This window comes from Carassius gibelio, chromosome B8, assembly GCF_023724105.1.
Source record: "Carassius gibelio isolate Cgi1373 ecotype wild population from Czech Republic chromosome B8, carGib1.2-hapl.c, whole genome shotgun sequence".
In the NCBI taxonomy this organism is placed as follows: Eukaryota; Metazoa; Chordata; class Actinopteri; order Cypriniformes; family Cyprinidae; genus Carassius; species Carassius gibelio.
Window position 1 is genome coordinate 27,215,294 of NC_068403.1, and position 288,358 is coordinate 27,503,651.

The 288,358-nt window shown below is 39.4% G+C and overlaps 9 protein-coding genes and 2 long non-coding RNA genes across 16 annotated transcripts; 5 read left to right on the forward strand and 6 right to left on the reverse strand.

Annotated features, from left to right (window-relative positions):
• Positions 1-828: 828 nt before the first annotated feature.
• On the reverse strand, positions 829-4,353 carry LOC127964212 (taste receptor type 1 member 1-like). The gene is made up of 6 exons (XM_052564353.1): positions 4,051-4,353; positions 3,217-3,960; positions 2,888-3,100; positions 2,684-2,804; positions 1,536-1,963; positions 829-849 (listed from the first exon to the last, which is right to left on the reverse strand). Exons 1-6 carry the CDS (start codon positions 4,318-4,320, stop codon positions 829-831), a joined length of 1,797 nt encoding a protein of 598 aa, XP_052420313.1. The 5' UTR covers positions 4,321-4,353.
• A 14,040-nt stretch (positions 4,354-18,393) lies between these two features.
• Positions 18,394-95,649, reverse strand: LOC127963194 (uncharacterized). The gene is made up of 2 exons (XM_052562962.1): positions 93,719-95,649; positions 18,394-18,521 (listed from the first exon to the last, which is right to left on the reverse strand). Exon 1 carries the CDS (start codon positions 94,595-94,597, stop codon positions 93,734-93,736), a length of 864 nt encoding a protein of 287 aa, XP_052418922.1. The 5' UTR covers positions 94,598-95,649; the 3' UTR covers positions 18,394-18,521; positions 93,719-93,733.
• LOC127963192 (cytosolic sulfotransferase 3-like) lies at positions 60,122-69,829 on the forward strand. The gene is made up of 8 exons (XM_052562960.1): positions 60,122-60,333; positions 60,932-61,070; positions 61,979-62,107; positions 67,658-67,758; positions 68,101-68,227; positions 68,496-68,593; positions 68,672-68,846; positions 69,658-69,829. Exons 1-8 carry the CDS (start codon positions 60,310-60,312, stop codon positions 69,768-69,770), a joined length of 906 nt encoding a protein of 301 aa, XP_052418920.1. The 5' UTR covers positions 60,122-60,309; the 3' UTR covers positions 69,771-69,829.
• Positions 95,650-96,075: 426 nt separating the features above from the next.
• On the forward strand, positions 96,076-119,254 carry LOC127963193 (cytosolic sulfotransferase 3). Its single transcript, XM_052562961.1, has 8 exons — positions 96,076-96,242; positions 96,598-96,736; positions 111,085-111,213; positions 113,396-113,496; positions 114,213-114,339; positions 118,480-118,577; positions 118,667-118,841; positions 118,955-119,254. Exons 1-8 carry the CDS (start codon positions 96,219-96,221, stop codon positions 119,065-119,067), a joined length of 906 nt encoding a protein of 301 aa, XP_052418921.1. The 5' UTR covers positions 96,076-96,218; the 3' UTR covers positions 119,068-119,254.
• An 896-nt stretch (positions 119,255-120,150) lies between these two features.
• Positions 120,151-135,532, reverse strand: LOC127963146 (proline-rich transmembrane protein 3). The gene is made up of 5 exons (XM_052562896.1): positions 135,396-135,532; positions 126,581-126,678; positions 125,668-126,489; positions 125,058-125,318; positions 120,151-123,438 (listed from the first exon to the last, which is right to left on the reverse strand). The coding sequence occupies exons 3-5, from the start codon at positions 126,413-126,415 to the stop codon at positions 121,451-121,453; spliced, it is 2,997 nt and encodes a 998-aa protein (XP_052418856.1). The 5' UTR covers positions 126,416-126,489; positions 126,581-126,678; positions 135,396-135,532; the 3' UTR covers positions 120,151-121,450.
• A 4,733-nt stretch (positions 135,533-140,265) lies between these two features.
• On the forward strand, positions 140,266-170,599 carry LOC127963152 (glutamine--tRNA ligase). The gene is made up of 24 exons (XM_052562904.1): positions 140,266-140,287; positions 152,890-153,125; positions 153,293-153,443; positions 154,710-154,819; positions 156,771-156,846; positions 156,926-156,990; positions 157,075-157,128; positions 158,928-158,982; positions 162,048-162,119; positions 162,213-162,298; positions 162,804-162,890; positions 162,964-163,063; positions 163,558-163,636; positions 164,731-164,970; positions 165,051-165,143; positions 167,317-167,454; positions 167,543-167,630; positions 168,207-168,353; positions 168,719-168,820; positions 168,923-169,015; positions 169,592-169,719; positions 169,810-169,876; positions 170,110-170,235; positions 170,331-170,599. Exons 1-24 carry the CDS (start codon positions 140,281-140,283, stop codon positions 170,379-170,381), a joined length of 2,451 nt encoding a protein of 816 aa, XP_052418864.1. The 5' UTR covers positions 140,266-140,280; the 3' UTR covers positions 170,382-170,599.
• On the reverse strand, positions 143,291-151,997 carry ogg1 (8-oxoguanine DNA glycosylase). 3 transcript variants are annotated; one of them, XM_052562935.1, is made up of 8 exons: positions 151,892-151,997; positions 151,373-151,528; positions 150,590-150,948; positions 149,482-149,661; positions 147,918-148,096; positions 147,440-147,587; positions 147,015-147,064; positions 143,291-146,897 (listed from the first exon to the last, which is right to left on the reverse strand). In XM_052562935.1, the coding sequence occupies exons 2-8, from the start codon at positions 151,480-151,482 to the stop codon at positions 146,733-146,735; spliced, it is 1,191 nt and encodes a 396-aa protein (XP_052418895.1). In that variant the 5' UTR covers positions 151,483-151,528; positions 151,892-151,997; the 3' UTR covers positions 143,291-146,732. The 3 variants fall into 3 exon arrangements, with proteins under 3 accessions (XP_052418895.1, XP_052418894.1, XP_052418893.1); XM_052562934.1 differs by having other exon boundaries at positions 151,373-151,525; positions 151,691-151,969; XM_052562933.1 differs by having other exon boundaries at positions 151,691-151,968.
• A 1,364-nt stretch (positions 170,600-171,963) lies between the features above and the next one.
• On the reverse strand, positions 171,964-179,041 carry si:dkey-75a21.2 (uncharacterized protein LOC794385 homolog). Of its 4 annotated transcripts, none has more exons than XM_052562931.1 (9): positions 178,899-179,041; positions 177,891-178,103; positions 177,460-177,578; positions 177,033-177,302; positions 175,538-175,581; positions 173,833-173,904; positions 173,659-173,721; positions 173,425-173,454; positions 171,964-173,329 (listed from the first exon to the last, which is right to left on the reverse strand). In XM_052562931.1, exons 1-9 carry the CDS (start codon positions 178,965-178,967, stop codon positions 172,947-172,949), a joined length of 1,263 nt encoding a protein of 420 aa, XP_052418891.1. In that variant the 5' UTR covers positions 178,968-179,041; the 3' UTR covers positions 171,964-172,946. The 4 variants fall into 4 exon arrangements, with proteins under 4 accessions (XP_052418891.1, XP_052418890.1, XP_052418889.1 ...); XM_052562930.1 differs by having other exon boundaries at positions 173,425-173,457; XM_052562929.1 differs by having other exon boundaries at positions 173,659-173,724.
• A 425-nt stretch (positions 179,042-179,466) lies between these two features.
• Positions 179,467-187,307, forward strand: LOC127963212 (uncharacterized). The gene is made up of 4 exons (XR_008154745.1): positions 179,467-181,117; positions 181,645-181,816; positions 183,915-184,147; positions 184,873-187,307. It is a non-coding gene; the product is annotated as an uncharacterized LOC127963212 (long non-coding RNA).
• Positions 187,308-243,962: 56,655 nt separating this feature from the next.
• LOC127963224 (uncharacterized) lies at positions 243,963-253,784 on the forward strand. The gene is made up of 2 exons (XR_008154761.1): positions 243,963-250,739; positions 251,472-253,784. It is a non-coding gene; the product is annotated as an uncharacterized LOC127963224 (long non-coding RNA).
• Positions 253,785-255,076: 1,292 nt separating this feature from the next.
• LOC127963189 (angiopoietin-related protein 7) lies at positions 255,077-258,082 on the reverse strand. Its single transcript, XM_052562957.1, has 5 exons — positions 257,502-258,082; positions 256,406-256,506; positions 256,116-256,310; positions 255,772-255,967; positions 255,077-255,692 (listed from the first exon to the last, which is right to left on the reverse strand). Exons 1-5 carry the CDS (start codon positions 257,854-257,856, stop codon positions 255,523-255,525), a joined length of 1,017 nt encoding a protein of 338 aa, XP_052418917.1. The 5' UTR covers positions 257,857-258,082; the 3' UTR covers positions 255,077-255,522.
• Positions 258,083-288,358: the final 30,276 nt, after the last annotated feature.

The following is a 288,358-nucleotide window of genomic DNA, read 5'->3' on the forward strand; positions in this document are numbered from 1 at the left end:
TCGGATGAACTAGTCTGGCAATGGATATTAAAGCATTTTATGGACATTTTTAAGGACAGTTAAAAAGAAGGATGCATGTGTTCATTTAATACTAGCATGCAATTATCGTTTTTATATGGTTTTAAATCAATAACCTTAATCCACACTGAGCCCCAGGCACTTGTAACATAACTAATTTACCCCCCTCCTCTCCCTCCCTCTCTCTCTCTCTCTCTCTCTCTCTCTCTCACACACACACACACACACACACACACACACACACACTTTTTGATTCTTTTGAAAGATAACATTCCATATATATATATAATTAATATTATATTTTATTTGTTCATGATGAAACTTTAAGTAGCTAGGTACCAATCACATCCATGTTTTTTGGGTATTATCCCACAGAGTTGTCACTACAGAAACAGTGACTATCTAAACATATCATAATTATTTCGGTAGTGGCAAAATGGTACACATAATACTCACATTTGGGGTAAATAAACAAAATTTTAGTACACTTATGATTTTTTTTCTTCTGTTTTTTTTGTATTTTAATATGTTTTAGTAGCGTTATAATATATCACAATTCTGTAATGTGATGTGGTTGAAATGGGAAACATTAATGACACTACTGAAAATGCACTGTCACTACCGAAACATAGGATGTTTTGTTAGAAATAAAGTGTGCAAAGATGTTTTGATTGTTTTTGGTTCAATGTATAGTCAAACTAATGAATCCTTAACTTTAAAATCAGTATGATCAACTTTTTGCCATTTACAAAGAAGAATTGGATTCAAAATACAATACATTTCACAATTTGCACTTGAAATATTGTTAATTTAATAGTTATAGATACACATCTGAAAAAAAGCACAACATAAATAGGCTATAAATTTACAATCTATATGTAAGCAAATCTTAATAAGTCAATATAGCCCTTGTAATTTAATTATTATTAATGTGTTTTGGTAGTGTCAAATTTGGGGAGAGGACCATAAATATATTGGTAGTAGGCCCGTTTTCTCAGTTCTCCCATGTGCTAAGTCCTACTAATTTTTTGGGTGTAATTCTGAATAGATGTTTGAAAGTATGCAGCAGTGTTCTTTTGCGGTTGGAATATTATAATGTAAGATTTCGGTATGAAATAACTGAAGAGAATTCCAGATATACTAGATAGCTGTGTCATTGCATTAACAAGTTGGATATATTTGCTTTTGAGAACGAGGTATGCTGTGAAATAAACAATCCAGCTAACATTGTACAAAAAGAGACCAAAAGTTATTGATTTGGCCTCATTGTAATTTTTTGGCAGATCTCTTCCCATGTAAGAAAATAAGAGGCACAGGAATCCAAGAATCCCACCCATAAGCACAACTATGCTAACAGTTACAGTGTTCCCCATTTCACAGCTGAGTACAGTCAGGTCTTTAAAAGTTGATGAATCCTTGGAGCGTTTGGGAGTTGAGACAGTCATCCATAGTATACAAGAAATTAAATGAATGACAGAAATAAATCCAACAAAGAGCCACTGCCCATTGTGCTTTACCCAAAGGCTGTGGATGTTAGGAAACTTGGCAGCCATTTTGAAGACACAAACAATTTGAAAGGAACGGACAGCCATACAGGAGAGAAAAACAGTGAAGAAAAATGCAAATGCAACATTTCTCAGGAGGCAAAATACAGATGAGGGTTTTCCAAAGAAAAAGAACACACTTATTGTAGACATTATCAAACAGGTCAACATGAGGAAACACATGCTGCCACCAGCAGACTTTACCACTGGTGTGTTGTAATTGTGAGCAAAAAGGCAACACATGGCAATAAGGAGAATAATTAGGCATGTGGCAGAAGCCATGACAATAATGGAGAGGATTTCTGTGACCTCAAGATAGTCAACAGAACGGTTCTTACATTTCGTACTGCCCTCATCAGACCATTCACTCTCTGCACACAGAGAACAGGTATAGGGGTCCCCTGAAAGTAAAATATTATGATAATGTAATTCAGCCAAAATCAGACATTTGGGATCATGAGTTTTAAACAGTACAAAAGATTCAACAGATTATCTAATGGGAGGGAGCACAAAAGATTACAATGGTGTAAAATACCCCTTCATAAGTTTTTCTTCTTGAACTTTGCACCAAATACCAACACATTTAATCTATGTTATATTTATTCCATCAGAACTGCTTTGAAGTTATCCAGTTATCTGTTTTTTTTTTTTTTTTTTTTTTTTGGTCATTTTCATTTATGACGTGTTCATAAAACAAAGTATACAGTATTTATTAATGGTAGATTTGTTGACACAGTTATTAATTAATTTTGTAAGGTAAAAAATACACAGTTAGTAATTATAAAAATTATTCTGATTGTAATTTGTTTTTTGATCAATTTTAATTCCATTAATAATAATTTACAAATTGTACAAAAAACACACATTTAAATTTTACATATAGTATGACACCATATTTAAAATCAGATAATGCAAAATACATCTCTGATATCATTTTAATTATTCAAATTGTTTGGGGTTGGGGTTTATTATATACAACTATTATGGTTTACTATAACAATTATTCCCCACCCTGTACATGCTAAACTTGAAAATGTTATCTTCCCTTATCTTTCCCCTGTGTAGTGGTAGCATGGACTGATAAAATGCCTGTTTTGTCATCTATTGCTTTAAATACTCACATGAATAATTCACATAGCTGTTCCGTGGACACTTTATACACAGAAAACAGCAACTATGATATCCATCATGTTTCCTCGAAAAACCCTCTTTGCACTCCACAGAGCAGTTTGAGAATGGAACCTTTGTGTAATGGGAAAATGTGTTATTAAAATTGATCAAAGTTGTGTATGTTTAGATAAATACTCTGCTAAAAGATAACTTACAGAACCACTGTTATGCCAGGGAAAGCGAGAGTTGTTGATAGTAAAAGTCATTTCTGGATATGTATCATACGTGCCCACCATTTCAAAACGTGGAGGATTTGTTTCAGTATTCCAAAGTACAACCGCAAAACTGATGGTTGGATCACCATTATCATCATATTTTACCTGACGGCCATTAAGTGAGAAATCCAACTTCTTAATTGGTTCCAGAAGCTGTTGTAAAGTGTGGTGAAAAGGACAAACAGTATTTTTAACTATTAATATCATAATACATGCTATTACTATTCATGAAAAAAAAATCATAATCATCTCATGATGCATTCACTCACCATGTATGGCCTAACTGTTATGTTTTTGTGGCATTCATTCATGTTACACTGCAAAACATTATGTAATGCATGTGCTATGGTATATATGGCAGCATAAATGGCAAAAGAGAATGTGGGATTTTCATTTATAATCTCCTCTGCGCTCAATGATGTGCAGTAATCACAGTCTTGATTACATGTCTTACTCTCACACTGGATGTCACTGACATTGCTATAAGCTTTAATTATTTCTCTTTCTTTATAGATGAACTTATCAAATCCAGGTAATGTCAACAATCTCTCTGTAATGCCAATGACTGTGCCAATTTTCCCAATTCCTGGCTCTCTTGGAAGCTGCTGGTTCATAGCCCAGGTTTCACTCGCAATCCATACTTTGTCTTGGATGTTGTTTGCTATGGCTGTTTTGATAATGTTGCTTGCATATTGTGGAACAGCAAAAACAACAACAACTTTGATGTTAAGCATATCAATCTTTTTAAGTGTTAGACTGTAGTTTGTCTTTTGGCTAAAAGCCTCTTGATAGGCCAAACAAATGCCAGTATTGCTGATGTACTTGTTAAACAGTTTTAGTCCATCTGAACTGTAATCATCTTGGCTACCAAGAAAGGCGACCCAGTTCCATCCAAACCACTGTATAATGTGGATAATCATCTCTATCAGGTTTTTGTTGCTAGGAATTGTTCTTATAAAGGAAGGATACTGAAGCTTATTGCTTAATGCATAGCTAGAAGCGCCATAATTCACCTTTGAAAGAATAGAAAACATTCCAATTGATTGGCATTATATTGTTAGTTGGTAGTCCTGAACAAAAGTAAAATGTATTAAAAAAATTACCAATGGTATACTGTCCATTGTAATTAATGGTGCAATAGTAATAGTGCGTGTGCTTCCATATGGCCCTGTTAAGGCAATCACTTTAGGCTGATAGTTGTTGAGTTTCTCTTTAGGTTTTATTGAGCCATTCTTCGAGATGAAACTAAAGACTGAAGGTAAGTTTTTTGTGTCAGTACAGTGGTCAAAAATCTCATATCCCAGAGAAACATTGGGCAGAAGAGTTGTGGAGTTGTTAATCTCCTCAATAGCAAACCTCATCACTTGGAACATCTGATAGCCAGATTTTGAGAAAGTGTATCTAGAAAATATCAGTGAAGTAGTGAGAAGAGCTCAATCCAATCTTCCATTTAAAATGTGACCTGAAACTAAATACTGAGGAAATGCTGCTGCAGCAAAAAGATGCTTTCTTACCTTAAACACTGAATGGCTTCCGGGGAAGGCAAAGGTGTAGCATGTTGAACTTCGTGTAAAGCAAAAAGGCCACCCAATAAGTAATCTCCCTTTAAGCTGAACTCTGGTTTTAGGCAAAACACACAGAAAAAGAAACAATTAATAAAGGCTGAAAACAAAGAGCAAATCCTACTCAAATGCATCTTTATGCAATGGTTTATGGTGGACCGTTGGATGTGAAACTGGAGTCCGTAGTGGCAAAAATTATACAAGTAAGGCTTATAAAACTAATGAATTTACCTAAAACCACAATTAAATTTGCTTAAACCACTATATTCACTGACAATTTCCATATCTAAAAAAAAAAAACATCAATCAGTTGTTAAGTAGGGCATTACACCACATCAAAATCAAAGATGCAAACTTCAAACTATCACTTTAAATACAGAGAGTGAGTTTATAAGATTTCTAAAACCGTCAATGAAAGAAATATTCATTTTACAAGAAAATACTACATCAGCCTTTCTACTTTAAAAAACAGAATTGATATCTGCCATTTCTTTGTGATTCTGTGTTAAATTTTCTAGAAATTGTTAAGAGAAATTAGCTCACAATGGAATAAGGAGTCAACACTGACTACATCAGTGGTTATCAAACTTCCTGGGAGCCCACAGCTTTGCCCATTTTGCATATCTCCCTAATTTACACATGATTCAGATCATCAGCTCATTAGGAAAGAGTTCCACATAAGACCTCCGTGTCAAAAAAGGGAGACATGCAAAATGTGCAGAACAGTGGGTCCCGAGGAACAGGATTGAAAACCATTGGACTACATCAAAAAGGCAAATATAAATAAGGCAAATCAAGGATGATACAAATCTGCTTAATAGTCAACATGATTAGTGTATCAACAGAGGATAGCACATCCTGGTGGCCAGGAAAGTCATTTACAAGGAGAATTATTTGAGCGGATCAAGTACCAAAGTGGCTGGCATTTCTGAAAAGTTTGAGGTATCACACCTAATCAAATTTATGCACAAGTAGTTTCAGATGAATACACCATGACTAACTGTATACAGCAAGGCTTCATCCAGAGGTGTAAGGTCTAGGGGTCAGAAAGTAAAAGTCCTGTGATGAAACTGGGTTTGTGGTACAGGCAACAAATCATTTCTTTCAAGTCACAAGCAAGTCTCAAGTCAAATCCCAAGTCCTCAAAGAGATAAAGTTAATGAGATAATTAAGTGACTGAATAAATTATGATTGTGTATTATTGATGAACACCTGCTGTTAACAAGCAGCATTATAGCCTTGAATGAAATCAACTGAAAAAAAAAAAAAAAAAAATGCCACAATATTTGTGGTCATTAGTGTTTGCTAATGGCGGCCTCTTGAGCTTTTTAGTAATTTGCTTCAGTCACCATTGTTGAGATTCATATGCTGGTTTACTCAATCAAGGATAGATTTAGAATTTATTAACTATTAGAGCAACACTTTGCTGGCAAGCTCTAGTTTCATAGGATTGATTATTCAAAACCTAAACATATAAATGAAAAAAAAAAAGTAATTTTGAATGTAAGCAGGCCAGCTCATGATGATTAACTCGTCATATAAAAATGAGAGTTATGTATGTAACTGTGGTTCTATGAGTTCTTGATGACCACCAGAGGCAGTGCTTCACACGTCATAAGTTAGGAACCTAGGTTAGATAGCAATCTTTTCTTAGAAAACCACGTTTCTACACACTTTTCACTTTCCTCACTTTTCTCATCTCCGATCACCTGTGAGGCTAAATAGGTTTGGAGAGAAGGAAAAGGACAAAAAGACAAGAAGGGAAAGACAAGAGCATTAAGGGGAGCTGTAACATATATTTAGCTTAATAAAATAAAATTCTCCACTTGGTTCGAGACATTGTTTGTAGAAATTGAAATACGTGTATTTCTGTAGACCATAGTCACGCGCTCCGTCTGCACGTTGAACGTGATTTTACTCCAATGAGGGGGATAAGGGGGCGGATTCAGCGGAATGTTTTGACGAATGTTACACCACAGCACTTATATGATTGCACTGATTTGGCTATATCTGTAAGCAGACAGTGTCAATCAATGTATCAATGTGCACCATAGATGTAAAGAAAACGAAGTTGCTTGTCATATTTTCCTAACAAGCAACCATATTCTTTAATAAGCCCAAAAAAACGCAACCCGCAACCCGTGCTGTTTTACGCAACATACAAAAAAAAAAAAAAAAAAAACCAAAGTCGCGTATTTTAAGCGGACTTGGCAACTATGGTGTGTGCGTGTATGTGTGTGTGTGTGTTTGGCGCTGCTGGCGAAAAGTAATTACTTAGATTACCCCGTTACTGAAAAAATAACGTTGTTACCTAACGCCGTTCTTTGAGCGCCGTTATTCCAAACACTGGTGATATTGATATCGTTGACTTGCAAATGATTACACAGATTAAACTGAATTGAGCTGAATGATGACATCGCTTAATTCAATGATAAACTGCCTTTAACTGTTATTTTGCATTATTGACACACAGTTTTCCTAATTAATGTTGTTCAGTTGATTTGACACATCTTTTTTGCTTAAAGTGCTATATAAATAAAGGTGACGACTGAATATTATCTCTCTTGCTCATGCACCGATCGAATCAAATAACAACAAAGTCATCACGTGACCCAGGATGTCATGGAGATCCGAGGGACAGAGTTCTCTGGCAGTCATCCAGGACTTATAGAACTGCGGTTACATGCGTAACTCTCATTCTATTTCTTTCCTACTGACCGCCAGAGGCAGTGCCGTACACTGAATGACTCATAACAAGTCACAAGGAGGCTTTACCTACCTAATCAGTAGTTGAGGATCCCAGAACTACTCTCTCTCTCTAGTAGACACATTAACTCTGTATTATCTAGAAAAGGTACCAGCAGATGACCAATTAGCAGCTGCACAAATATCCATCAGAGGAATCAGAGGTACACCTTTAAGTGCTCAAGATGTTAAGATGCCACTTGTCGAATGACACCTTATACCAGCTGGCACAGTAAGGTTATTGACCTTATATTCCTCTATAATTACTTCTACAACCCACTGTGACAGCCTCTGTTTTGCCCTTTCTTTGGTCCACCATAGCATATGAAAATTTGGTCTGAATGCCTCAGATATTCTGTCCCTCAAAGTTAACCCTTCAGGGCTCTCACTGGGCAGAGAAGTATGATTAACATATTGTGCTTCTCCCCCAAAGGATTAAGTGCAGTCAACTTGATCGCCTGGTTCTTAAACAATGTAGACAGTCTTTTTGGGAGAAATGAAGGTGTAGCCGCACTGGGTTGTACATAATTATTAACTCAAATGATATATAGGGAATTTGAATAATTAATCAGGAATATGATTAATATATATATATCTCATATGACAGTTACATTAAAATTATTGAAAAATTGCTCAGTTGCATATATCAATAACTCATTACAAGGCACTGTAATTTACTCATTAATATGTCAATATTCCATTCTTCATATCAATTATAGTGATATCTCTTACTGTAAATTACAGCAAATCAAACAGTGGTTTGTCCAGCAAACGGCCGTAAGATTAACTTATCAATTTTCAATAAAGTTATCACTTCTTATAATTCAAGGAAAAATATTCTCTGGCCATGAAAACATTATCCTATCATTATAAAATTCCGTTACTAAAAGTAAAGAGCTTGTAGCTAAAGATCAGACATTTCATTGACTCGTAATGTGAGCGCTAGAGGCAATCGTGAATATATATTGGTTTTTAATAATTGAACTAAAAATACATCAAACTACAAATCACACAGAGTAAATACGCGTATGACAATACAGACAGTAAACTTTGTACAAGACATAATGGAATCCAAATGAGGGAGAGAGAGAGAGAATGAAGGAATGAATGAGAGAGAATGAGAGAGAGAGGTGAGAGAGAGAGAGCGTGATCACAGAATAAGCTCAGTTATGCAAACTCACAGACAGTAACCCTTGAAAGACAACAAAGAATCAAATCATAGACAAACTGTAAGCAGCATTTAAATCTCCATAGTGAATGATACTTGCACATGTCTCTTTGTCAATCAATCAATCAATCACCTTTATTTATTTAGTGCTTTAAACAAAATACATTGCGTCAAAGCACTGAACAACATTCATTTGGAAAACAGTGTCTCAATAATGCAAAATGATAGTTAAAGGCAGTTCATCATTGAATTCAGTTATGTCATCTCTGTTCAGTTTAAATAGTGTCTGTACATTTATTTGCAATCAAGTCAATGATATCGCTGTAGATGAAGTGACCCCAACTAGAGGTGACAGCGGCAAGGAACCGAAACTCCATCGGTGACAGAATGGAGAAAAAAACCTTGGGAGAAACCAGGCTCAGTTGGGGGGCCAGTTCTCCTCTGACCAGACGAAACCAGTAGTTCAATTCCAGGCTACAGCAAAGTCAGATTGTGCAGAAGAATCCTCTGTTTCCTGTGGTCTTGTCCTGGTGGTCCTCTGAGACAAGGTCTTTACAGGGGATCTGTATAATAATAATAATAATAATAACCTTTATTTAACCAGGTAAAAACAGTTGAGAACAAGTTCTCATTTACAACTGCGACCTGGCCTAAGATAAGGCAGAAACAGTGTGACAACACAGAGTTACACATAGAAATAAATAAAGTATCCAATCAACAAACCAATCCCTGTACCAGTGTTGTAGTCGAGACCAGCTCATTCGAGTCCGAGTCCAGATCGAGTCCAGAGAGGGTCGAGTCCGAGTCAAGACCGAGTTCAGAAAGGGTCGAGTCCGAGTCAAGACCGAGTTCAGAAAGGGTCGAGTCCGAGTCAAGACCGAGTTCAGAAAGGGTCGAGTCCGAGTCAAGACGAGACCAGAGAGATTGGGTCTGAGACAAGACCTAAAGAAATCTTCAAGAGTACGTCAAATGTTTGGTGGAAACAATAAAGGTTAAAAGGGCCACATAGTATGTGGTGTAAAGGTAATTTTATTAGTATTATGAAGTGTTACTTGTCAATATTAAGTGCTCATTTTCACATAACATCGTTGTACCACTATACACATCCATATAACCTTTCTAGTACACATAATATTACTGTACGACTCTATATTGTAATTCTATATAACCTTTCTAGTACAAGTAACATTACTGTACCACTATACCTGTAAATGTTCAACTGTAACAGCTTTTACATAACTTTTAACCTTGAAGCTTAACTAATGACTGCTAATATCCTTACAATGTATTGGATTATGTGCACTTTAGATGTTGTGAAGATTACAGATGGGCATAATTACTTTTCAAAAAAATAAGTGACGAGACCATCCAGCTACCCAACCAAGCACGATGTGGTCTCATGATCAATCCACCCCAACTAAAAACTCTCTCTACTGGCGCAGAGGAAGCGAGGACTGACAACAGTTACCATTTCATCACTTTCTGTAACAGCAACGGATAATCTAATGCTAATTTCCCTGCATGGTGCATTTTAATGCAGGGTAAAATACACACTAGTCGAAGTTTTTTTAGTTACGGAGGCAGGAGGGTAACTTAAGGCCGGTGACACACTGGCTGCGTGGCGTCTCTACTGCGTGCCAGAAGCGTGGTGGCTGCTTCGCGTTTTCTGTGTCTTTACACACCAGAAGCGTGCCTGCACGCGGCGCTTGGCGCGCTGCTGCGGCTGTAGGTGACATAGAGGGAGGCCGCCAAAAAACCAGGCTCTTTATTTTTTTTATTACAATATCAAATTTATTTTTTTATTTTTTTACACACCTACTGATAAGACACCGTCAACAGTATTGACGGCAAAATAGAGTATGTTTGACAGGTGCAATATTTGAAAATCGATCATTATTAATTTATTTTTAAAATTACATTTATATCTGAATTTATGTCAACCTATAGACTTTCAAATATCAAAATGTCATGAATTAATATGTATTTGTGTACAAAATGACATATAAACATATTTTCCTAGTATATTTTGCCTGGAAACGCTTCCAACATGCATGCGTGTCGCGTGAAAAATAGGCGTCGGTTCTATTTCTAGCATGCACGCGTTTTCCGCGCGGCTCAAGCCGCGCCTGGGACGCGCGTCTCACGCAGGCAGTCTGCAAGATCTAACCTGTTAACATGGGAGCCGAATTAAAAACAGACACGCCACGCAGCTGAGGCGCTTGCGCCACGCATCCAGTGTGTTGCTGGCTTAACGTCTCACGTCAAAAGAAAATCACCAGTCATTGGATGTGTCAATCATACATCAATTTAAATAAACATTAACATACAGTAATAATCATGAAATATTTGGATTGGGACTCGAGTGGACTCGGGCATAAGTCCGATTCCTAATATGTTCGAGTCCGAGTCAATACCGAGTCAAAATGCACACGAGTCCATGACAAGACCGAGACCATTAAAATACGGTCTCGAGACCGAGTCCAAGACCGAGTCCGAGTCTCGAGTACGCAACACTGCCCTGTACAACATACAAACGTAATACAAAGAACAATATAATGATGTAGCCTACACATATACACGAAGTAAACCTTAAGAGCTTAAAGCGGAAAAAAAAATATAAAAATTCTATAGTGCACCATAACAGGGCTGCTAACAAAAGCAGGAATCAGTAAATAATTGTGAAATCTGATGCTTAAATTTACCAAGGGAGATCAGTACTTCTATTTTTAAAGATTTTTGCCATTCATTCCAGTCGTTGGCAGCAGAGAACTGGAAAGAAAGGCGGCCAAAAGAGGACATGACTTTGGGAATGACCAAAGAAATATACCTACTAGCACGCGTATTACGAATTGAAGTTGCTACCATAACCAGTGAGTTGAGATATGGAGGGGATAAGCCTAATAAAGACTTATAGATGACCAGGAGCCAGTGAATTCGGCGACGAGTATGTAGTGAGGGCCAGCCAATAAGGGAATAAAGATTGCAATGATGAGTAGTGTATGGTGCTTTGGTGACAAAACGGATAGCACTGTGATAAATTACATCCAGTTTACTTAGTAGAATTTTAGAGGCTATTTTGTATACAACATGACCAAAATCAAGGATCGGTAAGATGGTAAGCTTTACAAGGGCATATTTGGCGGCATAAGTAAAAGAGGCTTTGTTATGATATAAGAAACCGATTCTAGATTTAATTTTTGATTGTAAATAATTAATATGAATCTTAAAATTAAGTTTACTGTCTAACCAGACACCTACATATTTATAGGAGTCCACTTCTTCTAATTCGGTCCCGTCAAGAGTAGTAAGGATAATCGGATGAACAGCTGTGGGCAGTGTACGATTAAAAAGCATGCATTTAGTCTTATTAGCATTTAAAAGCAGCTGAAGGTCAAGAAAGGCATGTTGTATGGCATTAAAACTAGTCTGAAGGTTAATTAACACAGAGTCTAAAGAGGGTCCCGATGTATATAAAATGGTATCGTCTGCATATAAATGGATTAACGAATCACCAGCAGCACTAGCAACCTCATTGATATATATAGAAAAAAGGGTTGGCCCCAGAATTGAACCCTGAGGCACCCCCATTGAGACAGGACCAGCCACAGGACTGGACAACATGTCCTTTGATCTTACACACTGAACTCTGTCTAAAAAATAATCCGAGAACCAAGCAATGCATTCTCTTGAGAAACCAAGGTTATTAAGTCTGTCAATAAGAACACTATGATTGACCAAGTCAAAAGCCTAGGCAAGATCAATAAAGACGGCTGCACAATAATGTTTACTATCGATAGAGGTTATGATATCATTAAGTACCTTTAACGTGGCAGAAGTGCATCCATGACCAGCTCTGAAACCAGATTGCGCGGCTGAGAATAAATGGTGGAACTCAAAATATTTTATAATCTGTTTATTAATTAGGCTTTCAAATATTTTCGCAGTACATGGCAGAATAGATATAGGTCTGTAACAATTTGGGTCTAAAGTGTCTCCCCCTTTGAAGAGGTATCTGGGGCTCTAGTTGTCCTGGTCTCCGCTGTCCTTCAGGGCTGTAGTGGTCCTTTCTAGGTGCTGATCCACCATCATGTCTGGATACGTACTGGATCCGGGTGACTGCAGTGACCCTCTGATCTGGATTCAGACTGGATCTGGTGGCCACGGTGACCTCGGAACAAGAGAGAAACAGACAAATATTAGCGTAGATGCTACTCTTCTAATGATGTAGCAAGTACATAGGGTGTTATGTGAAGTGTTTCCGGTTCCGGTTTACTTAATTAATGCAGCCTAAAAATCCTTTAACGGATTTGGATATTTTTGTGAAATATCCAAACTTTGTGACTCGCCATACCGGCGTGCGCTGGAGCAGCGTGAGCGTGGTCTTTGTGGCTAGGCGTGTTCTCTGCTGCGGAATCGCGCGATATATGAAAGGTCCAACAAAGCAATGTTTCATAATTCGTCTTCCTCGTGTGGAGAGGCGAATAGGTGAATAAACTTAGTAAGGAAAAGAAATAAAAACAACGGAGATTAAAACTCCCGAAGGAGCCATGAGAACGGCTGTTCTCTGAGCCGCCGTGCTGAGGTCAGACAATAGGAGAGCGGACCAAGGCCGCGAAGAAGGACGAGCGGGGTCAGAGTGCCAGAGAAGAAGCGAAGAGAGTCAAGAGGGGGAGGAACTTCCTGGGTCAGCTCTTATAGCTCGACTGGTTCACGCCTCTGTTCGTGTGAACAACCAATGAACGTCCGCGAACTGAAGCGTGAAAAAGTTCCTTTGTCTCTGGGGAAACACCCACTCTAATAAGTTCTGTCTTATAAAATTTCAGCAGTGATATTCCACCAAGTTCATAATTCCAGATTAATACATTTTACACACCTTGCATATAGGTGGATAGTTGGGTCACAACATGACAATTCCAAAGACACGAAAAAGTACATATATAACTGATAACAGAAACACAAAGTTACATTCATATGCAGAATTACACACATTTAAAGATTGACACACAATAAAATTGTGGATACTCAAATTTTTTGATAATGGAAAACATCTAATGCACCAAAAAGCAATAAATAATACATTTAGAATACATTGAGAAAAGGCTATAGTTTAGAATACATTGAGAGAAGGTGCCAGTGGGCTTGCTTTTCCTGTCCTGTTTCCCAGTGGGATCATAAAGTTTATGAGCTACTAAGGGGGTAGGGTTACAACTCATGATTCTATTTGAGAACATTAAAATTAGGAGAAACATTTCCAATTTATAAGTTAGCAATTTATAATCCTCATATAAAAAGGATTAACCCTTTTATGCAAAGCACAAACCTAATAAAAATACATATTATTAAGGGCTTACATAAAGGACGTAAAGAAAAGTTTGTGTGTGTGTGTGTTTAGGAATGTGGTTGTTTCTCCTTTGAGGCTGCTCACGTGACTTTGGAATGTCTCGTCCAGTGTCGTAAATAATTTAAATCCACACCTAATAGTCTGAGCAGGGCACAATCACCAAGCACCTTTAAGAAAACAAGTGACTAAGTTATGAGATCTCAAAGGTTGTTCATTAGCATATGCATGCTCTGCAGAAATCGCAGCAATGTATACTCTTAGGGTAGAGGGTGCCCTGTTATTCTCTAGCATGGACTGCAGAAAACTTTACACCAATGGCACTGAGCATTGCTCTGGAATCAAGCAACTGCAGTGAATATTTTCCATCTACAAGCGTACATATTTCTGGTGGAGGGTGCTCTTGAATTCAGAACCGTATTTTTTCACATTCATATTGCAGGATCTGAACTTCTCAGCACCCATAGTTGTAGTCTGTCTGGATTTGGATACCAAATCTGTCCCTGCAACTAAAACTAAAGGAGAAGGTCCTGTCTTTTGGGCATACTCCAGGGTTCCCCTCTGAGAAGTTTGTATAACAATGGGAACCATGGTCTCCCCGGCCAATCGTGTCACTAGAAGCACCTTGTAGTGTCCTCTCCGTATCCTGTGGAAAGTTGGCAGAACTAGGGGTGGTATTGGAGAAAAGGCATAAAGTAGTAAATCTGGCCAAGTGTGTGCTAGTGCATCCTGACATAACGGGCTGGACTTTTCTGTCCATGAGAATCACAGAGGGAAGTGTGTTGACTCCTCTGAGGCAAAGTGCTCCACATTACCACTCCTGGTAAAGATCTGTGATGGGAAAAGAAATCTGCTACCACATTCTTAACTCCCGGTACATACATAACTCTGATGCTCGGCAATCAATCAATCAATCAATCACCTTTATTTATATAGTTCTTTAAACAAAATACATTGCGTCAAAGCACTGAACAACATTCATTTGGAAAACAGTGTGTCAATAAAGCAAAATGATAGTTAAAGGCAGTTCATCATTGAATTCAGTTATGTTATCTCTGTTCAGTTTAAATAGTGTCTGTGCATTTATTCGCAATCAAGTCAATGGTATCGCTGTAGATGAAGTGACCCCAACTAAGCAAGCCAGAGGCGACAGCGGCAAGGAACCGAAACTCCATCGGTGACAGAATAGAGAAAAAAACCTTGGGAGAAACCAGGCTCAGTTCTCCTCTGACCAGACGAAACCAGTAGTTCAATTCCAGGCTGCAGCAAAGTCAGATTGTTCAGAAGAATCATCTGTTTCCTGTGGTCTTGTCCTGGTGGTCCTCTGAGACAAGGTATTTACAGGGGATCTGTATCTGGGGCTATAGTTGTCCTGGTCTGCTCTGTCTTTCAGGGCAGTAGAGGTCCTTTCTAGGTGCTGATCCACCATCATGTCTGGATACGTACTGGATCCGGGTGACTGCAGTGACCCTCTGGTCTGGATACAGACTGGATCTGGTGGCCACGGTGACCTCAGAACAAGAGAGAAACAGACAAATATTAGCGTAGATGCCATTCTTCTTATGATGTAGAAGGTACATGTTATGTGAAGTGTTTCCGGTTCACATTATTAATGAAGCCTAAAAATCCTTTAACGGATTTGGATATTAAAAGCATATTAGTATGTCATGTGTATGCCAGGTTAAAGAGATGGGTCTTTAATCTAGATTTAAACTGCAAGAGTGTGTCTGCCTCCCGAACAATGTTAGGTAGGTTATTCCAGAGTTTAGGCGCCAAATAGGAAAAGGACCTGCCGCCCGCAGTTGATTTTGATATTCTAGGTATTATCAAATTGCCTGAGTTTTGAGAACGTAGAGGACGTAGAGGAGAGGAGTACAATGTAAAAGGAGCTTATTCAAATACTGAGGTGCTAAACCATTCAAGGCTTTATAAGTAATAAGCAATATTTTAAAATCTATACGATGTTTGATAGGGAGCCAGTGCAGCGATGACAGGACCGGGCTAATATGGTCATACTTCCTGGTTCTAGTAAGAACTCTTGCTGCTGCATTTTGGACTAGCTGTAGTTTGTTTACTAAGCATGCAGAACAACCACCCAAAAAAGCATTACAATAATCTAACCTTGAAGTCATAAATGCAAGGATTAACATTTCTGCATTTGACATTGAGAGCATAGGCCGTAATTTAGATATATTTTTGAGATGGAAAAACGCAGTTTTACAAATGCTAGAAACGTGGCTTTCTAAGGAAAGATTGCAATCAAATAGCACACTTAGGTTCCTAACTGATGACGAAGAATTAACAGAGCAACCAAGTCTTAGACAGTGTTCTAGCTTATAACAAGCAGAGTTTTTACGTCCTATAATAAACACCTCTATTTTTTCGGAATTTAGCAGTAAGAAATTACTCGTCATCCAATTTTTTATATCGACTATGCATTCCATTAGTTTTTCAAATTGGTGTGTTTCACCGGGCCGCGAAGAAATATAGAGCTGATTATCATCAGCATAACAGTGAAAGCTAACACCATGTTTCCTGATGATATCTCCCAAGGGTAACATATAAAGCGTGAAGAGTAGCGTCCCTAGTACTGAGCCTTGAGGTACTCCATACTGCATTTGTGATCGATATGATACATCTTCATTCACTCTTACGAACTGATGACGGTCATAAAAGTACGATTTAAACCATGCTAATGCACTTCCACTGATGCCAACAAAGTGTTCAAGTCTATGCAAAAGAATGCTGTGGTCAATTGTGTCAAACGCAGCACTAAGATCCAATAAAACTTATAGAGAGATACAACCACGATCAGATGATAAGAGCAGATCATTTTCAACTCTAAGGAGAGCAGTCTCAGTACTATGATACGGTCTAAATCCTGACTGGAAATCCTCACATATAACATTTTTCTCTAAGAAGGAATATAATTGTGAGGATACCACCATTTCTAGTATCTTGGACAGAAAAGGGAGATTCGAGATTGGTCTATAATTAACTAGTTCTCTGGGGTCAAGTTGTGGCTTTTTTATGAGAGGCTTAATAACAGCCAGTTTGAAGGTTTTGGGGACATATCCTAATGACAATGAGGAATTAATAATAGTCAGAAAAGGACCTATGACTTCTGGAAGCACCTCTTTTGGGAGCTTAGATGGTATAGGGTCTAACATACATGTTGTTGGTTTAGAAGATTTAATAAGTTTATACAATTCTTCATCTCCTGTAGTAGAGAATGAATGGAACTGTTCGTTTATAATCCATTCGTTTATATTGCACTGTCTGATGTGATACTGTAGCTGATGGCTGAATGGTTGCAATTTTATCTCTAATAGTATCGATTTTAGAAGTAAAGTAGTTCATAAAGTCATTACTGCTGTGGTGTTGGGAAATGTTTAGGCTTTATTTTTCGTTAATTTAGCCACTGTATTGAATAAATACCTGGGGTTATGTTTGTCTTCTTCTAAAAGAGAAGAAAAATAATCAGATCTAGCCGCTTTTAATGCTTTTCTGTAGGATATGTTACTTTCCCACCAAGCAATACGAAATACCTCTAGTTTTGTTTTCCTCCAGCTGCATCGCTCCATTTTTCGGGCTGCTCTCTTTAGGGTGCTAGTATGCTCATTATACCATGGTGTCAAACTGTTTTCCTTAACCTTCCTTAAGCGTAAAGGAGCAACTGTATTTAAAGTGCTAGAAAAGAGAGAGTCCATAGTTTCTGTTACATCATCAAATTGTTCTGAGGTTTTGGATATGCTAAGGAATTTGGATACATCAGGAAGATAACTTAAAAAGCAGTCTTTTGTGGTAGAAGTGATGGTTCTTCGATACTTGTAACAAGAAGTAGAATTTACAATTTTGGCTATATGAAGTTTGCACAGAACTAAATAATGATCTGACATATCATCACTTGGCTGAATAATTTCAACACTATCAACATCAATTCCATGTGACAGTATTAAATCTAGAGTATGATTTCGACAATGAGTAGGTCCTGAAACATGTTGTCTAACACCAATAGAGTTCAGAATATCTATAAATGCTGATCCCAATGCTTCTTTATCATTTACGACATGGATATTAAAATCACCAACTATTAAAACTTTATCTGCAGCCAGAACTAACTCGGATGTAGAATCACCAAACTCTTTAATAAAGTATGTATGGTGCCCTGGTGGCCTATATACATTAGTCAGTACAAACATAACAGGGGATTTATCATTAACATTTGTTTCTCTGGATAATGTTATATGTAGCACCATTACTTCAAACGAGTTATACTTGAAGCCTGCCCTCTGAGAAATCCTGAAAACGTTGTTATAAATTGAAGCAACACCTCCACCTTTGCCTTTTAGACGTGGCTCGTGTTTATAACAGTAATCTTGGGGGGTGGACTCATTTAAAATAATGCAATCATCAGGTTTCAGCCAGGTTTCTGTCAAACAGAGCACATCTATATTATGATCAGTTATCATATTATTTGCAAAAAGTGTTTTCGTAGAAAGGGATCTGATATGCAATAAGCCAAGCTTTATCATTTGTTTATCCATATTGCATTTGTTTTTTATTTGTTGAACCTCAATTAAATTATTAACCTCAACTTGGTTTGGATGTTTTTTTGTATTTTCTAGTTCAGGGAACAGACACAGTCTCTATAGTGTAATATCTAGGTGAAAGAGTCTCTATGTGCTGAGAATTAACTGACCTCTGTGACGGGAGGCAGCTAGCAGATGGTCAGTTTAGCCAGTCTGTCTGCTTCCTGACCTGGGCCCCAGTTAGTCAAGTATGAACTCTAAGACTATTTGCCATATTTCTAGAGAGAAGAGCAGCTCCACCCCGGGAGGGATGAAAACCATGTCTTTTAAACAGGTCAGGTATGCCCCAATTTGTCCCCAGGTTGTCCAATTATCTATGAAACCTATGTTATGCTGTGGGCACCACATCCAGCCATTGCGTGATAACAATCTGCTATGCATCTCATCACCACGGTAAGCAGGGAGGGGACCAGAGCATATTACAGTGTCTGACATCGTGCTTGCAAGTTCACACACCTCTTTAATGTTATTTTTAGTGATCTCCGACTGGCGAAGTCGAACATCATTAGTGCCGGCATGAATAACAATCTTACTGTATTTACTTTTAGCATTAGCCAGCACTTTTAAATTTGCCAAGATGTCAGGCGCTCTGGCTCCTGGTAAACATTTGACTATGGTGGCTGGTGTCTCTATATTCACGTTCCGTACAATAGAATCACCAATAACAAGAGCACTTTCATCAGGTTTCTCAGTGGGTGCATCACTGAGTGGGGGGAACCTGTTCAATGTTTTGATCAGAACAGAAGAGCGGTGTTTTGACCCACGACTACGCTGCCTCACCGTCACCCAGTTGCCCTGCTGCAGGGGCTCTGTTTCCGGAACCAAACAATGTACAGGAATCCCTGAGCTAGACGCATCCAGAGCCGTATCTAGATCCCTAACATTCTTACTGTCCTCAATTAAAGTTTGGATGCGTGTCTCTAATTCTGAAATCTTCCCTGTCAGCCTAACTATTTCCCTGCATTTATCACATGTGAATCCCTCATCAGCGACAGAGATAAATAAACTGTACATGTGTCAAGAGGTGCAAATAACGATAGCTTGATGAAATATTCTTACTGCGGTTGTTTGATGAACTTGTGAAAAACTGGAGCGAGAGAGAGGAGGGGAGAAAAGAAAACGCTAATGACAAGCTAACGAGTGCTAACACTTTGCAGGTGTACTGCACTCACGGAAAAGTGAACGATCAAAGTTTAATCTGATAAGATTGATCGATAATATCAGAAATATGGTGTGAATTAAGTTATATTTTACCACTTTAAAAAACAAATAAACAGACAGTGATAGTAAGATAAAGATTCTAGAGAAAAAATAAAATAAAAACAGCTACACAGAGCTACGATTAGCTCTGTGTATGATTAGCTCTGTGTCAAATGATTTCAAATCGAGGGAAAGCCCATGTCGGAAACTCCCATGTAAACTTCAGCAAGTAACTGGACCTCATGCTGCCCTGATGATTGATATGATATTAGCGCTGGTAATTTAAGGCGTTATTTAGGTTAATTAATTATGGAGAAAAATAAAACATTTAAATTATTAACACATTTGACACACTTGCCCCGCCCTAGACCTATGTGGATCATCTGCCATTTCATACAGTCAATTTATGACTAATATGAGGCAGGGAAACAACTTACTCCATGATGGAGCCTAGAAAATGTCCCATTTGAGATTGTGTCTCATATTTACATTACATCGTTAAGAATATCACACGAAAAGTAGGCTAATTGCAATTTCACACTCGTGCAAATGTGATACTCACCTTATACAACAATTCATTAAGAAGTTAATATTGTTAATATTGCTCAATTTTGGCAACCATAAGATACAGATAAAGCAGAATTGTTCATCTCCGAGCAACCCACAGCGGCATTTCATTTTTTAATCCATGTTTTGAATGACTTAATTATTAAGACATTTATCACCACCTACTGTCAGTTTTAGTTTATTATTTAGAGTATCATTTTATTGTATAAAGAATTTAAAGTTTTCATAGTAATAATAATAAAATTAAGAAGTTAAAAAATATAGTTCCCCCAACCAAAAGTGACAATCATGTCATAATTTACTCACATGGTCCAAAAGAGTAGGCCATACAGTATATAATCAATTTTATCAAACAAAATATTTCTTGCTAAACCTACTTTTTGTAATGCCTGTGTGATTCTTTACACTACAATGAATTTAAATTATCTTTTGGGAGTAATTTCTACAAATTTCAAGTATTAACGAGCCACACCTGCCACGCATTACGTAAACCAACCACAGACAGTATAAGAGCACTCACCTGCACCACAGATTCCCGTCAAGCCTGCAACAGGATTTGTCTCATCCCTCTTGTCTCCTGAAGCTCTACTTGCCAGATGTAACGTATACTCACCTTTTGGTGTTACACTAATCTGTGTCTTTGTTCTGCTGCCCTCAGAACCGCGGATCACCAGCTCTTTACCTGTGATTCAATGGTAGCTGAAATCTCCTATTATTATCCTGAGTTGTTACTGGCTTCGGCACCTAAGGAGAAAGAGAACGTTAGTGAATGATCTGTGACTGTGTCTTTGACGTTACAAGAACCCAGCGAACTCACCTGTCTGGATGACTAATCCATGTGACACTCAGAGCGCCTATATCTTCTTTGGAGATTCAACGAGCCCTTGAGGACACGGATTCACCACACACTTGTATATATATATATATATATACTCAATACTCAATAAATCACTGTTCTGAATTCACCTACCTCTGTCTCCTGAGTATATCCTGACAAAAGGCTTGACCCAAACAAATACAGGATGGATTCAGCGCAGTCAGAGGATAGTGCTTCCGCCAGATCGACTCGCACATTGGTGTATATGGCAAGCTCGATATCGCGACCAGCACCCTTCTCTGGCAGGGAGGAGGACTGCAATGGGTTCCTACTCCAATGTTAACTTGCGCTGGAGCAGCACGCGCACCAGTTCCCTACGGAGAGATCAAAAATCTTGTTTATCATACAGCAATTGACTGGTCCAGCACTGAGATGGGCTGAAGCGCTATGGTTCCAGGAATCCACAATCACCGCCTCCTTACAGAACTTCATCGGTCATTTCAAGGAAATGTTTGGACGCCCGGTGGGGTATTCCTTGGGCAGCGATCAGCTCCTTAACTTACGACAAGGAAAAAGAACCGTCTCAAAGTATTAACTCGAATTCCGCACTTTGGCTGCAGCTAGTGGATGGAACGAAAAGGCCCTCTTGACTGTCTATCGACGAGGAGTAAGTTCTACTCTCCGTCTCCAACTGGCCATTTATGATGACACACTGGGATTAGAAAAATACATGTAACAAGCTCATTGTGTCCCAGTCTTGCTATCATAAAACGCATTCAGCTGAGAATATTCCCCGCCTCAGCACTTCAGAGAAAGCTCCTTAACCACCACCCGAGAAAATGCAAGTAGATTCCCAACGGTTATCTCCGGAGGAACGAACTCGACGAAGAGAACAAAAATTATGCTTATACTGCGGGAGTGGTGATCATCTCATTCGTACCTGTCCATCTCGTCCCCCACGGTTAGTGGTGAGTTCGGTCCTTCCTCAACACTCTGTTTCTAACCCACTAACCATCTCTGTGACTTTGAAGTGTAGAGGCCTCGATGTAAAGGTTACCACCATTATTGACTCCGGATAAACTGGTAATTTCATTTCAGGAAAACTCACGTCATGACCCACTGTCTCCAGAGAGTTCAAGCTCTACAGTCCTACTCCACCAACGCAGTCATAGAGGAAATGATCAACAAGGGGTATGTAACAGATCAAATTAAACCTATTACCCTTTGTGTTGAACCCGAACATCAAGAACAGTTTGCACCATTCATTCTTACTAATAGTCGATCAGAACTCATACTGGGTCACCCATGGCTAATTCAGCATCAACCAGTTATAGACTGGACTACTGGGAGAATTCTCCAGTGGGGTTGTAAATGCCAGAACACCCAAGTAAGTCATTCCATGTCTCAAGTTCATTCCAAGCCTGTTTCCACGCCATTGAATTCCACATCCATTGAAAGTCCAAAGGAAAATCAATCTGTTAATGTCCCATCTTGCTATGCCTTTTTTGAAGATGTATTTAACCCTCTCGCAGCCTCTAAGCTCCCGCCACATTGCCACTGGGATTGCACAATTGATCTAGTCTCCGGAGAAGCTATTCCAAAGGGTCGCATATACTCCCTGTCCATCCCAGAACAGATGGGGATGAAGGAGTACGTTGATGAAGCCCTTAAACAGGGATACATCTGACCATCCACTTCTCCAGCAGCGGCTATCTTCTTCTTCGTTTCAAAGAAAGATGGAGGATTAAGACCCTGCATCGACTACAGAGGCCTAAACAAGATCAAGGTAAAATTTGAGCTATCCTCTTCCACTAGTTCCATCTTCTCATGAACAGCTCCGAGATGCCTATATCTTCACAAAACTGGATCTGTGGATACAACCTGGTCAGAATTAAGGAAGGAGATGAGTGGAAGACTGCGTTCATCACCCCTGCCGGACACTACGAGTATTTAGTGATGCCGTATGGTCTTGTAAATGCCCTGTCAGTCTTTCAAAGTTTCATGGATGAGGTCCATCGTGAGACCCATTTTGCTCTTGTCTACATAGATCACCTAACAAAAAGAATCATCAATGTCATTTGTCCCAAGTGCTCCAACGATCAAGAGAATTCTCTCTCTGTGTAAAGGCTGAAAAGTGTGTTTCACCAGAAATCCATAAAATCCATTGGATACACAATCACCCGGGAAGGAGTAAAGATGGATGACAGGAAGACACAAGCAATCACATCATGGCCCATCCCCAAAACCATGAAAGAGCTCCAGAGATTCCTTGCAGTGGAGTCGTGAAGCTGAAAAGCTTTCCAATCGCTAAAGACTGCCTTTACCACAGCCCCGCTCCTTCAACACCCAGATCTGGAAAAGACATTCATTGTTGAGGTGGACTCCTCCACTATGGGCATCGGCGCCATCTTGTCCCAATGTCCTGAAAATTCTACTAAACTCATGCCCTGTGCCTATTTCTCAAAGAAACTGTCTCCAGCAGAGGTAAACTACGATATAGGCAACAGAGAACTCCTGGTAGTCAAACTGGCATTAGAGGAGTGGAGACACTGGCTAGAGGGGGCCACACAGCCATTTCTTGTACTCACTGATCATAAGAATCTGCAATACCTAAAGGAAGCCAAGAGACTCAACCCACAACAAGCCCGGTGGGCATTATTCTTTACCAGGTTTTATTTTCAGATATTTATCGCCCAGGCTCAAAGAACACTCGAGCAGATACCCTGTCCCATCTTCACAATCTGGAAGAAACCCTTGAAGAACCTGAACCTATCTTACCCACAAAAATCTTTGTTAAGCCCATCCAATGGGATATGGACAAGATGCTCCAAGAAAGGGCTCAACAGCGACCCCCGCCACCGCTATGTCCACAGGGTAAATTTTTCATTTCTGAGACACATCGCAAAGCCCTTATATCACAAGCACACTCCTCAGAAGGAACTAGACACCCCGGGGTAAATAAAACTCTTGCCTCTCTGCAAAATAAATACTGATGGCCTGGGAATGCACAAGGATGTTCAAGAGTACATCAGGGGTTGCGTTCTCTGTGCAATAACAAAGGTACCACGACAATTATCTACAGGAAAGCTAGTTCCTCTACCTATTCCCCGTCATCCCTGGTCTCATATAGGGGTTGATTTTGTCACCGATCTTCCTGCTTCCGATGAGAAAACTTGCATTCTAGTAGCTATTGACTGATTCTCTAAAGCCTGTAAATTGATCTCTTTACGAGCTCTTCCCCCTAGATCCTCTCCTTTCATCAGAAATGATCTCTTTCTCCATTGTCTCAAGTTAAGAAGGCATTTTTCTGTCATTTTAACCAGTCTTCTCTTGTGCCATGTGGGGTTCAGTCAATACAATACAATACAATATTTATTTATAAAGCACATTTAAAAACAACCAAGGCTGACCAAAGTGCTGTACATAGCAGAGAATAAAATGCAGAGCAGTACCGGACAAAAGAAACCACTGAAAAAATAAAAATAAAACAAAAATAAAAAATAAGCATTAATCGTATCAGAATCAATGAGCATCAAAAGCAAGAGAAAACAAAAAAGTCACCACTGCCACTGCTGCTAACATGCCCATAAACCTGAGCACACATTTGAATGGAAGCTTGACATGCATCCAGAAACATTGGAGGAGCATGTTGTTGTCCACTCTCTGAGGTGATGGTGAATTCATCAATTTCGAGTCCAGTACTATACCTATGTACTTCACTAACTGACATGGAACTATCTGGCTTTTGTTGAAGTTTACCCTGAGGCCCAGTGGTGTCACTTGAGATATCAGAAGACTGGTCTGTTCTATTGCTTGTTCCAAAGATGGTGCACACAGGAGCCATTCATCCAGATAGGGGAGCAACTGTACCCCCCTGAGATTGAATTGGAGATAAGGCTGCTGATATACACCTCGCTAACACTTACTGGGACAGAAACAGGCCAGATTGTAGAACACGAAACTGGTAAACCTGACCCTGAAATGCAAAACAGAAAAATTGTCTGTGTTGTGGTGTGATTGTCATGTTAAAGTAAGCATTCTTCAGATCTATCGTGGTGAACCATTCCTGTGGATTGACTGCCTGAAGGACATCCAATGTGTGTAGCATGTGAAATGGCAAAACCTTGAGAATAGGTTGAACACTGGAGTTATATAGAAGATTGAATAAAATCTACTTAGCCGTGCTGGCCATTCTACTGGCTCTATAGCTTCCTTTCCTAGGAGCTCTGTTATTTGTTGTGCAAATATCATTGCATCCTTGGGGCCTGACCTGGTGCTCTACCCCTAGACATCTGATTAAACTGTTGACCTCAAGCTCTAGAGTACTGAGCAGGCCATTCTAATTGCCTTGATTGGTTCCTTTGAGCAGTTCCATAATGAACTAACAGTTGAATACACACTGGGTATCTTCCCCTAGATTCTTGTCTAGCCTGAGATGGTGGTGCTCTTCTTAAGTTTCCTACCTCCTCTTTGGTCTTGTTCATTCTGAACACTATGCTCCAGGGTTTCCTGTACAGCCTGGCCAAACAGCTGGCCTGGTATTACTGGAAGGTCACATGGTGTTTTCAAACGAGTTTCTGATAATGAAACCAAGATCGCGCCCCTGAGTTTGGACGCCATCCATATCACTCTGCTTAGTTTTATTTACTTTTAAACCTACTTTTGCATTCTCTTTTTCTGGACACTTCCAATCCATCGTGGCCATCTGAGATTCTCCACCCTGTCATGCTCCTGTTTGCCTCATCTGGAACATCTATCCATTATTCGCTGTCCATTCTTTCTTCCCCGGGAGTTTTCATCGATCATTGTTACTGCTGTTTACATCCCACCACAAGCAGACACCGACTTGGCTTTGTCTAAGCTTCACAATGTGCTCAGCAGCAACATCAACAAACATCCTGATGCTGCTATTATCATCGCTGGGGATATTAACAAAGCCAAGCTCAGGCAGGTTATGACTAATTTTTATCAACCAGTTTCCTGTCCAACCAGAGGGCTGAATACACTGGATCATTGCTACACTCAGTTTAACATTTGCTTCTCTGGATAATGTTATTTGAAGCACCATTACTTCAAACGAGTTATACTTGAAGCCTGCCCTCTAAGAAATCCTGAAAATGTTGTTATAAATTGAAGCAACACCTCCTCCCTTTACCTTTTGGATGCAGCTTATGTTTATAGCAGTTATCTTGGGGGTAGACTTAATTAATATATTGTATTCATTAGGTTTTAGCCAGATTTCTGTCAAACAGAGCACATCTAGATTGTGATCATTGATCATATTATTTATGAAAATTGCTTTCATAGAAAGGGACCTGATATTCAATAATCCAAGCTTTATTTTTTGTTTATCCATATTGCATCTGTTTTTTATTTATTGAACTTCAATTAAATTGTTAATCTTAACTTGGTTTGGACGTTTTTTGTATTTTCTAGTTCGGGGAACAGACACAGTCTCTACAGTGTGATATCTAGGTGAAAGAGTCTCTATGTGCTGAGAAGTAACTGACTTCTGTGATGTGAGGTGGCTATCAGACAGTCAATTTAGCCAATCTGTCTGTTTCCTGAAAATTAAAGTTACGCATTCCATAGTATGCAGAAGTCTTTTTGTCGGGAGCTGTTGCTGTGGTGAATTGTAATTTTGTAGCTCCAAGGATTATGGCTTTTCATAGTCATGGTGCACTCAGAAAACTTCCAAGTTCTGTCTGCTTCCTGACCTGGGCCCCAGTTAGTCAAGTATAAACTCTAAGACTATTTGCCATATTTCTAGAGAAAAGAGCGTCGCCACCCCAGGAGGGATGAAGACCATCTCTTTTCAACAGTTCAGGTCTGCCCCAAAAGCTCGTCCAATTGTCTATGAAAATACATCCAACAAGGGCATGTATATATATATATATATATATATATATATATATATATATAAAAAAAAAGTTAAAGAAAGCAGCACACGGCACATGGCAGATAGTGCAAACCAGTGGAGTGAACAAAGCAGATAAAAAGATTATAGTGCAAAAAAGCTTATTAAGTCTGATTAGAGTGACAAGGGGCTAGGCTAGTAGAATGACATCAGTTCTGTGCTGAGGGGTGAGTGGAAGGACCTGGGGATGTGGATATGGGGGAGGGCAGAAGTGGGAAGGGGAGCAAGTTCGGGAGCGAGTTCAGCTTTCTGACAGCCTAATGAATTAAGAGCCCCTAGATCCTCTCCTTTCATCAGAAATGATCTCTTTCTCCATTGTCTCAAGTTAAGAAGGCATTTTTCTGTCATTTTAACCAGTCTTCTCTTGTGCCATGTGGGGTTCAGTCAATACAATACAATACAATATTTATTTATAAAGCACATTTAAAAACAACCAAGGCTGACCAAAGTGCTGTACATAGCAGAGAATAAAATGCAGAGCAGTACCGGACAAAAGAAACCACTGAAAAAATAAAAATAAAACAAAAATAAAAAATAAGCATTAATCGTATCAGAATCGATGAGCATCAAAAGCAAGAGAAAACAAAAAAGTCACCACTGCCACTGCTGCTAACATGCCCATAAACCTGAGCACACATTTGAATGGAAGCTTGACATGCATCCAGAAACATTGGAGGAGCATGTTGTTGTCCACTCTCTGAGGTGATGGTGAATTCATCAATTTCGAGTCCAGTACTATACCTATGTACTTCACTAACTGACATGGAACTATCTGGCTTTTGTTGAAGTTTACCCTGAGGCCCAGTGGTGTCACTTGAGATATCAGAAGACTGGTCTGTTCTATTGCTTGTTCCAAAGATGGTGCACACAGGAGCCATTCATCCAGATAGGGGAGCAACTGTACCCCCCTGAGATTGAATTGGAGATAAGGCTGCTGATATACACCTCGCTAACACTCACTGGGACAGAAACAGGCCAGATTGTAGAACACGAAACTGGTAAACCTGACCCTGAAATGCAAAACAGAAAAATTGTCTGTGTTGTGGTGTGATTGTCATGTTAAAGTAAGCATTCTTCAGATCTATCGTGGTGAACCATTCCTGTGGATTGACTGCCTGAAGGACATCCAATGTGTGTAGCATGTGAAATGGCAAAACCTTGAGAATAGGTTGAACACTGGAGTTATATAGAAGATTGAATAAAATCTACTTAGCCGTGCTGGCCATTCTACTGGCTCTATAGCTTCCTTTCCTAGGAGCTCTGTTATTTGTTGTGCAAATATCATTGCATCCTTGGGGCCTGACCTGGTGCTCTACCCCTAGACATCTGATTAAACTGTTGACCTCAAGCTCTAGAGTACTGAGCAGGCCATTCTAATTGCCTTGATTGGTTCCTTTGAGCAGTTCCATAATGAACTAACAGTTGAATACACACTGGGTATCTTCCCCTAGATTCTTGTCTAGCCTGAGATGGTGGTGCTCTTCTTAAGTTTCCTACCTCCTCTTTGGTCTTGTTCATTCTGAACACTATGCTCCAGGGTTTCCTGTACAGCCTGGCCAAACAGCTGGCCTGGTGTTACTGGAAGGTCACATGGTGTTTTCAAACGAGTTTCTGATAATGAAACCAAGATCGCGCCCCTGAGTTCGGACGCCATCCATATCACTCTGCTTAGTTTTATTTACTTTTAAACCTACTTTTGCATTCTCTTTTTCTGGACACTTCCAATCCATCGTGGCCATCTGAGATTCTCCACCCTGTCATGCTCCTGTTTGCCTCATCTGGAACATCTATCCATTATTCGCTGTCCATTCTTTCTTCCCCGGGAGTTTTCATCGATCATTGTTACTGCTGTTTACATCCCACCACAAGCAGACACCGACTTGGCTTTGTCTAAGCTTCACAATGTGCTCAGCAGCAACATCAACAAACATCCTGATGCTGCTATTATCATCGCTGGGGATATTAACAAAGCCAAGCTCAGGCAGGTTATGACTAATTTTTATCAACCAGTTTCCTGTCCAACCAGAGGGCTGAATACACTGGATCATTGCTACACTCAGTTTAACATTTGCTTCTCTGGATAATGTTATTTGAAGCACCATTACTTCAAACGAGTTATACTTGAAGCCTGCCCTCTAAGAAATCCTGAAAACTTTGTTATAAATTGAAGCAACACCTCCTCCCTTTACCTTTTGGATGCAGCTTATGTTTATAGCAGTTATCTTGGGGGGTAGACTTAATTAATATATTGTATTCATTAGGTTTTAGCCAGATTTCTGTCAAACAGAGCACATCTAGATTGTGATCATTGATCATATTATTTACGAAAATTGCTTTCATAGAAAGGGACCTGATATTCAATAATCCAAGCTTTATTTTTTGTTTATCCATATTGCATCTGTTTTTTATTTATTGAACTTCAATTAAATTGTTAATCTTAACTTGGTTTGGACGTTTTTTGTATTTTCTAGTTCGGGGAACAGACACAGTCTCTACAGTGTGATATCTAGGTGAAAGAGTCTCTATGTGCTGAGAAGTAACTGACTTCTGTGATGTGAGGTGGCTATCAGACAGTCAATTTAGCCAATCTGTCTGTTTCCTGAAAATTAAAGTTACGCATTCCATAGTATGCAGAAGTCTTTTTGTCGGGAGCTGTTGCTGTGGTGAATTGTAATTTTGTAGCTCCAAGGATTATGGCTTTTCATAGTCATGGTGCACTCAGAAAACTTCCAAGTTCTGTCTGCTTCCTGACCTGGGCCCCAGTTAGTCAAGTATAAACTCTAAGACTATTTGCCATATTTCTAGAGAAAAGAGCGTCGCCACCCCAGGAGGGATGAAGACCATCTCTTTTCAACAGTTCAGGTCTGCCCCAAAAGCTCGTCCAATTGTCTATGAAAATACATCCAACAAGGGCATGTATATATATATATATATATATATATATATATATAAAAAAAAGTTAAAGAAAGCAGCACACGGCACATGGCAGATGTGCAAACCAGTGGAGTGAACAAAGCAGATAAAAAGATTATAGTGCAAAAAAGCTTATTAAGTCTGATTAGAGTGACAAGGGGCTAGGCTAGTAGAATGACATCAGTTCTATGCTGAGGGGTGAGTGGAAGGACCTGGGGATGTGGATATGGGGGAGGGCAGAAGTGGGAAGGGGAGCAAGTTCGGGAGCGAGTTCAGCTTTCTGACAGCCTAATGAATTAAGCTGTCCTTCAGTCTGCTGGTCCTGGCCTGGAGACTCCGCAGTCTCCTCCCTGATGGCAGAGAGCTTTGCGGGTGAGACAGGTTCCATAAAGGTCCCGGAGGGAGGGGAGAGAGACACCAATGATCTTCTCAGCTGCTCCCACTATGCATTGTAGAGTCTTCCGGCAGGACGCATTGCAGGCGCCACACCACACAGTGATGCAGCTAGTCAGAATATTCTCGATGGTGCCTCTGGCTCTGGCTCTTTAGTTTGCGGAGGAAGTAAAGACACTGCTGTGATTTCTTGGCCAGTGCTGCTGTGTTTTCAGTCCAGGAGAGGTCCTCTGTGATGTGCACACCCAGGTACTTGGTGATGCTCACTCTCTCCGCAGTCGCACCATAGATGGTCAGAAGAACATGCTGAGAGTGCACTCTGCTGAATTCAACAACAATCTGCTTCATCTTCTCCATTAAATTTTGTCTCATCTCCGTTGCTAAGGAGACCCACCACAGTCATTTCATCCGCAAACTTAATGAAGAGGTTGGAGTTGTGTGACAGTGTGCAGTCATGGGTCAGCAGAGTGAAGAGGAGGGCTCTCAGCACACATCCTTGGGGGGGGGGGGCAGTTTTCAGTGTGATGGTGCTGGATGTGTTGCTGCCAACCCATACTGTCTGGACCAGTTTGTGAAAGAGCTGTTGAGGGATGATAGTGTTGAATGCTGAACTGAAGTCTATGAAGAGCATTCTGATGTATGAGAATGTCCCACTTCAGGTCATGAGAGATGGTTGTGCCCAGGAATCTTAATGACTCCACTGCAGTTACAGTGCTGTCCATGATAGGAGAGTAGGGGGGTTTCTCCTAAAGTTCACTGTCATCTCCACTGTTTTGAGCGTGTTGAGCTCCAGGTTATTGAGACTGCACCAGACAGCCAGCTCTTTAACCTCCTGTCTGTAAGCAGATTTGAATGAGGCCAATGAGTGTGGTGTCATCTGCAAACTTCAGGAGCGTGACAGAGGGGTCCTTACATGTGCAGTAATTGTATATTTACCCAACCTCACTAGCTGCTGCCTGTCTGTTGGGAAGCTATTGATCCAATGACAGATGGAGGGCACGGAGAGCTGAGTTAGTTTGGGCAGGAGAAGGTTTGGGGTGATGGTGTTAAAGGCCAAGCTGAAGTCCACAAACAGGATCCTCACATAATTCCCTGGTCTGTCTAGATGTTGCAGAACACAATGCAATCCAATGTTTACTGTATCATCCACAGAGGATCCAGTAAGGGTCCTGTAATGTACTTCAGGGGGTCCAGCACCAGTTTTTCAAATGACTTAATGACTACAGACATTAGAGCCGCAGGCCTGTAGTCATTTAGTCCTGTAATTTTTTATTTTATTTTTTTTTGGGGGGGGGGGGTGATGATGGTGGAGCGTTTGAAGCATGAAGGGATTACACTCAGCTCCAGTGATCTGTTGAAGATCTGTGTGAAGATGAGGGCCAGCTGGTCAGCACAGGATTTCAGACAGACTGATGTAACACAAGGCCTGGTGCTTTTTTCCTTTTCTGCTTCCAGAAGTCCTGGCGTACCTCCTCTTCTCTGATATGAAATGGAGGTATGGGGGAGAAAGGGGTACAGGTGTGAATGATGTGCGCAGTTGTGTGGAGAGGTGAACAATCACGCAGCCTGTGGACTGTGGCGTGTAGCCAATCAGAAAGCGAGGTGACGAGGCGGCGATGAAGTACCGGGAAACAAAATCAAAACAGCCGGCATATATAATATAACCAATACAAATAAAGTCGATGGGCATAACTACATCCACAACTGCAGTCCACCAGAGTACATGGAAACGAATATATGAACGCTTATTTCAACGGTTATTAATCTGTGTAGTACGTAACAACATTTCTATGAGATTAAACAACAACTTTCCCCCATATCATGATGTAGCAAGTATACTACACTCCACTAGCAAGTATAGTCCATGCTCGCGTTGTCTCCACCTCCACCTTTGACCATCGCCTTTTCTTGTTTTTTTTATGTTTTTTTGCCGTTAAAAACAAAGCACAAACTATGGCCACTGCATCCTCTTCGTCCGCCATGATTGTCAATCAGACCAGTCACCCCTGCTTTTAAGCCTTGTTCTAGATACAACAAAGAGTAAACAGTCAGCTGACCTAAACGCTTTTGATGAATTATGCGGTTGTAGTAAATCAAAAAGGTAACTTAGTGCCAGGCCATTTATTGACTTAAAAACTAAAACCTTAAAATAAATTCTAAAATGAACAGGAAGACAATGATGAGAAGTCAGTATGGTTGTAATTTGTTCATGCTTAAGTGTCCCTGTTTAACAGATGAGCAGCAGCATTTTGCAACATCTGTAAACATCTGAGGGTGGCCGATTACTACTTATATAGAGGCTACAATAGTCAAGACGGGTCAAGATAAAAGCATGAATGACACTTTCAAAATTATTAAAAGACAAAAAAGAAAAGTAATTTCAGAGGTCTGTCTCTCTGCATTGTGCACCGTTTGGCCTAGGAACCAGAATCAGTCGTACAGATTTAAATCATGTGGCCACATCCAAATGGCAGGATAACCTGTTCTTCCATGACAAGGTCACTGTATTTAAAAATGGCACGGTATTTGTAACATCTTTACACTTATTACATGCATCATTCAAATCCCATATAACATGAACAATTTATGATTTCCCCCTTTTTTGCCACTGCAGATAAATTTAATTTTCACTTTGGCACTCCTTGATAATGTATTATTAATTAGATTAAATGATAATGTAATGAAATGTGGAATATCATTTTTGTGTATACTGCCCTACAAAGCAAAAAGGCAGTAACTACGCAGAGTGCAGAACTGAGAAAAATGACTTAAAAGTTATCCTGTCATCCAGCCTAAGTAGTTACTGTACAAACAACTACCATTTTTCTCCAAAACGACACACATTTCAGATAAAATGTTTTGTCACATAACAAAGGATGCCTTGAATGTCATGAAAATGACAATAAATAATTTTTGACCAAAAATGCAGTTACTGCCTTTTTGCTTTGTAGGGCAGTATAGTTATATGACAATTGTATCCAGGAAAAAAATATTCTGTTAAACATATAAGAAATTGTCAGTGCTTAAAAATGTACCCATGATTATGAAAAGCCAAAATTGTTATATGATTATTAATCTTTGAGTACTATGTAAAAACAGGTGGCAGATGTTCTTGTTAGCTGGAATAAAGGAGCACATATGTTGAACAGTACTATTAGAAATTCATAGATGTTAAACAGGCTGGGAGATTCACATCGTTATCTGTTGTTTGAGAAAATTCACTGCTATTGAAAGGGGAATGGTGACCTTCTGTCAGGAAGTTTATTTGCATATACTTTACATTTTTCAATTTGCTTAACCTATTTCTTGCATCGGTGCAAACACTTTTGCATATCTGACAATATTAAAGATTTGTCACTAAAGAATTTTCACATTACACCACCAATGTGGTGTATGTGACAGTTGTGACAATTTGAGGGAGAAAGGGAAGAGGTGAGAATGTCATGAGCCATGCAGGGATTTCCTGTACAATGACATAACTCACTGATTAACCACCATAGTACAAACTAGCTATTCATGATTGTTGCTCGAACAGGGTCACATCTCCATCGTTTGAAACAGATTAGTTTTATTTTTATTTATTTTTTTTTTATTTTATTTTTTTATTGTGGGAAGTCGTGGCCTAGTGATTATAGAGTTTAACTCCTAACTCTGGGGTTGTGGGTTCGAGTCTCGAGCTGGCAATACCACGATTTAGGTGCCCTTAAGCAAGGCACAGAACCCCCAACTGCTCCCTGGGCACCACAGCATAAATGGCTGCCCACTGCTCTGGGTGTGTGTTCACTGCTGTGTGTGTGCACTTTGGATGGGTTAAATGCAGAGCACAAATTGGGTCACCATACTTGGCTGTATGTCACATCACTTTCCCTTATTACTTGAGAACATTAATACAACTTACATATCTAGAGGACCACAGCATTGTTTTAACTATTATCAATTACATTCATAAAAGCATCAAAGGAACAGACAGATTAAAACAAAATAGAAATAAACTACTACAGGGGATAACTAAAACAAAATCCATAAGAAAAGGATTAAAAGAATTCTATACATCCTTTCAGATTTTTTATTTCTTAGATCTTTTAAAACTTCAATGTAATGCTTAACTTCAGTTTTAATAAATGTTATTACACCATTTTTGTTTGTTTATATGATATATCCCATACATAATTCTTAAATTTATCAACAAATTTTGCTCCAAACTCTCCAAACTCTTGCTCCAAAATGTCTTTACTAGAGAATCAAACCTTTAATTTTAGTAATTTAAGTATTAGATATTCAATATCAACCCAAAACATTTGGGTAAATACATGGAGAAGCTGCTCTGAACGACATTGAGTGTTCATACTACATGAAACTTGCACACTTGCCTCTCTGCATGCTCTGATTGCTTTCTTTTCAGAGAGTGACTCCAGCCCACACGCCCCTTCCTGTTTTCTTCCTCCCAGGGACCTGTGAGGAAAAAACTGTGGGGGGCAAGGTGACTGAACGCTTGGCTATGAGCTAGCTCACACCATCCCAGATCCCATGTGCCTCGGCCCCTCCCAGCAGATAGAGTTCTCCCATCCTCTTTGAACACATAGACCAGTGTACCTTGACTGATGCGAGCGACAAGGTCTCGTTTGGTGTGGTGCAGAACAAACTATTAGATGACAGCATGTCTCTGATAGCGTTAGATGCAGAGGAAACATCAGGCTCTACTATCGACCCCACCCTTTTGCCATCTGCCAATCCCAAAGATGCCAAGGAAGGGATGGACACCACACTTTTCTTTGTTGTAGCAAATTAGCTCGACAAGGGAATATTTATGATTAATTATTGAGTGGTTATAATTAATAATGAATATTTAGATTCAATTTTAGAATCAACTTTAGCAGAATTCATATTACAATTATTCTATTGGACTGTCCATCAAGCAGACAAAAATTCAAATTCAGTATCTCAGAAAATTTGAATATTGTGAAAAGGTTCAATATTAAAGACACCTGGTGCCACACTCAATCAGCTAATTAACTCAAAACACCTGCTAAGGCCTTTAAATGGTCTCTAAGTCTATTTCTGTAGGCTAAACAATCATGGGGAAGACAGTTGACAGTTGTCAAAAAAAAAAAAAACAATCATTGGCACCTTGCAAAAGGAGGGCAAGACACAAAAGGCCATTGCTAAAGAGGCTGGCTGTTCACAGAGCTCTGTGTCCAAGCACATTAATAGAGAGGCAAAGGGAAGGAAAAGATGTGATAGAAAAAAGTTTACAAGTAATAGGGATAACCGCACCCTGGAGAGATTTGTGAAACAAAATTGTTACCATTCAGCCATCATCTACAGTTTCGCATCAAGTGCACTATAAATCCCCTGAGAGGAAGAATTGTATAAACTTGTTAAATCATCTAAACCAACAACATGCAAATTAGACCCTATTCCATCTAATCTCCTAAAGCTTGGCTCACACTACAGGATTTTTAGCTCGATTTAGCCCTGATTTCCCCCTCCTGAGAATCGGAGCAAAAATCTTGTTGAGCACCTCAATCTGTCCTGATGTTCGTCGCGGATTATCTGGTAATATGAGGCGTTCACCGATCGAATCTCACACTAACCGATCTGCTCGCACCCAAATCAGGGCAGCCTGATTATTATCAAACATGTTTGATATTTGGGATTTAAATCGGGATGATGATGGCTATATGATTACGTCAGTACTTTCACAGCCAATGCACAAAACTGCAAAACAGCTGATGTGCGGCTTCGTTGGATAGTGGAGATGGAGGAGATAACTGTTTCTTGACATTTTGTAGTATCACAACTGCCTGTATAATATGGCAAAAACCCATCAAAACTATAAGGAGAAAGAGAAGCGCTGGAGTGAAATCGCCTAAGTATGAATGCACTGGGTGAGTGCACAAAGCGCACGCTTAAAAAAATTCAGTGACGATCTGCTGCGCGAGGTCACGTGAGGCTCTCCCTCTGGCATAATAATCGTATTAATATCTTGCAGTGTGTGATGTGCCACGATGTTAAAATCTTGTAGTGTGTGCATGTTTAATACTTGAGGGAAGATAATCTGCAAAGATTCTCCTCAGATTTCTAAATTGGTTATGATTTTCAAACTCCTGTAGTGTGGGCCCGGCTTAAGAGAGGTACTTCCAGAAGTCATAGATCCTCTTCTGACTATTATTAATTTCTCACAGTCATTAGGATATATCCCCACAACCTTCAAACCGCCGGTTATTAAGCCTCTCATCAAAAAACCTCAACTTGACCCCAAAGAACTAGTTAATTATAGACCGATTTCGAATCTCCCTTTTCTGTCCAAGATACTAGAAAAGGTAGTATCCTCACAGTTGTATTCCTTCTTAGAGAAAAAATGGTATCTGTGAGGATTTCCAGTCAAGGTTTAGACCGCATCATAGTACTGAGACTGCTCTCCTTAGAGTTGCAAATTACCTGCTCTTATCATCTGATCGTGGTATTGGATCTTAGTGCTGCGTTCAACATAATTGGCCACAACATGCTTTTGCATAGACTAGAACACTTTTTTGGCATTAATGGAAGTACTTATATGACCGCCATTAATTCGTAGCAGTGAATGAATAGGTATCATATCAATTACAAGTGCAGTATGGAGTACCTCAAGGCTTCCTCTTCATGCTTTACATGCTATAAGGATCATCATAAGGAAAACTGGTGTTAGCTTTCACTGTTATTTTGATGATACTCTGCTCTATATTCTTTTGCAGGCTGGCGAAACATATCAATTTAAAAAACTAAATGAATTCATAGTTGATATAAAAAAACTGGATGACGAGTAATTCATCACTGTTAAATTCTAGGAAAAAAAACAGAGGTGTTAATTATAGGACCTAAAACTCTGCATTTAAAAACCTAGAACACTGTCTAAGACTTGATGGCTGTTCTGTCAATTCTTGTTCATCAGTTAGAAAACTTAAGTGTACTATTTGATCGCAATCTTCCTTAGAAAGCCACATTTAAAGCTTTTGTAAATTTTTTTAATCTAAAAACATAAATCTAAATTACTCCCTATGCGCTCAATGTCAAATGCAGAAATGTTAATCCATGCATTTTTGACCTCAAGGTTAGATTATTGTAATGCTTTATTGGGTGGTTGATCTGCATGCTTAGTAAACAAACTAAAGGCGAGACACTTCTGACTCTGTCTGTTGTTCAAGAGTGGCTTAACACAAGGAATGCGACAGCTGAAACCCATGTCTGTGCGTAGTGGTTCTTGAAGCACAGACTCCAGCTGCAGGCCCACTCTTTGTGACTCTCCCCCACATTTTTGAATGGGTTTTGTCAAGTCACTTTTATTTATTTATGTAGGTTATTATATATTATTATTATATAATTATATTATTACTATAAGGATCTCCCACAGTTGATTTTGATATTCTAGTTATTATCAAATTGCCTTAGATTTGAGAATGCAGTGGACTTGGAGGAGTATAATGTGACAAGAGCTCATTCAAATATTGAGGAGCTAAACCATTCAGGACTTCATAAGTAATAAGCAATATTCTAAAATCTATACAACATTTGATAGGGAGCCTGTGCAGTGTTGACAGGACCGGGCTAATATAGTCATACTTCCTGGCATATTTCCATACTTCCTCCACCTAGTGGCCTGGAGAGTTCTCTCATTAAGGGGCAGGGGGTGCCCACCAATGGTTGGGAGAGTAATTACACGTTGTAGCAGACAACGCTCCCTAGTGGCTTGGAGAGTCATAACAGGAGGAGTCTTACAGGAGCCCCTCTCTCAGGAACGGCTCCTGACGTTCTGCTGGCTATGGTTGGAGTCATGGCGGTGGAACTCTCTGATTAGGTCTGGATCTAGGATGTCTCCAGCTGGCACCCTGGACCGCTCCTCTGGGCCATAACCCTCCCAGTCCAGTAGGTATTGCACCCTTCCACGGACTCAATATGAATCAAGCAGTCGACAGACAGTATATACTGGCTGCCCACAAACGATTTGGGGTAATGGGGGGGGGCTTCTTGGCTGTGGACAGAGGAGAGCAGATAACAGGTTTCAAACGTGAAATGGGAAAAGTGGGGTGGATGAGCATAGACCTTGGTAAGAGAAGCCGGTTGGACACGCTGGTTGGCCAGTTTCTGCTGCTGTTGTGATGCTCTCAGTAAGGCTGTTTGTGCTTTCCGGCAGGCCTGAGAACACCGCTTGGACTACTTGGGTTGCAGCTGGTACCTGGACCTCCGGTTCCTGCTCAGGAAACAAAACTGGGGGAAACCCAAATTGACAGCCCAATGATGAATGGTGTAGGGTGTTATGAGCAAATTCAGCCCAGATCAGACGGGAGCTCCAGGTGCTTTGATTATTGGACACCAGGCACCTGAGGGTCTTATCAATCTCTTGGTTGACCTGTTCTGTCTGACCATCAGACTGAGGGTGGAATCCAGAAGACAGACTGATGGATGCTCCAATCAGACGGCCAAAAGCTTTCCAAAATCGAGAAGTAAATTGTGACCCCCGATCAGAGACCATGTCTTGAGGAAACACATGGATCCTGAAGACATGCTGCATCATGAAGTCTGCGGTCTGACAAGCTGTGGGGATCTTAGGCAGAGGTATCAGATGGCATGCTTTTGAGAATCTGTCTACGAACACAAAGATGGCTGTGTTACCTTGTGAATTAGAAAGTCCAGTAACAAAGTCCAAGGAGAGATGAGACCATGGACGTCTTGGGATGGGTAAAGGATGGAGTAGACATTGAGGTTGGGCTTTAGGTTATTTATTCTGGGCGCATACAGAACAGCCAGCCACAATTTTTCGGACATCCACCTGCATACTGGGCCACCAAAACCGTGTCTGGGTGTGCTTCAAAGTTCTTGCAACTCCAGGGTGACCCAAAAGAAGATATGCATGTCCCCACTGCAACACATCAGAGTGTACAACATTAGGAACAAAAAGGCGGCCTGGGGGGCCATAACCTGGGTCAGGCTGTTGTCGTTGAGCCTTCCTTACTGCCACTTCTATTCCCCACTGAACCCCTGCCACCACCTTGGAGCTGGGAATGATGGGCTCAGGTCTGTCCTCCACATGGCATGTCAAACTGTCTCAAAAGGGTATCAGGCTTTGTGTTCTTCGAGCCAGGTCAATAAGAGAGAATGAACTCAAAGTGGTTAAAAAAGAGAGCCCATAGGGCCTGGCTTGGATTCAGCCTCTTGGCCTCCCGGATGCAGAAGAGATTGTCAAATTTGTTGTTCGTAATTGAAATGCAACACCGGACATCACGTGTAAACACATGAGAGTACTACACAAGATCTTTTGTCTTCCCCCAGCAGAACCAGACTGAAATTCCTAAGGGGGGGAAGGGGCCTTTGAACCTCTGGTCTCCACAGAAATCTTTGTCAAGAGAATGGCAAAGAAACTGTCTTTTCTACATATATATGGACCAAAATGAACTCAAAAAGACTTAATTAATATCAGTCCATCGCTTCACTCCATATTCATTTATATGTAACCCACGCATTCAACTATCATGTTATAATCACTTATTGTGTATGTCTTTTAATAACTATGGGATAGCTTAAGGATATATATTCATGTCTAGTATCTATGTAATCAAATCTGCTTGCTTGAAATAGTCCTGACCATCAGTTATTTGTCAAATGTATAATATTCTTGTTATAGGAATCATGTCCAAAATTAGACCCTGTAAGAGAGGGAAAATTCAGACCACATGCTTGGTAAGATAACATATGATTTATGATACCCCTAGCCAAGACAATATCTGATTGGTCAAGACAACATGTTAGGTGTGGCCAACCGGCCAGTTTAAATACTCAGGACACCCTAAAATCTTGGTTTTAGTCTCTAGCTATGCTTCTGCTATTAGTCTTGCCTGCTTTTAGTATGCTTTTAGCTTTTAGCTTTTAGCTTTGCTTCTTAGCTTTAGCTTTTAGCCATGCTGTTTGTTATCACTGTTCTTTGAGCGCGGTTTGTGGGCTTCAGCCTGCACGCCTGCTGCTACTTAGCCACGATGAGAAGAAACACAACCTAGTCTCGCCAAACTTTACTTCTTTTCTCTTCCGTTTGAGAGTTTCGTGTTCTGAGTTTTGTAACGTCGAGTCTCCGACGCCTGACCTCGGGTGCCCATTCAACTTCAATCAGCCACACAACTCCATCTTCAGCCAACGCCCAACCACAGGCTTCCTGTAGGACCTCGGTGAACATTAACACCACTAACTGCAGAATCCGCTGCTTCGGCCAAAGTAATTATAAGAGCCTACTTCCTCCCATCTGCGATCTGAACACAGTTAATGATTAGCTGAGGAAAACAATGCTAAAGATTGTCTGGACCCCTATTTGTCAGGGAAACAAATGGCTAAAGGACATTGGGACATTAAGCGAAGTGATAACGTGATCATACAACAGAGGAAAGGTCTGTTGCAAAATGCCCCCCGCTCATGAGGAAACTAATAAGACATCGACATCCTGAGTCTCTAAAAAGGAGCTGATTTAATTAACTCTTTTTACAAGATACAAGGACCCTGTGTATCACAGCATCACATGATCCCAATGTATGGAAACGCTCCAGGAATTGTTAATAATTAGTGGACCTCAACACAAAGAACCAATACAGGATCATCCCATGACTTTGCTTCCTGCTTGCTTGAAAATCTTGCTACGAACTGAACTTTTCAACAAACTATCTCAAAAGGACAACCATTAAGGAATCTGAAGGTTTAACTAGATTCACAAATAATGTTTTATGTCCTGTAATTGTTTGATGTGTTCAATGTAATCTGTGTAACTTTAATCATTGTTTGAATGAAAGCTCACGTTATTTATCTAAACTTGGAGCAAATGAAAATGCCAGATTCTGTATTGTGTGTATATTATGACACTTTATAAGGTATTAACCCAAAGATCCATCCCACATGACAATGCCACATGATGTTTAATCGAGAAACAGTACGGGGCGTGTCTAAGCTCTGCAACAGCATCCCATTGGGAGATCGCATCATGGGATGGACCAAATCTGCTTTGATAAAACCCCAATGCTCCAGTCTAGTCTCTAGTCTAGTCTCCAAGTGCGTCATCTCTTGTCTAGGGTGATGTCGTGTATCGTGTTGCTTAAATGCGGTGCGCTACGCTGCTCTTCCATCTAGGCCATGGCTTGAACTACCTACACGCTGCTAGCGTTCTTGCCATCCAGAACTCAAAACCACTCCGTTGAAACTTCGTGACAGTGAAACCATGCTTGCTTGCCCCTCTTAAACCCCGGCTTCTAGCCATCAGCATGCTTGCAAGTCATAAAGAACTTCAACTTTCCGTGACAGAATCTTCGAAGCTCACGCCGCGCAAACGAGAGGACTCGGAAGAAACTTTGTCCACCGTCAAGGCAAGAGCTGTTGAATCTCTCAAAATCGCCGGGCAGTCAACCAACCAATCGAGGCAAAAGGCATCCCCAGATGTCATCTACGCAACCACGAATCCCAGCAGGGATTCCCCTTTCAGCTCAACGCGAGCCAAGGAAACGAAACGGCAGAAGTATTGTCTTGTGTGGTGTATTTTAAGATTCAACTTTGCCCAGATCCTGTGCTCCCTAGCCTGATACATTATCTTTCTGTATATATTATCTTGTTCATGAAGTATAATTAAACAGAATTTTAAGGATATACTGAATTTTAAGTTCGCTGGACGAACCGTTGATGAAGTATAAACTAAATCAATTTGGACTCAGTTCAATTAAAGCAATTCGTATCTTTAGATTTGATTCTTCTCAAAATAAATGAGCTAATATTTCCTTACATTCCCAAGACGTCACTTCAACAACTACTGAACTTCCAGCCAATCAGCGACATCGGGAAAATCCCCTTTCAACGACAACAAAGGGGACTTGCTTTTCACAGGAGACGCAAGTAACTTTACCTCCAGACTGTGACCTTTACTGGTGTATCTAATATAATTTTAACCTAATTGAGGAACTCAATGCGAGGGCTAATTACGTGATTGATGGTTGTTCATGTCTATGCAATTTAACGTATTTCTGTAAACTTGGGTTTCCACATTTCCATTCTCTTAAACTCATCTTTCCTTAACTTTCGATCTTCCTGCAACTTGTGTGAATGTGTGAGTGCGTGCGTTCAGTGGATCGCAGGGCATCTCAGTGATCAGCCGTGAAACAGTGATTCTGTTCAAATTCCCTTTAAAATCTTAAATGATTCCCTTTGAGGTAAATTGACCTGTTTCTCTTACAAAAGCAACTTTACAGAAAATTATGTTTCTACAATATTTAGTAGTAGCTTATGGTGGTGACTGTCAGTTTGTGCACGTTTGACAGGATTTTTTGAAAAAATTAAGACAAGACGTAGTCAGCTAGACGATGAACGTTATTGATATTATTAATTAATAATTATTATGATGCAGTCACACATGTAGCAGTAATTGTTAGTTCTGTTGTTGATTCAGGGTTAGCATCATCTGAGGTCCTCTGATGGTCAGCATCATCTCTTCTCAGCTGTTCTGGATCCACCTAGTTAATCCTAGTTAAACATAGAAACAAAATAGGGACATCATTAGCATAGCTGTTGATCCAACAAACTAAAATTAGTTTAACCCAAGCTAATGAATAAAAATGCACATTTGATCAGATGCAACTGCACTCACAATTTAAGATACACTATTCAAATGCTTGGCGAAAGAGATGCGTTTTTAATCTAGATTTAAACAGAGAGAGTGTGTCTGAACCCCGAACATTATCAGGAATGCTATTCCAGAGTTTGGGAGCCAAATGTTAAAAAGCTCTACCTCCTTTAGTGCACTTTGCTATCCTAGGAACTACCAAAAGTCCAGTGTTTTGTCACCTTAGGGTGCGTGATGGGTTGTAGCGTGGTAGAAGGCTAGAATTATAAAATAATTCTAGCAATTTACACAGGGTTAGTAGTATATACAGCTGTATATGCAGATACACACCCAGGTATCGGATCAGTACGAAGTCGAACATCATTAGAGCCGGCATGAATAACAATCTTACTGTATTTACATTTAACATTAGCCAGCACTTTTAAATTTGCCAAGATGTCAGGCGCTCTGGCTTCTAGTAGACATTTGACTATGTAGGCTGGTGTCTCTATATTCACATTCTGTACAATAGAACTAGAGCACTTTCATTAGGTTTCTCAGTGGGTGCAGCACTGAGTGGGAGAACCTGTTTAATGTTTTGAATCGGAACAGAAGTGAGGTGTTCTGAACCGTGACTATGCCGTCACCCAGCTGCCCAGCTGCGGGGGCTCTGTTGCCGGAACCGAATAATGTACAGGACTCCCTGAGCTAGATGCATCCAAAGCCATATCCAGAGCCCTCACAATTTTATTGTACTCAATTAAAGTTTGGATGCGTGTCTCTAATTCTAAAATCTTCTCTGTCAGCCTAACTATTTTCCTGCATTCATCAAATGTGAATCCCTTATCACCGACAGAAATGGATAAACTATACATGTGGCAAGTAGTGCAAATAACAAAAGCAGGAGAAGCCATTACTCACCGTGCTTGATTAAATATTCTTACCGCAGTTGTTTGATGAACTTTTGAAAAACTGGAGAGAGGGAGAGAGTAGCGAGAAAGAGCAGAGGAGAAAAGAAAACAGCGATAGGTACAAATGGAAACCCTAATGACAAGATAACGAGTACTAACGCGATGCAGGTGCACTGCACTCACGGATTTAAAATAAATGTGAACGATCAAAATTAATCTGATAATTAAAAACTTAATAGCTGTAAACAGTTACTTGCATTGGCTGCTTTGTTGAACAGGATTCCTGATGCGGTAGAAAATGGAGGTTCTTGATGAGTTTTTATTAGAAAGAATGTTCTTCCTATGTGCTTTGTGTATATTTGCTGATGAAGGTGCGAAAGAAAGCTCAATTTGGTAGCTTACTCAAGTGTTCACCGAGCCAACCTGTGGCTTTGTGTGTGTGCGGCACCGCCGGTGTTCTGATGAATAATGCTACTTATCTTTAGTTTCAACAAATAGACCCGGTCAACTCAACAGACTGGCTGAGCCCAGCCTAAAAAGCAGAGCCGGACAGTAACGGAGTACATTTACTTGAGTACAGTACTTAAGGACAATTTTGAGGGATCTGTACTTTACTCGAGTATCATTTTTGGGGGGTACTCATGACTTTACTCAAGTACATTTGAGAGGCAATTATTGTACTCTTTACTTCACTACATTTCTATCCATAACCTTGGGTACCCGTTACTTCTTCGGCCCCGTCCACACGGAGACCAACTTACCCCAATCCAATATTTTTATTTCCTCATCTCAAGAAATATCCACGTCCACATGAAACCACTAAAAATGATGTAGTATACATACCAGACCAGCATGTGGCACTGTAATTCTGCCACAGAGATACACTTAAAACAGAGAAGAACACAAGGACTATGCTCATAAACCTAGTGCATGGTACACAAATGAACATGGAACAATACATTTATTAATCTGTATCAATGTTAGTTAATATAAAGACAATCGTTCAGCATGTGTTCATGTTTTTGTCACTGTCACGTGACGTAGCGGTGTCTGACTTGCGGCGAGACTGACTTGCTGATGACATCATTTCAGAAAATATACGGATTCGCCATCAAGACGAAAACACAAAGGCAGCATTTTCAAATTTATCCACTCTGGGACCCAGCTTGAAAAAAAAATGGTTTCACTCTTCCAAAACGCTGGATTCCGTGTGGACAAAATGCCTTTCCAAAAAAAAATTTGTGCATATTCACAGTGTCTCCATGTGGACGGAAAAAAAGGAAAATCTCAGAAACCCCGCCACTGATTGGGACAGCCTATCAGCAATCACCTTCAGCTTTCCGCCAAATGATTTAAAAACTGATTTAATTGAAGTAAATGGTAAATGGTAAATGGACTGCATTTATATAACGCTTTCAACAGACCACATGGCCATCCAAAGCTCTTTACAATTTGCCTCACATTCACCCATTCACACACTCATTCACACAACGACTGCGGTGTCAGCCATTCAAGGCACCGGGAGCAGCTGGGGTTAGGTGTCTTGCTCAAGGAAACCTCGACACTTGGTCAGGTGGATTGCCGAGCCTATCAGCAATCACCTTCAGCTTTCCGCCAAAGACTGATTTAATTGAAGTACAGTACACACACACACAGAGTCGTCACACATAGATTGTGTGTGTGAGAATGGTGTTATCCAGCTGAATGTATTTTCTCTTGCCTTTGCCTGTATGTCAGTGTGAGGGGAAGGGGCTTAATATTGTCACTCAAATGAGCTGAATTTTATTTTTCCTTCTTTGTATGCTGACTTAAACACAGCTGATTAGCTGATTTTCTTTAATCATTATTATTTTCCCTTCTATGCTGTGTGTATTACACTGTCAGGTTCAGGTTTTAATCCATTAAAACTCTAGCATAGGTTTGTCAGAGTGTTGCTATTGTACTATTGCCTTGTGGGCAAATGAGATTTTTTAAATAAAGCAACATGGTAAAAAGATGAAAATGACTTGATTTTACTTTCAATTCCTTTTACATACTCCAAGGTATTAACATTAAAATGTTTCATAACTCCATGTAGGACGTTTCTGTACATAAATGTAAGCACTATGGCAGTAGTAATACAATATTAAGAAAATGTACTCTTGTACTCTTGATACTCAAGTACTTTTAAAAACAAGTACTTCAGTACTTTAACTTAAGTAGACATCTGACAGTAGTACTTTTACTTGTACTTGAGTAAAATTTAGCAAGGGGTATCTGTACTTTTACTCAAGTAATGAAGCTGTGTACTCTGTCCGTCTCTGCCAAAAAGATGCTCAGGACAGTTGATGAAAGCTTATCATTTGCATGTGTTTTTAAGTCTTTTCAATTTAAACATTAAAAAGAATTTAAAACTTTCAAACACAAGACGCAGAAGAACTCAACTGAGTAGGCCTACTTGCGCACCGTGTTCAGTGTGCACACACAGAGCCGCATCTCACGGAGAGCAATGTTTGGGAGACCACAATCAAAACTTAGCATATAGGCAGTATGATGTTAAATATTCATCCAAATTATGGTAAAAACCAAGTTATTTGTGTTAAAATAACATTTGGGTGTTCAACATGTTAAGAAATTATTATATTACTTCACTGGCCATCGGAGCAAACCAACCCCATGATGTCACACGCTGTGGTACTGCAAATTGATGGCGTCCTTCCTCCGAAAGCTATGGCAAAGCATCCTTTTTTCTTTAAAGTGGTAACATTAATCATGTTTGTATTTTTTTTTTATAAAAATTGAAGTTATTTTCCTAAATAATGTAAACTTGACTGACTGCTTCATTTCCATTTTAAACAGGACATTGCAGCATCAAATTTAATTTAACTGATAAGAGTTAGATTTGCTTTCTTTGAGTGAAAAAGTTTGGTCCTGATATAGCTCTTGAAGGTATCCGTTGCCCTTTGACCGAGAGCTTGAATCTGTTGCTGTGAGAGGTCTTTTTTAGTTGCTGTAGAAGAAGGAGTGGCTGGAAAATCTTTTTATGGATATGCCTGATTGGATTAGGGTCAGTTTTGAAACAAGATGGCGCCTGTGTACTGGGCCAGCCGTCTGTCACTCTTGTGGTTGCTTGTCTGGTTGTCTGCTCTATTTTTCAACTGCTATACGCTTTTAATTCACGGCCGTAAAGCACTCTTGGATATTCGCAACTAGGGTTGCGACCTCTTTCACAAAATCTTACACTTTAGATGTGGACTGCTCCTTTAACAAGACTGATGAGCCGTTCACATCGGCTATCCCGGGACATATCCGCCGGTGGCCCCTCAACATCCCGCGGAGAAAGCGAAGGAGGAAACGAGGAAACAGTGGAGGATACTTCGTGAAGCTGAAAGCTCATTTGCAGGCTGGCTTTCTCTCGGATCCTTCTCACGAATCACTTTACGGTGGCTCTACTACCTGGCGCCCACTGGACGTGGCATACCGGTGGCTTCGTCATGTTCTCCTCCTGCACCCGAGCCCTGTTTCTCGTTCCGGTCTCCACCAAATCGGCCTCGGCTCCTGATGTCGGGGAGTAACTCACAGAAATCTACGCGTGCTGGAGTGTCCTCATTTCTGATCTGATCCCTGATGACTGCACATTTTTTAACTCTCCTCGTCCAAGTGGACGCGGGGGTGGCATAGTAACAATTTTAAAGAACTCTCTCTCTGCACGCTGTCGATTGGTCCCTGGAACGGCCTTTTCCAGCTTTGAAGCTCAGTTTCTTCACTTGGACTGGAATGGTCCTTAATGTCTAGTGGTGATTTACCGTCCTCCGCACTGCAGTAAGGATTTTATACACAATTTCACTGAACTGATCGGCAATATTGCCACAATTTATGATCGCTTTCTATTGGTGGGCGACTTTAATATCCATGTTTGCTGCCCGTCTAATCCCTTATCACACGAGTTTCTTAATACTATCGATGCTTTTAATCTATCCCAGTCAGAGGTGTAGTGGTAAAAAAAGAGGTGGGTAAACTATAAATTCTGGGTGACGACATCGTGATCATGGTAAGGTGGGCCACTGCCTACCGGTGTATGTGTATCTTGATGACATCGCTATAGGCGATCATTTGATATTACTACCAAGGGTATCACTGGTTGTTCCCTCATATAGGTCACACAATCACTATTCAATTCATACATTAATCCAAGTTCTTGTTAAAGAGACTCAAGAAGAAATAATAAGGTTGAAATCTATAAAGTTTACTAAATGACAAAACAGAGAGAACAATTTTTTTAAAGAGTAATAGAGAAGGAGGCTTATATCCAGGGGTTCCAATGCAATGCACTTGTACGTAATGATTAGGGATTTGGGATTATTTTCATAGTCGATTAATCTGTTGAATATTTTCTCAATTAATCGGTTAGTTGTTTGATCTATAATATGTAAGAAAAATGTGGATCAGTTTTTCCCCAAAAGCCCAGGAATGGTCCTTAGATGTCTCGTTTTGTCCACAACTCAAAGATATTCAGTTGGCTGTCACAGAGAAGAGAAGACACTAGAACATATTCACATTTAACCAGCTGGAATCAAATATATATATATTTTTTACTTTTGTCTTTCATATATTTTATCAATGAGACAGACTGCAGCTTCATTGCAGAAGGACATCCTTTTGGTCACGTGGTTCACGTGAGATGATTGACAGCTTTAGAAACCAATGATATTGCTCTGATTCTGTTAGTTGTTTTAGCTCTTCAGATTGCATAAATCAGTGTAAAATGAATAGAAATGTGATTCTGTATGACGAAATATTTTACAAACATGTCATACAATTATTATCTCTTCAAATGTGTGCACCATTGGACTATAGCCCTGGTGGATCGTGGATATTGTATGTATACGAACACAAATAAACCGGAGATGAGATGAATGGCTGCTGTATGACTGATGATTTCTATTCAAAATAACAGGCGTTTTAATAATATAAAATCTTGAATAATATTGAATCTTGATGCAGTCTGTTGCGTGTCGTTCATTTTGAATGAATCTTTAATATGACTCAGGACTATCGAGTTGTCTCAGAGAGTGATTCGTTCATTTTGTGTTGACCGCACATGCGCATTACACAACATATGGGTTCTGAATCGACAGGTGAGGTCCGAGTCTTTTATTCTTCCTGTCAGTCCCATAGAGACTGGAAGAGAAAAGATTAGTTCATTTTGCTGAACGAGACTCAAAGATCCGAGTCAGTAAAATGATCCGAACTTCCCACTACTACTGGCAACACCGCAAGCAATTGGTCAACACTGACAAGTTGCAGCGCAATATGAAAGACTTCATCTTTAACAACAAACAACCTTATGAAACTAATAATGAACATTATCAATCTAAAACGACATAAGCTTAATTTAAAATGTCATAGGAACTGTAGGCTATTTAGAGGTGAATAAACTCAATTTAGAGGTGAATAAACGCACTTTGGAGATGGGTAAACGCTATTTCCGAATTTTGGGAGGTGCGTAAACAGCATTTACGTGCGTTTAGCCTCCACTACATCCCTGATCCCAGTGGATCAGTGACGCTACTCATATTCAGTGACATACGTTGGATCTTATACTCTCATATGGGCTTGATGTGACTGATATTGTGCTCTCAGATTTTATGATCTCTGACCATAAGTCTATATGATTCACACCGTCTCTTCCAGAGCTCTCATATTTTTCAAATACTACTGTAAGTCTTTCTCGCTTCTACTCTCCACAGTTTAGCACAAATTTCAACTTGTGTTTTGCTGATTGTTGCTCACAGTTGCACTTAGATCAACCATTATCTGACTTGGATGCTGATCAACATCTTAGCCTCTTGTACTCTGCCTGGCTTAAGGGAGCAAATGCAACTGCCCCCCTTAAGCCTCACAAGCAAAAAACAAAATCTGTATTGTGGCAAAACTCTGATACCCTGATCGATTCCATGAGATATAATTAAATCTAATGTATGTTTAAAACGATGAGTGGGCCCGGTGACATTCTTACTATCCTCAATTAAATTTGGATGCGTGTCTCTAATTCTGAAATCTTCTCTGTCAGCATAACTATTTCCCTGCATTTATCACATGTGAATCCCTCATCTGCGACAGAGATTGATAGACTGTACATGTGTGTAAGGGAAACAGGTCAATTTAGCTCAAAGGGAATCATTTAAGATTTTAAAGGGAATTTGAACAGAATCACTGTTTCACGGATGATCACTGAGACGCCCTGCGATTCACTGAACGAGCCGTTTAACATCAAATCTGCGCTGGATATTAATATCCAAAGTATAGTGAAAACACAATCAATCAATTAGCACAGTAACAAGATCGGCAGTTTAAGAAATTAACTTGTAAGCACAAAACACTAGATACTTCTCTTTTCAATATGAATAAGGCTTTATTAGATAAATCTAAGGCATATAAACTAATCTAACGCATAAATGCACGCACTCACACATTCACACAAGTTGCAGGAAGACCGAAAGTTAGGGAAAGATGAGTTTAAGAGAACGTAAATATGGAATCCCAAGTTTACAGTAATATGTTAAATTGCATAGACATGAACAGCCATCAATCACTTAATTAACCCTCGCATTGAGTTCCTCAATGAGGTTAAAATTATATTAGATACACCAGCACAAATGTCTGAAGGTAGATTGCCTGACGGTGTCCCTTTGTTGTCGCTGATTGGCTGGAAGTTCAGTCGCTGAAGTGACGTCTTGGGAAGCCCGTGGTTGGACGTTGGCTGAAGATGGAGTTGTGTGGCTGGTTGAAGTTGAACGGGCACCCGAGGTCAGGCGTCAGAGGCTCAACATTACAAAACTTAGCTCAGAACACGAAACTCTCAAACGGAAAAGAAAAGAAATAAAGTTTGACGAGACAAGGTGGTGTTTCTTCTCATCGTGGCTAAGTAGCAGCAGGCGTGCAGGCTGAAGCACGCAGGAACCGCGCTCAAAGAACAGTGATGACAAACAGCATGGCTAAAAGCTAAAGCTAAGAAGCAAAGCTAAAAGCTGGCATGACTGATAGCAAAAGCAAGGATAGAACTAAAAGCAGGCATGACTAGTAGCAGAAGCAAAGTTAACAACTAAAAGCAAGATTTTATGCTGTCCTGAGTATTTAAACTGGCCTGTTGGCCACACCTCAAATGTTGTCTTGACCAATCAAATATTGTCTTGGCTCGGGGGTATCATAAATCATATGTTTATCTTATCAAGCATGTCGTCCGAATTTTCCCGCTCTTGCAGGGTCTAATTTTGGACATGATTCCTATAACAAGAATATGATACATTTGACCAATAATTGATTGTCAGGACAATTTCAAGCAAGCAGATTCAATTACATAGATACTAGACATGACTATGTATCCTTAAGCTATCCCATAGTTATCAAAAGACATACACAATAAGTGATTATAACATGATAGTCGAATGTGTGGGTTACACATAAATGAATATGGAGTGAAGCGATGGACTGATTCATTTATAAGTCTTTTTGAGTTCATTCTAGTCCATATATATGTACAAAAGCCCTTCCCCCTTAGGAATTTCAGTCTGGTTCTGCTGGGTGGGGGAAGTCAATGGAACTTGTGTAGCACTCTCATGGGTTTACATGTGATGTCCAGCGTTGCATTTCAATTACAAACAACAAATTTGACAATCTCTTCTTCGAATTGAAGTTGTAAATAATTGTTCTAGTGGTGTTAAGGTTGAAAGCTGTTGTGTGTACAAGTTGGTTGGTCATCTTGCTTGGGACATGTGGCACAGAATGTTTTAAGACTTCCTGAGGAATTCGGCTTGTGTTTCAAACACAGCCCTGATCAACTCTGAGGAGAGGAGAAAAGAAAACAGCGATAGGTTCAAATGAAAACGCTAATGACAAGCTAACGAATGCTAACCCTTTGCAGGTGTACTGCACTCACGGATATAAAATAAAAGTGAATGATCAAAATTAATCTGAAAAGATTGATCGATAATATCAGAAATATGTTGTGAATTAAGTTATATTTTATCACTTTAAAAACTGAGTGTCATAGTAAGATAAAGATTCTAGAGAAAAAATAAAAACAGCTACACGGAGCTACGATTAGCTACAGAAGGCCAACAGGTAGTAGAGAAAACACTGTCCCACTGTAGCCTCAACAAAACCCATTTACCTGTTCAGCTTGTGCCTAAGTCTTTCTGGGAGAAGTACTCAAGGGTAGAGTAAATGGTGCTTCATTTAATTTAGTAATGTGGTTGGAAACGTGGCAAATCACTGTAGTACTCTGATTATGGATCAGGACTGTGTGTCCTCATCTAATGAGAAGATGCTTCACTTAATTATTAAGTGGTAATACTCAGGTGGAAAATATGTTTTTGATTGTAAGGGTCTCTTTGTGGTACAAATTCACTTCTATAAACCTTAAGTCTCTGATTTTATAAAAATGTATCTACCAGTGGCTTAGATTCCCTTATTAATATTCACTGTTCCTTCCATTTCTGAAGTGATGTAGCGTATCAGACCCGAACCAGACAAATTAAAGAGTCGATCAGGACTGTGGTTGAAACACGAGCCGAATTCCTCAGAAAGGCAACATGAGGTCGTAAATCATTCCTAGTGCAAGAGTCAGAAGCAAGATAACCATTACCTGTCTAAACTTTTAAATCTGAACACATTAATCAGGTGTCTGAGGAAGTGAAACTGTGTGTACGGTCTTCTGTCCATGTCCAGAACAGTCCATGTGACATCAGAGGGTCAGTTACGATACTTTTTTCGATACCATATGTTTTAAAATCCATTTCAACATCAACACAAATACATTAAAGACAAAACTTTAATTTTTTCACCTTAATTAAAACAAATTCTGGTAACACTTCACACTCAGGATAACATTATTAATACAACTGATTATTCTTTTTGGATAGGGGTGCGCCATTCAGGGGCGGACTGGGACCAAAAAGTGGCCCTGGACTTTCTGGCCCACAGCAGCCCACCACATCATAATGCAAACGCCCCTGTTTTGATGTCATTTATTAATTTAATATTTAAGTAAACAGTTTGTGGATTTTAACCAATAGGGAAACTGATCCTCCGTTGAAAAAACAAACAAAAAACAGAAGCTGTTCATTTAGCGACTCCTAGTGATACATGCTCATCAAGACACAAACATTCTTCTAGAACTCACACTTTGCATTCAGTTAGCAGATCCATAAGAATCATGCATGAAATAGAAGTTTATAAACTCAAACGATAGCTTTTTGTGCTTTACAGATGAACTTAAAGTCTTTATACATTCAAGATGTTCAATAATAGATAATCTTTGGCTCGGTAATAAAAGTTCATGATCCGATTAGTGAACCGATGATTCTTTTGATTCAATCTTTTAAAATAATAATTTATTTCGTTTAACGAAACCAGGGTGGAAACCAGTGTTTCACAAACTGGATAGATCTGAGGTGCGGGGCTCGCAAAATCGTTAGCCCCACGTCCAGGGGCTATTGTGTTTTCCAGTCTGACAGGGTATCATGAATAGTGATGTAAAATTCCTAACTTGATTTGCGTTGTTCACTCGCTTGAAGGGGTGAAACGGATCATAGCTGCTCGTTTGCACTTGTTTCTAAATCTTGCTGATTCAAGCATTTTAAACAATTTGCGCACATTCGTAGCTTGCCCGTACTCATTCAAAGCACGCGCTGCGAGCAGCATTTCAGACAATGCGCATGCAGAGCATAAATTCATCTTTCACGTATCGTAACTTCTGAATGAACACACACACACACAATTATATCAAAATAATTGTCTCTCCAAGTATTCTCGTAAACACAGTCAGTTATGTTTTAAGTGAACGTATACAGTGGCCTGCTGCTCAGAGAAATTTGCTAAACCGGATAAATCTGTCTCTCTCTCTGTTTTTTAGACAATGTGAAAGGGGGCGTGTTTCAAGATACGCAATGGAGTAGACCAAACTAAACAGGGAGGGGTGGAACACTAATAAGAAAAAATGCTTCATTAAATTGGTGGTATTGCCAGCTTTGGTTGCAATACTCTTATCGCATATGTTTCACTTTGCTGACTCGGCATCCACTTTTATAAAGTGTAGCCACACTTTAGACCTCTCTGGCATTGTAAAACGGAAACGTTTTGAGAAAAAACAACTACACTTGTGTTGTGTGAATGCGAGTATCTTCAGAAATCCTCCCCGTCACGTCACGTGGTGGTGGTCAGCCAATCACGGTGAATTTAGGTCCTTACATGCACGTATGCTACAAGCTCACACAGACACAACCGCTTGGCAAAAAAAAAACAAAAAAAAAAACGGTCACTTGGCTTTTGGACCCGAAATTTGGCACCGAAGGATAAATCATTTTTCCGATACTCATAGTATCTAAGTTTTCCGTTCGATACCACAAAGGCTTCGAAGTTCGGTACCTAGCCCTATGCATGTGTGATTCAGTGTGAAGCAGACTGACACACAGAGCGTCTGAACTGATTCTTTTGGTGATTGATTCTGAACTGATTCTGTGCTAATTTTATGAGCCCAGGTAAACCAAAGGCTTGAATCAAGGGCAATCATTGCCAATGATGCCATAACGTTGAGAGCAAAAGAACAGGTGAACCATTTTCTTCAACCGGTTTATTGAAGCAAACTGTCCGAAAGAAATACTGGTGATCCAAAAACCAATGCAACCGGTTCTTGACTCGTGAACGAGTCATTTTCTGGCTCGGCTCTGTGTTCATCTTCAGTACTCTCTTCACAGCAGTTCAGTGTACTGTTTGAGTAAATGAATTACTCCAGGATATTGGTTTGTTTGAACTCAGAGGGAGTGTCAGCCACATTAAAAAAGTTAACAGCTTAAGTCATTTGTGGAGTAATGCGTATTGGAGACGCAAACCATTTAAAACGATTCAGTTCGAGTTGGTGAACTGGTTCAAAAAGATCCAGTAACTTCGAATGACTCGTTCGTGAACCGGATATCACAAACTGCTTTGTTTTGAACTCTCTCATAACAGACACGGAAGAGAAGGCAATGCTGAATAAAGTCGTAGTTTTTGGACCAAAATGTTTTTTCGATGCTTAAAAAAATTCTAACTGACCCTCTGATGTCACATCAATCATTCAATCATCTTTATTTATATAGTGCTTTAAACAAAATACATTGCATCAAAGCACTGAACAACATTCATTTGGAAAACAGTGTCTCAATAAACATAATCACATGGACTACTTTGATGATGTTTTTCTTACCTTTCTGGACATGGACAGTAGAACGTACACACGTGATTTTTTTGATGAACTAACCCTTTAATCGTGCATTTGCCATTTTTGGACCTAGGCTCCGGAACAGTCTTTTTGTTTCTATCTGAGATGCCTGTCCTCTGTGCATGAGTTTAAACTGAAGTTAAAGTCCTATCTTTTGTCCCAAGCTTTAAGCAATTCTTTAAGAAAACTCATTTTATCTGATATCCCCGTCATATGTGCATGAGTTTAAATTGAAGTTAAAGTCCTATTGTTGACCCAAGCTTTAAGCATTTCTTAATTATGTTTTATTTATTTTTTATGTCTTATTACTTTATTTATCTGTAACTTATTTTTATATTCTGTAAAACACTATGGTCAACTCCTGTTGTGTTTATTTGTGCAATTAAATTAAATTAAAGGTTAGAGTGTAGGCTGTCACCCTCCACCTTGGAAGTGTATGTCGCTGCTATCGCAGCGCATCACAATGCAGTGGACGGCTGTTCTCTCTGAAGGCATGGCCTGATAGTTACCTTTCTAAGGGGTGCCAGAAGGTTGAATCCTCCTAGGTCACACCTGAGTCCTGGATGGACTCCAGAGCGGTCCCTTTGAGCTGCTTGAGTCAGTTGAGCTGAAGTTCCTATCTCTCAGCACTCCTAAATACTCTCACTTCCATCAAGAGGGTCGAGGACCTCCAAGCATTTTCAGTAAGTGAAGAGTGCCATGTATTCAGGCCACCCTACTCTCATGTTGTCCTAACATCCCAGCCAGGATACATGTTCAAGATTCCCATCACTCCCTTCTGAGACCAGGAGATGAACCTACAAATGCTGCCCCCAGAGGTAACAGATCCAGCCTTGCTGTTGCTGTGTCCCGTAAGAGCACTATGCATATATGTGGACCACACCCAGAGCTTTAAAAGCTCTTAGCAGCTCCTTGTCTGCTTTTAAGGCTAGCAGAAAGGAATAGCTGTCTCTAAGCAGAGGTTGGCCCACTGGATAGTGGATGCCATCGCCTTGGCATACCAATCCCAGGGTGACCCATACCCCCTGGGTGTGAGAGCCCACTCAACTCAGAGAGGGGCGTCCTCTTGGGCATTGACGCATGGTGCCTCTCTGGCTGTGCGACACCTAACACCTTTGCAAGGTTTTACAACCTTTGTGTAAAGCCAGTTTCTTTCTATGTGTTGGGTAACAGATAAGTGGTGGGAAGGACTGTTTCAGTGTCATACTTGTCAATGTCATGTAGTACTGCCCCCTGGGTCTGTCCATATCAGTATCACCACGTCACCTCCTTACGGGTAGGATGTGGTCTCCGTAGTGACCTTTTTTCTTAAGGCTGACCTTTTCACTTCCCCATCATTCTGCCAGGCTGAAAGAAAAAAAAGTAGGAAAGATTTGAAGCAATCTTTCACTGAAGGTTGAAATCCCTTCCAAAAATGTTTTATGTGGATGGAACAGCAGCATGGCTTTCGTCAGCAGTGATATACTCACCCTTTTGTCCCCTTCAGTAACAAGGTTAGTGAATTTACACTGGGTCGTTGGGAAGGTTAGACCTTAGTGTAGCTTTTGTGACATGCTTGTCAAAACTTGCAGTGCAACGTTTCAGGTTTGGAGTTTTCCATGGACCCCATATGTTGTTCGACATAACTCGTGGTGACTGACAAAAAGGGAATGTCTCGGTTACGTATGTAACCCTCATTCACTGATAGAGGGAATGGAGATATTATGTCCTCATGCCACAACCTTGAACTATTCTCTGTTGTCAGGACATGTTCTTGGTTCCTCAGCATAAAACCTAATGAGTGGGTGTGCGCTTTTGCCTTATATACCCGTAGGCACAGGAAGTGGCTCAGCATATAGATAATTAAATAACAAAAAATAAATATTCAACTGTAACTATGCTTCCACTATTTGAGCTCACTGATTGGTTTAAGAATAAACCGCCAATTTATATTATATATTTTTGCTGCATATGCTACAGAATAACAAATTCAAACATGCATAAATGGCTGTCAATATGTTCCTTCCTGACTGCTTGCTCCACTGACTGTCTACCCACTGCCGAGCTCTGCCTGGATCTGGTTCTCCAGTTTTGCTGAGCGGTGCCAACCGGAGTTATTTTCTTTTCATTGCCAGTTCATTCAATAAAGACAGTTAACAATCTAGCTTCTGAGTACTAAGTTATTAACCCAACAATAGCGGGGTCAGTTCATTTTTTTTTTGCAGTGGGCCGTGCAAACATATGTGCTTGGTTGTGTGGGCCGCGAGTTGAAAAAGGTTGGGAACCACTGCTCCAAGGGAACATATTGTAACGAAGAGGCAGAGGCAGAATGTGGATCCATTTGCAGGAGTTTATTAAAGGAAGATTGTACATTCAGAGTCGTGTTACCAGGAAATGTGTCAATACCGTAAGGGCAGTCCGATCTTTCAACATACACAGGGGTTATCCAGTAGGCAGAGACGAGTAGGCAGGCGAACAGGTCAAACACAAACATCAATCCAATCAAGCAATATATCCAAAGGGGCAATCCAAGAGACGTGAATGAGATAACAGGCAGAATTGTGATGTCACGGTTCATGAATCGGCTGTCTCACCCTGAGGTGTCTGTGTGGGTGTGGTTACTCATTGTGTTGATTAGTTTCACCAGCTGTCGTTGATTTCACCTCCCTTTATATGTCAGTAATTTCCCTCTTATGTTGTCAGATCGTTGTAGTTGTTCCCTGGAGTGCGTCCTGTTCTTGTGTCTCGTCAAGCCCAGTTCTCCATTGGATTTCGTCAGTTCCTTGTGTCGTCTGGATGTTCCATGGTTCCTGGGTTTCTCTTCACGCTCTTCATTGCACTACTACCGGATTGCCATCTCGTCCCTGCTTCACCACCACCACCTGATTGTTTGTCCCCGGCCTGTTTCTTTACTTTGACTCTCATTATTATTAAACTTGTTAACTTGCATCTTGCATCCTCTCATTATTCATCACACGTGATCAAACAGGCAGTCAGAATACTCACAAGGAAAACGCTCTGTAAGGCAGGTTAACTGGCAATACTTCGCAGTGAAGTGACTCCCAAACAGGAAATGACTATAGAAGCAGAGGGTGTGCTGGTGCGGCGTTACACATATGTTTTACAACAATGTTTTGTGAATATTCTTTTTTTTCTGATTTCACAGGACCACAGTAGAAAAATTACAACATCCTTGCCATTTCATGCTGAGCTAGTATGGATATATTTCCACTTGTGGTACTGCAAAATCAGAATAAAAATGTTCCCAATCATCTCCACAAAGAGTCTTTGGCAAGATGTTGGTAAAATGTCTTTAACCATTTTAATGTCAGAATATAAATGTTTACACAAATATAAAATTTACATAAACACTGGGAGAGTAAAATATTTGATTCCACTATTATGTGCAATCCCTACAATTACCTGAATCAAGAAATTTGCCTCTGAAGAACATCCAAAATTTTCCCTTAGAGTGTTTGGTCTTTAGTACGACCATGTCAATGGATGGTGGGAGACAACAGACATATTTTAACCAACTGTACATGTCCTTTGAGGAGATGGCTGAGGTAAGTTTAGTATATAAAATAAAAATTTTAGCAAACATATTAGCATATATTCAGTAAGGTATGTGGATGTGGATGTCTTCTTCAGGACACTGGTCATAAGGTGGCACATTTGTAATCCTTCTTGGGTTTGTCCACTTCAGCTGAATAGTCATAGGAGAAAATAATAAAAGTGGTTCAGTTTGATGCCATGAAACAGAACAGGATTATTCTAACTATTTTAACTGTGGCACAAAATGAACAGTTTGGTGAGGTTAACAAATAGAAGATGAAGAACATCACTTTCAATTTTCAAAGAAATTTAAAAAAATATATATTTAAATATTAACAAATGTAATTAAACTTTGATTATTATTATTATTATTTTATTTTTTTATTTTTATTTTTTCATTCACAAATGTTGTGGTGGGGAAAAAAGTTTAATTAGTAACATTAAGCACTCCACACACTATTTATGTTAACCCATTATTCACATTTTGTTTGATGTATAGTGTGAATGCAGACTTCTGCTCTCTTAACAAATCATTTACTCCTTGTCCATTTGTTATTGTTTTTCAGTACTCATTTGTTGAAACTTTTCATCATTTGTAAATGTTAATACATGTTTACTAATCATTCAGTACCTTTATGGATATTTGACTTTTAGTCACTTTAACAAGGTCTAGTCATGAGTCCGGGCCCTGCGTTTATCCTTCTCACCCCCAGAGGTCACCATCTCCTGTCCTCCTAGAATCCATTCCCCAAACTCTCAAATATACCCTCAGCTGTTCCTCATCATCATGGACTATTTACACACAACACTCCCTCTACTCTGGCTGGCTGAATTGTATTTGTATCTGTAATCGTATTTGTATGGTTATTTATTGTTTGTAGGTTGTGGATGCAAGTACATTTGGTTATCGTATTTGTATCCCAGTGCTCTGTAGACCCTGTCAGATTTTACTACCTCCCATTGAAACAGTGAAACGAAAAATGCTACTTGTAAATTTATGGTTTATTAACATGCTTACTGCAACCCTAAGCCTACCCTTACAGTAATGCAAATACAGTAATTATGTGCTATTTTCATAGTAGAAGCTAGAAGAGAAACAGCTACAGAAAACACAGTAGTTAACAAATGAATAAATAACTTTCTACCAATTAGATTGTCTTTTATTAAAGTCTACACCAATCCTAAGCTTAGACCTACCCTTACAATAATGCAGATACATTAGATGTTGTTTAGCATGAGAAAAAGGACACAATATCGATGTGTGCATGTGCAGTAAACCCTGGTAGGGAAATCTGACTGGTAGGATAAAATGTCAGGACACTGGTCCTGTTTTTGTTTGAGTGTTTTCTAAGAACTTGTTTGATCTGTTTCTGTTTTGCTTTGCCTGTTTTTGTTTATTAAATTTTCTTTCACCTGCACCCAGACTCAGTTTTTTCACTGTGCTCTCTTACCAGGGGTAGTCTGTAAGTAATCTTGGACCACTGGGATAAAGGGCCCGTTCACTTCCTCCAAGTCTCCAAGATAAACACACACAGTTCCTTTCGGCTCAACACTAACTTCCAGTAACAACAAAAAGCCAGTACTTGAGGGGCCCCTAGGCAGTGTCCTTTGTGTTACTTTTACTGAATGAACTTGCATAACCTGTTGTTTGAGGCTGAGTACAAAGTACAGTGAGAGGGGTGGGGGAGGGATAGGCAGGGGAAGAGTGAAGAATAAGATAAGCTGTGATTTGAAGACATGAGCATTGCACGGTGCTATGGAATGTAGTTTAACAAGGAAGAAGCTATAAGAAACATTTGAGAAGAGTAAAATCAAGGTGGATAATAAGGGGGAAAAAGATTGTAAAAAACGGTTGCAAAGGAATCAGGATAATGGAAATCCCTGACTCATCATCAGTGAGTAAAATCAGTGTTAAATATTTAACCATTTTAAGGAAAACCACATTAACTAATCAAAAACAGTTTCTTTTGCGCTTGGGTTTGGTAATTAGAAACGGAAATTAGCACGTTATAAATTAGATATCAGTATGCATAAACAAACCCTGTAATGTAATGAAAACGGAATATATGGTTTAGAAGGTAGCTGCATTTAAAGGCACTTTAAAATAATACATTTCAGAATCAGGTTGTTCTGGGCAAACAAAAGATTATATTGTAATATCACCATAAGCAAACATTAAAATTGTAATATTTATTGGCCAGTGGTAAGCTTTAAAAAGGCATTTTATGTTGTCATTGTTGCTGTTGTTGTTGTTTTCTCTGTTGTTTAAGGTTTAAATTAATCTAGAAAATAAACTGAATAAATGTAGGGTACTAAAGGTATATGCATTTGTAATCTTAAAATATGTACATATAATATATATGTATGTATTATTGTTGTTGTTTGCTTGATAATGGTTTTTAGCATTGAATGTTTATGGCCAATAATGATTCAATAATGATTATTCAGTCCTGTGAAACCTCAACAATACATTTACACTTTTTAATACTCTAGATGAAACAACTTAGTCGGCCTGAACTGTTTGATTTTGAGGGTGTTTCTATGGTCCAGTACTTCACTGACAACTGGGAAAAGGTAAAAAACTTTCAAGCAAGACCTGATGACATTCTAATCGTCACTTACCCCAAAGCAGGTGAGGGCACTGCATGTTAAACAATTTTTACAGAATGTCATGTGACCACATAACTCATACAATATGTTCTATTTATTCATCTATTATTTTCCTCATTGTGCATATTTTATATCAGTAATGATTTCTCTGGACTCCACACACAAGCTTTACTGTTTGCCAGACTTCACTATATTTTACAAAACTTCTGGTCCATCCATTTATTCTCCAAACTGCTTGACCAATTTAGGTTCACTGGGTGACTAAAGCATCTCAGACCAGAGCTGTTCTGGTGTTAGGAATAATAGTGAGCATATATAGTTGTGCTTACTAAGTGTGTCACTTTTTTGCTTGCTGCTTTATAATTGTTTGAAACTTAGTAAACTGGCAGCTCCACAGTTTTAAAAATGGTTGAATGGACATCTGCAGACACCATCTTCTGGTGAGATGTAAGAAACCCCTTTAGCATGACCCTCACAGTGCATTATGGGTATTTTCTAGCCAATGAGTGTACATCGCTCATTATTGCGATGCATTATGGGATTGAATAAGTCCTCTTGATAATGTCCACTATGATTTGTATGACCACTACAAATGGCTGTCCCCTCAAGTATTGCTCTATTTAGTGGTACTGAGGCCGATTTTGGACACAGTCAATGTCAAATTCATTGTCACAGTTTTACATTCCTGTTACAAAACTGTGTATCATGTATAAATGATAAAAAAAAAAAAAAAAATGAAATTGTCTAAAACCTTAGATCTAGACAGTTCCATGCAGTAAGTAAGATGCCATCCAGAAATCTTGTTATACTATAATACTGATCATCTTGATGTTTTTTTTTTTTTTCATGTTTTTTGGTGGTTGTTGTTTTACTAATAGAGGGTTTGGCATCATACAATAATTCCTACACTCCATTCTTCATTCATTCTAGGTACCACCTGGATTTCATATATTCTAGACCTTCTATACTTTGGTAACGATTCTCCAGAGCGCCAAACTTCCCAGCCTATCTATATGAGAGTGCCATTCCTGGAGTCATGTTTCAAAATGATGCCACCAGGTCAGACACCACCGTATAATAAGACTTTCACATTTTAATTTTTTCTTCTTTTTTAGCATATTATGTTGATTATCGAGTTTGTTTATTTTGTTTGTTTGTTGTTGTAATAAATGAGCCATGCCAAGATGTTTTTTGTTTTGTTTTATCTAATACACATGTACATTATGCGTATGAGAAAAAATTATTTGATAACCGTGTTCCTTGAAAATATAGAAGCATTTAATAAGTAAATACATAATTGTAATAATATGAACTTCTTAATCATCGGGAAGAAGGAGGCGGGAACCGGCGCACAATCAAAAATCATTTTAATATTCGAAAATAAACAAAACAGCACGTCAGCCCCTCACGGCGACTGACACACACAAATAAAAACCAAACACATAAAATAATGTCCCAGGCCTGGTCCTCTCTCGTCCTTCACGGTCGTCGCTCCAGTTTTATATCCTTCCATCTCCTACGTGGGACTTGATACTGGCAGTGGGGCGCAGGTGCAGCTCATCTTCAATCACTACACCTGGCCTCACTCCTCGTTCCCACGCCTCTCGGCCCCTCCCCACTCGCCACAATAATATATATATTAGGAATTTTGCTGCAAAACTTTTTACTTATGGAAACAAGTTATAGATTATTTGAACAAACAAAGAATTTTGCAGAATTCCATGAGCAGTAATAAAAGCATGGATAGCAATCTTCTCTTGAAGATCTAACTGAAAAAAAAAAATTTACACCGCCGCTGGTCAAGCCACGTCAGTGCTTCATGCCATGGCTGTGCTATAGCCATGAGACACTTGTGGCTGACTCTGTCCGACATAAAAGAGTCCGACAGAGCCACCTTCCTCGACACGCCTGTGTCTACAGCCAGTCTCTTCGGCCCAGCAGTCAAGGGCTTGACGGAGAGATACTCTGAAGTGCAGAAAACCTTGCAGGTCATGCGGCACTTCATACCGAAAAGCTCTAATTCCACGACGGGCCGCTCCAAAAAACAGCCACCAAACTGCCACCACACCTCCGCCGCCAGCTTCAAAGTGCTGAAAGTTTCAGCAGCGCTCAAGCTCTTCGAGCCGTCACAGACCGCCTCCCCCTCAGGACCCAAGCAGAAGATAGCGCTTAAACCTGAGCCCTCAAAGTCTTCATGACTACACTAGGAAGATGAAGATGGTCGAGTTTTGCTTCGGCCAGATCGCCATTAAAGATAGCGCGTGCCGCTCTCTCAGTTCCCTCAGCAGAGGTGACTGGAGAAGTGTATTTTACAGCCAACGAGCCCCTTAAACAACCCGCTCATCTGTACCCAAAAGCCGTTTTCATGGCCACCCAGATAAATCTCAAAAAGAGCATTATGTCTGTCTTTCCGGCTCATGCTGAAGGTGTTGTAAATGTAGCAAATGTGCCCACGTCCCAGTGCTCACCCCTAAACATAAGCATGGCCCGTTCAGTGTGGCACACTCATTCATGGCCAATATCAATGAAACAGGCTTACACCGCATGTGTTTTAAATGTAGGAGATGTGCCCGCTGTACAGTGCTCACCCCTACTCACAAACACGGGTCACTTTGTAACACTCACTCACTTAGAGCCCCTATCAATAAACAAGAAACGCGTTCTGTGTGCAGAAAACCCATCAGTAGACACAAAATGTGTTCTGTGTGCAGAGAGCATGCACGCCTCCCTGAGTGTACGCACATGAGCAAACACTGTATGCTATGCGCCGCACACACAGCAACCATAACATAGATTCCATTCTTCCCCTACCATTAAGCATAAAAGCATGGGAAATTATCCTGGGCATGTCAGATAATGATGGGTAATATAAAACGATATAAAACTATATAAGGATATTCGCTGCAGTTCGCTCGTAGACCCCTGCCCTTTCGAGCCAGGGCCGAAACCACGGTGAAAGAAGAAACAGCACATCTACTTCATGCCGAGATTAAAAACTGCTGAGAAAAGGTGTTATAGAAAACATCCCGCTGATCCAGAGCGATGCAGGTTTCTACGACAGATATTTCCTCGTCCCAAAGAAGGATGGCAGTCTCAGACCCATCCTAGATCTCAGGCATTTGAACAAAGTCCTCATGCAGAGATTGATCAAAATGCTCACGGTTCTCGCACAAAGATGCCCAAGAGACTGGTTTATCTCAGTGGATCTCAAAGATGCAATGCTCAGCAGCGGTTTTCATGGCCGGCAGCATTTCTCAGCTCAAGAATTTCCAGAGGATGCAGGGTCTTATGGCTTCAGCCTTGGCAGTGCTCTGGGCTTGTTTTACATGCGCCCTCTACGACACTTAAAACACGGATTCCACGTCGAGCGTGGACCTCTGGCACTATTCGCCTCAGTGTGACTCAGAACTGTGTGACAGCACTGGAGCCCTGGAAGGTGGCAGACTGGTATCAGTCAGGCATGGATTTGGGGATGATCTCGAAATGAAAATAATCTCGACAGATGCCTCCAACTCAGGTTGGGACACCCTCTATGAGGGTAGCTAGTATTTGGCCTGTGTGCGGCCCAGGAAGGGCATTTACACATAAACTGTCTGGAGATGAAAGTGGTTGAGAATGCTTTGGGATATTTCCTCCCCTTCTTAAAAGGCCACAATGTCTTAGTCTGTATGGACAACATGGCAGTGGTATCTTACATAAACTGCCAGGTCGGTCTCAGATTACAGAGCCTCCACACACTGGCAGAATGTGTCCTCATGTGGTAGCAGCACAACCTGCGCTCGCTGAGAGCAGTGCACATGCCAGGATGTCAGAATGTGGGTCCAGACATGCTGTCCAGAGACAATGTTTCCCCAGGGGAATGGTCCCTGCACTCCCTGGTAGACCAATTACTATGGGACACCTTTGAGAGAGCCAATATCTCTTTGCGCCGCCAAAGAATGTGCACTGCCCAGCACTTTTCATGAAAGGTAGGGACGCTCTGGTGATCAAGCGAATAAGGGAGAATGAATTCTCTGTGCTCCTCGTGGCGCCGTTCTGGGGGAACCAGGTTTGGTTCCCAGAGGTGATGCAGCAAGTGAACACGACCCCATGGCCGATTCTGTTCAGTGTTGACAATTTAGCGGATTTGTCGCTAGATTTAGCGACTTTTCAGACCCCCATAGCGACTTTTCTCCAAAAAAGCGACTAGCGACAAATCTAGCAACTTTTTTTGACCGACCTTATTTATTCTCTGAGACTCTCCAGTACTGCCGAACGAGCACAAGCTCTCTCTCTCTCTCTCTCCCCCCCAGGCAGCGCGCGCACACGCATCTCTATCTACCCTATTCAGCGAGCAGAGAGGAGCAGCACTTTCAGTTAAAAAAAGATATTCTGTTGCTTCTAACTCTATTTTACATACAAGTATAGCCAAAATCACAGTACAACCATTGTCTTAATCTTATGTGTATGTGATTTCATTAGACTAGTCGTGAATAGGATTTTAGTGCACAGATTAACATCTTTGAGAGCTGGTATGTAGTCTTAATGGACCGCGTTTCAGTCATTATAATATTAATTCCGTTGTCTGACAACAGAAGCATTAAAATATAATAATAAAAAACGTTTTATTGAGAATTTTTGCAGCATTAAAATGCAGTAAATGAGCACAGAAAGGGCAAGATAATATGACGCACCTACTTCATGAATATGCTAATTAGCATATGACGTCATCTAGCGACATTTAGCGACTTTTCAGGCAGGATTTAGCTACTTTCCATTGAAAGAAGTTGGCAACACTGATTCTGGTGAGGAGGGATCTCCTCTCTCATGCCAGGGGATCAATTTTGGCACCCGCGCCCCGACTTATGGGCCCTGCACATCTGGGCCATCAATGGGTAGCCGCAGACATCCCAGAGGGAGTGCTGAACACTATTACACAGGCGAGAGTGCCTTCTACTAGAAGGCTTTATACTTCAAAGTGTTCAGTGTTTTCTGGCTGGTGCTCGGGTCAAACCATAGACCCTCAATGCTGTAGCACTGCGGAGATTCTCTTCTTCCTACAGGAGCTGTTGGAGAAGGGCAGGTCCCCCTCCATGCTCAAAGTGTACGTTGCTGCCATAGGAGCGTTTGCCAAACCTATGCTTTGGAAGGAACGATCTCATGATTAATTTCCTGAGAGGTGCTAGGAGATTAAACCCTCTCCAGCCCACTCTGGTTCCTCTCTGGGAACTCTCCACTGTCCTAGACGCAATGTAGGGTGGCCCCTTCGAACCGCTGCAGTCCATGGATTTGCGGAATCTTTCATTTAAGGCCGCTTTCCTTGTGGCTCTTGCCTCGGTTGTGCAAGTGGGTGACCTGCAAGCACTCTCTGTGAGTGCTACAGTATGTGTATCGAGTTTGGACCTAACGACTCAAGTCAAAGCAGGGACTAGCCATGTCGAAACAGAGCTTTTCCAGATGGATAGTTGACGCTATCGCTCTGGCCTATAAGTCTAAGGGTCTTTGCTGCCCACTGGGCATCAGAGCTCATTCCACAAGAGGCATGGCCTCCTCATGGGCATGGTCCAGTGGAGTTTCACTCCAGGATCCACTGATCTGACCAACTTGGCGTCGTGCAGACAGTGTTTCATGAGCGTGCTACTAGCACGGGTCTAAGACTAACAGATCAGGCTGACTTAGGTCTTCCCTGACTGTAATTCTACAATCATATCTGTCCCTCTGGCTCAGATGTCCATCTGATGTTAGCCTTGCTTCTATGCAGTTCAGGCTGACTCATGTTGTTCCTGACTGTTATACTGTGATAAGCACCCATGTCCTTCGAGATGGTCATATTATATTCTCAGACCCACGTTCGTTGGTCTGGATTTACCCACTATTATGTATATCCCGGGCACATGCCCTTGGGAATATGTGTGTGGACATTACTAAGCACACACAGTGTTTTAAATTGGGTTCCCGTAGCATAAGCTAGCTTACGCAAAGTAACCTCGGTCCTCTCTAGATGAGGGAATGAGTGTTGTGAAACCCTGCCGTGCTTAGAGCAAAGTTAGTAACAGAGAAAAGAACTTTAGATCTATGATTACTTTTTGCAATTAATTTTGAGATATATTTAGACTTTGCAGATATCCCATTTTTGTACATTTTGTACATACAATATTTGCAGTTTTTCCTTGGCATGGATGGTGGCATTATGACATGGCTTTTTAGTGAAGAAGTTTTAGTGATTAGTGGTTTAGTGGTAGTCATTAGAGGTTTAGAATGACAGCACACATGAATATTAAAATCACCAAACAAAATAATATGATCATTCTCATACATCATCCACAAATGTATTCAGTTAATTCATAAAATGACAATAAAATAATGATCATACATTATTAACAACTTTAGAGTTGCTTTTCCGACAACAAGTCAAGACAAAGTACAGTATTGTGTATGCAAACACAACTACAAGTTCTCTGTCTGGACAAATCTATCTGGAAAACACCTAAACACACAAAAGTGTGTAATATTTGTATATAGGCATTCACATACCTCCTGTTTTTGAAGACAATAAATCATGCTTTGACTGCACCGCAAAGAGACTAGGATACTTTTAATTTAGAGCCACAATTTATTACTAACTTTCAGGAACAGAACTGGCTGATAATCTGCCCACTTCTCCTCGCCTCATTAAAACTCATTTACCTGTCCAGCTTGTGCCCAAGTCCTTCTGGGAGCAGAACTCAAGGGTAAAGTAAATGGGATTTTTTTTTTTCATGTGATGTTTTGATTTTAGGTGATAATGTCATAAATCTTCCACAACAGAATGAAAATGGTGTAAAAACTAATTTCATGTAATCATTTTATGTGACTTACTTTAGTCAAAAGTTCTATCTTTATTTAATTTCATGTTTAATAGACAGTGTTATTGAAATGCAGTTTATTTAAATGAAATGTTTGGCAGTTGTGGTTGGTAAATAAATGAATACATTCTTTATAATACATTATTATTCCATAGAAATAAATAATTTTGTACATTTTAGCATTGACAATCATTTTTTTTCTACTCATTTTTTTCCCACTCATTTTAGATTGTGTATGTAGCTCGGAATGCAAAAGACAATGCAGTTTCTTATTTTCATTTCGATCGAATGAACATGGTACAGCCTGAACCAGGAGACTGGAACACTTTTTTACAGAAATTTATGGAAGGAAAAAGTAAGTAAAATAATTGTCATATATATAAATAAAAATAATTGTATAAAATAATTGTATATATATATAAAATCAAATAAAGCTTTCTGGCCAGTTACATTCTGAAACATTTTAATATCACAGAAATATATTACTGTAAATATAATATTATCACTACAAGAACATTGAGAAAGAAGTAAAAAAAAAAAATCCTATTATCAGTAACCCCCACATGAATCAAGATAGCTGCCCCAGATTAAAATATTTTAACATCAGACTTTTTTTATCCTAGATGTGTTCGGCCCTTGGTATGACCATGTCAGTGGATGGTGGGAGAAAAAACTGACTTATTCTAACCTACTGTACATGTTCTATGAGGATTTGGTGGAAGTAAGTTCAGTAACATTTGAGAGTAAAATCAGTATATTTAATGTGTCAAAAGTGTATAATTTAATGTGACCTTTTCAGGACACAGGACGTGAGTTGGAACATTTGTGTTCCTTCTTGGGTTTGTCAACCCCAATTGAAGAGAGGGAGAAAATAACAAAAGGGGTTCAGTTTGATGCCATGAAACAGAACAAAATGACCAACTATTCCACTGTCCCAGTCATGGATTTCAAGATCTCACCCTTCATGAGAAAAGGTAAAAAAAAAAAAAACTACTAAATAATGTAGTTCTTATCAATTATGTTCTTTCACTTGCTTTTATATATATATATATATATATATATATATATATATATATATATATATATATATATATATATATATACAGTCAGGTCCATGAATATTGGGACATCGACACAATTCTAATCTTTTTGGCTCTATACACCACCACAATGGATTTGAAATGAAACGAACAAGATGTGCTTTAACTGCAGACTTTCAGCTTTAATTTGAGGGTATTTACATCCAAACCAGGTGAACGGTGTAGGAATTACAACAGTTTGTATATGTACATCCCACTTTTTAAGGGACCAAAAGTAATGGGACAGATTAACAATCATAAATCAAACTTTCATTTTTTAATACTTGGTTGCAAATCCTTTGCAGTCAATTACAGCCTGAAGTCTGGAGATCAATTAGACATCAGCGTACGCTGGGTTTCATCCCCGGTGATGCTCTGCCAGGCCTCTACTGCAACTGTCTTCAGTTCCTGCTTGTTCTTGGGGCATTTTCCCTTCAGTTTTGTCTTCAGCAAGTGAAATGCATGCTCAATCGGATTTAGGTCAGGTGATTGACTTGGCCATTGCATAACATTCCACTTCTTTCCCTTAAAAATCTCTACATTTAGATGTAAATACCCGCAAATTAAAGCTGAAAGTCTGCAGTTAAAGCACATCTTGTTCGTTTAATTTCAAATCCATCGTGGTGGTGTATAGAGCCAAAAAGATTAGAATTGTGTCGATGTCCCAATATTTATGGACCTGACTGTATATATATTATTCCAAAAGGTAAAGTTGGAGACTGGAAAAATCATTTCACTGTGGCACAAAATGAACAGTTTGATGAGGTCTACAAACAGAAGATGAAGAACACCACTGTCAAGTTCCGCACTGAGATCTAATATTGATGAAAAAATAAATGATATCTGATGTCTTGATGAAATAAAAATTTAGCAAAAAGTGTGTTTGTTTGTTTGATTTTGTAGGAATATTTATAAGATATAAGCATTCCAAACTTACAGTCTCTATTTGGATCAATGATTTTGCTGTCATCATTCTGCACTTCATCTAATGAATAACTGGCAGGAGTGTTGGCAGTTTTTTACTGTATGGACACGAAAGCACTCAGCATAACTGCAGGACTGCAGGTGTCACTGTTGGACCGTGTTTTCTCTACTTCCTGTTGGGCTGCTGGCCTTGCTGTAGCAAATCGTAGCTCTGTGTAGCTGTTTTTTTCTTTTCATGATGGCAGACGTCTGCAAGCTCCTAAAAGTCCAACAGCTCCGCACCACGGTGTACCACCCCCAGACCGAAGGGCTCATCGAGCGCTTCAACCAGTCCCTTAAGCAGATGTTGCGCCAAGTGGCGGCCAAAGATAAGCGGGACTGGGACCAGATGCTGCCCTATGTGCTCTTCGGTATCCGAGAGATCTCTCAGGCCTCCACCAAGCATTACAATCAGGCGGCCCAACCACGGGAGCTCCAGCGAGGAGACCAGGTCCTGGTGCTGGTCCCCACAGCCACCTGCAAATTCTTAGCCACCTGGCAGGGGCCCTACACAGTCACCGAAAAGGTCGGTCCCATTAAGTACCATGTGCGGCAACCAGGCAGAAGGAAGGAGGATCAGCTTTACCACGTCAATCTTCTGAAGCACTGGGTCGGGACTGGGCCCCAGCTCTCAGCATGAGACACGTATAGCTGTTTTTTTTTTTTTTTTTCTAGAATCTTTATCTTACTATCACTCTCTGTTTTTTAAAGTGATAAAATATAACTTAATTCACACCATATTACTGATATTATCGATCAATATTATCAGATTAATTTTGATTGTTCACTTTTATTTTATATCCTAGAGTGCAATACACCTGCAAAGCGTTAGCACTCGTTAGCTTGTCATTAGCATTTTTATTGGAACCTATTGCTGTTTTCTTTTCTCCTCTCTCTCGCTCCAGTTTTTCACAAGTTCATCAAACAACTGCAGTAAGAATATTTAATCAAGCACGGAGAGTAATGGCTTCTCCTGCTATTGTTATTTGCACCTCTTGCCACATGTATAGTTTATCTATCTCTGTCGCTGATGAGGGATTCACATTTGATAAATGCAGGGAAATAGTTAGGCTGACAGAAATAGAGACATGCATCCAAACTTTAATTGAGGATGTTGTAAGAATGTTAGGGCTTTAGATACGGCTTTGGATGCGTCTAGCTCAGTGATTCCTGTACATTGTCCGGTTCCGGCAGAGCCCCTACAGCAGGGCAACTTGGTGGCAGTGAGGCAGCATAATCATGGGTCAAAACACCGCTCTTCTGTTCCGATCAAAACATTAAACTGGTTCTCCCCACTCAGTGGTGCACCCACTGAGAAACCTGATGAAAGTGCTCTAGTTATTGGTGATTTTATTGTACGGAACGTGAATATAGAGACACCAGCCACCATAGTCAAATGTTTACCGGGAGCCAGAACGCCTGACATCTTGGCAAATTTAAAAGTGCTGGCTAATGCTAAACGTAAATACAGTAAGATTGTTATTTGTGCCGGCGCTAATGATGTTCGACTTCGCCAGTTGGAGATCACTAAAAATAACATTAAAGAGGTGTGTGAACTTGCAAGCACGATGTCAGACACTGTAATATGCTCTGGTCCCCTTCCTGCTTAGCTACCGTGGTGACGAGATGCATAGCAGATTGTCATCACTCAATGGCTGGATGTCTAAGTGCTGCCCACAAAATAAGATCGGTTTCATAGACAATTGGACGAGCTTTTGGGGCAGACCAGACCTGTTGAAAAGAGATGGTCTTCATCCCTCCTGGGGTTGCGCCACTCTTCTCTCTAGAAATTTTGCAAATAGTCTTAGTGTTTATACCTGACTAACTGGGGCCCAGGTCTGGAAGCTGGCTAAACCGACTGTCTGCTAGCTGCTTCAAGTCACAGAGGTTAGCTAATTCTCAGCACATAGAGACTCTTTCACCAAGATATCACACTATAGAGACTGTGTCTGTTCCTCGAACTAGAAAATAAAAAAACATCCAAACCAAGGTAAGATTAACAATTTAATTGAGGTTCAACAAATAAAAAAATAGATGCTATATGGATAAACAAATGATAAAGCTTGGCTTATTGAATATCAGATCCCTTTCTATGGAAAAACTTTTTGTAAATAATGTGATCACTAATCATAATATAGATGTGCTGTGTTTGACAGAAACCTGGCTAAAACCTGATGATTACATTATTTTAAATGAGTCCACCCCCCAAGATTACTGTTATAAACATGAGCCGCGTCTAAAAGGCAAAGGGGGTGGGAGGTGTTGCTTTAATTTATAACAACGTTTTCAGGATTTCTCAGAGGGCAGGCTTCAAGTATAACTCATCTGAAGTAATGGTGCTTCATATAACATTATCCAGAGAAATAAATGTTAATAATAAATCCCCTGTTATGTTTGTACTGGCTACTGTATACAGGCCACCAGGGCACCATCTAGACTTTATTAAAGAGTTTGGTGATTTTACATCCGAACTAGTTCTGGCTGCAGATAAGTTTTAATTGTTGGTGATTTTAATATCCATGTTGATAATGAAAAAGATGCATTGGGATCAGCATTTATAGACATTCTGAACTATATTGGCGTTAGACTACACGTTTCATCAGGACCTACTCATTGTCGAAATCATACTCTAGATTTAATACTGTCACATGGAATTGATGTTGATAGTATTGAAATTACGCAGCCAAGTGATGATATCTCAGATCATTATTTAGTTTTGTGCAAACTTCATATAGCCAAAATTGTAAATTCTAGCATATCCAAAACCTCAGAACAACTTGACTATGTAACAGAAACTATGGACTCTCTCTAGCATTTTAAATACAGTTGCTCCTTTACGCTTAACCTGTTGGCCAGCACTCCCCATTATGGGACTCACGGCTGAAAGTGCTCTACCTAACTTATAATTGTAACAGTTTCCTACTTCAGTGTCTTACAAACACAATTTTAGCAAAAACAATGAAATGAATCAGCATTATCTTCTGAATAAAGACGATTGAAGAGAAGACAATGCTGAATAAAGTCGTAGTTTTTGCTATTTTTAAACCAAAATGTATTTTCGATATTTAAAAAAAATTCTAACTGACCCTCTGATGTCACATGGACTACTTTGATGATGTTTTTCTTACCTTTCTGGACATGGACAGTAGACCGTACACACAGTTTCAATGGAGGGACTGAGAGTTCTCTGACTAAATCTAAAATATCTTAAACTGTGTTCCAAAGATAAAATGAGGTCTTACTGGTTTGGAACGACATGAGAGTGAGTTATTAATTACATAATTTTGATTATTGGGTGAACTAAACCGTTAAGCTGTTAACTTTTTTAATGTGACTGACACTCCCTCTGAGTTAAAACAAACCAATATCACGGAGTAATTCATTTACTCAAACAGTAAATGACATATCATAATGAAAATTATGAATTAATAATATTCAGAAGAGGACTTCTGGAAGCACTTATTTTAGTAGTTTAGATGGAAATCCTGCATAGTTTCAGCATAAAAACACAGCATAGCTGGAACTAATCTGGAACCACTGGAGAAAAATACCTATTCACTTCCTGGAGTCCTAAAGAAAAACACACTGATCCTCTGAGATCAACACTGACTTCCTGTAACAACCAAAACTGGTATTTGAGGGGCCCCTAAAGCCCTGGAAAATGTATTTTGTAGTATTTTTTGTAATACTTTAGTGATTGTCATAAAATGTACATGTTTACATCAATCAATCAATCAATCACCATTATTTATATAGTGCTTTAAACAAAATACATTGCGTCAAAGCACTGAACAACATTCATTTGGAAAACAGTGTCTCAATAATGCAAAATGATAGTTAAAGGCAGTTCATCATTGAATTCAGCTATGTCATCTCTGTTCAGTTTAAATAGTGTCTGTGCATTTATTAGCAATCAAGTCAGCGATATCGCTGTAGATGAAGTGACCCCAACTAAACAAGCCAGAGGCGACAGCGGCAAGGAACCGAAACTCCATTGGTGACAGAATGGAGAAAAAAAAACCTTGGGAGAAACCAGGCTCAGTTGGGGGGCCAGTTCTCTTCTGACCAGACGAAACCAGTAGTTCAATTCCAGGCTGCAGCAAAGTCAGATTGTGCAGAAGAATCATCTGTTTCCTGTGGTCTTGTCCTGGTGCTCCTCTGAGACAAGGTCTTTACAGGGGATCTGTATCTGGGGCTCTAGTTGTCCTGGTCTCCGCTGTCTTTCAGGGAAGTAGAGGTCCTTTCTAGGTGCTGATCCACCATCTGGTCTGGATACGTACTGGATCTGGGCGACTGCAGGTACGCTCTGATCTGGATACGGACTGGATCTGGTGGCTACGGTGACCTCGGAATAAGACAGAAACAGACAAATATTAGCGTAGATGCCATTCTTCTAATGATGTAGAAAGTACGGTGTTATGTGAAGTGTTTCCGGTTCCAGTTTACCTAATTAATGCAGCCTAAAAATCCTTTAACGGATTTGGATATTAAAAGCATATTAGTATGTTATGTGTATGCCAGGTTAAAGAGATGGGTCTTTAATCTAGATTTAAACTGCAAGAGTGTGTCTGCCTCCCGAACAATGTTAGGTAGGATATTCCAGAGTTTAGGCGCCAAATAGGAAAAGGATCTGCCGCCCGCAGTTGATTTTGATATTCTAGGTATTATCAAATTGCCTGAGTTTTGAGAACGTAGCGGACGTAGAGGAGTATAATGTAAAAGGAGCTCATTCAAATACTGAGGTGCTAAACCATTCAGGGCTTTATAAGTAATAAGTAATATTTTAAAATCTATACGATGTTTGATAGGGAGCCAGTGCAGTGTGGACAGGACCGGGCTAATATGGTCATACTTCCTGGTTCTAGTAAGAACTCTTGCTGCTGCATTTTGGACTAGCTGTAGTTTGTTTACCAAGCGTGCAGAACAACCACCCAATAAAGCATTACAATAGTCTAACCTTGAAGTCATAAATGCATGGATTAACATTTCTGCATTTGACATTGAGAGCATAGGCCGTAATTTAGATATATTTTTGAGGTGGAAAAATGCAGTTTTACAAATGCTAGAAACGTGGCTTTTTAAGGAAATATTGCGATCAAGTAGCACACCTAGGTTCCTAACTGATGACGAAGAATTGACAGAGCAACCATCAAGTCTTAGAAAGTGTTCTAGGTTATTACAAGCAGAGTTTTTAGGCCCTATGATTAACACCTCTGTTTTTTTCTGAATTTAGCAGTAAGAAATTACTCGTCATCCAATTTTTTATATCGACTATGCATTCCATTAGTTTTTCAAATTGGTGTGTTTCACCGGGCTGCGAGGAAATATAGAGCTGAGTATCATCAGCATAACAGTGAAAGCTAACACCATGTTTCCTGATGATATCTCCCAAGGGTAACATATAAAGCGTGAAGAGTAGCGGCCCTAGTACTGAGCCTTGAGGTACTCCATACTGCACTTGTGATCGATATGATACATCTTCATTCACTGCTACGAACTGATGGCGGTCATATAAGTACGATTTAAACCATGCTAATGCACTTCCACTGATGCCAACAAAGTGTTCAAGTCTATGCAAAAGAATGTTGTGGTCAATTGTGTCAAACGCAGCACTAAGATCCAATAAAACTAATAGAGAGATACACCCACGATCAGATGATAAGAGCAGATCATTTGTAACTCTAAGGAGAGCAGTCTCAGTACTATGATACGGTCTAAATCCTGACTGGAAATCCTCACATATACCATTTTTCTCTAAGAAGGAATATAATTGTGAGGATACCACCTTTTCTAGTATCTTGGACAGAAAAGGGAGATTCGAGATTGGTCTATAATTAACAAGTTCTCTGGGGTCAAGTTGTGTTTTTTTTATGAGAGGCTTAATAACAGCCAGTTTGAAGGTTTTGGGGACATATCCTAATGACAATGAGGAATTAATAATAGTCAGAAGAGGACCTATGACTTCTGGAAGCACCTCTTTTAGGAGCTTAGATGGTATAGGGTCTAACATACATGTTGTTGGTTTAGATGATTTAACAAGTTTATACAATTCTTCCTTTCCTATTGTAGAGAATGAGTGGAACTGTTCCTCAAGGGGTCTATAGTGCACTGTCTGATGTGATACTGTAGCTGACGGCTGAATGGTTGCAATTTTATCTCTAATAGTACCGATTTTAGAAGTGAAGTAGTTCATAAAGTCATTACGATGTTGGGAAATGTCAACACTTGTTGAGGCTTTATTTTTCGTTAATTTAGCCACTGTATTGAATAAATACCTGGGGTTATGTTTGTTTTCTTCTAAAAGAGAAGAAATGTAATCAGATCTAGCAGTTTTTAATGCTTTTCTATAGGATATGCTACTTTCCCGCCAAGCAATACGAAATACCTCTAGTTTTGTTTTCCTCCAGCTGCGCTCCATTTTTCGGGCTGCTCTCTTTAGGGTGCTAGTATGCTCATTATACCATGGTGTCAAACTGTTTTCCTTAACCTTCCTTAAGCATAAAGGAGCAACTGTATTTAACGTGCTAGAAAAGAGAGTCCATAGTTTCTGTTACATCATCAAGTTGTTCTGAGGTTTTGGATATGCTAAGGAATTTGGATACATCAGGGAGATAACTTAAAAAGCAGTCTTTTGTGGTAGAAGTGATGGTTCTTCGATACTTGTAACAAGAAGTAGAATTTACAATTTTGGCTATATGAAGTTTACACAGAACTAAATAATGATCTGAGATATCATCACTTGGCTGAATAATTTCAACACTATCAACATCAATTCCATGTGACAGTATTAAATCTAGAGTATGATTTCGACAATGAGTACGTCTTGAAACATGTTGTCTAACACCAATAGAGTTCAGAATGTCAATAAATGCTGATCCCAATGCATCTTTTTCATTATCGACATGGATATTAAAATCACCAACTATTAAAACTTTATCTGCAGCCAGAACTAACTCGGATGTAAAATCACCAAACTCTTTAATAAAGTCTGTACGGTGCCCTGGTGGCCTGTATACAGTAGCCAGTACAAACATAACAGGGGATTTATCTTTAACATTGGTTTCTCTGGATAATGTTATATGAAGCACCATTACTTCAAACGAGTTATATTTGAAGCCTGCCCTCTGAGAAATCCTGAAAACGTTGTTATAAATTGAAGCAACTCCTCCCCCTTTGCCTTTTAAACGCGGCTCATGTTTATAACAGTAACCTTGGGGGGTGGACTCATTTAAAATAATGTAATCATCAGGTTTTAGCCAAGTTTTGCAAACAGAGCACATCTATATTATGATCAGTTATCATATTATTTACAAAAAGTGCTTTCGTAGAAATGGATCTGATATTCAATAAGCCAATCTTTATCATTTGTTTATCCATATTGCATTTGTTTTTTATTTGTTGAACCTCAATTAAATTGTTAACCTTAACTTGGTTTGGACGTTTTTTGTATTTTCTAGTTCGGGGAACAGACACAGTCTCTATAGTGTGATATCTAGGTGAAAGAGTCTCTATGTGCTGAGAATTAACTGACCTCTGTGACGGGAGGCAGCTAGCAGACGGTCGGTTTAGCCTGTCTGTCTGCTTCCTGACCTGGGCCCCAGTTAGTCAAGTATAAACACTATCAATCAATCAATCACCTTTATTTATATAGTGCTTTAAACAAAATGCATTGCGTCAAAGCACTGAACAACATTCATTTGGAAAACAGTGTCTCAATAATGCAAAATGATAGTTAAAGGCAGTTCATCATTGAATTCAGTTATGTCATCTCTGTTCAGTTGAAATAGTGTCTGTTTTTATTTGCAATCAAGTCAATGATATCGCTGTAGATGAAGTGACCCCAACTAAGCAAGCCAGAGGCGACAGCGGCAAGGAACCGAAACTCCATCGGTGACAGAATGGAGAAAAAAACCTTGGGAGAAACCAGGCTCAGTTGGGGGGTCAGTTCTCCTCTGACCAGACGAAAACCAGTAGTTCAATTCCAGGCTAGTAGTCCTATCATACACTTTATCTCAAGTCTTGATGATTTATTACCCTGATTTATGGCCGTACAGTCCGTGTAGATTGACAGGTAGTCAGAAGTGTGCATGGTCAGTTTGGATTGATTTATGACTATATGGCCTGTCAGTCAAAGCGGTTGCCATGCCACTGGGTCCTGTGACCCTTGATTGACATGGCAGAGGTGTGTAAATCAAAAGATCAAAGAGATCTCAGATTTGACTTGTGTTGTGTTTATTACTGGATATATGATGGTTGTATCTGTTACCAGAGCAGTGGGGGATTTCTTATGATGGTTGTATCTGTAACCAGAGCTGTGGGGGGTTTCTGTGAAGTTCCTTTCTGGCTTGTTGTTCACACCTAAAGACAGTGGGAGGTGTTTGGGTTCTTCCTGGGAAAAAAAAATGGCTGTGCAAAAGTGAGGGTTTTGACGTCTTGACAGGATCAATGTTTGTTTGATCTATATGGTGTTGATACCTAGGCACCGACAGGCCACATGCCCCCCGTCTACAAACATTTGAAAAGGAGGACGATGTCTGGTGTCTTTCCAGGTGAGAATTTCAAAGAGTGAGAGAGACAATTATCTAAATCATCAACTAACCAAGCCGCTGAAGAGATAAATAATTGAATGTTATCTGGAATTAATAAAATCAAACAGGCATTCCTTAATGTTAAGAAAATACTATCCATAATATGTGATGTGTAAAAGGAGTTGAAATCTCACGCTAATTTTAAAACCAACTCTAAACACAAACACACACACACACACACACACACACACATTGGTTTTCCATGTTCTATGGGACATCCCGTAGACGTAATGTTTTTTAGACTGTACAAATTGTATTTTGCATCACCATACACCAACCTTACACTTAAACCTACCCCTTACAGAAAATTTCTTTCATTTTAAGATTTTCAAAAACACTTCATTCTGTATGCTTTATAAACTTGTTTCCTCACGGGGACAAAAACAATCCCCAAGGATTTTGGATATTGCCATCATTGTTCCCCATAACATGGGGTATACCTGAACCACACAAACACACACACACACACACACACAGACACACACAGTAAATCTGAGTAAACTAAATTTTATTTATGAGCAAATTCGTATTTGTTGTTTTTACTTTGTGTTATGTAAGAAATGTTTTAATTTAATAATCTAACCTGTAGTATGTGTACTGTAAATGAACAAATATACATTTAGCTTAAACTCAGTAAAATAATTACACCTACCATTTTAAACATGTCTAAAAGATTACACATTGTGTGTCACTAAAGCAAGGCACACTGTCTATTGTCTTAAAAAATGTTTAAATAACCTGATGACCAGCATTGTTTCTTTAGATCATTTACGCACACAAGTGCTTTTTTCGCACGAGTAGAAAACTCTTTGGATGTGTTTGGCAAACATCATTTCTACATCTTAAATGCATGACTGAACTTTTCTCATTCGACAGAAATACTATTTTCTAATTATTTACCCGGCCTATAACACTTGGTGTAAATGTTCTTACCTAGAACAGAAAACATACACTTTGACTATTTGACTATTTTGTAGGCATCATGTAATGTTAAATGGTTTACAAAAAAAAAAAATTTGCATCAGCAGCTGTGATTTTCAAAATGAAAGAAATGTACAAGCTAAGGATGTTTCAACTATTATCATCATTTCCTTTTGACTCTGATAAACTGGTAATGAATTTTCTATGCAAGTGACACGATATACAGTTCTCATACTATTTGTGTAGATAGCTGTGCTAAAACATTTATGACTATTTTTGCATGCCAGCAGATTATGTCAAGGATGTTTCACATCTAAGAATCACAATGTTTTTTAAATGACATTTTTCTTACACCTCAAGATTTAGCCATATCAAGATTTTGGACGGCCGTTCACAATTTGTTTGTTGGACTGTACGTTTTTAGGTGATCTCTGTGTGGTGTCATCATAATAGGAATAAATGAAAATTAAGAACTTAAGTTACAGTTTTTCTCTTCGAGATATTTCTTTTAGTGCAACTTTGTGTCTGTCCAAAAAGTGTGATCACATGAAGCATCGACACAACAAAAAATTAAGTCTAGCTGTTTTACACTTAAAACTATTACAACCTAAACAAATGAAACGGTTCCACTGAAAGATGCCCACTCGTTTAAGTTTGAGCATGTTAAAGTTTCCACACTCCTGTGTAGAGATAAATTTTATCCATAACCTTTTGTGTATTCACGTGACCAAATCACTAAGAAAGAGAGTATAGCAAGAAAGCAAATGTTTACAATGCATATAAAATTCAGAATACAATTGTTAAAAAAAAATTATGTTGATTTGTAAATGGTATTTTTTATTAATCCACTAGATTAAGTCATCTTGTTCCGATAGCAGATGAAACTATTCACATTTTGTTTGTTTGGCCGTTTTTGTTTGAATACTCCTGTAAGTTCATGCTAACTCTCGCGTGGGAAAGAGAGCAGGGTGAGCACATCCTATTCATTTAAGAAAAAGTATTAAACATTTGACCAAACTTTTTTATTATTTTGACAAAACACAACAACATTAAAGAATGTTATCCGTTCCTATGGCCATCTTCTTTGACTCAAATAAAGCAACATCTCTGGTGTACGCAAGCATCTACAATGTGTGTATGTGCTAAACATCTGTTTCTCCACTTCTGCCAGATTTGTTAGATGGGCTTTTGTTGTAATACAGACACATTTGAGAACTATGATGTTCTCACTTTTGTAATGGTTATAGAAAAATTCAAAAAATAACTCTTGCATACGTAGCAAAACTGACTAAAAAAATCACTGAATTATGAAATGCAAAAGTGTGTACGGCATTTGACAAAACAGGATTTTAGCTGTAATGAGCACATAAGACAAAAATTGTCAAAGTGTGACTTGTAAATATATTCTATTTTATTTTATTTATTTATTTATTTTTACCAGAGATAGTCGACTGATCTGTTTACATGTTGTTTTGCCGTTTTCTGATGAAGAGTTTTCTCTGACTGTGGTCAAACATACAGTGCCTGTTCATAGGAATTTTTACAGCATAAAAATATCGCCCCTACATCTAGAGCTCTTGTTCATATAGCTGATGATGATGTTCACATTTTTATTTGTCGTACTCGTTAGTTTCAACATTTCTACTGGACATTAAAGAGTAGGCCTATGTGTACTCCCTTTATGTCAGAAGCATTAACATCTACTGTGTGCTAAGAATTTTCTGCTTTCTCCACTTTTGGTGGATTTGCTAGAGGGACTATGTGACCTTGTTGTAATGTGATTACGTTTAAGATCCATATGATTGCACTAAACCCCCTTGAATAGGTTATAGACATACTCTTTTATACAGGAAATGTTTCCACAACAGAAATATGTATTAGAATAACAAATACCTAATTTGAAAATATGAAATCCTCTCTTCTAAACTATTGTGAAAACTTTTAATGTTGATCCGGCCCACCAGCCGTGTATCTTTTTCATTGTTTTTTAGATAAAGACTATTCTCAGAGTTTGGTAAACAGGCAAAAACATGAACAAAATGTAGTACAAGATGATTAAATGATTGTCAAGAGACTGTTTAAACTGAGATTGTGATGCACTTTAGAGCTTTTTCTGGTCTACCAGTGTCACAAAGACACAAAATTTTCAATCAACTTGAAAATGAGTCCTGCCATTTTCTGTTCTGACTGTTACACTTATTACAAAACCGTCTATTACACTTAAAGTTAGACATTAAAAGTCATGGATGCCACAGGAACTATTTCCTTTCTCTGTTTCTCTAAACATCACACTAAATAAACCAGAGATCACATGTAGAAAGAATTCATTGAAAGGGGCATGTTTTAGTCCATTTTAGATGGTCTGCTCCAACACATGTTTTAGATGTTTTAGGTATTCATCAGACTAACAGGTTTGATTCGGGAAACACACACGACTGGAACTGAGTGTTGTCATGTCTTTATAATTGATCTACTTTTACTTTTAAAACAACACAGTGTGAAATTATGGTCTTCGACAGCATGGGCCCCTGAAATGTTGTAGTATATCTTTGTTTTCACAAAATATCTAAACATTTATCTATCTTAAAATATTAGTTATTATGTGTTTACAAAGTTGTCATGTCTGACGTTTACATTTTTAAGAACATCTGATATAGTTTATCATCTTTTAAATTTTATAACGTATATTTCATCAAACCTTGACGCCTGAAAAACGGGTTTAGCATCAGTCCACATTTCAGTTGTTAGCCAGAAAATGCAAGTGAGCCGATATTTCATTACCCAGATAATCTACATGATGTGAAACTAGCTCACAGTTACATTAGAGTTTTGGGGTTTTAGTTTATGTTGAATAGTGTTTTGTTACTGTTCCACATGTTTAACACCACATTACTCCATTGTGAAGATATGTACTGTATAAAAGGTTTTTCACTGTAGTAGTCCAACTCTGAAACCAGACCAAACAAAAAAGAGCTTGAGCCTTAGTTGAAGCAGAATTAAAATGTTTTCTTTTTATCTTTCCATGATTTGTGCGTGTTGTTCTGAACCATGGTTTCATTTTAAACATCACAATCGTATTGTATTGTCCCGCATGATTGTAAAGAGTTTTGTGTGTGTCAGTCTCTGGATTTTTTTTTTTTTTGCAAACAGAACTGCTGTAATGTTAGCGAGCTCTTTGTGTTGTCTGCTTTACTGTGTTTATATACGTCAGATTTCTTTAAATTTGCTCGATTAAAGTATTTAACACAGTTTTGGGTAATGTGAGTGTGTGTGAATATAGAGGATCTTTACAAATATTTTTTCTTGAAATATCCATCTAACACTCTGAACCAAGACTGCTTCTTTTAAATATAAAATTAACACATTTTTCATGAGTACAGACCCATTGTTTCATAAACCACAAAAGATTAAAATGTGATTCAACTTTTTATTTCAACAATAGATTTTTGAATATACATTCATACATTGAAATAGTGAAGAAAATGGTCAAATTGGCATTACTAACAAACAGTAATATTGACATTACAGGTGGTCTAGCCAGAAAATAAAATCTCTACAGGCCAGCATGTTTTGTTCTATTATGTAGTTGACGTAAGTTTGAACAATTTCACATGTCATGGAACCATAATTTTTTGAAACCAACAATGTACATAAATCTGTTACACATGTACACAGACAGAGAACCTCGTTAATGTCCATCTCATCGTCACATTCAGACATCACATCCAGAATTTTTCTAGTAGTTACACAGACTGCTTCTTTACTGGTAATAAACATACTAATCAAATCAGGCCATGGGTTATTTTTCAGGCTTCTTACAACATTCATTTCATTCTTAAGATTTTTTACACACTTGGTATCCCCGGTACAATCATGATTTGGATTCTCTATGACCGCATGCATTAGTTTGATCATTTGTTCTCGGTAACGCTGTTTAAACATAGTGTCTATGTAGTCTGTTACATGACACGCTTCCCCCGGGGTGCAGTCGCACTTCATCTGATCATCCGTAGTGGCGCCAGAACTCCAGTTGCAATCCATCTGCTTTTGCCCAGCGTCAGACATCCTTTTCAGAATTTAATTCAAGAGATAGACTTTGTACCCTAATCAATATAGAATTTTGTCACCATTTCCCAGAATCTGGACTGACTGTATTAATCCACGACGATCCAGGCCTTGTGCAATTTCAGTTTCAATTTCTGGTTTATGGTTCAGATCCGTCGAAGCCTTATTATTTGAAAAATTAGCATCAGTTTCAGACAAATTTTATTGTTGAAGCTGATTCTGTCAGTCCATGTAGATAATGTTTTGATCAACAAGATGTTGCAGTAGCTCCGTTGACCGTGCTGTAAAACCCTTGTTCGCAGATCTAGGAAAACCTGTGATAACTGCAGAGTTTATGAGGTCAGCCGCTCACAGGGGAAGAAGACTAGCCATAGTCACGAGGAAGTAGTGGTGGATCTTCTGTACATTTAAACAAAAAAAAAAGGGTGGCCTTGTTTCTACGTTTCAAATGTTGCTTGGTTGGTTGTTGAGATGGGGGTGTTGCACTCTAAAAGTGGAGGAGGGTGAAGGGGCCTAATTAGGGATGTGTTTTGACCGGCAAAGCCTAGCTTATGTCACCAAAGAGAATTCTGTCATTTTCACTGGAAGATATTTTGATTATAGATTACGAGGTTTATTAGGATTTTTGTTAAGACACTTGTTTCAAGTAACAGTAATGTATTGTGGCTTGGGAAAACTTAATCCAACAGCCATTTATTAAACATAGAGCAAGGAACACATAGAAGGGTGAGTAAACACTGAAAAAGAAACATTACAACATCATTGTTCAGGTTTGTTATACCGAATACACTATTATCTGACTGATCATTCAGTTTTAAAATAAATTTAAATTGACTGAAACAGCTTGTTTATCATTGAAAAAATTGTTCTCAACATGGGTATGTCACATTGCTCAATATATAGTCTCTTTTTGCAGCATTCGTAAGGGTTGACCTCAGGAAGAGGCCAGTCACGATCAGACTCATCAAAATCAAAGTTTGTTTCAAAGTCCTCCCAACGTTTATTTATCTGCATGAGATAATTCTGGTCATGAAGCGTTTTGTTCCAATAGGATGCTATAGATATGTAGTCTGGTGGCTTTCTTGCATAGTACCGCATACCAGGCATTGTACCATCCCATTGGAAAATGTACCAGATGTTTTCATCCATATTAAAGTTTCTCCAAATTTGATTGTAGAAGTATGCCCAGTCTACGGCGGTCAAAAGCAGGTAGGTGCATTCGGATGTATATTCTTCATAAGATTCCAAAACGTAGAGCTTCACAATCTGCAACTCTGTCAAACACAAATCTCCCCACACGATCATATGACACAGTGAAATCTTGTTTCACAAAATCTTCATCTTCAATGAGAACTTTTCTTATGCTCTTCCCTTGATTTTTCCCTTGATTCCCTTGGTACAAAAGTCAGCTCCTCTCTCATTTCAGCAGAACTTCTTGGCGGTGTTACACACATCATTCTTCTAGATGTTTCAGGACTGTTTGGCGCTGCGGCAGTCATTGTAACAGGAGCATGCAGAAAGTCTTCTGTGGTTAACTATATGCCCCTAAAGCTTTTTTAAATATCACACTTGGAAAGTAGGTAGGACCCCACAGGTGTGAAACAAACAAGGATGTGACACCTTCAGTAGTCTTAAAACATTGGATGCTTTAGCACATTCAGTGAGATTATTTTCTCTTAAACAATGTATGTTTTCCTTTCGAACAAAGCATTCAAATGATCTTTCTAGTAAATCTAAAGCACACTGTTGCAAGGTACTTTTGTTTACACCTTAAGTTTGTGATGACAACTAATATAATTTAATAATGTACAAATCGGCCGAGAACTATAATTATTATGAATGTGTTAATGTTATATTTAAAAGAAGCAGTCTTGGTTCAGAGTGTTCAGAGAAAAAATATTTGTAAAGATCCTCTATATTCACACACACTCACATTACCCAAAACTGTGTTAAATACTTTAATCGAGCAAATTTAAAGAAATCTGACATATATAAACACAGTAAAGCAGACAACACAAAGAGCTCGCTAACATTACAGCAGTTCTGTTTGCAAAAAAAAAAAAAATCCAGAGACTGACACACACAAAACTCTTTACAATCATGCGGGACAATACAATACGATTGTGATGTTTAAAATGAAATCATGGTTCAGAACAACACGCACAAATCATGGAAAGATAAAAAGAAAACATTTTAATTCTGCTTCAACTAAGGCTCAAGCTCATTTTTGTTTGGTCTGGTTTCAGAGTTGGACTACTACAGTGAAAAACCTTTTATACAGTACATATCTTCACAATGGAGTAATGTGGTGTTAAACATGTGGAACAGTAACAAAACACTATTCAACATAAACTAGAACCCCAAAACTCTAATGTAACTGTGAGCTAGTTTCACATCATGTAGATTATCTGGGTAATGAAATATCGGCTCACTTGCATTTTCTGGCTAACAACTGAAATGTGGACTGATGCTAAACCCGTTTTTCAGGCGTCAAGGTTTGATGAAATATACGTTATAAAATTTAAAAGATGATAAACTATATCAGATGTTCTTAAAAATGTAAACGTCAGACATGACAACTTTGTAAACACGTAATAACTAATATTTTAAGATAGATAAATGTTTAGATATTTTGTGAAAACAAAGATATACTACAACATTTCAGGGGCCCATGCTGTCGAAGACCATAATTTCACACTGTGTTGTTTTAAAAGTAAAAGTAGATCAATTATAAAGACATGACAACACTCAGTTCCAGTCGTGTGTGTTTCCCGAATCAAACCTACCTGTAAGTCTGATGAATACCTAAAACATCTAAAACATGTGTTGGTGCAGACCATCTAAAATGGACTAAAACATGCCCCTTTCAATGAATTCTTTCTACATGTGATCTCTGGTTTATTTAGTGTGATGTTTAGAGAAACAGAGAAAGGAAATAGTTCCTGTGGCATCCATGACTTTTAATGTCTAACTTTAAGTGTAATAGACGGTTTTGTAATAAGTGTAACAGTCAGAACAGAAAATGGCAGGACTCATTTTCAAGTTGATTGAAAATTTTGTGTCTTTGTGACACTGGTAGACCAGAAAAAGCTCTAAAGTGCATCACAATCTCAGTTTAAACAGTCTCTTGACAATCATTTAATCATCTTGTACTACATTTTGTTCATGTTTTTGCCTGTTTACCAAACTCTGAGAATAGTCTTTATCTAAAAAACAATGAAAAAGATACACGGCTGGTGGGCCGGATCAACATTAAAAGTTTTCACAATAGTTTAGAAGAGAGGATTTCATATTTTCAAATTAGGTATTTGTTATTCTGATACATATTTCTGTTGTGGAAACATTTCCTGTATAAAAGAGTATGTCTATAACCTATTCAAGGGGGTTTAGTGCAATCATATGGATCTTAAACGTAATCACATTACAACAAGGTCACATAGTCCCTCTAGCAAATCCACCAAAAGTGGAGAAAGCAGAAAATTCTTAGCACACAGTAGATGTTAATGCTTCTGACATAAAGGCAGTACACATAGGCCTACTCTTTAATGTCCAGTAGAAATGTTGAAACTAACGAGTACGACAAATAAAAATGTGAACATCATCATCAGCTATATGAACAAGAGCTCTAGATGTAGGGGCGATATTTTTATGCTGTAAAAATTCCTATGAACAGGCACTGTATGTTTGACCACAGTCAGAGAAAACTCTTCATCAGAAAACGGCAAAACAACATGTAAACAGATCAGTCGACTATCTCTGGTAAAAATAAATAAATAAATAAAATAAAATAGAATATATTTACAAGTCACACTTTGACAATTTTTGTCTTATGTGCTCATTACAGCTAAAATCCTGTTTTGTCAAATGCCGTACACACTTTTGCATTTCATAATTCAGTGATTTTTTTAGTCAGTTTTGCTACGTATGCAAGAGTTATTTTTGAATTTTTCTATAACCATTACAAAAGTGAGAACATCATAGTTCTCAAATGTGTCTGTATTACAACAAAAGCCCATCTAACAAATCTGGCAGAAGTGGAGAAACAGATGTTTAGCACATACACACATTGTAGATGCTTGCGTACACCAGAGATGTTGCTTTATTTGAGTCAAAGAAGATGGCCATAGGAACGGATAACATTCTTTAATGTTGTTGTGTTTTGTCAAAATAATAAAAAAGTTTGGTCAAATGTTTAATACTTTTTCTTAAATTAATAGGATGTGCTCACCCTGCTTTCTTTCCCACGCGAGAGTTAGCATGAACTTACAGGAGTATTCAAACAAAAACGGCCAAACAAACAAAATGTGAATAGTTTCATCTGCTATCTGAACAAGATGACTTAATCTAGTGGATTAATAAAAAATACCATTTACAAATCAACATAATTTTTTTTTAACAATTGTATTCTGAATTTTATATGCATTGTAAACATTTGCTTTCTTGCTATACTCTCTTTCTTAGTGATTTGGTCACGTGAATACACAAAAGGTTATGGATAAAATTGATCTCTACACAGGAGTGTGGAAACTTTAACATGCTCAAACTTAAACGAGTGGGCATCTTTCAGTGGAACCGTTTCATTTGTTTAGGTTGTAATAGTTTTAAGTGTAAAACAGCTAGACTTAATTTTTTGTTGTGTCGATGCTTCATGTGATCACACTTTTTGGACAGACACAAAGTTGCACTAAAAGAAATATCTCGAAGAGAAAAACTGTAACTTAAGTTCTTAATTTTCATTTATTCCTATTATGATGACACCACACAGAGATCACCTAAAAACGTACAGTCCAACAAACAAATTGTGAACGGCCGTCCAAAATCTTGATATGGCTAAATCTTGAGGTGTATGAAAAATGTCATTTAAAAAACATTGTGATTCTTAGATGTGAAACACCCTTGACATAATCTGCTGGCATGCAAAAATAGTCATAAATGTTTTAGCACAGCTATCTACACAAATAGTATGAGAACTGTATATCGTGTCACTTGCATAGAAAATTCATTACCAGTTTATCAGAGTCAAAAGGAAATGATGATAATAGTTGAAACATCCTTAGCTTGTACATTTCTTTCATTTTGAAAATCACAGCTGCTGATGCTAAATTTTTTTTGTAAACCATTTAACATTACATGATGCCTACAAAATAGTCAAATAGTCAAAGTGTATGTTTTCTGTTCTAGGTAAGAACATTTACACCAAGTGTTATAGGCCGGGTAAATAATTAGAAAATAGTATTTCTGTCGAATGAGAAAAGTTCAGTCATGCATTTAAGATGTAGAAATGATGTTTGCCAAACACATCCAAAGAGTTTTCTACTCGTGCGAAAAAAGCACTTGTGTGCGTAAATGATCTAAAGAAACAATGCTGGTCATCAGGTTATTTAAACATTTTTTAAGACAATAGACAGTGTGCCTTGCTTTAGTGACACACAATGTGTAATCTTTTAGACATGTTTAAAATGGTAGGTGTAATTATTTTACTGAGTTTAAGCTAAATGTATATTTGTTCATTTACAGTACACATACTACAGGTTAGATTATTAAATTAAAACATTTCTTACATAACACAAAGTAAAAACAACAAATACGAATTTGCTCATAAATAAAATTTAGTTTACTCAGATTTACTGTGTGTGTCTGTGTGTGTGTGTGTGTGTGTGTGTGTGTGTGTTTGTGTGGTTCAGGTATACCCCATGTTATGGGGAACAATGATGGCAATATCCAAAATCCTTGGGGATTGTTTTTGTCCCCGTGAGGAAACAAGTTTATAAAGCATACAGAATGAAGTTCATCTTAAAATGAAAGAAATTTTCTGTAAGGGGTAGGTTTAAGTGTAAGGTTGGTATATGGTGATGCAAAATACAATTTGTACAGTCTAAAAAACATTACGTCTACGGGATGTCCCATAGAACATGGAAAACCAATGTGTGTGTGTGTGTGTGTGTGTGTTTAGAGTTGGTTTTAAAATTAGCGTGAGATTTCAACTCCTTTTACACATCACATATTATGGATAGTATTTTCTTAACATTAAGGAATGCCTGTTTGATTTTATTAATTCCAGATAACATTCAATTATTTATCTCTTCAGCGGCTTGGTTAGTTGATGATTTAGATAATTGTCTCTCTCACTCTTTGAAATTCTCACCTGGAAAGACACCAGACATCGTCCTCCTTTTCAAATGTGTTTGTAGACGGGGGGCATGTGGCCTGTCGGTGCCTAGGTATCAACACCATATAGATCAAACAAACATTGATCCTGTCAAGACGTCAAAACCCTCACTTTTGCACAGCCATTTTTTTTTCCCAGGAAGAACCCAAACACCTCCCACTGTCTTTAGGTGTGAACAACAAGCCAGAAAGGAACTTCACAGAAACCCCCCACAGCTCTGGTTACAGATACAACCATCATAAGAAATCCCCCGCTGCTCCGGTAACAGATACAACCATCATATATCCAGTAATAAACACAACACAAGTCAAATCTGAGATCTCTTTGATCTTTTGATTTACACACCTCTGCCATGTCAATCAAGGGTCACAGGACCCAGTGGCATGGCAACCGCTTTGACTGACAGGCCATATAGTCATAAATCAATCCAAACTGACCATGCACACTTCTGACTACCTGTCAATCTACACGGACTGTACGGCCATAAATCAGGCCATAAATCAGGGTAATAAATCATCAAGACTTGAGATAAAGTGTATGATAGGACTACTCAGGCTGCAGCAAAGTCAGATTGTGCAGAAGAATCATCTGTTTCCTGTGGTCTTGTCCTGGTGCTCCTCTGAGACAAGGTCTTTACAGGGGATCTGTATCTGGGGCTCTAGTTGTCCTGGTCTCCGCTGTCTTTCAGGGCAGTAGAGGTCCTTTCTAGGTGCTGATCCACCATCTGGTCTGGATACGTACTGGATCCGGGTGACTGCAGTGACCCTCTGATCTGGACACAGACTGGATCTCGTGGCCACGGTGACCTCGGAACAAGAGAGAAAACAGACAAATATTAGCGTAGATGCCATTCTTCTAATGATGTAGAAAGTACGGTGTTATGTGAAGTGTTTCCGGTTCCGGTTTACCTAATTAATGCAGCCTAAAAATCCTTTAACGGATTTGGATATTAAAAGCATATTAGTATGTTATGTGTATGCCAGGTTAAAGAGATGGGTCTTTAATCTAGATTTAAACTGCAAGAGTGTGTCTGCCTCTCGAACAATGTTAGGTAGGTTATTCCAGAGTTTAGGCGCCAAATAGGAAAAGGATCTGCCGCCCGCAGTTGATTTTGATATTCTAGGTATTATCAAATTGCCTGAGTTTTGAGAACATAGCGGACGTAGAGGAGTATAATGTAAAAGGAGCTCATTCAAATACTGAGGTGCTAAACCATTCAGGGCTTTATAAGTAATAAGCAATATTTTAAAATCTATACGATGTTTGATAGGGAGCCAGTGCAGTGTGGACAGGACCGGGCTAATATGGTCATACTTCCTGGTTCTAGTAAGAACTCTTGCTGCTGCATTTTGGACTAGCTGTAGTTTGTTTACCAAGCGTGCAGAACAACCACCCAATAAAGCATTACAATAGTCTAACCTTGAAGTCATAAATGCATGGATTAACATTTCTGCATTTGACATTGAGAGCATAGGCCGTAATTTAGATATATTTTTGAGATGGAAAAATGCAGTTTTACAAATGCTAGAAACGTGGCTTTCTAAGGAAAGATTGCGATCAAGTAGCACACCTAGGTTCCTAACTGATGACGAAGAATTGACAGAGCAAACATCAAGTCTTAGACAGTGTTCTAGTTTATTATAAGCAGAGTTTTTAGGCCCTATGATTAACACATCTGTTTTTTCTGAATTTAGCAGTAAGAAATTACTCGTCATCCAATTTTTTATATCGACTATGCATTCCATTAGTTTTTCAAATTGGTGTGTTTCACCAGGCTGCGAGGAAATATAGAGCTGCGTATCATCAGCATAACAGTGAAAACTAACACCATGTTTCCTGATGATATCTCCCAAGGGTAACATATAAAGCGTGAAGAGTAGCGGCCCTAGTACTGAGCCTTGAGGTACTCCATACTGCACTTGTGATCGATATGATACATCTTCATTCACTGCTACGAACTGATGGCGGTCAAATAAGTACGATTTAAACCATGCTAATGCACTTCCACTGATGCCAACAAAGTGTTCAAGTCTATGCAAAAGAATGTTGTGGTCAATTGTGTCAAACGCAGCACTAAGATCCAATAAAACTAATAGAGAGATACACCCACGATCAGATGATAAGAGCAGATCATTTGTAACTCTAAGGAGAGCAGTCTCAGTACTATGATACGGTCTAAATCCTGACTGGAAATCCTCACATATACCATTATTCTCTAAGAAGGAATATAATTGTGAGGATACCACCTTTTCTAGTATCTTGGACAGAAAAGGGAGATTCGAGATTGGTCTATAATTAACAAGTTCTCTGGGGTCAAGTTGTGGCTTTTTTATGAGAGGCTTAATAACAGCCAGTTTGAAGGTTTTGGGGACATATCCTAATGACAATGAGGAATTAATAATAGTCAGAAGAGGACCTATGAATTCTGGAAGCACCTCTTTTAGGAGCTTAGATGGTATAGGGTCTAACATACATGTTGTTGGTTTAGATGATTTAACAAGTTTATACAATTCTTCCTCTCCTATAGTAGAGAATGAGTGGAACTGTTCCTCAGGGGGTCTATAGTGCACTGTCTGATATGATACGGTAGCTGACGGCTGAATGGTTGCAATTTTATCTCTAATAGTATCAATTTTAGAAGTAAAGTAGTTCATAAAGTCATTACTGTTGTGGTGTTGGGAAATGTCAACACTTGTTGAGGCTTTATTTTTCGTTAATTTAGCCACTGTATTGAATAAATACCTGGGGTTATGTTTGTTTTCTTCTAAAAAAGAAGAAAAGTAATCAGATCTAGCAGTTTTTAATGCTTTTCTATAGGATATGCTACTTTCCCGCCAAGCAATACGAAATACCTCTAGTTTTGTTTTCCTCCAGCTGCGCTCCATTTTTTGGGCTGCTCTCTTTAGGGTGCGAGTATGCTCATTATACCATGGTGTCAAACTGTTTTCCTTAACCTTCCTTAAGCGTAAAGGAGCAACTGTATTTAAAGTGCTAGAAAAGAGAGAGTCCATAGTTTCTGTTACATCATCAAGTTGTTCTGAGGTTTTGGATATGCTAAGGAATTCGGATACATCAGGAAGATAACTTAAAAAGCAGTCTTTTGTGGTAGAAGTGATGGTTCTTCGATACTTGTAACAAGAAGTAGAATTTACAATTTTGGCTATATGAAGTTTACACAGAACTAAATAATGATCTGAGATATCATCACTTGGCTGAATAATTTCAACACTATCAACATCAATTCCATGTGACAGTATTAAATCTAGAGTATGATTTCGACAATGAGTAGGTCCTGAAACATGTTGTCTAACACCAATAGAGTTCAGAATGTCTATAAATGCTGATCCCAATGCATCTTTTTCATTATCGACATGGATATTAAAATCACCAACTATTAAGACTTTATCTGCAGCCAGAACTAACTCGGATGTAAAATCACCAAACTCTTTAATAAAGTCTGTATGGTGCCCTGGTGGCCTGTATACAGTAGCCAGTACAAACATAACAGGGGATTTATCATTAACATTGGTTTCTCTGGATAATGTTATATGAAGCACCATTACTTCAAACGAGTTATACTTGAAGCCTGCCCTCTGAGAAATCCTGAAAACGTTGTTATAAATTGAAGCAACTCCTCCCCCTTTGCCTTTTAGACGCGGCTCGTGTTTATAACAATAATCTTGGGGGGTGGACTCATTTAAAATAATGTAATCATCAGGTTTTAGCCAAGTTTCTGTCAAACAGAGCACATCTATATTATGATCAGTTATCATATTATTTACAAAAAGTGTTTTCGTAGAAATGGATCTGATATTCAATAAGCCAATCTTTATCATTTGTTTATCCATATTGCATTTGTTTTTTATTTGTTGAACCTCAATTAAATTGTTAACCTTAACTTGGTTTGGACGTTTTTTGTATTTTCTAGTTCGGGGAACAGACACAGTCTCTATAGTGTGATATCTAGGTGAAAGAGTCTCTATGTGCTGAGAATTAACTGACCTCTGTGACGGGAGGCAGCTAGCAGACGGTTGGTTTAGCCAGTCTGTCTGCTTCCTGACCTGGGCCCCAGTTAGTCAAGTATAAACACTAAGACTATGTGCCATATTTCTAGACAGAAGAGCAGCACCACCCCAGGAGGGATGAAGACCATCTCTTTTAAACAGGTCAGGTCTGCCCCAAAAGCTCGTCCAATTGTCTATGAAACCTATGTTATTCTGTGGGCACCACTTAGACATCCAGCCATTGAGTGATGACAATCTGCTATGCATCTCGTCACCACGGTAAGCAGGCAGGGGACCAGAGCATATTACAGTGTCTGACATCGTGCTTGCAAGTTCACACACCTCTTTAAAGTTATTTTTAGTGATCTCCGACTGGCGAAGTCGAACATCATTAGCGCCGGCATGAATAACAATCTTACTGTATTTACGCTTAGCATTAGCCAGCACTTTTAAATTTGCCAAGATGTCAGGCGCTCTGGCTCCCGGTAAACATTTGACTATGGTGGCTGGTGTCTCTATATTCACGTTCCGTACAATAGAATCACCAATAATTAGAGCACTTTCATCAGGTTTCTCAGTGGGTGCATCACTAAGTGGGGAGAACCTGTTTAATGTTTTGATCGGAACAGAAGAGCGGTGTTTTGACCCACGACTACGCTGCCTCACTGTCACCCAGTTGCCCTGCTGCAGGGGCTCTGCTGGAACCGGACAATGTATAGGAGTCCCTGAGCTAGACGCATCCAAAGCCATATCTAGAGCCCTAACATTCTTACTGTCCTCAATTAAAGTTTGGATGCGTGTCTCTAATTCTGAAATCTTCTCTGTCAGCCTAACTATTTCCCTGCATTTATCACATGTGAATCCCTCATCAGCGACAGAGATAGATAAACTGTACATGTGGCAAGAGGTGCAAATAACAATTGTAGGAGAAGCCATTACTCACCGTGCTTGATGAAATATTCTTACTGCGGTTGTTTGATGAACTAAGACTATGTGCCATATTTCTAGACAGAAGAGTGGCGCCACCCCAGGAGGGATGAAGACCATCTCTTTTAAACAGGTCAGGTCTGCCCCAAAAGCTCGTCCAATTGTCTATGAAACCTATGTTATTCTGTGGGCACCACTTAGACATCCAGCCATTGAGTGATGACAATCTGCTATGCATCTCGTCACCACGGTAAGCAGGGAGGGGACCAGAGCATATTACAGTGTCTGACATCGTGCTTGCAAGTTCACACACCTCTTTAAAGTTATTTTTAGTGATCTCCGACTGGCGAAGTCGAACATCATTAGCGCCGGCATGAATAACAATCTTACTGTATTTACCTTTAGCATTAGCCAGCACTTTTAAATTTGCCAAGATGTCAGGCGCTCTGGCTCCCGGTAAACATTTGACTATGGTGGCTGGTGTCTCTATATTCACGTTCCGTAAAATAGAATCACCAATAACTAGAGCACTTTCATCAGGTTTCTCAGTGGGTGCATCACTGAGTGGGGAGAACCAGTTTAATGTTTTGATCGGAACAGAAGAGCGGTGTTTTGACCCACGACTACGCTGCCTCACCGTCACCCAGTTGCCCTGCTGCAGGGGCTCTGCTGGAACCGGACAATGTACAGGAATCCCTGAGCTAGACGCATCCAAAGCCGTATCTAGAGCCCTAACATTCTTACTGTCCTCAATTAAAGTTTGGATGCGTGTCTCTAATTCTGAAATCTTCTCTGTCAGCCTAACTATTTCCCTGCATTTATCACATGTGAATCCCTCATCAGCGACAGAGATAGATAAACTGTACATGTGGCAAGAGGTGCAAATAACGATAGTAGGCGAAGCCATTACTCACCGTGCTTGATGAAATATTCTTACTGCGGTTGTTTGATGAACTTGTGAAAAACTGGAGCGAGAGAGAGGAGAGGAGAAAAGAAAACGCTAATGACAAGCTAACGACTTAGCTACAGAAGGCCAACAGGAAGTAGAGAAAACACTGTCCAACAGCGACACCAACAGCGACATGTTTACACTTACATATATGCTTTTAGCAGATGCTTTTATCCAAACTGACTTACAAAACAGACACAAAACCAATTTCTTAAGGAGCAAATTTTTATAGGCGGGAAAGAGAACAGTAAGATATAAATAATATCCTTAGCTCAGTATAATAACAATTGAAATCAATGGAATGTACCCAAAAACATAAAATATAAAAATATTACTCTTTTTGAAAATACGAAAAGGGGGTTACAAAAGACAAAAATAAAGTTTGTACGGTATAAGGATCATTATATCTATGGACAAAAACTTAACATGTGTTCGTGTGAGATGGAGAAAGAGAGAGAGAGAGAAAGAGAGAGAGAGAGACTGAGACTCAAGGACTCGACTTTCTGTCATTATGATTGTGGAGAAGTGAATAAAGGGAAGTCTGTCTAAACTTGCATAACCGGTTGAGTTCAAAGTACAGAGAGAGAGAAGATAAGCATAGTGTTTGACACAGAAGGGCTGCAACATTTTATAAGAGCAGAAAAATTACAGGATTTACAGGAACTACATTGTTTCAACATAATGGAAATCCCAGACTTGTCTTCAGTGAGTAAATACATTTCTTTTTCAAATATAGATATTTAATTAAAATTTAATGTGAATAAATAAAGGCAAGTTACAAATTATAGAAAACATAATGATTTGGAAACACAGAAAATCACATGACTGCAGTGTTTAAAGGACTTATATAAAGTACCGTACTTAGAGTACTGTAAACTAAGTTTTAGTCTCTCCATTATTCAACATTAGAAATATGAGTTTTATGAAATCAGTTTTCAATATAATACTGAAGGTTTTTTTTCCTCCATGATTTTTTTTATCTGATTCTCTAATGATAATTCAGTGATAATTCAGCATTAAACATAAGTAAAATATAATAAAACACTTTTCAATGCTTCAGATGAAACTATCTAGCCGACCTGAGCTGTTTGATTTTGAGGGTGTTTCTATGATCCACTACTTCACTGACAACTGGGAAAAGGTGAAAAACTTTCAAGCAAGACCTGATGACATTCTAATCGCTACTTACCCCAAAGCAGGTAAAAGCACTTCATGAAATTTTACAGGCTGCAATGTGACCAATAGGGTTCAGCGAAGTTCAACAGTTTGAGAAAGACAAATTAAATTAGTTGAAAGTGACGGACCCTCTTTATATTAAGTGGCCTTAACTACTATGTACTTACATTTTAATTAATAATCTAGTACAATGTACTTATTGTGTACATACATGTTTTTACATTGTACTTATATTTTTAAAAAACTACATGTAATTACATCTGTATTTAATTTCTGTAATTACATTTATAATTACACTGTTGACCCATACATTACACCTTAACCCACCCTTAAACTTACCCATACCTCCAACCCTCTCCCTAACCTTACCCCTATCCCACCTCAATAGCAGCAAAAGTGTTTTACAATACAATATGAACACAATAAGTGCATTGTACTTATTTTTTATGCAAGTACATAGTAGTTAATGCCACCTAATATAAAGTGGGACCAAAGTGACATCAAACACATAATGTTACTAAAGGTCTTTATTTTAAATGCTGTACTTTCTATTCATCAAAGAATCCTGAAAAAAAGTTTCTAAATTTTCACAAAAAATATTAGGCCAGTGCAAATACTTTCAACTGTGATATAAATAAATAAATAAATGAAAAATACACGATGCTTACTACTTTTAATTGCACTAGAGAGTGAAGTAAAAGAGGCAGCAAAAAACAAATAATAATAATATGTTTGCCATCAAAGGAATATGTAAATTTTGCATCAGTTAGGGTTAAAATAACTGTTGCCATTTAGTACATAATTATTTATATTTAAACCTATTTAATCTCTCTCTCTCTCTCTTTCTCTCTTCATGTTTTTTGTGTGTATAAAGCATGTTTCTTGCAAACTTTTTTTTTTAATACTTAAATTCGTTTTTTTTTTTTTTTTTTTTTTTTTGGTAACACTTTAGAATACTGTTTCTTACTGCATAACTAATAGGGAATTATTGAAGAACTAACAAGTGACTATTCATTAACACTTAACTCACTACTGTTAACTACTAAGGAAGATGTGTTAACTAATCAGTATGTAATATAATTTTATGATTGTTTTAAGTAACAGTTAGTTAATCAATAAGTAATATAATCCGTCATACCTCCTGAAGAACTACTATTAATTATCTACTAGTTAAGGTTCAAGAAATTACTTAAGATATAACTATTACTGAACAGTTATACGCAAATAGTCACTGCAATAATAAGGATGTGGCCCACAAAAGTATAGTAATTGAGTAAAAGTACAGATACCCTAATAAAATGTTACTTAATAAGGGGGATGTATACATTTAAGAGTGTTAGTTTGATGTAATGTTTTGATGAGTCAAAATTATGTAGTAATTATTATTTACTTATAGGTTCACTTCTGAATACTGTTTTAGGTTCTAAGTAATTCCTGTGGAATTATCTGATAATTCTTTATTAATTACTGAAGGGTTCACTAGAATTTCACCTCTAGAATAGGCCAACTGTTTCAGGTTCGAAATACGTCCTGCAGAATTATTTTATAATTATTTATTGATTAATAATGAGTTCTCTATATTTTCACTTTAGAATACTGTTTCAGGTTCTAAGTCATTCTTGAGGAATTATCTAATAATTCTTTATTAATTACTAAAGCTTTCCCAATATTTTTTAAACTTTAGAATAGGCCTACTGTTTCAGGTGCAAAATAGATCCTGCAGAATTATTTGATAATTATTTATTAATTACTAATGGGTTTCCAATATTTTCACTTTAGAATAGGCCTACTGTTTCAGATTCGAAAAAGGTACTGCAGAATTATTTGATAATTCTTTATTACTTACGGGTTGGTTACCTGTATTTTCACTTTCCCTCAGTCCTTGCCTTACATACAGGAATTAAATTAATGGTAATGTGGAATATGCTGAGGAGGCACACATACAGTACTGTATATAAAATATAAAAATTTGTGTGGCGGTGAGGTTCCTATCGGAAGCTGATTTATTACAAAACACGCACAAAACAATTCACTACACAGACAAATCCTCTAAAAAATGTATTGCATTTATTTATATTGTATTTTCATACTACTACTACTACTAATAATAACATGAAATATGAAAGGGTCACAATTCATTTAATTGTAATTGTGATGAACTGTAAATGTGTATAACTGTGTATAACTGTTCAGTAATAGTTCTTTCATAAGTTATATTTATTGAACTTTAACTAATAGATAATTAGTAGTTCCCTTTCAGTCAGTCACGTTCAATGTTACATCAGTGACTGACAAATTGGGATCTCGCTAGAGAGATGAATCGCCTTCAAGTGTTAACAAAACAAGCCAATGAATGTTGGCATGCGAGATTTGCATTTTGGAGAGCAGTCGCAGATTCAACTTTTCACTTTGGAGCCAAGCCTTTCAGCTTCCTAAAGCGAGTTTCATCAAGACAGCCGACGAAGTTTTGGTGTTACGGCGAGTCAGCAGGAGTTGCCAGTGCTGCTTTGAGCCAGGGTGACATGAGGATACAGTGAGGGCTTCCCCGCCGAGCGAGTCTCCATGGGCCCCTCACTCCGGATGCTGGTGCCTCGGACAGGGCGGAGCCCAGCACTTCATCCGGTCCACCAGCAGATGACTTGATGTCAATCACTGCATCGGGGGATGAGCTAGGCTCAGGAGATGAGGATTCGGCTGCATTGCCCTTAGCTCGTGGTTGGACCTTGCTTTTCTACAGACAGGGGTTCCCCTAGTGCAATTGTCCAGGCATGTTGTTGTTTCAGCAGATGCCTCTGCCACCTGGACAGGGCCTCGAGTTGCTGGCAGTATGGCTTGCTCTGCGTCGCTTCAGGGTGGTCTATGCTCCCATCGCATGTCGCAACTCGCCCGCCATCTCCTCCTTTGGAGTCAGAATATATATATATATATATATATATATATATATATTTTTTTTTTTTTTTTTAAATATTGAAAACGCTAATGGAAGTGAATAGAAATGTGGATAGAAACGTGAATGTCAAGCTAACCAGCTAACGAATGCGAAAGTGCTGTAGGCTCACAGCACTCACGATTTAAAATATATTAGTCAAATCATATTAGTTAAATTAGTTTGATAGATAATATCGGTTATATGGTGGGAATTAGGTTTATATTTTATCATTTTAGACAACAGAGAGTGATAGTAAGATAGAGATTCAACAGAAAAGCGGAGCTACAATCACAAACCACTCTGCAGCATGCAAACAAATTTAAGAGTAAGAATTTTATTGATGTTCAACAAATTAAAAACAGATGTTATATGGATAAACAAATGAATTACAAAATAACTTTTTCTAAATGATATGATCACTGAACATACAGAAACCAGGCTAAAACAAAATGATTACATTATTTTAAATGAGTCTACCTCCCAAAATTACTTTTATGAACATGATACGTGTCCAAAGGGTAAAGGGGGAGGATCTGCTACAGTTTCTAAAAATATTATTTCTCAAAGGGAGGGCTTCAGGTATAAATCATTTGAAGTAAGGGTGCTTTATATAACATTATTAAGAGTTAATGATAAATCCCCCGTTATGCTTATTAGAATTTACACCATACAGAATTTATTATATTATATTTACAAGAATTTGCTGATTTTATATCCGAGTTAATGCTGGCTGCAAATAAAGTTTTAATTGTCTGTGATTTTAATATTCATGTTGGTAATGAAAAGATGCAATGGGTGTCACGCTTGGTGATACAGGAAACACAGAGAGATCCAAATGCAGGTGTGAGATTTTATTAAAGGGCAAATCCAAAAGGGTAAACAGTCCAGGCAGGGTCAAAACCAGAATATCCAATAACATAACAAACAAAAACAAGAACACACGGCAAGAGCAGACTCAGGAAAGTATCACACATAAGACAAGGACTCCGTGACACAGACTCAGACAGACCGGGTATAAATACACAGAAGGCTAAAGGGGGAACAGGAGACAGGTGGGGAAATCAATTAACTAAAACAAGGAGGAAGGTGACCAAGTAAGGGAACAGAAAGTGATAAGGTGACAGACACCGTGGAAAAGGAGGACACCTAGTGGAAACCCAGGGAACACAACCCAGACACTGTGACAGTACCCCCCCTCTACGGAGCGGCTCCCAGACGCTCCACGATAAACACAAAACAGAGAACAGGAGGGAGGCGGACAGGTGGAGGCTTAGGGGGAGGGATGGAGGACCAGAAAAGAAAAACATGGGGAACAGGTACCAGAATGAAACACAACATAGGGAGACCAGGAGGGAGGAGGACCGGAGGAGGTTCAGGGGGAGGGACGGAGGGCCAGACTAACAGGGGAACAGGGACAGGAGTGAACACACAAAACAAACAATAACATGAAGCCCCCCCAGGGCGGAGCAGAAGACCACCATGTCCGTGTGGTCAGAGCGGAAGCCCCCCCAGGGCGGAGCAGAAGACCACCACGTCCTCGTGGTCGATGCCAGAGTCCCCCAGGGCGGAGTGGAAGACCACCACTGCCGTGTGGTCAAGGCGGAAGCCCTCCAGGGCAGATCAGACCTCTGTGCGGCCGGACCAGCGGAACGACGAAGCTCTGGTAATCCTCTGGTGTTCTTACTGGACTTCAGAAGATCGGTGCTGGCCTGACTCCTATCGCGAAGATCATTGGTGACTGGCACTTGTTCATGACCGGTGACTTGACTCAGTCCTTGACCATCACTGGAGACTTGACTCAGTCCTTGACCATCACCGGTGACTTGACTTGACTCTGGAAGGTCATCGGTGACTAGCCCTGACTCTGGAAGGTCATCGGTGACTAGCTCTGACTCTGAAGGGTCCACGAACACCTGACTCAACTCTGGAGGGTCAACTGGAACCTGACTCGACTCTGGAGGGTCAACTGGAACCTGACTCGACTCTGGAGGGTCAACTGGAACCTGACTCGACTCTGGAGGGTCAACTGGAACCTGACTCGACTCTGGAGAGTTCACTGGAACTTGACTCGACTCTGGAGGGTCAACTGGAACCTGACTCGACTCTGGACTGCCCGTGGAGATGTGAGGCACCTCGGCTTCGGGCACCGCCTCTGGAATGGCCTCGGGCACCACCTCGGTCACGGCATCGGGAGCGGCCTCGGGCACTGCCTCGGCCTCCGGTACAGCATCCGGAGCGGCATCGTGTACCGCATCAGGAACGGCCTCGGGCACCGCATCGGGCACCACCTCGGCCTCCAGAACAGCATCGGGCACCACCTTGGCCTCGGGCACTGCCTCGGCCTCCGGAACAGCATCGGGCACCACCTCGGCCTCCGGAACAGCATCGGGCACCGCCTCGGGGATGGCGGCGGCCTGCTTGGGAACGTCCTCCTGGACGGCAGCGGCCCGCTTGGGAACGTCATCCTGGACGGCAGCAGACCGCTCGGGAATGTCCTCCTGGCTTTGAGGAACGGTAGACGCCTGTCTCTTCCTCCTCCGCCCTCTATGATGGCAAGTCGGTGGCACCTTGAAGGAAGACTCAGGCGTTGAGTCAGCCATCTTGTCTGGCAACACAGGTGTAGATTCGGCCATCCTGTGCCATGGTGCTGGGCTGGCGGCCATCTTGTGCTGTGGTGCTGGGTTGGCGGCCATCTTGTGCTGTGGTGCTGGGCTGGCGGCCATCTGGTGCTGTGGCGCTGGGCTGGCGGCCATCTGGTGCTGTGGCGCTGGGCTGGCGGCCATCTTGTGCTGTGGCGCTGGGCTGGCGGCAGTCTTGTCTGGAGACTCAGGTGTGGTTGCTGCATCCCACTGAACACGATGGCGCAGGTAATGGGTAAACCCCCAAAAGTCCTAGATCTCCAACCCCTTCATCTCCCATTGAGGCAAAGGGTCATCCAGGCAATCATTAAACAGGTCTTTCAGTGCTGCGTCATTATAACCTAACCCGACTGCCATTGTCCAAAACATTTGCACCAGGCCACCCACCTCACTCCCCCTCTGACGAAGGGTGGTTAAGTTCCGGAATCTCCCCCTCCGTTCCTCCATGGTGGCTGGGGAACAGATTCAAAATCCCACACCGCTGGATCTAGGCATGACGGAGTCCTTCTGTCACGTTTGGTGATACAGGAAACACAGAGAGATCCAAATGCAGGTGTGAGATTTTATTAAAGGGCAAATCCAAAAGGGTAAACAGTCCAGGCAGGGTCAAAACCAGAATATCCAATAACATAACAAACAAAAACAAGAACACACGGCAGGAGCAGACTCAGGAAAGTATCACACATAAGTCAAGGACTCCGTGACACAGACTCAGACAGACCGGGTATAAATACACAGAAAGCTAAAGGGAGAACAGGAGACAGGTGGGGAAATCAATTAACTAAAACAAGGAGGAAGGTGACCAAATAAGGGAACAGGAAGTGATAAGGTGACAGACACCGTGGAAAAGGAGGACACCTAGTGGAAACCCATCTTGTCTATTGTGGTTAGAAAACGTGTCAGGTCCTACTCATTGTCAAAATCATACTCTAAATTTAATACTGTCACATGGAATTGATGTTGATTGGATTGAAATTATGCAGTCAAGCGAAGATATTGCAAATCATTATCTAGTCTCGTGTAAACTTAATATAACAAAAACTCTAAATTCTACTCTTTTTTTACAAGTATGGTAGAACCATCACAAAACCATTACAAAAAAGACTGCTTTGTAAGTAATCTTCCTGATTTATCTCAATTCCTTAGCACATCCAAAAACTCTTGATGATGTAACTGAAACTATGGACTCTCTCTTTTCTAGCATTTTAGATACAGTTGCTCCTTTACGCTTAAGGAAGATTAAGGAAAATAGTTTGACACCATGGTATAATGAGCACAACCGCACACTAAAGACAGCAGTGAAGCTGGAGGAAAACAAAACTAAATGTATTTGATATTTTGCTTTGGGTGGGGAAAGTACGCTTTCCTACAAAAAAGCATTTAAAACTTAATATAGAATAAAGCATCAACAGGTCTTTACATTTCCCAACATCAAAGTAGTAATGACTTTATGAACTACTTTACTTCCAAGACTATTATAGATAAAATTGTAACCATGCAGTCAACCAACCATGAAGTGACCCCAACTAAGCAAGCCAGAGGCGACAGCAGCAAGGAACCGAAACTCCATCGGTGACAGAATGGAGAAAAAAACCTTGGGAGAAACCAGGCTCAGTTGGGGGGCCAGTTCTCCTCTGACCAGACGAAACCAGTAGTTCAATTCCAGGCTGCAGCAAAGTCAGATTGTGCAGAAGAATCATCTGTTTCCTGTGGTCTTGTCCTGGTGGTCATCTGAAACAAGGTCTATACAGGGGATCTGTATCTGGGGCTTTAGTTGTCCTGGTCTCCGCTGTCTTTTAGGAATGTAGAGGTCCTTTCTAGGTGCTGATCCACCATCTGATACATACTGGATCCAGGTGACTGCAGTGACCCTCTGATCTAGATCTAGAACCAGGAAGTATGACCATATTAGCTCAGTTCTGTCAACACTGAACTGGCTCCCTATTAAACATTGTATGGTTTAGCACCTCAGTATTTAAAAGAGCTCTTATTGCACTCTAGCCCTTTACGTCCACTGTATTCTCAAAACTATGGCAATTTGATAATACCTAAAATTTTTAAATCAACAGCAGGTGGCAGATCCCTTTCCTATTTACCACCCAAACTCTGGAATAACCTACCTAACATTGTTCGAGGGTAGACACACTCTAGATTAAAGAACCAACCTGGCATACACATAATACACTAACACATTTCTAATATTCAAATCCGTTAAATGATTTTTAAGCTGCATTAATTAGGCAAATCAGAACCAGGAACAATTCCCATAATACACAATGTACTTGCTACATAATTAGAAGAAATGGCATCTATAAAGGTGATTTGACTTCACTTGACTGAGGATTGAGGCACTTTTTAAATGAGAGGCTTAATAATAGCCAGTTTGAAGGTCTTGGTGACATATCCTAATGACAATGATTAATTAATAATAGTCAGAAGAGGATCTTTATTTCTTCTAGAAGCAACTCTTTTAGGAGCTTATATGAAATAGGGTCTAACATACAGGCATCAGTAGGGTTTAAAATACAAGCGTCTCAAAGCATGTCGAGCACTGGCATGTATGTCCGGTCAGTCAGCCCCCTTTTTTTAGACTAGGTGCCTCTATGTGTTGTGATTCCCCTCTTGGGTGTATTTCCACAGTAAGCCTCTCTCGGACGCATGTCTCTTTCCCTTGGCGAGCCACCCTACAGGCTTGGTACCTCAGAGATTCATATGTATCACCACAACGCTGGTTGTAAGACCTCCTACGAGCAGGCAGCCTGTTAGCATACCTCCAGCTGGAATATGTTGCCCAGTGCATTCTGTTTTAGGTATGGCCCTTTGCTTGTGCAGGTCTCATGACAGGGTGCTATCACTTACACAGATAACTGTAACATGCACAAAGTTATAAGTCCACACAAAATCACATAGGCAAAAACTTCCTTTTCAGGAACTTGAGTTGCCTTGGAAAATGCTTTGGGAACCGGCTCTGAATCATGTGTGTACTCAGTCCAATAGATGGGCGAGACATCATAGGCTGGTCACATAAGCTACCAGAAAGCATAAAGGTTATGTCATCCAGCAAGCACTCTGTGTTTGTGTCAGTCTGATATTCATTTGTGCGACTTATTTAGTGTTGTTTGTCTCAAAATGTCAAAAGCACAAGACAAGACCAAACACCTAAAAAGGGCGAGGGCAGGCAGTGTTTTCCTCCCTGTCCGTGTTACATTATGGGCGGGGATACACTCGTTTGTGTGTTGTCTGCCTGGGAGTGGAGTCATGAGAGCCAACTGCCCAGACTGAGAGTGGCCAAACAGCCCTGCATGTTCTCCGCTCCCATAAGGCTCTCTCTGTGGAGGGAGTCTTTGCTAGCATTCCTCATAGTCCTGATCCCGCTTCTGCTGAGGGGAGGCACGATTACACTAGTGGGGTTGGCAGATGGAGCTGGAGGAGATAATGGAGATGAGCAAATCTCTATCTTCTTCTTCACCCTCCAGATCCAGCATCTGTTCCTTGGAATCGGAAGCCCGCTCGGCGGTTACTTCCCCCTGGCGAGCGGGCTCGACACTTCTCCTCTCTTCCTCCAAGGAGGCTGATGTGGTAAGCTTTGTTGAGGACTCGCCCCCTCAAGCACCCCAGTAAGGGGAGCTTTTAGAGGTTACTCGTACCAAGGCCAAGTTGAATATAGAGTGGGCTGCCAAGAAAAAGGCTGAACTGCAAAAGAGCAAATTAGATGAACGCTTTCTGTGTACTTAGCCACCACTTCCACGCCGGAGCCTCCACGCCTCGTGGAGATTGTGGGGAAGACCTTTTTCGGCTATCCTATTTATTTATTTATTTATTTTTTACTTTATTTATTTGAATGAACACTGTAAAATATACATTAACCTTAAAAGGGAGAGGGCCATTATACCAGATTGTAGCATTTATGTTAATTTCCACCTGTAGTCCCTGGGCAGGCTGATAACAAATAGAATACACATGTTAATAATACATTTACCCCTAAAAATCATTTAAATTACCAAACCATTCATTCCTCAAACATTCATTTACAAATGCACTCTCACATACACATACATTACAAAACATTATGTGAACATGTTTGCTTTAGAAGAAGCCACTTTTTGGCCCAATGTGAAAAATTTGTAAAATGTTCACATGTGGTCAACTTTGTTGGCAACTTATTCCACTGTCTAATGGCCACAATTGAGAAAGCTGAGCTACCAAATGCTGTTTTACACTGAGGAATCCTACACTCACCCCGAACAGTCGACCGAGTGGCTCGAGATGTAATTTCTGAACTCAGTGAAATGAACTTTTTTAATGGAGAAGCTGCAGTACCATTTATTATCTTGAACAGAAGACAGAGATTAGAATATATGATTATGTTTTCAAAACTTAATAAACTATGTTTTTTAAGAATATGACAGTGATGAAATAGCCGTGATTTCTTGTCATGAACCTTAAGAGAACTTTTATATAATGATTCCAGTGGCCTTAATGCTGTTTTACATGCCTGTGACCAACTCTGCATGCAGTAACGAAAGTGTGGAATAATTAGATGCATATATAGTCAGAAAGTTACTTATATATCTAAAATGTGCTATGTTCATTTTCAACATGTTATTTTTATTGTTCTCTTCTGTTATTTTTTTATATATTTTTTTTACATTTAAATTTGGGTCAAGAATGACTACTAAATATTTAATTTGGTCAACCCTTAAGATTTCCTGACCTTCAATTGTGATTTTTGGTTTAATCTTACATAGCGAGAACTTTGTAAATTGGCGATTTGTAAAAAACACTGAAACCATTTTGTCAACATTCAAAGTTAATGAGAGTTTTTAGGCCAAATGGAAATCTGTTTCATTTCCTCAGTTAACTTTTGGGCAACATCCTTAGCAGTTTTACTATGAATATACACCGTGTCATCAGCATACATTATCATTTTAGCATTAATACACACAGACGGAAAATCATTGATGTAAAGAGAAAATAACAAGGGCCCTAATATAGAGCCCTGCGGCACCCCCATAGTGCATGCTCGTAAGGGAGATGATACATTATTAATCACTACACACTGCTGCCTTGCACTGAGAAAGGATTTAATCCAATTTATTGTACTTATACTAATAGAGAAATTTGTTAATTTATCTATCAGTAGTTCATGGTTTACTGTATCAGAGGCCTTACGCAAGTCAAGAAAGACTGCCCAACTCCTCCGCTATCAGACTTGATTTTATTTCCTCTATTAAATAACAACATGCTGTCTCCATTGAGTATTGTTTTCTGAAACCGAACTGGAGAGGATGTAATGCAGCATTGTAATCAAGATGTTCAACTAGCTGCGCTGCAACTACTTTTTCAAAAACTTTAGAGATATTCGGAAGGATGCTTATAGGTCGATAGTTAGAGACCTGGAGCTTGTCTTCTGGCTTGTGTAAAGTCTTTACTATAGCTGTTTTCAAAGCTGTAGAGAAGATACTTTCATTTATAGACTGATTTATAACTTCCGCTAGCACTGGAGTTAAAATTTCCTTGTGCTCTTTTAAAAACACAGAATCAATAGCAAAGCTTTCTTTAGATTTACTATTATTTAAGTGTAATATTAATTTTAAAACTGTACTGATAATCCACCCCTGCCCGGAGTTGTGGAAGTTATGGGTGTGGCCCCTGAGGGGAGACAACTTGTAGCTTTCAGTCTCTCAACCAAGGTTGTTGAGACCATGCTCCTATCCAGAGCTCCCTCAATGAGGAAACTGTATGTCTTGAAGTGGAAACTTTTCACTTCTTGGTGCGGAGAGTGCCAGCTCGACCCAGTTAACTGCCCGGCTGGTACAGTGCTGGAGATCCTGAAGCCCCGATTCTCTGCAGGGTTGACCCACTCCACCCTGAAGGTCTACGTGGCAGCCATTGTGGCCTTCCACACCCCTCTCAGTGGCCAGTCAGTGGGCAGACACCCCCTGGGTAACACGACTGAGGCCTCCTGTAAAATCTTGTGTGGGACCTGGCTGTGGGGCTAGAAGCTCTCTGTAGGCCTCCCTTGAGCCTATCAAGGAGATCTCTGATTGCCATCTTACTATCAAAACCTTTTCTCTGGCAATATCTTCTCTCAACAGAGTTTGGGATCTGCAGGCCCTCTCAGTGGGCCCTTCCTATCTCAACTTTCTGCCCTGTCTGGCCAAAGCATTTCTGTACCCTTGAGTGGTGTATGTTCCTAAGGTCACCTCCTCTACACCATGGCCTGTCAAACTCCAGGCCTTCAGTCTCCCCCCCTTCAGGGAGCCAGACCAGCAGAAGCTTAATTGTATGTGTCCAGTGTGAGCACTTGGATGTATACATCAACAGAGTTGCCCTATGGAGAAGGGCGGACCAGCTGCTGGTGTGCTATGGTCCCCCTAAGAGAGATATTCCAGCTACAAAACAGACCCTCAGTCGGTGGATAGTAGATGTCATCTCTATCGCTTATTTTGTGGCCTCCAAGTTCTTCTTGGCAGGTGTCTCTATGCAGGACATCTGCGACGCTGCAGGATGGTCCATGCCCCTTACCTTTGTCAGGTTCTGTGGCCTAGAGACGCGAGCCATTCCTGGCTCTTCTGTTCTCTTGCCTTAGCTGTGCAGGCTTCCACAATAGGCAGAGATTTGAAAGTCTCTTGGCATGGGCATTCTCGTTCCCAAAGTGTTCGCTGACACAGCTCAAGCTCCTGAAGAGGAACGTCTCAAGTTACGCAGTGGCACACTTCCAGTATCTCTTGCTTCACTCCTGGAAGCTGATACCGGTTTCACCTCACCTGCTTTTAAGCTTCCTGGTCGCTTTCGTCACCCGCCTATGAAGTCTCGCCCATCTATTGGACTGATTACCATGGTTATATACGTAACAGATGTTTCTGCTGCACTGCTCTCTTGATTTAAACATTTTATCCATTATTATTACTGTTAGTAATTATAATTCTATTCTAACATATAGAAAAAAATGTGTGTTTTTATGAAAATATTAAATTCTAATAAAAAAATATAATAATTTGACATGATATTGATTCAACATACTGTATAAATCTTGTAAAAAAAAATCTACTTTGATTTAAAAAAAAAATGGTTAAACCTTTTCAATAATTTAGCAAACCATTTTATAACTTTGAAGGTTGGTCATGTGCCTGGACATAAAAATTGACATAAAACAGATATGCTTATGAAACTGCACTTTATCCTGTATATCCTGTATAATTTGCTGCAAATATGATTTCTGAATTTAGATTGGATTTTCCCTTCAGAAACATGAAATTCCATTCTATCTTTCTTCACTTAGGCTATTTCATCATCTAAATTGCTGTCCCTTACCTTTCCAAATTTAAAAGAATATACCTCATCTCTAGAATTCCATTGTAATTCCGACTGACCATAAAACTGGGGAATCTCCTGTAAATCAGGGCACATGACAAGTTGCTAGGGTTTTCATTTCTTCTACCCATCTCAAAGCCATTACAATCCCATTATTTAGATAGATAATTAACCATATGTAACCTATTCATCAAAGTGCACAGTTTTCTGTATATTTTGAAGCATTTGTATGTAACTCAATCAATCAATCACCTTTATTTATATAGTGCTTTAAACAAAATACATTGCGCCAAAGCACTGAACAACATTCATTTGGAAAACAGTGTCTCAATAATGCAAAATGATAGTTAAAGGCAGTTCATCATTGAATTAATTGATGTCATCTCTGTTCAGTTGAAATAGTGTCTGTTTTAATTTGCAATCAAGTCAACGATATCGCTGTAGATGAAGTGACCCCAACTAAGCAAGCCAGAGGCGACAGCGGCAAGGAACCGAAACTCCATCGGTGACAGAATGGAGAAAAAAACCTTGGGAGAAACCAGGCTCAGTTGGGGGGCCAGTTCTCCTCTGACCAGACGAAACCATGTAACTCATAAAATCAGACCACAAAAATCTAACACTTTAGATATTTAATATCCAATAACTTTCCATGTCTATTGCCCAGTTTCAGATATATAAAAAGACATGTGCTATGCAGGACATTTTTGACAACACCCAGTTATGTTTGATTAGGGTTAGAATCATATTTGGTTTGTTTATATTTTGAGTTTTATCTTGACGCACAAAGATTTCAATGGGATTTATTATAATATTATGTCTCAAAAGATTTTTCATAATATGACCTCTTAAACTTAACCAGTAACTAATAATAATATGAAATTTAAAATGGAGGTTTGCTATGGTAATACTAAATTCTTTCAAAAAATGTGTATTATCGTGTATAGCAGAACATTTCTTAGATTAGTTACAAGTTATACATTTTAGATGTGCACTGTGCACTAAATCTAAATCTGCACTTTGATGCAGGAAGCGCTACTAATGGATTAGCAGTACTAATTATATAATTTCTTGGTCGCTGTGATTTTTCCAAGTAAGACATGTTCCTGGATCAACATCTTCTGATGATCCTGGATCAACATTATTGTCCGAAAATATAGACTTAACCCATTCCCTACCCTTAAACCTAACCCTACCCATAATTTATTCCTAAAATCAGTGGAAAATGATAGCTGATTAACAAGGATGTAAAAGCACCTAACCCTGGTTGTAAGCCTAAAACAGATATTTTTTAAGAAAGTTTCAATTCTGATTGGTTGATTGGAATGTTGTGCTAGGATCAACAAGGATATTGATCCAGGAAAGTTTTACTTTCTTTTTATTTATTTATTTATTTTTTACCTTCTTATATGTTTCTTGCTATCTTGCTATGTTTCTAAGGAAAGAGTCCAAAGCATGTAATATTTTCTACTCTCCACTGATTTTCTAGGTACCACCTGGGTGTCATATATTCTAGACCTTCTGTACTTTGATAACGATTCTCCAGAGCGCCAGACTTCCCAGCCTATCTATATGAGAGTGCCGTTCCTGGAGTCATGTTTTAAAGTGATACCATCAGGTCAGAGACCACAGCATAATAAGAGTTCACTGAATTAATTAATGCATTTTCATGTTTTTTGTTTTTTTTGTGTGTTATTATATTTTTAAATCATTGTTTTATAATTTAGTTTTTAATGTCTTCCACATTCCTCATTTTAAAGTCCTGCATGGATTCTGTGTTCGACATGTTCTGTAATTTATGTAGCCTGTGACAGATTGATTTTGACTGTCTGCTTTGTACTCCACAAAAGTAAAATGCCACTGCATTTCTTGCAAATCAGAACCAGTTTTCTGTATTTCTTCAGAGATATGTGAAGCACACAATAAGGTCCTCTGCTGGCTTTACTGTACAGGTGCTGCTGCATTTAATGTAAACTAAATACACAAATTTGCAGCATTGTTAAAATTTTAACTCCCTAACTTCCCTAAGCACTTCCCCTCGGGGGAATTCCAGCTGCCATCTTGAAGTGCGTTCCACTGTGCGAAGAAGATGAGGGAAGTTCACTTCAGGCTGCTCCATTGACCACAATGCAACATGATTATGATGTCATCACTGATTGCGTTTCATTGATCCCCACCCAAAACAAGTCTAAAATATATAAATTAATGCATAACCAATATTCACATTCGTAAGGAAAACATGTAAAAATTAAACCAGTTCCATAGCGGATTCTAAGTGATCAAGGGCTTAGGACGTCAATTCAGTCCAATTCAGTATATTCCAAGGGTTCCGCCAGTAGTGGGCACTCGTGCAACTAAATCAATTATGTACATCCGAGTAAAGTAGACGGAGGAAAGGTTGCAAGTGAAGGTCACAAAAAAAATGGACTAGAATGGATCCATTGTTTCACCACCAGAGCAGATGGGGAGAAGAAGGTCTCTTAAGTGATTGAGGTGTTCTGTTGATGGGTGTAATAATAAACATAGCAGTAGTCATTTACTCCTGACATATGAGCTGATGAAGACGGAGTGGATTTAATTTGTTTTTGAAGGGAATGCACCCCCGATCTACCTAAATGCATCTATTGTATGCACCTTATTGTATAGTTTTATCTACATTTTATATTTGATCTAGATTTTTAGGCTCTACTGTTAATGTTATCTGTATTCACCGGGGGTCTGAGAGTAACGCAATTTCAATTCTCTGTATGTATGTACTGTACATGTGGAAGAATTGACAATAAAGCAGACTTGACTTGACTATGTTCACGCAAATCATTTGTGATCCAGCTTCACCAACAGAAGAAGTGGGTATAAGGTTTTTTAATGAATCTTTGCAAATCACCTTTCCTAATAATGTGCTAATTAGCAAGTTTCATGATTGCTAAAGTAAACAGTCCCTCAGAGAGTGGCTCAGAAATTTTAACCAAACTATGTTACATACTTTTCATAAAGACCCTAAAGAATCGTATCAACTTGTGGAAAATGGGCATCTGATGACCCCTTTAAATACATCTATTAAGACAAACATATTTCCCTATACCAGTGTGTGTAGTTTGGTGCTCTTATTCTAGGCTTTTAAAAATCACATAATAAAATGAAAGAACATTTTACTTGAGTTAAGTTTATTTAACAATGTTAAACATAAAAAAAAAACTTAACTCTTGACCTGAACTGTGGAACAGCATGTTGAAAACATAAATAATTGGAAAAAAGCTAACCACAATATTTGTAAACAGAAGTAATGAAGATTATGGTGTTTTTAGTGTAAGTAGTCCACTGGCTCAAAAGACTCTGTCGAAGAGCAGTAACCCTTCAAAAGGTACTAAAATACTTTTAAGGAAAAATATGCACCCTTTTAAGTTTACATATGCACCCATTTAGGGGTAAATACAGTAAGCTACAAAGGTGTCTGTAGTTTTATTTCTGTTATGCATGATGTAATCTGTATTGTGATTCCTTATACCCTGCATAGTTTTGTTCATTCTTTAAATTGCTTTTACAGCAATGACTCTTTGGTATAAGAGCAAATAAGATTTGGTGTCTTAATGTAGTTTCTATGAGGCACTGTCCATTATCATTTTAAACAAATTAGAATGGTGAGGCTTTTTATTGAATTGTAGGAGCCACTAGCCAGTACTCTTAAGATACATTAAATAAGTTAGAAATGCTTAAAATATTGTTTATTCACTGTATGCCTTGATCTAACCACAATGACAACTAGGACACTATTAATTAAGAACCATATTTTTGACTTTCAGGGACAGAACTAGCTGATAATCTGCCCACTTCTCCTCGCCTCATCAAAACTCATTTACCTGTTCAGCTTGTGCCCAAGTCCTTCTGGGAGCAAAACTCAAGGGTAAAGTATATGTAACTTCTTTCACGCCGTGACGTGATATAGCTGGCAACATGAAATTAATCTATTGTAGGATGATGTCAAACTCTTACAAACACTTTTGACGATTGTGTATATGCCTCTCAGTGTTTGGTGTGGTCACTGACAATGATTTTTTAACTAAGCAGTATATTTATATATATGCAGGTGACAAATTAAAGGAAACTCCATGAGATTGAGTTGCCAAGTGCATTTTTCTGCTCTGGCTTGCCCATTTGTGGCCTTCAAATAATTACAATGTTGTTTTGAGTAATCACCTTTATCCTTTGAAACATTCCTATCCTGATGGAAGTAGTCTTTTCCAGGATGACAATGCCATCAACCATTGGGCACAAGGGCTCACCCACCGAATGGTTTGATGAATATGAAAATTATTTGAATCATGTTCTATGCCCTTCACAGTCAACCCAATTGTATACCTATGTGAGATTTGAACAGATGCTGCTTAGTTACACAGCACTCCACACTTATGCCTAAACTAATTGACTGCTTAATAATAGTTAGTAAATTGTTAAGTTAAGGTATTGTGTAGGATTAGGGATGTATATGGTCATGCAGAATATGTACTTTATAAATACCAATAAACAGCCAATCTGTTAATAATAGGCTTGCTAATAAGCCATTAGTTAATAATGAGAATTGGTCTCTATAACCATATTATTTCTGTCCACTTATTTCAGATTGTATATGTAGCACGGAATGCAAAAGACAATGCAGTTTCCTATTTTCATTTTGATCGAATGAACATGGGACAACCTGAACCAGGAGACTGGAACACCTTCTTACAGAAATTTATAGAAGGAAAGAGTAAGTAAAATATTTTGTAAAGTAATTAAATTAAACTGTATAAATAAAGAACCATTTTTGATAATATATTTATATATTTATACTTACATACAATTACAACAAAAGGAGAGTAAACATTTTAAAGTTCTCTTTCAGTCGGTCAAGTTCTACGTTACATCAGAAAGAGTCTGACGAATGGGATCTCGTCTGAGAGCCAAAACACCTTCGAGTGGTAACAAAATGAGCCAATGGTACACAGAGTACCTTGGTCTGTGGAATTTGCATCACGAGCTCTGCCCGCAGTGCGAGGAAGACCTTATGTTGATCGCTGCATCACAAGGCGGGCTTGAGTCCTCGGGAGATGAGGATTCGGCTGCATAGCCTCCCTAGGAGTGCCGACATTGCCCGAGTCCGATCCCGAGCTGACAGCCGTGCTTTCCTGGACAGCTGAGAGCATCGGGCTTGAGTGGAATCCTCCACCCTGTCCCGGGCGCTCGAGGCTGGATGATTGGTTCCTGGGGGCTGCTTGTGCTGATCTTCAGCACCCCACGCTGCTTCTTTTGTGCACCAGGAAGTGACCAGTTCATGGAAGACACCTTTAACTGCCCAAAACTGTTCTGGTGCTTCCTCCGCCTTTACTGCCCTCCATGGCGGGGCGGCCAAGGGGTATGCTGGGATTCCCACAGTGGAGCGTTCTGTTGCGATGCAACTGTGTCCTCAGAGCACCTCCACATAGCGTGGTGGTCCTAAGCTTCCCACCAAGGCCTGTAAGATCTTATCCACGCTTGTGGCCAAGGCTTATGCTTCTGCCCTGCACACCATGGCCACCCTTCAAGTCTACCAGGCCAAGCTGCTCAAAGAGCTGAACGGGGCAATGCTGACCCAGGAGTTTACAGGAGGTGCGCACCGCTACCGACCTCGCTCCCCGGGCTATGAAGGTTACTGCGAGCTCCTTGGGTCAGGTGATGTCCACTTTTGTGGTCCAGGAGTGCCACCTATGGCTGAACCTGGCAGACATAAGGGAGTCTGATCGGACTCAGTTCCTGAACTTCCCGGCCTCCCAGGCTGGCTTCTTTGGCGACACAGTAGAGAATTTTGATCAGCAGTTCTCTGTCACCCAGAAGCAGTCTGAGGCCATCAAACAGATCCTTCCCCGGCGCAGCTGCCTCAGCCACCTCAGCCTTCTCATCTCCTCCACCCCTGTGGGTACATCTGTAGTTCCCTTGACCCCACTGGATCGGTTTCTGGGAGCCTGGGTAGAGCTCCCCAGGCCATCATGCTGGCTCATCCGAATGGTTATGCGATTCAGTTGGTGGGCATGGATGCTCCTGTCATGCACGCGGAGGTCGTGACCCTGCTGGCAAAGAGCACGATAGAGCCGGTCCATCCAGCCGACAAGAAGTCTGGCTTTTACAGCCCTTACTAAGAAAACAGGTGGGCTATAGTGAATCCTGGACTTGCGTGCCTTGAACCAAGCTCTTCACAGACTTCAGTTCAAGATGCTAACACCCAAGCACATTTTTGAATGCATTCATTCGTTGGATTGGTTTGCAGCAATCGACCTGAACGACGCGTACTTTCATGTCTCCATTCTTCCTCGACACAGACCGTTTCTTCAGTTGGCTTTCGAGGGGCAGGCATTTCAGTACAAGGTTCTCCCTTTCGGGTTGGCCCTGTCTCCCCGTGTCTTTACGAAGGTCGCGGAGGGAGCCCCGGCTCCTCTCAGGGAACAAGGTGTCTGTATCCTCAACTACCTCGATGACTGGCTGATTCTAGCTTCTCGACATGGAAATAGACTGTCGCCATGTTCACGCAGCTTACAAACGAGAGCGCACAGTCACTGTTGAATTGCCTGAGACAATTCGAGGGCAAGAGACCGGTTCCTCTGAAACTGTTTCAGAGGCTCCTGGGGCATATGGCATCCGTAGCGGCAGTCATACCATTCAGGTTACTCCATATGAGACCGCTTCAGCACTGGCTTCACGATCAAGTCCCGAGATGGGCATGGCAATAGGGCATGCTCCAAGGACCTCTCATTTCTACAGGCTGGCCTTCCCCTAGAACCTGTGTCCAGACATGTTGTGGTGTCAGCAGATGCCTCTGCCACGGGCTAGGGTGCCATGTGCTATGTGCATGCTGCGTCAGGTTCCTGGACAGGACTTCAGTGGCATGTCAATTGCCACGAGTTGCTAGCAGTATGGCTTGCTCTGCACTGCTTCAGGGCCCTGCTAAAGGACAAGCACGTTCTGGTTTGTACCGACAACACACAGCGACCGTAACGTACATCAACCGTCAGGGTTATGCTCCTTCCGCATTTCGCAACTCACTCGCCTTCTTCTCTTGTGGAGTCAGAAGCATATGAAGTCGCTTCATGCCATTCACATCCTGGGCAGGCTCAATCGTGCAGCCGACGAGCTCTCACGGCAGCAGTCTCATCTCGGTGAATGGAGACTCCACCTCCAGGCGATTCAGCTGATTTGGGAATGCTTCGGAGACGCTAAGTTAGACCTTTTTGCCTCTCCAAAAAATTCCCTCTGCCAGTTGTTTTACTCCCTGTTTTACTCCCTGCACCCTTGGCACAGACATTCTGGCACAAAGCTGGCTGCTTGGCCTGCGCAAGTATGAGTTTCCCCCAGTGAGCCTTCTTGCACAGATGTTGTGCAAGAACATCTGCTTTGAAGGGGAACCTCTTCATCACTTGGTGTTTTTCACGTCATGAGGAACTCTGGAGATGCCTGATTGGGTCAGTGCGTTTCTTTATTCAGGAAGGGTTGGAACGAAGGCTGTCTCCTTCCACCCTGACGGTTTATGTGGCCGTCATCTTGGCTCACCATGACCCTGTTGATGATAAGTCTCTTGGGAAGCATGATCTGATCATCAGGTTCCTGAGAGGGGCAAGGAGGCTCAATCCACCTCGCCCTCTTGGGACCTCGCAGTGGTTCTATCGGCACTGCAGAAGGCTCCCTTCGAACCATTGCTCTCAGTAGAGCTAAATTTTCTATCATTGAAAACTGTGCTCCTGACGGCTTTGGCTTTGGCATTTTCAGTTGACGTACGTGCACAGAACTCAGTGCCTTAGGACCTCAGACCAGCTCTTTGTTTGTTTATGGAGGCCAGCAGAAGGGAAAAGCTGTCTCCAAGCAGAGATTATCCCACTGGATAGTGGATCCTATTGTCCTGGCTTATCAGGCTCTAGACTTGCCATGCCCCCTAGGGGTGAGAGCTCACTCAACTAGGAGTGTAGCCTCCTCCTGGGCACTGGCGCATGGTGCCTCGCTAATAGACATCTGTAGAGTTGCGGGCTGGATGACACCCAACACATTTGTGATATTTCATAATCTCTGTGTAGAGCCTGTGTCCTCCCGGGTACTCGCCCCTTCGGGCCAGTAAGGACCTACTCAGTGTCAATCCGCTTGCTGCGCCATTCCACTCCACAGACTGGATGCGTGCGCTATTCCCCACAGGTGAGTTCCTCAGTCCAGAACCCTGGATTCCTCCAGCATTGTTGATGTACAGCACTTACATGCATGCCGTCGATTGGTACCTGCCTTTGTAAGTCCTCCTATGAGCAGGCGGCCTGCTAGCATTCGTCCAGCTGGAATATGCTACCCAGTGTATTCTGTGTCAGCTATAGGCCCTCACTCGTGCTGGTCTCACGACAGGGTGCTATCACTCACACGGGTCACTGGAAAACAGCCATGTGGCGTTTTGTAAGTGACCCCATTCGTCAGTCTCTTTCTGATGTAACGTAGAACTTGACAGACTGAAAGGGAACGTCTAGGTTACGTATGTAACCCTCGTTCCCTGAAGGAAGGAACGGAGATGTTACATCCCTTTGCCACATTGCTGTTCTGCTGAACGGCCGGGTCACTGGGCTCAGCTCCTCAGTGAAGACTTGAATGCGAATTGCTCGTGCTGCTCCTTATATACCCGCACAGCAGGGCAGAGCCTGTGATGCAAATTCCGCAGAGCAAGGTGTGCTGTGTCCCATTGGCTTGATTTGTTACCACTCAAAGGTGATTGGGCTTTCTGTCTCTCTCTCTTTCTGACATAGCGTCTCTGTTCCCTCCTTCAGGGAATGAGGGTTACATACATAACCTAGACGTTCTTTATTATGTGCAAGAAAGTTACCACTAAATCTTTTTTAAATATTTTCTTTAGAAGTGTTTGGTCCTTGGTATGACCATGTCAGTGGATGGTGGGAGAAAAAACAGACTTATTCTAACTTACTGTACATGTTCTATGAGGATTTGGTTGAAGTAAGTAGTTCTGTTCATAAAGTGACCTTTTAATGAAGCATAAAATGTATTTATATATGTTTAATGAGTATTCTCCATGTCTTACTTAGGACACAGGACGTGAGGTGGAACGTTTGAGCTCCTTCTTGGGTTTGTCAGTCTCAACTAAAGAGAGGGAGAAAATAACAAAAGGGGTTCAATTCGATGCCATGAAACAGAACAAAATGACCAACTATTCCACTATCCCAGTCATGGACTTCAAGATCTCACCCTTCATGAGGAAAGGTTAATAAATAACTGATCTAATCTTTTTTTTTTTTGGGGGGGGGGGGGGGGGGGGCAGAATGAAAGAAGCATTAGTTAAAATAATTGCTTTTATCATCTTTCTGTTCCAAAAGGTAAAGTTGGAGACTGGAAAAATCATTTCACTGTAACACAAAATGAACAGTTTGATGAAGACTACAAACAGAAGATGAAGAACACCACTGTCAAGTTCCGCACTGAGATTTGATTGTTATTTATATATCATTTTTTGATCTGGGTATGTGAAAAGTCAGGGGGGGAAATCTGGGAACGCTGAATAAAAATATCAATCTGAATATTAATATTTTATGTTAAAATATATTCCAGTTATATGTACATATTCCATATGCCAGTGTAATATGCAATAAAGAAAACTATAATTGCAGCATTAACAATTTCTGACCCCGACAATTTCTTCTAAAAGTGATAAATGTATTTTTATATAAAAGCATTGTGAAAGAGCAGGCTTATCACTAATTTCAAAGACAGTGGTGCTTATTCAGATGATTGAAATATAATTGCAAATAATAGTGTATAAACTGTCCCATCACAAGTATACTTCTCATGTTCAGTGCAGTTTGTTGGTGTCAACTCTTTTACTTGTTTTATTAAAAAGCTAACTTGACCACAGAAAAATGCATTGAGACAAAAAATAAATAATTAAATATAGATTCAGGGGGATATTTTGTAAAAATGACTAGTGTCCATGTTTTGTTTTGTTTTTAATGCACTGTCTGCTTTATTCTAAGTCCCACAAAAGAATAAATAGCAAACAAGGAAAGAGGATACTCCACTACTGCAGTCCAGGGTCCTGAATCATCTCTTTAAAATGGCCAAATTCTGCCTGACAGTATACCATGTGTGATGGCTTGCCCATGTGCTTCTACATTATTTGAGCTTAATTTGATGATTTACTGATGCTGTGATCAATAATAGCATGCCTGTTTTCAACAATTGGCAACATCACAATGTCCATTTTACCATGCAAACAGTGCATTCTATAAAGACAAATTTTCATAGAAAGCAGACTTTAGCTGAAAATAATAATAAATAATTATAATAATAATAATAATAAATTTAAAATATGGCACAGCATAATACATGCATAGATACGGCCTGGTTAAGTCAAAGTGTTTGTTTTCTGCTATGGCACTGATTTTGATTTATTTGTTTGTTTTTAAAAGGAAACCGTATTAAAATGTTAATACAGCATGTATATATAGTTGTCAGTGATTGACAATGAATAGGCAACTGAAATCACTTAACAAAAACTTGTTCATCATCCTCTGACTGGAATCAATATACAACATCCGGTTTATTTCCAAACATGAAACCAATATTAAAACTGCTCCTTGCCATTGTAAAAGTGAAAGGGAGAGGAACAAAACTTTTCAACTAAACAAGAAAATGTACAAAGCATATTATCATGTTCCTTTCATGTCACACTTAAATGGTGCACATTAACATTTCTCAGGATGTGTATCTGTTGTATTGTCCTACAGACAGATAAGCTTGGATAAATGTAGTGTAACTTTAGTCCTTATTCTGCCAGTATCAGTATATTTTGTAGAAGGAATGATTCACAGTATGCATTAAATGTAATCAGAATACATAATTTACAAAAAATAAAAATAAAAAAAATAATTGAGTATGTACATAATCTGTTACACTCGCAGCATTTTATAATTTATTGCTCACATAAATGTTCTATATTGAATAAATTAGTGATGAGTTGAGCATCCAGCTGTGTTAAAATTTTGACTAAACAGCTGAATATATAACAACCACCAAAGTCATCTATATCAAAATTATTTTACTAAACATAACTCCAGTTGTAAGAATAGCATGTTTTAGGTATGCTGCATTGCAGGAATTACCTGGAAGTACAAAGCATGGGCCAGAAAATCAACTTCCACATCCATCAACTGGCACATCCAATATAATTTCTGTTCAAATGCAGTGCAACCGAGGGGAGGGGGGGGGGGTTGACAATGTCCACACACAGCTCTCACAATGCATGCTAAGGTAGCACTTAGGTTGCACTAGGGGACAAGGCACTGCACCAGAATAAACATAAAAATACGCACACTACTGCAAAGTACAGCCACAAAACTTAAATATAACATGTAACATATAACAGGAGACACCAAAGTATTTTACGTAGAGCAACTACACCAACAGAAATTATGTTCATTCACATCTAGAGGTTATTTTGCCTAAAACAGTGGTCACACCACTAAAACGACTAGTTTACAGATCAAATGACACATTTTGTACGAAAACATTAATAATAGTTAATACAAGCTGCAGATTTCTGCCTCTGGTATGCCTTGCCCCATAGATATCTTATAGTATGTGCACTTCTGTAAAAAATACTTTTTTAAATGAAGAACTTATATTTCCAGTGCTTATTGCACTTAACATTTCAGTTAATTTAATAAAATCTGATGAAGCCACTTAACAGTATGTTTCTCCTCCGCTTTAAGTGCCATTATACAGCAATTAGACTGCAAATCAGGATTAAATGTATAATCTCTACATTTTGGAGAATATGAATACGTTGTAATCTGGAGTTGCTGTGCGTCATATGTTTAAAGGTCAATAATGTCACTGCTGACACTGGCTGAGTCATCATTTCGAGCAACTTTCAAGTAGCTTTGCCCCCCTCTGGTATTTGATTGTGAACTGTCGAGGTCAGGGGTTAGAAACGGCCTTGTGTTTTGTTCACTGGGCATGAAGACACGGCTTGTGCTTGGGGAAGGGTGCAGTGAGACCGGGCAGGACAAAGAGGAAGGCACTTGTGCCTCAGAGACCCAACGGAAGCCCTGATGAGTGGGTGTGGGGGGTGCTGTGACTTGTCGGCTGGGCACAGCACTAGGAATGGAGCGATCCAGACCTGCAGAGGACTCTGTGAGCAATGTGTGTTCATCACTGCTCAATGACAGCGTGATTTGGGGGTCACTATTCCGTCGCATCCAAAGGTTTGGAGACAGAGGAGGTGATGGCGGTCGCAGTGGCTGGAACAAACTTTCACCCCTGAACAGATGCTCACGATGAAGTGCCTCATCAATACTGCGGCTGAGGTCAATTGGAGTTGGTGGGCGCAGGTCAAAATCGCAGAGGGAGATGGCTGACTCCTTGTCCCTGTCCAAACTGCTGCTTAAAGAGCGCTGTAGTGGCTGAGCAAGTGCCTGCAGCCTTAGCAATGAACCTGCAGAGCCCCCTGCAAAGCCTTTCAGATTGCGCAAATGATTGCTGTCTTTGAGGGGATCACGATTTCGTATGAGGCTCTTGCTAATGTCTGCCCCTGATCGCTCCTGATCTGCCCAGTTATTAGGCAACTCTCCGGCCCCTGAACCACAATTTGACCCTCCAATCCCATTGCTTTCGGATTTCCTTTGTTGCCTTACCTTGAGGCTCTGCACAATCTTTGCCCAGCAAGTATGTCTGCTGGTAGAGTTTGATGATTGGGAGGGTGAGGGCAAGCTTCCTGTGGCAGCTCCTTCCTGTCTTGGTGCTCCTCCATTGGGTTTCCAGAAGACCCAGGAAGACATCAGAAGCAAGCAGAAAGCCCAGGCTAGCTCCAACAGTCGTACCCAGAACTGACAGAGCCACCATGCCCAACGAAAGCGCCTCCAGTCTCCTAGAAGTCCATACAGCCACAAGCAGACATAAATGTGCAACAGACAGCACAGCACCCCAAGAAGAGCACACACTGCCAGTACCCGTGCTAAAACCCGCATCTTTCCTTCACCCATCCCTTTATTCCCTGCCCGAGCTGAATGTGTGTGAGAGAAGCGTGGCAATGCCAAGAAAACGTAGCCTAAACACAGTACGAGGCCTGCAGTCAGCGTGAGGCTCTGAAGGACAATGGGAACAGCAGGCGAAAGTGCAGGGGAAAGTAAGTCTGCAGCAAGTAGGAGAGTGCATTGGAAAACAGCTAACACTCCTAAAAGAGGGGGGCGCTGAAGTGTTGGAGGAAGCCAGCTTACACCTGTCTCTTTTAGTACCAGTATCACTAATGCAGCCTGTGCCAGAATTAACAGCGGTAATGGCAGAGTGCATAAAGCTATTACGACAGGAGGTGGCAGAAGGAGCCGAGTCCCATATGGGTCAAGCAAGAAGTGGCCTGCTCTAACTGCACCTGCAACTAGTAAGAGACTATTGGTGAGTATCAGTTCACCACGGTGAGGGCAGCTCAAGCTGAGAGATAAAGCTAAACCGAGGGCTGAGCCAGCAGTCAGCAGAAAGAAAAGGGCAGCAGAACCAAATACATGCAGCTCCCATGCAAATGAAAGAGTGCGTTTTAAGTCTGCCCACACTAAAAAGCTCCCATTTGTTGTGCCATATTTATCATTGTTGTTTTGATCTTTGGAAAAAATACAGTGACCCACACCAGAAGCACAGGGGTCCTTGGGTAGGGTATAGGTTGGAGAGGCAGGGTTTGACTTCAGAGATGGGACTATTCCCTGTAAGACTGACTGGTCCTTCTTTGTAAATGTTCCATCATTTTCTGAGAATGGAAAATTTCCATGTCCAGTCGGATGAGGAGAGGCAGTCCTTTGAAAAGTTGTAGTGTCTGTGAAAAGCAAAAAAGGGGGATTAAATATTATTGAGATTATTGTGTAAAATGCATAACATTAACAAAGCACATAGGCCTTCCTTTGTTCAAACAATAGTGCAGTGCGCTAGCAATGCCAGTGTCATGGGGTTGATTCCTACTGTATAACTTGAATGCAATGTATGTCGCTTTGGATAAAAAACGCTAGGGATGCACGATAATATCGGCACAATATCGGTATCGGCCGATAAAAGCTTAAAATGACCATTATCGGTATCGGCCGATATGAATATTTCTGCCGATGAGCCAAACCGATATTGTCCAAGTGAAATAATTGACCTGTTTTTCAGATGTGAATGTCTGTCTACATTTGTAAAATAATAAATTTATGGTAGAATCAGTACAGAAGAGATACATGGATTTCTCTTCAGTAAAATTAAAGTTTAAATATATCAGTATATATTTGTATATATATCGATATCGGTATCGGCATCGGACAAAATTATTTTGAAAATATCGGCATATCGAATATCGGCCAAAATCCAATATCGTGCATCCCTAAAAAACGCCTGTCAAATGAATACATTTAAACATAAACTACATACAATACAATCATTTTCAGACCATTTTTTTTATAAAACAATATACATTGTTCTGAATCAAAAGTTCTAAATTGTCGTCTTACACATTTTGACAAATTAAAACATCCGGTTAATGTGAATTGGTCAACTGAGTACACATATACATTTAAAGGAATGGTAGCTCGAAAACTTTTTGATTGTGTAATCTTTAATCAAATTGTTATAACTTGCTGCTCCTGTGATATGACTGAATCCTCTCTTCTTATTTTTCAATAAGCCGTTTTACTAGGTCACAATACCAGAGACATATATTCACACCTAAAGACACCTATCCTGCATGTATTTGGATTGTGTTGGGAAACCAAAGGAAACAGGAAGAACATGTGCAAAGCTGACCTCAAACATCATCCGCCCAGAGCTGCTTCCATTTATAACAGTGAGCGCAAGCTAGATTAAAGTGATTATTACGTTTTGAATATGGATATTTTTCTTACAAAAATGAATTAATTCGCTATAGGAATCCTTTGTTCATCCCCCAGAGTTGTGTGACACACTTTTTTGTAATGGATGAGCTTTTTTATTAAACTTCTCATGGACCAATGAAGTTCAACATCTGCTGAGTTGCATCAAATAGATTGAAAGATCAAAAACCATTTTTAAAATAACTCCAACTGAGTTTGTCTGAAAAAAAGAAAGTCATATACACATATGATGATTTCAAGGTGAGTAATTTATGGCTTAATTTTGCTGAACTAACCCTTTAATTCTGGTTTTGTGGGTTACATTTGTGTGGGAAAAAAGTGTTTAAAAACCAGGTATACTCAGAATACTTAATTATGCTTTTCTTAAGTATATATTGATCAAAAGATACAGTTATAGGCCAATATCTGTATACTTATCAGAGTCAGAGACCTACTTAAAATTATAATTGTAAGTATACCTGGCTTATTCTGACAAGTGCATAAATGATCTGATCACACGTGTAAACAGAGCCACAATCACATTAAAAATGTAAAAAATAAAAATAAAAATAAAAATTCTTCAGACTGATCAAACCTTTAGTGTTCTTTATATCGGTCACTGTTCCTTTCATTCCTGGCTCCTTTGACTGGTCATTTAATTTTTTTGCTGATTTTGTTGAGTGTGAAGTGATTTTTGGTTGTGAAGAGTTGGAAGTAATGATGTCCACTCCCAGTGATGGTGCCTCTAGTTGTAGATTGGTTGTGCTTGTGCTAAGAGAGGTGGCCTCAGTATGTGACTGTAAAGTGGTAAACTGCCTTGGCTGAATTTTAGCAGGAGTGGTTATCCCCAACCTAACTGATAAACAAAAGAAAATTTGAGGAATGGTGCAGTAACATCAAAATCAAAGTTTTTTTCATTATTTATTTATTTATTTTTACAGTCTTTCTTTAGTTTTCATGACAGAAGTCACAACAGAACTATTACAATTACTGTATGAGTTTACTACTAAATAAACATTTTTTTAAGTTAAAATATTTGTAATTACAATTTTACCAGAATAAAGAAGTAAAATGATTTAGTGAACTATTTCGCTCTTGTTGCTCCAGAAACAAGTGATTGAGTAAGAGAACAGAATCTCAAAGGTGCAATTTCACCTTATTTCATTTATTTAGGTGAATGCAGCATTACTACATATATACTATACCTATTTCCAGTTCAGTCATGTTGGAGTCCAATCGGCTAATCCTACTGGAAGTGGATACAGGCATTTCATTAGGTGGTGAAATTGTAGAAGGACTGGTCAAGAGTGAACGTTTGAATGTTGGATTTGTTTGTACTGTGGCCAAAATAGCCAGCACACTAGTCTGAACTTGCGGTCTGTACTGGGTGTGCTTTTTATCAAAAGATGATATTGCCTCTGTTGATGATCCAATGAAGCCAATTTCTCTGGGTGTTAACATATCACCTGACCCAGCTGTTGATAGGTCTTTCTCTTCAAATTCAGTGACTGGTCCTTCTGTCATTGACTCTGTCTCATCAGCAGTCTCCTTTTCTTTTCCAGCAGCATCTTGTACGATTATGGCATTTTGGGTAGGACCTCTTTTGACTCTTTTGGGTGATAATAAAAATATACCTCTTAACCCAGTTATGTCAGTATGTAATGTTTTTTCTGACAGTGTTTCCTCAGTATTTCCACTTTCATTCCATTCGTTTGGATCTTCGCTTGATTTAATAACACTTTTCTGATAGAAGCCATGAAGAAACGGTCTCGCAGTTTCTAACGCAGCATTGGCTGCTGATCTGTGTTCAATTTTTCTGAAAAGCAGGTAAGTCTGAGAAAACAGACTGTGATTTGAATGAGTGGTTGGAGATGAAATAGCATTTCCATGGACATGATTTGTGATTGGCTTAATAAGAGGCAATAGAAAAAAGAGTTGGAGTAGAGGCACCATAGTGACAGTCTGTCCTATAGGCTGTGGTTGCTTTTTGAAATCATATGCTCAACCGTTCCTTATAATTTATTCTCCTGCAAAGAGAAACAAATACATTCAATTAAAATTACGAATGTATATTTTTATACATGCACTTGAGCTTTTTAATTACTTGTGCAGGTATACCTGATGGATGGATGGGTTTTGCTGTTGGATTGCATTTTATTGATTAGTCGTTACAGCTTCAGTTCTCTGCAAGGTATCCACATTTTTCTGAGATCAACCTAGTGTAAAACAAGATGTCATTATTCTCCTCACCCATCTAAGGCAAGAAGGAAACATGAAAGTCACAAATAACATTCAGTCAGCAACATCTTTACCTATTTTAATTGCATACTATCATATGCTACCCATGAACAGACTATGAATTAGTCTAAAACTCAGAAGAGATGGAGATGAAATTATAAAGTTGAACCAATCTGGTGTCTTCCATTGAAATTCATCCATGCATTTCATTTAAAGACAGGTGAAGTCTATGTACTGTTGTGCAGAGGCCTTGTATCACCAGACTTGATAGTTCTTGTGCACAGAAGGTCAGCCAGAAATGTTAAATATTACTGTAGTAATGTAATGTAGTTTATGTTGGGTTTAACCTATTGCCTATGTCACATGCTTAATTTTCGGAAGTACCGTTCAGGAATAATCAATACCCCAACTTACTGTAAGGCTGGCTAGCAGCCCATTCATACCTAGATTCATATTCTCTGAAATATGAGTAGAATTGGGGGGCACCCCTGGTCCGTCTCACTCTTTTCCCTCACAGAACCAAGGTTACGCTGGGTAAACAGACATTTTCTTTTGGTTAAGTCACTTGACACATACCACTCTATAGGAAGGGATTCCTTTCTTGCACACTTGTATACCAATGCTATAGCTTTGATGATCCAATGTAACAATCTCTGCTCAGAGACACACAAAAACTCTCGACACCATTTAAGTAAATGTGCAAAACACATAAAGGGCAGAGGGCATGTAGCCTATGATGTTACTGGGATAAAAAAGCTAAATAACATTTAAAAATTATGACCTAAATTTTACATATTTTGTACACATTTTATCAGTTCATGAATTATCTGGGAATTTAACCCAGGAAGCCAAAAGAGTAAACATAAGTTGGTGTTGAATATAAATTCCACATTCAGTCACTTAGTGACCTCTAAGCCATTCTAAGCCACACCTTGCATTGAACTCGGTGAAAGGTGAGTGGCTTGACAATATATGGAGCTCTTCTACATGCCTGACTGATACTTCAGTGGGCAAGAGAACTGTCTTATATAAGATTCTCAGATCCACTTCCAGCAATCTGCTTTTAAAGGCAGTAAATGCCTTGTCCTGCTGAAGAAGTTCCTGTCAAAATGTGTACTATTGGTCATTATACTATACTAAGACTTATACTGGATCTTTATACTGTTCTTCTTGCAACATGAAACAAATGTTTTCCACTAAATTTTGGACACAGTAACAGAATTTTTAGCTCTCTGAATATTTTCACTTTCTGCAGCAGAATTAAAACAAAAACAAAAATCAAAGAGGTTTCTTATGCTCATCAAGGTTACATTTATTTGATAAAAATGCAAAACAAATATTGACAAATATTATTACAATTTAAAATAATGGCTTTCTATTTTAATATACTTTAATTCCCGATCCTGCCACCCCACATCCCACTTCACTTCCTGTCTGCACTCCACTGTTGTATTATAATAAAGGCAAAACACCAAAAATAAATATTTTCCTCTTCACAAAATAAACATGAATGAAGGCATGAATAAAGGCATCAGAAGAATGAAAGCTTCAGAAGGCATGTTGACAGAAACAATAGAGCATAATGAAACAAACTGTTGTATCACTGTTTTTAATGTTAAACATAAAGAATAAAAGGTTGGATGCCACAGACTTTTTTGCAGAGTTGAATTTTCACAATAAATAACATTATTCATGTAATATACCACATTCTAAATATGTTACAACCCCCCAAAATATTACAACGCAATGTCTGAACTGTTAGAACTCTCCTGAGCACATCTTCCTAAGCGCGTTCTCAGCAGCAGGGTGTCTGAGGCATCTTCTTGTTTTTTTGGCAGATCACAAACTTATACGTAAGTGCATTACTTATTGAGCTTGCAGATAGAGTGTCAATGTTCCACTTGAGAGATAGATGGTGGTAAAGCAACTATAAGTCTGCAATCTGCCATAAAGCAAGAAGATGAGAAGAAGACATCTCATGCGCCCTTCTGCTGAGAACATGCATTGGAAGACGCATTCAGGACAGTTCTAACAGTTCAGACATTGCGTGAATCAGAGGTAAAAAACTATATAAATACTGTTCAGTTTCTTTCACAGACTGATCATTTTGTGTCTTTACACATCAATGTATCATCACTAGCCACAGGTTATTTTTTTTTTTATTTTTTTTATTGTATTGTTTTACCTGTGATTCCCATCTACTTACATTATAAGAATGATATGTGCAACAGTTTGACCTTAAACAGTTTGTGAAACAGTTTGACTTTAAAATCTTGGTTTGTGTTCTACTGAAGAAACAAAGTCCCTTACATGTTGGATACCCTGGGGGTAAGCAGATAAACATCAGAAATAGTCCTCGAGCTGGGATTCAAACTGATAACCTTGTGGGCAGTACGTCAACACAGTGTCATTGCACTCCCGAGTTCGAATCCAAGCTTGAGGACTTTTCCTGATCCCACCCCCTTCTCTCTCCCACTTCGCTTTCTGTCAACACTGATCCATCCTATCACAATTAAAGTGAAAAACCCAAAAAAATTAAATGAAATTTCCCTTTGATGTCAAAATATCATGACTTTAATCACGCAATCTTAGATTTTTTGTACTAATATTATTTTACGTATCTCTATTTTATGTATAATTCTAGACCCAAACATTAAACCTAAGTTTGGTCATGAGGTCTTGCTAAGTTGTTCCATTTTGTGCCAGTCAAATGGATTCATCCGTTACTGGATTCTGAAACAATTTTACGTTTTAGTAAACTAGTAAGAAATTGTCCGCATACTGTTTTCAAAAATGTCATCAGATAATCTTAAATGTTTTTAATTTGTTTAAAAAAGAGCATATATATTATTCAATCAAGGGTCTAATATTGTAATTTTCAAGTCAAAATTTTTAAGAGCTGTTCTAACATGTTTTATAATCAAGAAGCATAACAGATCAACAAAGATTTTAAAAGGTTTTCAGTAAAAAGGGGTATGTCTGTCTGCCTCTGCTGTTCCTGGAAAATTTTGATTTGATCTTTTCCTCCAGGCAGTTTCTGTTTGTTCAACGAGTGTCAATGTGTTTTAACATGTACATTGGCTCTTGCTGTCAGGAAATGAATTTTCCCTTAAAAAGTGTGTTTGTGTGTGTGTGTGTGTGTGCGCGCGCTCTTGTTTTTGTGACATATCAGGACACAACTCTGTATAATGACATGGGTATGACACAGGTATTACAAGGAGAGGGTGACTTATGAGGACATAACCCATGTCCCCATGTTTCAAAACACTTATAAACCATACAGAATTAGTTTTTTTTTTTTTTGAGAGAGAAAGTAAAAATGCAGGTGTAGGGTTGGTGTAGGGCCATAGAATATTCAGTGTGTACAGTATAAAAACCATTACACCTATGGGATGTCCCCACTTTTCACAAAAAACAAAACGTTAATGTGTGTTTGTGTGTGTGTGTGTGTGACACAGAGAGAGAGAGAGAGTGAGAGACAGAGAGAGAGCAGATTTTTACATTTACCATTTACAAATTGCTTCTGGCCCTTTGCTGATCTTTTGACATGAATTTTAATAATATTCTTGTTGACGCTTTATTCAAGCGATATACATTTACATTACATTTACATTTACAAAGCGACTTACTTTGTTCAAATAAGAACAATGGAAGCAATCAAAATCAACAAAAGAGCAATGATATACAAGTGCTATAACAAGTCTCAGTTAGCTTAAAGCAGTACACACAGCAAGGGCTTTTTAAATAATATAATACATATAGAGGAAACAGATAGAATAGAAAAAGACTACAGCAAGCTAGTGCTAGAGGTCTTTTTTGCTTTTGTTAATTGTATAATAAATGAAAAGAAAACAGATAGAATAGAAAAACATTAGAAAGCTTGTTCTTTTTTTTAGAAAACAAGCAGCAAATGAATAGAGTTATCTTAATAAATTAGAATGTCGTGGAAAAATTATTTTATTTCAGTAATTCAACTCAAATTGTGAAACGTGTGTATTGTGTATGATTCAAATTTGAGTTGAATTACTGAAATAAATGAACTTTTCTATGACATTTTAATTAACTGAGATGCACTTGTAAGTCTGAAGTAATGAATATAGGTAAAGGGTGCAGAGCCAGTCGTTGTTTTGTATGCAAACATCAATGCCTTGAATTTTAATGTGAGCAGCTATTGGGAACCATTGCAAAGGTGTGACCGCATTATTTTCACATCATTAAAAATTAATCTTGCTTCCACGTTCTGGATTAATTGTAAAGGTTTGATAGAACTGGCCCGAAGACTTGCCTGTCACATGTCTGTATACAAAATAAAGCGCAAAACAAAGGAGTATAAACAAAGAGTTATTTTAATAATCCATAGGAGAAAATGGGCACAACCAAACATAAATAATCCAGCAAACAAAGAAATATAAGGGAAAACAGACTTAAAGGGACACTAAGTAGGAATTACTCCCATCTAGTGGTGAAATTTTATTTTGCATTCAAACTAATTTTGCTCTCCAGCGCCTCGCTTTTTCAAATGCGCGTTGCATCTATGGTAGGCGATATGGATGGCGACAGGATGTCTTCAGGATGGCGACAGGATGTCTTCTAATAGCACTTTGTCGAGTTTTCCTTCAGGTGAACAGGTGTGTTATTTAAAACAAACTGCAACATGACAACTAACAAACGAATGTTACAGTATGAATTACTGACTGTGGAAAACATGAAATATTGTAATTAGTAGTTATGTCTAATTTATTCGTTATATTTTCTGAATTATATGCATTGTTAGATATAAAAAAATATTATAATATAGATTGTAACACTGACTTACCTGTCGAGAAGAAAACTGGCCACTTCAGCGTCTCTTTTGAAATCTTTATCACGCATTAGCTCTTTCCACCTAAAAAAAAGCTTCCCCGACATTAACTCTTGTTTTCTGTAATCTACGGTCACGTTTCCTTTTACGTTCTATTTTTGACTGTTTTGGCGACGATGTTTTCTTCTCCTGTGGCGCGGCATATGTATGCAATCCAGACTTTTAAACTTGCCTGTGCAGTTTCAAGCGCCTCTCACTGCTCTGCACCTGCGTTTCTGGCTCTGACCGAAAACGCGCTGTGGAAACGCGTTGGCTTAGTACTATTTGTCCCTCTCTGCTATTATAGTTTTGCAAGATGGCGGAACTACATGGAAGCCTCCGTCGACCTACCCGCCCCATGTATATAAAGATAATAAATTCTTCATTTAGAAGGATTAGTTTAAACATTGGCATAGGTATTTGTACACCATTGAGGGCATATTTATGAATAAAAATATTGATTTTAGATAATAAAATACCTAAAAAGTTACTTATTGTCCCTTTAAGTAATAGAAACTTAATTAGGAGAACTCAAACAGGTGTGAAGCTAATTTAATAAAAAAACAAAAAAACAAAGCAGGAGAACGGAAAACACAGAAAACTAAACCAATACATGTGACACTGCCAAGAGAGCACTGCAATAGACCAGCCTGGACAGAACAAGAGCTTGAACAAGGAGTTGTGCAGCATGTTCTGTAAGAAAGGGCCTGATCTGTTTGATGTTGAATAAAGCAAATCTGCAGTTTATTCAAAACCGGACAGTTTTAGCAATGTTGTCTGAGCTGATCATCAATCTTAACACCAAGGTTTCGGACTGTTTTTGAATTTGTATACAGGAGAGATGTGTTATTAATAGGACAGTCAATTTCTTTCTTCTTACATGGGAATCACCAAAAAGTGTGTATATCTGCTTTGTGCATAGCCTATTTTTTTTTCTCTATATAAAAAAAAAAAAGTCTAACACCATAAAAGAATAAGCCTACACACAGTATCCAAAGGAAAAATGTAATATTCTGTCATCATGGACCAGCTTGGGATGCTAGTGCTGCTATGTTGGTCCACAGCATGAGATGCTGGCATGCTAGATGGCCAGCATATGTTATCTTTTGGATGCTGGTATAATCTCAGCAACACCCACCAAATGGTGTGTTTACAAAAGTTGCTTAAGTCTGTTTGAAATCACCATTAAGGTACACATTAGATGGGCACTTGGTCCTTGAATTTGAAAATACTATCAGCAACAAGTGCATGCTGTCAATATTGTCTACAACATGATGCTCTTGACTGCAATTACACATGCTTTATTCTTTTTTTATTAGTTCACAGTGTTTATTAGGCTGTCCACTGGATTTTGACACGCCAAACATATTTGCAATATATAAACATTAGTATTGTAAAATTGTAATTTTAATATTAATCTTGAAATCATTTTATGCACTAAATGCATTTCTTTTGGCCTACATGAAAAAAAGGAAAATAAATCATGTCATGGCCTTAATTATATGAAATATAATGAAATGAATATTAATTGTAAAATTAATACATGGTGCTCAAACACATTTAAAAACAGAGTGGTTGCATCGAGAAAGTTTTCTGTTGAAAGGGACTCTATTAGTGCAGCTGGCACTATATAACTCTGTATTTCCCTCTCATGCATGCTCAGATTCCATACAGTCAGACATTTCCGTCCATTTCCATGAATGTTTCCAGGCACAGACAGAGGCCCATTTGTATGCAGTAAGATCAGAACTGTGTCCTGTTTAACCATTTAACTGTGTGTATGTGTGCATGTCTGACTGAGGTAAAAATTATTTAAGAGTATTGCAGCATTCCTGTCACTTTAGAGACGTGTATGGATTAAATTATTTGTTTGAATTTGCTACATAAGGGTATACAGCAGCTGCTTTACATAAACAATTGAAACCCCAAGGAATGTCACGTACATAATTCCTGACAAGCCATGTGCAACACAGATTAAATGAAACTGCACATTTGCACGCATTTGCCTTACATCTGAATAAAGATGTACTTCTTCTAAATTAAAATTAAATTAAATTAATGCATTTAGCAGTCGCTTTTATCCAAAGCGACTTACAGTGCATTCAGGCTATCAATTTTTACCTATGTGTTCCCGGGGAATTGAACCCCAAACCTTGATTGTGCAATGCTCTACCAATTGAGCTACAGGAACACTAAACCAATAGTGTTTCTCTTCTACTGTTCTGAAACATGCCAGGTTTATTAAGGGGTGAGCAATGTTCCATCTTGAATTCAGTGTGTGGTCACAGTTGTGTGTATGTCTTTAAATGTGGCTCATACAATCAGTATTTGATTCACTTGATCACCAAAACAACACTAATCTCTCAAAGGGTTATCTAGTCTGTGACGTCATTATGTCTATCCAGGTTCATATGACACAAGGTCAGCGGAACTTACACTGTCTCTCATCTCTCATTCTAACTTCTTCTCTGGCAAAAACCTTTTTGAAATTAATTCTCTCCATTTGCAAAATCAAATGTGAGTAAAAGACTACATTAAATCTGTCTTTTCATAATACTTGGATTAAACTGCTTGATTCAAAACCTACAATACAAATACAAATGTCTACAATACAAATGTTTTAAAACATCTGGGTTTTTGGGTAAATAAACTTTCAGTCGATGGAACAAATCTCTAATTTAATTTAATGTATCTTAATTTGTGTTCCTTAGAAGAACAAATGTCTTACAGTTTTGCAATGACATGGGGGTAACTGATGACCAAATTTTCATTTTAGGTGAACTAATCCAAAATGAATGAGAATGTTTTTATTCGTCTCATTTCATAACAGACTCTTTTTTATATATATTATTCTCAACATGATGCCAGTTTAACAATAATAGTTTTGCCATATGCAAGTTATAATAAGTTTTAATGCATGTACAGATCGGCAAGCAGACTGTTGCAACTGTGGTTGCACTGATCAATGGTTCACTTTCTTCTGCCTTGGGATTTGACTCAGACTCAAACACATAGGCTCTGGCCACATACAGTGCTGGCCATATCCAGCATCAAAACACGTCAGGCATTGAATAGAGTGTGGATAAGTTACGATGAAGTTTTGCCAATCACAGCATTGGGAATTTTACTTGCATTTTTTAAAAAGGGAACGCCCCGTCCCCATGAGTGCAAACTTTGTAAGCTAACGTCTACAAACATAATATACAAGTACAGTAGGCATGGGTAAAGAATTGAAATTGCATTTCATGACCTCTTTAAAATATAGAAATTTGATGTATATTTGTAATTCTTGTAATCTGCTCATATTCAAAGTGAAACAAAGTGAAACTGTACAGTTGTCTCACATACTTCTACCTGATCATTTGTCTAACCTAAAATGGGTAATTTAGTCGCCCCACGTGGCCTATAGCACATATCAGGTTACTTGACAAAATATTAGATGGTGTAGACCCATGCAGCATCATATTCGTGACAAGACATGTATATGATTGACATCTTTATAATGGTGTAATCTTATGACTCTTTATGGAAAAACCCTCTACCGTCCAGGGTTGCGGTTGACGTGCTGCAGTCGCTTGCCATTTTCTGTACTATGTGTATATAACGTTACGTTCTTTACCGCAATGCTTTCCCAAACGCAACGCCGCTAAAAATAAACAGTGGCATCTCTAATCAAGCATTTTCATCTGAACACTTACGCTCCATGAGAAACGTTAAATCGAAAGAGTTTACTGCGTAAGCAGCTGTCATGGTCATGAACCATGTTATTACAGTCGCTCTCGCATACACCCGTAAGCTATTTTCATTAATATTTAACAATGTTTTCTCAGAGAGGAGTAAATGAAACATTCGTACCTGTGAGACTGTCGTTAGCGTCGTTCATTCATTTGTCTTTTGTATTTCCTTCAGCAATTCTGCCCGTGAAGACGATGCGACACAAATACTGCGCCTATGTTCATACGTTCGTTCTAGAGAGAGAAAGAGAGAGAGAGAGAGAGAGAGAGAGAGAGAGAGAGAGAGAGAGAGAGAGAGAGAGAGCGTCATATTGTTGTGGCATCTTCCTATACTATAGCTACCTTATATCTAACCATATGTAAATGTTATATAAATATCTACTAATGAGTTCAGTCTGAATCAGTTGTAAAGGCAACTATGAAAATATTAGTGCATATTGGGTTTGTTTGGGATACAGTTGCAATCAGAATAATTCAACGCTCTTGACCTGCAAGACATTCTGCTAATGTGGACAAAACTATCAATTAAACCAAACTGCTATATAAAGTGTATTATACCCCTTTGAGTTGTTCTGAATGAAAAAGTTGATGATAATTATTATTATTATTATTATTATTATTATTATTATTTTTACTGATTCATCTTTTATTTCCTTATAAATGTTGCTTATAATAATTATCTGAGACCTGTCTACTGATTTTTTATTTTTAAATAAGATTTAAATCTGATGATTGGATAGCCCACTCAAGAACATTGTATGACCCATCTCTGAACCAAACTTGCATATATTTGGATGTACAGTATTTGGGATAATTGTCCTATTGGAGTGTCCAGTGATCATCAAGCTTTAGTCTACGCACTGAAGTTTTACTCTTTGCCAGTGGCCTCATAAATTCAATAATCCATTATGTCCTTAATACAGTAAAGATTTCCACGTCATGAAACAGCAAATTCCCCTAACAAGACTGGTCCACCTCTGTTTGACCACGGTGATAGTATTCTCATGAGCTTTGCCTTTTTTTGTACCAGACCTCGCTGATCCATTGGTCCAATAAGTTCCAGTTTAGTCACATTTCTCATAAAACATTCTTCCAGAACTGCAGGTTATTTAAATTGCCATGTTATTTTCTCCTCAGTCTAGAGTAGTGTTCATTAAGATGTCCAAACATTATGGCCATGCCTTTTTAGTTTTTTGTCTAATACTCTGCATTGAAATATTTTGTAAGTAAACTAAGGGTTTTCTGAGTTGGTCTGATCAAACGTTTTACTACCTTTGATAATATTGTGCTTTTTCTTTAACTACTCCAAAATTTTCTCCAACCCTAACCCTAAACCTAAATTTTCTTTACAATAACAAGGTTTCTACCCTACTATACAAATAAATCAAAAGAACAATATTGAATTTGGGTTTAAAAATTATGACATAGCTGAATTATATATATATATATAGTGTGTGTGTGTGTGTGTGTGTGTATTTGTGTGTGTGTGTGCGCGTGTATGTGTGTGTGTCTGGGGGATTGAATAATTTTCATTATAACTGTACATATGGGTAAGCATTGTCAGATTATATCAGGAGCATTATGTTAATCGTTTGCAGGTTAACAGGATTACAGTAATCTGTCAAGGACATTTACTTTCTGTCTCGTTTATAGCCAGGAGTGTGACTAGGCTCTATGGTCCATTTTAGACATAAGAGTTATGTGACCGATGCTTATAACATGTTTTATGCACTGGAAAATGTGTAAACAACAAACTGTAATAAATGTTGGTAACTCTTTTTATTTTATAGTCCACTTTAGACATTCTAATTATAAGTAACTTTGCAATGATATGTCAATTTATTCTACTACTTTATTCTACTTATTCTACTTCTATATATCAGCAAATGAATGCGTTAGTTGACATGCAGTTTTCAAGTTACTTAATTAGCAGAATGTTACCAAAATGTTTGCAATTTGTACACAAAAAGACTGGAATTTATATATATATATATATATATATATATATATTGTAATTTTATTATTTTTTATATATATTAGGATTTTGTTCAATTTTATGTTGTTTTGTTAAAACTACCCAATTGTACCTACCTGTACATACATAATGAATAATGATTCATTATTTAAGTATATATTTCATACCTAGTGTTCAAAACATAATTTTGTATTATGTGCAGTGTAGACCAAGTGCACTAGTCTGCAAACCAGCTAACTCACATTATTGTCTTGAAATATTTCTGTTAATCAGCTATGGGTCCACCATAACTTAAAACTGTTTTGATGAATGCAGATTGCCATTCCTTCTATATTCTTTGAATAATGATAAAGTATGGAGCAAGATTTTGGTACTGTCCATATCAATGTTTTTGCAAGGTACCAAAAGACCAATCACACCAGACTTGGCCATGTGACCAATCAGAGCAGAGCAGCCTCTCAGAAAGCAAGGGTTCTAAGAGATCAGGGCCCTGTTCCCCAATAACGCTCACTCTTAGCCTCGAGAAGATATATCTTACCAAAGTTGTTTATATTCCTAAGTGTGTTCCCCGAAGTGTCCCTTAGGAAGCTTGGCGCTGTCCCAAGTGAAGGTACCACCTAAGTCGTGGTATTGGAGGTGGAGAGAGCATTGTACTTACTCTTCCCCCACCTACAATTCCTGCCAGACCGAGACTCAAACTCACAACCCTTGGATTGCAAGTCCAACACTCTAACCGTTAGGCCACGACTTATGCAATGACAAAAGAGGACACGACTAGAAATTGGTTTTATGTTTATGTCTCATTGCTCCGGCCGGACAGGGCATCACAATATGTTAAGAGATGTAACATTTTCGTCATACGTCATAGGCCAAACACAACGCACTGGATAGCTGGCCAATCAGAGCACACCTCGCATTTCAGACCGATGAGCCTTTAAAAAATCGATGCGTTTCAAAAGGCGGGGCACAGAGGAGAAACAATGATTTACAGTATGTGGATAATTAAGTTTTTTTTTTTTTTTTTTTTTTTACCTTCATCCACATAAACACATTTTTATTACAACAAATACACCAAAAATGTTCTTCTTTTTTTTAGCAACATCATATGGCCCCTTTAAGCACCAAATAGTGGTTTAATGGCAAAATGATATAATATGCAATTGATAAAATATTCAATCTTGGAGCTCCTTCCACTGGGCAACTAAATAATGCATAACTTTCAAAATATGCTTTTTTTAGTTGTTGCTAAACACTGTTGCAACATTGGAGACAACCAAAATGGGCAGTGCTAGGAAGATTTCAGGAATGGTTTGAAAACCCCTGTTCTAAAAAAAGCAACCTCATCTGTCTTGCGTTGTGTCATCACAGAAATTCAGTCTGTTCTTCACATGTTTGACTGCATGTTTCTCCCCAAGGCTGCCCAGTGAGCAGTAATGACATCACACTGCACACAAGCATTGCCAAATTCATTCATGCATTCATTCATGGCAATAGCGCTGTGTGATTGCTCTCTGTGCATGCCTTTCATGGTCATAATGTTCATGCTGGCACTTGAACATGAAAAAAACCTGATAATCCACATTATTCAGTATGATTTGACAATGTCCTAAAGAATACCTTAATAAAGATTAATAAATGTTGTCAAAATATACTGCTCTTTTTTTTTTCTTTTCTTTTTTTTTACTGTTAGTGATGAGGCCTTATTGTTTTAGCAAGATTATTAAATTGACTGACTGGCAATAGTTGATGAGAAATGAACTGAGTTGGATGATGGCATCAATGTTTTCTACATGTTCTTAGATTAATTAATCTAATTTTAATAATTGATCAACTTTACACAGTTATTAAACTGAACTGAATCAACAATGAACTGATTTAATATGAATAATGACTAATGAATATGATGAGCTCTAATTCACTAATGTAGCATTCTGATTATGTCATGTCCTGTTTGTTGCTGCCATGTGTATTGAGTTTGAGCTCCATCACATTCTTTTTTTATAGACTATTTTTTATCTTAAAAATCTATTTTATGCAACATCATTTTCATTTCTATAATGTGTGAATATATCCTCTATCGTATTCTACACCAAAAACAATCAGAGCATCTTATCGTTATCACTAGTTTTATTTTGATTTCCCAAATCTGCTATTTAGCTTATAGCCCGTTAGCATCGACAGCGTGGTTGCCGCTAATACCGCTTGCATTGCTAATACTCTATTCACATACTCTAATACTCTATTCACACACATTACCATTGTTTTACTCACTGTTACTAGCTTTAATGGTGAATGTATGTCTACCTTTGAGTGCAGGTGAGGACACGTTTGAGCTCCATTCGGTGAGCGGAGAGCCATGCTGGAAACCTCCCAGGCTGATACTCACAAGTTTGGGGTAGGTATATAGTGCACTGCTAACAGTCCCACAACTACTCCGTGTGTTTTTATCTGCACAGGCCCTGTGCACCGAGGACACAATCTTCCCAGAGGTCCTTCACTCCTGCGACGGGACACCACAGAACCTGGGTGCATCCACAACAAGGACACGAGCCAGGCCCCAGGTGACGACTTCTCCCCCTCCAGTCTTTGAGATCTCCACCCAGAACGCTGTGATTTTCGGAGACTCCATCATCTGACACGTCCGTGCTAAGCTAGCCAAAGGTAAAGTGCACACTCACTGTTTCCCTGGTGCTCGTGTTCTGGATGTTTCTGCATAGATACCTGCAATCCTGAAGGCCGACAAGAGCCCCACACTACAGCAGATGGAGACATTGAAGAAGGACTTCAGGAGCCTGATCGAGATGGTGCCCACAGTGATGATCATCGTGTCAGGACCACTGCCCACATATCGATGAGGACACGAAAGGTTCATTAGACTTTTTGCTTTAAACGAATGGTTATTGTCATGGTGTAAAGAACAGAAACTACTATTTGTTAATAATTGGAATCTTTTCTGGGAATGTCCTAGGCTTTTTTGCGCTGTGTCGGTGCAGAAGTCCTTTTGGACAGCATCTCCAGGACACTTCGCTCCATGACTAGTAAGCCAATTCTCAAATAACTACTATTATGATCTACCTGTTTATATGATAGAAGTACTGGGACTGTCCAGTCTATTAAGACTGTGTCTTTTCCTGAATAGTGGGGTCAAAATATAAATCTTATTCGTGATTTAACCAGAAAAATGTAAATTAAATTCGAAATACTTCTGCTTAATGTTACACTGTCAGATATGCTAAAGAAATCTATTGTATCTCTTGCTGTGGCTACTGTGTATAGACCACCAGGGCCGTATACAGAATTCCTAAAGTAATTTGCAGATTTCCTCTCAGAACTTTTGTTTACCATTGATAAAGCACTAATCGTCTGAGATTTTAATATTCACGTTGATAATACAAATGATGCATTAGGACTTGCGTTTACTGACCTAATAAATGTCAAGCAAAATGTCACCGGGTCACTCATTGTTTTAATCATACACTAAATTTAATTATATTGCATGGAATTGATCTTACTGATATAGATATCATACCTCAAAGTGATGATGTTTCTGACCATTTCATTGTATCTTGCATGCTGCGTATCATTGATATTAACTATATGGCTCAGCGTTACCGTCTGGGCAGAGCTACTGTATTGTTCCAGCCACCAAAGACAGATTCGACATATCAAGTGTTTAAGCTGAGAAAATTTATAATTTTAAGAGGAAAATATGTTGATTTTAAATTTCATGGCATCAACACATCTCAAAAAAGTTGGGACAAGGCCATGTTTACCACTATGAGGCATTCTCTCTTCTTTTTATAACAGTCTGCAAACGTCTGGGGACTAAATAAATAAAGGTGACTTGACTTGACTTAAAAAATGTACTTAATTAAATGGCCCCAAAAAATAAGGCCCTTAAATTTTTAGCTCCTGCATACCTTACTAGCCTTATACCATGCTACAACCCATCATGCTCCCTAAGGTCACAAAATGCTAGACTTTTGGTAGTTCCTAGGATAGCAAAGTCCACTAAACGAAGTAGAGCATTTGGCTCCCAAACTCTGGAATAGCCTTCCTGATAATGTTCAGGATTCAGACACACGCTCTCTGATTAAAAACAAATCTCTTTCGCCAAGCATTCAATTAATGCATCTCATAATTTGTGACTGCAGTTGTATCTGAGCAAATGTGCATTATTATTCTTTAGCTTGGCTTAAACTAATTATTTTACTTGGTTGGAAAAGCAGCTGAACTAATTATGTCTCTATTTGTTTCTCTGTTTTGCCACAAGCTCCAGTCTGGATCCAGAAGTCAAGTCAAGTCACCTTTATTTATATAGTGCTTTAAACAAAATGCATTGCGTCAAAGCAACTGAACAACATTCATTAGGAAAACAGTGTGTCAATAATGCAAAATGACAGTTAAAGGCAGTTCATCATTGAATTCAGTGATGTCATCTCTGTTCAGATTAAATAGTGTCTGTGCATTTATTTGCAATCAAGTCAATGATATCGCTGTAGATGAAGTGTCACCAACTAAGCAAGCCAGAGGCGACAGCGGCAAGGAACCGAAACTCCATCGGTGACAGAATGGAGAAAAAAACCTTGGGAGAAACCAGGCTCAGTTGGGGGCCAGTTCTCCTCTGACCAGACGAAACCAGTAGTTCAATTCCAGGCTGCAGCAAAGTCAGATTGTGCAGAAGAATCATCTGTTTCCTGTGGTCTTGTCCTAGTGGTTGTCTTGACAAGTTCTTTACAGGGGATCTGTATCTGGGGGACACATGAGAATAGATGATGCAAACCCTTCAGAGGACCTCCGATGATGCTAACACTGAAACAACATACAAAACTAACAAATATTGCTGGAAGTCTGATTGCATCATATAATAATTGCTATTAATAGTCCATCATCTGGTTGACTACATCTTGAATTAATTTTTCTGAAAATTCCTGCCATATGCACATAAACTGACAGTCACCACTTATAAGCTACTACTAAATATTGTAGAAACGTAATTTTTCTGTAAAGTTGCTTTGCAATGATTTGTATCATAAAAGCACTATACAAATAAACTTTAATTTAATTGATGAATAATCTACTATCATCTTTTCAGAGCGGCCTTACAGAATGATTAAATTTAGTTTGGACCGTTGAATCAGTATTTCCCTGTTTATCACTGTAAAGGTGCCTTGAAACAATCTGTATTGTATAAAGCTCTATATAAATAAAGCTGACTTGACTTGACTTGTGAAATATTAATAATATTTCTTAATTTTACATAAATACATTAACTTGCTTCTGAAAATCCTACAGTTTTTATGTGCATGTTTCACTCATTTTTTAATTTTTTAAGTTGTTTCAACATTTGGAGCACAGTGCGCATATATGTGACCCTGGACCAAAAAAATCTGTCTTAAAGTCATTGGGGTATATAAAAAAAAAAAAAAAAAAAAAAAATGAGTCAAAATTATAAAAAAAAATTTTAAGCCAAAAATCATTAGGGTTTTAAGTAAAGATCATGTTCCATGAAGATATTTTGTAAATTTCCTACTGTGAATATCAAAACTTTTTTTTTATTAGTAATATGCATTGTTAACAATTAATTTGGACAAGTTAAAAGGCTATTTTCTCAGTATTTCGATTTTTTTGCACCCTCAGATTTCAGATTTTCAAATAGTTGTATCTCAGCCAAATACTGTCCGAAACCATACATCACTGGGAAGCTGATTTGTTAAAATTGACACTTAAGACTGGTTTTGTGGTCCAGGGTCACATATAGTAACTAAAAGTCAATGCAGAGTGGGTCTTACTGGGTGCATGCCAGTGAATGGTTTAAATATGGAAAAAGCTTTTTTTGTGTAATTGAATATGTGTGAGCACTAAAAGAGAAAGGGGGACTCAGTGTAATGAAAAACAGAGATATTTACAGACTGACGAGAAAGAACAGATTTAGGCCACCGAGAGTAAGCATATGTGGTACAAAGACACATACAGTTGCATAATCATCATGGAGAAGCTCAATCCACAAACACAAACTCAATTACACAAGCACAAATATGTAGAAGGGGGCATCTTATATGGACAGACAATGCTTTATTCAATAATGTGAGGTAAACATGAGAGTAATATAACTGAAAACAAAGACTACAAATTTTTGACACCAGAATAACCATCAGCCACAAACTGACATTTATTGATTTAAAATCTTAAACGTGTTAAATAAAAAAAATGTTTCCTTTAATAATTTGGCAAGTACATCTGATTCTATATGATATACAAAGAGGAACTACACTTCAATTACCATGAATACCTTTTATTTCCTAGTTAAAAAAAAATCCATGCATTAATGCACGATCACTCGCCCAGAGACACAAACACTGTGACACTAAAAAAGGAAAGACTGGATTGAGTCAGTGGCTTATGTAATTGTGACCCATGCACTGTTCTTGCTCTGAGGGGCTTACAGCATGCCAAGCAATGTCAAAATAAGTTGCATAATAGAAATGTTTTATCAGAGGACCAGATATCAAACAAAGACATTTTCAGGACTGAAAGACTGTTTGGCTCCTACCTTCAAACATCATATGTCTGCGTTGATGTAAAAAAAAAAACAGTGTCACTGACAGTCCATATCATGAGTCTCATTCAAAGTCAAATTATCTCTAAATACTGTAGAAATCAAGGACATACACAATAAAATAAAATTGTGGACACTTAAGGCACCTAAATTCAAATTCTGTTTAAAAATGGTCAAAACAAGTCTGTGAATACTCAAGAGCAAATCAACTGTGCATCTGCAACCATTGTTATACGCATATATGAATATCTAAAGTTAGCTACAGCAGATGATTTTGCTAAAAAAATAAAAATAAAAACATTATTTCAAGGCGTTAGCTAACATAACTTGAGTGTTCATGGACTTGCTTTGACCATTCCAATAAGGTGGATGCTTTACTTATAGTGGCCTATAGAAATAGATACTAATCAGGCACATACTATACATAAAACGGTCACATGAACAAAATGAGAGGAGAGAAGGAAAACCGAATCCATGACAGAAAATGGAGATTATTAACCAAGATCTATACATTTCACCGAAGATCACCATTTTAAATTCAAAAAAGGTCATTTGGGTGATTCATGTAGAAACCAAATCTGAAAACTATGCTTCTTCAAACTCAAGTTCAAATCAGTGCTGAACTTTGAGAAAAGGTGATTTAAAAAAATATATCTATATTATAGGGCTGCGTGATTAATTAAATGCGATTGTCATTTGCATTTAGTAAAGTCGGTTCTGTAATCATCAGTAAATCATCACCCCGTGCTTTCAGATGGAGCAGCATTTATTACACAGAGCTATAGTTCACTGATAAGTTACGCAAAACAATGGCAAGCAATATTATTGCACAATTTAGAAAACTAAGAAATCGTTAGCGATAATGAAAGCTGTTTGCGTTGCTTCTCAGTGAACTACGGCTCTGTGTAATTAAGGCTGATTTATACTTCAGTCTCCAAACTCCTCCCTCCATATGTATTTGAGTTTTGTGTGTTTTTTGCACTTTAATATATTTAAATGTTACACCTTCTATTTTACAGCAGCAGTCTGTAAATTCTGCCTCTTTTTCGCCATCTATGTTTGAAAACCTGGAATTGCAGTTCCTTTCAGAATTATACTCCATGCGTGGGTTGTGATCCAGCGTGGATTAATCTGTTTTGAGGTGAATGTGTAGCTGTCAGTCACCGCACCGGAGTACAGTAATTATTCACTGTACTTCGTGATCACAGATTGTAGCCTACGTCTTTGAATATATGACCCAAATAAAAATGTCAATAAATCACGCTACCAACGGTGATTTAATCTAACGATCGATTAGCTCATATCACAAAACAAACAGTTGTACTGCCATGGTACGTTACAAGTCCTTGTGGAGATTGAAAGGATGCCATCTTCTTTTCCATTGTCGTCTCATGCGGACAACGATGCAGAAGAATAAATGAAAACCAACGCACAGCCTACAGCATAGAGGCTATGGTGTATATCCGACACAGAAGAATAAATCAGCCTTAAATGCTGTACCACCTGAAAGCATGTGAAAATACCACATTTAATAACATGTTTTTACTCCTAACTCACTTCATAACGTCAGTCGCAACATATTTCATAGTATTCTAAGCAGTGATAAAGGCATTGCATTATAAACATACTTTAATTAAAAATATAATAACTCAGATAAACCATATATTGTCATAATCATGTTTATCAGTCATGCTGAATCAATAAAAACAGTTAAATCTTCTATTTATCCAGCTACCGCTATAGGCATTTCCTGGGTTTCTTCTGCAAGGAGCCTTTGTATGAAGATTTACTGCTGATCACAGAACCATGCTTCACTGATATGCATCACAATCCCAGCTTCTGTCTAATCGTGATTTCGATTCCATTTTCGATTTATGGTGCAGCCCTATGTTATAATACTCTACCATTTCACCACATTTACCAAAAAAAAAAATATATATATATATATATATATTACATAATATAGAAGTAATTCATCCTTTGCCACAAACAAAAAACATTCAGTGTGTTTAACAGCACATTTATTATACAATAACAGGGTTACTCCATCCAAAACATTTTCTCATTATTCACTTACTACCATGTCATTCTAAACCCCCCCAAAAAATGTAATTAGTCTCCAAATTAGTGTAGCGCCATTTTGGCAAATCTGAACTGTACGCAGATGGCGAACGCTTCACACTGCACATTTGCTTTCAAACCAAAGTGTAAATACATGTAAAAAACGTATCATTGTGAGAGGGGCGCTGCACAAGATCACAGGCCCTATGCATAGGCAGTCCTGATGGAAATATCCAGGTAAAATAAAATATATTTCAGACCTTTCAAGGGCCCTCTCTTCCTTTGGGGCCCTGGTAATAAGTACTGGTTTTACCCCCAGTCCGACGCCCCTGAAGAGCGTACGGCATCTGCGTACAGCTCAGATTTGCCAAAATGGTGCTAGGCTGATTTGGAGAGACACAGAGGACAGGAATTGATGAATAAAGTCGTTATTTTTGTCTTCTTTGTGTACAAAAAGTATTCTCATTGCTTCACAATGTTACGGTTGAATCACTGATGGCAGATGGACTTTGATGATGCTTTTCATACTTTCCTGAACCTTGACACTTGTTATTTATTTGCCAGTCTAGGGGCAAGGTTTTTATCCAAATTATCCAAAAAGACGAACAAAGCTTTTACAGGTTTGGAACAACATGGGGGTAAATGAACAATGACAAAATCTTCATTTTGGGATGGAGTATCCCTTTAAGTGTAAAATATGGTCCTTCCTTAAAAATATGGTCCTTTCTCTTACCAATAAAATTGAGCTGTCAGATTTTGTAGAGGTTTAAAATGTATTAATCTACATTTATTGAAAAAGATCACAATGGAAGCAGACTTTCTGTAGCCTGAATACAGTATGTGTCCACAATGTCATTTTGACCTTATGTCCTCTGCTGCTTTTTGCCTTTTTTTCTTTTCTGTTTTTCCTCACATCTGTCAGGTCTTCTCTCCTTCATCTTTTTCTTAAGCTCTGTTTTCTCATCTTTCAGTGCAGGTATCTCTTCTTTCAGCTTCTGAAACTTCTTTAGATCAGCACAAAAAAGTACCTGAAACCCAAAAAAGACAAAAAGAATAAATAATTCTGTACTACTACTAATAATAATATTTTTAAAATACCATAATATTATTAATAATAATATCCGATTATGAGAAGCATTACTTACAGAGTGTGCCCAGCCTGCATAGGGACCCCAGAGTTTTCTAAAGAAGTCACCTGCAAAAGAGAATTTAAAAAAATCTAATTTATTTTAAAAGTAGGAAGACATGGCCTAAATGTTAGAGTTCAATCTCGGGCCAGCAATACCAAACTGAGGTCCCCTTAAGTAATACACCAAAACCCCAACTGCATAAATTGCTGCCCACTGCTCTGGGTGTGTGTTCACAGTGTGTGTGTTCACTGCTGTGTGTGTGCACTTTGGATGGGTAAAATGCAGAGAACGAATTCTGAGTATGGGTCACCATACTTGGCCGTATGTCACGTCACGTCACTCACTTATTTATTTTTTTGTGTGTGTCAGTCCAAAACTAACACAATTGCTATGCTGTTGTGAGTGGTTTCCAGGACGGGGTATCTTTTTTGGGTACTAACCAATCTCTTTGTAGACTCTATCAGTCAAAGTCTTCTGGCTGCTCCCGCCTGCAAAGCAGTAGTCACGTTTGGCAATTTGCCACACATGGGTGTCCACAGGAAGAGCCTCAAACTTATCCAGTGACATCAGACATACACAGTCAGCCACCTAATCCCAGCAAACATAGATTTTCACAAATGTGAGACAGTTATGATAAATAAATGCATTTAATAGCTAGAATAAACAGGCTTAAATTAAAATAAAATATCTCATGGTAAGGGAAGTATGCAGTAAAAGGGCATATGCCAAAAGCATACTCTATACAAATATACAAACACAAAAGTGTTGCACTGTATTGTAAAGAAAGTTAAAAGAGAAAATCCTCCATAGAAGCAGTTGAGAATGCTACAGTACTTGTGTCGCAACTGCAAGTTTAGAAGTTCCATTCAGGTACTTGTACATTTTTATGCATAAAATGTAGACTGAATAAATAGTTACTTTGAGACCAACTCCTGGAAGAGCTCTCAGTGAATCTCTGGCCTGCAGGTAGGGTGCGCTACGGAGTGACAGGAGCCAGTCAGGGTCATGAGAGTTCACTATGATTTGTGAGCTCTGCTGCAGGAAACGAGCCCGATAGCCAAAACCCAAATCACGCAAATGCATCTCCACACTAGGATCTGTCACATACATACAAAAAAAAAACATTAAAATATTAAACACTAGGTGCTTTATAATTTGGGATCATGATACATAAATGATTTTGAGAAACATTTATTCAGCAGCCAAATAATTTTATATAATGATGGTAAACTGTAAAACTAACTGTTATCACAGGCAACCCACTTCTTACATATAATGTATGCCATTCTCATGTCTATCATATCACAACATGCTCTTTTTTTCTCATTATTAAAACAATTTAAAGGGATGTTTCACGCAAGTATGAAAAAACTGTCAGTACTTCTCAATATCATGAGGACTTCAATTTATCTTCTAAACACAAAGATAATATTTATGAAATCTTAAAGGTATCTGTCCCTCCACTGAATATCCATTCTCATAAAAACTATTACACTTCAGAAAGTGAATATAACTTAAATACAACCTATATCCATATGAGACAGTTTAATACTAAGCAGTTTAATGCAAGTCTTCAAAAGACATGATATTGTTGAACAGATTTAATGATGATTTGATGTACAGATTTAATTTCAGCTTTTATTAACAGCATACATGACGCTCAAGAACAAACCTCATTGGTTCTTGCAGAAGCTTAAATGTGCTTGCACAAAATGTGAGAACAAATCACTTACACAAAGCAAACAAAGATTTGGGTGCATGGACTTCCTATGGAGGGACTTTTTCCAGACATTACGATATCTTTTTTTGTGTTGCAAAGATTGAACACAAGCCTTATGGATTTGAAACGCATGGGTGTGAGTAAATATTTTAAGGGGGAACTAATTTAAATTTAAATATTCAATATTTCAAGTTTATTTATGTATTTTTATTTAGTAAATACCAAAGTCCAATTTTTATTTTCTTTTTATTTATATTTGTATTATTTTAATTTAATATACATTATATTACATTTATAGGATCAATGGATCACTTGTACTGAGCTTCATGATGTAATTATGAATTAAAATAAATGGCCAGCCTGTTTCTGGTTATTTGTAATTGATTAAATATTTGTTAAGAAGAAAATTTTACAGTCTAAAATTTCAGAAGCAGAAAATTATATATTTTATATATTACTGTGTACATTATCTTTAAAATACAAAGGTTAAAAAAAAAAAAAACTTCAACCAAACTAGTACTAGAAAACAATGGCTGGTGAACACTGTAATTGTATCACTTTGAACCCAAAATAATGGAAACTTAAGATTAAGGGTGTCGTACCAGCTCGCTTTAAATAAAACAGTATGCATTACTGCAGTGCTCTATGTGTGAGAGGAGAGATGTGACAAATTTATGCACAGGATAACTAGTCATATTAAGCAGTATTGAACTTAAACATGTTTGATTAGCTACTGCATTCTATGAGCACTAATATAGCTACCTGTAAGAGCTTGCAGAGGGGGGAAATCATGATAGGCCACGCCATCAATCTTGAAGAGAAGAGCCCCGAGTGTCTGACACAGTCTGTCGACCATGCCCTGAATCCGCGAGATGTGATTATTAGAGCTACAGATGAATGAGAAAAGACACTCCACAGGGTCCTGACGCAACAAACACACTCCTGAGATGTTCAAACAGACAGATGCAGAAAAAAAAAGGTGTCTTGTATTAAGAACCACTGTTCCAAAAAGACCCTTTCTTCTAAATTGTTAAAGGTGAATGCAGTATATTTTGAATGATGTTGCACATGCAAATATGTCAGTTGTCTTGGATATAAATTATTGACACCTAGCAATGCTAATGCAGCCTCATGCAGAAGCGAATATTTTCAGCTACAGATGTTACTGTAATGTAGATGTGCACTCAGCCATGATCTGTTTCTTGAAAGTAAATATTGGATCTACATTTTTCAAAATAATTTTTCTGTTCTACATGTGCAAATATTCTTTTAATGAGAGAAAGAAAAAACACACCTGGTACCGCTTAAAAGGTGGTAATTACATATTGTCTCACCCATATGATTTTGAAAACATACAGAGCCCAGGGGGTGTCAAAGTGCTGGGCTAGATGAAGTATTAATTGTAGGGGTTCCCAATATATCTTTGTACACATACTGGTGCATCTCAAAAATATGAATATCATGGAAAAGTTCTTTATTTTTTTGTCATTTAACTTTATTTTTTGAAATATTTAAATTTGTGTGTGCAATGAAACTAGAATATAAGAAAGTTTGCTTTTTTAATTAAATTCCAAAAAATAAAGACCTTTTTTAATATATACATTTTATTTGTATTATTATTATTATTTTACTTAATGTCAACCTAAAGTCAATATTTTGCCTAAACGAAGAAAGCAGAAAAAAATTAGCAAATACATTTTTCTACAGCATGTTTTACTCTTACCAAGGGTGTCAGCATTATAAGAAAGCACAATATATGCTTTCCATTGTATGGAAGCACCATGAACATTCAGGCAAACACTGAATTTGTGTTCAGTAGAAAATCATATGACATAAGAAAATTCCTAAATAAATTTTTAATTTTATGTACCTTTGAAGATGTCTGCTGTATGTTTGAAGTGTGGATCCACAGTGCTCCAGTCCCTGTAGAGATCCCCTAATTTAACACCCAACTGGAAATAGTCCCTCAGAAGTTCCTCCTCTTTGTTGTCAGGCTCTGACATCACTGTGCAAAATCCCGCTTCGTCCTGCTTCATGTCAATCTTTCTTTTTGACATCGTCTCCAATAACTGCTCCTCCTCTTCCACCTTCCATTTCTGTTTGTTTTCTGTTCCTGGATTTATTTGATGACTGTAAACATAGTACCACAACGTATCCTCTGTTTGAGTTAGTGTCCACACTTTTCCTCGCATTACTCCCGTCCAATGACCATCTCCAGTCTCACGCCATCTAAAAGAATGGGCAATATGGTCACTCTTTATAGTGGAAAACAAACACAGAATTCATATGCATTATCAAAAACACAGCTTGTTTAATTCTAATGCTTTGTTCATAATGGAATACTAGTTTACTAATTACACAATACTACACAGTGCTACTGTACTGTACACTTCTTAATTCACTTCTTTCTTTATTTTATTTTTTAATACTGCCCATATTTTCATATCAGTATATTAGTATTCAGCAGCTTGGTGGGGGTGTTGTTAATTATATCACACATGAGGAGGTGGACCAGTCATTTACAGGCAAATATCTTAAAGGTACAGTATCGAAAACAGCCTCAAGGAGTTAATAAAATGCAAAACATAAAATGTGACCCCTATAAGAAAAGTTTCTGTTGAAGACAGCAATGAAACAGTAATGTATAGTTTACCGGAAAGTCTGACCACATCCCAGAGTGAGATCCAGCCGAAGTTCTGACCGGGGACATGACAGTGACCGCCATGCCTTACAACCCGCAGAGAGCAGAGCATGCTGGGACATTATGTAACTCTGTTCCTTACACCGTTAGGACAAGCCAAATCAGCTACTGTGATAACAAAAATACATTAAAGGAAACAACAACATAAACTAAAACAGATGTAAATGCATGCTATGGAAACACACACAAATCTATGGTTTGCGCATTACAAAAGTTGAAATGTACAATAGTCTGTAGCTATCAAAGAGACACAGATAAGTCAGACTATACCAGTATACTTAATATATCTTCATGCATGTACAAAAGTATTTTGTAATCCATTTGGTTGTTGCTAGGCTAGCTAATGTGTAACTTAATGCACATTCTTCCAAGCGACGTCCTCCATCAAGGTGCATTCAAATCGCAGTTTGTTTGTTTTTACACCAGATGTTTTATTATTTCGTATTGGAATTTAGTCAGTAAATTAATTACGTCTAATAATGAAAAGGATTGTCCTCCGAGATACAAATAGAAACCGTCTAGTAAATGACGGTGATTGATTGGTCCACCCTTCTTCTGTTGCTTCGGCAGACTAGACACATCAAAGGCGTATTGCTGCCCTCCACAGTTCATTTGAAGAACTCCTCTTAGTGGATTACATCCTAACATAAAATCCACTTCGGTGTAAAAAGGTAAAAATAGTGTGTGTGTGTGTGTGTGTGTGTGTGTGTGTGTGTGTGTGTGTGTGTGTGTGTGTGTGTGTGTGTGTGTGTGTGTGCTCTTGTTTTTGTGACATATCAGGACACAACTATGTATAATGACATGGTTATGACCATAGACAGTAAAAGGTTATGACACAGGTATTACAAGGAGATGCGACTTAAGAGCACATAACCCATGTCCCCATTTTTCAAAACGCTTATAAATCATACAGAAATTCTATAAATAAAGAAGATTCAATATACAAAAATATTTTATCTAGATTTTCTTTTAATAAAGAGTATTATAGTTCACAATTTCTGATCTTTATAGTATGTGTATGAATTCCGGCATTTTTACCATTAAGTGGCATCTCAACCATTTGGTATAGAGGCCGATATAAAAAAAATTATGGGATGTTCTGAAAAAAAAAAAAAAAAAAAAACATTGAATGTGGAAACTAGCGACATAAGAAGGCAAGAAATGCAAACAAAATAATTTTTCAAATGCCTTTTTCTTGGTGGGGCAGTCAAAGGGTTAATACAAGCGTTCTAAATATGGAATGAAACGTTCACGGAGTTTAACTGGCCATCAGTAAACGATCCCTGGGTGACTTCCAGTCTTTTACAACTGTGGTCTTGATCTGTACACTTAACGTTACAGTGGCGAAGATAAACTGTCCTAAAGTTCCTTTACATAACTTAGATCAAAACAATTTAAGATATTTATTTATTTACAATTTGTTGCACTTCACGTGGCAATGCTAGTCTGATGCAACGGTGTGTCAACAGAAGCGTCCCGATTATTGGTGGAAGGATGCACAAATCTGATTGGATACTTCATGGTTCGTTCCAATCCGAATGCACGCTTGCTGAGCTGTGCTCCCGTGGGGCTGGAATTGTGTGCAGGAAGAGAAATGGCGGACGCGGTGTCTATCTTCATGTCAATTGGCCTCAGTGAGCAGAAAGCTAAGGAAACATTGAAAAATGAAGCACTCTCATCAACACTCAAGACGGCGATCCAACAGGTACATAGTTCATTAATACGTATAATAAACCAGTTGTTGCTGTGCGCTGTCGATCTCACCATCCTCTCTACAAAACTTACGTGTCAGTTTCTTCACTCGTTACATTTATAAGAAGTATTTGGAAAACACTTGTAATATTATTGCCGATGTTACTGTTTATTTTTCAGGCTCAAGGGCTGCTGGGTTCCGCTAGCATTGATAAGACTGCAGGCACTATGCTGTATAATATGGTGACACGACTCAAAGACTCCACTCAACTGTCTTTCCTCACAGAATACATCATTACACGAAAAATTACTTCAGAACTGCAGCTGTCAGGTTATCTGATTGTCTTTACTCTTTACTTTTCTGTAACTTTGTGTTTTTTTCCCCAGTGTCTATGTTTTTGTTTTCTATATGTACTGTAGAGATCAGTAAAATTAGTAAATACGTATTTTTTTGTTAAATGCATTTAATGTGATTATAAAAATTATGCATATGTTTTGTGCATTTCTAGTGCATTCATTTTCTAATAAAACTTAGTGTTTTTAAATGATGGTAATATTATTTTTATTGCAAGAAAACAAACAACACTTAATTTGAAGAAAATAATATAAAATGAAAGTGAATATGTAAAAATGTGCCTTAACTTGTACAAAAATGGGTCATAATTCTAAATAAACTTCTTTTTCTTATTGTTATCTGCGAGATTAAGAGGTTTTACATTAAAGCTGCAGTAGGTAACTTTTGTAAAAATATATTTTTTACATATTTGTTAAACCTGTCATTATGTCCTGACAGTAGAATATGAGACAGATAATCTGTGAAAAAATCAAGCTCCTCTGGCTCCTCCCAGTGCTCCTATTGCCATTTGCAGAAAGTCATCCGCTCCCGGTAAGAAACAACCAATCAGAGCTGCGGTTCGTAACTTTGTTTGTATTCAAAATGTAGAAAAATGTATATAATAAGCGAGTACACCATGAATCCATTTTCCAAACCATTTTTTTTAGCTTGTCCTGAATCACTAGGGTGCACCTATAGTAAGTGTTTATATTCAGACTATTTTAGATTGCTTCGGGGGTACCGCGGCGGAGTAACCCAGTACCTTTGTGATTCTTCATAGACATAAACAGAGCGAAGTAGCTCCGGCTACGATGTTCTTCCGCAAGATGTAAGCAGTTCTGTTTATTAACCGCTTGAGCGTCAAAAGTTACCAACTGCAGCTTTAAAGCATCCCTCACATAAGTATAAGCCAATTAAATTCAGCTGTAATTGTGTGACTTTTCAATGCACAGTGAATGTACTTACACCGTAATCATGATTACGAGAAATCGAAAACAAGACATGCAACTTGTTTACCTTGGCGAGATTGATTAGACAAAGAGATATTGACATAATTTGAAAAGTAAACTCAAATATAAATGTGAAGAGAAAACTATAAAAGAAGATTAGATTCTCAGAAATATCTGTATCTATCAGCACTACTAAATAAACCACCATATGATGTTAATGCTCGTTAGCGAGACCCTTTGTCATGGTTTAGAGTGCTTCAATAATTTGCATTTCACCACTTGCTGACATTTTTATTTCTGAAATTTATCTCAGCGGCGTTGGACTTTATAAAAAGCCACCCACAGGAGAATCTGGATCGATTTGAGTTTGAGGCTGCCTGTGGCGTGGGAGTTGTCGTTACACCTGAGCAGATAGAAGATGCGGTAAGGATACTTCATTTACCAGGGTTTTTTTACATAACATTTACATTTAGTCATTTAGCAGACACTTTTATCCAAAGCGACTTACAAATGAGGACAATGGAAGCTATCAAAATCAATCAAAAGAGCAATGATATGCAAGTGCTATAACAAGTCTCAGTTAACTTATTACAGTACACACAGCAAGGTTCTTTTCCTTATTTTTATTATTACTAATTTCAGAATGTTGTTATTGTTTTAGATGAAAACTGAGATTCTTTTAAAAGGTTCCTATTAGGTCATTGATGACGCAAAATGTTATGTGCGTTAAATATACGCGATGGCCGGATCAACATTTTGTCCAACGTTATATACCCAATCCAGGGGGTTTTCTGCATTGATCTTTTTTTTTGGCAGCTGTCAAAGCCTTATTTGATCGGTGAGTGATGTAGAATAGAATGACTGCTGCGCCTGACAGGGCGCGTACGAGAGAGAGCCCGAGCTGCGCGCCCACTCAAACAACACGAGCGCTTCTTGCTCTCTCTCTCCCTTGTGCATATTAATCAAAATCATTAAACACAATAGAAAAAGGGCGAAACACCAAAGTTTCACGCGCGCTCGCGCACTCACAGTCTTCAAACTACACGAGCTCTCTCTCTCTATCTCTCTCAATCTCTCTCTCTCTCCCTTGTGCATATTATTAACCAAAATCATTAAACACGATAGAAAAAAGGCGGAACGCCAAAATTTCACGTGGAGCATTCAGAGATTTTTTTTTTTTCTCCATCACAGGCTGCTGGCTCCAACAGTTAATTTTTATTTTTTTTGGAAAAGCACTCTCTGTGTTAGCTTAAAGCCCTCAAGTTTACATTGGTTACTGTATTCTTTCAATTGCTCTAAACAAGTATTTTGGGTGACCTTTTTTATTGAATGCTAGACATCAAGTTGTTGTTATTTTCATCTAAAATAACTTTTTTTCAGTAAGCTAGGCCCTATGTGTTCAGTAAGCTATGTGTTTTCAAGGCTTCAAGGTTTTATTGAATGCTATCTCTATACAAGTGCAAAGTAATGCATTCTTAGTCAGTCTTTTATTTTGCAATTTTAAGAGCAATAAACATATATTGCAATGTTAAGGAATTCATGTTTTTTTTCATTCAGATATGTTAATCAACATGTATAAATTGTTAGTAGTCAATTAATTGGGAGATAATTGAATCGGTCTGAAAAAATTAATCGTTAGATTAATCGATGCATCGAAAAAATAATCGCTAGATTAATCGTTTAAAAAATAATCGTTTATCCCAGCCCTAGTTCCTATGTATGCTGGACATTCATTGACTACTTTTTCTTCGCTGTCTGCTCCAGCTCATTCAAAAGTTTATGATGATAATGAGAAATACCAGTTTCGTGTCTTTGTTCTCATTTATTTTTTATTGTTTATATAGTAGCCAAGGATTGAATTGGCAGTGAGTTTAATTAGTTACCTCTTATGTAATTGAACTTATTACTGTGTGTACACAATATTTTTATACAATACAATAGTGAATTTAACATCAAAATTAAAAGTCTAACCTTGAAATGCATGCTTTTTATGTAACCTTCTCACTTCTCAAGTATATTGGTAACGCCTCAGTGTCCAATTCTCACTATTAACTTGTTATTAGCATATTACTGGGATATTGGCTATTTATTATTACTTAAAAAGCACATATTAATGTCTCATTCTGAAAGACCTTATTCTAAATCCTTAATCCTACCCAAAATAATTGTCAAGAACTACTTCAAATTAGTTAGTATTAATAAACAGTAAGGCAAAAGTATAGTTAGTGTAAGTTAGTGAGAATTGGAGAAATTAATTTATGTAGTTATCCATTATTTATTTGAAAGAATTAAAAGAAATGTTAAAGAAGTTTTCAATTAGTGCTTCATGAATTCTAATCGCTCTTTGCATATTAATTATTTGATAATTCCACAGGTTGAATTGATTATCAGGAAGCACAAAGATCAGCTGTTGGCAGAGAGATATCGCTTTAACATGGGGATACTCATGGGTGAGGCAGCATATCATATTTGTGTGAATACAGTCATGTGTGGGGCTGCTGAGGAATGGTTTCGGTTTGTGCTCTTCAGGTGAGGCCAGGACTGCTCTCAAATGGGCTGATGGGAAGATTGTCAAGAATGAAGTGGATATGCAGGTTCGTGTGACAGTTTTACTACCTTGCTCAAATCAGTCCGAATCATTGTGTGTATGAGCACTGAAACTTTGCATTGTTTCTCAGGTGCTTCACCTTCTGGGTCCAAAAACTGAGGCAGATCTGGAGAAAAAGCAGAAGGTATATTTTTACTTTCTCTGTTTTCTTGTGGCACACACATAACCCCTTTTCTTCGGAAACACTGCTTGTGAGGATCTGTTGCAAACCATAACAAATTGAAATCTCTCATAACATTTTCTATAAATTATGTAGCAGTATATAGGCAGTTTATGTTGTACCGGCCTAAAAAAACTGCTGCATCATTACAGTGCTTGATTGCAAGTCTTATTCCTGGTTTTAGACTTCCAAAGTAATTTGTCTTTATGCATTTATAAGCTTTGATGTAGCAGTTAGTTATGAAGTAATGTACTAATAAAAAACACTTAAAATCTGAGACAGAACTAATCACACTGTTCCCCAGGTGCTTTCTGTGTGTTCATTTTGACAGCAAATTTTGATTGAGTTTTAGTCATAGTTATTTGAATAAAATGGCATTTTGTAGGGACCTTGTCAATCAGAACAGTTAATTCATAAAGCTCTGTTCTAAAGAGCTAGTTATCTGAATCAGGTTACATAAGAGAGGCATGAAAAATATGCAGAGCGAGGGTACGTAAGGACTGGAATTGAAAACCACTTATGTATTTAATCAACACGTATCATCATGTCGCCTTAATCTTGCATCTTACCTCCATACCATGCATATGTTTTAATCCCTGAATGAGTTGTTGTTGTTGAGCAAGAACAACAGAAACAGGTTTAACAGTTGTTCCTTTTGAAGCATGCACAGAGCAGGGCGAGTTTTGGCTACACCACTGTAGGGGTGTAAGAAAATATCAATACTCATGAGTATCGCTATATTTTGTTTGGCGTTACTCTATCGATTCTCAAAAACGTAAAGTCGATATAAAAAAAAAATCATACAATATTCATGGCGGTTGTTTCGTTTCTAGTTTATTTACCAACCGCTAGATGGGAGTCATCATCTCTGAACAAATCCTGAGTGACAGGAAATGCTAGCATTAGAGCACACCACTTATGTTAGTGTAAATGTAGTTCACTGCTAATAATGGATGGTGAAAGATTTGTCCCAGTTCATGTTTCGGTGTACAAAGATGAAGTGTTCTGTCATTTAGGCTTTTGTGGTAACGTCCACTGCGGGACTGCGGCACTGCTTGCTGCTCAATGGACCTTTTAGCCCAAACTAACTCCGATGCTTTGCATTGCAAAAGGCTTAATTTCTAGGGCTTAATTTCCTGTTATTGCTCAAAGTTCCGTTTTTTGAATTATTGTTTTGTGTTTTATAATAATTGTACACCTTTTAATGTATGCAATAATAGAAATCCATTAAACGACAACACCATTGCATCTAAAGTACTGCATCCATATTTTTTCAACTGTTTTATATACCGTACCCACTTTTATTGGTTTTATATTGTTTTATTTTCTTAAAGGATCCTGCAAGCACTTTAATTTATCCCCCTTAACTCATATTGCACAAAAAGTGATTCAATAACAATGAATGTTACAGGGACTGATTATTACAAATGCAGATCCCACTGTGTTCTGGTTAAACTATTTTTATTTATTTATGCTAAGGTTTGCTTATGGTGGGTTAATGACAGCTTTCCTAACAATATATATATTATTCCTAAAATAAGAAATATCCCAATATATCGCCTTGCTTACAGTATCGCAGTGTTTTGCAATATATCGTATTGCAACCCGTATCGTCATGTTTATCGTATCGCCAGATTCTTGCCAATACACAGCCCTACACCACTATCACCCGCAGCATACTGGTTTAAAGTGAGTAACAGACATTTCTGTTGCTGTTATGTGAAGCATGCTGCTGTGAAATGTTTTTTTTTCTCTTATCACAGGGTGCCAAACCCAAAGCTGCAGAGAAAGATGTGAAGATTGAGCAGGTTGCAAATGGTAAGACAAAGAAACCTGAGATGTTTTTTTTTTCTCATCAATTTAATGTGACTCATGAATCTTTGGTTGTATGTAAAGTTTGGGCAGTAAGGTGATATATTGTGGCGACAATACAAATGTTCTTTTGAAGAGATTTTGCTATACCGTGGACATTGTGGTACTGTAAGTAAATATTGCCATGCAAAGCAGGGCTGTTCAATGTCAGCATAAAAACTGAAGTTGCAATAATCTATTTGCAATCTGAAGTTGCAATTAACTATTGTGATGTATATATCTGTATGAAATGGCTGCTCAAATGAGAAAAATGTAGGGTTGGACTTGATCTAGTCCATCAGGAAATTATTGAATCATTGTAGTTTGCTAACTGTTACATTCTCATGTGACTCTCAGGTTACTGGAGGGCGGGGATTTTTACACAGCCCTTGTACCAGTGCAAATCAGAAAGATTTGAAAGAAATATTTTGGATTGAAGTGGGCATGAAATATAAATTCACATAATAATCCATCTATTTTGAAGGTGAATGTTCTACATGTTGACAGACAAATCGATGACAGTAATTAATAGAAACAACTTCTTGACCTGATCTTGAAGTGAAAGCTATAGGCTTCTCTCTGGTGACGTATGCTGGACTTCTCCAGTAATTGAGTAATGTTAACCCTGCAAGCTCACATTCATCTGCCTCCATTCTGGAGTGCAACACCATCCATTTGACAATGGATTAAAAAATAAATGTGTAAAATAAACATACTTATACTTTAGATGACAAATAATTTTTATTTACAAATAAATAAATATTTAATAAAAAAAATATAATTAAAAAGGAAGTAAAACACGGTAACCAACAGGGCACTCAGTATTCTAGGAAGTTTGTGTGGGTAGGGAATAATATTTTTTCAAATAAAGCCAGGGTCACACTCATTTTACATGCAGCACTGAGAAAATTACTATTAATTAGTATGACAGTTTGCAAATGCACAAAGCACAGCATAATTTGAAATCATGAGTTTAGAGTATTCAATTAACACAGACTGACCAGAGAACACTTGATCATGCTGGATAAAAATGCACACTTCAAGATCTCACAGCTAGATGTCACTAAGTTTGCAAGGTTTGTGAAATTAAATATTCATTAGCCATTCAAAGATTTGTTTAAATGATATAAATGCGTATTTGCTCAATGCCAACGACAAATGAGAAAGTATTACAATGTTTGCCTTTCTATTACTAATAATATAAAAGCAATCGTTATCATACTTGTTGTATATATTTATTCCTTTGTTTAACCTTTCCATCTGATTATTAGACAGAACCGAGCACTGTTGCTTAGGAGCTGCCATTCTCAGCACCGTCAAAATAAAAGTCCAGCCTCTAACACATCAGCCAAAAAAAATAATAATCTATTGGCTCAGGTTACTTATGTAACCATGGTTCCCTTAGTAGGAAACAAGACACTGTGTCCTCTAGAGGTCGCTTTGGGGAATGCATCATTGTGACCCATTTCTGAAGCATACAGTGAATAACAGCAAAAACACATTGGCCGGCGACAACCCATGACATCACTACCGGTGCGAATATAGTATAATAGGCACTGGGTGAACATATATTCGGACAATAATTCGGACAAAAATAAGACTGAAGGGGCTTAGATGGCAAGGAGGGAGTATTAATAGAGGACGACTCGCCTTTAGAGAGATAGCTTGCCAGTCTCTTCTACAGGGGGCATCCTCCCATGCTCTCAACTTATATGCTTTAATCGATGGATTCATGAGGAAAATGGACTCATCCATTCCTTCTTGATCTCTGTATGGAGATCAGAAAGAAATGGAAAACTCACCTGGACCTGGACTTGCTTACACGGCAAGTCCAGCATTCCTGTTATGAGATCCATTACCTCCAACAGCTCGTCATATGCAGGGCAGAACCCAGCTAAGCACTGGCCCATGGATTAGACTAGGTTAAGGAAATAACATCATCCTCCAGTTGCTCTCTCTCATCCACAGCCAACGAGCATGAGATGGAAAGTCCCTCTTTAAAGTCATCAGGCAGATCTGCCTGTGATCGCCACAAGCTCAATCTCATCTGTGCCTCAGCAGCGGTGGGTCCTGGACCGTGGGAAGCTGGCCAACGTGTTGTTGGTGTTCTTCAATGTATTCTTCAGACACGGGTCATGACAATGTGTTCCCCATAGCGACCCCTAGAGGACCCAGTTCGAAGTTCCCTTAAAAGGGAACCAATAGTTACAATATGCATCACGACTAAACATGCATCGTTTAAAAAAAAAAAAAACTTTGTTTTTCCAGTCACTACAATGCAGAAACTTCAGATAGTATATTTGAAAAGCTCAGTTTTTGCTGGATAAAAACACAGTCTTACTGTAGAACGGAGAGAAACTTTCAAAAGTATAAAGATTAGTGCACACGTAGCCTAAGTGATGACGAAAATGTAATTTTTTGGGCAAACAGTCTTTTAAAGAGATCACCTAAAATGCATAAATTAAATCTGCTAATCATAGGCAAGGCAATGCAAGTTTATAATAAATATAAAATAAAGTATATAAAAAATACGCAAAATACAGTGCAATCAGTTTGGACATTGCCTAGTGCTCATTCAATAAATGCACAGCTAAACAGATGCATTTTGAATCTAGATTTAAATGTGACTAGTGTTTTAGCACATCTGATCTCTTCTGGAAGCTCATTCCAGCTGCAGGCAGCATAGTAACTAAAGGCGGACTCCCCTTGTTTTGTGTGAACCCTTGGTATTTCTAACTGACTCAATCCTAATGATCTGAGTGCTCTGTTAAGTTTATATTCAGTGAACATATCTGCAATATATTTTGGTCCTAGGTCATTGAGTGATTTCTAAACGAGTAAAATTACTTTAAAATCAATCCTAAATATAACTGGAACATACAATATACAGCTATTATATCTCTTCACAATACTTGGATAAAACCCTCAGATATATGGATTCATTTTAAGGTGGCTTAATATTTGATTAAAAAGCAACAGAAGCAACCTAGAACCCACATTTTTTCTTCATAAAATCTGTTTTCGCTTTATAGGTGAAGCGAACACAGAGGGGAAATCATTGATGGAGCAGCTGAGAGGAGAGGCGCTCAAGTTCCATAAGCCAGGTGAGACTTGTTGATCATTGGCAGCTTCCCTGGCACCATCAGGAGAAAACTGGCTAAAAGTAAATAATGATGCTTATTGTTATCTCTCTTTAGGGGAGAATTACAAGACTGAAGGTTATGTTGTAACACCCAACACCATGAATTTGCTGAAGAAGCACTTGGAAGAGACTGGAGGACAGGTATGACCTGAATGCAAGTTTACTAAATGATGCTTAAAAGTCTTTTGGTTAGCATCATCCATTATCCTGCATGGCCTAGGTTTCATCAGAGGTGACAGAGGTTATTGCATTCTGATGAAAGATTAAGAAGAGAAACGAGAAGAAGATTAGGAATTTTTTTTTTTTTTTTTTTTTTTTTGGTGACTTGCTGATATTTTAACAATGGAACAATTTTGTCCGATACTGAAATTTCAATTATTGGTATTATATTTTTATTTGGCCTGTTCGGTTTGCTATAGATAATGTTTGACTAAATCTTTTTTTTATCATTATTATACATATTTTTTATTGCAGTCACTGTTTAAATGCTTATTTTTCAACAACAAATTAGTGTAGAAACACAATTATTAAAAATGACATGCTGATTTTGGTATCAGGTTTTTTTTAGAAACTAAACTGAGCTAATACATACTGACGTAATATTTAGTTTGAATCCAAATCTCACTTTTCTTCCACTTCTTTGTAGGTCCGCACCCGTTTTCCCCCTGAGCCTAATGGGATTCTGCATATTGGTCATGCCAAAGCAATCAATTTCAATTTTGGTTTTGCCAAGGTACACACAAACACAGACTCATATGAACCATGTCTAACAAGAAATTCCTTTCTGACATTGTGTCTGTTTGAAGGCCAATAATGGCATCTGTTTCCTGCGTTATGATGACACAAATCCCGAGAAAGAGGAGGAGAAGTACTTTACTGCCATCAAAGAAATGGTGGAGTGGCTTGGTGAGTATTAAGAGCTGACTTGCTTGAGCAGTCAGACTAAACCTGATTGCAGTTTACAGCTGATATTCAATGTGTAGTTCACTCAAACATGAAAAGCAGACACTTAAAGGGTTAGTTCAGCCAAAAATCGGGATGTGTTTTACTCACCATAGAGTAATCACCACTTTCTGCTTCAAACGAATCCAGTCTGAGTTATATTACAAATTTTCTTTGATCTTTCAAGCTGTTTAATGCCACTCAGCGGTTGTCAGCAGCAACAGTGAACTAACCCTTTAAATGTCTGATGTGCCACCCTTTATAGCAGTATGTGCTTCCAATGCATTACGCATATAAACAATTTAGAAAAAGATTTAAAAGGAAAAATAAAATGAAAGGGCTTTGTATTGGATGAAAGATATTACAGTGTTTCAAATGTGAACTTTTCTATTAAAGAGCCTTCTTCAAACATGTTGTTGATGTTGATGTTTGCTTGTTTGTTCTTCTTTCTCACTTAGGGTACAAACCATACGCTGTCACACACGCCTCTGATCACTTCCAGCTTCTCTATGATCTTGCTGTTGATCTTATTCGCAGGTGGGATTACAAATCTGACACCATATGCTTTGCATGATTTTTTTTTAGACTTTCTTTCATAGTAATGAACTTGGTAAACTTTTACTTTAAAAGATAGGATAAAGGAGAATGTGAAAGTACGTGAAAACAGTGGGAAATTCAGCATTTGTGTGCGGTGAGCATGTCGGAAGATTAAATACCATCTGAAGTATGGACATGCACATAAACTAATAACTATATTCAGTGATGATGTACAGTGCCGTTCAAAAGATTGCGATCAGTAAGATTTTGAATGTTTTTTTTAAAGATGTTTCTTATGCTTATCAAGGCTGCATTTATTTAATCAAAAATACAGAAAGAAAATAATTTTGTGAAATATATTATTGCAATTTAAAATAAGTTTTCTTTTTTATATATACTTTAAAATAGAATTTATTCCTGTGAAGCAAAGCTGAATTTTCAGCATGATTAGTCCAGTCTTCAGTGTCATATGATCCTACAAATTTTTTAAGAGAAGATTTATATTTTGAATAAATGCTTTTTTCTTTTTTCTTTTACAGAAGAAAGTATCCCAGTTTTAAAAATAAAAAAATATCAAGCAGAACAACAGTTTTAACACTGATAATAAATCAGCATATTAGACTGGACACTGAAGACTGGAGTAATGGCTGATTAAAATTGTAGTAGTGCGTCACAGAAATAAATTGTAATTTAAAGTATATTGGAAAAATATTAGTATTATAAAATATTAGTTGCAATAATATTTATATTTCACAATTTTTTTCTGTTTTTGATCAAATAAACATAGCCTTGATCTTTATTAGAGACTCCAAACATTTGAACAACAGTGTAACAGTGTAAACAGTGTAAAAAAAAAAAAATATATTTTTGATTAAAACAAAAAGTGGCCATGTAAGTGTGGCTACTGATTCACAATCACTATGCTTTCTAACTGGATAGATCGATATCATTGAAGTTTATTTGACTTTGTGTTATACTGTGTTGCCTTATTGTTTTTACAGCAGTGGAATTACCATAGCGGTGACATTAATGTGTGCTGGATCTGAATGTGGTTTATATGATAGACTAATGATCAATTTTTGTTTGTGTGTCAGGGGTCATGCATATGTGTGCCACCAGCGTGGAGAGGAACTCAAGGGTCACAACATCCCTCCCTCCCCCTGGAGAGAGCGACCTGTGGAAGAATCTTTGCTTTTGTTTGACAGGATGAAAAAGGGCATGTTTGCAGAGGGAGAAGTCACTCTCAGAATGAAGATGGTGATGGAAGATGGAAAAATGGACCCTGTGGCATACCGAATCAAATACACGCCACATCACAGGACAGGAAACACTTGGTAAGACACTTTATTTTGCTCATGTGGTGTGATTTTTGTTTATTGTCGTAATGCCATACTTTCTTGTGTCCTGTGCACAGGTGCATATACCCAACGTATGATTACACACACTGTCTTTGTGACTCCATCGAGAACATCACTCACTCACTGTGCACCAAAGAGTTTCAGGCCAGGTATGTCAACATTAATAATAATAATAATAATAATAATAATAATAAAATATTTATATTTAAATTATGTTTACTTCAATTTGTTGTTGAAAAATAAACATTTTAATTGTGACCTTAATATATTTTCATGATAAATTTATTCAAACATGCATTAAATAAAACTTCACTAACAGGTTAATTAAAATCTAATAATTATGTAGTATATTTAGCGTATATTTAGGAAAATTATCTAGCTTTTTTTCTAATTGACTAACAAGTGTTAACAACATTACATTACTAACAACATTAATTGGCTTTCTTGAGATAATCATTATGTGTAGAGATGAAACGATAAGAAACTCAATTATAGTGATCAAAATGATCGACAAATGATTCACAGAATCGTTACAGTTTTGTTTAAATGTGTGGTAAAAGGAAATGTTCAGTCACCCAAAATCAAGTATTGATTTGATACACACAATAAAATCATTCACCATACCAACAAATACAATTAGCAGTGCTATGCACTTTGTGTTTGCATAAACTTTAAAATAATAACATTAATACTGATAGATTAGTTTTAAATGAACAAAGGTGTTGGTTGGGTGACTCAGAGCATAGCATGTTATCTACTCAAATGTACTTCATGTTCAAGAAAAGTTTTGACCAAAAACTTAAACCTCACATTTCAGCCTTTTATTTGTAATTAAAAAAAAAAAAAACCTAAGGTACTTTATCTGTACACTATTAATTATATTTAGTGACATTTTATTCACTCAACACCTGAAAAGATCCATCTTGGAATTTAAGAATCTATATTGGTTCATCAAAGTATTCATCAATTAAATAAAACTTGATTTATCGACGTATCAGAGACGGTTCACTTTTATTTTTCAGCCGGTTTTGTTCTGGAATAATTGTTTTCAATTTTGTTTCTCCATATGGATTTCAAAATTACCTTAAATACATATTATATTTTAATACTGTGGTTTTCAACCACAACATTTTTAATCTCTCCTTTTACACACTCATTTCAGGTCATATAATATGGGCCTTGATATTCACACGAGCTTATACATTGTTTGTACTGCAGACATTGTGCTTATAAATGTAAACTGTTATGCAGTGATATACAGAGTACTGAATGATGATACTGAAGATACTGCAATGTCTACTCAGCATTCAGGGCTCCAGTGATCCATATATATTTGCAGTTAAGGACAACTTTTTTAAATAAAGCTAAAATAATATGTTTTAAACAGCAAAACTTTAGAGCACCCAGTCAGTGTTTTAATATTTGTACACTATATTGAATAATTAATTTCTTTATGAAAATGAAGTTGGATTTATAATTAGGGCCGGGACTCGATTAAAAAAATTAATCTAATTAATTAGAGGCTTTGTAATTGATTAATCGAAATTAATCGCATTTTAATCGCATATAAATATTTGACCTGAGAACAGTGAGAAGTAATTTTTTTTCACATGGATTTATAGTATACCATTGAATAATGACTGAATACATAAGCTTAAGCAACAAAATATTGTTTATCTTTGTTCAACCAAGTCTAGCAGACCAGTGCAATTTTTGCCATGAAGTGTAGCAATAGCATATTTAGAAACAATTTAGAAATATTACATTTCAGAAATTCAGGAAGCTTATAGGTGCTGGAACCTTCTGTAAAGTGTTTTTTAAGTAAAACACAATACTGTCAATTACATTCAGAACATTGGAAACACTGACTATTAGAAAACATCTCTCTGTTGCTTCAGAGGCCATAACACACTAAGTCCAACTCTCAATAACCTTGGCCAAAACAATAAAGAGTTCAATAAAGAATAATACATAGTTCAACATAAAGTGTAAAGTCCACGCTAGCTGCTATATGTTTTGCGTTGAGGTGATCCTTGAGGTTCAATGTGCTGCGGTGATATGCAAACTGCGAAGTTTGCGAACGCTAGTTGGTGCTCTAGTATAATCGGTCCGATGAAACTCATCCAGTGAGAAACGTTCCGCTGTGCAAAAATATGTTATTAAAAATTTGGGATTTTTTTTTTTCCTGTAATTAATTAATCTTAGTTAACGCGTTATTTTTTGTGTAATTAATTAATCTCAATTAACGCGTTAAAGTCCCGGCCCTATTTATAATATAACATTGCTTTACATACTAAATGCCTGTTTTTGTCTCTCTTTCAGACGATCCTCATATTTCTGGTTGTGTAACGCTCTGGATTTGTACTGTCCGGTGCAGTGGGAATATGGCAGACTCAATCTCACTTACACTGTTGTTTCCAAGAGGAAGATCATTAAACTGGTGGAAACTGGAGTTGTTAGGTAACACATACATAACATTTTTGTGTGTCATTTAATTGTTAACTGGAAATCATTGTAATGTGGTGTTCTCTTGTATTGTATTTTTCAGAGATTGGGATGATCCACGACTTTTTACCCTCACAGCTCTCAGGAGACGTGGGTTCCCTCCACAAGCTATTAACAATTTCTGTGCCCGGGTAAGATAGTTAGAAAAATGGTGTGGCATTGTATTACGTCACAAGTACTAGAATATAGTATTTGAAAGACTGAATGGTAGCTAACGATCCCCACTAGTCCACTAATATTTGTTTCTGATGATACCAAAAGTAAAATGGGAAAATCCAGCTGATAACTTATTAATTAATCACTGATAGATTTTAAAATAAATTATTTAAACCAAAACTTTTTACTTTTTTTTTTTCAAGTGGCTTGGGGTGTATGTTCCACTGATCTAATAGCTAAATTTGTTGAAGTTTGCAAGGTCCTTGCAATTAAATGTTTAATAGCCATTCAAAGACTTCAAGTGATATAACTGCTTATTTGCCAAATATCAGCAAAATATTAAATTGTTATATTGATTAATAAAAGTTGTGTGCATCTCTGCTTGACTGTGGAAGTTTAAATGGTCTTGCTTTCAATGCTAAACTGTCTAACAGGAAAACTAAATGACTGATGCTTATAATTAAAGAATACCAGCCCTTTTATCAATCACTAATGTATTAACAACTACTAGAAACTGTTACCCTCTGTCAACATCTCTTGTTCTCTTTTAGGTGGGTGTGACGGTTGCCCAGACCACCATGGAGCCACACCTGCTTGAGGCGTGTGTTAGAGAGGTGCTCAATGACACCGCTTCTCGTGCCATGGCCATACTTGAGCCCCTCAAAGTCACCATCACCAACCTGCCAACCAATGCACAGGTGAACACATGCAGAAGTTCATAAGTGTTCATTACATGTGACAATATACAGCTAGCCAGTGATCATCAGCGTGCAGTTTAGCTGCAATGACTGACTGAAACTGAATTATTCTGGACTCGAAAATTGAGACTTATACATCCCCTGAAAGCTGAATAAATAAGCTTTCCTTTAATGCATGGTTTTGTTAGCCCAATATTTGGCTGAGATACAGCTATTTGAAAATCTGGAATCTGAGCGTGCAAAAAAAATCGAAATATTGAGAAAATCACCTTTTAAAGTAAAATATAATTTAGGAAATTTAGATGGGTGCATAAATTTACTTTTATAACTGCAGTAGATCACTGCTTTGTTTCTCCCCTATTCAGAAGGAGGTTCGAGTACCAGACTTCCCAGCCAATGAAGCCAAGGGCAGTCATGTGGTTCCCTTCTCAAAGACCATCTTTATTGAGCAGAGTGACTTCAGAGAGGTGTTCAAGATTTTAAAAAATCTAACATGGATAAGTTTTGAATTGAATTAGCATCCCATATAAATAGAGCTGACCCTGTTTTTTTATGTGTATTTGCTGCAGGTGATGGAGAAGGGCTACAAGCGCCTGACTCCAGATCAGCCTGTAGGCTTGAGACATGCAGGATTCATCATCTCTGTGCAGCGCGTCATCAAGGTGAAAAACTACTAATTTTCTCGTAGTTCACATGATCTACTAGGTTCACTTGATTAGTTAACATTAAACAGGTTTTTGTAAAATTGTTTTTAACATTCAAAGCTTTTTTACTGCAGTTCCTACATGGTTTGATGGCAAAATTAGTCATGAGTTTAGAGTGTGATGATGAAGGCATATAACAGACATTGTTCTATTCAGTGTTATTGTAATTTGTTTAATTGTTTGCCAACTTAAATTTCACAAGTTGATGTACCTTTCAAAAAATAATAAGAGGCTAGAGCCCACCATACCTATTATGAGTGAGAAGTAAGTTTACCTTTCAAGATTAAATTGGCAAATTATATATTGTGAAATTTGATAAACCTAATTTAATTGTTTTATTCCTGAATAACTCCAAGCCGAAACTGAAGGGAGCAAATACAGACAAATGGAGTGACACGAACAGTGAAATGTTTAGTGTTTGTACATCAGCACTCTTTTTGTTCAGAAAAAATCAAGGATCAACTCAGAACTACTGTAAGTTTTGAATAATGCAAAATAAATGACAATATTATTTAATATCTTCCTTTTTGTCAGGATGGCTGTGGTAAAGTGTGTGAGCTAGAGGTGACGTGTGCCAGCTCAGACTCTGTAGAAAAGCCCAAAGCATTTATTCACTGGGTGAGCGATCCACTGCGGTGTGAAGTGCGCCTGTATGAAAGACTGTAAGTCTCCTTGTGTACTGACAGACCAAGAATTTTACTTTTAATCATATTTTGTGTCACATCCTCATTCTATCGCGTTTCTGTCTGTAGGTTTCTCCATAAAAACCCAGAGGACCCAGCTGAAGTTCCTGCTGGATTCCTGAGTGACATTAACCCTGTAAGGGAATACATTATATAAAATGTTTTATCTGAACATTTGAGAAACTTCTAACCCCAAGTATATGAGTAGTGGTAGTAGTGATTCCCTAACCTCCACAAACTAATGATTTTATGCTATATTAAACTAAAGCAAGCAACTGCAGAGAATGAATCTTATAATGTAGACATTGCTCTTAACTTTTTGAAGATTTGATAGTTTTACTAATCTCTTTTTTTCCTTTTTTTACTTAGAATTCATTAACAGTGATTGAAAGTGCCTTAGTAGATCGTTCTGTGGGCAAGGCCAAAGTGTTTGATAAGTTTCAGTTTGAGAGAGTGGGTTATTTCTCACTGGACCCTGATAGCACATCTGAAAAGGTAAGTCCAGAAACACTCAATTATGTTAACAATTAAAGAGATTAACATACAGTATAGGAGACAACACTTCATCTCTGTCACTGTTTTCTCCTCAGTTGGTGTTTAACAGAACTGTTACGCTCAAGGAGGATCCAGGAAAGATATGACTGGACTGCAAGACAGAAGCTGTACTACTTTCAGCTGCACAGCCTTTATCACAACACAGCTTTTAGTAAAATCAATTAAACCAGGGAATTCAACATATTCTATCCATATTATGTAAAGCCTTTTCTAACTGTACAAGTGCTGGGCTGTTTTGTATAACCTTTTCAATCTGTTGGGGTTTAACATCTATGAAATTAACAGATTAAAGATTTTGACTGGCTTGATGGCTTGTTGGAACAGATTCTAACATCTGAAATGTAGTTCTATTTGAAATATCCTTCACATTATAAATGGCATTGCTGGCATTCTTGTGGACAACAAGCAAATCTATAAAAAATTCTATCTGAGAATCATAATTATTCTAAAAAAAGAATACCAGATTAGGGTTATGGTGTCCTAATTCATAACACATTAAAGGTTCCCTATATATGGCATCCTGCTTTTACTGAATTTTTTGGGGAAAAAATTACATATATAGAGGTGCTTCTTAATAAATTAGAATGTTGAGAAAAAGTTAATTTATTTCAGTAATTTAACTCAAATTGTGAAACTCATGTATTAAATTAAATTCAAACAAACTGAAGTAGTTTAAGGCTTTGATATGGAAGCCCAGGTTTCTTTGACAGTGGCCTTCAGCTCATCTGCCTTTTTTGGTCTCATTTCTCATTTTCCTCTTGACAATACCCCATAGATTCTCTATGGGGTTCAGGTCTGGTGAGTTTGCTGGCCAGTCTAGCACACCAACACCATGGTCATTTAACCAAATTTTTGGCAGTGTGGGCAGGTGCCAAATCCTGCTGGACAATGAAATCAGCATCTTCAAAAAGCTGATCAGCAGAAGGAAGCATGAAGATAAGAGAAATCATTACCAAGATTTCTTGGTAAACGGGTGCAGTGACTTTGTTTTTCAAAAAACACAATGGACCAACACCAGCAGATGACATTGCACCCCAAATCATCAGACTGTGGAAACTTATAAATAGACTTCAAGCAACTTGGGCTATGAGCTTCCACCCTTTCTCCTGACTCTAGGAACTTGGTTTCCAAATGAAATACAAAATTTGCTCTCATCTGAAAAGAGGACTTTGGACCACTGGGCAACAGTCTAGTTCTTCTCCTTAGCCCAGGTAAGATGCCTCATAGTGGCTTAACAAGAGGAATACGCCAACTGTAGCCAAATTCTGTGGTGGCTCTTGATGCCTTGACCTCAGCTTCAGTGCATTCCTTGTGAAGTTCTCTAAAATTCTTGATTCCAGTTTGCTTGACAATCCTCACAAGGCTGCAGTTCTCTCGGTTGGTTGTGCTCTCAGCTGTGGTTGTCCTTTTCTTCCACACTTTTTCGTTACACTCAATCTTCTGTTAACATGCTTGGATACAGCACTCTGTGAACAGCCAGCTTATTGGTAATTGATTTTTGTGACTTACACTCCTTGTGAAGGGTGTCAATGATTGTCAGAGACCATTTTGAAGGCCCAGGAATCCTTTGTAGGTGTTTTGAGTTGATTAGCTTGCTAATTAACATTGTTTTTTGTTAAATGTGAGCCAAAATCATCACAATTAAAAGAACCAAAGACTTCGATTAAGTTAGTCTGAGTGCACTGAATTTATTTAATATGAGTTTCACAAATTACATTGTATTACTGAAATTAACTTTTCCATGACATTCTAATTTACTGAGAAGCACCTGTATATTTGTTTTAACTGCATTTAAAGAGATTGCAGAACTAAATGATTTTAGTCACAGCTATATAGGTACTAATCATGATTGAATAGGTTTATTGTTAAATGTACTTTACAAAAGCCAGTAGTAATCCTAAAACTACACTTTAAACAGGATTTTATTGTGTTTTTCAATGAAAATAGCGCAGGCTATTCATACATTGTTTAGTAAACACAACTACACTTTTTATTTAAACCATCCTTTTCATGGTACTCAAAATCCCTGACTTTTTGTGATGGCAAGTGGAATTTTGTCAAAACAATATTTCATAGAATTTAAACCACATTAAAATGGCCACCACAGCGAGCCCTGATAATTAACCTGGTTAAATAAAACAACTGAACTGAAGCAGTATTCAATATAAATAAACTTTGGAAATATATGACAGTAAATCACATTACATGGGTGGATGGAGATGAAGATCTAAGAAGCACATTTTCTCTTTTTCTAAGTTTGTTAAAATCAAAGGTAACAGTTACTCTGGACACCTTGAAATATATGTTGGCCAAGCATAGGTGCAGTTATTATACATAATGTGACAACACAAACTGAAACAGAACTTTCAATGAGGGGGGAAAACACAGGGTGATACTTGATTTTTGATTTATGGGTGATCCATTCCTGTATGGAGCCTGTAACATTACATTAAGATCAAAATTACAACCACAAATGCTTTCTCTTATAACATGCACTGTTGAATCTGGCACATCAAGTACACATTAAACATTAAAAGTAAATGGGGTAAACACTGATTTATTCTTGTAATGGTCAGGTTTCATGATGTTCATACCAAGCTTCTCATTCTTATTGATTTAATAGTCTCTACACAGTTTTTAGACCTCTACAGTTATTCGGTTTTCTCAAGGGTGTTATTGTCTTGCAAACAGAAAGTGAGAGTTTGGGGAGTGTTGTTGGATCTGCTGTTGCAGTATGGGTGCTCTCTTCTTGAGTTCTTCGGGGGTCTGCCAACAGCTCTTCGTCCAGCCAAAGCCCCTCTCCTCCGTGGAACTGTAGCTGGTAGTACATTGATCTGATTGATTATCGGAGTGGTCTCACCAAAGGAAAAGAGTGATGCCTGAAGAGCACTATCAGTCTTTATCTGAAAGAAACTGGACACAAAAGCTCTTATAGGCGGGGTAAAACTTGCATCCTCGTTCAGCTTCTTTTTCAGCATCCCAAAGATCTCCTCAAGCTGTCCATCTAAAGAACCAACAACCTCTTCAGCTGCACCTATGCAAACAGATACAATGATAATGACAGTTGACTTTTAACAGTATTAGTCTGATTAATGTGAGATTAATGTAAGATGCTTGAAAATAACATACTTGTTCCTGGCTCGTCTTCTGTGAAATCCTCTGCTTTGAAACATAAAAGACTGTTTTTATACTTACTATAATAGCCAATGTAATAATCACATAACCAAATGTATTAATCAATATTAAATCTTGATCTCAGAAAACACTGAGACACAACTCATATACAGAGTCACAAGACCAGAGTAATAACATTTTGACTGGTCTGTTTTATATTGAAAAGTGACCAAATATGAGTCGCTTCACCTGTGGTGATGATTGGTACAGCATCAACAGAAACTCCATCTTCAATGCAAGTGGTGTGTCCATCTGCTTGTTTTAGACAAAGGACAAAGTTGTGAAATCAGTATCTCTTTATAAACAATTATTGATGTGGTCTCAATTCATTTCAGCAGGTGTGTGAATTATGCTCCCATTCACCTGTTATTGCCGCTGTCTCCCATGACTGTTCCAACTCTAAGGGTTTAAAAAGCTCATCTGAAATGTCCTTCTCTGAACAGACACCCATATATTACACAAGAGAAAAAAAAATGAAATTAAACAACAGTTTTCTGCATTTGCATTCAAATTAATGATTTAATTTAGATAAAAAAGGCAAACATTTTGAATATATATGTAACAATTTGTACATTTTAAGTATATACTATTTATACACTGATATTCTTTGTGTAACTGAGAGTTACCATAACGTAAAAAGGTGGGCTGGGCATTATTTTGACATTGTAAAACTTGGTAAAAAAAAATAAACAGTCTTTTCAAAAACTTAAGGTGTTGCAAGCAAGTACAAAATCCAAACTGTCCTAAACATTAGACTTGCTTTATTTTAAGACTTTAATAACACTTAATTAGCATATAGTTTAAAGTGCCTTACCCTTACAATTCATTCACATTTCATTCATAACAGACATATTCTCATCTATAAGTCAGGTCAAGTCACCTTTATTTATATAGCGCTTTAAACAAAATATAATGCGTCAAAGCATCTGAACAACATTCATTAGGAAAACAGTGTGTCAATAATGCAAATTGACAGTTAAAGGTAATTCATCATTGAATTCAGTGATGTCATCTCTGTTCAGTTTAAATAGTGTCTGTGCATTTATTTGCAATCAAGTCAATGATATAATTGATATAAAAATTTCCATTTTACATAAAGGATGCAGAGAGGATTAACAGTTTGTAGAATGGATGGATAAAGGCTCGTCCTGATAGCCAGCTATGATGGCACAGGTATTTCTGAGTAAAATGTATTATATATTTTGTTAAAACATCTGTTGTTAGACAAATGTGATGTTATAAGTAGGTCTAAAATTCTACACATGGCACAAGTCATTGAGCAGTCAGTAACTGCAAAGGAACCATTGTAATGGGAGTAAATAAAAGGTCTTCCATTTAACATTTACTATGTGCTTTGGTTTTTATTTATATTAACTTTTTAACTTCTATTTATATATATATATATATATATATATATATATATATATATATATATATATATATATATATATATTAGGGCCGGGACTCGATTAAAAAAATTAATCTAATTAATTAGAGGCTCTGTAATTAATTAATCGAAATTAATCGCATTTTAATCGCAGATAAATATTTGACCTAAGAACAGTGAGAAATATTATTTTTTTCACATGGATTTATAGTATACCATTGAATACTAAGCAACAAAATATTGTTTATTTTTGTTCAACCAAGTCTAGCAGACCAGTGCAATTTTCCAACTCTCAATAACCTTGGCCAAAACAATAAAGAGTTCAACATAAACTGTTGCACCAACCAAATAATAAATAGTTCAACATAAAGTGCAAAGTCCACGCTAGCTGCTATATGTTTTGCATTGAGGTGATACTTGAGGCTCGATGTGCTGCGGTGATATGCGAACGCTAGTTGGTGCTCCAGTATAATCGGTCCGCCGAAACTCATCCAGTGAGAAACGTTCCGCGGTGCAAAAATATGTTATTAAAAATGCAGGAATTTTTTTCTGTAATTAATTAATCTTAGTTAACGCGTTATTTTTTGTGTAATTAATTAATCTCAATTAACACGTATATATATATATATTTATTTATATGTGTGTGTGTGTGTGCTTCCATGTTTGCCAAAATTGTCTCACCTGCCGGTTCAACACATGTTTTCTGAAAAAGCTTGTGGTATAATCTATAGAGAAATAAAATACAAATCAAGATTCAATATTCATATATAATATTCATCTTCTTAAAGGGATAGTTTTAACCCAAAATGAAAATTCTGTCATCATTTACTCACCCTCATGATCATCCAAATCTGAAAGAGAATGTAAAAGAAGATAGTCTGAAGATGGCTGGTAATTAGGGCTGCACGATGTGTCGTTTAAGCATCGATATCACGATGGACCAATCCACGATAGTCACATCGCAGGATGTGCGATGTAGGCTGTCGTAGTTGATCCGTTATTCATTAACTGTACGGGCCAGCTGCTCCCCGGCTCTTGACGAATTTGATTTGCGGATTAATTGCACAGCTTAACCATCATAGAGTGAAAGTTTATCATTTGCATGTATTTTTAAGTCCTGTCAGTATAAGAGGGCAGAGAGAGAGAGATCGTGAGAGAGAGGGCGCGTGAGAGAGAGACAGAGGGAGAGAGAGAGAGACCGCACGCTCACCGTCTTCAAACAACATGAGCACTGTCTTGCTCTCTCTCCCTCGCACATATTAATCAATTGACATGATGGTGTCGATGTTTTAAATCATTTAAAATGAGAATGTAAGTGTGCTCACCCCATTTTTGTTTGTAAGAAAAAATTAGATTAGATTTCATATCGCAATATATAACGCAGAAAAATAAAATATCGCAATGTCATTTTTTCCCAATATCGTGCAGCCCTAGTGGTAATCAAACAGTTTGTGGTTGCCATTGACTTCCATAGAAGGCAAACACCAACTGTTTGATTACCAGCCATCTTCAAACTATCTTATTTTATGTTCAACATAAGAAAGCACCTCATACAGGTTTAGAAAGAGATGAGGGTGAGTAAATGATAACACAATTTAAATTTTTGTCTGAACTATCCCTTTAGGCTTAATTCAGTTTGTCAAATGATGAACTTCTTAAGAGACATCACAACATTTAGGATTTAATATATTAAACTATTATTATATTATTATGAGAAAATCTAAAAAGGCCTTTAACACTAGCTTGCTCTATTCTTTTTCCTATATCTATTTTTCTTTTTATTTATTATAATAAAAAAAAGAAACCTTGGTATATGTACTGCGTTTAGCTCACTGAGACTTGTCAAAGTACTTGCATATTATTGCTCTTTTGTTGATTTGGGTTCCTTCCATTGTCATCATTGTAAGTCGCTTTGGATAAAAGCGTCTGCTAAATGACGAAACGTAAATGTAAATATATAAAATATTTTGTTACTTGATCGTTTACCTCTTAAATTGTTTTAAATCATTAGAAAAATGTGAAACTTTTTCCACAATTACAAAGAGTCCTAAGAACTTGAAACTAGATTTTAAAAAATATGAAAATTATTTGTTTTGTTATTGACTCATAAACAGCTTCACTACATTAACATTACACATTTTAAATACAGATTTTACTATTTTACTGAATGGCTGACCTGTAGCAGAACGGAAGGTCTGGGCAAATGGATCGATCCGCAATAGCATAAGTGTAGTTATCACCTTCCTCTTCCTGCAGGTTGTATTTAATAGTCTTGAGTGCAGATGAAGGAGAGTGACCGCTTTTGTAGAGCTGCTGTAGCTTTTCAATGGTGTCATTCGACACATCTCTCCACCTCATGACCTCAGCTGTGTTCAGTCTATGATTATGTTCATTTCTCAAGTTCACATGAAGGAAATAGCCCTCTTCAATGTGAGGATCTCCTGATCTGTGGAAGGACAGATTAAGTATTATGTTGTAATGCAGTGAAAAAGGTGAGTTTAAAAATAGATTGCACGATTTTCTGTTAATTAAATTTATTGTAAATAAAAAAAATGTTTGGGTGTTCAAATTTCTGTTGAACTGTATTGTGTTTCTGGTCTCACCTGGACTTTCTTTCACACATAAATCTCTTGAGAATCAGAAACATGGTGGCAGGGCAGTTGGTATTTTTGCTTGTCTTGGATGATGTACTGTATGTTTTGTGCTGGCATCTCAGATCCACCTGTGGAATATACACAAACTCTTAAATTTATACTGAACATTATTTTATTTTTTTATCATCCTGCTATTATTATTACATTATTGTTCATCTTCATTTAATTTCTTTATTACAATAACTTTCACTAAAGCTTTACATTAACAAACACACTTCTTAGGCAAGGTCACCTTGTAAGTAATTTTAGAGAATGTGACTACACTTATTAATTACACACAATAAGAACAGGGATGTCTGTTGTGAAAGGTAATCAGGCTCTGTTTTGATATCATGTTGCCTTTAAAGTGTACATAATTCAATTAAAGTGTACATAAATACTCTGTATTTGTTGTAGCGTCCAGAGTCAGGGTATGTCCTAGATTTCCTCCATGTTAAAGCTGAGGATTTCTGGAAGTCCTCCAGCCACTTCTGGACTTGCTCCTCTGAAGTCATCTGCAACTTAAGAGCCGCTCTGAAGTTTTCAACATCCCCTGACATTTCCAGCAGTTCATGATGACAAAGAAGATGACTGTAGCCGGGTGGCAAGATTTTCTACAATAAAAGAAATCAGTCAATAAAACACACACACACACACACACACAATATCACAAGAATATGTCCAAGTCACATTTCACCCTAAATTCTAATTATTATTTTTTTGCTCTGTCACTTTCAATTTTCATTTTTTTTTTAATAATAATAATTGTTCATAATGATGATTTGCATTAAATTTTCATTACTGTAAACAATGTGTTTTTAGATATTGCAGTATAATTTTAAATGCAGTACAACAAATGCTACCAAGTATACCATTATACTTTTAAATATTTCAAATAAAGGGCAAATATTTTTCCTCCTGAAACAAACAAACAAAAAAGTCTAGTCAGGCTAGCTTTAGTAACTATTGCATGTTTTGCAGCAAGAATTATAGCACTATATAATGGATCTCATTTTGACTGGCAGCAGTGGTGACTGGTTCTGCATGTGTATAGACAACTTGCGTTTGTTTATTAACCAATTTTATAGAAAATACAATTAAACTGAGGAACCACATGGAGCCAAAGGTAATATCTAACTTACGGTTATTATACATACAATGGTATAACTATGTTATAACTATGATATAGATTTATACGGGTTAGCAAGACGTTAATTAAAGCATTAACATACTTTAATAGGTTACCGAGCCGTACAAAGTTAATGTAACGTTAATTTATAAACACAAGGGGTAAATATTATACATGAATCATGTCAGCTGTGCTAACATTAGCCAACTAGCTCACACAAACTCAGGTCGCTCTTTAATAGTGAAAACACCATCTGCTATTAATATAAATTATAACAAACCTCCACATGATCTGTATCTTCTGATGCTTTATCCTCTCCAATACAATGCTGACATTTTAATAGTGTCATTTTGAGCAGCTCAGCACTGCCGGAGAGCTAAAGTTCTCGAATCAGGTCTAAAAGGTAACCGTCCTACGCAAAACTCTCGCGAGAATTCAAGGACTTATTTGGAGTCCACAAAGCGTTCTCTTCCTGGCTTTACTTTGCCAAAGCATGGGTAACATTAAATTACAGACATGCACATTTTCTTTCATACAAAAACTATTGATACAATTACAGATTATTTATGTGTTTGGTTTATTTGTTTGTTTTTATAGTTTTTCTTTGTTGATATTGACCAATTTATGTTTATCGTTATGTTGTTTTGGGACATATGACATTCTAATTTATTTTTTGAGCTGTTGCTTCTATCCAGTGTTTTTTTTTTTTTTTTTTTTTTTTAAATAATTTGATTTGGGGTTCTATAACCAACTGAATATGTTCAAATCTCTGGTTTGTATGCCAATTTGGCGTTTTTTTTGCTGGATTTTATGTGTTCTGTAAAAAGACTAAAATAATGATATTCCATCATTATTTTAGTCTTTTTAGAGCCAGATCTAAAACAAAAGACATTTGCTTATTTCATCATTCAAACACTATCTTATTGTATTTCTACGCCATAACCGGTTTTATACGCAATCTTAGTACGTATTACCATAGACAGTAGCGTATTACTCGTATGAGAATTGGAATTTACCCCATGTTTCTTTCCGGCTTGAAATGCTTCCGTCTGTACGAATGATTGGTTAAACTCTGCAGTCAAGTGATTGTTTATTGGTGGAGGAGACATCCCTCATGTTGAGCCAGCATTCTGTGTTTTCAGTTTACGAGTGCGTTACATCTAGATGGAAACCTTTTACACAAGTACATTTTTATTACTGCTTTTCAAAATACACGTAATACATTTAAATGTTCTGTTTGATATGACGTAAGCTGTTCACAATCACTTGCTAAAATAACCCGACGATAGTTGTAGGTTGCACCTAAATAACTAACTAACCAACCTATCTGTCGATCAGAGTTGAAAACGGGTGAGCATTCATTAATGATGAAAAAATTGCCTTTGTTTGTAGAAAGTTTGTAGATTGAATCCTAGATTAAACACAACTTGGAAGTATGGATCACTAATCATTGTAAGCTACTTCATTTGTATATTTATCTATTCAATGTTAATGTTGCTGTGTAGTAGTGAAGATCTGAGCTAATAACTTTTACTGTAGCCATTTCCCTGAATGATCTTTGCTATAGTGTGAGCAGTTTATTGACTCTGTCCAATAATGACAGTGTGTAATTTCATGAATTGACACGTATTTAACGGTTTGGGGGAACATTGTCATTCAGATAGATGGAGGTGGGTCTTTAGATGCTTGGTGACAGTATTGTACATATTCTGTGTATTCTGGCTTCAGCACATTTACATGTAAAATGGTATTATCACTATTAGGTTATACAAAACAGAATAACAGAAAACTCCCACTTCACAATTTTTTTGATGGTTTGTTCTACTTTAACCCTCTATGGTATGAAGTTGCCATGACAACTGAATGTCCCTACAAAACTCCTTTTCCCACTGTCATTCTGACACAGAAGACACCTGTTGAAGTGCTTCAGAAATTGCTCTATTAGCCTAATTTAATAAACTAAACATCTTTTCTCAAGGGGGATTTTTTTGTAACATCTTTGGTAAGTAAATTAGATATTTTCATTCACAAATCAAGTTTGTCTAATATAGTTTTACTTAAAATTAAGAAAATATCAAGGCTGCCATTTGGCAACTCTGTAGCACTATGGAAAAATAGGTGCATTGCCATATGGCATCACTGTACCACAGTGGAATTGCAGTAATGTATTTCCCCACTGGGATTTTTTATAGATAGTAGCATCAATAAAATTATTACATTTATTGATTTGAAGTGTTTATTGTAGTATAGTTAGTATAGCAATATTTTTATGGAAAGGCCAATCAGACGAGTGCAGAGTTGGCCTGTCATGGAGAAGAAAGACTGCAGGGGGATCGTGCATGAAGTGCAGCAAATGTGACTTGCACCTTTGCATCACATTTGAAAGGAACTGCTTTTTGCAGTTTCACGGGATGTCATGAAATGTCATGAGTTGGATTGAGACAGGTGCACATGGATGGACTGGGAAAACACACACTTTACTTCAGGGAGCTGCCTATTGTAATACCTGTATTTTATGTTTCCTACATATTAGTGCATGTTCCAAACTACCATATTTTTACTTAACTTGTATAAAGTACTTTCAAAAATATTTGTTTTTGTTGTTGGAAAGGTTTTTTTTTTTTTTTTTTTTTTTTTTTTTTTGTCCGTTTGCAAGCATTATTATAATACTTTTAAGTAACATTTATAAGGTTTATATGATAGGAACCTACTTACTTTTGGTTTGCATGAGTTCCAAGTATGAAAATATTATCAATATCTAAAATAAATTACCATTTTAATAGAAAAGAAAATCATAATTTAATAGAAAAACTACTTTTTTTTGCCATTTTCCATTGTGGTACACTGTTGCCATATTTTGTTAAATTCAAGTTTTTCTAAATAAAGGGATACTTAACAAAAAACAGTTTCTTAATTTCAGAAGTGTCACCTCAAACAGCATTGGTTAGTACAATATGTTTATTGTAGTCTGGACATTAAGATCTATTTTTTGCATCCCCTTAACAAAGTTGTTTCTCATATGACAGGGTGTTTGAATCGCAGGCATATCTACAGGCAGCTGCGTCCCAGCCGTCAGCATGTCTGGCACTGCTACAGTCCTGCAGCAGTTTGTGAGTGGCCTTAAGAGTCGAAATTAAGATACACAGGCCAAAAGCTGCCAAAGACCTCCAGCATTATGTTACCACAGAACTAAGAGAGGTAAACTGTACTACTTAGATTTTTGATACAAGGATTTGCAATTATATTAAGCTTCATTGGGAGAGTCAAAAGCATTACTTTGACAGAGTAATTTCTATATATTGATTTTTGCCTAAATTTAATATCTTGTTACCACACTTGTGTTACTACAGACGATCAAGTTATTTGTCCTGCAGTTTGTTCTAATAAAGAAAAAAGGAAACATGTTTACAGAAAAACACTAGAATAATGGAAGCGAAACCTCATGACCACACACACACTTTTGTGGATGTACTGCAAGTACTGCAAACAGGAATACTGCCTGAAGTTCATCAAACTTAGAAAAGTAGTATTTAAGTAGGATGATTTAGTACTATATGAGCACTATTCTGCTAGCCTTGTCCAGCAATTCAGATTTTTACTGTTTCAGTTGGTATTGACTTTTGTACACTCTTAATTATAAAGTTTTTTTCATTTTTTGTTCCACAAAGAACCATCTCTTTCTCACCTTTTTATGATCTGAATAACCTTCTTTCGCCACAAAAAACCTTTTGTGAAAAAGAAAGCTTCTTTATATTTTAAAGGTTCTTTATGGAATCATTTAGACAAAAAGGTTCTTCTATGGCATTGTGAAGCACCTTTATTTCCAAGAGTGTAACCTTGTATTCGGTTATGACACCAGCATTTTAGATACCAATGAAATTTCATAATCACAACTTCAGTTTTAAAACAAAACATGACTAAAGCCTAACTATATAAAGTTCAAACCTTATTAAAAACCAAAAGTAATTAAAAAACAAATAAAACAGTTTACAAAAAATAGCACGATTGAATACAGTAAGAACAAACAAAGATACAAATCAAATAAACAATTATTTTTAGGTAGATCCAAAAGTAATATTCAGGAAAGAAATACTATAGAAATTCATAGATAATGTAATTATTATCAAATGTTAAATAAAACTGCATCGACTTCACTGAATACATTAAATGAATAAATGTAAATATATTAAATATAAAATATATCAATATAAAACGTTTAACACAGATCTAAAATATTGACACTTCGTTTGCTTAGTTGGGGTCATTTCATTTACAGTGATATCGTTGACTTGATTGCAAAAATCCTATTTGAACTGAGATGATGACATCACTGAATTCAATGATGAATTACCTTTAACTGTCATTTTGCATTATTGACACACTGTTTTCCAAATGAATGTTGTTCAGTCGCTTTGACGCAATGTATTTTGTTTAAAGCGCTATATAAATAAAGGGGACTTGACTTGACTTGACACTGATGGTTTCAGTGATCTGATCACAAAATGTTTTAGATCCTGTTTCCATCTGCATTTAGTGCTGACCACTTGTGATTCGATCATTAAAAACATTATAAATACAAGGAGATGCAGAATATGTATTTGCAAGTCCGCAATCAGTCCAGGTTTACACTGCTTGTAGTGGCAACTATGTCAAGTCAAGTCACCTTTATTTATATAGCTCTTTTAACAATACAGATTGTAACAACACAACTGAATAGCATTAAATAGCATTAAATAGTAAAATAGTCAATGATGTCATCATCCAGCTCAGTTCAGTTTAAATAGTATCTGCAATCAAGTCAATGAAATCACTTTAAATGAAGTGTCCCCAATTAAGCAAGCCAGAGGCGACAGCCGCAATGAACCAAAACTCCATCAGTGACAGAATGGAGAAAAAACCTTGGGAGAAACCAGGCTCAGTTGGGGGGGTCAGTTCTCCTCTGACCAGACGAAACCAGTAGTTCAATTCCAGGCTGCAGCAAAGTCAGATTGTGCAGAAGAATGTTGATATCAGTCTTCAAATTATCTATATTTGTGTTTTTTTTTTTCCTAGTAAAGAACAACACGTGATCATTTGTAATTGATTAGTTGTAATTGATTAATTTAGCATGTAATTTACAGTGTTTAACTGAATTTTTGTAATCACTTGAAAGCATTACATTAAAGTACACATACTGTAAATATAAACTGTTGGGAAGAGTCATGTTGAGTGTGCATTGTTTTTAACTTCTGACTTAAACTTTCACTGTTGCATTGCTTTGTTTGAATTGTTTTTTAAGTTATGACTGTTTTTCCAGTGAGCTTGATTGGTGTGGAAGGAGGAAATGCCACCCGTATCAGCCGTTTTGCCAACTACATGCAGAACCTGATTTCCACCAGTGACTCAGTGGTCATGGAGATGGCTTCTATGACAATCGGTCACCTGTCTATGGCTGGAGACACCTTCACTGCAGAGTATGTGGAGTTTGAGGTGAAGAGAGCTCTAGAATGCCTGGGAGCAGACAGGAATAAGGGCAGACGGCATGCAGCGGTGCGTAGAAAAACTGCATATTATATTATCATAGTGAACTACAAGCAAACAGATTGAAATTCCAATTAAAAATATTTTTTTTTCTTGGGCCATATTTCCTAAAATGAAACTTTTGTCACCATTTAGTTTGTTCTAAACCTTTGTCAATTTCTTTCTTCTCTTGAACAAAAAAGAAAATATTTTGAAGAATGTTAATAACCAAACAGTGGGTGGTATCCAGCGAAATTGCATATAATTTTTTCCAAACAGTGGAACAGAAGAAAGAATTACCAGCTGTCATTACCAAAGGCTTTTGTACAAAGGATTATATACATTTCAGTAGTTCAATACTTTTTCCCTGTGTCATTCCATTTTACGCAAAACTTTATTTCTAAACATAGAAATTGAGAATTGTTTTACATAGAATTGTTTTGTTTTCTTTGTTTGTATGGATTACTTGTATTGTACATCTGGTGAAAATGTCATGTCAACAGCACATTTAGAAATATATTTAACGGGAAAAATGGTGATGTGTTCAATACTTTTTTTACCCACTGTAAACCTTGTATTAGACTGTTACACTTGACTGTCTGTTACTGGTGGCTTTTAGCTTCCTTTACAGTTCTTCAGTGTGCTCTTTGCTCTTTTCTGTCTAATGTGAACTGAACCACCTTTCCATTGTGTTTTTGTTTTCGGTGCTGGTTTTATGAGAGCTCGTTGTTAGCACACTCACATTCTTCTTCCAGCAGGTGCAGCCATTTTTTGACAACATTTTCAATGCTGTGTGGGACTCCAAACAGCCGATCCGTGAGGGAGCAGTATCTGCACTCAGAGCCGGTCTGATCCTCACTACGAAAGAGATGCAGAAACCACAGTGGTACAAGGTCAGAATTGAATCACCTTTTGAGCAAGTACATAACCAGCCAGTGTTCAAAACTATCGCCTTACTTTAGCCCGATTCACAATGATAAGCTTATAATAATATTTTCTAATTTGAGTAGTATTGGGTAGGTTTCCACAGGAAATTAAAGCATTGGCACTGCGTCATTACGTCACATCTGTAAACATAAAGAAGTTGTCCCGGTTACTAGGCTATAGTATGTGAGGATCCTGCAGGTGGAATATCATTTATAGCCTTTTCTCACAGCAGCTAGAATAATACATTTGTATCATTTTGATGGCAGATTGTAATCCAGAAAGGATTATGTGTTTATGAAACACATGTGAATGAAATTAAATGATATGGTAGTTTTTAAATGTGCTCCTGATTACATATGGCTTGGGATTACACAAGATCTGTATTTTAAAGACAACCAGTTTGAAGGGAACGTAATTTGCTTTTTGGGTTAAAAGAATTGCTTAATATGAAGGTCGAATGGTATGACAATTAGAGATTAGACTGTACAGAAACTGAAATTAAATGCTGATACACACTATACACATAGCCACATAATGCTGATGTTGTTAATGTTGTTTGAGAATAAAGTTGAACATTAATAATAATTTGCACAGTTTGATGTCTAATCGATTATCACACTTCATCTCCATTTGGTAGCATGATATATTGTAATGCTTTTTTCCTGAGTTGGTCAGAACAAATGTGGTAGACTTGTTGCTTACGTGGTTGGATGACACTATGCAGGGAAAAAATCTTATTTGCGTCATATATTTCAAGATGTAAGATAGAATCTGTGTTTATGAAGTATAGTAAATCAGGGGCGAGGCCTGAAATATTTAAATGAGTGGCCCTACATAAAACTGGGTGGGCAAAGTGTAGCATTTGAAAACTGCATATCTTATGTCAACAGAAAATACAGCACAAATATTCAATACACAATACTACTAAAGCACTGAATAAATTAATTTTAATTTCAGCATTTACTAATACATTATTAAAACTAAGTTTTATATGTTAACAGTACCTGAGCTAATAAAGAAACGTTGAAATTTTATCAGTCAACAAATGTATTTCTCATTGTTAATGTTAGTTAATGCATTGACAAATATTAACTAAAGTTTACTGTATGCAGAGCATTACCTTCTTAGATGATGTGGCTTCGCAGATTATCTCATAATCAACTGTCTCTGTTCGCATTTAAAGGAGAGTAAATATCGAGAACTTTAGAAATGAGCGCAGCTGCAAATATGCAGTTTGTTGTGGAGAAGAGTATCTAGCACAATGTTTATTTTTTCTTTACTTTACACAAAGAATGCATCTGTTTAGCGAGTCGAACACTGTAACTATGGTAATATGATGCTTTAAACACGTTTGGCTCAGAAGTTTTTAATTTATAAATCCATCACCCGCTGGTCTGGTTGCATTTTTTTCACTATTTTCAAACATGCGCGTCCTCACATAGTTAACATAATTGTGGGTGGGACTAACAGAAACTGACCAATCATTATTTTGACAAGTATATGGTAAGCACCTATAGAAAGATGGAAAATTAATAAACTGCCTGTAATTGACCATGAAAACTCACGTTAAGTATATTTTAAAGCATATACAGTATACACAACCATTGCCCACCCGGGCCAACCCTTAGCTTCGCCACTGCAGTAAATATCCACACCGGTGCAGTGACTGACTGCCACACATACTCATCAAAACATTAGATTAATCCATGCTACAGCCGTGCCAGCACATAACCCAGCAAGGAAGATAATTCCGCACACAGCTGCAATTGCAGGTTTTCAAACAGAGATGGCGACAAACAGGTAAAACGTACGGACTGCAGCTTTGAATATGTGTGCCTGTGTTTATTATGGGTATGGGCCCTCACACATTACATGCGTTTTGTTGTCATAAACTACAAAAAATTGAGGAAGCCGTGAGGGGTTTTGATGAGACTCTGGCTAAAAAGAAAGGCATGAATAAGGATGGCCGTGTCCTACACCAATCGGAGTGCAATTTCAAGCCGCACACACCTCTGACTGCATAACCAGGGCAGTGCAGCATATGTGTCGAACATATGAATAAATCAGTCTGTATAATGAAAATTTACCTCAGTAGAACGTATGCATGGGTTTTGCATGGGTTTGAGCCTGTTTACAAACCTGTTGTCAAACAAGGAGAACAATTGTCATGTTTTTGACAAAACTCTTAAGTTATTAAGTTATTTCATAACTTAGGTCAAGTGTTTGAAACTTTTTGTGATCTGGCATGGATTCACATCACAGAATGAGGAAAAAAAAACTTAAATATTAAATTATTTTATGTAGTTTTCTTTACAGTCATAAAAGCTGTTGACTATCATTGCATTTTATATATATATATATATATATATATATATAAATATAATATTATTATTATTATTATTATTTTTATTTATTTTTTTCAATGAAAAAGCTACTTTCTCATTTGTCTCTCTTTTCAAGGAAAGAGGGGCAACCATCTGCTTCCTGCGGTTCAGAATCCGCCGCTGCTGAGGCAAGGAAGAGAATGAGCTTGTGGAGATCACAAGTGGATCTGGCTGAGGAGTTTAGAGACTTTCCCTTTCGCGCTTGTTGGCGGTGGACGAGAGACAATGATGTTATATCTTTTAACACTTTCCGATACAGAGGCTAGTGCTCTGCTGGGTTCGGCCCAGGAAGAGCAGGAGATGTCCAGTGATGGCGAAGAAGCTGAGGCTGAGCCTTCACAATCCTCTTGCCCTGCAGTATGTAGAGCTATTGGAGGTTATGGATCGAGCCAGGGCAAAGTTGGCCATGGAAGCGCGCTGGCAAGGTGATGCCGTGAGGTCATCTCGACGAGTGTTATCTTTCCGACCATAGCCCTCCAGCTCAGGTGAGTCTTCCATTTCTGCCTGATCTCCATAAAGAGATTGAAAAGGAATAGAAGAGACCGTTTTCTTCCTGCATCCATTGATTTTCAACATACAAGTTATGCCAACATCGAAACGATGCACGAAAGTGGCTAAGAGTGGATGCCCCCTGTAGAAGAGACGCTAGCTATCTCTCGTCTAGCTATCTCTCTGTGGGGTAGACGTCCTCTCTTAAATTTCCCTCCTTGCCATCTAAGCCCCTTCAGGATACATCTTGCTTAAATGGCAAGGCATATGCAGCAGCATGCACATGATGGTGGTGCTTCAAGCGTATCAGACTGACCTGCTGAAAGACCTGGATAAAGGCGAGGGCCTTTCCCCTGATCAGGTAGCTGTGCTGGGCCGCACCACATCTCTCTCTCTCCATGCTACAAAGCAGGCTCCCCCTGCCATGGGCAGTTCTATGGCACCCATGGTGGTAATGGAGAGACATCTGTGGGTGAACCTGGCAGATATCAGGCAGAAAGAAAGGGGCTTTCTTCTCGATGCTCTGTTTTCACCTTCCAAACTGGTCAGTACCTGCGTTGTGAGAAGGAGACTTGGTCATCAGGCCCGGCATGGCACTGCAAGGAATTTCCTGGATGTCCGGCCAGGTCACCCTGAGGTGCTTACTGGTCGCTTGGCTATCCCTCCTTGCTGACGCTATCCTAAACCTACTGCCCCGACTTGCTGCCTTCCAGACTCACACTTTTACTGGTACACTGACTTGTGATTACATTCCAGCCTTACTTCCAAAGCTGATATTTAACTATTTCAGTTATTATATAGAGCATCACAGTCCCGCCCACAGCCCGAGAGAGCTCTGGTGCCGGAAGTAAATTTCCCATTCATTTCTCCCATTGACTTTTTCCTCCAGTGAATTTTCTCATGGCAGCCATGGAGATCATGATTGCACTGATAAGTCTACCGTACAAAAACGCAACACAGGTTTTTATTTTATTTAATTTTTTTATTAATGATCTTCAGTCTTCGCGGGGTTTAACCAGACGGTTACACGAGCTCCACCAATCAGATGCATCACTGTGGGATTGTGGGTAATGAAGTACTTAGCCAGGACATCGCGAATAAAAGGCATTTATCTCTAAACAAGGTTAGTGCCCCATGATCCTTTTACGTTTATATGAGCATATACTATCGCTTAGTACAGCCGTAGCTGGTTTCAAGTCTACCATGTATGGTTACGTTTTTATGGCTTATACCCCAAATGTCAATGCAGAAATTGCATTGAATTTTTTCTTCCGGCACCAGGTGTGGGCGGAACTGTGATGCTCTATATGTTACCAGTTCAGTGACATTCAGATATTTTTAATTATTGCTTAAGTTTTCAAATACATCATCTGCCAATATTAGCCTCTTTTTTGGCTTCAGTTTTTGCTGTATTGATTGGCTATATATTAAACATTTTTATTTTGCCCTCAGATCAGTATTTACAGGACACCATGGGGCATCTGCTGGTCTGCCTAAAAAAGGAAAAGGAGAGAATGGCAGCATTTCAAGTGTTGGGGTTGCTGGTGTTTGCTGTTAAGGCCGAAATTCACCCCTACCTTAGCAAGATCCTGGAGATCATCAAAACTGCACTGCCACCTAAAGACTTTGAACACAAGTAAGAACCTGCAACCATTCAAATCCAAACTTTGTTAGCACACAGCTCAAGTACAAACACCATAGACCAGCAAAAATGTAAGATCTAAGCCACAAGGGGGAATTGTTTTTTTTTTTTTACCACAGTTAAGCTGTTGACCCATACAGCTTTAAACAATTTATTGATTGTTTAAAAACTACTGAAACAGTATGAACAATGTTCAGTATATTATTATTATTATTATTAATAATTCCTACAATTCAGGTTCCCATAAGATTTTTTCAAGTATTTTCACTTGATGGCATGGGAAAAGTAATGAAGCCACTTTCATCCAGTGTAAAGTTTCCATAGTCCGTGATGGTTTGCGGTGCCATGTCATCGGCTGGTGTTGGTCTAGTGTTTTCTGAGGTCCAAGGTCAACGCAGCCAAATACCAGGAAGTTTTAGAGCACTTCATGCTTCCTGCTGCTGACCAACTTTATGGAAATGCAGATTTCATATTCCAGCAGGACTTGCACCTGCACAGAGTGCCAAAGCTTCCAGTACCTGATTAAACAGGGTGTCCGCTGGGTTGTAAAAGGTAGTAAATGAAATTAGCCGAAATTAAGGGCATTAAAAAGTAGTATAAAGTAATAAACGTCATCTGATGAGGTATGAAATTTCCACTCCCTAATATAGCCTATATATTTTTGTATTCATTAAATTATATTTAGAAATTATGAATGGCAGTAATAAAAGTAAATTTTATCAGATTTAATATATCTGATGCAATTGTAACATAATGTAATGTAAATGTAATATATTTATTACAATAACATATTTATTACATCTGTAAAGACGTCTGCTAAAGATCTAGGAATCATCTGCTGTGTAATCTGATAAATGTAGTCGAATTAGTTTTACATGGATTCTAATAAATGTCTATTTGACATCTTGACAGGAAACATCTTAGAGACGTACTGAAGATGAACAAGCACTCTTAAAAATACATCTTGCATATGTAAATGCAGACATTAAATATACATCTCTGAGATGTACATGTGCGATTAAGGTGCTTTACTTTCAGGTGCATTGACACTGGTGATGGTGTCGGCAAACATTAGTCTGGAGACCTACAGTGGTTCTCGAAGTCAGACAAAAAGAGATAAACAGAATTCCCTTAGTAAAAAAATCTGACTCTAATATGTCAAAAAATTAAACAAGAACTTGACTTCATGCAGTGTTCAGATTTTTGTACTAGACATTTATGCAAATTAGCGCATATTTCATTAAATGGTGCCTAGTTTGCATATTAACCATAAGATTTTAGAAAACTTGTAATACAAACATTTTTGCAATTATCAATGTAATCAATATTTGCTCACACATCAGGCTTACTGACTAATGATCTATGAAGAAGATGTCTCCTTCCTCTTCTGTCTTTATTTCTATTCTTATCTCTGTGGGTAGTTTTTGAGTTCAGTGTTGATGTTAAGTTATAGTGACCTCATTAAATTTTGATGCAATATGTTATTCCATTTGGAAATATATTAAATTTTTGCCACTACAGCTGCAGCTTGAAGTTGCGCTGGTATTAAAACATATTTTGGAGGTATTAAAAAATGTAGTGAAAGGTATTAAATTCAACTTAAGATGTTCTGTATATACCCTTTTTAAGGACCATGGTTTCTCTGTTCTTAATTGGCCAGCAAACTCTCATTACCTTAACCCCATAGAAAATCTATTGGAAAGAGGAAGATGCGATAATCCAGACCCAAGAATGCAGAAGAGGCTAGTGATAGAGTTCTTTTTTTATATAATTGTATAATAAATGAAAAGAAAATAGAATACAAAAAGATTAGAAAGGTATATATATATATATATTTACATTTACATTTACATTTACATTTAATCATTTAGCAGACGCTTTTATCCAAAGCGACTTACAAATGAGAACAATAGAAGCAGTCAGGTCAATAAGAGAACAACAACAGAATACAAGTGCCATGACAAGTCTCAGTTAGTCTAGTATAGAACGCATAGCCAGGTGTATTTAATTTTTTTTTTTTTTTTAATTAAATGAAAAAGACAAGAAGAGGAAAAGTACTGGTGTTAGTAGGTTAAGTGCAGGCGAAAAAGATGAGTCTTTAGATGTTTCTTGAAAGTGAGTAAAGACTCCGCTGTACGAATTGAGATTGGGAGGTCATTCCACCAGCTGGGCACAGTCCAGGAAAAGGTCCGTGAGAGTGATTTTGAATTTCTTTGGGATGGCACCACAAGGCGTTGTTCACTTGCAGAGCGCAAGCTTCTGGAGGGCACATAGGATTTAACCAGTGAGTTTAGGTAAGTTGGTGCCGTGCCAGTGGTTGTCTTGTAGGCAAGCATCAGTACCTTGAATTTGATGCGAGCAGCTACTGGTAGCCAGTGTAACCTGATGAGGAGGGGAGTAACATGAGCTTATATATATATTAAAAGAATAGAAATAGAATAGTGAGTGCTAGAGGTTAGAGGTAAAATTAGAGGGTCAAATAAAGATGGAAGAGATGTGTTTTAAGCTGATTCTTGAAGATGGCTAAGGACTCAGCTGCTCGGATTGAGTTGGGGAGGTCGTTCCACCAGGAGGGAACATTTAATTTAAAAGTCCGTAAAAGTGACTTTGTGCTTCTTTGGGATGGCACAGTCAAGCAACGTTCACTTGCAGAATGCAAACTTCTAGAGGGCACATAAGTCTGAAGTAATGAATTTAGCTTAATGGGTGCAGAGCCAGTGGTGGTTTTGTAGGCAAACATCAATGCCTTGAAATTTATGCGAGCAGCTATTGGTAGCCAGTGCAAATTGCTAAAAAGAGGTGTGACATATATTCTTTTCGGCTAATTAAACATTAACCTTGCTGCTGCGTTCTGGATTAATTGTAAAGGTTTGATAGAACTGGCTGGAAGACCTGCCAAGAGAGCATTTATTAGTCCAGCCTGGACAGAACAAGAGCTTGAACAAGGAGTTGTGCAGCATGTTCTGAAAGAAAGGGCCTGAACTTCTTGATGTTAAATAAAGTAAATCTGCAGGACCGGATAGTTTTAGCAATGTGGTCTGAGAAAGTCATCTGATCATCAATCATACTCTAAGGTTTCTGGCTGTTTTTCAAGGATTTATGGTTGATGTGCCTAACTTGTGATGAAACGATGGATTTGATGGATCCATAAGCTGTTCTGTCTTGGCAAGGTTGAGTTGAAGGTGATGGTCCTTCATCCTGGAAGAAATGTCTGTTGAGATGAGCTGAGATGCGAGTAGCTACCGTCGGATCATCAGGATGGAATGAGAGGTAGAGTAGAGTATCATCAGCATAGAAGTGGTATGAAAAGCCATGTTTCTGAATGACAGGACCTAATGATGCCATGTAGACAGAGAAGATAAGTGGTCCAAGAACTGAGCCCTGAGGCACCCCAATAGTTAGATGATGTGACTTGGACACCTCACTTCTTCAAGATACTTTGAAGGTACTTTCTGATAGGTTTTAACTTAAATACACTTTTAAATTCAGACTAAGGGAGACTATTACACAATTTGGTCAGTCCTCAATTTAGATCTCAGAACCATTAGCAATCTTTGTTGAGATGACAGAAGAAAAGGGAGATATTTTGGAGCTGATTCGTTCTGAGATATATATATATATATATATATGTGTGTGTGTGTGTGTGTGTGTGTGTGTGTGTGTGTGTATATAAAGATTTTTTAAATCAGTTCTGTTACAAATTGGCAGCCAGTGCAAAGTCTGTATTTGGGTAAATATGATCACATTTCTGAATGCCAGTCAAAAGTCTGACGGCTGCTTTTTGAACCATCATTTTAATATAAAGAGAATTACAATAGTCAAGTCTAGATGAAATTAATGCATGACTCACTCTTTCAAACTGCAAATTTTAAGAAACTAATTTTAATTGTAAAAAAAATAGATGTAATACAGAATGTATCTGTCTATCAAATTTGAGGGCAGAATCAAAAATAACACCCAGGTTTTTCACAGAGGGATTACTTGAGGAACCAAATCTTCCTGATCACCATCAAAAGTATTGGCACACCTGTGGGCCAAAACACAATAACATACATGTTAATAATCAGCTGTCGTGCTCAATTCAGCAAACACAAAGTAAATTAAAGCCTTTAATCCTCGTCATGGAATGCTTAAATGCACACAGGAGTATTTGAAAGCTTTTATATTAAAGAGATAAAAAATATGATTTATTTTGGCTTTTTGTCTTGTTATGCTAAACTTAACATTATCATGATGTTCCCTAAATTATTTGCAATAATATTGCTATTCTGCATTGCAATTAATTTTGTATAGGCTAGCATTGCTTGCATTTTCTTCAGAAAATATTTTTTTGTTGCTGTTTGGTTTATTTTTAGGTCACTCATTGACCCAGTTTGTGCGCCACTGTGCTGACCACTTTCTGAACAGTGAGCAGAAGAAGATGCGCATGGAGGCAGCGCGCACCTGCTCACATCTGCTCACCCCTCTATCCACCTGATCAGTGGCCACGGACACGTGGTCAGTCAAACCGATGTGCAGGTGTTGGCCTACGTTCTCATCAAGTTACTGGTGGTTGGCATCACTGACCCAGGTGAGAGAGAAAGCTGCTTAAATCCATGGTAGCTTATAGATTATGTGTATAGACATTTTCTGTTTATGCTCATAAAAATGGAATTTGCATGTTTTACAGCACTTGGTTATATTTTAAAATCACATTCCACTACTCATAATCACACATTTGAAATATCAGGGCATCATACTAACATCCCGCATGTGAGACTAAACCACTGATCATAATTTACTGGCTATTGTAAGGAAAAATAATGCAGAAGTGGAACCAAAAGTGTGCTTAGCAATAGTTAATGTCACTGTTTACTACAGTAAATCATTAGAAAAATTTTTAATGGTTTAATATTTCTCATATATCAACTAAAATCAAAGAGAGTTGGCCAACTTTGTGGTACCAGTATGACTTCAAGCAAAGTAGGATCACTGACAGAAGAAATAATTGCAAAATGCCTTTATTTAGTGAAAATATGGAGTCTTGAGTACATATATGTACACATGGAATACCAAGATGACCTACATTTGAAAAGGTAGTTATACAAAGGAGCAAACTTAATGCTAAGCACTTTCTGAATACTGCTGTGCAGACTTCATTGTTGCAAAGGAAAATATAAGTAAGTTTTATAAGTAAAAATATAAGTAAAGTCTAACTTTATCAACCAAACCAACCAAATAAATATTACTAAATGAAAAAGGGCACACAGTGACAAGAACCTTCCTGAATTACCCCAACGATAAACGATAGATAGATAGATAGATAGATAGATAGATAGATAGATAGATAGATAGATAGATAGATAGATAGATAGATAGATAGATAGATAGATAGATAGATCTAGATAGCAGGGCAAATTACATCAATATTTAAGTTGGAGACAAAGCTATTGCATCTTTTATCTTTAGACAGACTATGACCATAGTAAGATACTTATTGAATCCACAAAGTTGTAGTTAAATAGGTAATAAAAAAGGTCAGATGATGCATTGTGGACTACAGCATTCCACACATTATTTTGTATGTTTATGTAGACTTCATACTGTGCATACTGTACATAATCTGTACACTGAAAAATTGTTATGAGACGCTATAGCTGTTTTTCTCAGCTACCAACAGGTGGCAGTCAATAAATATTTTTCTGCTGAAATAGCTGCTCTTTTGTTTCACTGCAGCTCTGGTCAGCTTTTTTTCTGTTGACTAGCAACGTGTACCTATGCATATTGCATGGAAACCTTTACATTGTGCTGCTACCCTATCAATAGAAGAGTTCACTTTCATTTGTTTTATTGTACAACATATATTATGTCACACATACAGTATGTTATGAATGTGTCTGAAGTTACAAAACTGACTAATATCAAATTTGTGGTACTGTCCAATACAATAAATCCCCTTCCAGATCCTTACTGAGTTGGAACATAGTGGTGTGGGCCGAAACAAAGAACAGAGTGCCCCGTGCTCGGTCACCTGGTGTCTAATGCCCCCTGACTCATCCGTCTATACATGGAGCCCATTCTCAAGATACCCTCACTTCCTCTGTTCTCTTGATGTTTTTGGGGGTGTGTATTCACATGTGTTGTAAGCTATATATTTTGTGTTTTAATTCAGATGAACTTGGATCTTGAGGTGCCCTGTAAACATTATTTTCACATATATTTAGATTGATCATGTTAAACTAACTTAAACACACAGGCTTTCATTAGAACAGAGAAAAATATTCCTAGTAATATGATGCATAGTGTGTATATATATATATATATATATATATATATATATATATTAGGGCTGTAACACCAAACCCACTATTCGGTTCTTATCACGATTTTTGACCCACGGTACGACACAAACCTTGATATGGGGGGTGGGGGGGCTTTGACAAAACAATTCAAATATATTTTGAGGAAAAAAAATAGATTTTTATTAACCCTCTGGATTCTAAGGATACTTTTGGGGCCTGGAGAAGTTTTGTTATGCCCTGACATTTGTGCTTTTTTCAGTTTCTTATAAATATATAAATGGGTAAAGTCTAATCTTACTGTAATCAGCACAAACTGGGCTATAATAATATGTGATCAGTGTTTATGTACATGATTGTGTTTTTGAGAAAAAAAATGTTATGCGTGGTTAGTGATAAACTAAAAATGTTAAAACACTTGAATAAGGCAAAAAAAAAAAAAAAACACATGAACAATGGTTCCCGGGATTTTTGAAAACTGGAGCTTATAGCCTAGAATTTTTCTTTCTAAATGATGTGAAAATCATCTTGTTTACTCACTCACAGAAAACAATATATTGATTTAAAATTTCTAAGACACTTTTTGTTGGTAAAAGTCATATGTGAGTAGGCGTCAACTACCATGAATATCATTGTGATTTACACCTGAGAAGACAAAGGCCTGCATAATGAGCTGTATAATGAGCTGCATAATAGATACAGTCGGCATCTAGTCATAGCTGGGGGCGTAACGAGAGCGGAGTCAGCGTGGGAAACACTGCGAACATCATGTGTATTTGAATGGCAAAATGCACATATTGAGCACTCATTCCCAGAGACACATAGAACAATTGTAGTCTCTTTTAACTTTAATATTCATATACACTAGTCCATATCGATATTTGATTCATTTTACAGCCCTAATATAGATGTATTCATTCAAAAATAGCCAAATCCCGTGACGTTCTGCTTTATACAGTGTTGTGAGGCTGGACTGCTGACGTATATTTATTTACTGAAATTAAACAAACGTTTTCAAACACCATATGGTGACTTCTATTTTGCTGCGTTCACTAGGTGCTTCAAGCGAACAGAGGGTGATAATAGCGTCCCAGGAGATAATAGCGGAGGGTGAGGACGGCCCACCTGATGGCCAGGCATTCTTTTTCAATGGTGCTGTACTTAGCCTCTCTCTTTGAGATCTTGCGGCTAATGTACAGCACCGGCCGTTCCTCCCCCTCTATCTCCTGGGACAGGACCGCCCCTAGCCCCCTGTCCGACGCGTCTGTCTGCAACAGAAAAGGGAGAGAAAAGTCAGGAGAGTGTAATAACGGCCCGCCACATAGAGCAGCCTTGACCTGGGTAAAAGCCTGCTGACACAGCTCCGTCCACTGGCACCTCCTTTTTAGTGAGGTCAGTCAAGGGGCTGGTGAGGTCCGAATAATTGGGAATAAACCGCCTATAATATCCCGCCAGCCCCAAGAACTGCCTCACCTCCTTTTTGGTCTTGGGACGTGGGCAGGTCGCAATAGCGGCTGTCTTATCAATTTGGGGACGCACCTGTCCATGCCCCAAGTGGAAGCCCAGATACCTTACTTCCACTCGCCCAATCGCACACTTCTTTGGGTTGGCCGTGAGGCCCGCTCCTCTCAGCGACCTCAGAACAGCCCTCAGATGCTGCATATGCCGCTGCCAATCATTACTGAATATAATGATATCATCCAGGTAGGCAGCCGCATGGGGCCGCAAGATTCTATCCATGAGGCGCTGAAAGGTTGCAGGCACCCCGAACAAGCCAAAGGGAAGGGTAACAAATTGGTGTAAACCAAACGGCGTTGTGAAAGCTGTTTTTTCTCGGGATAATGGAGACAAGGGGATCTGCCAATAACCCTTCGTTAAGTCCAATGTCGAATAAAAGCGAGCCGTGCCTAACCAATCAAGCAACTCGTCAACCCGCGGCATTGGATACGCGTCGAACTTCGACACAGCATTCACCTTGCTATAATCCACACAGAACCGGACTGAGCAGTCCGTTTTCGGAACTAAAACTATCGGGCTTGCCCAGTTACTGTTGGATTCTTCTATTACCCCCATGTCAAGCATAGCGCCTAATTCAGCCTGAACTACTTTTTTCTTGTGCTCAGGTAAGCGATACGGCCGGCTGCGAACTACCATGCCCGGCTCGGTCTCGATATGGTGCTGAATTAGGTTAGTGCGGCCCGGTAGGGGCGAAAAGACATCGGCAAAATCTGCCTGTAACTTTGTTAAATCGGTGAGTTGGCACGGCGAGAGATGATCTCCATCTGGAGCCAGGGCGAGGGATTGTGGTTTGAGATTCGCCTCTGGCCCGAGATCATCCTCCCCCCCAATCAACGTTGCCAACATCAATGATTCTGCCTCATTCCATTTTTTAAGGAGATTGAGATGGTAAACCTGATGCGCCCCGTTCCTATTGGACCGTATTACCTCATAATCGAGATCCCCGACTTGGCGTGCGACCTCAAACGGCCCCTGCCACTTAGCCAATAATTTAGAGCTCGACGTTGGGAGTAATACAAGTACTTTCTCTCCCGGTGCAAATTTGCGTAAACTAGTTCCCCTGTTATACAGCCGACTCTGGCGGTCCTGGGCTTGTAACAAATTCTCCCTTGATAGCCGCCCCAATGTGTGGAGTTTTGTTCTCAAGTCCAGTACGTATTGAATTTCGTTTTGGCCCTGAGATGGTCCCTCTTCCCAAGTTTCTCTCAGAACGTCCAGCACCCCCCGGGGCTGGCGTCCATAGAGAAGCTCGAAGGGGGAAAACCCCGTGGAGGCTTGTGGGACCTCTCGCAGAGCGAATAACAAGGGCTCTAGCTACCTATCCCAATTTTTGGCGTCTTCCTGAACGAACTTACGGATCATGGATTTAAGAGTGCGATTAAATCGTTCGACCAGGCCGTCCGTTTGTGGGTGATAGACGCTTGTTCGAATCGACTTAATGCCCAACAATCCGTATAGTTCGCGTAGCGTACGTGACATAAACGCCGTGCCTTGATCAGTAAGGATTTCTTTCAGAACCCCCACCCGGGAGATAAGACGAAACAGGGCATCCGCAACACTTTTAGCGGAAATGTTGCGGAGGGCCACTGCTTCAGGATATCGTGTTGCATAATCAACTATGACTAATGCAAAGCGATTTCCTCGTGCCGATCGCTCTAATGGCCCGATGAGGTCCATACCAATTCTTTCGAAGGGGGCCTGCCTTAATGGGAGAGGGCGCAACGGCGCTTTTGGGGCGGCCGGTGGGTTCACCAACTGACATTCCGGACAAGACGCGCACCACCTGCGCACGTTGTCATGAATGCCCGGCCAGAAGAATCGGGTCATGAGGCGATTTAGTGTGGCTGCCTGTCCCAAATGGCCCGCCATAGGATTAGAATGAGCCGCATGGAAAAGCATTTCCCTGCGGCTCTTTGGAACTAACAACTGGGTTGTATTTACTTTTGTCTGAGCGTCTTGGGTCACTCGATACAACCGGTCTTTTAAAATGGCAAAATAGGGATAGGAGAGCGGAAGGGCTGGTCGGAGAGGCTGGCCATCGATGGTGCGGACCTGCTGGAACGCATGTTTTAGCGTCTCATCCTGAGACTGCTCCAGGGGAAAGTCATCGTGGTCCGAGAGAATTAGTCTCCCGATTCCACTCGGTTCCCCTGAAGCCGGCCTCAGCGGTCCTGGCTCAGTTTCCCCCACCTGGACCCGCGCGGTCCCCTTCCGTGCCGTATTTCCCCAAGAGACATCCGCACATAACGACCCCAATAAGACTGTAAACGCGGGCCAATTCGTCCCCAAAATTACGTAATGCCGGAGGTGGGGACTAACCGCCACCTCCACACTATGTTTTTGTCCCTGAAATTGAATCAAAATTGGGACGACCGGATATTCCACCACATCCCCGTGTACACACCGCACCTTAACCACGCGGCTTGTATCCAATGCCCCCGGTTGAACCAGGCTTTGATGGATTGAGGTTTGGTTGCATCCTGAATCCACCAAGGCCGGGTATGTGCCCCCCTTGATACTCACGGGAATTTGGTTCTCGCCAGCCTGACCGGGGGTGGCCCGTGGGTCGTCCAGGACCCGGACCATCATCTCCACCTCCATCACTGGACACCTGTCCACGAAATGCTCCGGGTCCCCGCAACGCCAACAGGCCAGCCCAGACCTACCCACCGCCCCAATGGCAGGGAATGGAGAGGGGAATTGGCGTGGAGAGAGCAGAGAGATGGAATTACTGTCCCCTCCCGCAGCCCCGAGGCCCGCCCCCCTGGGCGGGGCCCTTGTATACGCGAAGCGGCCTTGGTCTGTCCCGCTCCGCCCCCGGGGCGGGACACGAGGAGGGCCAGGTGGACGGGACCTAGGGAGAGGGACAGGGCGAGAGAGAGAAGGGGGAGAGAGAGAAGGGGAGAGAGAGTTAGTAGGTGCTCCACGCCAATTACTAGAACAAGAAACAGGTGATAATAATTTCTGCCCAAACCACTCACTTACCGCTCGTCTCCTGATCCTCTCTCCCGCTGCAAACTTCGCTAAACCACGCCCCCCCTGCCACATACAGCAAGTTCTATTTTTGACTGGATTCTACGATTCAATCGTTTCGCAAACACAGACGGGGTGAATTTATGAATGAAAGTGTAAAAGTTCTGACACAAAACTTAAAAGTTGTTACGTGTCCACATGCTTTTTTAAGTGGGTTTATGTTCGACACTAGGCTAACGTTACATAGTTTCGCTTCAGGTAGAATGATAAGGCTAATTATATATGCATGCCACTTTCTGAAACAACCTTACACAGTTTTGATAACGTTAATAATGAACACGATGTTAATATAGCCTGCCTGTGATGATACACATGCTTAGTCTTGGGATTCCACAACTTCTCTTGATCATCCTCACAATTTATTGCTTGTAGCCATTTTGTAATTCTTTCCGGCTCTGTATGTTTATTAGGAGGGGTGTAGAACTTCAATTCATAATTTGTTAGTTTATTGGAGGTACAGAAAACGACCCAGCAACTCTTTGGCGTGATTGAACCCGTTTATTTCAATTGTCGCCAAGGCAATGTATTCCCCCACGGGCTAAATTCACATCTTGTGACGGGGCGTTCCCGGGGGCGTTCCCAGACCAACCGTCTGTATCTATGAGCCTCTCAGTCATCTGTGTCACTGAGAGGGAGGAGTTACAAGAAAGAATGTAACCCTTACATTCTTATTGTTATCATAATTATCATTATTATTATTATTATTATTATTATTAATGTTGAAAAGAGCTGAGAATATTTTTTTGTTTTTTTAGGGGGGATAAATTAAAAGAACACCATTTTTTTGTTACATTTGTTACAGTTACATTTATTTGTTACATTTATATTCTTTACATCAAGCTTTTGAATGGTATAGTATTGCATATTGTTATTGAAACTTCATAATATTTCACTTTATTAAACATTTAGTCAGGAATTCTGGAAAGTCTAACTTGTAAAATGTTTACACTATGTGAAAACTAGTACAAGTATATAAATAAATATAAAGAGACTTACTCATGTTTATGATCTCTGCTGAATAGAGGACTTCATCCTTTTTTTCTGAGGAAATCCATTTCTCAAATCCTCAACCACATCACATCTTTTTGGGGTGAATTATGTCTTATTCCTCTCATCGCGAAGCAAACAGTAAAATAAAAAAAAAAAACTTGCAGAACAGTATCGCTGCTTTTTCTTCTGTGTGGGTGTATTCAAGCCGCGCACTTCAGTTTGAATATGAATAGCGCGTTCGGCGTGGTCACATTAGATATAATGAAGGGAGACATGAAAAACAGACATTGCGTTGTTTTCATATGGATTACTTTATCACAGAATATTTGTTTTCAGCAGCACCCTATTAGTTTTAAAGTAGACATGTCAAGCTTTCTATAGATATCTCTCTCATGTCTCTTCGTTGAGTATTCACGGAGTTACAGTTCATTTTAATGACGTGTTTGTACATGACGATCATGTATATATTCTAATATATATACACTAATATATATATAATCGTTCTATACTAATATATATATATATATATTAGTATAGAACGATTATATATATATATATATATATATATATATATATATATATATATATATATATATATATATATATATATATATATATATATATATTAATCTAGATTAATCTCACTGTAATCTTGGAATTAATCTATATTAATCTAGATTAAAATGGCTCATTTGAATTCTGCCGAAAACATTCAGAGTATGTATGCTACCCAGATAAAATTATGACTAAAAGTAAGTCAAATAATACTTATTGTAATTTAAAATGTGGTAGCATTGGATCTGGACAGGAAGGATAACTCTAGGAGGGGTGTCGCAATTCTGCCTTCTCACATCGCGATACAGGTTCGTGGACAATCGTATGGCAATTTCGATTTCATATCGCATATCGTTACAGCCCTTATATACGGGGTGATTGAATGTTTACGTACCGAGTAGCGGACTGCAAACACGTCCTGTGTTAAAGTACAATGAGTATGAGTCCATGCTGCTTCTGTACCCAGGGCCGTAGCTGGGGTCAACGGGCCCCAGTGAAGGTTGTACCAATGGGCCCTGTTTGAAATTGTTTAATTTGTATGTTCATTCGTTTTTATTTATTTGTGCTGTTTACAAAGTTTTTTTTTTCAAGATTGTAGGTGTCAAGGTACAGAAACCGAATAATTAAATGTAAAATAGCACTGGATAGTCTTCAGTGTAAAAATGAAATAAACAATCAAACCAAAATTATTTAGACACCTTCAACATTTCTCACATTATTACAGTTTATTTGCTATCGCTTGTAAAATGGTTCTAAAATATGACAAGAACTTAGAGTTAAACTGTGTCAGAACAAATTTGTCTTGATAATGTCATAACTTTGATAGAAAGGTATGTAATGGATTACAATCAACCAAAACTACAGACAACTGTTATTATGACAATATTTACACTACCATCAATACTTTGTTGAACAATTACCAAGCAATGCTTAATTTGGTCCCACTTTATATTAGGTGGCCTTAATCAATCAATCAATCAATCACCTTTATTTATATAGTGCTTTAAACAAAATACTTTGCGTCAAAGCACTGAACAACATTCATTTGGAAAACAGTGTCTCAATAATGCAAAATGATAGTTAAAGGCAGTTCATCATTGAATTCAGCTATGTCATCTCTGTTCAGTTTAAATAGTGTCTGTGCATTTATTTGCAATCAAGTCAATGATATCGCTGTAGATGAAGTGACCCCAACTAAGCAAGCCAGAGGCGACAGCGGCAAGGAACCGAAACTCCATCGGTGACAGAATGGAGAAAAAAACCTTGGGAGAAACCAGGCTCAGTTGGGGGGGTCAGTTCTCCTCTGACCAGACGAAACCAGTAGTTCAATTCCAGGCTGCAGCAAAGTCAGATTGTGCAGAAGAATCATCTGTTTCCTGTGGTCTTGTCCTGGTGCTCCTCTGAGACAAGGTCTTTACAGGGGATCTGTATCTGGGGCTCTAGTTGTCCTGGTCTCCGCTGTCTTTGAGGTCAGTAGAGGTCCTTTCTAGGTGCTGATCCACCATCTGGTCTGGATACGTACTGGATCCGGGCGACTGCAGTGACCCTCTGATCTGGATACGGACTGGATCTGGTGGCTACGGTGACCTCGGAATAAGACAGAAACAGACAAATATTAGCGTAGATGCCATTCTTCTAATGATGTAGAAAGTACAGTGTTTCCAGTTCCAGTTTACCTAATTAATGCAGCCTAAAAATCCTTTAACGGATTTGGATATTAAAAGCATATTAGTATGTTATGTGTATGCCAGGTTAAAGAGATGGGTCTTTAATCTAGATTTAAACTGCAAGAGTGTGTCTGCCTCCCGAACAATGTTAGGTAGGTTATTCCATTCCAGAGTTTAGGCGCCAAATAGGAAAAGGATCTGCCGCCCGCAGTTGATTTTGATATTCTAGGTATTATCAAATTGCCTGAGTTTTGAGAACGTAGCGGACGTAGAAGAGTATAATGTAAAAGGAGCTCATTCAAATACTGAGGTGCTACACCATTCAGGGCTTTATAAGTAATAAGCAATATTTTAAAATCTATACGATGTTTGATAGGGAGCCAGTGCAGTGTGGACAGGACTGGGCTAATATGGTCATACTTCCTGGTTCTAGTAAGAACTCTTGCTGCTGCATTTTGGACTAGCTGTAGTTTGTTTACCAAGCGTGCAGAACAACCACCCAATAAAGCATTACAATAATCTAACCTTGAAGTCATAAATGCATGGATTAACATTTCTGCATTTGACATTGAGAGCATAGGCCGTAATTTAGATATATTTTTGAGATGGAAAAATGCAGTTTTAGAAATGCTAGAAACGTGGCTTTCTAAGGAAAGATTGCGATCAAGTTGCACACCTAGGTTCCTAACTGATGACGAAGAATTGACAGAGCAACCATCAAGTCTTAGACAGTGTTCTAGGTTATTACAAGCAGAGTTTTTAGGCCCTATGATTAACACCTCTGTTTTTTCTGAATTTAGCAGTAAGAAATTACTCGTCATCCAATTTTTTATATCGACTATGCATTCCATTAGTTTTTCAAATTGGTGTGTTTCACCGTGTTGCGTGGAAATATAGAGCTGAGTATCATCAGCATAACAGTGAAAGCTAACACCATGTTTCCTGATGATATCTCCCAAGGGTAACATATTAACTACTATGTACTTAAATAAAAAAATAAGTACAATGTACTTGTTGTGTTCATATTGTATTGTAAAACACTTTTGCTGCTATTGAGGTGGGATAGGGGTAAGGTTAGGGAGAGGGTTGGAGGTATGGGTAAGTTTAAGGGTGGGTTAAGGTGTAAAGTATGGGTCAGCAGTGTAATTATGAATGTAATTACAGAAATTAAATACAGATGTAATTACATGTAGTTTTTTTTTTATATAAGTACAATGTAAAAACATGTATGTACACAATAAGTACATTGTACTAAATTATTAATTAAAATGTAAGTGCATAGTAGTTAAGGCCACTTAATATAAAGTGAATTAATTTTGTTCAGACTGGTGTGAAAAGGTTGCATTAGCAATTCAGAAAAAAAAAAACATAAGCAGTATGGTGCTTTATAAGGTGCTGAATAATGTTTGATATACATTTTTTTTTATCAATTTCACTAGTAGTTCACAGTATGAAGATTCTATATAATTTGTCACAGTTCACTTAATTTTGCTATACTCACTTGTATTATGTGAGCCAAAATCATCACAATTAAAATAACCAAATACTTAAACTACTTTAGTCTGTGTCCATTGAAATTATTTAATACACGTTTCACAACTTGAGTTGAATTACTGAAATAAATGAAGTTTTCCGCGACATTCTAATTTATTGAGATACAGCGCCCTATCATACACCCAGCGCAATGCGACGCAAGGCGCAACACAAGTGTGCTTGCTAGTTTCAGTTTGGCGCCATTTGCATTTTCCCGTCCAGCGCCACATCATTTAATTAGCAAATACATTTGCGCCCATTTGTGTGCGCATTCATGTGCTTGTCTAAAAAAGAGGTGTGTTCAGGTGCATTGCTGGTGCATTGCTATTTTAAGGAGCTTAAAATAGACTGCGCCATAAACCAATTTAAACCTGGTCTAAAGTCAATAGCGCAATTTTTATTTATTTTTTTATTTACAGAGCGCGTTTGTAGAAAATGCGCTTCTGGGCGGGTCCATAGTGTGCTTTGACTTTTCATATTACACACAGGGATGCGGATCACACAAACATGGCAAAGGTTAAAAACAAAAGGGTTACAGTGTAAAATAATATTATTGTGTAGGCTACATAAATATACAAATGTAATGATGGATAGTCGTTGCGTGTATTACAATAAGCTACGTATTTGCAATTAAGCCTATTACTACTTATAATGATGAATGAAATTGGTTAATTAATTGAACAATTGTGCCAATACACACATACTTATTAACTGACTCATCGCACGGAGCTTTGGTGGATCCCTGCCTGTCCCGTATGATCTTTACGGGATCTTTAACTTCGCACACGAGCAGATCGGTTTCTTCGCTTGAGAAGCATTCAGCTTTTCTGCCATCAAATTCCGCCATGTAAATAGCTATCCACAAATGGCACGAGCGCATTTCGCTCCTAAAGGGAATAGGAGATGACACTCTGATTGGTGTACTGAACGTTACACCCATTAGGCTACTTATTAAGAGAATAGGGACAACCCATTCCAAAAATGTGCCTCGGCAAATGGATCGTTTTTCCGTCGTTAAAAAGGCAAAAGTGGATTTGGACACGCCCTAAGTGCACCGGCACCATGCGCTGTACATTTTAGATCGTTAAAATAGGGCCAACAATGTTTGGTATTAAAGAATGGGGAAAAAAAAACACCTGAATGAGCGATAATAGGAATTGTGCATTCTCAAGGACAAGAGCTGTTGCTTCCAGACTTTACATACACACACACACACACACACACACCAGCAGTTCCCTATCTGTCGGTCACTACGAGTTATGTCGACCGACAAATGGGGTCTCACTTGGGAGGCCAATCATCTCTGATTTTACGAGAAAACGCCAATGAAATTGGCAAGTGGATTAACACACCTGAGCCACTCCCCGTGCTAGCGGGTATAAATAGGGCGACAGGTGCATCCACTCATTAGATTTTTGCTTCGGAGCCGAGTAGTCGATGAAGAAAATCACTACAAAGCCATCATCTTTGTTTTTGCTTAAACTGTTCCTGGTCGGTGTGACGGCGCGTTACAGCGGTGTCCCTGCGAGACGGCGATTCCCCTGGGCGCTTCGGCTAAAAGAGACAGTTCTAAAAGAGCAAATCACGGACGATCCGCGTCTTTTTCAAGATGCCGTTTCGTCCGTGTCCTTCTGGATGTGGTCGTTTCCTGTCTTCGGTTGACGGTCACGAGCGTTGTCTGCAGTGTCTGGGCGTCCAACACGCTGAGGCTGCGCTCGTGGATGATTCATGCGTCTACTGTGGGCGTATGAACATGGCAGCACTGCGATCGCGTCTCTCACTCCTCAAGGGGAGTGCAGCAGACCCCTCTGTCGCCACCCGTCCCGGTCTCTCTGGCTCGAGCAGAGGGCCGCCGGCTGGCGCTCTGGGAGATCTGAGGATCACAGTGAGAGCTTCTCCGCCGGGCCACGCCCCACGGAGCTCTCACTCCTCATGCAGCGACTGTCCCATGCAGCTGCCGATTGATTCTGCTGGGCCGTCTCATAGCGGTCCCAGCGTGTCTTTCGGTGCGCCGCCCGAAGACCAGATGTCGATTGCTGCATCGGGGGATGGGTTATCGACCTCTGAGGATGAAGGTTCGGCGGAGCTGCCCCCCTCGGGTGTTGTCGCTGCTGCCGAATCGGACTTGGAGTTGTCGGCCATGCTTGCCCGGGCAGCCGTGAGTATCGGACTGGAGGTGACTACACCGCCCAGTCCCGAGCCCTCACGGCTGGATGATTGGTTTCTCGGCGCGGGACGCGGCTCACAACCTCGTTCTGCTCCGGTGCCTTTCTTCCCGGAGGTGCATGAAGAGGTGACGAAGTCGTGGACGGCCCCTTTCACGGCCAGAAGCCGCTCTTCTCCCTCTTCCATCCTCACCACCCTCGATGGCGGGGCAGCCAGGGGGTACGTAGAGGTTCCCCAGGTGGAGAGGGCGGTTGCGGTGCACTTGTGCCCACAAAACGCCGCCACTTGGAGGAATCGTCCGCGCCTCCCGTCCAAGGCCTGTAAGCTGACGGCCGCACTCGCTGCCAAGGCTTACAGTGCTGCGGGCCAAGCTGCCTCTGCCCTGCATGCCATGGCTATCCTGCAGGTACACCAAGCCAAGGCACTCAAAGCCATGCACGAGGGTGGTACCGACCCGGGGTTGATGCAGGAGCTGCGCACGGCGACTGACTTCGCCTTACGGGCAACGAAGGTCACGGCGCGGTCCCTCGGGAAGGCGATGTCCACGCTGGTGGTCCAGGAGCGGCATCTCTGGCTGAACCTGGCTGAGATGAGGGACATGGACAAAGCGCGCTTTCTCGACGCCCCCATCTCCCAGGCAGGCCTGTTCGGCGACACTGTCGAGGACTTTGCCCAGCAGTTCTCGGCGGTACAGAAGCAGACTGAGGCCATTCAGCACATCCTGCCCCGACGTGTCTCTCCGGCTGCCACCGTTCCGTCGCGGGTAGCGCCTCAGCCTGCTCGTCGCCGTGGGCGCCCCCCTGCGTCCTCTACGCCAGCTCCGCCCCGTGCTGAGAGTTCTTCGAGGCCGGCGCGTCGAGCCCCGCGCTGGAGAGCGGCGCCCCCCGTGTCACTCCCGGCTGCGAAGTCCTCGAAGAAGTCGACCAAGCGGCCCTGACACGGGCAACTCGGAGATGCGGAGAACTGCTCTTCAGGAGATGGCGAAGACAGCGCCACTCCTTCCCCCGGAGGAGGGCCGGGTGGAGAATCTTCAGTTTCTGTTTTGTTCTGTTCCGCCACTGGCCGAACGGCAAATTCTCCTTCCTCCGAGTTGCAAGGCTCGTGGGTTGACAATGAGCGACGCACAGCTTCCTCACTCTCACCCACGACGCCCCCTTTCGCCAGCGGCCAAGAGGTCGCGGTTCGGAGACGCAACGCCTCTCCACGCGTCTCTGGCCAGTTCCTCCGGGAACACGGGGAGTGTGGTTGCGATGACCCAGGACGCAGTGCCTTCTGGGCCTTCCGGCACGACTCCCCATCGCTGCACCACTGCGGGTATGTCGACTGTCCCTTTGGTGCCACTTGTACGGTATCTGGGAGCGTGGCTTGCGCTGCCCAACCCGTCACGCTGGCTCATCCGGACGGTTCGACTCGGCTATGCAATTCAGTTCGCCCGGCGACCCCCCAAGTTCAATGGCGTGCTCGAGACTTCGGTGGCAGTCCTGGACGCCCCTGTCTTGCGCGAGGAGATTGCTGTCCTCCTGGCGAAGGATGCAATCGAGCCGGTCCCTCCAGCCGAGATGAGGACGGGGTTTTACAGCCCTTACTTCATCGTGCCCAAGAAAAGCGGTGGCCTTCGACCTATCCTGGATCTGCGAGTCTTGAATCGGGCCCTACACAAGCTCCCGTTCAGGATGTTGACGCAGAAACGCATTATCAAATGCGTCCAGCCCCAGGACTGGTTTGCAGCGATCGACCTGAAAGACGCGTACTTTCATGTCTCTATCCTCCCTCGTCACAGACCGTTCCTGCGCTTTGCTTTCGAGGGTCAGGCATGGCAGTACAAGGTCCTCCCCTTCGGGCTCTCCCTGTCCCCCCGTGTCTTCACGAAGGTCGCAGAGGGCGCCCTTGCCCCACTCTGGGAAGTGGGCATCAGGATCCTCAACTATCTCGACGACTGGCTCATTATGGCCCGGTCCCGAGAAGAGTTGTGCGATCACAGAGACTTCGTGCATATGTAGTACTGCCCCCTGGGTCAGTCCATATCAGTATATCCACATGTCACCTCCCTACGGGTAGGATGTGGTCTCCGTAGCGGCCTTTCCTAAAGGCTTGCTTCCCCATTGTCTTGCCAGCTGAAAGAACAAATAGGGAAGATTTGAAGCAATCTTTCTCCGAAGGTTGAAATCCCTTCCATTTACTTATGTGGGTGGAACAGCAGCATGGCCTTCTCCAGCAGCGATGTACTCACCCTTTGGCCCCTTCGGTACCAAGGTCAGTGAATTTGCGCTGGGGCTTTGGGAAGGTTACAACCTTAAGCGTAGCTTTTGTGGCACGCCAAGGCTTGTCAACAATTGCAGCGCCTCAGGGTTGTGACGAGGTTCAGGTTATGGCGTTTTCCATAGGACCCCATTTGTCGGTCGACATAACTCGTAGTGACCGACAGATAGGGAACGTCTCGGTTACGTACGTAACCCTCGTTCCCTGATGGAGGGAACGGAGACGTTATGTCCCCATGCCACAACCTTGAACCATTCGCTGTTGCCGGGACACGTTCTCGGCTCCTCAGCGTAAAACCTAATGAGTGGATGCACCTGTCGCCCTATTTATACCCGCTAGCACGGGGAGTGGCTCAGGTGTGTTAATCCACTTGCCAATTTCATTGGCGTTTTCTCTTAAAATCAGAGATGATTGGCCTCCCAAGTGAGACCCCATTTGTCGGTCGACATAACGTCTCCGTTCCCTCCATCAGGGAACGAGGGTTACGTACGTAACCGAGACGTTTCTTTCCAGACACTTGAGTTTTATTTTATTTGCATTTAAAATTACATTACACTCAAAATCAAGTCAACCCAGAAAGGTCATTTAATTTGTTCAGTTGCTGTGCTGTTGAGTGTGTCTGTTTCTTTCATTTGTACCAGGTGAGTGGACTGGAGATAAGAAAATGGGTGGATGAGCTGTTCCCCATTATTATGGACATGCTGCAGGACTCGTCTTCATTAGCTAAGAGACAGGTTTGCTGATTGCCATGTTAAACTTTTGGTCCATCGTTATTTTTCTATTTTTATTTTTATTTGGTAATGTGATCTAAGATTTGACAATATTATTAACCTTAGTGAGGTTAAACAAATGTCTTTCAATCTTGTTTCAGCAAGTTGAGTTAATGTTTTGTGTGAACATTTTGATGGTGGTTATGATCAAGAGATTTGAACATTGTATTTTTATCTATTTTCCTCCATCTGTGAAGCAGTTTTTTTTTTTTTTTTTTGTCTTTTGCAAAGCAATAATGAAGCAATAATGAAAAGCACTCTTCTTTCCACTTTCCTCCATAACAACAGTGGAAACAATCTGATATACTTGTGTAATTCAGTAATATTTAGAGGCATTCTAGAGTGCATACTTCTAATCTGATAGGTTTTACAGTACTGTTATGAGGTGCAGTCAAATGTCCTTAACGTTTACACAACTTTGCACAATGCTTTCTTTCTTGGTATGACGTTGTCAGTTTCTGCTTTAGCAATCAGGGATGTTATAGAGTTTGGATGATTTAGGTTCGTTTTAGGTTACCCGAGGTTCACAGAAGCTCATGTAACTAAATACTTGACCTGCTATGAACTGTGTCTCGGGCTTTATTTGACTTTCTGGATCAATCTTAAAAGTCTTCTCTCAATAAAACAGCTTAAAAGTAAAGTGCACTGGTGCACACTTCCTCATTAAAAACACTATTTATTAAACCTAACAAATAGATAATGAAGCTAATTTAATGATGCAGGATTAAGGAATGTTAGAGAGAAAATACAAATACATACAAAATAAATAAAATAGCCAAAATGCATGAATAATTACACTTTTAAAAATGCTAATAACTTTTTATTGCATAAGCCTATTTGAATGAAACTGGGCTCAAAATATTCCCTGGCCTATGCCGATAACATAGATACCAAATATGCCAGAGTAAGCTGAACTTCCTGTCCGCCATTTTTATTTATGTTGAAAACCTACTTTTTCGAACTCCTCATCAACCGTAGGTCCGATTTTCACCAAATTCGAATCAGATGATCTTCAGACTATGCTGACACAAAGTTATGGATTTTGTGTCGATAGACAAAACCGTTTTCGCATACCAAAGCAACAAATTTGAGGCACAATGACAAAATGAAACTGAGGCTGCATCTCTGGAATGCTTTGGCATATTGAATCCAAACTTTGTGTGTGTCATTTAAAAGTCACACAGAGTACACCAAATTGATTTTATAACAGTGCCACCTATTGGTCAAACTTGATAAGCCAAGAAATCATGCTACTAGAGGTGGTATTTATGATTGATAGCCATTTCAAAAACAATAATTCTAAAATTGCTGTTGTTGCTCATTAATGCATTTGATGTGATGCTCCATGCCATGGTTAACTCCTACATTTGCCGTTGGAGTGCTTGGCCCCGTAATGGCTGCTTGTAGCTATATTTATTATTATTATTATGAAAGTTAGTGGGACATTCTGCATTCTGGAGTATTAAAAGCTATATAAAGCTCCAATATAACTATTAATATAGAACATTTTTTTTCTGTACAAACATTTTAAATTACTTTAAATCATCATTATTAGGGTCTTACTACTGTAGATGCTACTTGTAGTTTAACCAAGGGATCATGTTTATTGAGTTTACAGCATGCTTCAAGTGAAGGGTTTGGGACTGTGCAAGATCTTGAGGTGCCATCAGCCAATTACCATGGTGTGTTTGAACTCAGCTGCAGCTGGATTTAATTGAACACTGTGATTTGTCGCTTGCAGTTGGGGTAGAAGTAAAAAAAAAAATGAAGCCATTATGTTAGTCTCATTTTTTGCTTACCATAATGATACTTGTGGTGTGTTTGCACACTTAATTACAGCTGGATTGGATGCAATATTTTTTGAAGACACAGAAATGCTTTTCCTTCAATACTTTTTTTATTCATATTATGCCATTTCCAATATTGCCTTTCATGCAGTGTATAATGTATGTGAATGTAAACGATCTGCAGATCGACTCACAGCCTAGACGAGTAATTAGTAATCTGAATCCCACATTTGCATAATTCGCGCCTATGTTCTAAGTTGGCTAACCATTAAAAACTTGACCCCGCCCACAAACATTCTGCTGACGACTGCTTCTCAGGGAGTTCAACACGGTATTCACAAAATTGCTGTTGAAAGATGGATCAGTTTCCTATTTATTTGGACCAACTGTTCCACTGAATCACAACCTAAAAGTATGATAAATAATAGATATAGTTTATATTTTCTATTGAGCATTCAAAATACAGAGCTATTGAAATAGGCATATCATTTCCAACACCGCTGTACGATCTAGACCAATCAGACCAATCAGAGCAGATAAGGCTCACGAAAAGTAGTGGTTTAGAGAGACTGAATCTTTGAAATGCTTCTAACAAATAATTTGAGAATCGCTGGAAAATGAGGTGATATTAAATGCATATTTTTAATTCGAAGAGCATGACAATATAACATTGATATTACATTCTAAATTGTTTTTACTAATAAATTTACTGATTTAAGAGATTGGCAAAACTGAAGTTGTCAGAATAAACACTAAACATAAATGAAATGTGAATCTGAAACACACAATTGTCATCAGAGCTTGTGTGTCCACTCTGGAGAAGTTGCACAAAATGAACAGCTCTCAAAATTTTTTTGCAGTACTTAGATGGGTCTCAAGTCGGACAAAATATTTAACAGTATGCACTGCTTCAAATTAGATGCCAATCAGTCCATGCAGCACCACAGTCAAACACATCTATTTACTTTTACTGTCTTGACATTTATGACTGCCTTAAAAATATTCTGTAGTTTCATGCGCAAATATAGAAGATTGGGAAGGTCATTAAAGCTTTTTATGCCTCTGGCCTCAAAGTATCAGAGTCCACCAGACCTTCATCAACTGTTATGCAGCAGGGAAAATGAATAGTTTTAACAGCAGGGCCTCATAAAGAAGCATGCTGCAGGAAGTGTGGATATCTCCCGAGTGATGCATTAGGGATAAAGTACAGGTTACCGTCTGGAGCAACTATGTCTGGGCCTGCACTTTTTATCTACTCCCACTTTGAGAAAACTCTCCTTACAGGGAGAGAACTGCCTGCTGGCCCTTTTATTGCAATAATAGAGCAATGGGTTTTATGAGACAAAGGTAAGGTCTGTGAGTGATGTTAATGGTGGACAGAAAAAAGTGTGTATGTAGCTGTCAGAACCTTGCATCATTTTGGTCAGGAGCTTTCTTAGATTAATTTTATTACTGGTATTTTATTTCTTCAATACCAATGCACAATATGAGACTCATGTGAGGACAGAAGAAAACTGAGACCGACTGAATCCATAAGAACTTTGGCAACCTTTCTAAAATGATTGGAGAAATCTGTGCGAAGCTATAGTACTGTAAAACACTTCTGAAACACATGGCGATTGTGTTGTGTTGTTAATTCTATTAACTTCCACTTACTAAATCACATCTATCTATCTATCTATCTATCTATCTATCTATCTATATATATATATATATATATATATATATATATATATATATATATATATATATATATATATATATATATATATATATATATATATATATATATATATATATATATATATATATTGCCCAGGTTGGGTAAAGAATGCGTATTTGAAGCTAACAAAACATCATGAGAAGCATATGGTTTTGACCATCTTTATGCGCCGTCTGTACCATAGTAGTGCTAATAATTGTGGAGACAGCTGGACAGCTTTCTTTGCAGCTGGATCGATGGGAGTTCAGCCCTATGCGTCTCGTTTTTAATGCATAGTGTATTTTAAATAGTTATTTTCTGAAAGAGTCTGTCTGTTGCATTCATTTCCGTCTTTCATGCAAGCTCTCTAAAGCAAATGAGTGGTCACTGGAGACGCATATTAACAACAGGTAGAAACAGCAACGTGTCTTGGCTGACCCCTTGTGATCAGATCTCTGACAATTCATATGAATACCAGGTGGAAACAGGTCCTTAGACACCATGCTGTCTGCCACTGTAAACCAAATTAAAGGACTTGAAACCCTTAAGTGTAGACAAACAATTCCAGATCGCCTGTTAACTCCACATCAAATGGCACATATATTTTAGGGTACGGCCTGCTGTGTATGGGAAACAGATGACTGCATTACGTCATTCAGATGCGCACACTCACACACAGATATAGGTTGTTTTTCTCTGAGGTATGTGTGGTAGAGTTTTATGACTGTAGGAAGCTGTCAGTAGCAGGCTGTGTACTGTAGGAGATCCTGCAATTTGTTAACTCCTCTGATATCATGTTTTTTGCTTCCTTAAATTACTTTTTAAAAGGTGATGGGAACATTGGACTATACCTTTAAAAAAATACACATTTGTACCTTATTTACCCCTGAAGGGTGCATTTTAGTTCCTTAAATGTACCTTTTGTACCTTTTTTTGAGTGTATTACTTTACAAATTTTAGTTGTAATTCAAACATAAGGTAAGCAAATAAAGAACTCTGGACACCCACATGAAAAGCTTAATATTCTTTCTGCAAAATATAATAATTTCTGTCACAGTTGACATTTCAGCTCACTGCAGTACCAGTGAGATGCTGGTCAACATGGGCAATCTTCCACTAGATGAGTTTTACCCGGCAGTTGCCATAATGACTCTGATGCACATCCTGCATGACCCATCGCTGTCCAATCATCACACCATGGTGGTGCAGGCCATGACCTTCATTTTCAAATCGCTTAGACTGAAATGTGTGCAGTTCCTGCCTCAAGTTATGCTTACCTTTCTCACTGTCATCAGAGTGTGTGATACCAGCATAAGAGAGGTATGCTGCTATCACAGAAATGAGGTGGTATTTTCTTAAATAATAAGTTTATTAGATGTTAGGCTGGGTCAACATAATTTTTGGCATAATGTAAATAACAAAATAAATAAATAAATAAAACCTTGTCTGATGTCCCTCCTTTTTTTTAAATAAATAATAAATAAGGTTACACTAAGGCAATAGAGTTTTTTTTTAAAGATTTTTTTAGGTGAATTAGTTTTGAAGGATAACTGTGTTAATTATTTTGTTAAAAAAAGGATCATTTGAGGTATACAGCTGTTCGAATTAAAATTGGTTGAGCTGAATTTGAATATGGAAGTTTTGTCCTAAAAAAATTTTAATTAAATGCTCAAATTATCAGATAATAAATTAAATACTTCTAGCTTCTCAAATTAAATTCTTAAATTCAATTTAATTTCCTTCTTTGGATAAACATAAGCCATAACAAAAATAAATGTAAATGTTATAATGACTTGGCAAAGATTGCCATTTAAACTTATTATTATTTAGACCATAACTCCTCCTATATCTGCCTATATCTATCTATGCCTTCTACATCTATCTCAAGCCATTCGGTTGTTAAGTGATGACGTAAGAAGCGCTGTTTCCGGGTCCAATCCTCAACTCGCTTCACTTGAGAATGCGACTACAGCAGCCGTTTATGAGCACTGTTTATTCATATTAATAATTTAAGCTAAACGCTTTCAAACTTACGGTATACACTACAGTCTCCGTGCTCACAGTGTCCCAAACACAAATAATTTTTATATATATTTTTTTAATACTTATATTTTCATTGTCTGCCTATCTGGGACTTCGGTTATGGAGTTAAAGGTTAAGATTATAACTTTTTCGCTAGTATTCTATCACATTGTGAGTTTATATTTGCACCTTTTGTTGTTTTCTCTTGGTAACTAATAGAGCATTTGGACACAGAAGCGCTGCTACGTGACGTCAGACTTAAGCGAATAGCTTGAGGTTGTTTTCACTTATGGATATTTTAAAAATGGAATACACATTAAAAACACCAGTCACCATATTTAGCATACATGAGTATAATCATGTTTATGTAAATGCTAAAACAGTAGCAACTTGATTAAATTGTTGAAAACAAGCTACCAAAATTCTACTAGCAGTGCCTTACAACATAGTTGCATTTGTATTGGTCTTTCTCTGGCTTTCTGTTTTCAATCTATCTCAAAACTATTAAAACACTTATACAAGGCGCAACTACAATGTCAAATACACAACTACAAATGCTTATCCTGTGTAACTTTACAATCAAATTAGTTTGATATTTCATTTTCATTATCAGTTCAATGTAAACCTGTCAATTAAACTGTTAATCAGTTCTCAGATGATAAATCAAATGCTGAAATTGACATTGCATGGGCTGTTTGTATATAGCTTCTGAGGATCAGTAGTTCACTCCCTTACTTTGCTGCTTCAGAAGTCAGTATCGATGTTTTGTGCAGCTAGTTATTGTTTCATGTAATTAGTGCATTATCACTTCTAACTTTCCCCCAAATCAACCACAGTCATAAAAAACAAAAAAAAACAAATAAAACATTAAAGCTGCAAGCAGCATTTTACCGGGGTTCAAGCACATTAAGGCCTCTGAGGTGGTCAGAGCCAACCTGGATGCATGGATGACAGTTAAACACATCCAAAATGGAGAACAGGCTAACAGACAGACACACACACTGAAAGTAAATAATTAGACTAATATATTAATACTCTATAAGCATATGCACACACACACACACACACACACAAAGACACACATATACATGCACAAACATTTTGTTGCAGATATAGGTATTTGAAATAAGTGATAGGTGATAAACTTATTGCAAGTCTTCTCTTTTTAAGAGTTTAGATGTCATTTTGAGGTTAAACTGTAATCACAATGTGGCAAAATTGTAAAAACTGATATATCTGTATGAACAAAATGGAAAACATTGACTCAATGAGATTTAAAATGTTATAACAGTTAATTTTTTTTATGTTTTGGCATGAATTAATGAATCCTTTCAACAGTACTGTTCAACTTTGCTGAATGAGCCCATTAGTGGTCTCCCGCTGCCATCTAGTGGTTCTAAATTGCATTTACTCAAGCAACACTGTGTTTTTAAATATAACTGTTATAGTGTTGTTATTTTTTTTGACCAATCTCTCTTAAATTTTGCATGCTTGTTTAGAATGAAATTATGCATTATTTTACACAGTTTTGATAATTTGTGGGCTTTCTGTTTGTATTAATAGGCCTTAGTGTACACTATGCAAATAACATATTATAAAATTACTGGTTTATAGTTGTCCAAATGCAACTGTTCAACATGTTTTTGATAATTATTGACCTTAAGAGTCTAGAGAATTGTACTTCAGTGGTTTTATTGATTTTCAGCTTATACCCTATCACTAGTTTGCCAAAGTAACTTTTTGAAATAATCTTGAATATTTAATTAACAGCTTTATTGACAACATTGGTCCCAGAGGCAAAGTTGTTCAGAATGAGGAGATCTATCATATGATATGAAGATCTAGTGTTTTTGAGTGAATATATGAGCATTTTCAAACAATTTGAGGCCATTTACCATATAAATCTTGTGTTTTGAGACCTTTTCTACTGTTATAGCGCCACCTATGGTGCGATCTCCATGAAACTTTGCATGCTTGTTAAGAGTTACCTGTTACATGTTCTCACCACGTTTCATAAAGTTTTGAGTTTTCGTTTAGGTTTTATAGGCTTTGGGGTATGTTTGGCCACACCCCTTTTCTTAATTACCCATTTAACGCTAACCAAAGTACAAAATTGAAAATTTTTTTGATAATTATTGATCTAGACAGTCCACAGAATATTACTGCAGTGGTTTGGTTCCGATCGGACAAAGAACCTAGGACTAGTTCGCAAAAGTAGTTTTTTAACATATTTGTGAATAACAAATGAACGATTTGATTGACAGCAATGGTTCTTGAGGCAAAGTTGTGCATTATGAGGAGATCTATCAAATGATATGCATATTGTGTTGATATGTGAAACACCACGTGATTACAGAGCCATAAAACTCGTTAGCGCCAACTAGTGGCCGATTTCTTTCAAAATTCTTACAGACCTTAAGGTTCATGAGTCGAACGTACCCAGCGAGTTTCGTTCCGAACAACATCCGTTAACCCTTTCAAATAGGTGCTTAAAATTGTTTGGCCAATGGCAGCCATGTTTTTTGAGATATGCAAATGTCCTCATAGGTACTTGTGCCCCTTCAGACCAAGACACTGCATACCAATTTTCAAGTCGATCGAGCCAACGGTTGCCTAGTTATAGCCATTTATGTGTTTTTTAAATCTTATTGCGCCCCCAAGTGGCAGAGATGCGCAATTTGTTTTTATTTGACCAAAGATTGAGCTCATACATATGTGTACCAAGTTTGGTCAAGATATCTCATTCCGTTCAAGAATTATAGTCAAAATAACATTTGGCTAACGTTAGCATAGACGCTTTTTGGCGTACTGTTTCGCGTAAGAATCGAAATTTCAACTTTTTTTTGATAATTATTTATATTGAGTGTCCAGGGAATATTTCTGCAGTGGTTTCGTTCCGATTGGTTGAAAATCCTAGGACTAGTTCGCAAAAGTAGGTTTCGGATATAGCTCGATTTTGCGAGAAAACGGTGCGTCGTAGAGCAAAAAATGCAGCTGTGCACTTTTGTTCGGGCTAACCCAAGGATTGCAACGATGCCTTGTTTTTGAGTCTACGGCTAATGGTTTACGACCTGCGGCCAAAAATGTCAAAAATTTTAGTTTTTTGCGCTGTAGCGCCCCCGTTAGGCCGATTGGGCCGGTTCTTTGTATCTGAGTAGCGAGCAAGACTACTACCATCTGACCAAGTTTCAGCTCTCTAGGCCTTACGGTTTGGGCTGCACGTTCAGTTTTAAGGCGGAAAAATAATAATAATAATAAAAATCTTAACAATTACAATAGGGTTTCAGCACTGCGTGCTTGAACCCCTAATAAAGTGCAACCAGCATTGTCCAGTTTACAAACAAATGACTCTTTATGAACTGGGTTTCTCAAGCTTTCTCAAAAACATACAAGCTTTTTAGTTTTAAGTGAAGTTCTGTGGTTTGTAAATAATTGGTACGGTAAAATTTCTCAAACTTTAAATTTCATTAAACCATCATATTAGCTTTGTGTCATGCTCCACCAGACTCGATATAAGGAAGCAACTGTAAAGTAGTCTAAATGGAATAAGTAACTAGATTCTGCTTCATAGAGAACATTCAGGATTAATTATGTAGTCTACATAGGAATATTGTTTGTCTTTGAAAATTGGGCCAATAAATATAATTGCAAATTCATTGCACTGGCTCAGTGTCGGTGCCCCAAGGGGCCCTGCTCTAACCACTTTGATCCCTGTGCCCCCCACCTTATGGATTCTACCAGTTTGATTGATGCCTCAGAGGACATCTCATTTGATTTTTAATTTAACAGTTGCATTGTCTATTTCAGCAATTAGAATCAGAATCAGAAAGAGCTTTATTGCCAAGTATGCTTACGCATACAAGGAATTTGTTTTAGTGACATAAGCTTCCAGTACACAGAGACAACAACACACAGACAAAAAAAAAACAAAAAAAAAAACAAAAGGGAGAGATTTACAAATTGGCAAATAAATAAGTGTATAAACAATTGTGCTATAAATGATAATGGAATAGGATTGAGTGAGGTGCAGGAATGTTCTAGGATGGAGGGTTAACAAATAAATATAAGGATATTGCACGTTTATAAGCATAAGTAGGGAACATTTAACTGTTCATGAGGTAGATTGCCTGGAGGAAGAAACTGTTCTTGTGCCTTGCTGTTCTGGTATTTGCGGCTCTGAGACGCCGGCCAGATGGCAAAAGTTCAAAGATGGGGTGACTTGGATGTGAGGGATCCAGAGTGATTTTCTGAGCCCCTTTCCTCACTCTGGATGTATACAGTTCTTGAAGGATGGGCAGGGGAGCACCAATAATCCTTTCAGCAGTCCGAACAGTTCTCTGTAGTCTTCTGATGTCTGATTTTGTTGCTGAACCAAACCAGACAGTTATTGAAGTACACAGTACAGACTCAATGACGGCTGAGTAGAATTGTTTCAGCAGCTTCTGTGGCAAGTTAAACTTCCTCAGCTGGCAAAGGAAATACAATCTTTGCTGGGCCTTTTTCACAATGGAATGTTTTTCACAATTAGATGTTTGTGTTTTGTTTTAAACAGTTAGTCAGTTGAACACTGGATTGATAAATAAAAAATCACATTGTATTGAATTTTATTTCTCAAATGAGTAAATATAATTTAATTTAATATTTGATTAATTGTTTTTGCTACCATTTTGAAATCTGTATTTATTATTTGATCATCGGATTTAATTAGAATTTTTCTAATATGGATGATGTCTGCACACTGCTCCGGGTAAGGGACTTATCACTCACCTTCCTGATTCTCACCTGAAACAAAGTATTAGGTGACGCTGACAAAAATGTGCACTTAGTTGATACCCTTAAAAATGCTTGTTAAAAATGTTTTTGTCTTTTCTTTTTTGTGCTTAAAGTCAGGGGATGTTAGTCCAATTAAGTGGGCTAGACAAAGACTTGTTTTTTTTTTCATCCCTTCTGTCATCCTGCAGCCTGAAATGGGTACCTCAAAACCCAAATAAAACTGCTGGCAGGTCCTAGTGTCTATGACACTTTGTCGTTTTTTTTCTTCATGCATGACAACAGCACTGGATGTATCGTCACTATGACGGTATATGCATGCTCGGATATGAGTGTTAAAGCAGTACTTCTAACTAGGATTGCCTGAAAATCAGACTCGCAGCAGACTGGTCAAATGCAACAGCCAGCATGAACCACCAACAATCTAAAATTCATGACAGCTTTGCATTCAGCCCTTCAACAACGGCGTCTCTCATCATGTAGCTGGTTAGCCTCTGGTCTACCTGTGCGCATTCATGTGTTTTGGAACAGGCGTGGCTTTGCGGGGAGGGTGGAATCATGGTTTCAAAGCTAGCTTGCTGTTGATTATGGAAGAATATTTAGGGTTTTTCAAAAGGAATTGCAAATTGTATTTTCAGTTGCATTTTCAACATGTGGATGCATAAATTGTGACATAATCACAATTGAGGTTTGTGATTATGTGATTATGACACAATTGAGAAATTGTGACATAAACACAATTGCAAATCTTGCATTACTGTTTCTAAAATCACCTACCCTATCTTTAACTATTTCAGTCACTATCACTAATAAAGCTAGCACTCCACAGCTTGAACATTAATTTATTTTTGTTATTAATGTTTTGATTGATTGGCAACAGATTTTAGGTTTCACAGAGCTGTTGCTGAAAATGAGGTACATTTAGAATAATTTTGAAAACGCATTGTCTCCTTGAATAATTTTAATTGTTTTTAGAAATAAACATGCCCTAGATGGCATGCATCGCTTCTGCTCGTCCGGATGGATGAAGAAAACAGCACAGTGTTTATAGATAATTGTCTATTAATGGACATCACAGAGTTTACCTATATTTTGGTACTAATGTGAATATTTTAATTGTAGAAAGATAAAACATTGTTGCATGTGTGAATTGCACATTTGTGTTTTACCAGAAAAGTGGATCTGGACGTTTTACAGTAATTTACCAAATTCAGTGTGTGAAAGAATCTCATGTCTGCTGTTTGCGACACCTGTTTCACATTATTTCATTATGTGCTGAGTTCACCTGATGATTTCATCTCATATAAAACCTTCTTATGCGCTCTTTTGACAACCAGTATACCCTCCCTGAATGTACCGTTTCCTTCTGTCTGATGATTAGTATTTCAAAACCTTTTATATATATAGTCAAGCATTCGATAAAAACATGTAATAAATCAAGCTAATTTGCAGCAAATTACATATATAAATGTGTGTCTTGGCCAGACTGTGACCTGTGAAATCCCCCTTCACACTTCAAAAGAAAGTTTTCCTAGAGCTCTTGAATCATTAGATGTCTTCTCCGCTAGTCTTAAGACCCTGACAGATGTGTGTAGGCAGCTACAGGCCAAACCCACATATCCCACTAAAGTAATTCAGCCCTACATCCACATGAGTCCTGCATTTGTGGGCAGGCAAGTTGGCGATGTAAAACGTGGGGCGGACATTATGCAAATGTCTTACTTTTCTATCTATCTATCTATGTATCTATCGATAGATCAATATTCGGGACAAAATCAGCCCTTGTGTAGTAGTCTACTGCAGTGGATTTCAACCTGTGGTCCGCGGCCCCCTAGTGGGTCGCGATGGTATTGCAGATGGGCCGCCAATTACCATTAAAATAAATAATAATACTGTTATTAATATATGTAAAAAATTAAAATAAAAGTCATAACAACATCTTTTCATATATATAATTAAATAACATTCACATTTACATTTATTCATTTAGCAGACGCTTTTATCCAAAGAGACTTACAGATGAGGACAGTGGAAGCAATCAAAAACAATAAAAAGAGCAATGCTATATAAGTGCTATAAGAAGTCTCAGTTAGGTTAACAGTACATGTAGCATGGGACTTTAAATAATATAATAAATAAAAAAAAACAGAATAAAAAAGCATAGAGCAAGCTAGTGTTAAAGATCTTTACACATACACACACACACACACACACACACATACAATTGCATAATAAATGAAAATAAAATAGAATACAAAAAGATTAGAAAGGTAGTTAGATTTAAAAAAAAAATAGAATTAGAATAGTGAGGGTTAAAGTTAGAGGGTCAAATAAGGATGGAAGAGATGTGTTTTAAGATGATTCTTGAAGATGGCTAAGGACTCAGCTGCTCGGATTGAGTTGGGGAGGTCATTCCACCAGGATGGAACATTTAATTTAAAAGTCCTTAAAAGTGACTTTGTGCTTCTTTGGGATGGCACAATCAAGCAACGTTCACTTGCAGAACGCAACCTTCTAGAGGGCACATAAGTCTGAAGTAACAAATTTAGGTAAATGGGTGCAGAGCCAGTGCTAGTTTTGTAGGCAAACATCAGTGCCTACAGGTGTGACGTTTATTCTTTTTGGCTCATTAAAAATTAATATTGCCGAAGCGTTCTGAATTAATTGTAAAGGTTTGATAGAATTGGATTGAAGACCCGCCAAGAGGGCATTGCAATTGTCCAGCCTGGACAGAACAAGAGCTTGAACAAGGAGTTGTGCAGCATGTTCCGAAAGAAAGGGCTTGATTTTCTTGATGTTGAAATAAAGCAAATATGCAGGATCAGACAGTTTTAGCAATGTGGTCTGAGAAAGTCAGCTGATCATCAATCATAACTCCAAGGCTTCTAGCTGTTTTTGAAGGAGTTATGGTTGATGTGCCTAACTTGATGGTGAAATTGTGATGAAACGATGGGTATGCTGGAATCACAAGCAGTTCTGTCTTGGCAAGGTTGAGTTGAAGGTGATGGTCCATCATCCAGTAAGAAATGTCCGTTAGACAAGCTGAGATGCGAATAGCAACCGTCGTATCATCAGGATGGAATGAGAGGAATGGAATGTTTCTGAATGACAGAACCTAATGATGCCATGTAGAGAGAGAAGAGAAGTGGTCCAAGAACTGAGCCCTGAGGCACCCCAGTAGTTAGATGTTGTGACTTGGACACCTCACCTCTCCAAGATACTTTGAAGGACCTATCTGATAGGTAAGACTCAAACCATTGAGGTGTGGTTCCTGAAATGCCTTTTGCCAGTAGGGTTGATAGGAGGATCTGGTGGTTAACCGTGTCAAAAGCAGCGGACAGATCAAGCAGGATAAGTACTGAAGATTTTGATTCTGCTCTTGCCAGTCTTAGAGCTTCAACAACTGAGAGCAAGGCCATCTCAGTTGAATCTCCACATCTGAAGCCAGATTGGTTGCTGTCAAGGAGGTTGTTGTATGTGAGAAATGTTGAGACCTGGTTGAACACAGCTCGTTCAAGTGTTTTAGCAATGAATGGAAGAAGAGAAACTGGTCTGTAGTTCTCTAAAAGAGATGGGTTGAGGTTGGGTTTCTTAAGTAGTGGAGTTATACGTGCCTGTCTAAATGATGAGGGAAAAACACCAGTGTGGAGGGATGTGTTGATGATGTGAGTGAGTGCAGGTACAACTGCAGGAGAAATGGCTTGAAGGAGATGAGATGGAATAGGATCAAGCGGGCAAGTAGTAGGGTGATTAGAAAGGATGAGTTTTGAGACTTCTGCCTCAGAGAGGATGTAAATGAGTGTATGTTTGCTGGTGATATGAGCTTGACTGATTGTGGTGTGGAAAATTGTGCACTAATGTGTTTAATGTTATTAATGAAAAACGTTGCAAAGTTGTCAGCTATTAGAGATGAAGCAGGAGGTGGAGGAGGAGGAAAAGTGAGGAAAATGTTTTAAAAAGCATGCGAGAGTTAGACGATAAATAAAATATATGTATATATATATTAAATATTAAACTGTAACTATGCTTTCACTATTCAAGCTCGCTGATTGGTTGAATAAACCACCAATTTATCTTGGCATATAAGATATTTTTGCGGCATATGCTACAGAACAACAGCTGTTGTGTCAAGCGGTGCCAGCCCGAGTTATTTTCTGTTCATTGCTAGTTCATTCAATAAAGATAGTTAACAATCTAGCTTCTGAGTACTAAGTTATTATCCCAACAATAGCGGGGAAAGTTTTTTTTTTTTTTTTTTTGCAGTTGATGCGTAAAACTTAAAGCCCTTATATTTATTTATTTATTGCATTGAAGAGTTCCAGTCACTTTACAAATTTACTGCAAAGGATAAAGCTTATGTTTTGCTTGTGTGATGTCTGTGACTGGTCCTCCACTAAACCTCACTCACTGAATTATTATTATTATTATTATTATTATTATTATTATTATTATTATTATTATTATTTGTAATATTGTCATGCTTTTCTTTTTACTTTTGTTATATTCCTCATTTTTTAAGTTGGATAATAGCCAAAGAAATACAAGACAAACACTTATCTTCAGCTAATATGAGAGAAGCTTAATTTTAGTTCAATTTTAATTATAATTTAATGCATAATAGAAGAGTGTTTTGTTTATTTGTGACTCTGGATCACATTATACAAATTATATGGGTCAATTTTTTTATTTTTATGACAAAACTTATTAGGATATTAATTAAAGCCCATGTTCTATGAAGATATTTTGTAAATTTCCTACTGTAAATATATCAGAACTTATTATTATTATTATTATTATTTTAAAGTAATATACATTGCAAAGGACTTTATTTGGTAAGTTTTAAAGGCAATTTTCTCAATATTTAGATTTTTTTGCACCCTCAGATTCCAGATTTTCAAATAGTTGTATCTTGGCAACATATTGTCCTATTCTAACAAACCACACATACGTAAATGTTAGCTTATTTATTCAGCTTTCAGACAATGTATAAATCTCAGTTTTGAAAAATTGACTCTTCATTCTTTCACTTCATTCACTCACACAGTATTCTTCCAAAATGTTTGAGGTCAACAAGGTATCTTTTGGCAAAATTCAGATAAGCCTTAATATTCTTATGGGTTAGCAATGGTTTTTGCCTCACCACTCTTCCAGGGATGCCATTCTTGACCATTGTTTGGATAGTGACTTTTATTGATGCAAGAGAGGCATGTAGTTATTTCCATGCTGTCCTTGAGTCTTTTTTGACTTCCTGGATGAGTCGTCACTGTGCTCTGGGAGGAATTTTGAAACGTAAAACTTTTCTGAAGGTTTTTTTCCAACTGGAGATAATGAACAGGGCTGGCAATAGTCAGGCCTGGTGGAGTCTAGTCCAGCTGAACCCAATTTTGAATGCAGATTCATAGATTTGGGAATTGGTAGCTATGGAACAAATACGATTTCAAATTTTATTTTTTAGGTTGCCTTTGTCTTAAGGAAATTAGTATGAAATACACACAAAAGCAGAAGACGGGGCAAACACTTTTCCAAAGCACTTTATTTTGCTGTTAGTGCACATTAGCAGTGAAAAGGCCATTTGTTTTCCTCTTCAAAAAATGTGTTTCAGAGGTTTGTTTGTGTGTTTTGAAATAATGTGATTGAACAACTGAGAAACAATGAAATCAGGAATACACAGTGCCCTACATAAGTATTGGAACATTAAAGGTCCCGTTTTTCATGCTTTTTTTGAAGCTTTGATTGTGTTTACAGTGTGCAATATAACATGTGTTCATGTTTCGCAGGTAAAAAAAAAACACAGTATTTTTCACACAATTGACCTATCTGTATAGCGCTGTTTTCACTGTCATAAAAACGGGCTGATGACTTCCTTGTTCTATAAATTCCCTCCTTCAGAAATACGTAACGAGTTCTGATTGTGCCAACGGTTCCTGTGTTGTGATTCGACAGCAGCTTAGAGCACGCTGCCCTCCTGGAAACGCGATTGGACTAGTTATGAGAAGCAAGTGGGCTGGAGCATGTGCTGGAGCATGTGCTGGAGATGTACTTATAGTCACAGGAGCGTTTTTACTGATGAGATGCGCATGAAAAACGCATTCAATTTTTTGCACAGCCCCAACATCTAGTTAACAAAGCTAAACAACGTTGCCCTTTGTGTAATAAGTTACAGAAACTGTTAAACACACCAACTTAAATAATAAAATACACTTACTGGTTGTGGTCCATAAACAACACCCTTCTCCAGACAAAGAGGGAACTACTCCATCTTTCAAGAATAATCTTTGTGCGAACCCGGCATTAAAACTGATTGAGATTGAGGAAGTTGTCCTCAGCAAGCTGTCCTCAGCAAAATGTGCTGCACATAGTTTTACATGTGGATTATAGTTTTCGGGAACCGAGTTAAACATAAATTGTAACCATTAATCTCCAAGTACAGCGTCCCTGGGATGGCCAAACAAAGGTGATTGGACTCCGAGATGAAAATAACAGCGTTTCGACAACATGGCGACAAACACACTCTTCAAACGCAACTCTTCCTTCTTCTCCGTCGGAGCACAACAAGACCACGCCACTCTTTTTGTGAATTAATGTGGGCGGAGGTTAGTCAAAAAACTGTTTTAGTGACGTCATTACTGCAGGAACTAGAGGGATGTAGTCCAAACGGGTCGTTTTTTGTAGGCAAATTCTGTTAAATAAAATATCTCGCTTGGCATTGAATTTTGAGCTTTAGAATTTTACAGATATTATTTATACTCTAACAACAACATTACACACTAACTAAAGTTTAAAACATGGGATCACGTAGAAGGGGACCTTTAAAGTCAAAATTGCTTTCACTGCTGTTGAGTCAAGAAAATTGCAAAAATGATTAAAATACGAATATCCAAAAAACTACAGAATATCAAATTTGATAGTTTTAATCTTTATTCTCTTCAGTCTGTAAAATTAATGTTCAATCAGATTTAAAACTGGAGATTGATTTGAGCAATCTAAGACTTTCTTTGCCCTGATAAAGTCCTTGACTGAACTGAATGAAAGTGGTCTGCTTATATTCTTTGGGTCATGCTGAGAACATCGATACCAATTATGCCAAAATTGGCCAAACTTCCTTTCCGCCATTTTGATTAATGTTGAAAACCTACTTTTTCGAACTCCTCCTAGACCGTTAGTCCAATTTTCACAAAATGTTGCTCAGATCATCTTCAGACCAAGCTGCCAAAAAGTTATGGATTTAGAGTTTATATATGAAACAGTTTTTGTTTAGCGCATCAAGAATCGAAAGATGCCAAAATGCATCTGAGGCTGTATCTCTGCGAAGCTGTGACATTTGCACCAAACTTTGTATGTGCCATTATCACATCACACTGACCAAGCCACATCAATTTGGTTAGAGCACCACCTATTGGTCAAGAGTAATAAACCATTCATTAACCATTAATAATTACATTTATAAAAATGCATCATCGAATGCAAGACTTAGAATGGAGAAGCAATGGATATAACTGTATGACGAGTGGGGCGGGGCAGATTGTGCAGAAGAATCATCTGTTTCCTGTGGTCTTGACCTGGTGGTCGTCTGAGACAAGGTCTTTATAGGGGATCTGTATCTGGGGCTCTAGTTGTCCTAGTCTCCTCTGTCTTTCAGGGCTGTAGAGGTCCTTTGTAGGTGCCGATCCACCATCAGGTCTGGATACTAGGGGTGCTCCGATCATGATCGGCCGATCGTTATGCGGATCTCGTCAGTAAAGCCGGTTCTCTAATCAGCGTTTAATTCCATCAGGTGCGTGATTTCACATAGAGCAGCTGTTACTACACAGAGCCGTTGTTAATAGAGAAGATGCGCAAATCCACTTCATTTTCAGCGTTTATTGGCACATCTTCTCAGTTAACAACGGCTCTGTGTAGTAACAGCTGCTCTATGTGAAATCACGCACCTGATGGAATTAAACGCTGATTAGAGAACCGGCTTTACTGACGAGATGCGCATTAACGATCGGCCGATCGTGATCGGAGCACCCCTACTGGATACGTACTGGATCCGGGTGACTGCAGTGACCCTCTGATCTGGAAACAGACTGGATCTGGTGACATTCTTCTAATGATGTAGCAAGTACATCAGGTGTTATGGGAAGTGTTCCCGGTTTCGGTTTACAGCCTAAAACTCCTTTAATGCATTTGGATATTAAAAGTGTATTAGTGTTGTAATAATATAAGTCTCCATATTCATCTGGAAGAAGGAGGCGGGAACAGGCGCACAATCAAAACATAATTTTAATAATCACAAAATAAACAAAACAGCGCGTCAGCCCCTCACGGCGACTGACGCGCACAAATAAAAGCCAAAACATAAAATAATGTCCCAGGCCTGGTCCTCTATCGTCCTTCACTATAGTCGCTCCAGTTTTATATCCTTCCATCTCCTACGTGGGACTCGATACCAGCGGTGGGGCTCAGGTGCAGCTCATCTCCAATCACTACACCTGGCCTCACTCCTCGTTCCCACGCCTCTCGGCCCCGCCCGACTCGCCACATACCCCCATCGCCCCTCGCAGGCCGGGGGGTACTCCCGAGACTGCGCTCTACTCTCCCCCCCCCCCCTTCCCTCCGGGGGGGACCGCTCACGGGGACCTGCAGGAACCTGGGGGTAGGACAGACGAGGCGAGAGAAAAGAAGATGGAAGGAGGAGCGACAGGGACGAGAGAGGGGAGAGAGAAAAAAAAAAAAAAAAAAAATTCCGGTTCCCAGACGCACTGCTGCTCGGCCCTCCACCAGCTGGGTGATCTCCTCCGCGGTGCCCGGCGGTGGCACTGGACGACCCTCGGCGGACGGCACGACACTCCTCCGCCGCCCGGTGGACGGCGACGGCTCCTCCGGTTTTGGGCAGCGGCAGGAGTCCCCCGTTCCCTGCCCCTCCGGATTCCCTCGCGGAGGCAGCAGGCTCCGGCCCCCTGGCGAACGGCGCCAACTCCTCCGCTCCCTCACGGACGGCAGCCACCCCTCCATATCGTGGGCGGCCGGCAGCGAGCTCGCCCGTCCCCGGCAACTCGCTCCAGCCCACCGCCTCGAGCGTCCATGGCAGCACATACCTCGCCTGCTCGAGGGCACCGCGGATTCACCACAGCAGCGAGGGATCTTCAGCAGCGCGTCCCTCCTTCTCCCGGGCTTCGGCACCACTGTAATAATATAAGTCTCCATATTCATCGGGAAGAAGGAGGCGGGAACCGGCGCACAATCAAAACATAATTTTAATAATCACAAAATAAACAAAACAGGATTCCCACAAATAAAAGCCAAAACATAAAATAATGTCCCAGGCCTGGTCCTCTCTCGTCCTTCACTATAGTCGCTCCAGTTTTATATCCTTCCATCTCCTACGTGGGACTCGATACCAGCGGTGGGGCTCAGGTGCAGCTCATTTCCAATCACTACACCTGGCCTCACTCCTCGTTCCCACGCCTCTCGGCCCCGCCCCACTCGCCACAAGTGTATTATGTGTAAACCAGGTTAAAGTGATGGTCTTTAATCTAGATTTAAACTGCAAGAGTGTTTCTGCCTCCCAAACAATGTTAGGTAGGTTATTCCAGAGTTTAGACGCTAGTTAGAAAAAGGATCTGCCACCCGCAGTTGATATTGATATTCTAGGTATTATCAAATTGCCTGAGTTTTGAGTAAACAGTGGACGTGGAGGATTATAATGTAATATAACCCAATTTTAAAATGTGACATTCTGTAGTTTTGTCTCATATTCATCTTTTAATCATATTTACAGATTTCTTGACTCCACATTAAACATAATAATTTTCTATTTACTGTTCCAATACTTATGGAGGGCACTGTATATGAAAGTAAACTGGTTCAAATTTAAGTTCATGTTGACTTGAAAAGTAAGCATAGGTCAGTGGAGGTAGTGAAATTGTTTTCACAGCCATGGAAAGGACAGATGTGAATCGGCTAACCCCAGAATCTATGAAGACAGGATCACATTAACACAGAGGCTTTAGCCAGCTGTTACCCCTTCATTACTTTCAGTGAAACCTTTTTTTACAGACAAGAATCTGCTTTTGATCCCTATTGTTTTACTGATTAAGTGTTTAACTGAGTTGAAGAAAGACTTTTAAAGAGAAAGTTAGACATGGATTGTATTGTATAGTTTGCTGGCTGTACCACTATGCAGATGTGTTTCCAGGGAAACTCAGTTTTAAAACATCCAATTACAATTTTTATATATATATATTTTTTAATATTAATATACCAAAGCAAAATATTTGTTTTAGATCAATAAAATAAAATTTTACTCAAAGTTCTAAAATAACTTTTTCTTAGTTCTTTTAGAACTGGCCAATATTATTAGTCTGTCACCTCAAAATTTTTATTCACATTTTGTTTTAATTTTGGTGTTAAGGGTTGCTTTGGAGACGTTTCACTTGACTGAGTCTTTGGACTTCACGGATTATGCCTCAAGATTAATTCACCCGATTGTGCGAACTCTTGACATTACTCCAAAGCTGCGGAACACATCAATGGACACACTGTCCTCACTGGTTTTTCAGTTTGGCAAAAAAGGTACAAGCTCAAAGTCTAGTTTAAAACAGGCAGTGTTATTTGATAATTTAGCTGTTTTGGTAGAGGGTGATATGTAATTTCTTTTTTAATCATTAAAAAAAAATATTAAACTATTTTTTCCCATAATTTCCAAAATTTATGTCATGAACTTATGTTCTGAAGTAACCTCTAATGATTTCCTAGTGTCTCTGTAATGCACAAAAAAGGCTTCCAGTCAGAGAGAAGGATGAGGTCATTGCTTTTACCGTTCCTTCTAAAACCCTCTTAGAATTACCACTCGGCATGTGGGCATCATGAACACCAGACGCAATTTCTGATCCTTTGATCACTGCAGGCCACAATCTTCAGTTTCCTGTTTAGAGGAGCAACACTTTATTTGTGTATTTACTAGTTGAAGGGGTTTAGTCACATGTACACACATGTGCACGCATTCACTCCTAACTCTCAAAAGCATTTTATTATACCATAAGGAATCAAAATAATCATTCCAGTAAGCTTGCTTTGCTCTTCATCTAGTGAATGTCAAAAGTACTTGTACCAAGTTCATATTAAAATAAAAAGAAGTCCTGATACTAATTTGTCTACAATATAGTACTGACTTAATTCACTACACGTTATATCTGACTTTTTCTTTTTGCTTTTGTTACAAAAAACACATGAAGCAGTGTTTTCTTAATTGAGAAGTACTTGAAGGCTTGATGTAATTTCAATTTCATTCATTAGTAGTCATATTAACATTTAACTTTTTAATTTGGCTGTGTAGTGAAAATTAGTATCCATATTTTAAAGAATATGTCAGCTTATTTCTCTTTCACAGTACTAGATCTTTATCCCTATGGTGAACAAAGTGATGTTGAAACACTGCATCAATCACCAGCGCTACGATGTTCTCATCTGTCGAATCATCAAGGTCAGCATCCCGCCCTCTCCACGCCTGCATGCATAATTTTTTTTTGTGCAAAATCATATTTTTTCCACATAGACTAGGTCCCTGATGACAATTCAGTCATGTTTGAGTAAGTCTGAAACAAACGCCTCTTGTGTTCTGGTGGAGAAGCCTGCCTACGTTTCCTGCATTTGGCCCCCTCTGTGAACCATCACTCATTCTTTGCTAGTGAACCCAGACTTCCTGCTTCAACACAGAACAGAATGTCAAACCATTACAACTTTCCCGCAATTGGTTCTATGGGCTGCCATAGACTCCCAGTCGGAAGAATAATAATAAGAAGAACGGGAACAAACACAAACACAAAAAAGCACCTTCGGTGCTTGGCCCCTAATTACTGTTCAAAAACTGTTGACTCGTAGGCTATTTAGATCACAGAAAAGTTATATTGTAATGTTTTATATTATATTGTAATGATAAAAGTCCCTGAAAGTCCTGGAATTTAATTTAGCAGTTTCTGCACAAATCCTGTAACAAAATTATTTAAAACTTGCCAATTTTATTGTTAACCTTATTTATGTATTCTGCCTCTGGAAAGTGGCCCTTTTTTCTGGTGCCTGCATGCTTTTTCAAGCTGAGCACACATGTAGATTTGTGAGTGTGTTGTCTTGCTAACCTGTGTGTGTCTCGCTCAGGGCTATACTTTGGCAGAAGAGAAAGAGGACCATCTGTCCCTCTGTCGAATCGGGACCAATGAAGAAACTGCACGTCAGCACAACTGCTCTTCAGAAGGTTTGTAGAATGACTTGTAACTTCACATTCACATATTAGAGTGTTTGTGGTAAACATGTGCCCGTGCCAATAATAGTTTGGTATTAAAGGAATGTCCCAATCCTGTTCTGATCCCAACATACAAACTAAAATATAGTATGGGTGTGTGGGTGTGTGTGTGTGGGTGTATGTTCCAAACATAGTTTCATAACATAGTATCTATCTTGTTTAGAAACCTCTGTACAGTAGGAGTCCCAATGTATTTGAGCCCAGAATATTTATTGATCTACTGTTTTTCTGTTTTGTTTGATTTGAGCGATAGCTGCGTCTGTCTTCACCACCACAATAGATCATCCTATTCAGACAGGGATTATATTCATGTGTCCTGTGGGCACATTGCTTAAGGCGTTGTCTGATCTCTGTGATTTGTGAAGACATCATAATGATTCACAGGTGTTGTCTGAGAGGTCTTTCCACTATCTACTCATCTATCTATTGCCCAAATATTTAACATTCACTCATGGCTAGAGAGTGGACTCATGGCTAGAGTGGCTTGCCTTTTGTCTTCCTTTTTGAAATAAAACACACAAAGGTGTCTGAATGTTTTTGTTGATATACACATTTTCTTCTTTTCCTTCTTCTTCTTCTCTTTCTTCTCTTTCTTCTTTTTCTTCTTCTTCTTCCTCTTCTCCTCCTTCTTCTTCTTTTTCTTCTTCTTCTTCTTCTTCTTCTTCTTCTTCTTCTTCTTCTTCTTCTCCTATTTCTTCTCTTTCTCCTCCTCCTCCTCCTCCTTGTAAGTGAATCGTATTTTCGAAGGGCCTAAACATGCTCAAAAATTCATGAAACTTAGCACATGCTTTGAAACTGGAGAAAATTTACATCTGTTAAGGGTACACATTCAACAGAGTGCGCCTTGAGCTATGTTTAATGTACATGTACAAAAATCAGTACACACAAGGCAAATTCCAAACGGCTTTTTTGTGCCCTTGAAGGACACTTTGGGAAGGGGATGACAAAGGGAAACCTGTCCATTAGTGCAAATCTCTGTAACTGTATATTAGGCCTAAAGTTACTAGTCTTTATAAATAAACCGCATATTCGAGTTTAAAGTCGCGTCTAGTGTGAACACAGCATTAAAGGGTTAGTTCACCCAGATAGCAAAATTATGTATTTAATAACTTACCATCATGCTGTTTCAAACCCGTAAGACCTCTGTTTATCTTTGGAACACAGTTTAAGATATTTTAGATTCAGTCCAAGAGCTCTCAGTCCCTCCATTGAAGCTGTGTGTACGGTATACTGTCCATGTCCAGAAAGGTAAGAAAAACATCATCAAAGTAAGTCCATGTGACATCAGAGGGTCAGTTAGAATTTTTTGAAGCATGGAAAATACATTTTGGTCCAAAAATAGCAAAAACGACGACTTAATTCAGCAAAGCAATTTGGATATCCGGTTCGCGAACAAATCATTCAGTTCACCAAATCAAACGGTTTGCATCTCTAATACGCATTAATCCACAATTGACTTAAGCTGTTAACTTGTTTAATGTGGCTGACACTCCCTCTGAGTTTAAACAAACAAATATCCCGGAGTAATTCATGTACTCAGACAGTACACTGACTGAACTCCTGTGAAGAGAGAACTGAAGATGAACACCGAGCCGAGCCAGATAATGAACAATAGTACTCGATCGCCTCCACCAGCTCCCGGACGTTACTTTGGATCCTCATCCAGACGGCTTGTCGGTGGGCACGAGGTAGTGCGCGAAGGAGGCGAGCGACTACCACTCGTTCCGCTACCTGTGTTGGGGTGTGGTCTCCCTCCAGCAATCAATGTTGGGTGATGCGGCTGAGTTCGGCTGCCTGGGCACGGGCTGGCACCTGGGGCTTGTATTCCCATTCGTGATACTGTGGGCGGTGCACACAGGGGAGAGGCCGAGCCTCGCCAGGATCTCTCGCTTGACTTCGGCATAGTTGTCAGCGGTCGTCAAGGGGAGCGAAAAGTAAGCCCTCTGTGCTTCACCGGTGAGGAGGGGTGACAGCGCACGTGCCCAATTCCTCCTCAGGCCATCTCTCACGGTGGGCGGTTTTTTTGAAGACTTGAAGGAAGGCCTCCACATCGTCATCAGCTGTCATTTTTGGTAACAGGCGGGTGGCTTGTGCCCGAGGCTCAGGTAGCAGAACGTGCTGGGCTGCAGCTGCCCGGACGGCGGCGAGTTCCTCCTCCATTCTGTCCAGGAGTGACACCCGCTTGAAGGCACCGCGCCACCAGTCAGCAGGCCGACGGTTCCCCCACCGCGAGATGAGCCCATGCCTAGCGCAGACCCACCATCGCCTCCGCGAGCCTGGCTGGCAGGTTGCATCGTCCACCAGTGAGTACCAGCGGGAGCCCCCGAAGCAGAGGTGAAGGTGGATGGAAGACGATTCTGGGCCCTGCTGGACTCAGGAAGTGCGGTCACCCTCATCCAGTCACGGATGTCCAGAAAAACTTCCTGCCGATTACCTGTGTGCATGGAGACACTCGCCAAGTACCGGCCCGTGAGATGGTCATCTCGTCCCCCCAAGGCACCTGGCCTGGAGGTAGGCCTAGTGAAAGACCTGCCGGTGGCCGTATTGCTCGGAAGGGATTGGCCTGGCTTCGACAAGATGCTTGCCGCCTCTACTCAGCCTGCCTGTGCCAAAGGGAACCGTCGAAGGCCGAGGCGGCCACCTGGACCCCGCCGCCGGCTGGCCCTGCTCGTCTCCGACAGTGGGAGAGAAGGTGAGGCCCCCTCCCAATCTACTAATCTTTTCTATGATGTGTACCAACAGGCCGCTGGAGGGGGCTCTTTCGCCAAAGAACAGCGTGAGGACGACCGACTCAAGCACTGTTGGAGTCAGGTGTGAGTCGTGGATGGAGAGGATGTCCTCCCCCAGCCCCACCCTCTCCCACATTCTGTCGTAGAGAATGGCCTGCTGTATTGTGTCGCCCAGCGGAGGGGGTAGGAGAAAAAATTGCTAGTCGTGCTTCGAGCCAAAACCGAGACCATCCTGGAACTGGCCCATTCCAACCCCATGGCAGGACACCTCGCAGCAGCCAACACCACCCAACGCATCCCCGACCGCTTCCACTGGCCGGGCCTGGAGGCCGAAGTAAAGCGGTTCTGCCAAGCCTGCCCGACCTGTCAGGCCACGTCACCAAGGACTCCTCCCCCTAGCCCGCTCATCCCGCTGCCTATCATCGAGGTGCCCTTCGAGCGGATTGGAATGGACATAGTGGATCCGTTGCCGAAGTCTGCCCGAGGGCATGAACACATCCTGGTCATCGTCGACTATGCCACCCGGTACCCAGAAGCAGTCCCCCTGCGGAAGGCCACCGCGAAGTCCATCGCCCAGGAGCTGTTTCTGCTGGCCAGCCGAGTCAGCCTCCCCTCGGAGACCCTGACTGACCAGGGAACCCCCTTCATGTCCCGGCTAATGGCGGACCTCTGCAGGCTGCTGCGGGTGAATCAGTTGAGGACCACCGTCTATCATCCCCAGACCAATGGGCTCGTAGAGAGATTTAACCAAACCCTCAAGCAAATGCTCAGACGCGTAGTGGCAGAGGACAAGCGGATTGGGACCTCATGATACCTTACGTGCTCTTTGGGATCCGCAAAGTTTCTCAGGCCTCAACTGGCTTCACCCCCTTCGAGCTCCTGTTCAGCCGTCAACCTCGGGGCCTCTTGGACGTGGCCCGGGAAGCGTGGGAGCAGCAGCCTGCCCCCAAACGTACCATCATCGAGCATGTCCGACAAATGAGGGAACGGATCGACCGAGCGATGCCGTTAGTCCGGGAACCCAGGGCCCAGCAAGCGCAGCAACGTCACTACAACCGGGCAGCCCAACCAGGGGAGTTCCAACCGGGAGACCACGTCATGGTCCTGGTCCCTAGCTCCGCATGCAAATTCCTGGCCTGCAGCCTGGAATTGAACTACTGGTTTCGTCTGGTCAAAGGAGAACTGGCCCCCCAACTGAGCCTGGTTTCTCCCAAGGTTTTTTTCTCCATTCTGTCACTGATGGAGTTTTGTTTCCTTGCCGCTGTCGCCTCTGGCTTGCTTAGTTGGGGTCACTTCATCTACAGTGATATCATTGACTTGATTGCAAATAAATGCACAGACACTGTTTAACTGAACAAAGATGACATCACTAAATTCAATGATGAACTGCCTTAACTATCATTTTGCATTATTGAGACACTGTTTTCCAAATGAATGTTGTTCAGTGCTTTGACGCAATGTATTTTGTTTAAAGCACTATATAAATAAAGGTGATTGATTGATTGATTTAATTCATGCACCCCTTGACACTCTTAACACACCTCACAATAAGGGAAAATTTTATAAAATAAAGAGTTTGAGTCTTACCTATCAGATAGGTCCCTCAAAGTATCTTGGAGAGGTGAGGTGTCCAAGTCACAACATCTAACTACTGGGGTGCCTCAGGGTTCAGTTCTTGGACCACTTCTCTTCCCTGTCTACCTGGCATCATTAGGTTCTGTCATTCAGAGACATATCTTTTCATACCACTGCTATGCTGGTGACACTCAACTCTACCTCTCATTCCATCCTGATGGCCCGATGGTAGCTGCTCGCATCACAGCTTATCTAACGGACATTTCTTGCTGGATGAAGGACCATCACCTTCAACTCAACCTTGCCAAGACAGAACGGCTTGTAGTTCCATCAAACCCATTATTTCATCACAATGTCACCATCAAGTTAAGCACATCAACCATAACTCCTTCAAACACAGCCAGAAACCTTGGAGTAATGATTGATGATCAGCTAATTTTCTCAGACCACATTGCTAAAACTATCCATCAAGAAGATCAGGACCTTTCTTTCAGAACATGCTGAACAACTCCTTGTTTAAGATCTTGGTCTGTTCAGGGTGGACTATGGCAATGCTCCATTGGCAGGTCTTCCAGTCAGTTCTATCAAACCTTTAGAATTAATCCACAATGTGGCAGCAATATAAAATTTTAATGAAATGAAAATAATACACGTCACAGCTCTGTTCATCAATTTGTACTAGTTACCAATAGCTGCTTGCATAAAATTCAAGGCATTGATGTTTGCCTATGAAACCACCACTGGCTCTGCACCCCTTTACCTAAATTCATTACTTCAGACTTATGTCACCTCTAGAAGCTTGGATTCTGCAAGTGAACGTTGCTTAATTGTGCCATCCCAAAGAAGCACAAAATCACTTTTACAGACTTTTAAATTAAATTTTCCCTCCTGGTGGAATGACCTGCCCAACTCAAGCCAAGCAGCTAAGTCGTTAGCCATCTTCAAGGATCGGCTTAAACACATCTCTTCCATCTGTATTTTACCCTCTAACTTTAGCACTCACTATTCTAATTCTATCGTAAAAAAATATTTAACTACCTATCTTTTTATATTCTATTTTCTTTTCATTTATTGTATATACATTATATACATATATACAGTGTATGTATATATATATATATATATATATATATATATATATATATGTGTGTGTGTGTGTGTGTGTGTAAACACCTGTAACACTAGCCTGCTCTATTCTTTTTCTATTCCAACTACGCCAACCATAGAATGGAAAGGTAAAGGTTGTTGTGATGAGTGGAGCGGGGCCGAGGGACGTGGGAACGGGGAGTGAGGCCAGGTGTAGTGATTGGAGATGAGCTACACCTGCGACCCACCACCGGTCTCGAGTCCCACGTAGGAGATGGAAGGATATAAAACTGGAGCGACGACAGTGAAGGACGAGAGAGGACCTTGCCTGGGCTTTTAGTTTATGTTTTGCTTTTTATTTGCATGCATCAGTCGTCCGTGAGGGGCTGATGCGCTGTTTTGTTTATTTTGAGATTATTAAAGTTTCATTTGATTGTGAAATAAAAACCAAAACACAACTAAAATTCCAGGCCTGGTCCTCTCTCATCCTTCACTGTCGTCTCTCCAGTTTTATATCCTTCCATCTCCTACGTGGGACTCGAGACCAGTGGTGGGTCGCAGGTGTAGCTCATCTCCAATCACTACACCTGGCCTCACTCCTCGTTCCCACGTCCCTCAGTCCCGCCCCACTCGTCACAGTTGTCTGGCCAGGAGGCTCTCGCCAGCGTCCAAAGGGAGCACACACATCGAATGTGTAAGCCTCTCCGGATGTGAGACGGAAGAGGTAACATTAAGTGGTCAGGAGGCTCTCGCCAGCATCCAACGGGGACTTCCTGAACCCAGAATCGACTGGGTAAGTCCCGTGAGGCTCTCGTCGACGTCATATGGGAGTTCGCTACTCACGGCATGAGACGGGTGAGCCTCGACGACCGTAGGATGGAAGGAGGGTTTGTTTGTGTGTTTGATACTTGCGGCATCGGATAGCTTGCATATTGGTAGATCGTTTTTACGACCTAAACCACATTGAATGGTAATGGTTGTCAGGCCAGGAGGCTCTAGTCAGTGTCCAATGGGTGCACTTGCATCGAATGGGTAAGCCTTGCTGGCCGAACGATATAAAAGGTAAGGTTGTCTAGCCAGGAGGCTCTGACCAACGTCCCATAGGAGCTTAGCTCCCGGCATTGAATGGGTAAACCTCTCCGTATGTAAGACTGAATGGCAAGAAAGGTAGCCGGGGGCTTTCACCTACGTCTGAATGGAGTGTGGGCTCCTGGTGACGAACGGGTAAGCCTTGCTGGCCGCAGAATGGAAAAGGTGAAGTTGTCTGGCCGGGAGGCTCTTGTCAGCATCCGATGGGAGCTCGAGCTCCTGGCATGGAAGAGAGAAGCCTCGACCATAGGATAGAAATGGTAATGTTATCTGGCCGGGAGGCTATGGCTGACATCCGTTTTTTTTATTTGCGACACCGGATGGGTAGTCTCTCCGACCATCAGAGGGAAAATTAAGATTGTTTAATCTGCGAAGCACCCGTTGGTGTTCAGCGAAAGCTTAATTTGTGGTATTGGATGGGTACGTCTTGCCATCAGAGGGAAAATTTGTTTTAGCTGCGATGTACTCGTTGGTGTTCAATAGGTACGTGTCACTGACTGGAAGAATTTTTTATATATATATATATATATTTATTTGTTTTGGTGGCCGATGTTGGTTTGGTGGGCTTTCTTTATGTGAAACTGATTTGTTCTGATATAGCTTTGGTACACTTCTGAAGACCATCTCCCCAGAATTTGGATCTGCTGCTTGGAGAGGCCATTTTGGGCTGCTGAAGTTGCTGCCCCGCATCTGAGGTGCTTTTGGAACCAGAAACGAGTGACTGGTTTTTTAAAGGTCATCGATGAATGGTGGTTCATGCAGGGATTTTGCCTGGGAATTCCTAAGGTGTAGAAATGCCAGGATGGATTGGTAAGGCTGGATTGGGATGGGGAGATTGAATATATATATATAAAATGATCTTTCTTGGCTTGGTCTATTTTGCTTTGTTTGATTAAAAAAGTCACCATTTCGTCATCGAGTACAGTTAGGTCTGATACAGTAGAGTCTGGAGAATAGAGTCGAGCAATGCTTCGGGAAGTGGTTTTACAGGGTGAGTTATGGGAATATTAATTCCAAATAGTGAGTGTAGGGAATTGGTCCGCCTCTGGAGACAGGATCCTGAATTTCTGAAACAGAAAACAAGACGAGTCAGAAATGTGGTTTTCTGTACCTGGAACGTGCTTTGCGATAATTATAAATTGGTTGCATGCTGCGATCCATATTAGACATCTAAGGACAGGCATGAAGGCGGGGGAGTGAGAACGACCTTTGTTTATGCACTGAACTATGGCTTCGTTGTCGCAGTGCACTAAAATGCTTTTAGATGTCCATTCGTTTCCCCACAGGAAGGCTGCTCCTACAAGGGGGTAGAGCTCGAAAAGAGCTGACGACTGGGTCGAGTCCTGCATCTGGGGGGGCAATGTGGACGCAAACCAACGACGTTGGTAGAAACCTCCGAAACCGATTGAGGGAGCTGCTTCTGTAAATAGCTGTAAATCGATGGGAGACGAAACTAGATTGTTATAAAAAAAGAAAGACTGTTCCATTGTCTAAGGAACAAGATCCATAAATTTAGTTCATTGCGGCATGCTTGGGATAGGAGGATGAGGTCCTCGAGCATGTGAACTGAAGATGCGAGTGTTAGGAGATGCGCGATGAGAGGGAATAATGCGCATTGCAAAATTTAAGTGGCCGATATTCTATCGATCTTCTCCTTTGGCAGGGAGAGCTGAAATTTAGCTGAGTCGCGGTTGATGTCGAGAAACTCGATGGATGTGGTGGGACCCATGGTTTTTTCCTGAGCCATGGGGATCCCGAGTTCGGAAAAAACTTTTTGGACTGTGAGGATATGCCCGGCTGGGATTGCCTTAGGAGGTGAAATGACCAGAAAGTCATCTAAGAGATGGATAATATATGGAATTGCATAATTGTTGGAAAGGATCCAGCAAACGGCTTCGGATAGCATATATCAAAAATTTTGGGGCTGCTTTTGCACCTGAAGGTTAACCGGACGGCAAAATAGTATTTCTCGAGCCATCGGATACCAAACAGGTGCCAAAAGTCCGGATGGATAGACATCACTTTGAAGGCAGAAGTGATGTCTATTTTTGCAAGCCAGTCTCCTCCGCCCCGCAATTTTAATCAGTTCGTCTACCTGATCTATGTCTTGGTATTTGAGCGAAAATTCGTGGAGATGTATCAAACTATTGATGCTCGGGACTGTAGATTTATGTGGGGATGACAGATCTACTATTAAGTGTTTCTTACCTGAAAATTTTCTAGTAGCCACTCCGATTGGGCTAACTCTGAACATTTTGAAGGGGGGTTTATTGAAGGGCCCAATCATGAAGCATGACTCGACTTTTTTTTTGATAATGTTAACTACTATGGCGGGCTCTGCGAGGGTGGATAGGAGATTATGGCAGATCGTTTTTTGAGAAAGCTCGCTGTGGCGAGGCCAGAAGGCGTGGGAACGAGGAGTGAGGCCAGGTGTAGTGATTGAAGATGAGCTGCACCTGCGCCCCACCGCCAGTATCGAGTCCCACGTAGGAGATGGAAGGATATAAAACTGGAGCGACGACCGTAAAGGATGAGAGAGGACCAGGCCTGGGACATTATTTTATGTTTTGGCTTTTATTTGTGCGCGTCAGTCGCCGTGAGGGGCTGACGCGCTGTTTTGTGTTTATTTTTGGCATTAAAGTCTTTATTTGATTGTGCGCCGGTTCCCGACTCCTTCTTCCGGATGAATATGGAGTTTTTATCATTACAGTGGTGCCGAAGCCCGGGAGAAGGAGGCACACGCTGCTGAAGATCCCTCGCCGCTGTGGTGAATCCGCGGTGCCCTTGAGCAGGCAAAGTATGTGCCGCCATGGACGCTCGAGGCGGTGGGCTGGAGCGAGTTGCCATGGACGGGCGAGCTCGCTGCTGACCGCCCACGATATGGAGGGGCGGCTGTCGTCCGTGAGGGAGCGGAGGAGTCGGCGCCGTTCGCCAGGGGGCCGGAGCCTGCTGCCTCTGCGATTGAGTCCGGAGGGGCAGGGAACGGGGGACTCCTGCCGCTGCCCAAAATCGGATGAGCCGTCTCCGTCCATCGGGCGGCGGAGGAGTGTCGTGCCGTCCGCCGAGGGCCGTCCAGTGCCACCGCCAGGCACTGCGGAGGAGATCACCCAGCTGGTGGAGGGCCGAGCAGCAGTGCGTCTTGGAACCGGAATTTTTTTTTTTTTCCTCTCTCCCCTCTCTCGTCCTTGTCACTCCTCCTTCCATCTCCTTTTCTCTCGCCTCGTCTGTCCTACCCCCAGGTTCCTGCAGGTCCCCGTGAGCGGTCCCCCCCGGAGGGAAGGGGAGGGGGGGGGAGTAGAGCACAGTCTCGAGGGTACCCCCCGGCCTGCGAGGGGTGATGGGGGTATGTGGCGAGTGGGGCGGGGCCAAGAGGCGTGGGAATGAGGAGTGAGGCCAGGTGTAGTGTTTGAAGATGAGCTGCACCTGCGCCCCACCGCCAGTATCGAGTCCCACGTAGGAGATGGAATGATATAAAACTGGAGCGACGACCGTGAAGGACGAGAGAGGACCAGGCCTGGGACATTATTTTATGTTTTGGCTTTTATTTGTGCGCGTCAGTCGCCGTGAGGGGCTGACGCGCTGTTTTGTGTTTATTTTTGGCATTAAAGTCTTTATTTGATTGTGCGCCGGTTCCCGCCTCCTTCTTCCGGATGAATATGGAGTTTTTATCATTACACTCGCATACAACACCGGGGTTAAAACCGTGTCTGAGGCCAGACAGGAGATAGTTTGTAAATTCTTTGTCGGGATGGTGTGCTAGATCGATGGTCATGCAAAAGATTTTCACAGGAGTTGATAGGTAATTTTTTTATTTTTTTATTCAAGGCTTTAGACACAGGAAAAACTAAGTTAGTAAAATTTTCAGGTGTGAAGGTAGCGGCAGTGCTGTCTGGTGCATCTCCCGCTGTTGAAAGCGTTGCATAGCTGCCTGTTTTCTGCTTCTGGTTGGGCTGGAAGCGAGTTTGCTGAAGTCGCTGATCTTGGGATGTAGCTGGTGGATTTTTCTTGGGGAGTATCAGAGTATTGGAGTGCATCAGGATTTATTTGTGGGCAGGTTATGGTGGAGTGAGCCACTGACCTGCAGACTGCACAAGAAATGCTCCTACAGCCTAGAAATATGCGGCTGTGCAAGTCTGAGTCGAGGGCTCCTCAATAAGGGCACTGGTTCCACTGAGCGATTCGGATTGCACACTTAGCGGAAAAAAGCTTGTGGTATGTATAAAAGTGGCCCCCTCCATAGGACAACACAAGCTTTGCTATTATAGACAAATAGTCGTTGAGTTTGCGTCACCTGTGGGGGAATGCTGAACAGATTATCTCGGTGAAACGGTTGAATGCGATGGTGAATTTGGAAAAGGAATGTAATCGAGATGAAAGGGGTTTTGGATTTTTTTTACGTGACTGAGAAATTCCCGCAGTCTATTTGGCGGATTGAATCGGGAGTGGGCAGGAGAGAAAGAAGAGACGAGAGATCTACGTCCGCGCCTGCTAATATCTGTGCTCGGATGCTGTGAGTCACTTGGGGAGGTTCAGAGGCGACAGCGTTTGATGGGGCGGGCATTGGTGTAGCCGTGAAGAGTGAATAGGGGGATTTCGCTTGGAGGAGGGTGGTGACGGTGACTTGGGGCGGGGCTGTGTTTGGCAGCGATTGCAGCCAAGCACTTGCTTGAGCCACAGGCCTGGAATTGAAAAGAGCGGGTGACGGGGCTGTGTTTGGCAGCCAGTATGGCCAGGCGTTTGCTTGGGCTGCAGGCCCGAAGCTGGGATGAGCGAGAGGCGGGGCTGTGTTAGGTGGCCAGTTCAGCCAAACGTTAGCGTGAGCCACGGGCTCGGAGCTGGGAGGAACGGGAGGTGGTGCTGTATTTGCTGACCAGTTTGGCCAAGCGCTTGCACGTATGTGACAGGCTGTTCGACCAAGCGCTAGCTTGAGCCTCGGGCACGATGCTGGAAGGAGCGGGAGGTGGTGCTGTATTTGCTGACCAGTTTGGCCAAGCGCTTGCACGGGGCTGCGAGGTCTGGATTAAAAGTTCCGTGCGATGGGGCTGAGATAGGTGGAAGAGGCGGCCAGGAGCCTCCTTTAGCTACAGCCCCCTGTGCTGTTGGGATGGGAGCCGCGGTGGGAGGCTGGGCTCCAGCCGACATTGCGGGCACCCCTTGCTGATGGCCTCTTGTTGCACCTTGATAGGCCGCTGGGAGCTAGGCCTTGCGGCGGAGGATGGTGGAGTGCTGTGAGGCGTATTTCGGGTTACTCCTTTCTTTTTTTCCTTTCTTTGAGAAATGTTATTATTTTGAAAATTTGAGTGCAAGTCGTGAAGTTCAGACATTGGGAAGACATCGGTAAAGTATGACATCGGTTTTGGACAGGGCCTGCCTCAGACTCGACACCGTCCATTTTTCGATTGGCGAAATCTTAGGCCTTGCCAAGCGGTACGAGAATGCGGGGGAGTCGGGCGCAGTTCTCGCCGGAGGCGGCGAGGATAGGCCTAGGCGTCTTGGCGTCTTGGCGAGTGGCTGCTCACATAATGCTCCAAAATGCTGATAAACCGTCGATGGATAGAGGTAAGTCAGCGATATTTATACTATGGGATTGATTACTTGATTGTGGTCCACCTGTGTTGATTAGGCTAAGTATCTCATGCGCTCCTTCTGAATCTTGTTAGTAAAACATCATTTATTGAAGCACAAGCAGAACAGCGGGTGGTGCTGAGTGAGATGATGGTGCTGGAGGCAGTGATGAATGGGTCCGTAGATAAAGGCATTCAGACGCTGGAGGGAGAGGGTGTACCACACACACACAAGAAGACAGAGAGCTTCTGGAAATCGCTGGAGAGAGGTAATGTAGAGATAGAGTTAGTCCTTACTACTCAAGTTGTCCACCACGCCGCCGGGAGTCCAGGATGTCACGAACTTCGTAGGCAGCACCATATTCAAGGAGGAGTGGAGGGGGGGGCTTCGGCTACGCCAGGTTCTGTGCAGGGAGAAACAGAGGGATGGTAAGGCTTAAGGAGCTCAGGTGGTAATTGGAGTTTGAAAGTAACTGGATTGATCTGCTCTAAGATGGTGAATGGGCCAATGAATCTGAGACTCAGCTTGCGGAAGGGTAGGCGCAGGCGCATGTCCCGGCTGTACAGCCAGACCCTCTGACCAGGTTGGTATTCCGGAGCATCAGATCGCGAAGGTCGGCTGTCATCCTACGTATTTGTAGAGCCTGTTGCAGTTGATGGTGAGCCCAGACCCTATCGCTCTCTCGGAACCAGTAGTCGATGGAGGGGATGTCCGAGGGTTCACTATACTATGGGAAGAGCGATGGTTGTTAGTTGAGCACGCATTGGAATGGAGTGAGTCCGGTGGTGGATTGTTGCAGGGCCCACACTATGACGAATAAATCTTTGACTCAAAGACTTTCCAGTTATTGTGTGGACTTGGTAGGCAGAGGGCACCGGAGATGAAATTGCCAGCTGACCCAGAATCGAGGAGGGTGGAAACTGGAAGAGAGATGTCAGTGGCAGTAAGTGTAACTATAGTGGTGAGTGGTTTCATTTGATACTTTGAAGGGAGAATGGAACTCAACCAGAGTAGGGTGCCGGCTTGGCCATGGGCCTGGTGTGCACGGCAGATGAGGAAGTGGTGGTGTTGTCGGCGGAAGTGCTCACATGTGATGGAGATGCGGGTCCCTGGAAGGGGTCCGTGAGGCTCATGCTTGTGCCGATCGGTTTAGGTCCGGACTTCTGTTACGGAATACCAGGACAGGAGGCTGAAAGTAACAAAAAACACAGTTTATTGAGACACAAGCAGAGGAGCGGGGTGCTGGATGAAGGGGGTTCAGATGCTAGAGGCAGAGGGTGTACCACACACAAACACGATGAAGACAGGGAGTTTCTGGAGATAGCTAGAGAGAGGTAAGCAGATAGCTGGAGAGAGGTAAGCAGAGATAAAGTTAGTCTTTAGAGTTAGCATTCAGGTAAGACCTTGTTGCGAACGAGATCGGATGCTGACTGAGTGCGTGTGTGGTATTTGTAGTGCTAAGGTGATTGCTGGTGGATGAGGATCAGGTGGGAGTGATTAGTATTCAGTTGAGGAAGTGTGCTGTGATTGGTAGGAGGTGGAACCTGGTGTGTCTGTAACACTTATGTTTCGCTTTAAGTTATTATAAAAAGGCCTATATAATTATATACTGCAATTGTATTTATCCATTAGAATTATATATTTTTAATTATTGTTCTGTTCTGATAAATCTGTTAAATGGTTCTCTGTGATGTGCACACCCAGGAACTTGGTGCTGCTCACTCTTTCCACAGTCGCACCGTTGATGGTCCGAGGAGCGTGCTGAGTGTGCGCTGTCCTGAAGTCAACATCAGTCTCCTTCATCTTCTCCACGTTCAGAGAGAGATTGTTGTCCCTGCACCACCCAGCTAGGCGGCTCACCTCGCTCCTGTAGTTTGTCTCATCTCTGTTGCTAATGAGACCCACCACAGTCGTGTCATCTGCAAACTTAATGAAGAGGTTGGAGTTGTGTGACGTTGTGCAGTCATGGGTCAGTAGAGTGAAGAGGAGGGGGCTCAACACACATCCTTGGGGAGCCCCAGTGTTCAGTGTGATGGTGCTGGATGTGTTGCTGCCGACCCGTACTCTTACTTCCGTGTCTTGGGTTAGCGTCATCACCTGGTCACAGTAGGTGGAGTCTTCTGTGCAGTGGTGCTGTTTTGTTGCTCAAAGCGAGCGAAGAAGGTGTTCAGCTCGTACAGCAGAGAGATGTTGTTGTCACAGGTCCGTGGTGGGGGCTTGTAGTCCGTAATGGTCTGTATTCCCTGCCACAGGCTCCTAGTGTCTCTGCTTTTGTTGAATTAATAGGCTATCCTCCTGGAGTGCTGTCTCTTAGCCTCTCTCATGCCCCGGGACAGGTTGGTCCTGGCTGTTCTCAGACCCACCTCATCTCCAGCTCTGAAGGCAGCATTCCGCATCTTCAGGAGTCTGTAGACCTCCCCTGTCATCCACAGCTTCTGAATGGCGGGGACAGTGATGGTTTTTGTGACTGTTACATCATCAATACACTTGTTGATGTAGGCAGTGACAGTCTCTGAGTACTCCTGGAGGTCAGTGGTGTTATTGCATTTGGCAGCCTGCTTAAACATGTCCCAGTCAGTTGTGTTGCAGCAGTCTTGAAGAACCTCTTATGATCCTTCTGGCCACATTTTAATCTGTTTGTGAACTGGTTTGGCGACTTTAATGAGCGGTCTGTAAGCAGGCATTAGCATGACAGTGATGTGATCTGAGGCTCCAAGGTCGGGGAAGGGGAGGGCTTTGTAAGCTCCTCTCTGTGTGGTGTAAACAAAGTTCAAAATGTTATTACCTCGTGTTGGAAAGTTAATGTGTTGGTGTATTTTTGGAAACACACTCTTTAAGTCAGCATGGTTGAAATCCCCAGCTACGATGAGAAAAGCATCGGGGTGTGCTGTCTGCTGCTCACTGATGTACTGGTACAGTTCATTAAGTGCGTTGTTCCTGTTGCTGTTGATCGGGGAAATGTAAACCGAAATGAGCAGTATAGCAGTATATTCCCTCGGCAGATAGAATGGCCGGCACTTAAAAATCATAAACTTCACCAGGGGTGAGCAGTGTTTGCACATCACAACAGTATCACCGCACCACGTGTCATTGATGTAAACACAAAGCCCGCCGCCGCAGGTTTTTCCTCCCTCGACGAGAGCTCTGTCTGCTTGATAGCACGTCAGCTGGTCGGGCTGAATAGCGCCATCTGGAATCCTGTTGCTGAGCCATGTTTTCGTGAACACAAAAACACAACAGTCTCTCACAGTCCTCTGAGTTGAACGTAGTAATCTAGTGTAGTTAACGAGCATACGTTAGCCAGTATGATGGTGCGGATAGATGGCTTGTGTGGGTTAGCCATTAGCCTAGCCCAGATACCTCCGCGCTTACCCCTCTTCTGCTTCCTCACACAATGCTTGTGGCGCCTCCGCTGTGGGCGAGATGCGGTGATGGTGTAGGCCTCCGTAGCATACCGAGATCCCGCAGCTGTTCCGCGTGCTGTTCGGGGAGTTTAACTGTAAAAATGTGGTTCTGCCGACATTGAGCAGAAACTCGTGAATGTGTACGCACTTACAGATAGGTAGACGCTATGACGACGTACAAAAGCACTGCGACTCAAAAAACAAAAAACACGAAAACACCATTCTGTTGGGACAGAGAGAAGCCACTGCGTGTGGATGCACCACCATCTTGGTAGATTCATAATAAGGGCTGTGAGAAAATAATGAATAAAAATAGTACAGCTGCTGTGAGTACAGACAGCATATTTCAATCCAGTAACATGACAACACACCGTTCCTCACAGAAAAACACTCCTCTGTCAGCCACTGATAATGGAAAGTAAAACTATAGTGGTTGGATTTATTCACGCACATTAAAAATAGTTGTCAAATCACAGTCTCCTCATATCGAAGCATCTAATCTTCGACTATTCGAGGTCCCCCTTAGCTCACATAAACACAGTCTAGTCAAGTCAAGTGACCTTTATTTATATAGTTAACAATACAGATTGTCAAAGCAGCGTTACATGACTCCATTAAACAGGAAAATAATGTGTCAGTAATACAAAATGACATTAGTAAACATTAAATTTTCCAGTTAAAGGCATCATTGAATTCAGTGATGTCATCATCCAGTTCAACTCAGTTTAAATATTATTTGTGAAATCAAGTCAATGATATCGCTGGAAATTAAGTGTCCTCATTTGACAATGGTATCATCAATGTTATTTAAACAACAAAAGAAAATAAGAAAATCACTCACTGCTCTTGATGACTCAAGGGGCATTATCTGTAGTGATATACTGATATACTCTTATCTGTAGTGATATACTGACAACAGAATGCCAGGTGAATCCCAGTTAAATAGCTGTACAGCATTATTTGCTAAATGTTTTATCAAACAATATTAGTGGTGGGGCAATAAAAAGTTATGCGTGTATTAGGGGTGACCCCAAATAGTCGATGATTCGCTGCTTCGATTCGAGGAGCCTGATTCGACTACCAATCTAATAGTCAGATATTCGCGGGCTGTTATGATTATGCCATTCTGACTATATGGGGGAGCTCAAATGTCTGATTTCACATAGAATTTGCAGTTTTCTCCCAATAAGTGAATATACAGCCTATTATGATAAAGCCGTGAATAAGAATCTGAAACGAAAGAAGCTTCAAATAAATATTTTAAAGTGCATGAATAAATACAACCACCCCTGAGGATTTATGTTTCACTTTCCCTAATCCATGACCGACAGAGGAGCATCTTGGCGGCAGGGATTTAAAACTTTACTAAGACTCAAAGTGACACAGGCAGAGACTTCATTTTTTCGATCAGGTAGGGATCAAGTGATTTCAAAACATTTCAGCCAGTTTATATATATCGTGGATATATTATTTACCTGATATAAAATGCATTTGGTTGAGTCATGCAGTTCATTGTATCACTACGGTGATATTTCTTCAGCGCACAGCACGAGCAGGTCAAACTACAATGCAGAATATTAATAACTATGACTGGACTGTCACACACATACCATTATAATGAGAACACCATTATAATAAAACACTGTGAATTTTTAGAGTTTAGCTGTCATTTTTCTTCACATTGTTTCGTGAAGAACACGTCCACAAAAGGAGTTCATTCAGAGCCCCGCAGACACGTTCATTTGCATTCGGGCTCTTTTTGTAGATAGCCTATAAGTCCTAATATTAACATTATGTTGTATAAATAACGAAGCATATTCTACATGAAATTATGAATTTAATCCCATTGATTAAAAACTTGCTATCAAATGCTCACTCTACTGGTCATCTTCAGCACGCACAACTCTTAGTGTTTGAATCTTAGGCCTGTTTGAACTGTTAGGGTTACGCTGACGTTTAGTGTTAACTATCTTTTAATCAAAACACAAAAACATTATTTACCCCGTTTGTATCTGTTACACATTACACATTGGCATTTGTTACACATTTTCCCTGTGTGTTAACATCAGTTATTATGACTGTCGAATGTCTGACTTGACTCAATGTAGTTTGCCCCGCCCCCAATCATATGATTCGACTATTAGTCGAATATCAGCAAGATCTGAAAATTCTGTTTCAACTATGAAAATCCTTAGTTGGGGACAACCCCTAGTGTGTATATTCTCTCTTCCTTGTAGGGACCTTTTTAATGCTGCTTTTTTGTCATGCTGGTCAGAATGAAGATCAGCAGGATGAACTAGTTTTCAGTATTGAGCTTGCTCTGACATCTCAAGATATTGCTGAGGTCACACATCTTGAGGTCACTTAATCTTGCAGAATCCATGGAGCACAGTGATAAGGTCAGTAATGAAGTCTATAGACATTTGACAATGCCAGGCCAATAATCAGGTCAGAATTTTAAGTTTATTCAAATCAAACCAGGAGGGCAAAGGCTTAAAAAAATACCATAATTATGTAAAAGTTTCCATTTTATATTTAGCTTTTAAATGTGTTTTTGCAAGTTTGGACACTTCTATCCTAAAAAAGAACATATGTTTACTCTCTCTTCTTTTATGCTTATATCATTTGCAAATGAAGGTTGCTACTTGATTTATATATTTTTTTTCTTCATGGTGGAAAAAACAAACAAATCTGAAACTCAGATGTACTGATTTCCTCTGGTTCAATATCCGTATCCTATCCAGAGAAGTCATTAATGTTAATAAATGTACATTATTTCGGTTTTACAGCATGAGTAAACCCTAATGGAGCACTATAGTTTATTCTTCTCCTGTTCACTTAGATGATCACATTTCTTTCCATATTTAGTATGATCTCATTGTTGAAGACCGAATGAATGGTGCATTTGTTCAGTTATATTCCAGTACAACAAATAGAGCTCACACCCTTCAGTAGTGACATAGCAAATGGGCAGTACATTTAGAGAGTTGTGAAGTAAAGAGTTCATGCAGTGAGGGTCTGTTATATAAACATTTTTTGGGTTAGATGCTCCATTCTGGCCCGTTAAATATACTATTCTAGTTGGTTCTTCTCTTCTATATCTAAAGTCTTGCTTTTCTGTTTTTCCTTAGGACCCACTTCCCTTGAGAGATGACAATGGAATTGTTCTGCTCGGAGAGCAGAGGTCCTGAAAACTAAGCAGAAATTAAAATATGCACTCTGTCCTCATTTTTTAAATACACACACCTACTGTAATGAGTAGACAGACTCTGGAATTGGAATGCCGGTAGATAAATGGTAGGAACACACAAACACAGGAACACTACGAGGAGACAAAGGAGATCGGGAGACTTGGAATGATAGTTCAGGTCAGTTGCTTAGCATGAGCAATGAGTCCTTTCCACAATGGAGACCATACAATGTGGTGCTGGTGATTAATAAATGACGGTCATGTGCGGGTGATCAGAACTCCGGTGATTGGGATTGTTGTTGAATGGGAGAGCCTGGTGTTTCCGCGACACCTACATGCTGTACTGTATATTTAAAAGGTCCAATTACACTGTATGCACCAAACATATTTTGCCGTTTTAAGCACCAAACCATGAAGTGTCTCAGGTTTCCTCCACTGTTCCTGAATTGATTGTTTGTTTTGAAATGTCTTCAGGTTTCATTTTAAATGTGGTTTGTGATTTTCTGGAAGGTGCTTTAGGATTTGAGTTCCCCCTTGTTTCCTCCATAACGGTTTAGGTGTAATGTCCTTTACAGAGACATTTGCTAGTGTGTTCTGTTCAAAGTTTTAAAATAATAACTGTTTCATCTGATCTGATGGCTTTTCAAGAATAAAAATTAAGATGTCCAAAAACAATAAAAGATGCTTAGTGATAAATCTTTTATTGATCTGTCTTGATAAACATAGTTTCCCTGATTTATTAGTCTGGGCAGGACATATTGAAGTAAAAAAAAAAAAGGAAATGTACATTTGATGACTGTATTGAAAACTAATTCGAAAAAATCTCCCCTTAAGATTTAATATGAAGCACAGTGATAAATGTAGCATGGCTAATGGTGCATAGTTTAAAAAAGGGTGTAATTTATGGTGTTGAATGGCACTGGTGCTTCCTCCTCGTCTGCTCTTCAGTGCTGTTTATAATGTCAAGGCTGCTGAACCATGAACCATATTTTAAAGGATACTCTACCCAAAAGTGAAAATTCTTTCATTTAGCCACCCTAATGTCTTCCTAGAAGTATATTACTCTCTTTCTTCAGATCAAACTATAAGTACATGTAATGCAAGTGGATTGCATGACGCAAAACCTAATTTCATTTGCTTTTGAGTCACTGTTTGGGCCCGACCTGCTCTACAAAACTAGAACAGCATGTTTATTATGGAGTAGCATATAGTTAGGAATGTTTGACTAAGTCTTAACTAATCTAAGATGGACTGATCTTCAATTCTGAGCTCATCCTAATGTTTAAGTGATGTCTGTTCTCGTCATTGTTTCCATACACCTTTTTATTTTACACAGCAGCCTTGCAGAGTCCCTTTTTTCCTTTTCTTTTTCCCAACCTTTTAATTTGACTTCTTCCTCTTTTAATCTATTCAGTATCTGGCTCGGGCCTCCCATGGACCTGTTTTTAATTCCAGAGGACTTAAGGAGTGCTTGAAGATAATTTCAATGCATCCCAGCTGCTTCTACCTCTCCAGTATTTCCCTTCAACACACTTCAGTCTTAGCAAAGGCCTTTGTTAGCTGTGAACTTATTTTTCTTCTTGAATTTGGAAAAAATTATGATGGGTGCCCTTTTGTCAATTGGTGGTTAAACAGATGTTTTTAGTCTCAGGTCACTTTAATCACTTTAAGCACTGGCTTTAATTTGCTTGATTGAGCTAATATCTTTTTGGAAAACTCTGAATACTCAAACACAAACATTGCTTGAAAAGCATCTGCTAATTTAGTTAGAATAGGTAGAATTGATTTATCTTTGCATTATCCACAAATGTAAACTCTCAGTACATTTCAGAATGGAATTAATAATGATCAGCTGTCTAGTCAAAAAGCTTGTTATTGTGGAAAATAGACTTCCCGTCTAACCCTTACACTATGCATCTTACGAATCTTCCAATCCCCCAGACAGCACACAGAGACTCACTCACTGGCTAATTCATATTGCACACAGAAATGGTTAGAGTAATTGCCGGTTCATGGTCAGAATAAATTGCCAGGGACATCTACTTTACAACCTTTATCTCGTCAAACTATGAAGAATATCTGTGTTAAACAGCACACAGGTGGCCATTGCATGGCTCTGTGCCATGTTATTTAAGTGCTTATTCTTTTGTCACACATGCACATGCTTTATATTAAATTAGTGCCTCCTAATAGAAAAACATTTGTTGGTGATTTTATTATTATTATTATTTATTAAAAATAAAATTTTATTTTATGTTGTTTCTGTGTCTTTTTCTATATGTTTCTGAGCAGTGTTTGTCTGTGTTTGTTACTGAATGTTCTCCCCCTTTGTCTAAATAATGCATCTCTGAATTAGTAATAAGGCATTTTCTCATGGAACTTCAACTTAACCAGTCCTCTGGCCTGGTACTGATTGTTTTCTGTTTCTGTTATTGTTTTGTTTTGTTTGTGTTCAATCATAATAAAACAAGAACAATCTTTTGTGTGGTAAAGAACAAAGAAGCTCAGAAATGATGTGAAAGTTAGAGAGAAAGATTGATTTGTTAGTTTATCGTGATTTTTGATGACTTTTTCTTTCTTTTTTTGTGGGGGGAGGGGGGGGGGTTCCTTAATAAAAATACCAAGATCAAGAAATAACCTCAAAAGGGTCTGCAAAGACATGAGGGTAATTACATGATGACAGTTTCCTCTAAAACTATTACTAATAGTGATCAAATGATTAATGGTTCCTTTTTTTTTACTTTTGTGCCATTAAATCATTTTATATACTTTAAGTATATACATTTGCTTATTGTTCTGGTGTGTTTTAATTTAAGTTAAGTGCTTTCAGTTGAACAAGATTTGTACATTTACTAAAATATTTTTTTCACTTGGCTGTTTCTGAAGGGACTCTTGAGTGACAAACACCTATGCTTTAGAGTTTCATGTCGGGTCTTAAATGACATGAAGAACGGCTTTGAGAAACAAATTATGTCAATCAGTTGGGAACACAGGAAGTCCTCCAATGCACTGAAAGGTCATATAAGGCCATACAGTTCCTGGAAGCATAACCTTAACTGGACCTCCCAAAATGCACGGAGAATTCTGCACTAGCTGAAATGAAATAGAGTGTGTTCATGTTAATCTAGGTTTTGTGTATTATCGGAAGAAATTATTCTATTTATGTTTTCAGGCGATGGTTTGATATTTATGGTTATTTTTTTTATGAATAATCTTCACCTTGCTGGTCCCTTTTTTTTTCATGTTATCTTTTTCATTTTGTGGTTGTCTGTTAGGAGTCTATGGATGCTGTCTGCATAACCTGGAGGAAATAGTTGTATGAATCAATCTTGACAAAGATCATATGAATTCTGTGATCGACAGTCAAGGCAACAACTGCTTGATGAAGTGGTCAAGCAAATAGAGTGGCTGTTCTTGAATGGCACTTCTAGTACTTCTAGTTGGAGGCAATGTGATTTTAGTATGTTGTATGTATTTTGTGTTTATTTGTGTTTGTCACTCCCACTAATTACTTTTTGTTCTTTTTGTAATAAAGCAGATACACAGTTTTTAGGTAACACCGAAAGGGATTTTTTATTTTTTTTATATACAATTAATAATCATCCAATATAACAATTTTTACACTGTTCAATTTTCTGTACCAGTGAATTTACTATAATGTCTCTGAACTGTCAAATTGTTTGTAATTGTATATTTTATGTGAATGGCTTATTGTCAGCTTGTTGCTTAGTCTTGTCTAGTCTTTTAGTGATCATGTGCATAAAATCCTCTAGAAAAAGCTAAAGAAAATAAAATATTTAAGAGATAAATACCATGTATAAAATGCAATTTACAATCAAACATCGTTTCATCACATATTCAGTCCTATCATTCTGTTATACAAATGCATTCCCCCTGAAAAAGTTTGCCCAGTTTAAGCTTTAGATTATGTGTATTCGTTGATGCCAAGGTTTAGTGGTGAGCAGGAACATAAATTGAGTTTTGCCAAGTCTTTATGGTACAAAGCTCTGTGGTCGGATTTTCATCTCCACGCGTTTCAGTGAGTAGTTTGGTCCATGCCATCCGTACCAAGAGATGCCATCTGAATTCTTGGTATGTGACCCATAGCGGTGAAACACACCATTTAGATTGGAGTCAGTGCAGCAGTTGTACCAGTATCCACCTTTGAAAGAACCCCAGTGAGGTTAAGTCAAAGAGTTCATTAAAACAACAGAATCTTGTGTGGTGGGTGTTTGTTTTACCTTGGCGAAGTTCTGCGCAATTGTCCACACATTTGTCATTGTCTTTGTCTTTAGTGCTGAAGTTGGTATTATTGTGGTAACGCAGAGAGTCACCAGCATTTCCACTGTAATTGGCAATGAAAAGCTTGTAGCTGTTCATCTCGTTGCTCACTGTAAAGAAGCCATATTCAGCGTAGCGTGTCTTACCCTCCCAGTCCTACCAGAATAGAAAAAAAACAACAACAAAAAAACAGACTGTGTCATATAAGAAAGCTTGCTTTAAGTGATATTGACCTTTAATATTTATGGATTCATATTTCTTTGAGACATATTTCTACTTTGCTTTCATTTATGTGCATACTTGCCTCCATCTCTATTCTCAGCACTGTTGGCTGTCTGGTCAGACGGAAGATTTGTTCGTTGCCAAGCCAGAAGTCACCACGGATTGTACCAAAACCATTCTTGTACTGCTTCCAGTCGCGGTTGAAACTTGTCAGCCCTATCTTGCGTCTCTGAATGACGGTCCAGCCACCACCATTGTTCTCCATGTCACAATACACCTGGAGAAACCAAAAACATCTGGGGATTCATGACATATCTTCTTTCAAATTGAACACCCTTCTTGTTTGAAGACTTGTTGAATATTCAGACTTACATTTAGTTCAGGTGTTCCAAGGAAATCATCTTTTGGTAGTTTATACTCTCCGGAAATTTTGTAGTTCTTGTTGTAAAGGGATGCACAATCATAGATTGCATCTAAGGGAGAGATAATTCTTTGTTTAGGTTTTTAAAGCCAGGTGCTTTTGGAAAACAAGGGATTTCAACCTAGTGGGCGCCACAAATAGAAAAAATTTCAGTGTGCTTTAAGCTACAGTATGTGTGTCTGTGCAGCTAGCACTTTCCTAACAAAGGCTCACTGTTTGCATGGTTGGAAGTGGGAAAAAGGAAACACTGCATGACAAATGACTAAATTGGAAATTCAAGTACAGCTTTGCATCCTGCTTCATTTAACATCTCTTTCTGGTTTGAAAGATTAATAGTCAAGTAGTTTTGGGGGAAAATGCTCCATTGTTCTTGTGGATTCAGAGTAGGAATCACAAATCACCTGCTGTGACTTGACAACTGTTGTAAAGCCAGACATTCCTGCACATACTGATTATTACCTACTGATTACCTCTAACTGCTGCCCAGACATTTCACAGCTCCTTGTTAATGGTTCCCTAAATTAAAATGTGTGTGTTTGAAGAATTCCATGTGCTAGCATTAAAATTTGTTTAGATGAAACAAGAAAAAAAACCTTCGTTTTTATTTTGCCCTCTAATTTTCTTGTCACATTCTACAGTATGATACACTTTGCTGTAAATTTTGTCTTAGTTCTAGAGATAGAGGGCTGTTTCCTCCATGTTAAAACATTATTAAAGATTGAGTTTTCGAAATTACCCAATAAATAATCATGTAAATGTTTGAGAAAAATGTCTAATAAATAAAAATACAAGGAACGTATAGCTAGAATAATCACTTAAACCATATTTACATTACTATTTCCTTAAACATGAGGTGGGCATTTGGTTTAGATGGTCTACACTATCCCCTGACTTAACAGGACATCCATCGATGCTCTAAGGTATGTCAACAGCCAGCATATGTGGCCTGTGACCCTGCTGAGTTCAGAAAGTAGAGTAACACATGGGGTGTGCTTGAAACTAAGCTTTCCAGCACATGTTTAGTTATGAGAGTGTGTCAAGACTCACCTGAAGTGCTCTGCTGTGGAGCAGATTGGGCGGCCTGCAGCTGTATGATTTCGATCTTATTGTAGATTTCTGAATACTTGCTCTCGGCCTCTGTGACCCGGGCCTCATGCTGCTGGTTAAGCTTTTCCAACTCCATCATCTGCCGCACAACCTTCATAAGATCAGAGTCCTGCTTCTTGCTCATTTCTTCCAGCATGCTGCTCAGACTTGCCATCTGAACCTTTAGTGAGCGCACCTCATCACAGCATTGTTCTGGTTTTGCTGGTTTGGGTGTTGCCAAGTTTCTCTTGAAGGAACTCTGAGCCATCGTTTGACCTAGGAGTAGCAGCAAAAGAGTCAAGAATGTAGCTGTCATCTTCACACTTTTCGTTATTATGTGCGGAGAAAGTTTGAGTGGTCTGTCTTTTGTGGAAGACGCTGATCGATCCCGACTGTGTTTCTCTCTTGAATACTTGTCAGATGAGGGGACAGGATAAAAATGTATCTTTAAAAAACTCTTTAGAATGAAGTTTAGTACTGTAGAATATTCTCCGACCAGGTTTCTCTCCTCTGCACTTCAGAATCAGATGTCTGCTCACACTGAGGGCCTGCAGTGGATGCAGCTTAAATATATTTTCACGAGTTCTGTGCCCTCCCCTTTTGCTCAGCCCCACAGTCATTGACCCCCCCACCACTAAGCCCTCCCCACCCTTTCCCCCTGCTGAATTTTTTTCCCCCGCCTCTCGTCTGGTCACACCCGTCAACATGTGTGCCATGCACCTCACAGTACTTAAATTTTGTAGAGTTGGAGTGGAGTTTGTTTGTATACAGCAGATTGCATAAAGACGCTTTGTTCTGTGAAAGTCATACATTGTCTGATATTCTGATCTTTGCTCTTCCATATGCGCCCTGTTACTGGTGAAAAGGACTTGTGAGAGGAAGTTTTGCTTTTTTTTTTTTTTTTTCATTCTTTTAATTTCTCAGAACCAGCTTGTAATTATTGCAGTAAGTGCTAGGTGAAATGCTTCTAGCTTTTTATCTACCAATCAAAGGAGTGGTTCTTATTTTTTTTTTTTTTTTCAGGTGGTAGGCCACTTCAGAAGTTAAACAAAAATTTGGACCAGTTAACTCAACCAAATTACATATTTTCAATAATCCTGTCTTTAGCTACGAGGCATAATTTTTCCCAAAAATTTTTTCCTGTTTTGTTTTTGCAGTCAATCTTTTTTTTTATTTGTGTAGGGCTTTTGATAATACACATTGTTTCAAATGAGCTTTACAGACAATGATTTCAATGTTTATAATATATTAAAATCTTATTATTATTATTGAGATGTCAATAAAATGATCATCTAACTTACTCCTTATAAGAATGAATAATTGCCGTCTGCAAAATGTACATTGTAAATGTAAATGATGAACTAGATTACTATTTTAGACTAAATGAATTGACTCTTAAATGACTAAAACATTACTGGATACCAGAAACCCCTTGTCATAAAATCAGTAACAGTTAATTCATTGGACTGTGCTTTTTACTCAAGTTTTGTTTTGTTTTTTATTACTGTAACACCGTAACTACACCGTACGTGACCGTTGTCTTGCAACAGCTAAAGTCTGTCTGCACTGGATGCAATGAAGTGACGTTGTTAATCATTTGAATTTTGTGTCAGTACGTCATAAATAGAACAAGGATGCAGTTTACTGTCAGGGATTTTTCGTGTTGCATCATGTTGCATTGTGCTGCACTGCGCCATATCCAGTGTAGACAGCATCACTGAGCCCTATAGTGTTATAGTATCCTATAGTGTTTTGTCAATAAAGTCTTGTCAGTGTTGGGCAGTGTAATAATGTAAAACTTCATAATCATCGGGAAGAAGGAGGCGGAAACCGGTGGACAATCAAATGAAGTCTTTAATAATAAAATAAACACAAAACAGCATGAGAGCCCCTCCCGGACGACTGCTGCGCACAAACAAAAGCAAAACACAAAATAAAATCCAGGCCTGGTCCTCTCTCGTCCTTCACTGTCGTCGCTCCTCTTTTGTATTCTTCCAATCTCCTCCGTGGGACTCAAGACCAGTGAGTGTCGCAGGTGTTGTTGATTTCCAATCACTCCACCGGCCTCGCTCCATTCCCACGGCTCTAGGCCCCGCCCCACTTCATCACATACCTCCATCGCCCCCCGCAGGCGGGGGGGGTACCCACTAGATTACGCACTAATCCCTCCGGGGGGACCGCTCATGGTGACCTGCGGGAACCTGGGGGTAGGACAGACGAGGCGAGAGAAAAGGAGATGGAAAGATGAGGAGTGACAGAGATGAGAGAGGGGAGAGAGAAAAAAAAATAGTTCTGGTTCCCAGACGCACTGCCGCTTGGCCCTTCACCAGGTGATGGCTCCTCCGATTTTGGGTAGCCGGCAGGAGTCCTCCATTCCCTGCTCCTCCCCATCATGGCGTATGGCGCCGACTTCTCCGCTCCCTCACGACGGCAGCCGCTCGTCCGTCCACTGCAACTCACTCCAGTCCACCGCCAAGAGCATCCACGGCATCAGACAGCTACTCCTGCTCGATGGCACTGCAGGTTCACTCCAGCAGTGAGGGATCTTCGGCAGTGCGTCCCTCCTTCTCTCAGGTTTCGGCAACAGTGTAATAATGTAAAACTTCATAATCATCGGGAAGAAGGAGGCGGGAACTGGCGGACAATCAAATAAAGTCTTTAATAATCAAATAAACACAAAACAAAGCGACAGCCCCTCGCGGACGACTGCCGTGCACAAACAAAAGCAAAACACAAAATAAAATCCAGGCCTAGTCCTCTCTTGTCCTACACTGTCGTCCCTCCTCTTTTGTATCCTTCCATTCTCCTCTATGGGACTCGAGACGGGTGAGTGTCGCAGGTGTCGCTGATTATCACTCCCCAGGCCTCGCTCCATTCCCACTGCTCTCGTCCCTGCCCCACTCGTCTCAGGCAGTAAGTAGTTACTAGTAACTTAGTTACTGTAATAATAATACTTTTTGCAGTAACTAGTAGTGTAACTAATTACTAATAAGATTTCATTAATATTATTACAGTTACCGCCCATAAAACAGCTTAGTTACTTAGTTGCTTTTGATGCCTCAACCCCATTGATTTTAAATCCAACAATCAAATAATTCTAGATTTATTTTCGTAATTTTCACAACTTACACTTGCATGTGATGTACCAGTGCAGCAGGCAAGCTTGGAATATGAAAAAGCTTACATTCAGCAGATAGAAATATTGCATTATATTGATTTTGTCAGGGGGAAAAAAATATGATCTGAACACTGTTGTGTAATTTGTGGCTTTACTTTACTCTGGCATTACATCCCACCCACATCCCTCTGATCAGCATGTGGTACATTATATTACTATAATTAAAAATCTTTTTGGAAAATTAAACAGTTTCTTACAAACTTATGTGATTTGATAAAATACATAATGAAATATAATTGTATGTGGGTAACTGAGAAATTACAATTAGCTTCAAGCTACACATAATAATTAAATAGATTAATACAACACTTATATTTGAATGTCAATATCAATCACTACTGAGTGTTTGTACAAACCTGATTCCAAAAAATTTGGAACTCTGTACAAATTGTGAGTAAAAAAGGAATGGAATAATTTACTAATCTCATAAACTTATATTTTATTCACAATATAATATAGATTACATATCAAATGTTGAAAGTGAGAAATGTCATGCCAATTATTGGCTCATTTTGGATTTCAAGAGAGCTACACATTCCAAAAAAGTTGGGACAGGTAGAAATAAGAGGCCGGAAAAGTTAAATGTACATATAAGGAACAGCTGGCGGACCAATTTGGAACTTATTAGGTCAATTGGCAACATGACTGGGTATAAAAAGAGCCTCTCGGAGTGGCAGTGTCTCCCAGAAGTCGGGAAGATGGGCAGAGCATCACAAATTCCCCCAATGCTGTGGTGAAAAATAGTGGAGCAATATCAGAAAGGAGTATCACAGAGAAAAATTGCAAAGAGTTTGAAGTTATCATCATCTATAGTGCATAATGTGCATAATATCACCCAAAGATTCAGAGAATCTAGAACAACCGGAAAACCATACTGGATGCACATGATCTTCGGGACCTTAGACAACACTGCATCACATACAGGAATGCTACTGTAATGAAAATCACAACATGAAAATGCACTCTAAAAAGACCAAATTTATGTTATTTACTCATTCTAGGAAAGTACAGGATTTGCCTCAAATTATTACTCTATATGACCAGAAAATTGAAAGAGTGTCGTATTATAATTACCTGTGTTTTTTATTAGATGAAAAGCTCACTTTTAATCCCCATGTAGATAAATTGGTAAAAAAGATGAGAGTTAAACTAAGATTTTATTATGGAAATAAGGCTTGTTTTAATTTAAAGGCAAGAAAGGAACTTGTTGCTGATACCTTTTTATCTGTTGTAGACTATGGAGATATTCTGTACATGCATGCAGCAAAGTCTGTTTTACGTTCATTGGATTCTGTATACCATTCTGCTCTACGCTTTGTCACTAAAGCCACACCAGATACAGATCCCCTGTAAAGACCTCGTCTCAGAGGAGCACCAGGACAAGACCACAGGAAACAGATGATTCTTCTGTACAATCTGACTTTGCTGCAGCCTGTAGTTGAACTGGTGGTTTCGTCTGGTCAGAGGAGAACTGGCCCCCCAACTGAGCCTGGTTTCTCCCAATGTTTTTTTCTCCATTCTGTCACCGATGGAGTTTCGGTTCCTTGCCGCTGTCACCTCTGGCTTGCTTAGTTGGGGTCACTTCATCTACAGCGATATCGTTGACTTGATTGCAATTAAATGCACAGACACTATTTAAACTGAACAGAGATGACATCACTGAATTCAATGATGAACTGCCTTTAACTATCATTTTGCATTATTGACACACTGTTTTCCTGATGAATGTTGTTCAGTTGCTTTGACGCAATGTATTTTGTTTAAAGCGCTATATAAATAAAGGTGACTTGACTTGACTAAAGCAGAGTATTTTACACATCATTGTAGTCTGTATAGCTTATCAGGTTGGCCTCCACTCTCAATTTCGTAGACCGCATCACTGGCTTATTTTTATTCATTTATTTTTATATATAATAGTATGTTGGGACTGTTGCCTTCTTATTTATCAGTTTTCTCTTTTGTAGAAAACAATAGACACAATCTTAGGTCTAATAAAAGCATTATTTTTACTACACCTGCTGTAAAATCTGAATTTGGTAAAATCGCCTTCCGTTACAATGCTCCTTCAACATGAAATGCTTTGCAGAAACAGTTGAAGATGAGCACTATTATCCCACTTAATGATTTTAAATTATATGTCACAGAAACCTTCAGCTATAAGTGTGATTGTATATCCCTCAGATGGTTTTCGGGGTCTTTTTGACCCTAAATGACTTTTGCATAAATAAAAAAAAAAATGTTCCCTTTGTCCAAATGGTATGAAACCTTCTACGGCTCTAGATCTATATAAAAAAAAAATTGGAATGATATCTGTTTTTATGTTAGCGTGACAAAATTTGTTACACTCGAGGTCCCCGCAATCAAAATAAGACTAAATTCATCATCAAAATCAGAAACAACGCAGAACACATCGACAGAAATGGCACAAATAAAGTGGCAGACTTCCACCAATGCAAAAAACATCCACAATGCTAAATTATATTGCTCACAACACGCGTACACACACACACACACTCACATATAGAGGAATACATTTTTGAGACTATAAAAACTGTTCTCTTATCATTTGTCAAATAAAATCATCCAAAATGCAGAACCAACACACATATAAAGTGGTGACACTGACACCGACAATATGTACACACACACACACACACACTAGTGAGGATATAAAACAACTGCTCTCTTATAATTATTTCAAAAAAATCATGCAAAATGCAGAACCACCAAAGAGGGAGAGAGAGTGAGAGAGAGATGCTTATATTTTATATAAACTTATATAAACTTATATTTTATTATATTTATATATAAAACACGAGTGTGGACAGGAAACGAAGACCATCAGAGGGATATAGGCTGCTGTTCTGTTTTGATTCTTGTATGGAGCTTCATGTAGCTGTCATACTGCGTGTAGTAGGATGTCTTGGTTATTTTGTTATTGTGTTATATTTTGTTTGTTGTTGTATCTGACTTTTGTCTTTATTATGTGTTGTGGTATGGTTTATGTGGTGTTGATATGTTATTGTGTAATTTGGTATGATTTTTTTGTTGTAGATGAGGTATTTATTTTTTATTTTTTATTTTTTGTTTTATTTTTATTTTAATTTATTTTCTTCTTCTTTTTTACATTTTAAGAGCTGCCTTTCTTGGCCAGGGACAATTTGAATCTCATTTAAAATGGACTGTGGCAAAGTGGAAAACTGTTCTGTGGTCAGATGAATCAAAATTTTAAGTTCTTTTTGGAAAACTGGGACAGGGTTGGGTTGTAATCAGCGCTCAGTTCAGAAGCCTGCATCTCTGATGGTATGGGGTTGCATGAGTGCGTGTGGCATGGGCAACTTACTAATCTGGAAAGGCACCATCAATGCTGAAAGGTAGATCCAAGTTCTAGAACAACATATGCTCCCATCCAGACGACAACATTCCTATTCCTAAACTTGAGAAACTTGTCTCCTCAGTCCCCAGATGTTTGCAGACTGGTATAAAAAGAAGAGGGGATGCCACACAGTGGTAAACATGGCCTTGTCCCAAATTGTTTGAGATGTGTTGATGCCATGAAATTTTAAATAAGTTTATTTTTCCCTTAATATGATACATTTTTTAGTTTAAACATTTGATATGTCATCTATGTTGTATTCTTAATAAAATATTGAAATTTGAAACTTCCAAATCATTGCATTCTGTTTTTATTCACAATTTGTACAGTGTCCCAACTTTTTTGGAATTGGGTTTGTAATAACTCTTTTATAATTACTGTTGCCAAAAAGTGATACATAAAGTAACAATATTGCTTTTGAAAGGAGTTACTAGTAATGAGTAATATATTACATTCTTTGAGTAACTAGCCCAACACTGATTCTTATAATGTTTTTTCACACTGCGCCATTCGCGTCTGGTGTAAGGCAAAAGTTAATTTCCTCATTTGTCATTGTCAGCCTAAAAGAAAGTTTGCGCTGTACTGCAGTGATTGACAGCTTCCTTATAAAAGGAAGATCTCTTTGTTCACTTTCTAAAAATCACAAGTTAACGACCCCTGTGTATTTGCCCGTGAAGTTTGTTATATTTTGAAATTGCTTTTTTAGAACATCTTAACTGGCAAAACTGACAACGTGGAATGTTTTTGCTTGAGTTAACAGCTTATTAAAATTTTATTTTATTTTCCTTAAAATAAATGAAAGCTTTTGTAATTTTGTTTTAATTTCAGTTACATTACTGCTTGCCTTTAATTCACCAAAAAGTGTCTAAATGTGAAAAAGACCATGACTAGGACTATAATCTAGCATTCATAAAATTAAATTAAGTTTAGGCAATTTTCCACTGTATGCACAAAATTGAAATGTAAGGTATGGGCAAGCTAATTAGACTAACTAGCTAGCTAGCTGGCTAACGTCTACAAATAAATTACAAAATGTTGCCTTTATTTTGTTTCTTTTGTTGTCTGTTTGACTTTTTTAGGAATTTCATTTTGCTCATATTTTTCATATTTCACTGTAGGCATAGTTGTGGGAGTAGCTCATGGTCTCTTCAGTAGGCTATTTTAACAGATTCACTCATAAAATACCTACAAGGCGCTTTAACATCTCCATTTATTTATTATCACAATTTATTTACTACTTATATTTATATATACACACACATGGTCAGAATTGTTGGTACCCATGTCAAATAAGGCGGTGAAAGTAAATCTGAATTGATAATCTGTTATTTACAAAATTCACAAACAATGTAACCTTTAATTTGAGAATAAAAATTTTAAATGGGGGCAAATATCATTATGAAATGTTGTATTGCTAATACACTTTGGACACAATTTGTCCAAGTACGTTTTTAAACCTCCATTTGCCAAAATAACAGCTCTGAGTTTTCTCCTATAATGCCTGATGTGGTTTGAGAACACCTGACAAGTAAACAAGAGACAATTCCTTCATCCAGAAACACTCCAGACCCTTCAGATTTCCAGCTCCATGACATGCTACTTTCCCTTCAGTTCACTCCACTACTAGGCCCACAGCATTAAAAATACTGCAGTATATTTCATTGTACACCTGGGATACGTTTTATCCCTGTGTACACCAAACCCATACTGAGTGTTTGCAGCTAAAAAGCATATTAATTTCGTTACCGTATTCTTCAGACTATAAGTTGCACCTGAGTATAAGTCGCATGAGTCCAAAAATACGTCATGATGAGGAAAAAAACATATATAAGTCGCACTGGACTATAAGTCGCATTTATTTAGAACCAAGAACCAAGAGAAAATATTACCGTCTACAGCCGCAAGAGGGAGCTCTATGCTGCTTAGTGTAGACTACAGGAGCACTGAGCAACATAGAACGCCCTCTGGAGGCTGGAGACGGTAATATTTTCTCTTGGTTCATGTCAAATTTACATAAATAAATAAGTTGACCTGACTATAAGTCGCAGGACCAGCCAAACTATGAAAAAAAGTGTGACCTATAGTCCGGAAAATGCGGTACATCTGACCATAGAAGCCAGTCCTGTTCAAGTTCAAGGCCTGTCTGACAACTGAATATGCTGGGGATTGTTTCTGGATGAGAGCATTTTCTTTTCCTGAGTTTTTATTTTATTTATTTATTTATTTTTGAAACCCTCCCAAACCAAATGCTGTTTGACTGATTGATTGATAGATTGACTGATTGATTGTTAGACTGATTAATTGATTGATTAATTGATTAATAGATTTTTAAGCTTTTCTGCCCCTGAGGTTGAAGAATTTTGTGCAATTCTGAGCAATTTGTGAAAGCTGTGGTCATTGGAGAGTCTTTAACTCTACTCCTCAGCATGCATTAGGACAATGCAGATGCATGATTTTTCACCCTGGACCACAAAACCAGTAATAAGGGGCAATTTCTTGAAATTGAGATTTATACATCACTTGAAAGCTGAATAACCTTTCCTTTGGTTTATGGCTTAGGACAGAATTTGACTCAGATACAACTATTTGGAAAATCTGGAATCTGAGGGTTCAAAAAAATCGAAATATTGAGAAATTCACCTTTAAAGTTGTCCAAATTAAGTTCTTAGCAATGCAAAGGTTTTATATAATAATAATAATTTTGACCCATACCATGTTTTTTGGCTATTGCTAAAAATATACCCCAGTGACTTAAGGCTGGTTTTGTGGTCCAGGGTCACATTTGCAACATTTTCTGTTAATTTTCATAGCTCTTTTCTTAAAGTCACTTTCTAATTTGTGAAGCTCAATTATCTTTTTCTGCAAATTAGAAAAATATATTCTTAGATATTTCACATTGTGATGGATGATTAAGGGAATTTGGCCTTCCTATTTATATTCCTGTGAAACAGGAAGCCATGGCTGGATAATTTCATGATTATAATCACCCTGGTTTGCTCAAATTTCTAATTATGAATGGGAATATACTTCAAAAATATTGTACTCATAAGAATTACCTTATCTAGGGGTAGCAGTAATTGTGTCCATTGTGTATTTAAGAAAAAAAACATTTGCTTAATGAGCTTTCCCCATTTTATATATAATGTGTGTGTGTGTGTGTGTGTGTGCCTTCTAATGAAATTTTTCTGGATCATGACAACACTAATGACAGGCTTATGTTCCCTGTTATTCAGAAAACAAAACAAAACAGATGTAACAGAGGTTTTTTTTCCAGAAACTTATAGATACATGCTCTTGTAACAGTAATGATAGGAAGCTGTTTACGATTTCATACCACTGTGTGAGACTATAATTCTCTGGTAAAGGGTCTCATAATGATTAATATTTACATATCTTTGCACTGTGTGTACATTGCAATGTTATCATATTCATTGGAATGTGTATATGATGCCAGATTTTTAAAAGAGAAAAACAGATTTGTTTTTGAATATTTTTTATTGCAGAAAATATATTATTCAGGAATGTGCTCCACAACTCAAAGGTACTATTAGCACAGCTGAAGTCAATGAGGATGTTGTCTGATTGCCATTGGCCACAGCCAGGCGTCCAGATGTTTCTCAGCAGCTTTGGGAGCTTCAGACTGTCGTGAGACCCCAAGTGTCTGCTAATTAACGTTCTCTAGTTCAACTGAAATGTGTTCAGAATGAAGAGCAGCAATTTTATCCTAAAGCCTTAAAGCTATTAGACTTTCTTCCTCTAAAAGGAGTGGTGGTGTGGTGGTGTTAGCGCAGTGGATAAGACACACGTCTGTGGTGTGGGAGACCTGGGTTCGAATCCACTGTGAGACACCAATGTGTCCCTGAGCAAGAGACTTAACCCCTAGTTGCTCCAGAGGCGTGCGACCTCTGACATATATAGCAATTGTAAGTCGCTTTGGATAAAAGCGTCAGCTAAATGAGTAAATGTAAAAGGCACGAATAAAGTTTTTTATTTGTCTTTTTACAAACCCTGTTGCTGAAGCACTTCAAATAGTTTGGCTTAAATGGTGTTCTTCAAATTAAAATTTTTCCTAAGAAAAACATTATCTGGCTTTATCCTGTAAAAATTAAGGACTTCAATATCCAAATACTTTAAAGACAAAGTGTAATTCTGTCTGAAGCTCTGTTTGTAACTGTATACAATAAAGCTCTTCACATCACTGTTCACAGTGGAACAGATGGTGCTAGAGATTCCCTTAACACCCCACATTTATTACCAAATGCATGACATAAACTGTCTGGAAGCATTGACATCATATCGCCTGTCGCTGTGTCTTGCTTATTTCCAAACATCATGCAACAATTTATTTTCGTTGTCACACATCTGTGAGTATTTTACCATGAAATGAATCAAGATTATTATCTTCACATCCCCAGCCAGACATGCGCTGGCTGACCCTCAGCATTTCACTGTCATATATGTTTATATACTGACCATAGGAGTGAGGTTTATGTTCTCATTTTTCAAAAGTTTCTTGTCAAAACCTTGTTGAGTTTGAGGCTACTTATTTATTTTATTTTATTTTTTAAGATGCTTGGTCAATCCTTTTTTCCATCTTTTCATTTTCAAAAACTCTCAAATAAATGAATTAACTATAAGATTCTGTTTACACCCAGTAATGAAATCTGTTTAGAGTGATCCAAGGGGCTATGCATCGATTCAAAGAAGCTATACAAAAAGTTTTACTATGCTATACTAGTTATACAGTACTATGTAACTAGTATAGTAATGACTATAGACCTTGTGTGGCAGAGAGACAAGTGCACAGCCATATTTTGGAATTTTGTCTTTGAACTTCTGTTTTTGCAGTAGATCTGTAAACTCGCTAGTAAAGAGTAATTAGTTGAAGTATATTTACTTATGGTAGAGTTAACAAAGGTGATCATCAGCATTGTAATATTTGAAGTAGACTTCAAAACCAAAGTTCAATAGACTGGGAAGATTTTAAAACAAGCAGTCCATTCATAAATGTGTACAACCTTACCTTCACGCTTTGGAAATACAAACTGGAAGACAGAAAAATATTCAAACAGCGCTGGAAGAGAGCCAGGCTAAATAAGGTCTATAATGCTGAAATACATAACATTAAAGCATTTTAGACATACTGAGAGCAAGTTTTAGGGCCAGACAATATATAAAATGGTGTAAATGTTTAAATGTAATTTAGAGATGTAATCATTATTTGGTTTTGTTCTAAGTGAGAGCCAGTAGTTTTTAATGAAATGATTTTTGGTTTGACCATCGCAAACCACGTTTTGAGAAGATGTATTGTTACAATGAACTTGTTATAATACAGCTTACATAATCTTATATAATGCAATATCACTTCTTCCAGTGGTGTTTGTGGTCAGACCACAAGGAAATCCACAAGTACCTTAGTCAGGAATAGCACATGTTGGAAACATAGCACCAGACTTGTAAGTAATCAAATGGAAACTATTGTCTAAGCTGCATGTCAAGCCTTTCATGAACATTATTAGAGGAATGAAGTGATTGGCAACAAGTTTTGGGTTCACCCTATTTCAGTTATATAATCTTAACTGACTATTGCAGTGTGTCTGAGCTGAATCGGGGAATAATCGCTTAATCTTTTATCATGTGCCATGAGGGAAGGAAATGAGAAACATTTAAACATCTGGATTGTTTTCATTTATTGTACTGTGGGTTAACTCTTATATATTTTTTTCTGCCTCTGAAAGCTTGGATTCCCATAGAAAGTTCATCATATGCAGACTATTTCATCAAACCAGTGTCAAAGCTGTACATTTAAGTGCTTTCTTCCAACCGTGGCAGTTCTGGTTCTGGTGCAGACATGGACATGGAATTTGTCTTTCAGCTGGCTTTTTTTGTTGGTTTCAGCATTGTTCTCCACCATCATTTGTTGCAAAAAAAAATAGTTAGTTTTGTGTTGTTGTTGTTGTTGTTTTTTTGACAAACAAAACAGTGAAATATCTACTGTATTAAAAAATAGGTGTCCTCTCTTTAAAACACCATCTGTGAGTGAGGAGACCTCACAGTCATGACCTCACAGTGTCCCCGTATATGCCAGGGATTTATGATTGGAGTTGGCAGAATGAACAGCTAAACAATTACAGTCCAATTATTTATTGGAATGTAATACCAGTATTCCAAAATTCTGTTTGTGGTGTATTAGAATGGGCTGATGATAGAAAAGTCTGTTTTATGTGTTTCTGTGCAAATTGCAGAAGAAACAAGGTTTTGTCCGAAACATTGTATGTAATGTTGGATGCCCCTATAATTTCAATTAAACTCCCTATGTTTACATTTTGTTGACTTCATAAATATATATATAAAAAATATATACTGGGTCCCACATAATATCATGTGGCCTTAAATAGTATGTGCTTAAATTAATAATTTGATACAATGGACTTATTACGTGTTTTTACATTGTACATATATTTGAAAAAAATATCTGAATGTAATTAATTTTTGTAATTATTACATTGTACAATTGTACTTATTTTTTATTTAAATACTAGTAATTAAGGCCACTTAATATAAAGTGGGACCAAAAAAACAAAAACAAATAGTTGCTCTTGAATCACTTGACACACTGCTTACCCCAAAAATACTGTCCTGAGACACTTTTAATCCAATGTTGCAGAGCTTGTATCCAATGTACCAGATGCCTTCCTGCTTTCTACTTCTAGAAACAGCATGGTAGCTACAAAGATATTTTTGGAGCCACTGTTTTCTCTAGACTGACCTCTTCCTCACATTGAGCTGTCCTTTCATTTAACGCCAACTGACCTGAGCAGGTAATTGTGTTCTGTCTCGAACTAATCGAGCATGTAATGTTTTGTTTTTTAAAGTTCAGACTTAACTCAGAGAACTGATTGTGCTGCCAGTACCCTCCCCCCACACAAAAAAGATAATTTGCTCCTTTGACTTTAACTAGAGATAAAGTTTTACCGTTGCACATTATTGTAAGAATGCTACATCGAATAATTTAATTCCTCACTTCTGGCACACAAAAACAAGTTTTAATTTTTATATTAACTGAATTTAGCCAAACTTTTACAAGAAGAGTAGTCAGCAAGAAGATTTATTTAATAATTTTAAATTATACAAACCTACACTACAATTTAAAGTTTGTGTTGTTCAAGTTTAAAGTAACATTCTTTAGTTAAAGTAAATTTAAAAAACATTGGTAGAAAAGCATCTTTGATGAGAAACTAATAGCCAGACAATAAACAAGTGACCAGTCCTGAGGTTTGCCAAAAGCAGCTAATGTAGTTTAATGTTTTTATGGTAGACTAAAATGGTTTAAATATACTCTTTGTTTGAGCCAAAAGCAGAAACATGCTATGTGTTTTTGATTAACATCAGGAATGAGTCAGATTGATTGACATGGGAAAGGAAAGACTAACTTGTTTTGAAATGTAAATGCACTTTTACCTTACCCTTACCCTCACAAGTGTACATTACATTTCAGGAGACTAGGTGTTGACAGGTAAAGACATTTCATAATGTTGCAGTTTGCCATTGCAAAATAAAATGGCAGGCCCTTGGTAGTGCTTTAATATTATATATCCCTAATATAACTAATTTCAGGCTTCACTCTTCAAGAACCAAACTCTTCTGTTACTTGATGGCTTCATGGTTCCAGTTTTTAATGAGTTTCTTTGGCTATAAAAGAGCATTTCTGGATGTCAGTTTCTATACTAAAAAATAAGGATAAATGATATAATCATAACGTTATTAGAATCGGTTGATAAAGACTTAAAATGTATACATTGGCATCGCCCCAATATGAAAAACAATGGCGTTAACATAAGTAATTCAAATGTCCAAGGTGTGCTAGTGATAAGATCATGTCTCAGTTTGATCATTCTTGAAGCAAACTTTTGCATGATTAGATTTAATTTGAGAATGTATGTACAGAATAATACATCCAGTGTGCGATAGAGTCAACAATCACAAGCATGTGCAGCAGCAACAACAATAGCATTCACTTTCTCCTAATATGAGTTCCTTGACATTTTATTTATTAAGGGGATGCTATAGGTCCATTTGTAATAAAATGAAAAGTAAAATACACAAATAACACAGAGATGCTTGTATTTGTGAATAGATAAAGTATTAATTGATGTCATAAAATCAAGATTTAAATGGGTCATGAGCTGCCTCTGTTTTGTGTGTTGCGACATTACTGCTAGATCCAATATAGTCAGAACAGCATTGTCTTTTACCTTAAATCTTTCTGAAAATCCTGTGTCAAATTATGCCTTGTTTGTATATGAATCTATGGTAAAATAAAGTAAACAAAGGTCCGAGTTCTAACTGACGCGGTCGGGAACTCAAAATATAGTTAATTCACTCTTTTCTAATGTCAGGATCAGAAGGAAGGCAATGCAAATACTGTTTTTCCACAACTTGACACTGCACAGCAACTTGTGTTCTTAGTCATATTTATCTGCACAGACCTGTGCATTTGCCTCTCGCAAACACTGCATGCATGAATCTGTGGGCGGGGCTAAACTGGCAGTGTTGTAGAAGCAGGCAATGATCTTCTGCGGAGGTGGTGTTTAGCCACACAATTGCATCACATAGTAGGGTTGTGACAGTGAGGACATTTTCCCACTGGTTAATCAACGTGTGACAACACCGGTAATACCGTTATCACCATGGGGTCGGGGACATTCCCTTTTTTCTTCACTTTCCTTCACTTTTTAAAAGCTTGTAAAAGTGGCATCCGCATTTTACTTTCCCTTTCAAAATAGCAGCAATTCGGCGTAAAACATTTGTTCATTTTTATTTCAGGTGACAGCAAGTCACTGATTTTATCACTGAGTCATTAATTCAGATGATTCAATCGAACAATTTACTTATGTGATGGCTGATGAAAGGACAGTCTGGAAACAATAGCGAGTTAAAGGTTTTAATGAGAAGATATGGCGATGGTACATAAACACACAATGACAATGAGACAGCGACACTCCGAAGGGATGGTGTATCGGTGAGAAGTCCAGACGGTGGTGGAGAGAAGGTGAGGAATCCGGATGTTGACGGTGTGAGGCAGCAGGAGAGAGTGGCACAGGAACTGCGGGGAATAGAGCCGAAGGTAAGTGTCCGTGGCTGAGTGAACGTGCGAAGAGTGGATGAGGTTCTGGGGAAACACAGACATCCAGACGCAAACATCACTGAAGCCAGACGGGGGTAAACACATCGACATAAAACAACTATCTCACAAACACAGGACGTGAGACAAGCCATTATATAGTGGATGAGTAATGAGTGGCAGCTGTTGCTGATACAATTAATGGAGACGCCCACAACTAATCAGTGCAGACGCGGAACACACAGAATTCACCACAAAGTGTAAACAACCCGAGATTACGGTTTACCAACCGTGACAACTTATTAAAGGATTCGTGAAATATGTCTATGAAACATAACTAAATTCTGCAAAATCAAGTAGAAACCATTGTAGCTCCCCTGAGCACAATCATAAATATGATAATGATCTGATCAGTCACACAGGTGATCCTAAATATTTTTTCATTGTCTCACGCAGCAGTTTTAAGACACAAATGCAACTGTAATGGTCACACTGTAGAGCCCTGAATAATGAGAGGGGCATTGGCCTGTGTGATGTCACTCTGCAAAGAATCTATGAATGGCTTGATCTGAGATCTCATAATTCATTGGGATTAAAAAAAAAAAAAACTAGGTGGATATTTATCATTATAGGGTGGTTGTGTACACAGACTACCAAGAAACATTTTAGTTCAAACAACATGTAAAACTTAATATTACATCACTATAAATTGGTATCAGCTTCCTGTCAAAATTATATATATGGTTATGTGGTCCATGGTCACATATGTGCTTCATGGGTACTCACAAACAACCAATGTGCTAGTAATATGCATGCTAATTACCAACTTGTTATTTGTGTTGTTTGTGTGCAGGACAGTAGATTGTCAGTTCCCTATCTGTCGGTCACTACGAGTTATGTCGACCGACAAATGGGGTCTCACTTGGGAGGCCAATCATCTCTGATTTTAAGAGAAAACGCCAATGAAATTGGCAAGTGGATTAACACACCTGAGCCACTCCCCGTGCCAGCGGGTATAAATAGGGCGACAGGTGCATCCACTCATTAGATTTTTGCTTCGGAGCCGAGTAGTCGATGAAGAAGATCACTACAAAGCCATTCATCCTTGTTTTCGGTAGAGCTGTTCCTGGTCGGTGTGACGGCGCGTTACAGTGGTGTCCCTGCGAGCGGCGATTCCCCTGGGCGCTTCGGCTAAAAGAGACAGTTCTCTAAAAGAGCAAATCACGGACGATTCGCGTCTTTTTCAAGATGCCGTTTCGTCCGTGTCCTTCTGGATGCGGTCGTTTCCTGTCTTCGGTTGACGGTCACGAGCGTTGTCTGCAGTGTCTGGGCGTCCAACACGCTGAGGCTGCGCTCGTGGATGATTCATGCGTCTATTGTGGGCGTATGAACATGGCAGCGCTGCGATCGCGTCTCTCACTCCTCAAGGGGAGTGCAGCAGACCCCTCTGTCGCCACCCGTCCCGGTCTCTCTGGCTCGAGCAGAGGGCCGCCGGCTGGCGCTCTGGGAGATCTGAGGATTACAGTGAGAGCTTCTCCGCCGGGCCACGCCCCACGGACCTCTCACTCCTCCCGCAGCGCCTGTCCCGTGCAGCTGCCGATTGATTCTGCTGGGCCGTCTCACGGCGGTCCCAGCGTGTCTTTCGGTGCGCCGCCCGAAGATCAGATGTCGATCGCGGCATCGGGGGATGGGTTATCGACCTCTGAGGATGAGGGTTCGGCGGGGCTGCCCCCCTCGGGTGTTGTCGCCACTGCCGAATCTGACTTGGAGCTGTCGGCCATGCTTGCCCGGGCAGCCGTGAGTATCGGGCTGGAGGTGACCACACCGCCCAGTCCCGAGCCCTCGCGGCTGGATGATTGGTTTCTCGGCGCGGGACGCGGCTCACAACCTCGTTCTGCTCCGGTGCCTTTCTTCCCGGAGGTGCATGAAGAGGTGACGAAGTCGTGGACGGCCCCTTTCACGGCCAGAAGCCGCTCGTCTCCCTCTTCCATCCTCACCACCCTCGACGGCGGGGCAGCCAGGGGGTACGTGGAGGTTCCCCAGGTGGAGAGGGCGGTTGCGGTGCACTTGTGCCCGCAAAACGCCGCCACTTGGAGGAATCGTCCGCGTCTCCCGTCCAAGGCCTGTAAGCTGTCGGCCGCGCTCGCTGCCAAGGCTTACAGTGCTGCGGGCCAAGCTGCCTCTGCCCTGCATGCCATGGCTATCCTGCAGGTACACCAAGCCAAGGCACTCAAAGCTATGCACGAGGGTGGTACCGACCCGGGGTTGATGCAGGAGCTGCGCACGGCGACTGACTTCGCCTTACGGGCGACGAAGGTCACGGCGCGGTCCCTCGGGAAGGCGATGTCCACGCTGGTGGTCCAGGAGCGGCATCTCTGGCTGAACCTGGCTGAGATGAGAGACATGGACAAGGCTCGCTTTCTCGATGCTCCCATCTCCCAGGCAGGCCTGTTCGGCGACACTGTCGAGGACTTTGCCCAGCAGTTCTCGGCGGTACAGAAGCAGACTGAGGCCATCCAGCACATCTTGCCCCGACGTGTCTCTCCGGTTGCCACCGTTCCGTCGCGGGTAGCGCCTCAGCCTGCTCGTCGCCGTGGGCGCCCCCCTGCGTCCTCCACACCAGCTCCGCCCCGTGCCGAGAGTTCTTCGAGGCCGGCGCGTCGAGCCCCGCGCAGGAGAGCGGCGCCCCCCGTGTCACTCCCGGCCGCGAAGTCCTCGAGGAAGTCGACCAAGCGGCCCTGACACGGGCAACTCGGAGATGCGGAGAACTGCTCTTCAGGAGATGGCGAAGACAGCGCCACTCCTTCCCCCGGAGGAGGGCCGGGCGGAGAATCTTCAGTTTCTGTTTTGTTCTGTTCCGCCACTGGCCGGACGGCCAGTGGTACCCACATTTTCAATAAAAGAGCAAATTCTCCTTCCTCCGAGTTGCAAGGCTCGTGGCTTGACAATGAGCGACGCACAGCTTCCTCACTCTCACCCACGACGCCCCCTTTCGCCAGCGGCCAAGAGGTCGCGGTTCGGAGACGCAACGCCTCTCCACGCGTCTCTGGCCAGTTCCTCCAGGAACACGAGGAGTGTGGTTGCGATGACCCAGGACGCAGTGCCTTCTGGGCCTTCCGGCACGACTCCCCATCGCTGCACCACTGCGGGTATGTCGACTGTCCCTTTGGTGCCACTTGTACGGTATCTGGGAGCGTGGCTTGCACTGCCCAACCCGTCACGCTGGCTCATCCGGACGGTTCGACTCGGCTATGCGATTCAATTCGCCCGGCGACCCCCCAAGTTCAATGGCGTGCTCGAGACTTCGGTGGCAGTCCAGGACGCCCCTGTCTTGCGCGAGGAGATTGCTGTCCTCCTGGCGAAGGATGCAATCGAGCCGGTCCCTCCAGCCGAGATGAGGACGGGGTTTTACAGCCCTTACTTCATCGTGCCCAAGAAGAGCAGTGGCCTTCGACCTATCCTGGATCTGCGAGTCTTGAATCGGGCCCTACACAAGCTCCCGTTCAGGATGTTGACGCAGAAACGCATTATCAAATGCGTCCAGCCCCAGGACTGGTTTGCAGCGATCGACCTGAAAGACGCGTACTTTCATGTCTCTATCCTCCCTCGTCACAGACCGTTCCTGCGCTTTGCTTTCGAGGGTCAGGCATGGCAGTACAAGGTCCTCCCCTTCGGGCTCTCCCTGTCCCCCCGTGTCTTCACGAAGGTCGCGGAGGGCGCCCTTGCCCCACTTTGGGAAGTGGGCATCAGGATCCTCAACTATCTCGACGACTGGCTCATTATGGCCCGGTCCCGAGAAGAGTTGTGCGATCACAGGGACTTCGTGCTTCGGCACCTCAGTCAGTTGGGGCTTCAGGTCAACCGAGAGAAGAGCAAGCTCTCCCCTGTGCAGAGAATCTCTTATCTCGGTATGGAGTTAGACTCGGTGAGTATGACGGCACGTCTCACCAGCGAGCGTGCCCACTCAGTGCTGAACTGCCTGAGTTCCTTCAGAGGCAGGACAGTGGTACCGCTGAAACACTTTCAGAGGCTCCTCCCGAGGACTCCCGAGTCCCGAGATGGGCATGGCGCCGCGGTACACATCGTGTCACCATCACACTGATGTGTCGCCGCCTATTCAGCCCTTGGTCGGACCTTGCCTTTCTACGGGCCGGCGTGCCCTTAGAACAAGTGTCCCGGCACGTTGTTGTCACAACAGATGCCTCCAACTCGGGCTGGGGCGCGACATGCAACGGGCAGGCAGCCTCAGGGTCCTGGACAGGACCTCGACTGCTTTGGCACATCAACTGCCTGGAGTTGCTGGCAGTGCATCTAGCTTTGCGACGGTTTCGTCCGCTAGTGCTGGACAAGCACGTGTTGGTCCGCACGGACAACACTGCGGCTGTTTCGTACATCAACCGACAAGGCGGGTTACGATCACGTCGCATGTCTCAACTCGCCCGTCATCTCCTCCTCTGGAGTCAGACGTGGCTCAAGTCGCTGCGCGCTGTCCACATCCCGGGGGAGCTCAATCGTGCAGCCGACGCGCTCTCACGACAGCTCACTTTCCCCGGGGAATGGCGACTCCATCCCCAGACGGTCCAGCTGATCTGGAGTCGATTCGGGGAAGCCCAGGTAGACCTGTTTGCTTCCCACGAGTCCTCCCACTGCCAGCTGTACTATTCCCTGTCCCAGGCCCCCCTGGGCACAGATGCACTGGCACACAGCTGGCCTCGGGCTTTACGCAAGTATGCGTTTCCCCCAGTGAGCCTGCTCGCACAGACACTGTGCAAGGTCAGGGAGGACGAGGAACAGGTCCTGTTGGTTGCGCCTTACTGGCCCACCCGGACCTGGTTTTCGGAACTCATGCTCCTCGTGACAGCCCCTCCCTGGCGCATCCCCCTGAGGAGAGACCTTCTCTCTCAGGGGCTTGGCACCATTTGGCACCCGCGTCCAGATCTCTGGAACCTCCACGTGTGGCTTCTAGACGGGACGCGGCAGACCTAAGTGATCTGCCCCCAGCGGTGGTAGACACTATCACTCAGGCTAGAGCCCCTTCTACGAGGCAGGCCTATGCTCTGAAGTGGAGTCTGTTCACGAATTGGTGTTCTTCTCACCGAGAAGACCCCCGGAGATGCCCGGTCAGAGTCGTGCTTTCTTTCCTGCAAGGTAGGCTGGAGCGTGGGCTGTCACCCTCCACCCTGAAGGTGTATGTGGCTGCCATTGCAGCACATCACGATGCAGTGGACGGCCGGTCCCTGGGGAGGCATGACCTGATCGTTAGGTTCCTGAGGGGTGCCAGAAGGTTACATCCTCCTAGGACACCCCTGATTCCCTCCTGGGACCTCTCTATTGTCCTGGCGGGACTTCAGAGGGGTCCCTTTGAGCCGCTGGATTCGGTTGAGCTGAAGTTCCTGTCTCTCAAGACAGCGCTCCTGATCGCGCTCACTTCCATCAAGAGGGTCGGGGACCTCCAAGCATTTTCGGTAAGTGAAGAGTGCCTTGTGTTCGGGCCGGCCTACTCTCACGTTGTCCTGAGACCCCGGCCTGGATACGTGCCCAAGGTTCCCACCACTCCCTTCCGAGACCAGGTGGTGAACCTGCAAGCGCTGCCCCTGGAGGAGGCAGATCCAGCCTTGTCGTTGCTGTGTCCCGTAAGAGCGCTTCGCATATACGTGGACCGCACCCAGAGCTTCAGAAGCTCTGAGCAGCTCCTGGTCTGCTTTGGAGGTCAGCAGAAGGGGAAGGCTGTCTCTAAGCAGAGGTTGGCCCACTGGATAGTGGACGCCATCGCCTTGGCTTACCATTCCCAAGGCGAGCCGTGCCCCCTGGGGGTGAGGGCCCACTCCACACGGAGTGTGGCCTCCTCCTATGCATTGGCGCACGGCGCCTCTCTGGCAGACATCTGTCGAGCTGCGGGCTGGGCGACACCTAACACTTTTGCGAGGTTTTACAACCTCCGTGTAGAGCCAGTTTCTTCCCGTGTGTTGGGTAACAGGTAATTGGCGGGAAGGGCTGGCTGGGTGTCTCGCTTGCTGCGCCATTCCCCCTAACACGGGGATGTGAGCGCCTTCTTCTCCCAGTAGAGTTCCCCGGTTGGCGTACCCTGGTCGAGCATCCTCCAGCACCCTCGGCGTCAGACTTGGCGGAGCAGTCTGTCGCCAGGCCCAGTACTGGCGTTAGCATGCCCGGAGTTCGGTCAGCCCCTGTACTGGGCTAGGTGTCCATATGGCTGGGTTCCCTACGGGTAATCCCATATGTGTATTCTTCCACGGTAAGGTTTCCCTCTTGGCAAACCCGTGTCTTCTCTTGACAGACCGTTCTGTCGGTCTCTTCTGGCAGCCGTTCCATCCCTACTCCAAGGTAGGACCTGCCTCAGAGACCCCTTCCATATGTAGTACTGCCCCCTGGGTCAGTCCATATCGGTATATCCACATGTCACCTCCCTACAGGTAGGATGTGGTCTCCGTAGCGGCCTTTCCTAAAGGCTCGCTTCCCCATTGTCTTGCCAGCTGAAAGAACAAATAGGGAAGATTTGAAGCTGTCTTTCACCGAAGGTTGAAATCCCTTCCATTTACTTTATGTGGGCGGAACAGCAGCATGGCCTTCTCCAGCAGCGATGTACTCACCCTTTGGCCCCTTCGGTACCAAGGTCAGTGAATTTGCGCTGGGGCTTTGGGAAGGTTACGACCTTAAGCGTAGCTTTTGTGGCACGCCAAGGCTTGTCAACAATTGCAGCGCCTCAGGGTTGTGACGGGGTTCAGGTTATGGCGTTTTCCATAGGACCCCATTTGTCGGTCGACATAACTCGTAGTGACCGACAGATAGGGAACGTCTCGGTTACGTACGTAACCCTCGTTCCCTGATGGAGGGAACGGAGACGTTATGTCCCCATGCCACAACCTTGAACCATTCGCTGTTGCCGGGACACGTTCTCGGCTCCTCAGCGTAAAACCTAATGAGTGGATGCACCTGTCGCCCTATTTATACCCGCTGGCACGGGGAGTGGCTCAGGTGTGTTAATCCACTTGCCAATTTCATTGGCGTTTTCTCTTAAAATCAGAGATGATTGGCCTCCCAAGTGAGACCCCATTTGTCGGTCGACATAACGTCTCCGTTCCCTCCATCAGGGAACGAGGGTTACGTACGTAACCGAGACGTTCTTTTTGAAAGTAGCTCATGGGTGTGAGACGACCCCAACAACTGCCTTCAAATTTTTCTAACAAAATGGAAATTAATTTCCAGTTGGACAGCAGATTATTTCAGCAGAGTTGAATCACTGGAGTCAATAATGCAAAGGCAATAGCAAGAGATAACCAATTATTTGTTAGTTTTTCGAACAAGACTGTAGTATTTCAAATTATCTAGTTCTTTGGAGGTGCACGTTGGAGCTGCCTGGTCTTAGTTTTCTGGCAAATATAAAACACCACTAGCTTTCCAAGCCATTGCTAGATGCATTAGTATTTTTCTCTACCTCGGTTTAAAATAAATTTTGTTCAAACCTGTAGGTTCAAATGTATTTTATTCATTATGCATTTCTATTATGACAGTGACATGTTTAAACTGGTAAAGTCAAATTATTTATCATTGGCAGCAACACCAATACTTTTGCTCTTTCCCACTTTCCCCGGTGAGTGTCAGAACATTTATTTTGAGCTCACCTAGCAAGTATGTTGTCCCCAAGGGCTTTTAAAAAGCAGGAAAGAGACAGCAACTGTAATGGCTGGGCATTCAGTGTTCCCTGTCAGTCAGTGCATGTTACTGACGTGGAAAGGGGCCTTCTTGTAGCCAATACAGTGACTAATATAAATGAGCAGAAGTACTCAGGTTATCAAATGTAGCACCAATATTTAATTGTAAAATCACAATTTCTCAAACTAGGGCTGTCAAATCAAAACAATTATGAATAATGCAAATAATGACCATTTATCATTAGTTGTGAGAGAATCGTGACCTCTATTTTAAGCATAGGAGAAAAAAAAAGGATTTCTCAGTTAAACCAGAACTGTGCAGCTCTGTTAGTTACTGAGATTACTTTGCCATTTTTGCCACCTGGTCCCGCAAAAAATAATAATAATAATAAAAGAAAAAAAAAAAAAAAAACAATACCAATAGATACTAATCTAGGTGGATCTGAAATTGTAAGTGATTTTTCCAAAATCCTTAAAGGAATAGTTCACCCAAAAATTTTAATTTGATGTTTATCTGCTTAACCCCAAGGCATCCAAAATGTAGGTGACTTTGTCTATCACTCTTATAATGTAAATGGATGGGAATCATGGCTAAAACATACAATTAAAAAAAAAAAACATACACAGACAAACCCAAATTAAACCCTGCGGCTCGTGACGATACATTAATGTGTAAAGACACAAAATGATCAGTCTTTGTCAGAAACTGAACAGAATTTATATTGTTTTGTTTTTTTTACCTAGTGTGGGTGTTAGAACTCTCTTCATTGCATCCTCCTATGCATATTCTCAGCAGCAGGGGCGTGAGCATAGACAGTAAAAGAGATGGACACAGCAACCCCATTGGATTCAACGGAGACAAGTGAAGTCAATTAGAAGCACGCACTTCCTGGGGGTCGAGCGTACTGCGCAGACTCAAACTGAGCTTGATGATGTAGATGTCACGTGAGCAACCTGTCTGACAATTGTAAGTCTTCTTATAGCTGTGCCAAGAGAAATCTGAATCACCCACCGAATCTTGCAAAGAAGGCGAGCGTGAACAGGAGCAAATTTTGTTAAGTATTCTGATTAATTATCTCCCTTGACTTAATGCCTCTGCGTGCCCCCGATTGCCTCATAGACAGTAAAAGATTGCCTGCGAGCTTCTCCTCCTGTCCATAAGGTAATTTATCTACTGTGCGACAGAGAGGCGCAGGTTATGACGCAATCGTTAGCCTATTTTTGACAAAAACTGCGTCTACGGGACCATAGCGTAAGAAACAAGGTAATGGAGCCTTTTATATATTTTTTTGTGTTTCTTTAGAAATAATTAATGGACAAATGGAGTCTTTAAACGCCTCAGATGTAAAGTTATTCGCTGTCAAAGTGACACCAAAATGAATGGGAGTCAATGGAATGCTAACAGCAGGTTCGGGTCCACTAGCCAATGGCGGCGCTCTGGGGTGCTTCAATAAAATATGAAACCCTGCCCCCCTCTGCGCATCTTTTCTTCTTGCTTTATGGGGGGGTCGCAGAGTTCTAAGTGCATTACCATCACCTGTCCCTCAAATGGACCATTGACACTCCTAATTAAGATTGTAGATAGAGTGTCAATGGTCCATTTGAGAGATAGGTAGCGGTAATGCACTTAGAACTCTGCGACCCCCTAAGTCTGAATCTAAGGGGGAAAAAAAACTATATAAATACTGTTCAGTTTCTTGCACAGACTGATCATTTTGTGTCTTTACAAATCAATGTATCATCACAGGCCGCAGGGTTTAATTAGTTTTTATTTGTGGAAGATTTTTTTATTTATTTTTTTGTCCAGTGTAGGCACAGTGTGAGGAGAGATGACTGATGACAGGTTTAATTAGTTTTTGTTTGTGGAAGATTTTTTTATTTATTTTTTTGTCCGGTGTAGGCACGGTGTGAGGAGAGATGACTGATGACAATGATGAATTATTATTAATTATTATTAATTATTATGCAGATCCTCTTTACCACTGACAAACATATAATCTTTTAAAATGTGTGGTATGTACTGATGTTCCATAGTATAAACAGAGTATGTGCAGATCTTTAAAGTGACCAAGAGTTTGGTGATTTTACATCCGAGTTAGTTCTGGCTGCAGTTAAAGTTTTAATAGTTGGTGATTTTAATATCCATGTCGATAATGAAAAAGATGCATTGGGATCAGCATTTATAGACATTCTGAACTCTATTGGTGTTAGACAACATTTTTCAGGACCTACTCATTGTCGAAATCATACTCTAGATTTAATACTGTCACATGGAATTGATGTTGATAGTGTTGAAATTATTCAGCCAAGTGATGATATCTCAGATCATTATTTAGTTCTGTGTAAACTTCATATAGCCAAAATTGTAAACTCTACTTCTTGTTACAAGTATCGAAGAACCATCACTTCTACCACAAAAGACTGCTTTTTAAGTTATCTTCCTGATGTATCCAAATTCCTTAGCATATCCAAAACCTCAGAACAACTTGATGATGTAACAGAAACTATGGACTCTCTCTTTTCTAGCACGTTAAATACAGTTGCTCCTTTACGCTTAAGGAAAACAGTTTGACGCCATGGTATAATGAGCATACTCGCACCCTAAAGAGAGCAGCCCGAAAAATGGAGCGCAGCTGGAGGAAAACAAAACTAGAGGTATTTCGTATTGCTTGGCGGAAAGTAGCATATCCTATAGAAAAGCATTAAAAACTGCTAGATCTGATTACTTTTCTTCTCTTTTAGAAGAAAACAAACATAACCCCAGGTATTTATTCAATACAGTGGCTAAATTATAAAAAATAAACGAAAAATAAAGCCTCAACAAGTGTTGACATTTCCCAACACCACAACAGTAATGACTTTATGAACTACTTTACTTCTAAAATCGATACTACCCTTACGAAAAATAACCATGGTTTTATTATAGTAAAACTGTAGTAACCCATGGTTTTTTGGCGTATTGACTGCCATTTGTAAAACCACAGATTTACTACAAATACCATGGTTAAACTATGGTTAATATAGCACAACCATGGTTAATTTGTGGTTACCATGGTTTAACTACAAAAACCATGGTTTTTTGGTTTTATTTGTAGTAAAACCATGGTTAATTTTCGTAAGGGTATTAGAGATAAAATTGCAACCATTCAGCCGTCAGCTACAGTATCACATCAGACAATGCACTATAGACCCCCTGAGGAACAGTTCCACTCATTCTCTACTATAGGAGAGGAAGAATTGTATGAACTTGTTAAATCATCTAAACCAACAACATGTATGTTAGACCCTATACCATCTAAGCTCCTAAAAGAGGTGCTTCCAGAAGTCATAGGTCCTCTTCTGACTATTATTAATTGCTCATTGTCATTAGGATATGTCCCCAAAACCTTCAAACTGGCTGTTATTAAGCCTCTCATAAAAAAAAAACCACAACTTGACCCCAAAGAACTTGTTAATTATAGACCACTCTTGAATCTCCCTTTTCTGTCCAAGATAATAGAAAATGTGGTATCCTCACAATTATATTCCTTCTTAGAGAAAAATGGTATATGTGAGGATTTCCAGTCAGGATTTAGACCGTATCATAGTACTGAGACTGCTCTCCTTAGAGTTACAAATGATCTGCTCTTATCATCTGATCGTGGGTGTATCTCTCTATTAGTTTTATTGGATCTTAGTGCTGCGTTTGACACAACTGACCACAGCATTCTTTTGCATAGACTTGAACACTTTGTTGGCATCATTGGAAGTGCATTAGCATGGTTTAAATCGTACTTGTATGACCGCCATCAGTTCGTAGCAGTGAATGAAGATGTATCATATCGATCACAAGTGCAGTATGGAGTACCTCAAGGCTCAGTACTAGGGCTGCTACTCTTCATGCTTTATATGTTACCCTTGGGAGATATCATCAGGAAACATGGTGTTAGCTTTCACTGTTATGCTGATGATACTCAGCTCTATATTTCCTCGCAGCCGGGTGAAACACACCAATTTGAAAAACTAATGGAATGCATAGTCAATATAAAAAATTGGATGACGAGTAATTTCTTACTGCTAAATTCAGAAAAAAACAGAGGTGTTAATTATAGGGCCTAAAAACCATTTGAAAATCAACTGCGGGCGGCAATTCTTTTTCCTATTTGGCGCCTAAACTCTGGAATAACCTACCTAAAATTGTTCGGGAAGCAGACACACTCTTGCAGTTTAAATCTAGATTAAAGACCCATCTCTTTAACCTGGCATACACATAACATACTAATATGCTTTTAATATCCAAATCCGTTAAAGGATTTTTAGGCTGCATTAATTAGGTTAACCGGAACCGGAAACACTTCACATAACACCATATGTACTTGCTACATCATTAGAAGAATGGCATCTATGCTAATATTTGTCTGTTTCTCTCTTGTTCCGAGGTCACCGTGGCCACCAGATCCAGTCTGTATCCAGATCAGAGGGTCACTGCAGTCGCCCGGATCCAGTACGTATCCAGACCAGATGGTGGATCAGCACCTAGAATGGACCTCTACTGCCCAGAAAGACAGCGGAGACCAGGACAACTAGAGCCCCAGATACAGATCCCGTGTAAAGACCTTGTCTCAGAGGACCACCAGGACAAGACCACAGGAAACAGATGATTCTTCTGCACAATCTGACTTTGCTGCAGCCTGGAATTAAACTACTGGTTTCGTCTGGTCAGAGGAGAACTGGCCCCCCAACTGAGCCTGGTTTCTCCCAAGGTTTTTTTCTCCATTCTGTCACCGATGGAGTTTCGGTTCCTTGCTGCTGTCGCCTCTGGCTTGCTTAGTTGGGGTCACTTCATCTACAGCGATATCATTGACTTCCGAGCAAATAAATGCACAGACACTATTTAACTGAACATAGATGACATCACTGAATTCAATGATGAACTGCCTTAACTATAATTTTGCATTATTGAGACACTGTTTTCCAAATGAATAATGTTCAGTGCTTTGACGCAATGTATTTTGTTTAAAGCACTATATAAATAAAGGTGATTGATTGATTGATTGAATATGTTCTTTTGTGAATAAATCACTGAGGATGAACGCCTTGTTTGCAATGGAGCGTGTGTTAAACAAAGCAAATCGCGCCGACTGGGCACGTTCAGATAGGTCGCGATTGTTACTTGCAAACTGGCATGTCACAGGACACAGAATCTGCTCACGCAGAAAGGGATTACGGAGCCGCCGAGTCGGAAAGGTCCGGTCAGATTGACTCCGGTCAAATTGACTCCTCCAAAGGGACGGAGGCGCGCAGACGAGTTCCAGTGAAACTTATGGACAGGAACCGACTGTAAGCATCGCTCGACCCAGAAAAAATCTGGGACCACTCAGACATAGTGGCTGTCTACGTTGTTTCCTCAGCCTGGGGTGGACACCAGCCCTGGATCCCCGCTTCCTTCTCCGGCAGCGAGGCTTAGTTACTAGCAGGTACAACAGTGATGACGCGGGATATTCCAAATTTGGAGGGAAAAACTCTGTCGACCTAGCCCAGGTAACCGAAAAGTCTATCATAGTCTCCTTGATGCGGAATAACGTGTAACGATCATATTTTAAAACTGCTGAGACACAGATACTAGTTATCAGGGCTGATAAGACAAACAACAACATTAGAGAAACCACAGATACACGAGAGAGCAGAGAGAGAGCAGAGGCAAAGACGATCACAGTATAGATGTATTAATAAAAGAGTTTGGCCTCATAAAATAATTCCCCAAACAGCTGTCAAAATTGACCAAAAACAATACATTTTATTCTGTCACTAATTGATATATTTATTCATCACAATCAAAAATATAAGTCTTTTTTTATTAATACATCTATACTTGATACTTGTTAATTGTACATTTGACAAATAACTGATGGTCAGGGCTGTTTCAAGCTAACAGATTTTAACACGTACATACTAATCATGAATATGTATCCTTAAGTTATCCAATAGTTATTAAAAGACATACTCATCGCAACAATATCTGCAGAGAAGGGTTGGCCATTCTCAAAACATAAAATATCAATTTTATTTCAATTTTAGATTTTTGCGTTTTAAAGATTAAAAATCTATGTTAAGGCATCTCTCCATTACAGCGTCCTGAAAGTAGAATTTATGCAAATGCTTTAGCACATCTGATCTTTTCAGACTATGAAAAGACAATGCAAAAAAGCAGAGCGGATGTTGAGGAAGACGAAACTTGAAATTCACTATAGTATCTATAAACACAGCCTTCATGCTTTTAATGTGAAACTAGCCACATCTAGACAGAATTTCTTCTCAAACCTTATAAACAGTAACTTAAATAACACTCGTACTCTTTTTGCCACTGTTGAGAGACTGACAAACCCCCCAAGTCAGATTCCCAGTAATATGCTCTCAGACAGCAAATGCAATGAGTTTGCTTCTTTCTTTTCTGAGAAGATCATAAATATCAGGAAGGCGATTAGCACATCCTCAAGTAATGCAGAGGTCACATCCTCAAGTAATTTGCATAGGCAAAATTATAGAAAAGTAGTTTTTAATCAGCTGAACAAATACTTAAACTCAAATGGATACCTGGACAATTTTCTATCTGGTTTCCGACCGCATCACAGCACAGAGACAGCACTCATTAACATAATAAATGATATTCGCTTTAATTGTGACTCTGGCAAAATATTGGTGCTGGTATTGCTAGATCTCAGTGCTGCGTTTGACACTGTCGATCATAATATACTACTAAAAGACTGGAAAACTGGGTCGGGCTTTCTGGGATGGTACTCAAATGGTTCAGATCATACTTAGAAGGGAGAGGCTATTATGTGAGTATAGGAGAGCATAAGTCTAAGTGGATGTCCATGACATGCGGAGTCCCGCAAGGCTCAATTCTTGTACCGCTCTTGTTTAGCCTGTATATGCTTCCACTAAGTCAAATAATTAGAAAGAACCAAATTGCCTACCACAACTATGCTGATGATACCCAGATTTACCTAGCCTTATCTCCAAATGACTACAGCCCCATTGACTCCCTCTGCCAATGCATTGATGAAATTAATAGTTGGATGTTCTAGAACTATCTTCAGTTAAATAAAGAAAAAAAGTAATTGCATTTGGATGGACAAATCCACCTCCGAGCCCTCTGCCTCTGCTTCCTAAATGGATGACATGTCGGTGAGCTTGAGAAGATCCTCAAATTATTCCTTGCACCGTCTGACGATATCCCTGTTCAGGTCAACAGCTGGCCACCTCTACTGTAGACAGTACTCCCAGACCCTAGTTTTTGCCTCCACAACCACCTGGGCTGCAGCCTGCTTGGCCTGCCAGTACACGTCAGCTGCTTCGAGCCTGTCCTCCATCAAATAAGGAACATATAGGTCATTTTTGCAAGCATTTATTACAACATATATTTACGTTTTAAAGTTAAGCGCCCTCTAGCGGGTGTAAAAAATAATGACAGTATCGCATTGCGTCTGT

Coding starts and splice junctions, on each gene's coding strand:
- LOC127963194 (XM_052562962.1), bottom strand. CDS start 94,597: ATGGCTTCTCCTACAATTGTTATTTGCACCTCTTGCCACATGTACAGT.
- ogg1 (XM_052562935.1), bottom strand. CDS start 151,482: ATGTCCCAGCATGCTCTGCTCTCTGCGGGTTGTAAGGCATGGCGGTCA. Junction 150,949..151,372: donor GGATGTGGTCAGACTTTCCG/GTAAACTATACA, acceptor CCATTCTTTTAG/ATGGCGTGAGACTGGAGATG. Junction 148,097..149,481: donor CCCTCTGCAAGCTCTTACAG/GTAGCTATATTA, acceptor TGTATGTGACAG/ATCCTAGTGTGGAGATGCAT.
- LOC127963193 (XM_052562961.1), top strand. CDS start 96,219: ATGGAAATCCCAGACTTGTCTTCA. Junction 111,214..113,395: donor TTTTAAAGTGATACCATCAG/GTCAGAGACCAC, acceptor TTTGACTTTCAG/GGACAGAACTAGCTGATAAT. Junction 118,842..118,954: donor CTCACCCTTCATGAGGAAAG/GTTAATAAATAA, acceptor CTGTTCCAAAAG/GTAAAGTTGGAGACTGGAAA.
- LOC127964212 (XM_052564353.1), bottom strand. CDS start 4,320: ATGTTCCAAGTGATGAGGTTTGCTATTGAGGAGATTAACAACTCCACA. Junction 3,961..4,050: donor CAATGGACAGTATACCATTG/GTAATTTTTTTA, acceptor ATTCTTTCAAAG/GTGAATTATGGCGCTTCTAG. Junction 3,101..3,216: donor TAACAGTTAGGCCATACATG/GTGAGTGAATGC, acceptor ACTTTACAACAG/CTTCTGGAACCAATTAAGAA.
- LOC127963152 (XM_052562904.1), top strand. Junction 156,847..156,925: donor TAACATGGGGATACTCATGG/GTGAGGCAGCAT, acceptor TGTGCTCTTCAG/GTGAGGCCAGGACTGCTCTC. Junction 162,299..162,803: donor TGGAAGAGACTGGAGGACAG/GTATGACCTGAA, acceptor ACTTCTTTGTAG/GTCCGCACCCGTTTTCCCCC.
- LOC127963192 (XM_052562960.1), top strand. CDS start 60,310: ATGGAAATCCCTGACTCATCATCA. Junction 62,108..67,657: donor TTTCAAAATGATGCCACCAG/GTCAGACACCAC, acceptor ACTAACTTTCAG/GAACAGAACTGGCTGATAAT. Junction 68,228..68,495: donor GAAATTTATGGAAGGAAAAA/GTAAGTAAAATA, acceptor TTTTTATCCTAG/ATGTGTTCGGCCCTTGGTAT.
- LOC127963189 (XM_052562957.1), bottom strand. CDS start 257,856: ATGACAGCTACATTCTTGACTCTTTTGCTGCTACTCCTAGGTCAAACG. Junction 255,968..256,115: donor TGCTGAGAATAGAGATGGAG/GCAAGTATGCAC, acceptor CTATTCTGGTAG/GACTGGGAGGGTAAGACACG. Junction 255,693..255,771: donor TTGCGCAGAACTTCGCCAAG/GTAAAACAAACA, acceptor GTTCTTTCAAAG/GTGGATACTGGTACAACTGC.
- LOC127963146 (XM_052562896.1), bottom strand. CDS start 126,415: ATGGTGCCTCTACTCCAACTCTTTTTTCTATTGCCTCTTATTAAGCCA. Junction 125,319..125,667: donor CATGACTGAACTGGAAATAG/GTATAGTATATA, acceptor TTTGTTTATCAG/TTAGGTTGGGGATAACCACT. Junction 123,439..125,057: donor CGATATAAAGAACACTAAAG/GTTTGATCAGTC, acceptor TGCTTTTCACAG/ACACTACAACTTTTCAAAGG.
- si:dkey-75a21.2 (XM_052562928.1), bottom strand. CDS start 178,967: ATGACACTATTAAAATGTCAGCATTGTATTGGAGAGGATAAAGCATCA. Junction 178,104..178,898: donor AAGATACAGATCATGTGGAG/GTTTGTTATAAT, acceptor CTTTTATTGTAG/AAAATCTTGCCACCCGGCTA. Junction 175,582..177,032: donor GACCTTCCGTTCTGCTACAG/GTCAGCCATTCA, acceptor ATTTCTCTATAG/ATTATACCACAAGCTTTTTC.